This window comes from Muntiacus reevesi, chromosome 7, assembly GCF_963930625.1.
Source record: "Muntiacus reevesi chromosome 7, mMunRee1.1, whole genome shotgun sequence".
Classification (NCBI taxonomy): Eukaryota; Metazoa; Chordata; class Mammalia; order Artiodactyla; family Cervidae; genus Muntiacus; species Muntiacus reevesi.
The window spans coordinates 24889631-25151474 of NC_089255.1; the positions used below are offsets into that span (position 1 = coordinate 24889631).

Sequence of the window (261844 nt, forward strand, 5' to 3'; positions counted from 1 at the left end):
TCACACAGAGTCAGACACAACTGAAGCAACTTAGCAGCAGCAGCAGATAGGCAGATGACACCACACTTATGGCAGAAAGTGAAGAAGAACTAAAGAGTCTCTTGATGAAAGTGAAAGAGAAGAGTGAAAAAGTTGACTTAAAACTCAACATTCAGAAAACTAAGATCATGGCATCTGGTCCCATCACTGCATGGCAAATAGATGGGGAAACAATGGAAACAGTGACAGACTATTTTGCAGGAGGGGGGGGGCGGGCTCCAAAATCACTGCAGATGGTGACTGCAGCCATGAAATTAAAAGACACTTACAAAAAAAAAAGACGCTTGCTCCTTGGAAGAAAAGTTTTGACCAACCTAGACAGCATATTAAAAAGCAGAGACATTTCTTTGCCAACAAAGATCCATCTAGTCAAAGCTATGGTTTTTCTAGTAGTCATGTATGGATGTGAGAGTTGGACTATAAAGAAATTTAAGCACTGAAGAGCTGATGCTTTTGAACAATGGTATTGGAAAAGACTCTTAAGAGTCCCTTGGACTGTAAGGAGATCTAACCAGTCCATCCTAAAGGAAATCAGTACTGAATATTCATTGGAAGGACTGATGCTGAAGCTGAAACTCCAATACTTTGGCCACCTGCTGCGAAGAACCAACTCATTGAAAAAGACCCTGATGCTGGGAAAGATTGAAGGCAGATGGAGAAGAGGACGACAGAGGATGAGATAGTTGGATGGTATCACCAACTCGATGGACATGAGTTTGAGTAAGCTCCGGGGGTTGGTGATGGACAGGGAAGCCTGGCGAGTTGCAGTCCATGGGGTTGGGGGGACTCGGACGCAACCGAGCAACTGAACTGAACTGACTCTCTAGTTGTAATGCACAGGTTCTCATTGCAGTGGCTTCTCTTGATGCAGAGCATGGATTCTAGGATGTACAGGCTTCAGTAGTTGTGGCACATGGGCTCAGTAGTTGCAGCTCTCAGGCTCTAGAGTGAAGGCTCAATAATTTGTGGTACGCAGGCTTAGTCGCTCTGTGGTATGTGGGATCTTCCCGTACCAGGGATTTAACCCATGTCTCCTGCATTGGCAGGTGGATTCTTAGTCACTGTGCCACCAGGGAAATTCAAGGATAGATTTTAAAGTTTGGTTTTTTATATCAAAGTGGATATATAGTTTTTATTTATTTATAAACATCTTTATTAAATGATCTTTAAATCCATTAGAGAATAGCTGTTACTAATATGTCCAGTCCCTGAAGGGACATTCTTATTATAAAAGTAAGTGCACAGAACACTCATATAAGCATCCTTGATACATATGAGGTTTTGTGAGTTTTTTGTTAAAATGTTATTTGACATATAACATTTGTAAATTAAAGGTTTACAATATGTTGATTTGATACATTTATATATTATAATATGATTGTCATTGTATTGATACTCTGCACCTCTTTCATGTCACGTAATTATCATTTATTTTTAGTGGTTGAAATAATTAAGATATAGTCTCTTAGCAAGTTTGATGATTATAATAAAATATTGTTACATAGTTTTAATACTAATAGATACTACTATGTTACTTCCCCAAAAGTTTGTACCAAGTCATGTTCCTAATTCATTGTGTTGAATATAATATATATTATAATATATAAGCCAGTTATACATAATACAATGTGTATATGTGTAAATGCATGCCCATTTCACACTTTCACCTACCCACTGCTGGTGTTTAACACTTCTGGGATTTGTTTCTGCACAGGAGGGTTTCCCTCCAAACCCCTCTCTATTACCCACCCCCTTGGATGAAAGGGGACTGGAAACTCAAACACAGAGAACCATTCATAGTCAGTGCCCTTGAGAGTTTTATTAAAGCAGCAGGTTTAGGGGCAAAGGGGCTCAGCAGATCCCTGGGGCATAACTGCCCACAACTCACTCTGACTTTCTCTCCACCCTAGGGATTGAGGGACCAAGCCCCAGGAAAGAATTTAGCTTCAGCTTTCTCTCCCTCTGCAGCCAGGACAAAGCAATTAAATAGGGCAAGAACCAAAAGTCCCAAAGGGTGCTGACAAGTCCACCTGCCCTCTGCCTTCACCATCACTCTAACACAAATCCACAGGACTGACAGTGAGAAAGCAGGCGTTGGGGCTAGGACTCAGGGAACAGTGGGGGCCCAGACGCTGCAGGAATCCACACCAGCTGGGATTGAGCAGGACATCACAGAGGGAATGAGATGGGGTGAAGCAGAGCAGCGAACAGCCTTGATAGGAGACTACAGAGGCTATTCATCCAAATGAACTGGATGCTTGCCCGCACAGACTATTCTCACATCCCTCTGGAAGGTGACACTTTTATAGTAACAGTGTGGGGGCACAGCCACTGGGTGGAGAGTACACTGAATGACTTTGAAGATGATGAGGTGGCAGTTGTAAAGCTCAGACATCTTCATACATGTCACAGCTGGACCCTCGCAAAGGCCACGAGTGGTGAGTGATACACTGTGGACAAAGGTCTTGTTCTTCTCACAGTTCTTGTCAGTGGCCAGCCCTCGAACCTTCATCATCATGTCACAGTAATATTTCTGCTTGGCAGAGATCTTTGTTCTGGGCCTGTCAGTTTGGTGATGGAGGAGGTCTTGGGCCTCAGAGAAGGCCGGCTGGTTCATTAGGAGGAACAAGAGGAGAGTCCATGTCAGAAGCATGTTTTCTGTTAGAAAAATGGAGAAAGAAAGCAAAAAGGAGAAATCTGTCTCTTAGCTCAGAACACCAGATCTTTATGTGCTTGAAGTCCACCCCCCACCTCCCAGGATTACAAGTGCTCTCTACTTGTCTCCAATAACGCTGCTTTCTTGCACTCATTCCAGAAAACCTCTGTAGTCTTTCTTCCTTCCAACATCCATCTTCCCTTTCTTCTTTCCAAGTCTTCCTTCATTTCCTCTCATCCCACAGCCACAGCCCAGTATAGTCTTAATCATCTTCCTTAAGACTATACTCATCAAAGAAACTGGGCTAGAGGGATCCATCACTCAGAGAGGTGGGCGCCTTTCACCCCGTAATGGTCTTACATAAGAGAGCAAAACTGAAGCTCAGGTGATCCTTGATCTTGACACAAGCAGTAACACTAACTTAAAAAGTTCTTTACAATGATACTCTTCAACTTTTTATGTGCATCGGTTCTTGGCCTTTTGGCTAAGATCAAGTGTAAATTTTTTAAGTGCATTTATCTGGGGATCTTGTTAAAATACAGGTTCTGACTCAGTAGATTTGGGATGGAACCTGAGATTTTCATTTCTAAATGGCTGCCAGATGATTTTTATCCGTGGGTCACCCTTTAAATAACAAGGCTTTAGAGTTTAGGATTTACAAAAAACTCTCATATATATTGGTCATCACCCTCTCTGCAAGGTAAGATAAGTACTATGGTGACTCATTTTTAGTAACTGACTTTCAGAAGAGTTGAGTGAATTGCCCAAAGTCATACAACATCATGGAGCTGAACACAAATCTTAGAACCTCTAGGGCCTAGGAAAATTCTCTGTTCTGCTCTAATTTACATTAATCCAGTAGACCACTGCATTACCTATAAATACAAAGCACTTCCATTGAAAACCTACTTCATACCTGAATAAGAGAAAAGCTTCAACAACCACCCCTTGCTCTCATGTTTTTTCTGCCTACTTATAAGAACTTCACTTGGCCCCTTACACATTCCTATTTTCCCACTCCTCTGTCTAGGACCAAAGAAGAGTCACCACAACTACCTCAACCTCTTCAGTGAGACACCTCACATACCCAGTCTCAATCCTGTGTGCGCTCCTTCACTTGGTCCCAGGTTGACACTCCTAGAGAGTTAGATACTGGAGATTCCTTGGTTGGAAAAGTTTCTGAGCCTCTCTCCTCTTGGCTTCTGTTATTAGAGCACACAGCTGTAGGGGCTGGAGGCTGCAAGGGGTGAGGTTGAGTAACCTGGGTACTGACCCATCACTTTCTGACATTGCAAGATGCTGCAAATTTCTGGCCTGATACCCAAATCATACCTCATTCTACGCTCCATTTAATGAGTCCAAACATTGGGAGCAGGGTTTCTCTGGGATTAGATGACCTCACACAGCCTGAAGTGTGAAGAGAAGCAAAGGCAAGGAGCCTGGCCTCTTGGCCTTCGTCTCCACTCTCTGGTCCTATCTTTGCCACAAGTTATATAGCGAATGGGTCCTTGTTCCCTCTGTGGAGAAGCTAAGCAGCTCTTAAAGGCAAGAAACTACAACAACAGCAGAAGCTCCTCAGCCAATCTGGACCCAGCACAAGCAACAAGCCAGCCTCCATCACCTCTCTCTCCCGCAAACCCTAAACCCCCTAAGTAGCCTTGAGACTCTCAGACTAGAGAATCTAGCAATCAAAAGTTCTCAGGATAATAATATTTACAGTTTTCCATAGAGGAAAAGGCAATAAGAAAAGAAGTAAGGAGGAGCTGACAAACTGTTGAAGAGAACGGGCAGGGCCTAATTTCTGACGGAAGAAACAGGAAGCTGCTGACATTGACAACCACTCTCTTTAACACCCTCTTAGCTACTATGACTTAAGATCCAGACATCCAAAGACCTCTCTTCTCTCCACCACAGCTAGGGCTTTGTTCTCCAAATGTTTGCCCTGGAACCACACTAAAACAGCTCTCCAATGCCTTGGCAGCCTGATCTTTGCCTGACCTCTGCAGCCTTTGTCAACCTCCTGGGTTCAGTTCAGTTCAGTTCAGTCGCTCAGTCGTGTCCGACTCTTTGTGACCCCATGAATCGCAGCACGCCAGGCCTCCCTGTCCATCACCAACTCCCGGAGTTTACTCAAACTCATGTCCATCGAGTCAGGTCACTGTATCTGTTTCTCTGCCTGTTGATTCTTTCCGCCTGACCACTCAGTCCTTCTAGGCCTCCCTCTGTGCTCCAGAACTTTTTGTGTGATTCAGGCCTCACCTGACCTTCTACATGCTAATGCACAGGAACCATTATTCCCAGACCACAGGATATAGGACACTGAAGTAAAGAGATATTTACCTAGCAATGAAAAAGTATGTGGGTAGTAGAGTAGAATGAATATTTGAAATATGTAGAACTGTATCATATAATTAGAATGCCTATTCTAGGTATGTCATATAAGTGGAATCTTACAATATTTGTTCTAAGTGCTTTTCATTTTAAAGAATGTCTTTAAGGTCCATCTGTGTTCTAGCATGTACCAGAATATCATGCCTTTTTAAAGACTGAATAATATTCCATTGTATGGCTATACCACATTTTCTGTATCCATTCATCATTTGATAATTATTTGGTGTTTGTAAATTTTGGCTATCATGAATAATGCAGCTATGAACATTCATGTACAAATTTTTGTGAAAACATGGCTTTTAATCTAAGACTTGAGAAAGTGAAAGAATTAGGCAAGAAGAGCACAGTTAATGAAAGTGATGGTCAGGAATATAAGAAAAGATAGGACAAATAGCGTGAGGCCAGGTCATTTAGATCTTTGTAAGGACCATGGATTTCATTCTAATCATAATGCCAAAGCCATTGACTGAATCAGAGCTTTACACCGACATGATCTAACTTGTGTTTTAATACTGTCGCTGTTGCTGCTACATAGTGAATGGATTGTAGAGGGCAAAACACAGTAACCAGTTAAGGGGTGATCAGTCAGTTCAGTCACTCAGTCGTGTCCGACTTTTTGCAACCCCATGGACTGCAACACACCAAGATTCCCTGTCTATCACTAACTCCTGGAGCTTACTCAAACTCATGTCCATTGAGTTGGTGATGCCATCCAACCATCTCATCCTCTGTCGTCCCCTTCTCCTCCTGCCTTCAATCTCTCCCAGCATCAGGGTCTTTTCCAATTAGTCAGTTCTTGGCATCAGGTGGTCAAAGTATTGGAGTTTCAGCTTTAGAATCAGTACTTCCAATGAATATTCAGAACTGATTTTCTTTACGATGGACTGGTTGGATCTCCTTGCTGACCTAGGGGCTCTCAAGAGTCTTCTCCAACACCACAGTACAAAAGCATCAATTCTTCGGCACTCAGTTTTTTTATAGTCCAACTCTCACATCCATACATGACTACTGGGAGAACCATAGCTTTGACTAGACAGACCTTTGTTAGCAAAGTAATGTCTCTGCTTTTTAATATGTTGTCTAGGTTGGTCATAGCTTTTCTTCCAAGGAGCAAATATCTTTTAATTTCATGGCTGCAGTCACCATCTGCAGTGATTTTGGAGCCCAGAAAAATAGTCTGTCACTGTTTCCATTGTTTCCCCATCTATTTGCCATGTAAGTGATGGGACCAAATGCCATGATCTTAGTTTTCTGAATGTTGAGTTTTAAGCCAACTTTTTTCACTCTCCTCTTTCACTTTCATCAAGAGGCTCCTTAGTTCTTTGCCTTCGGCCATAAGTGTGGTGTCATCTGTATATCTGAGGTTATTGATATTTCTCCCGGAAATCTTGATTCTAGCTTGTGCTTCATCCAGTCTGGCATTTCTCATGATGTACTCTGCATATGAGTTAAATAAGTAGGGTGACAATATACAGCCTTGATGTACTCCTTTCCCGATTTGGAACCAGTCTGTTGTTCCATGTCCGATTCTAACTGTTGCTTCTTGACCTGCATAAGGGATGATAATAACCTGGATTAAGTACATAGCAGTAAATTTTGAAGATATATTTGTCTCCTTCACTAAGTTTAAGTTTTGAAGAAAAACAAACAACAATGAATTTAATAACCTTATTGACTTGAACAACTTTGGGATGAGTTTCACTAAACAATGTTTTCTTCCAGCATTTTCAGCGTTAAAGTTGTGCTTACAACCTGCAGTTTTGTAGAACTGCCATCTTCTTACCTATTCATAAATTTGGAATACAATTAAACTTTCATGCAAGTTTTTTTTTTTTTTCTTTTTACTGGAGGAGAGATTTTATTTTACTTATTTAGTTTTGGCTGCGCTGGGTCTTCATAGCTATGCCTGGTTTTTCTCTGCTCATGGAGAGTGGGGGCTACTCTCTAGTTGCAGGGCATGGGCTTATCAATGCGTGGCTTCTCTTGTTGCAGAGCATAGGATTTAGGTGCATGGGCCTCAGTAGTTGTGGCTCATGGACTTAGTTGCTCTGCAACACGTTGAATCTTCCTGGACCAAGGACTAAACCCATGTCCCCTGCATTGGCAGGCAGATTCTTTATCCACTGTACCTCCAGGGAAGTCCGTGCAAGTTCTTTGTAATCAGTTCACAAACGATCTCTACCAGGAAGGACATTCATATTTAATTCATTTTTATTTAATGCATCTTATTTCCGTCTTATAAGGAAGATCCCCTGGAGAAGGAAATGGCAGCCCACTCCAATATTTTCTTTTTAATTCTTGAAAGTATTTTACTTCAGGTTGAAAATGAACAGCTTCCACATTGTTCATTGCAAAATACATAGTATTCACGAACACAGTGCTGGTCATTTGAGGAAATGTACACACCTCAATTTCACCTTCATGATTTTCTTTTAGAAGGATACTGTTTACCAAAAAGAAATGTCAGTAGTATAGGAAAAACTCTTTTCCCAATAAATTTACAAAAACCTAAGATTCCCAATGGAATCAAGATTATCTCCCTGCTACCACCACCTTAACATAATCGCATGCTTATTGAAACACTAATATCTACACCCTAAAGAGTACATTCACTTTCAACAATAACTACTCTGTACTCTTGCCTGGGAAATCCCATGGACAGAGGAACCTGGCGGGCTACAGTCCATAGGGTTGAAGAGAGTCAGACACGACTTGGTGACTAAACCACCACTATGTATAAATGAATCACTTTGCTTTATACCTGAAATTAACACAACTATATATATGAATCATCTATAGTCCAGTATAAAATAGAAATTTCCAAAAAAGCAATTGACCTTTTGCCTCACTTCACCCCTGAAAGTGAGATGGATCACCAGCAGCTCTATTGAAACCCCCTTTAGAAATTCACCCACAGTTCTCACTTTTGACAAGTGTGCTCAGACTGGGATAGCCTGATCCAAAAATATGCCCTCAATATATGCAGTCAGTGTTTATAACAATAGAAAAAGGAAAGAGGATTCATCAAGTTATACTAAATGATTTTCCTTAAAAAGATTATCTAAAACATCAACCCACTGAAAGAAACATTAGTTCCTTGTACATAAAATTTAAAAATAAAATTTTAAACTACAATTATAAGTGTTTTAATATTGGAATATTAAATATTTATATATAAATATATATATTAAATATTTAATATTCCAATATTTAATATTGGAATACTTAATTGCTTATAGAAATCTGTTTTTTTAAATTTACTATTATCCTCTCAATGGATCTGTCTTCCAAATATGTGACTTCTTTTCCCTCAGTTATATAAAAATATTTATGCTGGAAAAAACATTGTTGAGCTTCTTCTTACTCTAGCACTCTGCGAAATGTTGTGAACCAGTCGGAATGAACGCAATATGGTCTCTATGCTTAAGGAACTCCCAAAGCAGCCAAAGAAACAAGTATGGGCTCCACCTTTGATAAAAGGTAAACTCTGGTAAGTGGTATAATCAAGGTATAAACAATGTGCTGTGCTGTTATGGAGGAAGGAAAGGTCACAGGTGACTCACATACAAGCAGAAAGTTTCATGAGAACCTACAATATGCTCAGGCTATGCCCAGCGCTGTGGCGTTATAGAAGGTGCATAAAAGCCCGACTTCCTCTCTGATGTCGATTAAGTTGGAGTGACAAAGTTAACATACATTATAAAAAGCAGCAAACAATGTTCCATGTTAGATTGTGGGATGCTAAAAGTATTGCAGCCTTCCAGAAGAGATGGGAGACCCATAGAAGCTGCAGCAGTCAGGGAGGGCAGCAGGGCTCTAGGACAAGAGGAAGTACAGTGGTGAAAGCAACTGTGGGGCCAGAAGTTAGCCTGACCAAACTACAAAAGCGGGAGGAAGAGGCAGGAGAGTAAGGATGAGTCCTCAAGCCCTAGGGGAACTATACTGCATGGAGTAGCAAATCTCAGAGACAATGAAAGATCTGGGACAGACAAGGGACCTGATGTGTGTGATATTTAACAAACAATTTGTAGGACGGAGTAAAACATGAAGGTGGTGGTGATGGGGTAGCCGGGAAGTGAAAATGTGGGTGGGAAGATTAGAGGTGATTCTTCACAGGGAAGTGATGATGTGAACTAGGAAGCGCCTGTGGACACAGAGACTATTTCATCAGTATTTTATGAGACACAACTATGAGAAGTATTAATAAAAGGATAGATCTGTTGTTGTTTTGGTTTTGGTTTTTTCCAGGTTTCTGGTTTTGTTTGCATTTTTAAGGAAGAAAGAAAGTGGAAGAAAATTCTGATTAGTTAATTGAACCAAGTGCCTTCTACAAAGGTTAAGTTGGGAGGCAAAACTGTTTTAAGGGAGAAGCAGTGGTTTAGATATGGTTTACTTATGGTTTAGATATGCTGATGTGCCTTCCCAGGTGACTCATTGGTAAATAATCCACCTGCAATGAAGGAGACGAAGGATTCATCCCTGGGTCAGGAAGGTCCTCTGGAGAAGGAAATGGCAACCCACTCCAGTGGAGAATCCCATGGACAGAGGAGCCTGGAGGGCTACAGTCCATGGGGTCTCAAAGAGGTCCAACGTGACTTAGCAACTAAACAAAACAAAAACAAAAAGATATGCTGTTATAGTGGGAGGGAATATCGGATCACTCTCCTACTCCAATCTCTCACCCCTTCCAATCCTAGGGACTCATTGTCAAAAGACTTTTGTCAAGCCTAGCACCTATTATGAGTGAGAATTAGATACTAAAAGGGCCAAAAAGGACCTTTTTTGGCAGGCCAGTGGTTAAGATTTCGCCTTCCAATGCAGGATGTGCAGGTTCAACCCATCCTCAGAGAGCTGGGATCCCACATGCTCACAGCCAAAACACCAAAACATAGAAAAGAAGCAATATTGTAACAAACTCAAGAAAGACCTTTTTTTTAAAGTGTCAAATAAAAATGGTTGCTTGCCATCCAGTTCTACAAGGATTGACTCAGCCACTGCAGTAGCTGACCTTCAACACAGCCCAAAAGTAGTTCAGGATGGAGCTCAGGAAGGAGGCACTCTATCCTCTGGGAAAACTGTCAGAATATCCTTCAGATTATTAGATGTTTTCAAGAGAAAATTTTATGAACCCAAGTTCCTATCTTTCCATACTTGGAAAGCACTGAAATCATGAACTAAGATATCTGTGCCTCCTGACTAGCAGTAGCCCTCTACCAAGACGTGTGCCTGATTGCACGCACCCACCCCATTCTCCAAGATCACAGACACGCTGACCTCTTTGCAGCAGTTCCTCAGAGCTGCCTGAGAGGCTGTCTCCTGGGCTGTAGTCCTCAGTGAGTCCCTAAATAAAACTGAAACCCAGGAATTCCCTGGCAGTCCAGTGGTTAGAACTCCTCACTTCCACTGCAGGGGCTCAAGTTCAATCCCTGGTTTTGTTGTTTGTTGTTCAGTCACTAACTCATGTCTGACTCTTTGCAACCCCATGGACTGCAGCAAGCCAGGCTTCCCTGTCCTTCACCATCTCCTGGAGTTTGCTCAGACTTAGGTCCACTGAGTCAGTGATGCCATCCAACCATCTCATCCTGTTTCCTCCTTCTCCTCTTGCCCTCATTCTTTCCCAGCATCTGGGAATGCAAGCCAAACAATGGGCCAGGAAAAAAAGAATAAAGTGTTTCTACAATATCACCAGGCCCTCCCAGAAGAGTAAGAAAGACTTATATAATCCTCAATGCAAGGCAAGGACCAGAGCTTTGCTAAAAAGAAAGTAGGGTATCTTTAGTATAGATTCAGAGTGTGTTAACTAATTAATAATGGTAATAATGAAAGATCCAGAGAAATGGGCTGACTTAACAAGTCAAGCTGTATAGGAATCAGCAAGCTCATGGCTCTCTCACTGGTAGGAAGACTGGATTTAAACTCAGAAGATTGGACTTGAAGAATCCAGAAACTGAAGGCTCCACTGGCAGGTCAGGAGTGAAGGGAGAACACTTGGGGACACCCCTGTAAGGATCCTAGTCTTGAGGTACCTTCCCTTGCATAGTGAAAGGGAAAATCCAGGCTAGCTAGAGCTTCAAATTTTATGTCTTCTTACATTGTAAGGCCCTTCTGAAATTGCCCTAACTTTCCAGTTAAGAACATCACAGGTCCTCTGCTGTATTTGTCCTGGGAAGTCTTAGGGAATCAAGAAACAAGAGGAAGGAGATGGATCTCCCCATCCCTATTCCCTCCTAGCTCCTGAAGACAGAGAGAGAGAGGCAACCTTGGGTGGGCAGGAGGGGACAAGGGGGCACAGACCATCTCTAGTGGCAGCAGAAAGAATCACACCCCAGGAGCAACCAGAGAGGATACATCAAAAAGACAGTGGAAAAAGCACCTTTTGGCTTCCTTTTGTGGTGACAAAACATTCAGATAGGAAATATCTACTGTGGAGTTGTGAGGTCTGAGACTAGACCTCGTGTACCCATATTTGGATCAGATGCAAAAAAAAAAAAAACTGAGTCATCAACATAAAGATGTTATCAATATTTTTAAAGTATATGTGAAAAGGAGCAAATACAAAATGCTAAACACTTTTCTAGGAGCGGCCTCTGCATGTTACGTCTTTGCATCCTCTTTCTTTTGCAACTAAGCCTGCTCCGCAGGCTCTCACTCATTTCTCGCTCATCTTGGCGGCAATTTCATACCGCTACCACCAGGTGGAGGTGTCCCGCTGGTCTTCACTTACTATCAAAGACGTTCTTAAGACATTTGGGGGTGGGGACAGGGGTCAGGTTCTTTGGTTCCATTAGTTATACAAATAAGCACTTGCCTTCACGCCCAAGAGCGAAAAGAATTTGGAGAGTGAGCGTAAAAGGTCAGGCAGTGGCTGCCTCTTCCTCTCTTTTTGTTTTCTTAGACGTTCGGTTTCCATGGGGATCTGTGTTTAAGCAGCAACTCCGAATCCATTTACTGCCCCTCAAGGCTTGGGGCCGAGCCCACAGACCGGCTGTGAAGAATAGCAGGCGCTGGAATGGGTGGAAAGGAGGAGATTTATTTGGTAACTTTGGACAGCAAATGATGAGGACAGGTATAGAAGGAGGAGCGATGGGGTGAACCATGGAATGGGGTGCACAGAGGAATGTAAAAGGCAAATAATGTTTCAGTTCAAATAAAATTTGGGGACATTAAAATCTTTTCCAAAACTCTTCAATTGTCTTCTCACCAAAGACCATTTCAGAACACACTCTGGGCCCCTTATAATACCAAGTCCTCTCCTACCCCTATCCAAATATATCAGCAGACCTGTGTCAGAACCTGCCTGGGGTGCTGACGTGTCTTGTTCCAAAAGCACTCTGGAGCAAGGGAAGAGCACTCCAAGCAAAGACCATCCACTGTATTCCCCAGGTACAGTGTAGTGCCTGGCACATGGAACGCTCTCAGTAAAATATTTGCTGAATGGATGAATACATGAGTGAGCAATAAGAATAGGGCAGCTTTGGGAATTCCCTGGTGGTCCCAGTGGTTAGGACTCCATGCTCTCATTATCAAGGGTGTGGGTTCCATCTCTGGTCAGGGAACTAAAATCCAAGCCACAGGACAGCAAAAAAAAAAAAAAAAAAAAAAATTTAATGTGATAGCGTTAGTTTTAATTAATTTTACTTACCTCTAGCTTCAGGGCAAACTAAAGACAAAGAAAAATTATCTTTTCATCAAAATCATGAGGATGTGAATGTGTTCATTCAAAGATCAGTTGTGGGGTGGGGAGGGGGTGCTGTATTCTGCTTAATCAGAAAAAAGGAAACTGTCTTAATAGCCCCTGTTTCTAGGAGTATTTGCATTTCCGTCAGTTTGGGCTATTGACAGTATCCATTCACAGATAGCAGTTGATCTACATATGAACAGCTCTCTACTCGGTTTTCTCTGCTAATCAAGTTTTCTTTCCTAATGGCTTAACTTCCAGCCCCACCTTTGCATCTCGCTTTCTCTCTCACTATCCTGCTTAATTACCACGCTCTATAATTATCTAATTTATTTACTTGCATTTTTATTGCTTGTCACCTCCCACAGGTGACAAGCTCCTTGCTGCTTTCCTCACCGAGTCTTCGAGTCTAAATTTTAGAGTCTACGTGCTCAAGTCGTACCTTTCTTAAAAAAAATTCCATTTTAAGTGAATTCTTCACAATTTTTTAATGTATTCACCCTCCTGCCCTTCCATTGGAAGTGACCTTTCCTTCCTCTGAATGAGCACACATTTGATCTGCATTTCCTAGCACACTCACCACTTGCTACCTATGCAGGCCAGAATAATAATAATTGTCATCAAATGTAGTGATCTTGAAAGATTGGCCAGGCACTGGGCCATATTCCTTGTTTTGTTAAATCTCCACCACAATCTTTTGAAATAGATACTATTAACCTCATTTTTATTTTATTTGGGTGGTGGTGTGTGGCTTGCAGAATCTTAGTTTCCCCACCAGGGATTGAACCTGGTCTCTCGGCAGTGAAAGTACTGAGTCCTAACCACTGGCAATTAGTTGCCAAGTCGCTCAGTCGTGTCCGACTCTTTTTGACCCCACGGACTGCATGCAGCCCGCCAGGCTCCTCTGTCCATGGGGATTCTCCAGGCAAGAATACTGGAGCGTGTTGCCACGCTCTCCTCCAGGGGGTCTTCACAACGCAGAGATCGAACCCAGGTCTGTACACTGCAGGCAGATTAACCACTGGACTACGGAATTAATCCCTTTAACCTCATTTTTGTGTGAGGAAACTGAGGCTCAGAAAAGTTAAGTAAAATGCCCCAAATCATGCAGCTGATAAATGATAAAGGCAATTTAAACCCAAAAAATCACTCTAGAATCCATATAGTCTTTGGAATACAGACTGTGTTATAAGTAAATGTGTTAGAGTTTCAGCTCCATAATTCACAGCTGCATGACCCTAGCAATTTACTAACCTCACTAAACCTCAATTTCCTGGTTGGTAAAATGGGGATAATAATATCTACCTCACAAGATCACTGCAGGACAAAGCATCACATGACCTTGTGACAAAAAAGTGGCCCATAAAGAGCAGCTGCTCATAATACTCACAAAGTGAGCATTACCTGCTCACCTGTTTTGTCTCCCATACCGAGTTAACAATCCTTTCAGAAAGATGCTTTTATTCTCTTTGCATTTTGTGACATCTAGCATAGTGTTTTATATATAGTAATTAAACACCATGAATATCTGTTTAATGTTGGGATGGGAGAGCGAGGGAGAGAGGAAGGAATGGATGAATGGATGAATTAATGGATAATTTATTGCTGGTGACAATCTAAGTCAAATCTCCTTTCTTCTTCCCCTGGAACTTTACACATCCTGTATGAAATTTCCTCACATTGTATTATATATGTATACTGTATTTTTTATATAATTTTGGGGGGGGGCATACCATACTTATAGATGATAGTTTCCTGATCAGGGATTGAACCCAGGCCACAGCAGTGAAAGTGCTAAGTCCTACCCACCGGACCTGTTTTTATTATTTAATTCTCTGTATTTAATTTTCTTGTTTAACATTTCCCTTTTTCTATGTTGAGAAGTATATATATTTTTAACCCTACTTGCTCCCTAAATGCAGGTCTGGTGAGTGAAATATGAAATGAATTTGATAAATGTTTGCTGAGAGTATAACTAGCTGGGAGGCCTCACTGGGTCCTTATGTCCCAAAAGAAAGAAAGGATTTCTGTGGCTTGGGTGGGATTTACCTCCTGAGATGACTCTGCCATCTGGAGCTACAGAATCATGAACCTGTAAGCTACTTTGGTTTTTGACTGGACATGCTTCTAGAAGTCACAAAGACAGGCACGCCTAAAGATTATTGACTTATTTTAATATTTTAACCTAATTTAAAATTAAATTTCAATATGCAAATTCAATTATAATTACCTTAAGCTCTGTGAAAGAAAGGGAGAAACAACTTAATGAATGTATAATAGTCTAAATGCAGACCACTCCACTCTAGCATTCCATTCAGTATGTCATATGTCAGTATAAGCTCCTGGGAGTTAGAAAGGACATGAGGTTATAGTCATATACACCATGCTCAACTAGCATAGAATGGGTATCAAAGAATGGCCAAATTATGATTTCACATAAAGGTGCCTTTTTTTCCTGCCATTGCTTTGCAGCTTGCAGGATCTTAGTGCCCTGACTAGGGATCAAACCAGGGCCCCAGCAGTGAAAATGCAAAATCCTAACCACTGAACTGCCAGGGGATTCCCTAAATGTGCTTTTTATTTTGAAAATTAAATATTTTAATACTCTTATTTTAAACAGATATTGTTTAGAAGAGATTTCATCTTACTCTAATGGTATGATACTTTTTCATTTGTTTTCTAAGATTTTAAAATATGTAATGTGATTTTATTGAGTTTATTTTCTAAGGTTATTTTCAAGTATCTTGTGGGGGGGCGGAGAGTGTTCCTTCTTCAATTTCAAGAAAAAAGTTAATATTTGGATTTCAAGCTGTGTGAATAAAGATGGACAGCTGAGAAATGGTGTGCATGGAAGGATGAGGAGGTTTATAGTATAAGGATGGGAGTAGGTGATGGAAAGTATAATTCCCCTTGAATAACAAGCTTGTTTCTCCCAATCCTCCCTTTCTACTCTCTCTTTTCTCTCAGACTTTCATTTTTTGGACACATACACATATCCTGGTGACATTTATCCTTTGACCAAAGGATGGAAACAGAGGTCACTGAACCAGATGGTGCAAGGAAAGATCTAAATCATGGAGTAGAATTCGGTCATTAAGTTTATCCTCCCTCATCTCCAATTCCTGCTCCAAATCCACTGATCCCCTTTCCTCATCTTTGTATATACATTTTAAAAGACATATACCTTTATACCTCTCTCTGTGTTTATATCAGTTCAGTTCAGTCACTCAGCCATGTCTGACTCTTTGCAACCGCATGGACTACAGCACACCAGGTTTCCCTGCCATCACCAACTCCCAGAGCTTACTCAAACTCATGTCCACCGAGTTGATGATGCCATCCAACCATCTCATCCATCCTCTGTCGTCCCCTTCTCCTCCTGCCTTTAATGTTTCCCACCATCAGGGTCGTTTCCAATGAGTCAGTTCTTGGCATCAGGTGGCCAAAGTACTGGAACTTCAGCTTTAGCAGCAGTCCTTCCAATGAATATTCAGGGCTGATTTCCTTTAGGATGGACTGGTTGGATCTCCTTGCAGTCCAAAGGACTCTTAAGAGTTTTCTCCAACACCACAGTTCAAAAGCATCAATTCTTCCGTGCTTAACTTTCTTTATAGTCCAACTCTCACATCCATATATGACTATTGGAAATACCATAGCTTTGACTAGATGGACCTTTGTTGGCAAAGGAGTACGTACTGCTTTTTAACATACTGTCTAGGTTGGTCATGGCTCTTCTTCCAAGGAGCAAGTGTCTTTTAAATCAATGGCTGCAGTCACCATCTACAGTGATTTTGGAGCCCCCCAAAAATAAAGTCTGTCACTGTCTCCACTGTTTCCCCATCTATTTGCCTGAAGTGATGTGACCGGATGCCACGGTCTTAGTTTTCTGAATGTTGAGTCTTAAGTCAACTTTTTCACTCTCCTCTTTCACTTTCATCAAGAGGCTCTTCAGTTCCTCTTTGCTTTCTGCCGAAAGTGTGGTATCATCTGCATATCTAAGGGTATTGATATTTCTCCAGGCAATCCTGATTCCAGCTTGTGCTTCATTCAGCCAGGCATTTTGCATGATGTATTCTGCATATAAGTTAAATAAGCAGGGTGACCATATATATCCTTGACATACTCCTTTCACAATTTTGAACCAGTCCATTGCTCCATGTCTGGTTCTAACTGTTGCTTCTTGACCTGCATACAGATTTCTCAGGAGGCAGGTAAAGTAGTTTGTTATTCCCATCTGTTTAAGAATTTTCCACAGTTTGTTGTGATCCAAACAGTCAAAGGCTTTAGCATAGTCAATGAAACAGAAGTAGATGTTTTTATGGAGTTCTCTTGCTTTTGGGGGGATCCAATGGATGTTGGCAGTTTGATCTCTGGTTCTTCTGCCTTTTCTAAGTTCAGCTGTACAAGAAATGTGCAATGGTCAAGAAATGTACAATGCACTTTAAGATGGAGAAAGAACAGAGAATCAAACAACATACAATTATTAAATAATATAAGTACTATCTTGTCATCCAGTCTCATAAAAATGCTTGACTGCAAGGAGGCACAGAATTCTCCAAAATGTACACCATGAATATTTTTATTTTTTTAAAGTCTAGTTGATTTACAATGTTGTGTTAGTTTCTGTTGCACAGCAAAATGATTCAGATGTATATATACTATATGTCTTCATATTCTTTTCTATTATGGTTTATGAAAAGATATTAAATACAGTACCCTGTACTGTACAGTACAAAATATTTGTTTATTTTATATATAGTAGTTTGTATCTGCTAATCCTAGACTCCTAATTTATCCCTCCTCCACCCCCTTCCCCCTTTGGTAATCTTAAATTTGTTCCCTTGTCTGCGAGTCTATTGCAATTTCGTAAGCAAGTTCATTTGTATCTTTTTTTTTTTTTTTCCCAAAAAGAACCTTTATCCTGATTTGAATAGCCTCTTATGCACTCATGCTTTCTTGCCAGATGCCTTTGGAGCAGGTGCTTTCTGGGATGGAGCTTTCTGACCCTTCTGAGTTTTAGGAGGAGGTGTTGCCTTCTGGCCTGCAGTTTTCTAGGCAGGAACCTTCTGGGCTGGAGCCTTCTTACCCCCAGTGGTGATCTTTTTCACTGGAACCTTGGTAGTGGCAGCAGCTGCTGCAGCTGTCCCCTTAGCAGCAAGGGCTTTCTTGGGAGAAGCTTTCAGGAGAGCTGCCTTTTGAAGTTTCTTAACTTCAATCTTGATGAGTCTGTTCCTCATTTTCCTTACCTTCATGACTTTGTAACAATCAAAAGCTGTCATCTTGGCTTTCTTTTCTCTGGCTTCAATCTTCTTGGCCCACCTTGTGGCTGCCCACTTTGCATTGATATCTGCCTTCTCCCAGGCTTTCCAGACTTACTTCTGGCGGGCACTGTGTGGGAACTTGAGGATGAAGTCAGTGAGCTGCATGCATTTGAAAGGCATAGCTTGTCTCCTTACTTGAGTGCAAGGTCCATCCACCAAAGCCCTGTTCTGATCAATAACATCCACAATCACAACCAGCTTCCAGGCATGAGGCCCAAAGGAGATGTAGGCCACCCGGCCAACCTCTACGAGGCGCCTGAACACCATGTTGGTGGCATTTGGAGAGAAGCGTATCATATTCTAGATTCCACATTTAGACAGTATCATATATTTGTCATTCTCTTTCTGATATGATAATCTTAATATGATAATCTCTAGGCCCATCCATTTTGCTGCAAATGGCATTATTTCATTCTTTTTTTGGCTGAATAATATTCCATTGTGTATATATACCACATCTTCTTTATCCATTCATCTGTTGATGGAAACTTAGGTTACTTCCCTGTATTGGCTATTGTAAATAGTGTTTCTATAAACATTGGGGTGCATGTGTCTTTTCAAATTAGAGTTTTCATCTTTTCTGGTTATATACCCAAGAGTGGGATTGCTGGATCACATGGTAACTCTATTTCTAGCTTTTAAAGTAAACTTCATACTATTTTCCAAAGTGGTGGTTTAGTTGCTAAGTCATGTCTGACTCTTGTGACTCCATGGACTGTAGCCCACCAGGCTCCTCTACCCATAGGATTTTCTAGACAAGAATACTAGAGTGGGTTGCCATTTCCTTCTCCAGGGAATCTTCCTGACCCAGGGATCAAACCTAGGTCTTCTGCACTGCAGGCAGATTCTTTACTGACTGAGTTACGAGGGAAGCCCATTTTCCATAGTTCAGTTCAGTTCAGTCGCTCAGTCATGTCTGACTCTTTGCGACCCCATGGACCGCAGCACGCCAGGCCCCCCTGTCCATCACCAACTCCCGGAGTCCACCCAAACCCATGTTCATCGAGTCGGTGATGCTGCACCAATTCATATTACCACCAACAGGGTAGGAGTGTTCCCTCTTCATACCTTTTCCAGTGTTTATTATTTGTAAACTTTTTAGGGATGGCCATTTTGACCAGAGTGAGGTGATTCCTCATTGTAGTTTTGACTTGCATTTATCTAATAATCAGCAATGTTGGGTATCTTTTCATGTGCCTGCTGGCCATCTGTATGGCTTCTTTGGAGAAATGTCTAGGTCTTATCCCATTTATCAGCTGGGTTGTTTGGTTTTTATTACTGAGTTATATGAGCTGTTTATGTATTTTGGAAATTATGCCCTTGTCAGTCTTATCATTTGCAAATATTTTCTCCCATTCCATAGGTTGTCTGTTTATTTTTGCTTATGGTTTCCTTTGCTGTGCAATAGCTTATAATTTGGATTAGGTCCCATTTGTTTATTTTTGCTTTTATTTCTAGTGCCTTGGAAGACTGACTTAAGAACACACTGCTAAGATTTATGTACCAGAATGTTTCACCTATGTTCTCTTTCTAGGTACACTATGTATCCTTAACTTCCGTGTTTAAGCCGGTTGCTATTCACCTCAAACCCACAAGTTCAGTAAAGTCAATATTTACAGCAACTTCCATTTCTTCACTTTGCTCTCTGTTAACTCATTTCCTATTCCAGCCCCTTTGGACTAACAGGTTGTCTTCAGGATCTTCAGCTCTTCCTGGTTCTCCTCAAGTTATTCTGGCTTTGATTTGCCCCATCAGCTCTCCTCACTTTGAACTATCTTCTGTATAAACTGGCTCTAATCAACTCCATGAGAACCATGTGTCCTGACTCATTTCAAGGCCATAAAAGCAGTTCCAGGATAAATGAGGAGCCACATCAGAAGTCCCTATGAATCTTGGGGGACTTATGGACTTATGGAATTATGGATGAGGGATAAAGCAGTGGCATAGCTTGGAACTGGAAACAATGTCCAAAACAAATAAAGACCTGTCACCAAAAGTTTAAAGTCCAAACCATTACAAAATAGCTGCATAATAATAAGCTGGAAAGTATTTGTTTTATTTTCTGCTGTGCAGTAGGTACTTGGTGCAAACAGATACTTAAAAAAAAAAAAAAACTGTTTAATGATTGAGTGTGAATAAATAAGGGATGCTGTAAGGGATTTGCAATTGAAATATGATTAGGAATCAATTAGACATAATCAACACTTTTTTAAATACTAGAATTAGTCACTGGGGGATCCCATTCCTGGGAATAATCTCCAATGTGGGAAATAGATTATTATTTAATTGAATAGCTTAGGGTCTGAAGTTATCAGAATGGAATTGGCTTCTAAAATACGTTGGTCCCCACAAGAAAAAAAGTTCATAAATTCTAGAGAAGATGGAGAAATTAAGAGCTATTTTTTAAAGTTTTACTTCTGCTTGGGTTCTGTCTCATTCTTGCCTCTAGCCATTTATTCTTTACACAGTGCAAAGGGCAATTCCTTGAGATAAGATCTGGTTTGGGAGAACCTTTTGAAAAGTCTTTTAACCTCTCTTGATCTTAGTTTCTTTACCTGAAAAGCAAGAGATTTGGAAATGATCTCTATGGCCCCATCTAGGGCCCCATCTAGCTCCAAAGTCCTTGAGAATCCACTTGTCCTTAAAGTTGCCTTCTGAAGGCTCTGACCATGATTCTATGATAGCTGTCAGTTATTCACATTTTCTGACATAACCCTTCAATCCCTTTGTTCTATCTTTCCAAAGATTTCCATCTGTGACTTAACTCTTTCTTTCCCAGCACTCTGAATTGTTCCTTCTCAAGGCTTGGTTTGTTTGCCTTTGTCGTCATTCTCCCCACCCCACCTTTGCCTTCACTGTTTGTACCTCATTTGTTGATATGCTGATTTTCTTTTAAACAACCAAGCTTAGGCTGTCCGGAACTTCAGCAAATTGTTCCTATAATTTTTTCCTTGAAAACACAGGCACGTATACTAGCCCCCAACCCCGACCCTAGGCTCCTCCCCCTGCCTGCTAGGCTCACGGCCCTTCCCCCACAACCTCCCTCTCCTGTTCCACAACCTTGACCTCTTCACAAACTCCATTTCCCCTTTATTTAACAAGAGTAACATTGAGAAACCAAGAAAGCAAAAAGAATAACTTCTCTCCTTTCTCTTATGAATGTTTAAATCCCTGCCATCTTTTGCCAATTGAACTCCGAAAAGAAACACCAGACAAGACTCAATCTGAATGACCTCCTTGATCTTCACTCCCTCCCTCTGCCCCTAAAACACCATGGCAACTGTCACCTGAAAGAGGCCATGCAGAAATCATCTGATAAGACCAGGGATCGCTTGCCAGTGCTTTTTTATTTTATAAAGTTCTGCAAAGGGCACTCTTCCCTTACTTTTCACTGCCTTACTCCCTAATGCAAGACCATTGGAACATGTGGTAATAGATGTAATTAAAAGAATCATAATTTGTGGATATTTACTTGTGGGTCTTCAAATTTTCCTTGCAAGTTGAAAATTCAAGTCATACTACAGGTCTGCACCCAGAAAGTGAGGCCTGTAACAGACAGAAATCAGAGGGATGGCAATAAAAGGTCACACTGCAGTAAAACACATGGGTTGTCAAGTCAGGCATTGCTTGGGCAAATTTCACTCTGCCACTTGTCAGCTATCAGACCCTGAACAAGAAAGCTACTTTGTCTTTTATGCCTGAGTTTCTTTACTGCAAAATAGGATGTTCTGCTTGCCTAAAATGGGGAGTATATAATGAGCCCTTGCAAAGTTATTTAAAGGATTAAAGGAGACATGCAATCAAAGGGTGTGATACTGCAGAGGGCACCTTAGCTATGATTAGCTATGGTTATGGCTATCATGTAACCAAAAGGTTACATGTCATATCATAGAAAGTTTTCTAGATTCCTAGTTTTGTTCTCTTGCAATTAAAATCAAATTCCTCATGGGATTCCAACTCCTAGGAAGGTACAGGAAGTGCTTCCACAGTGCCTCCTCTTCTACAAACTAGAAAAAGAGAAATGCTAACAGCAGAGTATTGTCCTGAGAGAAGAGACCTTGAATGAAATGCCAAAGAATTTCCTGGACCCCCATTCGACTGAGGTTGTATTTTTAGAGCAAAAACCACTCTGAGTTTAGAAACACTTTTCAGAGACTTCAAAGTGTATTACTCTCAACCACATTGACAAACATTTGGCCAACAGTAGTACACACCTATTGTTTCCTGGGACCACAGACTGGACTCACTTCCTGTGTACATGGATTGCCTTGTAACAACACCGCAGGCCCCTAGGTATCTACAACCCATGGTTTCAAAAGCAACAATCGAGCTCAACTGTCTCAAACTGCAAAAGAATCATTTAAGAGTTTATTTTTAAATCTTAGGCTTCAGACTCAGAGACTGATTAAGGAGATCAGGGGTAGAGGCTAGGAATGTGAATTCTCCATAAATTCCCCATGTGATTACCTGTGATTACAGTGAATCCAGGGGAGTTACAGAGCTCTGGGAATTAGCATCCCTGACTGGGCTCTCTTCTTTCTCTTCCTTGGAGGATCTCATTCCAATCACCTTCTCTTTGTTTCTCACAGTTCTGGGCTTCTTTGACTGCACTATTGTGCTGATATCACACAACAATGTGCAGGAAAATCTCTGAGAGTCAAACATAATGACTGGCTTTCTTTAAAGAGCAATAACATTCAATTATACTTCAATTTTTTCCAAAAGCAACAACGTATCTTTGCTTTTTAAGGACATATTTTTTGATAATAAGAGTACCCTAACATCTCTTTAAACTAATTCAGAGGCAACCTGTGCTCACAAATGAAGGATACAGTGTCCTGCTTGAAAAGTAGGAGTCCTGAGCAAAGTCCTGCTTTGGCTCCATGATGTAAACACCCAACAGTATCTTATCCCTTAAGAGAGGAAAAATTTTAAGTCAACAGGGAAGCCAAAATAGAAAATATTGGTAAAATTAGCAAATATCATAAAAAGGAACCACAAAGCCAGAATAAAGAGTCCATCTTCACTACCAACTACTTCCTGCCCAAAATATCCTCCCACCACCCCCACCCCCAAAGCCTCTCAGGCTTCCACACAGGGGAAGGAACTGGAGGTAGGGTGCTAGGGTAAGTCCTTTTTTCCCATCCTTCATTATCTTCAATGCCGAGAGTGCCTCTTGAGCTTTTTGGGAACTTAAATGCTTAGTTTACAAGGTCAAATGACTATGGAACATTTTCCAAAAATTAAATCACCAATTAAAGAAGGAAGCGTGCTGTTTTCGTATTCTCTTCTTCTACTAAGTTTCTCTCAATCTCTCTCTCTCATTCCCCTCTCCTTTCATTCTCTTGCTCTTTCTCTCCCTCCCTTTTTTTCTCCCTCTCCCTCCCTCTCTCTCCTCCCCCTCCCCTCTCCACTTCACCACACACAGAAACCCCTTTTCAAAGGGGCTTTTTTCCAACTCAGTGAAGTAAAGTCTTTGCCCCTTTGTGGGGAAGGCTCATTAACATTCCCACAGCAGCATCTCTTCAAGGATTTTACTTTTGTAACTCTGTGGGGAGGTCAAGAGGCCACAGTGGAGAGGTAAAAGGAAAAAATGGTAAATGGGGGAGGGCGGAAGAAAGGAGAGGAGGGGAAAGAGCCCTTCCTTTCACAATAAGGACGGCAAGAAAGAGGGTGGACCAAAGTAGGAAAAGACCAGACAGACAAGACTCAGGAAAGAGATGAATACTGGGCCCCCAGATGTGCCCTTAGAGATCTCCAGACTCCTAAGGAAAGCAGAATGCTAGGTTCCTTCTCTCATTTGTTTTCCTCAAAGAGGAAGTACCTGATGGAAACATTGGAATTATAGAGTGACAAAACCCAGTCTATTCCACTGAGAAATTAGAGCTTTCCTGGCCTCTGTGTTCCCATTTCCTCCACAATAGCCTAGTGATAACTGCACCTGTCTACCACAAGCAGGTTAATAGGATGAATAAGACAATGTTAGCAAGAGTTCTGAGGACTGCCCATGAGGGAGCCACTCAAGGTCCTGACCCCAAAAACCTGGGAAAATAATGGAGACTCCATGGACTCCAAAGCAAAGATCAGAGTACTCCCCAAATCTCTTTAGATGGGGATAACCGCCTCTTTTATCACAGCAACCCTCCTACCATCTGTCTTTCTCTTTCCCTTTCTTATTACTGCCAAACTAAGTTGCACTTGTGTAAGAGGAGAAATGAAGGAAACTTCAAGTGTGCACCCAACACGTAGTGAGTTTGCTTTGCTTTTCTCTGAAGACACAGCCATCAGATTTACGGCACTCAACTCCAAAAGGCAAAATAATTCCCACTTTCCTAACAGATGGTGTTTCTGATGCTCTCTTATCTTAGCCAGTAGAGTAAAAGATAAATAAGTTTAAAAGAGAGGACCTGGGCATTATAGCTAGAAGATAGGGCATATCTGGATAGTCTATGCAAAGTAGTAACATTAGCACCTCAAATTCAGGGAGGAGCAGCAATGTCAGAAGTTAAAGAACAATAAATCAATCACCCTTAAGTGTGCAATCTGAACAAGAGAGACTCGGTTGGCTCATTGCTAATGATGGTTTTTTGTTGTCGTTGTTTGGCCATACCACATCTTAGTTTCCTGACCCGGGATCAAACCTACATCCCCTGCGTTGAAAGTGCAGAGTCTTAAACCACTGGACCACTGGGCAAGCACACCAAATGCTATGTTCTTAAAGATCAAATTTAATATCCACAAAGAAATTCTTTCCACAGAATCCTTGACAACTGTTTTCAGTCCCTGTGAGAACATATCACAAAGAGCTCACAAATTTACAGGAGAATCCATCACACTTTCTAAAGTTCCTTTATACTGAGCTGAAGGTGCTTCCTTGTAACTTCTGTTCTGGTGGTGCATGAATGCTCAGTCGTTTCAGTCATGCCAGACTCTTTGCGATCCCACGGACTGTAGCCCACCAGGCTCCTCTGTCCACGGAATTATCCTGGTAAGAATATTGGAGCAGGTTGCCATTTCCTCTTCCAGGGGATCTTCCTGACACAGGGATCCTACCTGTGTCTCCTGCATTGGCAGATGGGTTCTTTACCACTTGAGCCACCAGGAAAGCCAATGTCTCCTCTGGAGTACCACAGAAATCTTCTGTATGATTTTCTCAAAGGTGGCATCCCTTCAACTCTGGGAGCTGGAAAGAAGGAGACACAGAAGAGCCCCTGACCCTGTAGATATTTTAAATGAGATTCCTTAAGATCAATCATTTTCATTTTACATGCTAGGAGTTTAGTGGCATATTGTACCGTTTAACACTAGAGAGGAAAAAAAAAAAAATGCTAGACTACTGTCAGTTCCACCTGGCTTCCAGGGCTGTTTCTGTTACATCACAGCTGTGCAATCTTGGACAAGTTACTTAACCTCCCTGAGCCTTTTGGTTCAGCTATAAAGAGGATCATCTATAAATAGGAGTAGTAAAACTGGCTGTGTTAACCTCAAAGATGTATTTCTCAAAATATGCCCTATACATGAAAATATCTTATAAATTTTAAAGAGATCTACACATATATAATGATCATTTTTACCTAATTTTTTGTCAGCCTTTCTCATTTTTGACTGGCAAGTGACTGAGTTCTTGGCCTTACAATCAGGATATACCAGAAAGTTCTCATTTCAGCTTATACCCCAGAAGTAGTCACATCTTCCAACAAGGTGGCACAGAATCATGAAATAACCAGAAAGCACTGTGAAGAGCTTAGAGGAAGAGTTAGAAAAACAACCGAGGGACATTTTCTGAACAGACAGCAGAGCGAGAGGCCCGGAACCCGGGCAGGGAGGAGAGGGTTAAATCCTTTCCTCTGCAGTACAAAAGAAAAGAGTGTGCGGAAAGATTAGGATTTTTGCTTTTACAATGGGAGCTGCAGAAGCGTAGGGAAGAAGCTGAAGAAAAAAAAGGGGGCGTCTCCCCTTTAAAGACTTGCAGAGATTGAGAGAGAGTCAGAGTCTGAGAATCAGAGCGGCGCGTGTCTGTCTGTCTGTCCCTGGGAAGCGAGACCATCTCTGCTTCACAGTGATTGGCATTGGGGGAGAGGCATCAGTTGGCTTCAGACCCAGGGGGGAGACCAGACCAGGTCACCCCGATTCAGACTAAGTGAGCGTTGTCCCTCCCTGTCCCACCTCTCTCTACCCGGGAATGTCTCGGCGAAAGCAGCGGAAACCCCAACAGTTAATCTCGGACTGCGAAGGTCCCAGCGCGTCTGAGAACGGTGGGTGCCGGGGAGGGGTGGGGGTGGGGGCCGAGTCCAAGCCTGTGTGGGTCAGGCCAGGGCCAGGGGAGGGCACCCGGGCCATGGGCGAAACCAGGGGGAGGACTTGGTCACTAGGGGGTTGAAAGAGTTGAGTTGCAGGGAGTAAGGAGATGATGACCTGCGCTGGAGAGAAGCCTCGCTTGGCTTTTCTCAGGGTTGATTCTGTTTGTTTTCCGTGTTGCTTTTCTTTGGATGAAATGGAGTTTTCAAACTGGCTCTGTCTCCCCACCCAAGAGTTTTCTCCCCAGGTCCCCCTTTGCTCACTGGTCTTTGTGCCCGTTGCTAAGTAACCTTCTCAGACCTGAAGACCCGTCTCTTAGGGGTGGGATTTCCCAACACCCCCCCCCCCGCCCCCGCCAACCCCCAGCCTTTTCTTTCTGGAGAGTTGGGTTGCAAGAGAATGAATTGGATGAACGTGAAGGTTCCCCTGAGAGAGAGGAGAAAAAAGTTTCTTATTGTTGGGCTGAGCAGAGAACAGATCAGAGCTCCCAGAGGGAGAGAGCTAATGTCGGTCAGACGCAGCCTGGTTTGGAGTGTGTATCTGTGTCACCTGGGGTAGAGGCTGGAGGAAAGGTCTGGATGAGGGGCTTAGGTGGGTGCTTCAAGGAAAGCCAAGCTAAAAAAAACTGTATGTGTTAACATACGTGCATGTTAATACATGCATATCATTTTATGAGGATATTATCATTTATGTAACAGATTTTCTTTATGAGGGGGGAAACTTTCATGTCTTCTTACAGCATTCCAGTAAGAGGCAGCCAACAGAGCAACTAAGGTACTGAGCAATGACGTTGCTCAAAGTCTCAGAACCAGGCATAATCAGGAAAGAAACCTTGATTTCATGATAATCAGAGCTAGTAGTACACACTCCACCTAAATTAGGGTTTTCCAAGCTTGCTTGGTTGTGGGTAGATGTGAGCTAGTCTGGAAATCTGTATCTTTGCAAATATCCCGTTACTTCTTAGGATTGAGCAAGTTTTGGATAATCTCATATGGCTATGTATTTCACACTGTGAAAGTTTGAAAGTTTTGGCTCAGGGAGAAGCTATTTATTTAGCAAACAGCTGATTCAGCCAACAATGTGATATAGGATTAAACACAAGGATTCTGAAGGCAGAATTTCAGGATTCAAATCCTTGCTCTACCTCTTGGTTAGCTGTGCAGCCTTTGTCGATTTACTTTGCTTTTCTATGTCTGTTTTCCTCATCTGTAAAATGGGAATGAATATACTGACTACTACCTCATTAGGTTATTGAGTTAATACATGTTAGTACACTTAGAAAAATAACTAGCATAAATAAGTGCTTAAAACATGTGGTATAACCCCTAGCATAAATAAGTATTTAACATGTGAGTATTATTATTATATGTGAGTACAGTGGCACTTCTTGCAAATACTGAAATAAGACCAAAGCTCTGGGAACTCTTGGTAAACTTCAGCATTTCTTTATGAGATATGTGTCATGGAAACCTCTAGGATAATGTATTTGTAGTGGTTAAAACTAAAACATGGATTAAATTTACCTTCTCACCTGCTGTTAAAAAAAAAAAGACGAGATCAAATCAGTGCGCCACATGCTACAGACATTTTGGCTTTTGTGTAGAACACATCCCCTTCAAGTCAGTGCTTTACTGGGATCCCACTGTGCCAGTATTAAGAGGTTCTAGCTGGTGGCATCCTTCCCTCCTGGGACACATTAGCCCCCCCCTTAATGAGGCTGCAGGCCGGATGTTTCCTTCTGCTGCTCTACAGGAGACTTCCCCCAGAGCCTCGGAGTTGCCTTACAGCCCTGCTCCCCTGCTGGTTGGATTGCGGAACAATACTGAATCCCCCCAGAGGCGTCCTCCTCTCCTCCCCTCTCCCCTCTCTCCTCACTTCCTCAGCTCACCCACTCCCTACCCCACTGCTGGGGAAGAGTCTGGGAGGCAGCTACAAATTCTTGCACAACTGCCCTGAGAGGACTCTCCAGCCCCTTGAGCTATAGCTCCCACTTGTGGCTGTGAACACCTGGGGGAATGGAAATGCTGCCGCAAAGCCGTCCCCATAGAAACAGTACAGGCTTGGACTCAATGGCAGCAAAGAATTTCAGTTGAAATTTTGCCTTTGAGCCATAAAAGTTAAAAACATAAATGTCAGGAGCAAGAAAGCTGTAGTTAACCTTAAGAAAGCCGATGGTTTTCTGTTCAGAATTCTCCTGACAGTGAAAGATCCTTGGGCTACTAGCATGACCTGGGGTGTTATGGGGTCTCATATATAAGATGAGGCAGCTAATATTTGATCAAATCTAAAATTCCTTCATGCTCTTATAAGATATACAGATAGGGTTTCTATTCACTCACGTGATCTTCAGGCTCCTGAGTTCTCCTTTTACCCCAGGGACATATTGTTGTTGCTGTTGTTCTGCAGGCCCCCAAATTAGGTAGGGAGGGCTTTTATTTGGGGGCTCTTACGTGTGCCCTTTTACAGGTGTACCTGTGGAGCTATGGGCATCATCATGACCATCAGCAGACATTTATTTAGTAGGCTAGGGTGCTACTAAGGCTTTCAGGAGTCTTTGCCTTCCTTTAAGCAATGTTTACCATATGTGACAAGTAAATGCTGAGCCTTTGTTGCACATTTTAAAAGCCTCATCTCTGCAGTGACCTAAGATATCACCAAGACACAGTCTGAAAAACCTGTTTTCCAGCCCTCTTTTTGTTCAGCTTCCCTGACCAGAACACAAAAAACCTAACAGAATAGTAATTGCACGTAAGTGATGAGAAGGAAATAGTCTATTTACTTAAAAACTCTGGAGAGAAAAAAAATTCATCTCTTCCCTACAGAGTATAGAAGTCTGGAATAGAGAACATAAGGGATGTGAATAGGGAAAATGTAAACTAGTGCATCTGGGAAATAAAGGAAACCATCAGAAACCCAGATATTTAGTGAGAAGGAGAAACCAGGACGACAGCCAAACAGATCTAGGGGAAGAAATGGCAGTTGGCAGATATCAAGAGCAGCAAAAGGGGAAAGAAGACAAAAATAGAGTTGTGAGGGTTCAGTCCTCTTTACAGCATCCTCCCTCGGAGTATTGATCCCTGAGCCTTTAAGCCCTAGGCACTCCTGGGTCAAAAAGAAAACATTTCTGAGTAGCTAGAAAGTACTCAGGCAGGGTACAATAGAGCACTGGATAAGGACACAGAAAACCTGGTTTTCAGCCCAGCTTGGACTTGGGAGTTTTGTGACCTTGGACAAGTCCAGCCTTCTCCCAGGGTTTCAGCTTTTAGTCTTTACAGAATAATACTCATTGCTAATATTTGCAGAGCATTTACTATTTGTCAGGTACTATGCTATGCCCTTTGTATATTTCCTTTTGTTTATTTCTCTGCTATTATTACCTCCATTAAAATGACTTTAATTTATGGTGAAATATACAAAACAAAATTTGTCATTTTTAAGCATACAATTCAGTGGCATTAAGTATATTCACAATTCTGTGTGACCCATCAGTACCATCCATCTCAGAGCTCTTTCATCTTGCCAAACTGAAACTGTATACCCTTTAAATAATAACTCCCATTTGCTTCACCCAACCCCACCAGCCCCAGAAAATCACCATTCGACTTTCTGTTTCTGTGAATTTACCGATTCTAGGGATGCCACATAATGAAACCATACAATATGTGTCCATTTGAGTGGCTTATTTCCGTCTGGCTTATTTCACTCAGCATAATGTTTTCAAGTCTCATCTATTTTGTAGCACTGTTTAAGAATTTCATACATTTTTGTTGCTATACCCCCATTTTAAAAGGAAATCCAAGCCTTAGGGAAATTAAGAAACTTTTCCCAAGGTCACAAAAATTAGAAAGTGCTGGCACTTTAACTGAGGTCTGATGCAGAGCTGACATTCTCAATCACTGTGCTCAGTGAGAGGTCAGCTCTCTAAAGTCACTTCCAGCTTCAAAACAGTATGAATTCCATGTTAAGTGCTGAGTCCTTTGATATCAGAAAAATGCCTATTTTAATAAAACCCTTTTTTTGTGTGTTTGATCTAAGATATTCTTATTCTGGAAACATATTTTTCTCACTTAGCACCAGATGTACCTGTGCCTGTTTGTCCACTGCGTTGCACAAGTCAAGGGTACACTTACTAGGTGTGAGTGACAGAGGGGTATGTGGATGCATTTAGGAGAGAGGAGTGAGGAAGAGAAGATCATTTATTCTCCCTTAGAAATCCTCTATAGCAGCAATTACAGAATCAACTCATAATTGGGGACACTATCAATTGGTGTTGGCCCAACATTAACAGTAAGTTTAGGCAGGGCTTACATAATATGCTCATTTCTTTAATGATTAGATGGTGCCTGAACTCTGTGTACAACACAGACTTTCATTTTACAATTAGAAGTATGGTTCAAGAGCACATACAGTCACTTAAACTCATAGTCGGGCGTATATCATGTCAATTTCTGTTCATGGAAGCAGGGTACAAGAGAGTCAAAATATAGCTGTGGTCAGAGTAGAGAGAGAACTCGATAGACAGATTTTATTTTGCATTGAGCAACTCGTTTTACTTATGTCCTAATTTTGGTAAAGTTGAACACAGGTAAGATTTGTTACCTTCCCCGGTGGCTCAGCAGTAAAGAATTCGCCAGCAATGCAGGAGAAACTGATTTGATCCCTGGGTCGGGAAGATCCCTTGGAGAAGGAAATGGCAACCCACTCCAGTATTCTTGCCTGTGAAATCTCATGAACAGAGAAACCTGGCAGGTTACAGTCTATGGGGTCACAAAAGAGTCAGCACTTTCTACTTTTCCACTTTGAAGACTTGTGAGAAGCAGGGTTGAAGGTGTGATGGGAAAGGCACTTCTCTGATACACACTATGGATCTCCTCCTTGGCTGTACATTGGAATCTCTTGAGGAGCATTACATTGATGCCTAGACCCACCCTGGCCAGGCTTCCCAGGTGGCTCTAGTGGTAAAGATCCCGCCAGCCAATGCAGGAGACCTAAGAGATGCCGGTTCGATCCCTGGGTCCGGAAGATTCCCTGGAGTAGGAAATGGCTACCCTGTATTCTTGCTTGGTGAATCACATGGACAGAGGAGCCTAGCAGGCTACAGTTCATATCTTCACAAAGCGTCAGACTTAGCATGCACGCACACACAGCCTGGCCACTGGGATTTTTTAAAGCTCTTCCAGTAATTCTAACGGGCAGCAAAGTTTGAGAACTTCTGTTCAAGTCTACCTGCTACCCACCGATTTTTCTGTTTTCTGAGCCATCCTTTCCCAAGTTTGATGAGCCACCAGATTTAGAGAGTCACCTGATTTCATTTTTCCTTGTCATTTCAGCTCTTTATAAATATTAAACCAGCGTATCCAGGTCTCAGTCCTGTGTCCATCCCAGACTTTGCATGTGACCCAGGATAGCTTACTTCACCTTATCTACTATCTAGGGACACCATTACTGGGTTTGTTTAGTCCTGTGTTTATGACTTCATCCATGTCTGCCTAAGAATCCCACCCCCCCTTTTCAGGATAGGCAGTGAGTGCAAAGTGCTGAGAAACAGAGGGCTCCTCTTACAGGTGACTGTTGATCCATCACCTTTCAACAGGGACTGAATTTACCTTTAAGAAGAGTGCAGATCAAATTACGCATCAGAAAGCAAGTTTCATTAAAGAGCAAGAAAGGGGACAGTGTTTCCCAGGAGAAGATGAAAAGAAAAGGATTTCTTTTCTTGTTGGAAGACTTGACAAAACAGCAACTTGATATCAAACGTTCAATGCTAATTAACAAATGCTCAGTAGAAAGTGTCCATCTGATTCCTTCTCTCTCACTGAGGCCACAGAGCAAATGGCAGGTAGGAACCACACAGGGCCCTTTCTCTAGCTTAGGGAAGCTACACAATGTTGATGTGCTTGGGAAAGTATTGGACAGGAGTCAAAATTCTGAATGCTTGTTGCACTGAATTACTGTGTGAACTTGGAAAAGTCACTTAACCTCTCCAAGCTTCAACTTCCTTATCTGTAAAAATAAACAACATTGCAGTTAACCTGTGACTTAACCATAATTGACATAGAATCCCCTCTCCCTCCCTGGTCAGTTCTGTAAGCCTGGAGCTCCTCTGTTTTAGGGCTATTGTCCACAGTGTCAAGACCCTTGTGTTTATCTGAAGTTTCAAAACAATTCAGTACAATGTTTTCAATGAAAATGGACATTATTAATATTATATTATACTAATATTAATATTCAACTGTGTCTATATTATACACAACTCAGTGTGTGTGTTCAGTTGTGTCCGACTCTTTGCAACTCCATGAACTGTAGCCTGCCAAGCTCCTCTGTCCATGGAATTTTCCAGGCAAGAATAATGGAGTGGGTTGCCTTTTCCTACTCCAGGAAATTGCCCCCAACCCAAGAATTAAACCCGTGTCTCTTGCCTCTCCTGCATTGGCAGATGGATTCTTTACCACTAGCGCCACCTGGAAAACCTAATATTAATATTACATTACACTAACATAATATTATAGCTCCCATCTCAAAAGACTTCCTACTCTTAACATATGCCAATGATATTAGCCTCAGAAATGAATAAGATTGCTAATTCCCTGGCAGTCCAGTGGTTAGGATGCCACACTTATGGTACCAAGGACCTGGGTTCAGGGAACTAAGATCCTGAGTAAGCCGTACAGCTTGGCCAAAAATAAATAAATAAATAAATAAAAAGAAATTAATAGGCAACATGAAAACAGACCTAATTTGAATATATATATATTTTAGCTTATTTTGGGTTTTTTGTCACTGAAATATAAGTTCTTTAATTCACAATATTTGGGACTCCTCCCAAAATTTGAAGTCCTATATATACATATTATTTTATCCCCACTATATTTCTCTGATGAAGCCAGCATAGATACAGTATTACCACTTCACAAAAAAGGAAATGGCAGTGTAGTCATGGTATGACGGCCCACCACGCCTCAATTTACCAGCCGGGCAAGAACGGAACTGGGATTAGAACAAGGTGGATTTACTGATGCCCAGGCAAACCACAGAACTAAGGACTTGTTGTCACCTTCTGTAAGTAAGATAAGCTCTTTTAAGGAAGTGGGAAAGCCATTAAGGCTCATTTCAAGGTAGGAAGGGAATGCAGAGTACCTGGTCCAGGAGGCATCTTACCCCCTTAATCCTCTCTCTGAATAGGAGGCCACCTCAGTGCGGTGAGCAGGTGTTAAATCATTTCTAGGCATTCAACCCAGCCTGGGGCTAAAAGGGGCTTTAGGCCCTGAGAGGCTGCCTGGTAGCTCCCTCCTACTGCATTTTCCCCTTTGTTTCGGGAGGAGTTCCCTCCCCCCCCCCACCCCCCCGTTAGAGCTAGGTGGGCCTCTGCAGGCTAGCATCTTCCCAAAACCGCACGTCCTTAATAGTGTCTGCGTTGCCAGAGAAGGACAACGGAAGAAGAAGGGTAGAGAAGAGGAAACTAAATAGGAGATGGCTCCTTAAATAAGCATGAACTCTATAAATGAGGTGTGGGCCGGGTGATCCGTGGAGTAACTTGCATTCAGCTATTATTCGGGGGGAGGAGGGGCGGGGAGTAAAGGGGCTTAGTGTTCCGCAGAGAAGAGTCCTGAATCGACTTCCTTGGAAATTCTACCTCGCAGCCTCCCACCCTGAGACGCTTCTTTTGTGGAGGGGGTGTGGGGGTAGGGTGGGAATGGAGGTGAAGAAAACAGGACGAAACTTGGGGCATTTGAAGGGGCGGTGTGAATATGTGTAGATAAGGGGTGGATTTTCTGGGACACCCCCCCCCCCTCCCGCTCTGGCCCTCAGACCACCCTCTTTGGAGTCCACGTTTTCCAGGCTCAGCAGATCCTTTATCCGAAGGAAAATAAGAGAAGCCTATCGCTCTGCTCTATTGAGCAAGGCTGTGTTTCCTACTGTGCCCCCTTGAGCTTGCTGGGGAGGTGGGCGGACCGGTCTGGGCAAAGACAGCTGGAGATGGGGGGAGCTAGCAGAGGGCCAGGATAGGTGGACCCCCACCAGGCCCCACAGCACCTGTCACGGAGCCTACCGGAAACCCTCCTGGGCCCTGGGCTCCCGCCCCCATACACCCCTCCCCCGCCCCCCTCGCTGCTCCCCAGCTCCCGCCTCCCTCCCCAGCAGCTCCTCCCGGCACACTCCCCTCCCCAGCAGCTCCTCCCCCTTCTCCCCTCTCCCGGCTTTCGGGCTCCAGCTCCTCCCCTCCTCCGCGTCTCCTCGCTCCCCTCCCCCTCCTCCGCTGCGCCCTGCCCCCGCCGCCGATCTCCATCTCTGCAGTCTGGGCCGCTGGGTGCAGAGGCTGCTGCAGCCCGGGCGGCCAGTGCCGCCTCCCCCAACCCGGATACCCATTGTCTCCCACTCCACCCGGCCCTGCACCTCCCGCTCAACCATGGCGCACGAAGCCGGGAGGAGCTCTCGTCTCGGGGGGCCCTGCGGGGAGCCGGCGGAGCTTGGAGGTGCGGTAGGGCCCGGCAGGGGTAGGGGTGGAGGGGGCGCGCGGGGCGAGGGGGGAAAGACTTTCGGTGGACGCGCTAAAACGCACGATTCTCTGCCCAGGACCCGGTCCTCCCAGCTAGTCCTTCCGCCCGCCTGTGACCCGGGGTGCGGGGGAATGGAAGGGGGACAGTAGCTTGTGCATGCCCGCTCCTCTCCTTCCTGGCCCCCAGTGCTGGCGTGTCGTGTCCAGGCGGGTCAGCCCTGAGCTCTAGCCTTCTGCACGGCCTGATGGTGAGCTCATCTCCCCACCCCCACTAGCGGTTACTGGGCTCGTTGTTAATTACAGCCTGTGTATACCCATCCCAACCGCACCACCCACGGTCTCTCCTTGTGTTCTCCCCCAGGTGATGTGAGCGAGGACGACCACCCCCAAGTCTGTGCCAAGTGCTGCGCACAGTTCACTGACCCAACTGAATTCCTCGCCCACCAGAATGCATGTTCTACTGATCCCCCTGTAATGGTGATCATTGGAGGCCAGGAGAACCCCAACAACTCTTCGACCTCTTGCGAACCCCGGCCTGAGGGCCACAGCAGTCCGCAGGTCATGGAGGCCGAGCAAAGCAACCCCTCGAACTGCGCGTCCTCTGTACCCACAGATCCCACCTGGGGCCCAGAGCGGAGGGGAGAGGAGTCTTCCGGGCACTTCCTCATTGCTGCCACAGGTACAGCAGCTGGGGGAGGTGGGGGCCTGATCTTGGCCAGCCCCAAACTGGGAGCAACTCCATTACCGCCGGAGTCCACCCCTGTAGCCCCTCCTCCTCCGCCTCCTCCTCCTCCCCCCCCAGGGGTAGGCAGTGGCCACTTGAACATCCCTCTGATCTTGGAAGAACTCCGGGTGCTGCAGCAGCGCCAGATTCATCAGATGCAGATGACTGAGCAAATCTGCCGGCAGGTGCTGCTGCTTGGCTCCTTAGGTCAGACAGTGGGCACCCCTTCCAGTCCCTCAGAGCTACCTGGGACAGGGACTGCCTCCTCCACCAAGCCCCTGCTTCCCCTCTTCAGCCCCATCAAGCCTGTCCAGACTGGCAAGACACTGGCACCTTCCTCCACCTCCTCCTCAGGGGCAGAAGCACCCAAGCAGGCTTTCTTCCACCTTTACCACCCCCTGGGATCACAGCACCCTTTTTCTGCTGGTGCGGTCGGGCGAAGCCACAAACCCACCCCTGCTGCCTCCCCGGCCCTGTCGGGCAGCACGGATCAGCTGATCGCCTCGCCTCACCTGGCATTCCCAGGCACCACGGGACTCCTGGCAGCGCAGTGTCTTGGGGCAGCCCGGGGCCTCGAGGCTGCTGCCTCCCCGGGGCTCCTGAAGCCAAAGAATGGAGGTGGAGAGTTGAGTTATGGGGAAGTGATGGGCCCCTTGGAGAAGCCCGGTGGGAGGCACAAATGCCGCTTCTGCGCCAAAGTATTTGGTAGTGACAGTGCTCTGCAGATCCACCTGCGTTCCCACACAGGCGAGAGACCCTATAAGTGTAATGTGTGTGGCAACCGCTTTACCACGCGAGGCAACCTCAAAGTGCATTTCCACCGGCATCGGGAGAAGTACCCACATGTGCAGATGAACCCTCACCCGGTGCCAGAGCACCTAGACTACGTTATCACCAGCAGCGGCCTGCCCTATGGCATGTCGGTGCCACCAGAGAAGGCCGAGGAGGAGGCAGCTGTGGCGGGCGGAGGTGTGGAACGCAAGCCTCTGGTGGCCTCCACCGCCGCCCTCAGTGCCACAGAGAGCCTCACGCTGCTCTCCACCGGCGCAGGCACCACTACGGCCCCTGCGCTTCCCGCTTTCAATAAGTTCGTGCTCATGAAAGCGGTAGAGCCAAAGAATAAAGCGGATGAAAACACCCCGCCGGGGAGTGAGGGCTCAGCCATCGCCGGGGTGGCAGAAAGTGGCGCAGCAACCCGCATGCAGCTAAGTAAGCTGGTGACATCGCTACCCAGCTGGGCCCTGCTTACCAACCACTTGAAGTCCACTGGTAGCTTTCCCTTCCCTTATGTGCTGGAGCCTTTGGGGGCTTCGCCCTCCGAGACCTCCAAGCTTCAGCAGCTGGTAGAAAAGATTGACCGTCAAGGAGCTGTGGCAGTGGCCTCTACTGCCTCGGGTGCCCCCACCACCTCTGCCCCTGCAGCTTCATCATCAGCCTCATCTGGACCCAACCAGTGCGTCATCTGTCTCCGGGTGCTGAGCTGTCCTCGGGCACTGCGCCTGCATTATGGCCAGCATGGAGGTGAGCGGCCCTTCAAATGCAAAGTGTGTGGCAGGGCTTTCTCTACCCGGGGTAACCTGCGTGCACATTTCGTGGGCCATAAGGCTAGTCCAGCTGCCCGGGCCCAGAACTCCTGCCCCATTTGCCAGAAGAAGTTCACCAACGCTGTTACTCTGCAGCAGCATGTTCGGATGCACCTGGGGGGCCAGATCCCCAATGGTGGCACTGCACTCTCTGAAGCGGGGGGAGCTGCCCAGGAGAACGGCTCTGAGCAATCGACAGTCTCCGGAGCGGGGGGCTTCCCCCAGCAGCCATCCCAGCAGCCATCCCCAGAGGAGGAGTTGTCTGAAGAAGAGGAAGAGGACGAAGAAGAGGAAGAAGATGTGACCGATGAAGATTCCCTGGCCGGAAGAGGCTCTGAAAGTGGAGGTGAGAAGGCGATATCCGTGCGAGGTGATTCAGAAGAGGCCTCTGGCACGGAGGAGGAAGTGGGGACTGTGGCGGCAGTGGCCACAGCCGGGAAGGAGATGGACACTAATGAGAAGACCATTCAACAGCCTTGTCTGCTTCCACCACCGCCGCCTGACAGCCTGGACCAGACGCAGCCAATGGAGCAGGGAGGCAGTGATGCTGCCGGAGGCTCGGAAGAGGGGGGAAAACCGGAGAGGAGCTCCAGCCCAGGGTCAGCGCTGGCCCTTGAAGGGGAAGGCGGCGGCACCCCCTCGGTGGAGGAGCTGAGCCTGCAGGAAGTGATGAGAAAGGAACCCGGGGAGAGCAGTGGCCGAAAGGCCTGTGAGGTGTGCGGCCAGACCTTTCCCACCCAGGCAGCTCTGGAGGAGCATCAGAAAACCCACCCCAAGGAGGGGCTGCTCTTCACTTGTGTTTTCTGCAGGCAGGGCTTTCTCGAGCGGGCTACCCTCAAGAAGCACATGCTGCTGGCCCACCACCAGGTACAGCCCTTTGCCCCCCACGGCCCTCAGAATATTGCTGCTCTTTCCTTGGTCCCAGGCTGCTCACCCTCTATCACTTCCCCAGGGCTCTCTCCCTTTCCCCGAAAAGATGACCCCACCATCCCATGAGCCAGTTTTTCTGTACCTGCTGCCCCTTGACCCAAGGAGCAGGAAGTGAGAGCTCTGTAGAAGGACCTCCCAGATCTATGAGCCTTTACTTGTCTGTTTCTCTTGAGTTCTTAGATGTCCCTAATGACTTTTCTCTAATCCCCGAGTTTTAAAATCGCTGTGCTCATGGCAGTTGCCCCCTGAGAAACTTTTCTTCCCTCTTCATTCATTGTACCTGAGGAAAATAGATTCACTACAGCTTTTGCATTCCCAAGAAGAACCCTTTCCAGCTTCCCTAAGAATGACCCTTCTTCCCTCTCCTCTCCCTTCCCTTTGGCAGGTGCACCTGAGCACCCACATATGGAATTACAGTCCACCCCAAAGGGGGCAGCATCTGTCCCTGGAGGGCCTAGGGCCACTCCTCTCTGGTTACCAGGTCAACCTTCATGACTTCTTGTCCCAGGGCATTCCTTCCCAGCTGGTGAGGGTGGGCCCAGTGTCTCTTTGGAACCAGGACACAACCTTCCTGTCAAGTGACCTGCCTGCCAAGCCCCAGACTTCCAGTTCCGTCTCCATCTCCACCACCCCTTCAGGCCCTGCACCACCAGTGCTGTTTGGCCCAGGAACTGAGGCTGGGAAGTTGCCTCCAGCAGTGGGATCCAGAGAAGCCAAGAAGAGAGCTCCCCTTTCCCTCTTTTGGCCTCTTGCATCCAAGACAGTGCCTGGGAAGCCCATCATAGAAGAGAAGTAGCAGATTGTACATTCCTTCTCCTTCCACGTGCCAACAATGAAAATGCAACAATATCTGTCTCTCGTGGCCCAGCCCCAAGGGGTAGGGAGAAATGAAAGGCATAGGACACTCTTCCTGCTAGTAAGGCACTTGTGTCTTAGTGACATTAAGGCAAAGGTGTTGGCTAGTTAATATGCCAAGATATTTTGAGCTTCTCATATCCTTCATCTTTGCCTCTCACAGTTAGGAAACAAGTGGATTTCTTGCTGAGAGGTCTCCCATGGGATGGCTATTTGGGAGAAGGAAATATGAAGTTCATATCTTCTGCAAGCATTGTTGATGAGGGTAGTTGACAGACTAATGGAGAGTTGAGTGTTGTAAAGCATAAGGCTTGCTGCAAACCTATATGATTAATAAAGGGGCAAGATGTAAAGGAGGAGACCTCAAATTCTTAATTGGATGGGTCGATGGGTCTCATGAATGTTCTTTTGGACTCATGGTGACTTTCGTGTGCCACAGTGCACCATGGATCAGGGGGGTTTGCTAGCACTAGTGTGCTTCTAGTTTTAGATAACTCCCTCCTTTATTCCCTAGCCCCTTGTATTTTCCTTGTCTTCCTCTCTCAAGTCCACTTCCTCCCTATTTTGCCTGTCCATGGACCTGGGTTTGTGTCTTTGCCACTGTCTGGTTCAGAGTCCCAGACTTTGGGAGAGGAGCCCCAGGTGCTGTCCTCCCTGCCTCTCTGTCTTGTAATGAGATGTAGTATTTACTCTTAACATAGGATCATCTGGAACAGTTCTGAGGAGGAGGGGGTGAAGGTTCTGCTATTGACTGACTTGAGTGATGGCTCCTCCTCCAAAGGTGTAGGCTCCAGAGTTTCCTAACATAGTAAAATGTGAAGAGCAGACAAGGGAGATACTAGTGTCTTTCCCTTTTCATTAAAGGTGTTTTAACCAAATATTTGTGTGTTTCTCCTTATTTCATGACTAAATAGCCAGCTGGGGTGTGATATGGGCATTCCCTAACATTGAGATTCCCTTACCACCTACCTCTCCTGCCAAAGCTGAACATATGGTGGTGAAGTATTTAATTTGCTCAGCCTTGTCCTAAAACAACCTCCACTGAATGGTGTTTGTGTTCTCAAAAAGTAGAGGATTTGCTCACTGTTTACAGCCATTGTCCAGGTTTTCTCTTTGCCTAGATGCTTCCACCACCAGGTTTTGCATTTTATTTTGTTTTTTGTTTTGTTTGGAGTTTGAATGCTGTCTATCAGTCTTTCCTGAAACCTAAGCCAGGCTAGCTGACATCAGTTAATCTGCAGAACAAAGTTGAGTTCATCTTTATGATCCTTGGTCTAATGTTATAAATAATTTAAAAAAATAATTCAACCCTAATAATTTCTACCAACAAGGTAATATAATATAAAGGAGAATTTTTAGCAGAGGAAGTACATTGGGGATGAGTGTGTATGTGTATATATATATATATATATTTTTTTTTTTTTTTTTTTTTTTCCTTTTTTGCTTTGTCTGCACAACATGGTGAGGTTCAGATTTGACTCTTAGACCTTGCTTTCCTAAAGAAAACATTCTCTGGAAAATTTTTTTTTTTTTTAATTTTTGCTTTTGTAAGATTGTATCACTGAAACTGTGTGCTAAAGGGATAGGACTGGTAAAATGATTTGCCTGAAGACATGTAGCCAATCAGTTGCAGAAGTGGGTTAAGAACCCAGGTCAGCAGAAACTCAGTTTCACTGCTACTACCTTCAGGGGTGGTACTTGCTTCTGGTTCCATCACTGGACTTCTAAAGTGAGGCTGGCTGGAAGACTGAAGGGAAGAGGTGAGTAAACCTGTTCCTGAACGGAGGTTTGATTACAATTGCCTCCTGGAGTGGTACCCATTCCCCCTTAAAGGTACTAGTGAATAGGACATGACAATCTTGTGAAATAGCCTAGGGAATAAACAGCTCCTGTCTCTTTAATTCCCTACCAGAGCTTTATAAATCTGTTTTTCCTTTCAGCCTATGGAAGGAGGTGGGTCACCAATCCTTCTATTCCCTTTACTTCCCCACCCCCATTGGACATAGATAATGCCATTTAACTAATTAAACTAGACTTGCCCTCTCTTTAGATGCCAGTTCCCATTATGATAACAGCTGTCAGTGAGGCTCCTACTAATGGATACTTCCTTGGGCAGGTCAGCCCTGAGCCTGACTCCCCATCCTCCTCCTCCATAGCTCTACTTTATTTTCCCTTCTATCTACTTTTCATTCTTTTCCTCCCCTGCTTTTTCTTCTTTCATTGACTTCTGACAGCTTTTATTTCTTTTCTATCTTCTTATTCTCTTAGAGCCTCCTCAAAGCCCAGTCCAATCCCCATCCTCAACCCTGCCCTTTCTTACTCTCAATTCTCATTTGATCATTTCTTTGGAAAGTGAATTAACTCTAACCTGCTGCAGTGAATATGTAAATAAATGCAGCTTGCAAAACACTTTACCTGAAATATGCATCATGGATTCAGTTCAAACTAGATGGATAAACAGATGACTATTATAAGAAGCAAGAGACAGTTTCTTAGCTCATTCATTCAGTTCAATTTTGAGGATTTCAGAGACCTCAAGTTTCAGAGGCCAAGTGCTGGGTAGGTGCAAAGGTAAAGAAGACATACTTCTGCCTTGAAGGGAGCCCAGTCAAAGAAGAGGAAAAAACGTAAACATATTTTTATATGGTGGTAGTAAATACTGTGCTAAGGCACAGTGGCCTGAGGAATTCCAGAAAGGGAAATGACTAACTGATGATACAAAGATAGAGAAAGGGGAGGGGACATACAGCTCTCTTAAATTCAGCTTTCATAATAACAATGCTGAAATAATTAACCGAATCCATATGACGACCTATGGGCAAATGGAGTTACCATGTAAAAACCTATATAAGGTACATAAAGTCCCCTTTGGCAGAAACACGTATGTGCTACTTCCAAGATGTCCCTTCAGGAAAGAACTGGCTACCTAGCTCCAAGAAACCTGGTTAGAGAATTCCACGGCAGTCCACTGGTTAGGACTCTACACTCTCACTGCCAAGGGTCAGGTTTGATATCTGGTTGAAGGAACTAAAATCCCACAGGCTTCATAAAAGTGAAGTGATAAAAAAAAAGTGGACAGCCTCCAGTTGTCCTCTTGTCCAGCCCCTGGTCAAAGACTAAGCAAGGTGGTGGGTGGTATAGAGCTTAGCCATTGCCAAGGAACATGGCACTAATGAACAGTTCTTACATGGAACTCCCCCATGGCCTGGCAGCAACTAGCACAGCTGCAGCACTGATAGCTTTGGACAGCTCTCCCAACCCAATCCCACTTTCTTCATCCCTTCTCCCCACTTGTTTTTTTTTTTTTTAACAAGTGTTACTTCCCAATAAAACTTTTGCACTCCTGACTTTGTCTCAGCATCAGCTTCTCCCAGATTTCAACCTGTGTCACCCCTCAAAAAGGTCTCAATTCTATTGGCACATTTTCATCTCTCACAATTTCTACTAGGATTCTGGTTTACTGTCCCTGGAACTTCTTAGTAAACATCTATCTCCTGATTCCCAGAAGAGACTTCACTCACATGACTTTCTCTCAGACCCAACTTTGACTTTCCTTTACATTTCCTTTCTTAATGTTTAACAACAGATTTACTAACCCCAATGGACATTATGCTTTCGATTATATAATTTTAAAGTCTGAGTAAGGACAAAACTGAAGAAAGAAAACATTTGACCAAAGATCCAGTTAAGAAGTGTAGTATTTGATCAATACTGTGGATGTTTCAGTAACCCATTGCTATGTAACAAACCATCCAAAACTTAGGGTCTTACAAATAATTATGTATTAGCTTGTGAGTCCATGGGTCTGAACAGGCTTCAGCTAGGAAGGCTTGTCTGTGTTCCAGGTGGTCAGGGCTGACCTCACACAGCAGCTTCAATCTGGGCTGGAGGATCCAAGATGGCCTCACTCACTTCTGGCCCCTCAGCTGAATGACTGGAACGCTGGAACCTCTCTCCTTAGAGTCGTTCATTCTCCAGGATCTCTTTTTGACATCTTTCAACCTCTAGACTTTCTCTCTCTCTCTCCCTCTCTTCTCCCTTTCCCTCTCCCTCACTCTCTCTTCAAGTGGGTCTAACTATTAGGATAAATGGACTTCCATAAAGGCCTGGGTCTCTAAGATGACAAAAGCAGAAGCTGCAAGGCTTCTTAAGGCCTAGAATCTGAAGCTCAAAGAATATCATCTCTGCCACTTTCTCTTGGCCAAAGCTAGTCAGAAGGCCAGTTCATATTCAAGAGGAGAGGAAACAGCTTTACCTCATTGGGAAGAGTGACAGAGTCACAATGCATAAGGGTATGTGGGATGGGAGCCATTACTGTTGTGGCTAACTCTGAACACTCTACCAGAGCAGATTAGGAGATTACCAGAAAGTTAGGAGATGTAGCACACGCAGCAATCATCTGCTCACAACTAGGCTTTCAGTTGTTGGACTAGAAGAGGTCTGGGTGAGAATCAGTTCTCTCTGCACTGCTCACAGTTGTATGCAGACTGGCTAAGAGGGGGCCCAGATAAGAAAGCAGTGGCTTTCTTTTTGAGCTGAAAACTGGTCCTGAGGCCTCTAGAAGAAAATCCCTCTATAAGCAGGTCATGCTAAGTGGTCCTCTTGTGCTCCTAAAATTTGCCTGGTTTATTATTGTAATAGTTTAAAAAGTGAATGTTAAAGCAAAGACTTCTGGGAGTTCCCCTTAATTTGGCCGACTTTTAGGAGTACCTGTACTGCCACTTTGGCTTTCTCTGTAGGTGAGAGGAGGCAATTCAGGTCATGGGTATCCTGAATTCTACCAGAGCCTGAATCTCTTCCACTAGACAAATTCTTCCTTTCTTAGACAAAAAATGCTTATAAGTTTAAGGGATGACCTGTGGAAATCTGTCTTTGAGATGAATCAACCCTCTTTAACTTCTGCAAAGCTATATCCAATATGTCTTTCTCCTCCAGGACTATTTCATTTTACTGCTCTATAGTTGCTATATATTTCATTTCTATGTGTTAAGGACCTTGAAAGAAACAGTGATCTTACAGTAAGTGACGGATTCAGATTTGTGCACAATTAACTCTAACAGTTCTCTAATATAGCAATAATGAGATTATCTTACTTTAGTAATAATACATGCGTCTAAACATAGGGTCACATAACTGCTAAATCACTTCAGTCGTGTCCAACTCTGTGCGACCCCATAGACAGCAGCCCACCAGGCTCCGCCGTCCCTGGGATTCTCCAGGCAAGAACACTGGAGTGGGTTGCCATTTCCTTCTCCAATGCATGAAAGTGAAAAGTCAAAGTGAAGTCACTCAGTTATGTCCGACTCCTAGCGACCCCATGGACTGCAGCTTACCAGGCTCCTCCATCCATAGGATTTTCCAGGCAAGAGTACTGGAGTGGGTTGCCATTGCCTTCTCCAAGGGTCACACAAAATATATCCTAAATAAAAATGCAAAAGCATCCTTTGTCAACTTTCTTGAGGGTCGTTGTTAGAACCAGGTTTATTAAAGAAAGCAAAACCCCTTAGGTAGAGCAGTCTCTTAGAAGTAGTCTCTTGTGATCAGCCAACTTCACCAAGAGTATTTCTGCTGAGTAAGATAGCATTTTTGCTTCTTTTTCTTCAAGACTGCACTGAGTCTTGGTTGCAGCATGCAGGCTCTGTAGTTGCCACACGTGGGTTTGGTTGCCCACAGTATGTGGGATCTTAGTTCAATGACCAGGGATCAAACCTGTGTCCCCTGCATTGGAAGGCCAATTCTTTTTTTTTTTTTTTTTTTTTTTTTATACAGCACCTGGAAGGCCAATTCTTAACTGTGGCTGTCATGGAAATTTCATTTTTGCTTTTAATTAAGTATAACCCTAAAAATCAAATGGTCAGAGATGCTCATATGAGCCCATATTCATTTCCGTGTCCTGCATTTCAATGCTTATATATAAAGGAACACAAAGTAAATTAAATTCAGAAAATGAGATGGAAATGAATATTTTGATCACTGCTAAATCTGCACAGTACCTAGCACATAGTGGTCACTCAGTAAATATTTGCTGAATAAATGAATGAAACTGCCACATTGCAATATACGTACATCTTTCTTCTTAATAGTCCCTCTTCATTTTCATCCCTTCCTTTTCATTACTATCCATAGATGGCTTCTGACTTAAAGATTCTATGGTGAAACTGTTACAATAGTCTACTAATCATTTCCCCATCTCTAAACATTTTTTCCCATCTCAATTCAACCAAAATATCAGCTCCCCTAAAATATTCCCTATACACAAATCTTAAAATGTCCCCTGTTGTATTCTGAATAAATTGCAAGGTAACATGTACCTTTTTCACTTTAACTTCAAATATGGAAACAAATATTCTCCCAAATTTCCAAATATAAATTTCTATGTTCTAGCAAAATTAATCTGAATCAACATGGCATACACCATGCTTTCCTACATCGAGTCTAGACCTTTGCTTTTATCATGTTCTTAGTCTGGAATTCTTTCTTATACTTCACCTACTTAAGTTCTAGCTGTCATTTCAAGCCTGAACCTTGATGTCACCTTCTTTCCAATGCCATCTTGGATCATCTGGGCTTGTAGTGTCCTCCCTTCTTTGCAGTCACGTTTGCTTTTTAAGCCTATGTTCGTGCTGCCTCATCTTGCAAAGATGGTTCAATATCAGTAAAGCGGGTGGGTTTTGGCTCCTTTACCAGACCAGAGACTCTGAAAACAGGGGCCATGCCTTCTGAAGTTGTTCTTTCCGGCAGTGTTTGGCATTCCGTATAGAGTTAATGGCAGCCCACTCCAGTACTCTTGCCTGGGAACTCCCATGGACGGAGAAGCCTGGTGGGCTACAGTCCATGGTGTCACAAGGAGTAGGACACGACTTCACTTTCACTTTTCACTTTCACGCATTGGAGGAGGAAATGGCAACCCACTCCAGTATTCTTGCCTAGAGAATCCCAGGGATGGAGGAGCCTGGTGGGCTGACGTCTGTGGGGTCACACAGAGTCGGACACGACTGACGTGACTTAGCAGCAGCTGCAGCAGCAGCATAGAGTTGATAAGTCAATGGTTCCCAAATACTTCCATTCAGAGGATCCCATTAAAAAAAAAAAGTTTTTAAGTTTACTATACAGAGAAGTTCACATACCAAACTGGCTCCAGTGATTTTCTTAAACAACGTGTTCATGCCCACAGTAAGAAACGCAGCACAACCAGAACCTCAGGAGTCCCTTAGTACCCCCTCTGAGGAGTCGATCTTACTTTTATTTATTAATTTAACCCACCCCAGCCCCTACCTTCCCCAACTTGTGGGATCTTAAACTCCCCCACCAGAGATAGAACAGGGTACTGGGCAGTGAAAGTGCGAACTCCTAACCACTGGACCACCTGAAAGTTCCCTTTAGATTCTACTTTAACATATTACACATGATACTTGTAGATTTGGTATAAGAAGAGTGAGAATATGTATTTGTAATCTCTTTATAGCATCTGTTCCATCAGTCCTCTTCCCTCAAACAAGCATGCGTAGTGGTATATTTCTGTAAACAAGTGCACGGAAACATGAACTTACACCTTTAGTGGCAAAGGTATGTTAATATCAAACTGTTCAAAAGGAATAGTGATCCTTCATTTCAAAAATCGAGATTACACACGCTGCCCTAGAGCGCCGCCTTAACGCACTCGGGACTCATTGCCTAATATTCAATATGGCCGCATGCGCGGCTTAAGCAACATGGCACCTTTGCCAGACACCAACACGGCAACCAGAGCCTCAGCGCACCCGGAAGCGCGAAAGAGCTCCTGTAAAAAACATATCCGCCACTCTGCCAACACTTATGGTGGCTCTCATTTCAGCTTCAAAGGGAGAGCGAAACCGGAAGTGACTTTCCCTCCGTAGTATCTGCCGGGATCTCTTTCCGGCTAGCCTTGTGGTGTCCGCGTGAGAGGCAATTTCTTGGAGCCAGAGCTGGGAAGCGCTAGTCCGCCGTGCCTAGTTGGAGACGTGGCCGGGCCACGAGACTGAAATGTCGGACACGTGGAGCTCTATCCAGGCCCACAAAAAGCAGCTGGACTCACTGCGGGAGAGGCTGCAGCGGAGGCGGAAGCAGGACTCGGGGCACTTGGGTGAGGCGCGGGGTTGTTGGGGCCGATGCTTAGCTAGGGAGGTCTGAGGGAACCGTGAAGAAAAAAAGCTCCCGAGTTGGTGCCTTTCCTCAAACGTGTGTTTCTTTAACGCTTCATACATTTGTTCCGGTTCTCTTCCCCCTCAGCAGCACAGATGCTTCATCTTCCTGCAGGTAGTAGCGGCTTCTTCTCACCCTCGGCTCTGGTTCCTCCAGTTCTCTTTCCCAGGTCGGAAGCTCCCTTCCCATCTCCGCGACCCCCCATCTCGTTGACTCTTCTTAACTCTACGAGAGCGTCCGGTTTGCTAGGCCTTTCAGCCCCTATCCCTTGAAGCAGCAAGTCCCTTTTTATGGTTAACTCCCATGGCCCTTTGTTCTTCCCTTGGTTATAGCAATTGCTTTGTATTGGTCATTTCTTTGCAACTCTGGGCACCGTGAGAACAAGTACTGAAACTTTATATCCACAGTGCCCAGTTCAGTGGCCCTCACAGAGTTGGCCCTCGATGTTGCTAAATGAGTAGAGGAAGTGGCATTGGCTTAGCCGTTGACACACCGAGCAGGAATCTGAAAACATTTGTTTTAAAACTTTTTCTCCTCTTCTATTGACCCGTGTCACAGTCTTAAAACTTGAAGGAACCTCAAAAGATTGTCTACCCATACCACATCCCCTACAGAAGCCCTGAATTATCTAAGGCAAATCAATTAAAGATCTGCAAGGATAATATGTACCACTCTTGTGGCAGCTTGAACTGTTTATCAGTATACTCGAGTCCATTTCTACATCTTGTGTTGAAGTATATTAGGTCCATGCACTTGTATTCTGGTCCTTGAAACTAAAAGATGCCGTGGCAGGACTCTTACACCATAAGTGGACATCCATCGAGTATCTACATGAGTCTAGTTAGACAAAAATTACACAGTGTCCCTGCCCTCAAGGAGTTTAAAATTTAGTTGGGAATAAAGGAAAAGTCAGAAATACACGATGATATATGTAAAATGCCAAATGAGTTAATTCCACAATGAGCACAGTGAAGGTAGAACTAACAAGAGTCAGTCTAGTCAGTGAAGGCATCATGGAAGAGCTGACACTTGGAATTTGGTCTCAGTGGCTATATAGGACTTAGATAATTAAAGAGACGGTAAGAGGGCAGAGTAAGTAAAGGAAGAAGTGCAAGTCATATTATCAAGGATTAATTAATAGAAATTCCGCTTCACTTTTCCATGGTGTTAACCACACTTTGGTATTGACCAAACTTTGTGCTGTATGCAAATCCAACCACTAGAGTCTGGATACTTCATCAGGGTCCTTGCTAAGCATGTTTAATAATTTTGAAAGCAAGATCTATTTTCCCTTGAATGTAAACATTCTTGATTTTTGGTTAAGATTTTAGTATAGCCACTTCATGATACAATTAAGACTCCTGTAAAATTACTTTTGAGTTTGTGATTAAACATATATTACCTTCTAGCCCAGAGCTTTGATGGACCTATTTGGTCTTTAGGGGATAGGTAGAGATGAAACACACAAATTAAGTCAGCCAGCCTCACTGTTCTTCCATTCAATTATTTTGGTTTTTCCAAAGAACATATTTCCATAAGGGTTAGGATTCTTAGGAAAATATCATGAAACACTCTCTTAACCAGTTTGTCATGTAAGATATAACCAAAGGCTACATGAAAATTCAGGTCGTTCAGTTCTTTTCTCACAGGAAATAAAAATGTTCTTACCACATCTATATTCTTATAGGGTTACTGAAATCTGATACTTAATTATTTACTGCTGAGCTCAATATTAAAAGACAAGGATATTTAAAATAAACTAAAATGTATCCATGTTATTAATAAATGCAAAATATTATGAACAAAGAATCACTGGGAGACCTTTGTTAGCTTGACATTTTAAGGTATAACTTAAAAAAAAAAAAACTGGCAAAAGTACACATACCATAAAATACCATCTAACCATTTAAAAATGTATAGTTGATAGTGTGATGTATATTCACATCGTTATGCAACCAATCTCCAAAATTCTTTTGTCTTGCAAAACTGAAACTCACTATTCTCCCTTCATCCCAGTCCCTGGCAACCACCATTCTACTGTTTCTGTGAGTTTGACTACTCTAGATACCTTGTGAAAATGGAATCATGAAGTATTTGGCTGATGTCCTTTAGCACATCCTCAAGGTTCATCCATGTTGTAGCACGTGTCATAATTTCCTTTCTTTTTAAAGCCGCGTAATATTCCATTGTATGTATATACCACATTTTCTTTATCCATTTATCCATTGGTGGATACTTGAGGCTTGCTTCCACATTTTGGCTGTTGTGAATAATGATGCTGTGAACATGGGTGTACAGGTTATCTCTTCAAGATTCTGTTTTCAACTTTTTTGGACATATAACAGAAGTGGAATTGCTGGAGCATATGCTAATTCTATTTTCAATTTTCTTAGGAACTGCCACACTTGTTTTCCATAGAATAAAGTAGATTTTTGAAATGAGGATTATTACTTTCAATAAATGTTTATTTCATTAATTGAAACAAAATAAACTTGGTGCAGCTTCAGTCAGTCAGTCAGTCAGTCAGTTCAGTCGCTCAGTCGTGTCCGACCCTTTGTGACCCCATGAATCGCAGCATGCCAGGTCTCCCTGTCCATCACCAACTCCCAGAGTTTACTCAAACTCATGCCCATCGAGTCGGTGATGCCATCCAGCCATCTCATCCTCTGTTGCCCCCTTCTCCTCCTGCCCCCAATCCCTCCAAACATCAGGGTCTTTTCCAATGAGTCAACTCTTCACATCAGGTGGCCAAAGTACTGGAGTTTCAGCTTCAGCATCAGTCCTTCCAATGAACACCCAGGACTGATCTCCTTTAGGATGGACTGGTTGGATCTCCTTGCAGTCCAAGGGACTCTCAAGAGTCTTCTCCAACACCACAGTTCAAAAGCATCAATTTTTCGGCGCTCAGCTTTCTTCACAGTTCAACTCTCACATCCATACATGACCACTGGAAAAATCATAGCCTTGACCAGACGGACCTTTGTTGGCAAAGTAATATCTCTGCTTTTTGGCAAAGTAATGTCTCTGCTTTTTAATATGCTATCTAGGTTGGTCATAACTTTCCTTCCAAGGAGTAAGCATCTTTTAATTTCATAGCTGCAGTCACCATCTGCAGTGATTTTGGAGCCCAAAAAATGAAGTCTGACACTGTTTCCGCTGTCTCCCCATCTATTTCCTATGAGGTGATGGGACCAGATGCCATGATCTTAGTTTTCTGAATGTTGAGCTTTAAGTCAACTTTTTCACTCTCCTCTTTCACTTTCATCAAGAGGCTTTTTAGTTCCTCTTCACTCTGCCATAAGGGTGGTGTCATCTGCATATCTGAGGTTATTGATATTTCTCCCGGCCATCTTGATTCCAGCTTGTGCTTCTTCCAGCCCAGCGTTTCTCATGATGTACTCTGCATATAAGTTAAATAAGCAGGGTGACAATATACAGCCTTGACATAGTCCTTTTCCTATTTGGAACCAGTCTGTTGTTACATGTCCAGTTCTAACTGTTGCTTCCTGACCTGCATACAGGTTTCTCAAGAGGCAGGTCAGGTGGTCTGGTATTCCCATCTCTTTCAGAATTTTCCACAGTTTATTGTGATCCACACAGTCGAAGGCTCTGGCGTAGTCAATAAAGCAGAAATAGATGTTTTTCTGGAACTCTTGCTTTTTCAATGATCCAGCGGATATTGGCAATTTGATCTCTGGTTCCTCTGCCTTTTCTAAAACCAGCTTGAACATCTGGAAGTTCATGGTTCACGTATTGCTGAAGCCTGGCTTGAAGAATTTTGAGTATTACTTTATTAAGTGTGTGAGATGAGTGCAATTGTGCGGTAGTTTGAGCATTCTTTGGGATTGCCTTTCTTTGGGATTGGAATGAAAACTGACCTTTTCCAGTCCTATGACCACTGCTGAGTTTTCCCAATTTGCTGGCATATTGAGTGCAGCACTTTCACAACATCATCTTTCAGGATTTGAAATAGCTCAACTGGAACTCCATCACCTCCACTAGCTTTGTCCGTAGTGATGCTTTCTAATGCCTACTTGACTTCACATTCCAGGATGTCTGGCTCTAGGTGAGTGATCACACCATCGTGATTATCTGGGTCATGAAGATCTTTTTTGTACAGTTCTTCTGTGTATTCTTGCCACCTCTTCTTAATATCTTCTGTTTCTGTTAGGTCTATACCATTTCTGTCCTTGATCAAACCCATCTTTGCATGAAATGTTCCCTTGGTATCTCTAATTTTCTTGAAGAGATCTCTAGTCTTTCCCATTCTGTTATTTTCCTCTATTTCTTTGCACTGATTGCTGAGGAAAGCTTTCTTATCTTTCCTGGCTATTTTTTGGAACTCTGCTTTCAAATGGAAATATCTTTCCTTTTCTCCTTTGCTTTTCACTTCTCTTATTTTCACAGCTATTTGTAAGGCCTCCTCAGACAACCATTTTGCCTTTTTGCATTTCTTTTCCTTGGGGATGGTCTTGATCCCTGTCTCCTGTGCAGTGTCACAAACCTCCGTCCATAGTTCATCAGGCTCTCTGTCTATCAGATCTAGTTCCTTAAGTCTATTTCTTACTTCTACTGTATAGCACAGCTTGGCACATAGTAAATATCTGAACTACTCAATGTATTTCATCCATGGAATTGAAGATGTGAATATAGATTTTTTTTTTCATTTATTTTTATTAGTTGAAGGCTAATTACTTTACAATATTGTAGTGGTTTTTGCCATACATTGACATGAATCAGCCATGGATTTACATGTGTGAAGATGTGAATATAGATATTGACATATTTTAGAGGTCAGCAGGTTCATAGTCTGGCTATATTTTTATGTCTTCAAGCTAGTATTTTATCTTCAACTGAGCTCTTAAAGCTCAAGTATTAAGTATTCCTTTGCCAAGCCCAGCATATTACATTTTTCATTAGATTAGAAGCAGAGAGTCAACATAGTTACCAGCATAATGGAAGTCCTCAATAAATGTACTGAAGTAATAACTGAACGAATACTGAAGGAGTTGGAATTCAGGGATTCCTAATTATTTTCTGCTCTTAACCCATTTTAAAAATGATAAAGTGTTGGAGTCTTTCCCCCAAATTTGTGTATCTGCGCACAAATTTGTGTTCGACTTCAGGGAATTCAGAGTGGCTATAAATAACAGTTAATCAGCTGTTAAGTTTTGTTCAAAATATTAAACCTGAACCTCCTCCTCCCAGTAACCTTAAAAGAGGTATTTTCAGCTCCATGTCCTGAATGTAATGAAAAGAATACTCCCAAGAGGTGTTACTAACATAAAGGTTTATAACCAGAATCACAGAACTATATTAAAACAAGTATTGGTTAAATTGTCAAAAAGAAAAAAAAGTTTGTATCCAGTTCTAGGGATTGAAAATACATGTTTAAGTGGTTCTTTATCATAGAGTTCTTGCTGTAAGAAAAAGTCTTTAAACATAACTCAAAGAATATATAAATTTAGTTACCAGAGAAAGCAAAAACTGTAAGAAGAAATGTTTATATTACAGTCTCGTAGTATCAGTAGGTTAATTATAAAAAATACATTTTCAACTTAATGACATTAACACTGGAACAAAGTCAGTACTTTTCCTCACTGAGATAATGTCTGTTAGGGTGTTGAAAGTTTACATGAAAAAACATGTAGTATATTTTAGAAATAGCAGATAACATTTGCAAGAAAAGTTTGATAAACTATTTAGTTGGTAGAAAATGAACATCTAACCTAACATCTAACCAGCATTAACATCTAACCAAATTTATACATTGTTATTTTAAAAATGATAATAGGCCCAGATGCCCATCAGCAGATGAATGGATAAGGAAGCTGTGGTACATATACACCATGGAATATTACTCAGCCGTTAAAAAGAATTCATTTGAATCAGTTCTAATGAGATGGATGAAACTGGAGCCCATTATACAGAGTGAAGTAAGCCAGAAAGATAAAGAACATTACAGTATACTAACACATATATACGGAATTTAGATAGATGGTGGCGATAACCCTATATGCAAAACAGAAAAAGAGACACAGAAGTACAGAACAGACTTTTGAACTCTGGGGGAGAACGTGAGGGTGGGATGTTTTGAAAGAACAGCATGTATATTATCTATGGTGAAACGGACCACCAGCCCAGGTGGGATACATGAGTCAGGTGCTCGGGCCTGGTGCACTGGGAGGACCCTGAGGAGTCGGGTGCGGAGGGAGGTGGGAGGGGGGATCGGGATGGGGAATACGTGTAACTATATGGCTGATTCATGTCAATGTATGACAAAACCCACTGAAATGTTGTAAAGTGATTGGCCTCCAACTAATAAAATAATATTAAAAAAAAAAAAATAAATAAATAAATTAATTTAAAAAAAAAATGATAATAGGAAATGTAATAATGTCAAGTAGATTGCTTTATTCTTTGAACTGTTAGATTCTGGACTTCATTTAAAATAAATTCAATCGACAAAATGTTTATCATGGAAATAATGTGGTATTACTGCATATTTAAGCCAAGCATCTCAAGAACCATTGTGGCAAAAAGGAAAGTAATGTGACATTGAGTAAGTATGTTCCTGAACAGAATTTGGGTTAGATTACATTAACAAGAATGAAACACTGAGTGAGAAATTATGGAAAATGCTTACTGTTTACTTTAAACAATGACAACACTTATTTTCTTTAAGTCAGATGGGCAAGAAACAAACAAAATATGCCAATTTCTCCAAAGAAGACATGCAAATGACCAACAGGTGTTTGAAAACTTGTTCAACATCACTAATCATCAGGGGAATGCAAATCATAACCATAATAAGATATCACCTCAAACTTGTTATTAAAAAAAAGAGAACAAGTGTTAGCAAGAAAAGGGAATCCTGATTCACTGATAATGGGAATGTAAATTGATATAGCCACTATGGAAAACAGTAAGTAAAAAAATAGAATTACTATATGATCCAGCAGTTTCACTTTTAGGAATTCAAAGGATTTGAACTAAGGATTTCAAAGAGATACCTGCACATACACGCTCTTTGTAGCATTACTTATGTTCACATACAGCCAAGATATGGAAACAACCTAAACATCCATTGATGGATAAGTGGATAAAGAAAACGTGAAATATACATGCAATGGGATATTTTACAGCCAAAAGAAGGAGGAAATCCTGCCATTTGTGACAGCATGGGTGGATCTGGAGGACATTATAAGTGAACTAAGTCAGACGCAAATGCTGTATGGTCTCACTCAGATTTTACTTGACATGTGGAATCTAAAATAGTCAAAGTCACAGAAGTAAAGTGGCGATTGCCAAGGCCTAGGGAAGGGGGAAAATGGAGAGGTAATAGTAAAAGGGTACAGAATCTCAGTTATGCAAGATAAATAAGTTCTGGAGATGTCTTATACAGTGTATAGTGCTTATGGTTAACAGTACTGTGTTGTATACTTAACATTTTCTAAGGGGGTAGATCCTATGTTAAGTGGTCTTACCAGATACACAAAAATAATAATAAAGGCAGCAGAAAGAAACTTTTGGGAAATGGTAGATATGATTTTGGCCTTGATGGTGGTGATGATTTAATGAGTGTATACTGCCTCCAAACTCACTGAGTTGTATGTGTTAAATATATACAACTTTTTACATGCTAATCATAATTAAGTGGTTAAAAAAAGACATAATAGAGATTGTCTTTATGGTGCTTAGGTCTTTATTAACAAAATAAAACTCATACTAACGGTAAAAGAATATTAATAGGTGCCTGGCAAATAACGTTTAAATATAAATTAAAGGGGGGATATCGGTAATTTATATAGTTTATCTAAAATATTACAAGTTTCAAAACTGCACAGCTCTTTCTATTATCAAATTATTTATTTGACTGTGCTGCTGGGTCTTAGTTATGGCACTTAGTATTTTCTGTCTTCCATGCGGCATGTTGTAATATGTGGGATCTTTAGTTGTGGCATGCAAACTCTTAGTTGCAGCATGTGAGATATAGTTCCCTGACCAAGGATTGAACCCAGGCCCCCTGCATTTTTAGCATGGAGTCTTAGCTGCTGGAGCATCATGGAAGTCCCTCAAACTCTTTAATACCTTATATAATTTGCTTCCTTTACCATACATCATGAATTAAAATGGTCAGTACATAATGTTTAAAACTGTGCATGTAATGCCTGAAATCCTAATTTTAAAACTTTGTATTTTTTCTGCTAGAATAATAAGGTTCATCATTAATTGTGCTACGTTAGGTTACTTAATGAAAGAAATTTTTGGTTTCTTCTGAAGAAATTTTAAATTCGACTGATTTTTTAAAAAGCTCAGAGTTTGAAACTAGTGTAAATTATAATTGGGGTATTTTTAGCTCAGATTTATTAGAATCTCTCAGTTGCAAGGAACTTTAGTAGTTACCAGTTCAGTCCTATTCAGTGTAAGAATTGTGCCTGTAGTCTTCCAAATAAGCTGAATAGTAATTGTCACTTAAATTTGTCACGTTATCTTTAGCTTAGATCGCTTGCTCTCAGACTTCCCATCCAGACCTTCAAAGTGCTTCCATGATTTCTATGTGTACACCACCTCCTTGCCAAAACAAAACAAGGAACTTGTTCTAGTCTGAGATTCAGCACAACATAAAAGAATCATCATGAGCAAGGTGAAAAAAATTCTGTCAGTTATTTAACGTTTTCAGCTACTATGAAATTGTGGAGTCTGTTTTCCACATAGGGCATAACTTATTTTCCTAAAATGTAACTGTTCCGGTAAGGTGTTTGGTATAGTTCGACTCCATTTTCCTTGGAATTCTGAGCTAAATTTTTTTGAAGTCAGTTCCATTAGAGTGGAAATTTCTAAGTAACCAAAATATCTCTAAACGGAAACTAGTGGCCACTTAGATAGTATTTAACAGAATTCCAGTATAGATCCTGAATGTTTAATATTTTGCTTGTATTTTAAATAAATAATCAGAGATATTAGGCTTTCACAAAGGTAATATTTTGTCCTAATTTGAGTTTCTTAAATCTTATTAAGGTTATGATGGCTACCCAGTTTGTGAAGTACTAGAGTAGGTTATAAGAATATAGTCAGTAACTATCATTGGTGACCAGGGCTTCAGCAGTTCTATAACATTTTTGTGTTTGAGTTATAACCCCCAACACTGTCATTTTTTATACTCTCTGATGTCCAGTGGTCTTAATTCATTAAAACTCAAACTCAGTTCTTCAGAAAGATCTCATCATAACTTAGGTTGTTGAAAATATTCCTGGTTTATAAATTCAGGTTGATTATATCAGTTGTCATTTAGCATGACTGAAGGGAGGTGGTATGGACATTTAAATCTACCAAGCTGCTAATTTATGTCCTTTGAAGCAGAGCAAGGAATGAAATTAGGAAATACCTCTCACCCAACATAGAAAGGGTAAGCAGATCCCATAAAATTTATCTTGGCAAAGCAGTGAATGCTTGGGTGTGATTTAATAAAGGGCATCTAGTGCTAAATCTGGTCAGAGAATTTTCTGCATGAAATAAAAGGACTGTGTTGTAAGTGCTGGAAGTCTTAATCCCTGAAGAATATGTAGATTGACAGTGGTCACTGTTTTTCATCTTCACGTCTCTTCACTCCTAGATCTTCGGAATCCAGAGGCAGCACTGTCTCCAACCTTCCGTAGCGACAGCCCAGTCCCTGCTGCACCTACTTCTGGTGGCCCTAAGCCCAGTACAGCTTCAGCAGTTCCTGAACTAGCTACAGACCCTGAATTAGAGAAGAAGTTGCTGCACCACCTCTCTGATCTGTCACTAACATTGCCCACTGATGCTGTGTCCATCCGTCTTGCCATCTCCACGGTAATGACATAAGACAAGGTTGGGAACTGCCATTGTTTTTCATCAGTTCATGGTCAGGATTTTAACACTTTCCCTCCTGCCTTCCTTCCTTAGCCAGATGCCCCTGCCACTCAGGATGGGGTAGAAAGCCTCCTACAGAAGTTTGCAGCTCAGGAGTTGATCGAAGTAAAGCGAAGTCTCCTACAAGATGATGCACACCCCACTCTTGTGACCTATGCTGATCATTCCAAGCTCTCCGCTATGATGGGTGCTGTGGCAGAAAAGAAGGGCCCTGGGGAGGTAGCAGGGACTATTTCAGGGCAGAAGCGGCGTGCAGAGCAGGACTCCACCACAGCAGCTGCCTTTACTAGCTCTTTGGCCTCTGGTCTGGCCTCTTCAGCATCAGAAGTAGCCAAGGAGCCAACCAAGAAATCAAGAAAACATGCTGCCTCAGATGTTGATCTGGAGATAGAGAGCCTTCTTAACCAACAATCTACTAAGGAACAACAGAGCAAGAAGGTAGGGGTAGATGGAAGTGCTTTCACACTTTACTTTGAATTTTAGCATTGGTTGAGAAGAATATACCCCTAGGGCAAAGAACAGTTCTTAGAATTGAGGGTTTAGAACAGTGATTCTCAACTGAGGATGATATTACCCTCCATCCCAACCTCCAGAGGATGTTTTGCAAAGTCTGAAGATGTTTTTGGTTGTCATAACACAGGAGTGTTACAGACACCTAGTGGGTAGAGAGGCAAGGGATTCTGCAAAGCATCCTACAATCTTAGTACGATAACCCACAAAGAATTATCTGGCCAAAAACATCAACAGTGCACCAAATGCTGAGAACTCTGATTTAGAGAATCTTTTTCACTGGGTCTGTTTGGAAGAATATTTCAGACCCACGTGAGTTAGCCATTTTCTATTTCTAGCTGTATAAATTTGAACAATTAACTTCTCTTGATCCTTAGTCTTCTCATTTGTGAGACTAACTAGAGTACCACTTCCCACCTGTCCCCACTACCCACCCACCATGTAGAATTGTTGCCTAGGCTCTGAACCAAACAGTAAAGTGCTTATCAGCACTATGTCTTGCTTCAGTATGTATTAAATATAAGTGGTTTTGGTTGGAAAGAAATGCTTTCCTGGGGAGGGTAGCTTAACTTAATGTTTAGCTGTAGGAACTGGTCTGCATATATTTTAATTTCATCCCAAGTGCAGATTTGTGAAAAAGGACTAAATCCATGAAAAATCTCTTCTCCTGGGTTTTCTCATATTAATGTAGTTTATTGACCCCTCATAGGACATTGATGTCAAGTAGAATTTGCAGAGGTGGTTTAAGGGCTAATTTTATCTACGAACCCTTTCCAGACAGAGGTTTCTTCTATCACCCAGGTTAGTCAGGAGATCCTAGAGCTATTAAATACTACAACAGCCAAGGAACAATCCATTGTTGAAAAGTTTCGCTCACGAGGTCGGGCTCAAGTTCAAGAGTTCTGTGACTATGGAACCAAGGAGGAGTGTATGAAAGCCAGTGATGCTGACCGGCCCTGTCGAAAGCTGCACTTCAGGTCTTTTGGGGGGAAGAGGGTTGGCTGAGTCTCCTAGAAGCAGTCATTTTTTAAGCACAGTCCTTCCACTCATTGGGTTTGTCTTTAATACTGTTATTAAGTGCTTTTAATATGATTTGTCTAAGAATTCAAGATTTTGAAGGTACACTTTCAGAAGTAGTGTTCTATGGGAGGGAATATAGGCTGCATTCTCCAAAAGATGTGAGATTAAAAAAAATTGCTCTTTTCTTGCAATAGCAGGATATCTCTGTCTTTGATCTCCAGTGAAAGTTAAAGTTCTCTAGAAGGATAGTCTTAGGAGAAACAAGAACCTGGCCTCTTAGGTCAGAGCTTTATTCCTGTCATAAGGAAGTTAAGTTTTTGCTCAGAGAGGAATTAAAAAAACATTTCTTTAGTGTAAATTACAGATTTTAATATCACCTGCTTTCCTTATTTGAAAACTTAGAGGAAGCTCTGATGACACTGAAAGACTGCAAATTTTGCAACAATTTAGAACTTGAACTGGGGGATCTACCTTGAACACCATCTTGATTTGAACTGTCCCTTAATATTTCCCCAGACGGATCATCAATAAACACACTGATGAGTCATTAGGAGACTGCTCTTTCCTTAACACATGTTTCCATATGGATACCTGCAAATATGTTCACTATGAAATTGATGCTTGCGTGGATTCTGAGGCTCCTGGAAGCAAAGACCATACACCAAGCCAAGAGCTTGCCCTTACACAGAGTGTTGGAGGTGACTCCAATGCAGATCGACTCTTCCCACCTCAGGTACCTGTCTGCTCAGAAAATTTAACCTCAACTTAAGGACCTTTATCTCCGTAGAGCAGCCATACATGTAGGAAAGCAAGGCATAATCAGCAATCTCCCTTGCTGATTGGGAATGGAGCGGGATAGATAGCATATGAGGGAACAGGAAAATCCAATGGAAAAAGAGGGACTGGGGCCATGAATCGGAGAGTGAAGGAAGGGAAGATGACCAAATACCACCTCATGCAGTGGATCTGTTGTGATATCCGCTACCTGGACGTCAGTATCTTGGGCAAGTTTGCAGTTGTGATGGCTGACCCACCCTGGGATATTCACATGGAGCTGCCCTATGGGACCCTGACAGATGATGAGATGCGCAGGCTCAACATACCAGTACTGCAGGATGATGGCTTTCTCTTCCTCTGGGTCACAGGCAGGTAATGCAGTTCAAAGATACGTAGGTATGGGCAGATATAGTACAGAGTGAGTACTGGGTGGGGATAAAATCTTGGGTTTTCCTAGCTCTATTAAACTTATGACTCAGTCAGCCTTCCTTACCTACTGAGATCTGATGCCTGTTTATAACACAAATGATACCATGAATTCTGTTTAATTCTACATTTGTTTCTTGTGAAAGGTAAGACCACTGAGAATAGATACTGTGTTTTGTCTTTTCATTCTTAGATCCATCCTCTTGCCCCAATGGTGTCTTGCATGTAAATGTTCACCGAATGTCTATTGAAAACAACACATATATCTTGAAGGGAGAAAAAATACTGGCATGGAAGTAGCTGTTTAACCCTTATTTCTTTCCAGGGCCATGGAGTTGGGCAGAGAATGTCTGAACCTCTGGGGGTAAGTAGCCATCACTGTTTTCTTCTGAGGGAAATACGTAGTTGATAGGGTTTCCTTCTTCCAGAGTATTCTGTGATTCCTTGCCTCTGTAGAGTAGATGGTATCATCCTTAAACTGTGAAACCCTGATTAAAGTTCTGATTTTTTTCCTTATATCCCACAGTTATGAACGGGTAGATGAAATTATCTGGGTGAAGACAAATCAACTGCAGCGCATCATTCGAACAGGCCGTACAGGTCACTGGTTGAACCATGGGAAGGAACACTGCTTGGTGAGCAGCAGTGGGGCCCAATACATTAGGTGGAGCAAAAAATAGGAATTGTTTGATTTCTTATTGAGAAACAGTTCAAATATTGGGGTTTCATAAAACTTTCAAACATTTTTCATCATTCTGTTCTCTGGTGAGCAGGTTGGTGTCAAAGGAAATCCCCAAGGCTTCAACCAGGGCCTGGACTGTGATGTGATCGTAGCTGAGGTATGTGCTCTCCCCAGGCACCCAGAGGGCCACATGTTAAGTCAGCTCTTCTAGTCAGGTATACTCTCATCCCAGGTTTTCTCATTGGGATTATCAACATACGTGGAAAGGGCTAGAATTGCGATCTTGGGTCACTTAAAAGTAGCTAGAGCTTTTGTTTCCTAGGTTCGTTCCACTAGTCATAAACCAGATGAAATCTATGGCATGATTGAAAGACTGTCCCCTGGCACTCGCAAGATTGAGTTATTTGGACGACCACACAATGTGCAACCCAACTGGTAAGGAGACCAGAGAACATGCTAGCCCCCAAGGGCACAACTGCTTATGGTCAAATATATGTTAGTAGAGCGTCACCTCACATTCCACTAGTCTGTAAATGGGCTTCAGAGGATTCTTAAGCGCCCAGCATTCACTGGAAAACCAACAGGTTAAGATTTAAACACTGCTCTTAAGGTCTCCACCCCTAAAGCTCTTCATTATTCTACTGGATGTACTGAATCTGCCCCCTGGTGGTTACTGAGAACCTATTTAATCTGTCAACAATTTTAGTCTTTCATCCTGTAAGCAGAGCTTTAAAAGACACGCTGCTAGCATGTCACTCATCCATAGTCACCGGCAACAGCAACTTTGTGATGCAGGCCTTGGGATTCCCTGGTGGCTCAGACGGTAAAGTGTCTGCCCACAATGCTGGAGACCCGGGTTCAATCCCTGGGTAAGGAAAATCCCCTGGAGAAGGAAATGGCAACCCACTCCAGTATTCTTTCCTGGGAAATCCCATGGATAGAGGAACCTGGTAGGCTACAGTCCATGGGGTCACAAAGAGTCGGACACAACTGAGCGACTTCACTTTCACTTTCATTAACCCTTAATTAGTACAGATCCAGCTTCTTTTAACATCAGAATCTGCCCAATTTCTTACCAGCCTTAGTACCATATACTATCTTTATAAAAGAATTGGCACAGATATTCAGATCCCTGTTGAGATGATAGGCAGACTTAATGAAAAGAACACATCTTTTAACAGTATTAAGCCTTTAAATTCCAGGATTTTTGGCTTGCCCCATCTTTCCCCTTGCTTCAGGATCACCCTTGGAAACCAACTGGATGGGATCCACCTACTAGACCCAGATGTGGTTGCCCGATTCAAGCAAAGATATCCAGATGGTATCATCTCTAAACCTAAGAATCTATAGAAGTACTTCTGAACCTAAGCATCCATAGCCATGGCTCTACAGGCTGCACCTGAAGAGTAATATTTGTACAATAGCTTTTTTTCCCCCTTATTTAAATAAAAGTTTGTATTGTAGTTGTGATTTCGAGGTCAAGTTCTGACTCTGCCACTTAAGAGTGTGTGATCTTGTGTAACTCAACTTAGTATGACTGCTTATAAATGTAAACTGGGAATATTACCTTATTGGGTTGCTATAAGGCTTCAAACTAAATGAATGTGTGGGGAGCATTAAAATGTTGATTTGATCAGCAGTTAGTGTTATAAACATGATAAGAAAGGGTTCTCTGGGACATTTCTCAAGGTAAGATCTGAGTTTCACTTAAGATTATCATCACTAGAGCTGTCATGTTTTAAATAGTTGCTTATTCTGTCACAACTGTGGCTTTGCTAGTTTTTTATTCATTTAATTCCAAGAAAAATGAAATAAGCACATCTTACATTAAATAAGTGCCTAGGGTTTGCAGAGATTTAGCCTATATAAGTGAAAACACTTCGGGCCTATTTTTTAAAAGATAATTTCATCAAACACAAGTGAACACAATTTCTTTAAACTTTGGTGAAACCTCTTATATTAAGGAAGTAGAGTTCTGCCTTTTACACTCAAACTGTGATACAATCAGAAAGTTGAGTACAGAAATATAATTGCAGAGAAGTAAGAAGCTCCTAGGTGATGTTATTTTCTCTACAGTCCAGTGTGCTTGCTATTACTGTGTTGAAAACCTTTGTTCTCAAACTAATAATGTACAGATGTGATAGGATAGTAATAGTTCTCTAAGAGATAACCTTTAATGAAACCTTTTAGCCCCTTTAGAAGGGATGCACATAGTGATGTTTTTTCCCTAGGCTCAAAGCTGAGTACTCTATCATTTTAATAATCTTTTAGGTAAATCCTATGACAATTATACCAACAAGTTTCCTCAAACAGTCCCCCACCCAGCCATCACCCCTATGTTCTACTTGTTTATATTCCCTTCACCCTTTCCTCTGTTATTATCACTGATATCTCTGCTTTTACTTGAAAGCAAAATGCAATTCCAGATTGCAGCAAACTCAGTGGCCCTGTTCCATAGCCCCTGTAGAAGAGCGACAGAAGGGGAGAAATGTGAAAGACATAAAGGATCATCATGGGTTGAGAATCAGGCACTACCAGAAGCCTCGCTTGTCTTTTTAAAATGGTTCGGTAGACATGTTCCCAGCAGTAAGTCTTCACTGGCTTGGAGAACAGGAAGTACTATTTCACAAACACCACTGTGTTTGAGTTTCTAGAGGCTACCCAGGCCAAGAAGACATCCCTAAGAAAGAAAAAGATACACACAAACTTAGAATTACAGCCTAGATATGTTTTTTTAAAACTCTGTCTTAAACAAATAGGTTGATAGATATCACCTAAATAGGAATATAAGGGCAATAGGCCTATAAGTCAGAAGCATAGGCAATCCTAATTTAAAGGATTTGAGATGGGAAATACCAATGCCTTGTTTCATGGATGTAGGTCAATCTCAGGAAAACAGGAAATGGGCAGAATCTTCAGAACTTCTTCCCTTTGCCCCATATGGAGCATTTTATTGTGCTACTTACCACCTATCCATCCTCAAATTCTAACTGATTACCTAAGTGGTAATCAGTTAGATTACCACTGGTTAGATTACCACTGATTATCTCTGGTTTGCACTAAGGAGATAAACTATACTAATATTCATAGTCACCAACAGCTTGATGTGTCATAGTTTCAAAATGAACACGTAGAGCTAACGTAACTGAAAAGTGTGAACTGCTAATTATGTCATCTTTGTCTATACGGCAAATGTAAGCTCTTTTTAAGGAGGGAAACTTTTCTAGTAGCTTCTGTAATCAGACATACATAGCAACCTACTCTACCTAAGGTAAAGTGATACTGATGATATGCTCAGATACCGTGTTATTCCAGCAGTTAATTTAGCCATACATTAATTATAAGAAGGGAACTGTAAGCTCACCTGCAGTGCTTCACCACGCACTCATTGCTGCAGTACTCATTGTCCCAGTCCTTACTCACAACGGGAGGGTTTTCACAGCCGGACCTCACACATCGAGGCTGGGGTGAAAGTGTCATGGGAGACCCACTCACCAATTCAACATCCATTTGAGAAGGAGACTCAACCTATGAGAGGAAGAGAGCATCAAAGATGGACTGGATTGCTACCTAGCCAGCCAGCCAGCTAGTCAAATTAACTCTGTGATCCAGTGGAGCAACACATTTACAGTCCCTCACAGGAAGGGGTAAAGTTCCAAAGGAAGGTGAATTCTTGGTCTCACTCCAAATCCAGCTTTAGAATTTTGCCATCCAGACTGACATGCTCCTCCCCATCAGGGGAATGCTGGTCATAATGCTAGTGTTTAATCTTGGCCTATCACTAACTTTATTCTACTCTTGAATAATATACCCCTGAAAATATCAATTCAAAAGTAGAATGTGAGTACAGGCTGGGTCACCTCAACTAAGATCAGAGGGAATAAGAGAAGATATAACTTTTCAGATTCATAGTTCCTGATTTTGCAGGGCGGGGTGGTATTTTTTTTTTCAAAACAATTGTTTCTCATGTTGATGTATGGCAGAAACCAACACAACATTGTAAAGCAGTTATCCTCCAACTAAAAAAAAAAAAGGCCCACATCAGAAAAACATTGTTTCATTAGTTATGAAGCTAGCATCACAAATAGACCCATATTTGAAGTTAAAACTAGGGTAAATTGGCATGTCTCTTTGGAAACACTTATCAATACGGACTAACTGAATTTTTCTACCTATATTCCCTGTCCATCCCTTTACTTAAAACATAAGCCAATCAGTCAGGGTTTGGGAGAAATGGAAGAATTTGTCTCTAAAGCTTTGGATCCTGAGGTAGACACTTGAAAAGTAACCATGCTTAGGCTGTATCTTTAGTTGAACTACAGTATTACTTCTGCTGAGTTAAGGAGTAATCTAGGGCAGGAGGCCCTGTTAATGTTTCTTCTCAAGAACACTACAGAGTATCTTGGGTGGGACAATTCAGTTGTAAGTAACTGTCCTCTATAGGTTATTTTGTATTCCTCATCAGGCATTAAATGCTAGTAGCAACTCCTGCTTTTATTGTATCAACCAAAATGCTTTCACTGGTTTAGAGCAAATACTTGAAAAACAGAGTCTCACCTCAGGAACTACATCTGTGATCATCTCACAGATTGTCTCAGGAGTGGTTTCCTCCACTGTATGGGTCTCAGGGCTGTTGTTCACAGGCTGCTCTGGACTACTTTCTACAGGTGGTGGAACTAAGGTAGTCTGCATTTTCAGAGTGGGTGGAGGCACAATCTTGACCTGCAGTGGAGGTGGCTGTTGCTGTAGGTTGATTCGAAATTTCTGAGGTGGAGGCTGTTGCATGGCCTGGAGTGGGGGAGGCTGTTGGAGAATGGTTACTTGCTGCTGAGTGGGGGGTTGAGGCATCTGCTGTAGTGGAGGGGGCTGTAGTCGGGGTGGAGGTAGTTGCATAGAAGCTGCTGCTGCTGCTGCTGCCTGCAACACCGATCGAGTGACAATCTGGGCTTGTTGACTGGGCTGGATAGTAGCTGTACTGGTTTGGCCAAGTTGGAGACCCCGAGAGGTCACCACTGTGGCTGGGATAACAGTAACCATCCCGCCTTGAGACATAGTAATAGAAGAGGGCAACATCTGTTTGGTAATAATCAACTTGGTAATATTGGGCTGACCCCCAGCCCCAGAAGATGCCTGGTTTGCCACATAGGATGAAAGAGTTGAATTGACAACAATGGAAGGAGACAGGGCAGGGGGCTCTGTTGAGGCTGGTGCTGGGGACGCTGGGTCAGCAGCAGCCACAGGAGGTGGAGAAGGAGTCTGTGATGGTGGTGCTGGGTCCATGTCAACAGTTTCCACAGTGGCCTAAAAGAAGGTGAAAAAAAAAATCAGGAGATGTATCCTCTTCCCTAGGGTATATTCACCCTAATCACCTTCCAAGAAAAAAGTACATTACAGATAAGGGTGGGGTGGGGTGGAGGTAGTGGGTAAAGAAAGAAAGAAAAATGGGCAGCCATGTGTGCTACTTGGCTAAAGTAAACAATGACAATATCAAACTCAGAAAGACAGACTGTTTGGAGAGTTTTATGATGGAAACAAATGGGAAACCTGTTATATACTTTTAAGCTTTAATATTACATAGTATTAATAGATTCTACAGATTTTTGGTGGTATTACTTCTTAAAAATGCTAATAAGCAGCTCAAAAATCTGTTTATTGGTTTAAATATACATCTATCCCAGTCCTCTTACCTGACACTCTTGATTGTCTTTATAAGCAGCCAGAGCCTTCAGATACTCTTTCTTGGCAGCTTCAGTTTTCCTCTTATATACCTGCATGAAAGAGGCTGCTTAAAAAGTCCACATACTCAATAGAAAAGACTAATAATCCTGTATTATTCATCAATGAAAGATAATTCATCTCAGTGTAAATATTGACAACCCTTAGGTGAATACACTTCTGAAAACTAGTACTCAAGACAGCCTCCATGGCAGACTTGTATATGAAAGCCAGCCAATCAACAGTAGGCTTGCAGAATAACTACACTTCTAAAGCTAATAGCAACCACTGCCCACACTTCTGTAACCAAAACAAATCCTGACCCCCTAACTACATTATAAGATCAGTAGTCTGCTTAGTCTGGGATCATGTCTTCCCAGTCAGTATACTCTCCCTCTTAAGGAATGTGGTAAGCTGTAATGATGGCCACAATTCTTCCTGTGCTGTGTACCTAGTCTTCCATTAACAAGTGAAACCTATTTCCCCTTCCTTTGAATTTGGGCTAGCTCTGTGAGTTGCTTTAACCACTAAAATGTGGCTGAACTGACACAGAATTTGGGGGCAACTGTTTTTGTTCTCTTGGAACACTGCTCTTAGCCTGCCAGTGTAAAGAAGTCAGTCTAGCCTATTTGGAGGATGAGAGACCATGTGAAAGAGAACCAAGGCATTTAAGCCAACAGATAGCACCAAGTGCCAGACATGGCAGCAAGGTCATCTTGAGCAGCCATGTCAGGCTGTCGTTTGTGAGTGCAACTGCAGGAATAAACCCAGGTAAGAACACCAGGAAAACCACCTAACCAATTTACAGAGTCATAATAAGTAATAAATTACTTCTGTCTTAAGCTACTAAATTTGTGGTGGTTTACTGAGCAACACATAACTGATATAAATTATCTGTAATACATTCAGTTTTTGTTTTAATGATTAACTTTGATATAACACCTGTGGAGTCTAGGGTAATGATAATTACACTCATCTTTAATTTCAGTTGTATATTTATGTAGTACCACAATTTTCATTTGTTTAATTCAGGTTAAATTTAGGGAGGTTAACTATAGTTCTCAAATTTATATGAGGCCAATGAAAAAATCCAAACTTGGCTGTGGATTCAGTGTTTTTTATAACAATGTTTATGTAGGTATTTTGGATTCAGTGTATGGATGCAATTTTTAAGACAGATGATCTTAAATACCATTAACAAAGAGTTGCTATTAAATAATATGTGAAAAAAAATAAATAACATGTGAGAAAGTTAAAGCTTAGGTTGAATTCCCTTGCCTTTTTTTTTTTTTTAAAAACCAATTAAAAAAATTATTTTGCTGCACCAGGTCTTAGTTGCGGCATGTGGGGTCTAGTTCCCTGACCAGGGATTGAACCTGGCCCACTGCATCCGAAGCATGGAGTCTTAGCCACTGGACCAGCATGGAAGTCCCTATCCCCCTTCTTCTTAAGAACTTCTATAACATTCACTAACCACTTGCTCCTCATTATTTGCTCACCTGTTTTTGCTCTTCTCCAAGACTGTCCCACATAGAAGCCACAATTTTTGAAACCTCCCCAAAAGTGGCATTGGGATTCTGTCCCTTGATGGCAGCCTGTGTGTCACGAAAGAATAAAGCATATGCTGAAACTGGTTTTTGAGGTTCATTAGGATCTTTCTTTTTTCTCTTCTTTGGAGCCTTCTGCTTTTTCCCTGCTTCCACCACAACTGTCTTCTGGCTGGGAGGTTGCTGTGAGGAGAAAAGAGACAGAATTACGAGGGAAGTATCACATCTGGAGAACTGACAGAAAAGGACTTTTATATGGGGTAAACTAGTCATATGAATGGAATTTTCAGAAATGCTAAATAAAAATAGAGGCAAGAGGATTAAGGCTTTAGTAAAGCATGTGAGGACTGATAAGTATGGGGGTTGCAAAAAGCATTATAAACTGTAAATTAAGAGGCAGGACCCCATAACCAGAAAAGTGCAGAGAAGGTGGCAGGGCAGTAGGAGAGAAAACTTAGTAGGATCTGTATGTCAAGGGTTTTATCCCAGTGTAACATGGCAGATTTGATTTTGGCAGAGAATGCCTCACCCTCCGGAATTCCTCAACACCATCCTCATGAAGTGAACTTGTAGGTGAAGGGGTGGTTGAAAGACGATCTTCAGGTGACTGGGCAGGTGGCAGGATGGTGCCACCCCCTAAGCTCAGACCAAGTTGAGAACTCAGTTCTGACTGATCAATGGTGGTCAACTGGCTATGCCCCATCAAGCCAGATGTCATGTCTGTCATTGGTACATCAATTGTAACAGGTGGGTTGGCACTATACTGAGTTCCTATAGAATGATCCAAGTCCTGAGAGAAGCAGAAGGACAAATTACACAGTAAATATAAAAAACACCACTTTTCCCTTCCCTGCACCTGAATTCAGGACAGTTTATAAACCCTCTGCTTACCCAGAATTCATCATCATTTAAACAAACATCAAATAATTTATCTACATATAAAACATACTAAGCTTTTTAATAAGTACAGAAATTACAGGTTGAGTACTAAGTCACTTATTTGTACTCAAAGGCCTATTCCAAAATAACTAAAAACAGCCAAAGTCTTAATTTTGGGCAAGTTCAGAGCAGGTAAATCATTCAGTAATCTGGAAACAGTGACGACACACAGGGGAAGGAAAACTTTCTTCCCGTACCCTCCTAAACAATGGCTGCTAAAGCTCAATGCACAGACAAATCAGAGTGACGCCAGTGTTAGCAGAGATGTCTGGCGTCAAGTGTAGTGTGCGTCGACGTGCTGATGACATGTGCTAGAGGTCCCATACACTGATTTAGAACACATATTAATCCACTTAATCCACGCATGGTTCAGACAGGTCTTGAATACACCCCTCAACATACCAGCAATCACACTCATTTGAATTGTAGAATGTGAAAGTCATAATGTAATAGGGAAAAAACGTTCCTTTCAAAAATCCAATAAATAATTTTCATTTCAGGGTTAACATTGGACATTTTACAATTTTAAAACATGTTTCAAGTAAAATTGATTCATATGATAAATCTCATTTATTCAGGGAACGTGAGGTCTGAAGAATGAAAAATAAGTAATACCCAAGGGACTTAAGTAGGGCATACAGAGTCACTTGTATCTCCCTTAACACCATGCCCATGAGCTTGGGTAAGCCTGATAATGTCTTGCCCCTTACCATGGTCAAGCCCCCACTCAGGAGCCCCCCGCCCTGCTCCATCAAGCCATGGGTCATGCCCACAGGCATGTCCAACGTCTGGACACCATACTGGGCTGAAAAGCTGCCATCCTGAGAGGAGGAAGGGTCTGCCAGGTCATCAAAGTGGCCAACCACATCTGAGACAGCCAATGAGGGATCAGAATCCAAGGAGATAGGTGGGATTTCAAATTCCTCATCACCCAGGCTTGGTGTGTGGAACGTCTGTAGGGAAGAAAAAAAGGAAAAAGATTTAGTGGAAAGAGGAGGAACTGCATACTGCTAAGCGAACAATGTGCCTGAGTACTAGACATTCTTCATGTACTTCTTTTCAGCCTAGATCCCATTTTTGTTATCAATATCTTAGGACTTATTTAATTTTAAAAATAAGTCTCTTTTTCCTCATATCTTTGGCCATATGTCATGTACAAAGCTGCCAATATCAATCACAGTTTTCAATTTATTTATCTCTTTTCTACCTTTACCATCTTGCTTGTCCTAAACTATTTTGCCTGTTGGTCTAATGAATGATTCTTTCAGCACCATTAGTAAGGACCCAACCTTTATAACCTGTTTTGTTATGATGCTTAAAAATCTGTCTGAAGATTCTAGGATACAGCAATTATTTCATAATTACTACACCTGAACTGTTAGACCACAGAAATTCATGTCAACCAGACAATCAGACTTTGTTGTTTTAGGGTACTCTGAAGCAGATCCTAAAAGGAACTGTCAGGGGGACCTTATGCACTTCTAAAATATATGCACTTGAGAGTTTCCTACCTCTTTTCCATTTTAGAAATCATGATTTGTACAAAATTCTCATATATACAGAATTTTCAGAAAATCCAACAATGCCAACCAAAATAAGGATAACAGTGAGGAGAAAAACCTTCATAAGAGATATAGCCAGAGGGCAAACTGGTTCTCTAACAGTTCCCGAACACATTCCTGTCCTGCTTTGAACAAGCCTTTCTGCAAGAGAGGAAGAAAAAGATTACTCCAGCTGGAAGACCCAATCACTTCCTCTGAATCCAACTACAATAATAATATACTCTTTCTACTCAGTGGTAAAGAACCTGCCTGCTAATGCAGGAGACGCAGGAGACTCAGGTTCAGTTGCTGGGTCGGGAAAATCCCCCAGAGAAGGAAATGGCAACTCACTCCAGTGTTCCTGCCTGGGAAGCCCCAGAAGCAGAGGACCCTGGCACGCTGCAGTCCATGGGTCACCAGTAGTCAGACAGAACTGAGTGACTGAGCATGCAGGCATGCACTCTGGATGAGGCCACCGTTCACGGAGGTAACAGATCAATGTCTGACTTAAAATACATGGAATGCTCTGGCTTCTTTTGACACTAAAAAACTAAAAACAGCAACATCTGCAGCAACAGAGCATTAATAACAACAGCAATAGAGCATTAAAATAAAAGCAAGAGACTTTCGTGTCACAGAGATCTGGGTTCAAGTCCCTTCTCTGCCACTTGCTGCTGCTGCTAAGTCATTTCAGTCGTGTCTGACTCTGTGCAACCCCATAGACGGCAGCCCGCCAGGCTCCCCCGTCCCTGGGATTCTCCAGGCAAGAATACTGGAGTGGGTTGCCATTTCCTTCGCCACTGCCACTTACTGTAAGACCTCAAATGGGTTTTCCTCATAAAATCAGAGTTGTAATCTCCTTGTATGGTTATTAGGAGGACTAATGGGATTTACTACACAAAGGTTTGTCACATGGCCCTGATATATATAATTACTTAGTGATAACACTAATATCCTAATGGTTAACTTGTCACCTACCCCAACCAATTGTCACGGATTGTTGGAATTTTAGAAACTTTAAATTTTATCAACCTGTCACATGGCACAATAAATATTAACTGATTCAGATGAAATTCAGGAGACACCCACAGGTATTTTTTTTTCCTCTTCCATAATTAAGTAACGTACCTCAAGCAGGATTTTAAAAAGGCAGAGGAACCAGAGATCAGACTGCTAACATCCACTGGATCACAGAAAAAGCAAGAGAATCCCAGAAAAACATCTATTTTTGCTTCACTGACTACAATAAAGCCTTTGACTGTGTGGATCACAACAAACTGTGGGAAATTCTGAAAAAGACAACACCAGACCACCTGACCTGCCTCCTGAGAAACCTGTATGCAGGTCAAGAAGCAACAGTTAGAACTGGACATGGAACAATGGACTGGTTCCAAATTGGGCAAGGAGTGTGTCAAGGCTGTATATTGTCACTCTGCTTATTTAACTTATATGCAGAGTATATCATGAAAATGCCAGGGTGGATGAAGCATAAGTTGGAAATAAGATTGCAGAGAGAAATATCAATAACCTCAGATATGCAGAAGACACCACCCTTACAGCAGAAACCAAAGAGGAACTAAAGAGCCTCTCAATGAACATGAAAGAGGACAGTGAAAAAGCTGGCTTAAAACTCAACATTCAAATAACAAAGATCATGGCATCTAGTCCCATCACTTCATGGTAAATGGATGGGAAACAATGGCAACAGTGACAGACTTCATTTTGTTGGGCTCCTGAGTCACTGCAGATGGTGACTGCAGCCATGAAATTAAAAGACGCTTGCTCCTTGCAAGAAAAGCTATGACCAACCTAGATAGCATATTAAAAAGCAGATACATTACTTTGCCAACAAAGGTCCACTAGTCAAAGCTATGGTATTCCCCGGAGTCGTGTATGGATGAGAGAGTTGGACCATAAAGAAGGGTAAGCACCAAAGAATTGATGCTTTTGAACTATGGTGTTGGAGAAGACTCTTGAGAGTACCTTGGACTCCTAGGAGATCAAACCAGTCAATTCTAAAGGAAATCAGTCCTGAATATTCATTGGAAGGACTGATGCTGAAGCTGAAGCTCCAATACTTTGACCACCTGATGCGAAAAGCCAACTCACTGGAAAAGACGCTGATGGCGGGAAGGATTGAAGGCAGGAGAAGGGGATGACAGAGGATGAGATGGTTGAATGGCATCACCAACTCCATCGACATGAGTTAAAGCAAGCTCCATGAGACGGTGAAGGACAGGGAAGCCTCAAAAGCTGCAGTCCACAGGGTCACAAAAAGTGGACACAACTGAGCAACTAAACAATAACAACAATATTCTTTAGGAAAAACTAAAACTCTGCCTAAGAACTGAACTTTCCTCAGTACACAAATCATAATTTTTCTTATTGTGTGGAAGTTCTTAACTTCAGTCCATGACACTGAGATTTCAGTTCAAGTTCATATGAACATTTTTCAGGAAAAAGAGTACAAAGATTTTTACCAAATTCTGATGTAAACAAACAAAAGTTACAGTGACAGGAAGGATCCAGAGAAACATTTGTTGTATTATATCAACAGCTGTAAAATAGTGGTTTACAATTTTTTAAGAAGATACAGGTTGCTTTGGTAAAGCAAAAGATGACTGCCCTTTTCTGTTTACCACAACAAATAAGAAAAGTAACTCTGCTGATATGAAAATGATACTATTTGTTAATGAGAACTGAAAAAAGAATAAAAATTCATACAAAAGACCAGTGTTCTACAAAGGACTAGCCCTCATAAACCATCTGGAGTATTCTCATGAACTACACTAAACACCAAAGAAGCAGAGATTTCACTGTATCGAATTAACAAGGCATTCTTTCTATGTACCACCCACTGGAATGTGGAAACAGCTTTGTTATTCTGCATCTATGGCTTTAACGGTGTTTTGTTTTTTGTTACTTTGTTTCTTCCTTTAAAAAGGAAGAGTAAAGTAACTGCAATGATCAAGAATACAGAAGGGGAAACCACCTGTTAGAATAGAGATCTACTCTAAAGCTTTTACTACCACAAGCTATTGGTAAGATTATTAGATAATGAATATCTAAAGTTCTTTTATTTCAGTGGATTCACTATATAACTAAATCATAAACTCTAGCTTGTCAAATATAAAACAGATAAAACTGTAGCAAATATTAAAGTTAAACTAAATGACGTGGACACAGAAAGAGGAAATAGAAACATGAGTCCTCTACCTTCTCAACTCAACTTTCATTTCCTTCTGTTAAATTCCTGGGGCTTTATGAAGAAGAAAGCAGTTTGGGAATTACAGTTTATAAGCAAGGATTATAAAGGTTTAGCTATCTAGAGAAATAAAAAAATTAAAAATACCATTTGTCCTACCTCTTCATATTCCTCCATACCAAAACACACAATCCAGTATTTAAGTAATTTCTTGTGTAGATTATTCATCTTAAGGAAAAGTTATTGTAATCAAGCACTGATTTATTCAACAATACACTGGTCCTATGGATTATTAAAATAGTTTAATTGTTCTTAAAAATTGATATGGTAATGAAAATTTAACTATTCAGCCTGAAATCATTAACTGGTTCTAATGATTACTTAGAAAATTAGGAAAATTGAGGACAGGTATCTTTATGACTGGGGCTTCCCAGATGGCACTAGTAGTAAAGAACGTGCCTGCCAATGCAGGAGATGCAAGAGACGCCAGTTTGATCCCTGCATCAGGAAGATCTCCTGGAGAAGGGAATGGCAACTCACTCCAGTATTCTTGCCTGGAGAATCCCATGGACAGAGGAGCCTGGCGGGCTACAGTCCACAGGGTCACAAAGAATTGAACCGGACTGAAGCGACTTAACATGCAAGCATGCATCTTTATGACTAATTTCCCCAGAGTGCTCAAAGTATAGTATCATTATTTAAATGCCAACCTTAAACAAGATAGAAAGATTAAACTCCCTTCAGACTATAGAGCTCTCCTAGCTCAAGCAAAGCTATTATATATGCTAAGCCTGCCTCTCTGGACACTTAATCTTTACAAATTATTATTTCTTATTTTATTGAGGTATAACTTATGTAAAGCACATATATTTTAAGTGTATGGCTCAATGAATTTTTACATATGTTAACACCCAATTATCTACTATCCAGATAAAGATACAGAACATTTTCATCACTCTAAAAGATTTTCTCATGCTCCTTTCCAGTTAATACTCCCTCCCTTCCACAATGGGTAGCACTATTCTGATTTCTATCAGCATAGTTTAGTGCTGTCTATTCTTGATCTTAATATTCAAATGAATCCAAATAATGTCTACTCTTTTTTATTTGGCTTATTTTACTCAATAATATATTTTTGAGATCACTCAGGTTGCATTTATTAGTAGTTCATTATTTTTTATTGCTGTGTAGTATTCCTTTTAACTACAAACCTATTCCTATAAACCTATCAGTTTATAGACATTTGTTTCCACTGTTTAGCTATATAAACCAAGTTGCTGTGGACATACATGTTTTTGATTAGTATATGCACTCATTTCTCTTATGTATATATCAAGGAGTGGAATTACCAGGTCACAGGATAACTATATTTTATGTGTAGTAGATAGCTAGTTTTCCAAAGAGGCTGAATCAATTTACACTCTTACCAGAAATGATTAAGAGTTATCTACATCCTTACCAACTCCTGGAATGATCAGTCTTTTAAATTTTCACCATTATGATGGGTATAAAATGGTACCTCACGATTAAATGGCATTTCCCTGGTAAGTGATGATGATACTTTTTCATATGCCTAGTGACAATTTGGACACCCTCTCTTCTGATGTGCAAGTTAAAATCTTTTGTCCATTTAAAAATTGGATTCTTTATTTCACTCTGCAGAAGTACCTGAATATACTCTGAATCTGAGTCAGATATATGTGAAAAATATCTTCTCCCAGTCTGTGAAGTGCCTATTTAAATTCTTAATGTTGTCTACTGATGAAAAATTCTGGAAATTCCCTGTTGGTCTAGCGGTCAGGACTTGGCACTCAACTGTTTGGGCCTGGGTTCAGTCCCTGGTGGGGGAACTACAACCTGGCAAGCTGCACAGCATGGCCAAAAAACAAAAAACCACCTTATTTCAAAGAAGTTCAATTTTTTCAACTTTTTTTATGATAAGTTATTTTTGTGAACATTTCTTTTCCTTGCAAGAAACTCTAAAAATTACTCTTCTTCTAAAGAAAAAAAAGTTAAATTACCTTCATCTTGTTTTAAGATATATTTGGGGTGGCACACAGTAAGACCAGAAACAACAAAAACCACAAACCAATTGAAATAAAGGAAAACAAACACACAAGAGGGGAAACAAAGGTGAAGAAGTTGTAACGGATAAGGAGAAATGGTAACAATGACAGGGCCCTAGGTTAAAGGAATCCACTGAAATTTAACTATGAACTTCTTAGCAAAAGAATTTATAAAAAGTTTTTTTCTTAAAGTAATAAAAGCAAACACAAAGGATAGACTCAAACCTGGAAAATTTCTTGATGAGGCCAATATGAAATTTATGACACTCTAAATAAAGAAATTTAAATTGTGGAGACTTGATTCAGAAGGAATTGGTCGTGATGTGCTTTCATGTGGATAAGACCAATGTGAAAACTACAACACTCCAAATAATGAAATTAAACCATGAAGATATCGCTCAGAAGAAACTAACAATGAGACTGCAAAGCATCAAACAGATTTTAGTTTTATATTATTCTTAAATTTGCTGCTCCTTTGATTCACACTTTACTTAGGAATGTAAAAATAAATAGTAATCACAATAAAGTGAAAAAAAAAAAACAACTAGCAAAACCCCCTCCTTGTCCATCTAATTCTCATACATGAAAGCATTAAGGTTTGTTACAGGATAAGTTGATGAATGCGTGCCAAGTCGCTTCAGTCCTGTCCAACTCTTTGCGACCCTATGGATAAGTTCATTCAACAACAATTGAGAATTCTTGATACAAAAAAGTGATCAAATAGTTTATGCCAAGTTTTAAAACAATTTAAAATTCTCAAAAGGCAGTAGAAAGTTCAAGATTTCAGTTTCTCAAAGACTTAATTTATTTTTGTTCCATCCTTTTCTATTGCCTTGTCTAAACAAATCATACATATTTATGACATTTCAATTAAACCTTTTCCACGAACACTAAAGGACCTCACCATGATCATTACTTCTACTTCACAACATAGTAAGAAACTATTATTAAAACTATCTGACAGCTAGGGAAACAGACACACAAGGGTGAAGTAACCTACCCAAACTCTGAGGCACTGGCAAACAGAAATGCACGTTCTACTTAACTCCCATGTTTTCTCGCAAATATTTCCTTTCATTCTCTCACTAGCACAACAAGCTAACACTCTAAGTAAACATAACCAGTAACTTTTCTAAAAATCGTTAAGTAGGAAGTTTTAATGAAACACAGACCCCTTCAACAGAGTACGGTTTAAGAATGAACACATTCCACAGTTAAAATGTTAGGTAAACTCCTGCCCTCTCCCAGATTTCTTTGGCGGAAACGTTCTCTCCCTACTGCGATCTCCCATTACTGTACTTGTTTCTCCTCCACGAAAGGAGACAATTTCACTCTATACTCCAATACAGAATCGCTCTAAAATAGGTTAGCTTTTACCAGCGTCCTGTTTTTTTTTAATGACAGCAGCCTTCCTGGCCTTCCGCGTAGTCATAGGCTCTGAAGGCAGCTGCCACTTTTCTCCAAACATCAATCGCAGCCTCCGGTTCCCAACCCCCGGGCCCTGGCGTCCTAGCTCTCTCCCCATCACCCTACCCCACCGCTGCCTCCCGCCCACTCCGCGCAGCGTCAGGAACTCATGCTCACCTCGGCCCCGGACAGGAAAGGGTGCGAGGGCCCTGTGATCGTCAGGTAATTGTCATTTCCTCCGGGAAACTGGAAACCAAAAGAAAGCCGCGGGGATAAGTTAGGGGAAGCAGGGAGTTAGCTCGGAGCGACGGATTCTGACCCAGACATTATGACAACACCCCCCAAACCCCGCTCTCTCTCCCCTCCCGTCTGCCGCCGCTCCGCCCGGCTTCCCACTTCGGCTTCAACCCCGTTAGCTGCGCTCTCTCGCCAGCCTTCTTAACGATCAGGAGCCTACCTCCATCTTCACACAACGGCTACCAGGATCTCAGTGGACTCATCACTCCCACCGCCCCTACAGAGGACACGGAACTGCCGTCACTTCCGCAACGTCGTGCGTCGCTCTCCGCTGATTGGAAGGAGCGCCTTGGGCTGTTGCGAGTCAGGCCCGGGAAGGCCGAGCGGACTGAAAGGCTAGCTACCGCCTCCTGGAGCTTGGTGGGATAATGGCATGTAGGAGTGTTAGAGGCGTCCCCGGAGGTGGTATCTGGGTATTACCGTCGCTCCGACCGAAACGGGATTTCGAGGGGGAGCAATAGAGACGTTAACTGGGCTAGAGGGGCCGGAGGTCGATAGATTGAGCGGCTAGAGAGGCCGGAGGTAAGTGGCCGTAGAAGTCGGGCGGACCCGGAATCCAGAGCAAAAGGGACCATGACTTATGCTTATCTCTTCAAGTACATCATCATCGGAGACACAGGTAACCCGCGGGCGACAATCCTCAAGCTGGCGCGGGGATCCGAAACACCCAAATCGGGGCTTGGGGGCGGGGCTCATTTAGTGGGCTGGGCGATTGAGTGAAGCGGGGGCGGGGCGGGCCGCCGGGGGCGGGGCTCGGGGCTCCCCTTCCCCAGAGCCCCCCTTCCCCAGTCCTGGACGCCCCGACACTGGTCTGTTCTCGCTGCCTAACTCCTAGCGCACGCGTCGTCTTCTTTCAGGTGTGGGGAAGTCATGTCTCCTCCTGCAGTTTACAGACAAGCGGTTCCAACCTGTCCACGACCTCACAATAGGTAAGCGCATATACCTCTCTTAGAATAGATTATGAAATCTGAATAAGTAGAAAGTTAGCAGCTTTAGTGTTCGGGGTAGAAAAGTTATGTCTCCCTATTTTGGGGTTAGTCCAAAGTTATGCTAAGTGAAGAGTGACTAAATGCTGAGAAATGGGCAGTAGTGTAATGGGGAGTAAGTAATTGAAAGGTGCCTAGATTTAGAGATGACCGTGAGGTATGGGTTAGTTGCCTTAGGATTTTTTTTAAAACAAATGTGATTTGTATGTTTATGTAAAATCCTATGAAAACATATGTTAATTAAAAAACTCGCCTTACTCTGCGGTAAATTAGTGTGAACCTCATTACTTTTTCAAAGTAATCACTACCGTATAGATTTTGTGTGTGTGTGTTGGAGAGGAGGAAGCAAATGGAAGAGCCATCCCAGACCTAGAATAAAAGGTACATGAAACTGGTAACTATATGATAATCATGAGTTTCAAAAACACTCTGGTAAAAAAAAAAAACAACAACAACAACACTCTGGTAATCGTGGGAAATGTGAACATCTTCCACAAATTTGTGATATGGGATGACCTATCACAATGGGTTGTTAGTGAATTTTAACAACCCATTCCCCATAATCTGCATAACTCCAACCCAAATAAAGATTATGTACATAAAACTAGTCTTCTTGCCATGCAGGTGCAGTTTCAGAATAAAATCCCTAGCTCCCATTCTTACTATATCGCCACTTCCAAGACCCACATTATTGAAATCTGAAGCTACTACTGATCCCACAATACTGATTCAGAGCCAAATAACTAAAGTGGTTAGAAAAGGATTTGGTATCAACAGGAAAATATTTTTGTAAATGACTATTGTGAACAACCACAATGTGCTAGGTGCTAAGTGATACATTGCTTAACAAGGCAAACGTGCCTACATTGAAGCTCCAGTGTAGGAGGTGAGGTGAGGCTGGGGGCAGATATCAATGAATAAATTACTATTGCAAAAGGGGATAAGAGGCTGCCACATCTATCAGGAAAAGCTGAAAATGGAAGCATGAGCAGGAACTAGCCAGGCAAAGGGGTTGTGGAGATGAGAGAAAAGTGATCAGGGCAAGAGGGAAGAACAGGTGCAAAGGCTCAGGATAACAGAGATCAGGCTAATTTGGAAAACTGAAAGTAATTTAATATGGCTTGACCATGGAATTTAAAGTGAAGAGTGACAAGAAGTAAGGGTAGAGAACATCTGGGTTGGGGTGGGGAAGGGGAGAGATGAAGTTTTGACACACCTAAAGGTAATGGGAGCAAGTGACAGGTTTCAATGTAACGGAATGAAGTGATCAATCAAGTTTCCCCAGAGTCCAATATATGCTCCAATTTATTTTTTTCTGACTTCAGTATTCTATACCAAGATAAACAAGGCAGTTGGCTATAAAACGTGCACAAAATATGAAGGTTTCTTCATAATTAGAGGAAGTTGCATAAAAGGGGACAGAAGTTGTATTTTTTAATTCTTCACCATTGAAACTCCATTCCTCTTATCCAGAAAGAAAACAAAATTAGTGACTTTTTTTTTAGTAACTATCATTATTCTTGATGATGCAGTCTATAATAGTAAGAAACAATTTTTTTTAATCTGCTTATTGACTGTAAAACTTTAGAGTTGAGAGAGATTCTGGATATATTGTCCCTGGGGCCCCTGAATAGCAGAAGCTAGATTAGTGCTGTTTATTACCTGCAGATCAGAATTCCTGGAGTAAAGTACTGTGTAAAGATAGAAAATAGGACAAAGTGTTTGACTTAGAATCAAGTATTTTTAATGTAAGTGATTGATTTTTAAGTTTTGTCTTGACATTACCTTGACAGAAGTTGAATGCCAGGTAAACAAAAACCTTTATTCAGACTATCTGTTTCCAAACCCCTGTGAGGAATGCTGTTTTCTGATGAACTCTTGGAATTATTGGAGATCTGAAATGTTTCATTCTTGAGAACCTATTCTTAGATAGGTGCTTTTCTAAAAAAAGTTCTAAAATTGCAAAAAGCAAGTATTTATTGTTTCATATAGAGGACTAGAGAGTGACTTTGGGAAAATATTGGGAAATATTTTCAAAAAATTTAGAAGTTTTTTAAAAAGTTACAAAATTAAACATTTCTTAATCAAATTTAAGATTAAACAATAATTCTAAAAATTCATTCACTTTTTCTATTTGATTTCTTAATTAATTTTTATCCCTATATATGCTTTTCAGTTATATTCCTGAGGTGGTTGTCACCTAGAACACAGTTTTTAATTCTAGAAGATAAAACTTTAAGGAGCACAAAATTAATTGGAGCAAATAGGGAACTGTAATGGGCTTAGTGGCACTAAGTGGGGAGGATGAGTCATTAGCACAATGAGGACAAGTATGAACCTTTTCTCACCATGGTTGTTCATGAGAATCACATTCTTTCTCGCTGTTTTCACTGACAGGCGTGGAGTTTGGGGCTCGTATGGTCAACATTGATGGAAAACAAATCAAACTTCAAATCTGGGATACGGTAAGAGAAAACAAAAATACTTTAGTCCCCAATATAACAGTAAAGGCTGATGCAGGGATAAAGGGCTATGACGGAGGAGCTAAGGATGGAGGTCAGAGTTCAGTTCAGTCGCTCAGTCATGTCCAGCTCTTGGCGACCCCATGGACTACAGCACGCCAGGCTTCCCTGTCCATCACCAACAGTTGGAACCTGCTCAAACTCAGGTCCATCAAGTCAGTGATGCCATCCAGCCATCTCATCCTCTGTCATCCCCTTCTCCTCTTGCCTTCAGTCTTGCCCAGCATCAAGGTCTTTTCCAGTGAGTCAGTTCTTCGCATCAGGTGACAAAAGTATTGGAGCTTCAGCTTCAGCATCAGTCCTTCCAATGAACACCCAGGACTGATCTTTAGGATGGACTGGTTGGATCTCCTTGCAGTCCAAGGGACTCTCGAGAGTCTTCTCCAACACCACAGTTCAAAAGCATCAATTCTTTGGCACTTAGCTTTCTTTATAGTCCAACTGCCACATCCGTACATGACTACTGGAAAAACCATAGCTTTGACTAGACGGACCTTTATTGGCAAAGTAATATCTCTGCTGTTTAACATGCTTTCTAGGTTGGTCATAGCTTTTCTTCCAAGGAGCAAGCGTCTTTTAATTTCATGGCTGCAGTCACCATACGCAGTGATTTTGAAGCCCAAGAAAATAAAGTCTGTCACTGTTTCCATTGTCTCCCCATCTAATTGCCATGAAATGATGGAACTGGATGCCATGATCTTAGTTTTTTGAATGTTGAGTTTTAAGCCAGCTTTTTCACTGTCCTCTTTCCCTTTCATCAAGAGACTCTTTAGTTCTTCTTCACTTTTCTGCCATAAGGGTGGTGTTGTCTGCATTTCTGAGGTTATAGATGTTTCTCCTGGCAATCTTGATTCCAGCTTGTGCTTCATCCAGCCTGGCATTTTGCATGATGTACTCTGCATATAAGTTAAATAAAAAGGATGACAGTATACAGCCTTGACATACTCCTTGCCCAATTTGGAACCAGTCCATTGTTCTATGTCTGGTTTTAACTGTTCCTTTTTGACCTGCATACAGAGGTCAGAGGAGGTCAAGTGAAATCAAAGAGACAGGGAAGCTTTTACTTCCATCTGTTACAGTTACAAATTCTGAATGCCACGTCTTTTTGTTTCAAATAACCCAAGTATATATGAGTTTGCATTGGTAAATATATTAATTAAATAATCCCAAATTCAGGAGTTTCCTAGCAGTTCAGTGGTTAGGACTTGGCACTTTCAGTGCAAGGGTAGCATTAGGGTTTGATCCCTGGTTAAGGAACTACCATCCCACAAGTCATGCAGCGTGGCCAAAAAAAAAAATCTCAGATTCTTTTGCATCTTACTTTGGAATGCATTTTGATTCTTAAGAAATGAGCCTGTCTGATTTTATAGGAATGGATACTTTATATATCTTGAAATTATATATAATATGCTGCTTCCATTTGGGGGAAATGAGAAAACTTAATTCTCTTTATCTCCATCTTAATTCTTTGCTGCTTCAGATTTTTTTTAAAACAGGATATGGACAAAGATACCTCAGACTGATGCAGATCAACCCAAATTGAATGGCTTACTCTTTCTAGCTTTTCTTTTTTTTTTTAATATTTATTTTTATTCATTTATTTGACTGCGCCAGCTCTTAGTTGCAGCAGCAGGATCTTTAGTTGCAGTATGTGGGATCTAGTTCCCTGGCCAGGGATCAAACTCTGGCCCCCTGCATTGGGAGCTCAGAGTCTTAGCCTCTGGACCACCGAGGAAGTCTCTTTCTAACTTATTGCCTCGAAAACTTTGATTTGGGAAATTGATTGAGATTAAGAAGTAAAGTGATTTGATTTAAAAAATCATCTGTGATAGTGCACTGGAAATGTTTTCATTTGCAAAAGTTAAAGGCTTCTCTTGATTCAACCATCACACAGGCCTCCCTCAGACTTCCTTTAGCTCTTGGGAGGACTTGAGGAAGGAGAGGGCTTTCAACCATAGCGGAAGAGGAAAAAAAGTAAGTTAGAAGCCAACCAGGAATCAAATGATTTAAGACATAAAACTATTAGGGAAAAAAATAAAATTTAAGTGAGCTCTTGGAGGGAAAAAATATGTTTTAGATCTTAAAGTGTGGTTAATATTGCCAACAAAGTTCTTTAGAATTACTTTTGGATTTTGATGTTCTAACAGGTATGCAACAAGACACTTATATGACTGTTGTAGTAAGAGATGGTTGTACTGTTGGAAATGTAATCGAGAACTAGTGTACTAACAGTCTTCTTACCTTAGATCTGGCTTTAGATTATGTGATATAATGTTGAAGAAAACAGATGTTTTTGCTATGGAGTATTATACTAAGCTCCTACATTTAAGTTATGAATTTGGTGTTTATAGAATTTTAAACTTTTGGCCAGTTACTGAACTGATCTTTGAGCCCAATTTTTCACATTTGTGTTAATTGTTAGTATCATGAATGTTATCGTTGGTATATCGTGTAAAAGCTGTTTATTTTCCAATGTCCAGATCTTAGTTTCCCTATCTTTAAGAACAATAGTCTCCCATCCTAATCTTTATGTAGGGACAGAAGGATAAGCAATTTCAAGAATGTGAAAACTTTTCTGATAGAATAGAGTCAATGCCCAGGGAATTCATATTTAGATGATTTTGCTTCCTTTGATGAAACCTGTCCTCCCCCCAAACCAAAAGCCTATTCCATCAAGAAAGCAAAAGTATCCTGTATATGGGGCATTAGTAAATTGCTCAGTTATAAATAAACCCTTATATCTTGGCCCCATTGGAAATGAAAATAGAGAATAAACTTGAATTTTTTTTAATGACAGCTCTGTCCTGGGCCCTGGACTTTTTTCCCTAGTCGTTATTCCTATTTGCTATGACACAATCTCAGTAAGGGACATCTTGGTAGTCCTGCCTTTGCGTATGTGTGTGCTAAGTCACTTCAGTTATGTCCAACGCTTTGTGACCGGTGGACTTGTAGACCACCAGGCTCCTCTGTCCATCGGATTCTCCAGGCAGGAATACTGGAGTGGGTTTCCATGCCCTCCTCCAGGGGATCTTCCCAATTCAGGGATCAAACCCGCGTCTCTTAAGTCTCTTGCAGTGGCAGAAGAATTCTTTAGCATTAGCACCATCTGGGAAGTCCCGTCCTGCCATTATCAGTCACTAAAGGTCAGTTAGTATATGCCTAAATTAGGTGCTTTGTATCTAATTTTATACGATGATCCATTGGAATGAAACATCTATTATATAGAGCTTTGGCATTCTAAGATAATTTTCTAAGACAAAGGAGTGGAAACAAAAATAGAAACAAAAAACAAAGGTGATATGTTCAGCATTATATGGGACTGAAAAATACTCTGAGTTTCTAGTTCTATTTCCGGTTCTCTCCTAGGGGATATTGTGTGGAAATTTCTTTGTCACACTGACTGTAGGGTAAATACTTTCAGTGACAGGAAGCCAGGGATGCTAAACATTCAGTAGTTAAATGGACAGTCTCACAGGAAGAACTGACCCACCCAAAATATCAATTGTACTCCCGCTGAAAGATACTGATTTCCCACCTGGACTTCTTCCTGGGCATTCAGGTTTTCTTTTCGCCAATTCTCTTTTCTTCATAGAAGGTGTTTTGTAAAGTCCTTTGTGTTAGTGTGGCATCTGATCAAGTAACTTCTCTGCAAATAATCTGGTTTTGTTGGGATTTTTTTTGTTGCCACGTTGATGGGAAAGGCTGGACAAGAATCCTTCCGTTCCATCACCCGTTCCTACTACAGGGGAGCGGCTGGTGCACTGCTGGTGTACGACATTACAAGGTGAGTCAGATCTGCTGGGTGAGAGGGAGACTCTTTCCTCTGTTCTCACAATCTTTTTAATCTACTGAATCTAGTAAGAATGCTAAAGAGGAGTTGCCTCTTCTAATTTTTCTTTACACATAAAAGTTTCCCCCTTTTCCTATGCATTTGGAATTGCTTTGGCATTTTGAAATGGGCCTCTGACCCACTTTTGAAATTTCTCTGCTGTAGGCGTGAAACCTTCAACCACCTGACCTCGTGGTTAGAGGATGCCCGGCAGCACTCTAGTTCCAACATGGTTATCATGCTGATTGGGAATAAGAGGTAAAATCTTATTTGTATAAATAATAAGTACTAGAAGTCATCTAGGTACTCTTTGGATATTGAATCATTTGGGACCTAAACTTTTTTAGTTTAGATTCATTAGTGTCTGAATTTTAAAAAGTTTTGTTATTGTAGTAAAATATATGTAATATAAAACTTACCATTTTAACCTTTTTTGTTTTTTCATTTTGACCATTTTTAAGTGTACAGTTCCATGGCATTAAGTACCTTCACATTGTTATACAACCATCACCACCATTTATCTCTAGAACTTATCTTCCCCAACTGAAGCTCTCTTCCCATAAACACTAATTTCATGTTCCCCATCCCACTCTTGTTTAGTCGCTAAGTTGTGTCCAACTCTTTGTGACCCTATGGACTGTGGCCCGTCAGACTTCTCTGTCTGTGGGATTTCCCAGACAAGAATTCTGGAGTGGGTTGCCATTTCCTTCTTCTGGGGATCTTCCCAGCCCAGGGATTGAAACCGTGTCTCCTACGTTGCAGGTGGATTCTTTACCTCTGAGCCATCAGGGAAGATCCCCATCCCCCTAGCCCCTAGCAATCACCATTCTACTTTCTGTCTCTTCTGACTACTTTAGGAATCTTAGAATATCTGTTCTCTTGTTCCTGGCTTTTGTTTAGCATAACATCCTCAAGGTTGATATATATTGTAGCGTGTGTCAGAATTTTCTCCTGTTTTAAGGCTAGATAGTAATCCATTGGATGTACTTACCACATTTTGTTTATTATCCATTGATGTACACTTCAGTTGCTTCTAGCTTTTGGCTGTTGTGAATAATGCTGCTGGTCAGCATGTGTGTACGAAGATCTCCGTGGGTCCCTGCTTTCAATTCTTTAGGATATATGCCCAGAAGTGGAACTGCTGGATCTTATGAAAATTCTGTTTAATTTTTTGAGATACTGCTGTACTGTTTTCCATAGTGGCTGCACTACTTAACATTACTACTCTCAGTGCACAAGCATTCCAGTTTCTCCACATCCTTAGCAACATTTTTTATTCTCAATGAATTTTCTAAGGCACCCATAGGCCAAAAGACATACTTGATAGTTTTGTTATTAAATAGTTAGGTCTAAACAAAATAGCAGGTATTTTTGTCATAGCAACTGAGTGTTTGAAAAACGAAAAACATGAATTAAAAGGAAAAGAATTCCTTATTTCATTCTTAAGTAATCGTAATTACTTGCTAATGACCTGTGTATGCCTATCAGGCACAGCACAGCTTGTCAAACCCTGGAGTTAATATTGGACACTTACCACTCTCTTTTCTGTTGCAAATTGATTTTTGTGCAGTGTTTGCTTTTTGTCACAGCAGCTGCCAAGAATGCAGCCTCACAAAGAAGTACAAATGTTGAATCTATCATGATCTGATTTTGACACTGCCAATTATATTAAGCTTATATTTATGTGGGGGCTTCCCTGGTGGCTCAGTGGTAAAGAATCCGCCTGCCAGTGCAGGAGACACGGGTTCTATCCCTGGGTTGGGAGATCCCCTGGAGAAGGAAATGGCAACCCCCTTCAATGTTCTTGCCTGGGAAATCCCATGGACAGAGGGGCCTGGCAGGCTACAGTCCATGGGGTCGCAAAAGGGTCGGATATGACTTAGCTACTGAACGACAACAATTTATGTGGTGTTCTGATGTGGAGTGTTGCTGTGTTTCCCTTGAGTATTTAAAATAACCTGTGGCACCTAGAACTGTGCCACAGTTCTATACCAATGAGTATACTCATTGGTTCAGCCAATTTGTGAAAAACTTTAACTACATCCTAGATATTGTGCTAGAGCCTGAGTGGGCAAGGTGAATACAAAATCCTGCCCTCATTCCCACGGAGCTCACAGTTTAGTGGGGACATAGATATTAAATATAAAATGATTTGTATCTGTTTACAAATTATGATAAATGCAGTGAAGGGGGGAAAAAAGGGCACTATAAAAAAGAGTACCAGGATACTTATTTATTTTTTATAATTTTATTTGGGCTTCCCTGGTGACTCAGATGGTAAAGAATCTGCCTGTGATACAGGAGGCCAGGGTTCGATCCCGGGGTTGGGAAGATCCCCTGAAGGGATTGGCTACCCACTCCAGTGTTCTTGCTTAGAGAATCCCATGAACAAAGGAGTCTGGGGTCTTAGTTGCTGCTTGTGGGCTTTCTCTAGTTTTGGAGAGCGGGAGCTACTCACTAGTTGCAGTGTTCAGGCTCCTCGAGTTTGTGACTTCTCTTGCTGCGGAGAGGCACGCAGGCTTCAGTAGTTGTGGCAAATGGACTCAGTAGTTGTGGCATACCTGCTTAGCTGCTCTGCTCTGAGGCATGTGGGATCTTCCCAGACCAAGGGTCAGACCAGTGTTCCCCGTGTTGGACCACTGGACCACCGGGGAAGCCCCAGGGTACTTACTTTTGGTTTAGAGTTGTAATTTAAACTGGACTCTGGAGGATGGGCAAGAGTTCACGGGGCAAAGAGTTTTTAAAAAGGTGTCAAATAGGGGTAAGAAACTCTGTGAAAGCTTTAAATTGGGAAGAAGCTTGATAAGTTTATAATGTTGAAAGAAACCTGGTGTGGTTAGACTAAATCAAAGGGGAATGGTACAAGATGTGTGAAAAGAAGGCAGGGGCCAGATGTCATGGCACTTACAGACCTGAGTGAGGAGTCTGGATTTTATTCTAATCACTGTAGGAAGCATTTAAGAGTTTTAAGCAGAGAAGTAGCTTGGTCAGTGGAGAAGATGGCAACCCACTCCAGTGTCCTTGCCTGGAGAATCCTGTGGACAGAGGAGCCTGGTGGGCTGCTGTCCATAGGGTCGCATAGAGTCGGACACGACTGAAGTGACTTAGCATGCATGCATGCATTGGAGAAGGAAATGGCAGCCCACTCCAGTGTTCTTGCCTGGAGAATCCCAGAGATGGAGGAGCCTGGTGGGCTGCCATCTGTGGGGTCGCACAGGGTTGGACACGACTGAAGCGATGTAGCAGCAGCAGCTTGATCAGATTTTTAAAAGATCTGGAGGGGAGCAAGGGTTGATGTGGATCTCAGCTGCGGCAGTCCAAGTGAGAAAGTGGTGTATTGGACTAGGTCAGTGACACTGGAGAGAGAGAGAAAGGATGATTGTAAGGTACATTTTGGAAGTACTTCGCTTTGGGGTGAATTGGGTATTTGGTGTGAAGGAAAAATTGTTAATAATAACCTTGGTTTTTGGCTTGTGCCATTTATGGAGATGTGGAAGTGTAGGACAGAGTCAGTTTGGCAGGAAAAGATGATGTTTCATTTTGATGTACATCTGAGGTGCCTTTTACACATAAGTAGAAATGAACAGGCAAATGGACAAACAGATCTGGAACTTAGAGGTATGTCTGGGCTACGTGTTCAAATTTAGGACTGTTGCCATTTCGGGTTAGTTCTTCCTTGGTCTGCACACAGCTCATGAAAAATAAGCATACATTTTGCAGATTTATTGTTCTCTAGTGGACTTACTCCTGGATTTTTTCTTTTCGTGGTGAAAAACCGGAATCTTCCCAAATGAAAATTTCCAGTTTGAAAAATGAAAATCGGACAGTTCACCGTAATCTTATTCCGCATCCTTTTATCCTGTGTTTCGTAAAGTCTTTCCATGCCACTTTATTCTTCCTCAGTCCTTGGCTCTGTCCTCAGTATCACCTAATTTTATCCATATCATTTTCTCTGAATCCTTCATTTCCCTGGTGGCAGGCTGCTGTTTATTATACATGTTAATAATGATACTAGTGAGTTAAGGCAACCGGGTTCTCCTTATTCCTTGCTGTCTCTCTTCTTGTGGCTTGATTCCAGTAATGAGGAAGACACTTATTACTATGTGGTGTGACATCCATGACTTTTCTACTTCCCAGTAACTGGAATTTCCCTTTCCTCTTCTTTCCTTTGGTTTAACTGGATCTCCTTCAAAAAAGAATACAGCATAGACCTTGAGAAACTATGGGGCTTGCCTAACCTTTTATAAACCCTTTTCTCTGTAATAAGAGATAAGGCATTATCCTCAACTGTGCAGCTGCTGTCAAGAATCTGATCTGAAGAATATTTTCCCAGAGGCTACGGAGATCTGTAACTCTGTACAAGAGGACACCATTCAGGATCTGCATTCTCTATGGATTAACTGGCAGTTGAAACAGCTGTGGGATTCTTTTAGAATAAATTTCTTCTTTCACTTGGGTCTTTTTTTAGTTTTCTCCCCAATTAATGATTAATCTCTTGCAGTGACTTAGAGTCTCGTAGGGATGTGAAGAGAGAAGAAGGAGAAGCCTTTGCTCGGGAACATGGACTTATATTCATGGAAACTTCAGCCAAAACCGCCTGCAATGTTGAGGAGGTACTATTTGGGAAAAAGTACGGAAAGCTTTTCAGAGATTACACCGTATCTTTGTCCCTTCCCCCCCGCCCCAGAATTCTCCTCCCCTTAAAACATGGGTAAGAAAAGGATGTCTTGTGGTCATAGTGACCATGTATCTCCCTTTAAGGGAATTGTTCCATTTGTTTTTCCTTGATTCCTAAGGCTTTACTTTTATATTAAGTAACATTACCTGGTAAGTGTGGATTGACACTACTGTTATTTGTAAATCATCTTAGTTGGAGGAACTAATGAATTCCATCTTAGTCATTCCTAAGTCTGGTGTTGAATCTGTCTAAGTAACTGACTCAGAAGAGCGCATGTTTGTTTTTTTTGCAGAGTGTGCCAATCTGGGAACCCTAATACATCTTGTGTCAGTACCAAAATCCCTTTTTTCTATTTGAAATTGTTTGGAATGGCTTTCACAGGGCCTTTGGAGGACCTTTTGTATTTTTACTCAATTCTCCTAATGGTTCCCAATTCACCTTTGAAATCCAAATAGGAATAATATTTGTATTCTCTTTTCCTAATTTCTCTACCTAAACTTGAGCCTAATACTATAATTTATTTCTTCTTCAGGCCTTCATTAACACAGCCAAAGAAATATATAGGAAGATCCAGCAGGGTTTATTTGATGTCCATAATGAGGTAAGATAGGGTGAGGGGCTGACAATTAATTTTGCTTTGTTTTAAACAGGACAGGATGCTTCCTAGAATATAAGCACTTCCTGTCTAACATGATACTATATGAAGCTGTATGAACTGGCATAGCTTGTCTGTTTTTTCCTCAAGTCTGAGACCCAGACTGCTTAAAGAGATTATTAATTGCTGATCTAAAAGGTTTATACATTATGGGAGGTTTTCTTCTCAACCTCAGGTTTTTACTATTCCAAAGCATGGGGGAGGTGTGATTCTTAATTGTTTAGCTTGTCATTTCTATAAAGCACATTTGGGGGGAAAAAAATGAATTATATGCTGCACTTCTGTTTTACCTACTCTTACCAATCACATCCTGATCCTGCACATAGCTATGAAACTTAAGTATTAACAGTCGCTTTTAAAATGGGCACAGAGGCCACTTCCAGTGATCTATAATACCACAGCTGGTCATCTTATCTTCACCATCACAGATTATTGTTCCACAGCAGTCTGGCTAAGGCGCATGGTTACCTGCCAAGGCCATACCTGCTTCTAGATATTGTAATTAATGATTTCTCCTTTTATCCCTCTTTCTCCCACTTACTTTCACACTGAGGTGGGAACTATTGCCTCTTTTCTCTCACAGGCCAATGGCATCAAGATTGGACCCCAGCAGTGTATTTCAACCTCAGTGGGATCCAGTACCTCCCAGCGGGGCTCTCATGACATGGGGGCTGACTCTGGCTGCTGCTGAACAACTGGCCTGGACTCTTTTTTTTCCTTCCTGGAACAGCTTCAGATCAATAGGCTTAAAGAAAGAGGTCTTACATGCTTTGGCTGAGAAAAGCCTCTTTTCAAGGTGTGATGTTTTGCCTTTCCACTTAAAGACCAGGGGAGAATTTGGGCCCTTATTGACCTGTCCTTCTTCAGGGACGTGAGCATTCCCTATAGATTAGGGCTCTTCTCATTCTATTTTAATTTGTAAAATGTTAGGATCAAAGCTGACTGTCATGGTAGTTCAAAAATAAATTCTTTTATAAGCAGACACAATCTACTCCCCACCAAGAATTAGTAACAAATGTCTAGGACATTCTGCTTGAGCCCTTGAGGTGACTGGGATCTGGCTGTCCTTTGGGTTTTAGGTCCTCAGTCTAGGGACTTCATTGAGGTTTTTCATTTGCTACTACATAAGAATTGTTGCAGAAGGCAGTTCCTTCTACTTGAACTGCTCAAGGATGATGAACACTTCTCCACCATCCCATTTCTAGTTTCTCTATTTCAGAGTAACTACAAAACTTTTGAGAGTAGTAGAGTTGTTCCTGGACCTGTAGCCACTTACTATCATTACCTAGAGAAAACATCTTTCCCTGTTTGCTTTGTTTTAGGGGCCAGACCTAACATTGGTAAGTCAGTCTTTCACCAAATAGATGCCTACTGTTTTATTCCACTCACTTCTTAAGGAGACCTATTTAGACTTTCTGTCAAGCTAATCTGCCTACTGTACATGACATATTTGCTTCCACTCCTACGCCTTTGCACATGCCCTACGATACACTACTGTTATACTCAAAGTCCACATTTTTTTCCTTCAGAAAGCCTTCTTTGACTGACCTAGGGACTTCTGAACAATTATTGACACAGTACCTTTTAGTTTTCATATATTGTTTATTCATATGTATATTTATTTGTATTTATGTTACTTTGTAAATATGTTTTATAGTAGCTTTGTGTGTGGAACTTGTCTCCCCATATAGGCTGTAAGCTCCTTGAGAGCAGGAACCCCTGGTATCCTTTTGTTTTTGTAAACCACTTCCTCCACCATTCCTTCACAGTGCCTAGTGCTACTCGTGTGACCACTAAATTTGACTGACAAAGACTTGGAACAGGTTTATTTTAGGCTGCAGAGGAAACAAAAAGCCTTACAGTCATCTCTTTGTAATTCTATCTCAGTCTCTTCCATCTGCTTACCCTGAATTCTTTATTGCTCTTCTTCTCCTCTCTCACCTTTCCCTGGCTCTTTGCCTCCATTCCATGCAGCATACAATAAAGCTGCCTGCTTCCAAGCAGTCAAATAAGTGGATACTTCTCCATTTGAAGAGCATACAATACTATCCTAGTCAAGTCTGTCTTTGCTGTACTTATCATGCAGCCTTCTGGATCAGTTGCTATACTGATGTCTCATTTTCTTCCACAGCACTGCGGTCTTGTGAATTTTTTTTCTTTTTTTTTGGTTGTCGATAAATTGTTTCATTATTAAATATATGCATGTATCCAAGCTGCTCACATTTCATGTGTCATTTCTGATTGTATCCCAAACATAAGTATATACTCTTCTTCTAGGGAATTGTATCAAAGGTATTGGAAGAAGCCTTCTTGAGATACATTCATTTTATACTGGATTCTGCCCCCAGTAGCAGTAGTATCAGTTACACTGTACCACAGGAAGTTGGAAGGCGTATGGAGTACTGCTTTGATTAAGGTTTGGTTTTGTTTTGTTTTTAAAAACTCCTACCTCATTCGAAAAGGATTAAGGCTGTTGAATTTGGCTGGTCTGCTCATACCGGAGACAGAATTAAAGTAAATAAAACGTTATGGATTCTGTACAGGAGTTTTCCTCTATCAGTCAAAGAAACCTTTAGTGATCAGGATGAATCAGAACATTGATCAGACATTCTGTCTAGAGCAGCTGCTTTTGGAGTGTGTTTTTTTTTTTTTAACATGGTAAACAACTCAAGTGGAGTATCTCTTGAATTGATAATCCCGTATTATCCAAAAACCACTCATAGCCATCTTTATTCAGGTATTTCGTCAGTTCTAAGCATAAGAAATGAGAGTATCTGGGCAAATTCATGACCTTTGTTGATCACTGCTGATGTTCTGAAATGGTCATGAAGAGTTACAGAAAATGCATCTCCCACACCCATGTGAAGAATACTGGTTATAAGATAACATGGGTGTTGGTTGGTTTTTGAAGCCCAGGACCCTTGGAAATGGTACTACTTATAGCAGTCTAAGTCATTACTATTTATAGGTCATTGCATATGGCAGGGATACCCATTCCCCTTTCTGTGTGTGCTTAATAACTGGTTCCTTTGATTGCAGGTTTATTTTGAAACAAATAAGCAGAAGGATAATAGGTTCTCATTCTAAAAACTATAATGAAGGTCATATCTGTATATGCATTTACACATTGTTCTGGTAAGCCCTAATACTAACATCAAATTTGAAATGTAATGACATGATTTTCATGTTAGAAACAGTGAAAGACAAGCTTTTAAAAGCAATTTTGATTTTATATCATCAGATATGTGATGAACATGGTTGAATATTTGCAACGTGAACTCTGTACTCAATGATACAACTGTTTGTATTTTTAATATACAGACTTCTTAAAAATAAAGGATGAAACTCTTTCCCCCCTAAAAAAAAAAAAAAAAAAAAAAAATTTGATATAAGGACAGTGGTAGCCAAGGAAGAATTTGGCCAACAGATTTTGTTCAATATACAGAGAAATGTACTTGGCCAAATCTTCTGTGATAAAATGTTGACTCACATGACTCCTTAAGGTCTCTGAGCTCCTACTATGTGTGACCATGCAAATGTTACTTCTTGAGAAATTCCTTTAATGATAGGGAAAGACACCCTTTACTCAGGATTTCCAAAAAATTAAAAACTTCCTGTAGCAAGTTTTAATAGCAGTAGTTAAACTAGAAAACATGGGTAAATCTTTCTCATTGAGGGCAAGAGAATTTCACCTACTGTAAAATTATTTCCATAACAATTTACTCAATCATTATTGTTACGAAATTACTCTGCAGCCAATATTTCTAAGGCAGTCTCTTAATGCCCCCTCCTTGCATATAATTTCTCCTCTAAGACTTACATCGTTTGCTCTATCCATATTCACAAGTAGTTTGGGTCTATTAATGAATTTAGGCCTTTTTTTTTTTTTTAAGTTGAAATTCTTTCCTGAATTCTGTTCATTTCCAACTGACTAGCAGTACTCTGTACTGTCAGAACACCGGAAAACTTGTGAGCGAGACATAAGGATTAGAAGCATCTAGAATAGATGCATAACCTATGCTGATGTTATGCTGATATCCTGAGGATTTAGAAATCTCTAAAGGATTATCCCAGGAACTCAGAAAATCCACTCCAAGAATTAATTTTTGCTTCTTTGATTTGGTTAAGATCGCTTTACTTGCATGAGAGAGGGTGGGGGTTGCCACTAGGCACACTCAGCATTATTCCAGGTTTCCTCCCCATCGTGACTGAGGGGTACTCTGATTACGTAAAGGAGAGTACGTTTGGGCCGAACCTAAGCAGTCGGACAGGACGCCGAAAAGGGCTTCAGATTCCTTAAGCACTCCTTCCCCCTCCCGGCCCTAAAGGCACCAGCCCGATCCAAGATGGCTTCCCAGAAACAGGTAACTAAATGTTTTAGTTTAGAGCGCCCCCAACGGCGGGGGTCAAGAAAAGAAAGATTCGGAGAGATCCGAAAGCCAGTGAACGGAGAGCGGTCAGAGACAAGGTACCGCCAGATTTTATTTTCAATCAGGCATATGTGTGGTTGCCTCAGCCTTTTAGGACCTCCCATCCTCAAGAGACTTCCTGGATGGAGCTCATATTACCCTGCTGGAAGAGGCGGGGCGTCGGCCCTGCCATTGGCGGGTGGGAGCGTAGGTGGGCGGAGCAAGGGAGCATGGACTACTAGCAAGCTAGATTGAGGCGAGGGCTGGCCATGCTCCGCCGGAAGGCGCCTTGTTCTCCGAAAGGGTGAGTTGAAACGCTGGCTGGAAAGGAAGCGCCGGGACTTGTTCAGGTAGGCTTTTAAGCACACGCCCGCCGCTCAGTGCTGATCCAAGAGTCTTTGCAAAAGCTGAGGCTCTTAGATTGGTTTTCATAACTCATCCTCCTCGCTCCCCCGCCCTCTGTCCTTCCCCCAGTTGTGCGGGATCAGGTGCTGGGTGATGCTCCGGACTGAACCATTCTCCTTTGTGAGAGACCGGGGGAGAGGGCGGCTGCCGGCCCCCGGGGCCCGAACCGGGCTGATCCGCGAACGCGGCTGCCCCGGCCCCTCTGAAGTTTTTAGGCCTTGTCATTGCATTACTGGACATCGTGTAGATTTGAGGCAGATCCGTTTTCTCTTTGCCCCTTCAGAGGGAAAACTCCCCGGCTCCGTTTGGTCACTCCATACTTTGGACTCAGAAGTGGGAGTTTCGGGTTTGGGGTTTTTTTGTTTTGTTTTGTTTTTTTAAGCAATAAAGGTGGTTAGGAGAGCATGAGGTGAGCATGTGCGATTGTTTTACATTATTAGGTGTAATTTCTGTGGATCTTTGGGAGAGCGGAGCAGGCTTTTGGACAGTGTTTAGAGGTGGTGGGAAGAGAGGAGCTCAAGCTTTGCATCTCCATTGACAGGTCCGCAGAGCTCACTGGTTTTCTGTTGCATTATGTAAACTCTTCAGTGGCAGAAGACCCCTCCCCCTTCCTCGGAGCGAAAGCAGTTTCTTTATTTACCTGTCTCCAGTGTCGCAGGAAATTTCCCTGCCTTTGCGGCAGCTGTGCAAATGCAGCAGCTCCTACCTTTTAAGGGGCAGTCCTAAATGATTAAGGTCTTCAAGGAAGAAGTGAACAGTGGTATATAGATGTTTGGTGGACCAATCTCTTTTCAGTGACTGCGAACCGTGAGCCAGAAGTGGAAGACTTAGAACTTGATGTCTTTTTCTTTTAAAGAATAGACATAGTGGAATGCCCCAAACACCAGAGGAGCAGCGTTTTCTGTCTACTGCATCCTACCATCGCCCTAGCATCCACAGCTTGTTTACTCTTCATGTTGTTCTGAACCTATCAGTTCAGCCGGAGATTCTCTGCCTATTATCCTTAGCATCAGGTGAGGTCCTATCCACTGTGGGGCACTTTAGGTACTAGAAGGTGAGTTTGTGATTTGAATAATATTCTCTTGTTAGTCCATTAGATATGTCTTCTGCTTAGAAATTTCTTTTGTATTGATCAACAAACAGGTTTCAGAACAAACTGTGGTCCACCTCTTAAGGCGAGAACATAGGAAGTTTCTCATTCCAAATATTTTGGATTATCCCACCCCTTAAAGGAAAAGAAGTGTTATGATAAGGAAAACAACCTTTTTCATTTAAAGGGACAGGTAGTAAGAATGGTATGCCAGTGGGCCTGCAAGGCAAAATGAAGGACATTGGCCAAAGAGAAGGTACGTGTGTTTTACAGGTTCGGGGAAGGTTTAAAACTGCAGTAGCAAAGGAGTAATGGATTAGGATAAGTGATTTGATGAAGCAGTGCATGGTTAGTGACACATAGTTCTTGCTTTCCTCATGTTTGATCTATCCTGTGCCTCTGGCCTTTTGAGTATGTCCGTTCCCAAATTGACAAAATCCATTTAGACATGGATAGAAATGATAGAAATAGAAATCTGCTGAGCTGGTTGTGAATCACCAGGAAACACAGATCTTGTATTTCCTGGGACAATCTTCTCTGCAGCACCCTCTGGGTGATGGGGTGAAAGAATCTTGGTATTGTGATAACCACCACTGCAGAGTTTTGGTTGTAACAGGAAAAATTTACCACTTATTATTAGAAGGGTCAAGTTTCTGGTAGGTAAGGTAGGATGGTGAAAGGAATTGATCTTTAAAAAAAACCAGTGTACATGTCTCCTTTGAAAAGGGTGAGGTTTTTCTGGACAAAACGAACACTTTAGTTATTTGTGGGTTTCAAGCTCTGTACTTGCTTTTTGAAAGAATGAGATTTGATATTCATTCAGATGAATGCTAAATGCTTTGAAGATACTGTTTGTCTACAGTCCTGCAAGGGTTACGCTATCTCTGAGCTTACGTTTAACCTAATAACTGAAGGATAAACAAGACAATATTGTTCTGGACCGTCCACCCTCAGCCTTAGAAGTGACTCCACTTCTGGAGTTGTATTTGAACCAGTCCCTGATCCGCAGGACTTTGCTTGACCTATCCTTGCACCTACTATAACCAACTTAGTATTTACTCTTTTACTTTTAGCATTCGATTCATTGGTAAACTATCATCTCAGATCCTACTCATCTCCTCTTTAATTAATTGTTCTTTTTCTCACAGAGCGGGTGGTCTTCCTTTCATCCTTCTGTTATATATATATATATATATATTTTAAAACAGTTTATTTTCCATCAACCAAATTTCCGTTTTGGTGCAAGTTTATGGAAGTTCTCCTAGTTTGATTTTGTTCACTTTGCCTTTTATTTTGGCTCACTGACATTGTCCCTTTTCACGTCTGTCTTGAGACCATTTAAGAATGCAAAGAGACCCTAATTTTCAAGAGGGGTTCCTTTGGTGCCTAGTACCCGAATAACTTGGCTTCCCTGGTAGCTTAGCTGGTAAAGAATCCACCTGCAATGCAGGAGACACTGGTTCAGTCCCTGGGTTGGGAAGATCCCCTGGGGAAGGGATAGACTACCTGTTCCAGTATTCATGGGCTTCCCTGGTGGCTCAGAAGGTAAAGAATCCACCTGCAATGTGGGAGACCTGGGTTCAATCCCTGGGTTGGGAAGATCCCCTGGAGGAGGGTATGGCAGCCCACTCCAGTATTCTTGCCTGGAGAACCCCCATGGACAGAGGAGCCTGGTGGGCTATAGTCCATGGGGTTGCAAAGAGTTGGACAGAACTGAGCAACTAAGCATGGCCTGGCACCCAAGTAACAGTTGTATTTCTATGTAGCATAGCTGTTGTGTGAACTGTTTACTATTGCCTAAAGCTTTGTTTAACCATGTATTAAATTTTGAATTATCCTGGATCCCCTTCTCGCAACCTTAACCTCTGTTTTGTTTTGTGTTGGTTCTTATATGAAGTTATAGTTCAGCTTTTTTTCTTTGTTTGTTTTGCCTTTTCTGACTAATTCTTATTTCCTTTAAAATTTTCATTGTTTCTCTATATTGCAAAATAAGTCCACCTCTTTGTAGTTATTGGACATTTTAAATTTAAACTACAGAGTATGTTACTCTCTGAGATTTCTCAGAGAACAGCTTAATAAGCTGTTCAGTCGGTAACAATTTCTTTTGCTGTTTTATTATCCATCACTTTCCATCCTTCACTAAACTCTTGGTTATTGAATGTCACATGAAGCAAAATAGTCAACTTTGCTGTACTTTGTATGTGTGCTCATGTGTCCAGCTCTTTGCGACCCTATGGACTGTCCCCCGCCAGGCTCCTCTGTCCATGGAATTCTCCAGGCAAGAATACTAGAAGGGGTTGCCATTTCCTCCTCCAGGGGATCTTCACAACCCAGGGATCCAACTCACTTCTCCTGCATTGCAGATGGATTCTTTACCACTGCACCGCCTGGGAAGCGGTGTAAGTTAACTTTAAAGTATCTAATTGTTGCCTTCAGATCCTGCAGGGGAAGTTTTTAACAAAAAAAAAGCACTTAATTTCTACCCCTCTATATGTTACATGATAATGAAAAATCTAGCAGAAAGACTGGCACAGATAGTTACTTTCCATGCACTTTCAGCAGGGATGAATCCGGGAATGTATTCCAAGCAATGGGACAGTGTAGGGAGCCTAGATGACATTCGAGCCCCTTCCTATTCAGACTTTTCAAATATATTCTCACTAGTTTGTTTGAAAAGAGTTTTCAGAACATAGTCAAATAAAAGTACAAAAAATTGCAAAACCAAACTGAGGATTTTAAATATCACATACCTTTGTGCGTGTGTGCATGTGTGTGTTTGTGTGCGTGTATGCTAAGTCGCTCCAGTTGTGTCTGACTGCAACCCTGTGGGCTGTAGCCTGCCAGGCTCCTCTGCCCATGGGATTTTCTTTTTTTTTTTTTTTTCTTTTTTTGCCCATGGGATTTTCCAGGCAAAAATACTGGAGTGGGTTGCCATTTCTGTCTCTAGTGGAATCTTCCCAACCCAGGGATTGAACCCGGGTCTCATGCATTGCAGGCAGATTCTTTATTGTCTGAGCCACTAGGGAAGACCACCTTTATGCATAATTTTTAAAAGATTGGCTTTGTCATTGAAAGAATGAAGCATTCCTGATTTTATTCCCTCAGTACATTTCCAGAGAAAGTTATTGTGTATGGCTTATTTTTATTTGGTATTTCCAGGCTTTTTTTGTTTTTTAAATTTTAAAAAGGTAATTAAATGACAGACTTTTAAAATTACTAGATAATAACCAAATTACTAAATAGTAACAGGACTTTGTTTTTTTCTCCGCGTGTATGTCAGCACCCTAAATCTGATAGTTCTGATTTGTTTGGTAATATCCCAGTATTCCAGTACTAACACCTTTTTGTTTTGTTTTGTAATTCTCCTTAAACTATGTCAGTAACTTTCTGTAAAAGAATATATATTAGTTGAATTCTTAATTTCATCTGAGAGGAAGGATATTCAAGAGCTGTAAAGTCTTTCAGATTTCTCAAATTGTCTCTCATGGGGTCTTTATAAAAACCTTTGGAATATCCCACCTCCATTTTCTCCTCCACTACATAATTTGGGGATACAACATATCTTTGGGAATTATTCTTAAGTGACATGGGTATTCAGAGGTACATGGTCCCATTAGTGATACAGGAATTTAATTTTGATTGGTTCTAGGAAAAAAATAGTGATTTCGGTAATTTGACAACCTACTTACAACCAAGTCATAATAGTGTTTTGTAATGGATCATGAAATCACATTTCACTTATTCTGTGATTTTTCATGTTCTATTACAGATATCAGATGTGTATCAGATACTCATCCATCTGAGTAAACTTAATGACAGGCACAGTTTTTCAGAATTTCTGAATAGGGGCTACCAAGTTGCATAAACACTGAACTTTCCAGTGTTTTGTGTTTCATTGCTTCCGTTCAGCCTCAAGTCATTCTTTGTTTATTTACACATTCGTGAAGTGAAGTCGCTCCGTCGTGTCTGACTCTTTGCGACCCCGTGGACTGTAGCCCACCAGGCTCTTCCATCCATGGGATTCTCCAGGCAAGAATACTGGAGTGGGTTGCCATTTCCTTCTCCAGGGGATCTTCCTGACCCAGGGATCCAACCCAGGTCTCCTGCATTGCAGGCAGATGCTTTAACCTCTGAGCCAGCAGGAAAGCACATTAAATCTAAATATGTAGTGCTTTTGCCTGTTTTTCAGGTGTCCCTCTTGGTGGGGGCATCTTTTCCATGAGGTCTTAAATATTTATGTGGGTAATGGTCACTTTCATTCACTGCTATCCTGAAAGTCATGGGAGTTAAAACTTGAGGTACCTGGGACTAGGGCTCTGTGACTCCTGAGGAACAGCCTAGTCAGTTGCAGAACTGGTAAGTTCCCACAGGCAGCATTGTGAAGTAAGCAAAGTACTCAGATAGATACCAGCATCATTCCTATAAACACACAAAATGATTAACTGAATTACCTGCATGTTGCCCTAGCCATCCATGCTGGTTGAAGTCTGTTCCGAGGTTTTGAGGTTAAAGTGTTATCCTGCTTTCTCAGCACAGTGGTGCGGGTCTTTTTATTCTGCGCAGCAGTCTGGCTATTCTGATTATGAAACTTTTGCATCTACTTTAGTATCCCACCATTCTGCTTAGCAGATCAGCTCAGCCAAGTCTCTAAGCAGTGATTTTGCTTTGAGAGAAACCTTTAGTGGTACTCTTTTATTGGACAGGGAATAATAAACTCCTTTTTATTTGCCTACTGTGTGCCAAACATTGTACATAATCTTTTAGTCTTCAGAATAACCCTGAAAATGTGTGTGATGTTACTTTCATTTTACAGAAGAGAAAAAAATAAGACTTAGTGAGTTTGATAACTTAACCAGGAGTAGGACTCTGGTCTGTGGGACTTCAAAGCCTCATTCGTTATCATCTCCCCCCATTTAGAAATTCATTGAAGGCCTCTGGAGGAGAACTGTCTTTGACTACAGTATTAGACAAGTAGGCATTCCATAGCTTATTAAAGCTGTACGTTTAGCAGTTGTAGGGCCTTGAGGATGTAAAATTTCTTTTTGTCTTTGTATTTCTGTCGAAAGGAAAAAAAAAAGAATAATAGTTTCTTTTATTTAACTTAGTTATTTGGAAGATAAGATTATGTGAAATACTTTAAGCTCTACAGAGGAAAATCACTTGGTCAGTCACAGACAACTTCATTTTTTAGCCAGTGCAAGTGAAACTAACACACTGACTTCATCATCCCTTCTCTCTGGGTCTTTTTTTGTGCCTAGAGGCATGAGTGAGATAATAACAGTGCTTCTCTTCCCCTGCCACACATACTTTTTTAGCATAAATGTTGCAATGAAAACAGTCCCTCATAAATAATTGAGTAGGAGTTCCCTGTTGGCCTACTGGTTAGGATTCCAGGCTTTCACTGCCAGGGTTCAGTCCCTGTTGGGGAACATCACACAAGCCGTGCAGTAGAACCAAAAGATAAATGAGTAGATTAAGTAAATATTTCTATTTCTCTGTTAGGCTGAAAAAGCATATATATACTTGGGCCAGTTAAAGTAGGGCATGCAGGGGTGGTGTGGGAGGGCATAAAGAGGACCATGACTCTGTTACCTAAATTATATATATTATGGGGGGGGGGGTGGTGAAGTGAGCGAAGGGGATCAGCTGTATGGTAATAAATGCAAAGTAACTTTTTGGTGGTGAACAAGCTATAGTGTATACAGAGATAGGAAAAAAACTGTACACCTGAAACTTATAAATGTTATAAATCGGCATTGCCTCTGTAAAAAGAAATTGCGTATATTATTACTTAAGCTGGATGTCCAAAAGTGATGTCATTCAAGGTGAATAATATATTGATCCAGTTAGATATTCCTTAATTTAGAACCTAGAATATGATTTTCATCGTGGTGAACACGCACCAGTGAAGAGGAACTTCTCCAGGTCCAGTCTAACTTGACTTCAGGGCACTGATCCTTAAAGGTTAGGCTCTTATTTTCTCTCTTCAGACTTAGACCAAAACTCTAGGGTTTCACTGGAATAAAATCTACAATGAGGCTGAATCCATGCCCCATTTTTGAGGTGTGTGAGTATGGTTTCATCCATTCACTTTTTGCCACAGCTTTAAATTACCCATCACTCAGGCTTTTAGGGTCCCAAGCCTAAAGGAGATAACTAAAATTTCACAGCTTTCAATAGTGATTGCCACACTGCAGAAAATAGTCTGTTGTGTGTATTAAATGCAGCCTCTTTTGCTCCATGTGAAAGCTGTGTCTGCTACAAGTCCTAGAGTAAAGATGCCTAGGATCTTTTGATGCCTCTTCTGAATGTCTCTGGTAGGAAATGTGCCGCTGCCTGTGTACTGTCTCAGCAGTCTGAGAGAAGTGTGTGGTTTTGGTTAGATACCTTTGTGTTACGCAGCACACACACACACACCCCCATCCCCTCTCTCACACACCTTTGACTAGAAGTTGAAAATGCATTCCTTCAACAAAAGTACACAGGGTGCCCATTACCACCTGATAAGCAAAGGAAATATTGTAATAAGCTGTACACAGACCTTGCCCTTGTGTAACTTGCATTCTAATATGGGGGTGAGGAGGGCTGGATAGCAAACAATTATATAGTCATTTAATCAGTCTACTACAAAAGAGAAATTATGGATGTTACAGAGAATTTACAATAAAGAATTTATGCCATAATATAGTTGGGTTGTTAAGATATGTGACTTTGGAAGCTACACTAAGTTTGAATCCTGCCCCACTTTCCGTTAACCGTGGAATGTTGAGTCAATCGCTTATGATTTGTGCCTCAATTTCCTCATCTGTAAAAATACAGTTATTTCAAGTTCAGTCTGCTAATACATTTTTATTTTGTAAAACAGGGCCAGGTGTGTAAGGTACATTCAAAAGTTTGGTGATTTTTTTTTGTCTGGGAGGTCAGGGAAAGCTTTTCTTTGAAATGATGGTGTTGAAATGAGATTTGAAGGATAAGTATATTAAATGGGCTTCCCTGTTGGTTCAGTGGTAAAGAATTGGCCTGCCAATGTGGGAGACACGAGTTCGATCTCTGGGTTGGAAAGATCCCCCTGGAGAAGGAAATGGCAACTCACTCCGGTATTCTTGCCTGGGCAATCCTATGGACAGAGGAGCTATCCATAGGATCACAAAAGAGTCAGGCATGACTCAGTGACCAAACAACAGCAAACAACAAAGAATTAAATAGGCTAAATGGATGGGGAACAAGTTGGAAGGCAGTTGCAGTAGTTGAGGGGAATGAGGATGGTCAGTTGACCCAGAATGGTAGTAGAGGCAGAAGTGGGTGGATTTGAGGGATGTTTAGGATTCTGAAATATTGGGTAGGAGTGGTAAGGAAAAGAGATTCTGGTCTCTTCAGCCACGACTTCATAGGAGATGCTAGAGGGTGATTACCTTCTGTGAGTACACATGTGGTAGTGGATATGGAGGAGACCACCAGGAAATCAAGTCTCCTTGAGGTAATAAGCCTGTCCTAGGGAGAACTGAACAAGAAGGTCAGCCAGGGAGATTGTAGGGACTACCAGGAAAAGCTGTTGAGTAAGCAAGTGAATAAACAGGCCTGGAGTTCAGACGACTTGCCTGGTAAGATATAAGTGAGAGACAAGTATATAATTAGTTTGTTGAGGAAAATAATGAATTGAGACCCTGTATGTGAACTGGACATCCTTGAAGGTACAGAATGAGAAAAAAGGAAGGCCTAGGACCAAAGCTTGGTGAACTAAATGCTGGTAGAGGAGAAGAGTAGCAAAGGAGAATTGGCCAGAGAAGTAGAAGGAAAATCAGAGAAGTGTGATGTTCTGAAAAAAGAGCTTGGAGGGATGGCGTGAGGGGGTGTTTCTGAAATCTTTATCATCCCTCCTTGGACCCCTTAGAGTTTTCATTTAGGTCTCTAAATACCCAAAAGTCAGATGCTAGTGACTTAGAACATCTGCAGTAGGTTTAGACTGACTGAAGCCAGTTAGTTAAACATGATCTTCAGACTCTCGAATCTAAACTCTAGTTATCCCTGTTTGCTAGAAATTAGATCTCACATAGAGGAAGCCATGGCTGCCCTACATATTCATGCTCATAGATATTAACCTGCTGAAATTGATGAATTATTCTGAAGGCCATTAATCTGGGTGGTGATCCCCTCTAAGGTTGACTGGCACCTCCCAAATTAGTAGAGACACTGCTAAAAACAATTTTTTTTCCCAACTATTATCCAGGAACATTTGTTGAGTACCTCCTAGAAATAGTGGTTATATATCAACATTTATTAGAAGTGTGTGAGATGTTTCATTAATCCTCATTAATGGCCCTGTAATTTGATCCCCTTTGTACTCCAGGAGATAGTGAAGATAGAGGAGACAGAGGAACTCCAGGAGATAGTGAAGAACAGGAAAGCCTGTTCTCCAGGAAAGCCTGTGCTCCAGTCCACGAGGTCGCAAGGAGTCAGACACGACTTAGCCACCAAACACCACCACCACGTTGATCTCCCTTTGTACAAAGGAATGAACTAGACTCAGAAAGTTTTATTTACTTCATGAACAGGAATTTGAAGCTGCATCCCTCTGACTTAAAGCCCATGAGGCTTCTGCATACAAATATAACTCAAATAGGAATTAGAAGATAATTATCCCAAAAAAGTACTTAATAAAAATGCTATGAAAACTCATGGAACTGACTACTCTTAGCTTGATAGTGAAAAGTAGAGATGTGTTAAATCCAGTGGACAAGTTTTAAAGTTCTTATATCATTGGACATTTGTGCTTTGTTGGATGCAATTGATCGCTCTTTCCTACTGCAACTCTCTATTCTCTATGATTCGGCTGCATTGCACTTTCTGCTCCTCTAGCTTTGCCTTATCTACCTGCTTAATAGGTGTGACTTATTCTGATTCTTAAATCCTGATGTTCTCCTGGGTTCCTCTATAGCTTTTCTCACTCCACACCCAAAATCTCAAATTTGGCTAAGTGTTTTGTTTAGCCTGCAAAGTGTTTAAAACATTTTTAAAAATTAGTTATCTCTGTTTAAAACCTGGAAGACTTACATAAAGCTCTGTATTTCTGACTTTTGGAAAACCTAAAGTTCTCTTGCAACCTTGGATTTGTGTTTCCATATGGCAGCACTTAACTAGAGCTGAACACAGCTGCTGTCTTTGGAGTGGACATTCAGTTCTTCCCAGACCCCCAGCATTCTCTGTTGTCTTCCCAACAGTATTGGCGCAGTGTTGTACATACTTTCTCTGCTCTTCATACTCCCTGAGTACTCCCCACTTTTAAAACTACTATTTTGATACTGATAATTCCAAATCTATCACCAAGCCAACTTTTAGACTTATACATCCAACCTCCCATTGAATATCGCTACTTGACATGCTATAGGCAACTCAGGCTACAGTGGCCGAACTCTTCTTTCCCTGTAAACTCTAGGTTCTACTGGTTGTTTTTTTTTTTTTCTACCGGTTTTTATCCCCTAAATTTTATTAAACTCTCTCCGTTCCTTTCCTTCATTACCTTTGGAACCACATTGCTATAATTCGGGTTCTCATCATCTTGTTAGAATTCCTGGTTGCAAACCACAGAAATCATCTTTTGACTAAACAGCTGAAAGGGAACATATTCAAAGGATGTTGTGTGGCTCACATGGGGATGGCTAGAGAATTGATTTAGAAACTGATCTGGAACCAAGGGAGGTTGGAGACGTGGAGAATGTGGGCAGGATCAAAGCACTGACAGTCTGTTTATGATGCTGCAGAATTCCAGTGTCTCCCATTGCAGAATACTGTCTAGCTGGTTGATTCTGGGTCTTTGTGTTAACACTGCAAAATCAAGGTTTTCCACAGGAGTGTCCACTTTTTTTTTTTTTTTTTTTTTGGAGTGTCCACTTAAACTGGGCAAAGTTATGTGTGTACTTCTTCCCCAACTGGAAGGGGAAGTAGAACCTCACCCCTCATTTCAGTACCCCCCACCCACCCACTCCAGCTCTGTAGTGGAACTTAAGATCCAGTCTTCCATTGAAGACTTTTACCTTGAGTTAGTCTCCAATATAGGAAGGCAGGGGTGCAGGAAAAAAGAAAATCAACAAACATCCACATTACAACTCTTTTCTGGACTACCATAGCAGCCTCCTAGGTACTTCTGTGTCCTCTGTCCCCTCATTCTCCAAATCTGTTCTCTATCCAACAGCCAGAGCTAGCTAACTAAAATGCGTATTTGATCGTGTCATTCCATTTTTCAGTGGCTCCTTGGACACCTGTAAGAAAATGCTTCAATGTGGCATTCAAGGCTTTTTTGTTGAAAGGTCTGCCCATTACCTCCCCCTTCAATTTTCATCTCCCCCTGATTTCTTCTTTGTGATTTACACTTAGGCAAGACTGAACTTCTAAACTACTTAGGCCTTCCTCTATATATCTCATACTGTTTTTACTGCCCTGCTTTGTTTTGATTTTCGTCTTACTGTCCCTGTTGCCTGAAGACCCCTTTCTTGTAGTTCACCTTCCCTTCCCTAGTTAACTCCTCCTCATCCTTGAAGAAACTATTTCCTTAATACCTCTTCTCCTAATTTATTAAGTCCCTATCACCTGAAATAAAGCCCGCCATTTATTTCATTGGACATTTGTCACTATTGTCATAGTCCCTACTCTTCCTGTCTCCCCACATGTATACACAAATGTACTCCTTCCTGTTTAGGTTCTTTGAGAGTGAAGTGAGTGAAAGTCACATCCAGCTATTGGAGTGGGTAGCCTTTCCCCACTCCAGGGGATCTTCCCAACCCAGGGGTCGAACCCAGGTCTCCTGCATTGCAGGCGGATTCTTTACCAACTGAGCCACAAGGGAAGCCCAAGAGTACTGGAGAGGGTAGCCTGTCCCTTCTCCAGCAGATATTCCTGACCTAGGAATCAACCCGGGGTCTCCTGCATTGCAGATGGATTCTTTACCAACTGAGCTATCAGGGAAGCCTCCTTGAGGGTAGAGATTGTCTGATTCATCTTTAGTTCTTTAATACTATCGTATTACTCTGTATATTGTATGTTCAGTAAATGTTGAGATAACGAACAGGTATTTGGTATGGATCCTAAAGGATAAGTAAGATTTTGAGAAAACAAAGAAATGGAATAAGAATAACATAATTTGAAGGCAAGTATACTAGCTAGGCCCAGATGAGAAAAAATATATGACTATATTGTCTGTTTTGGCCAGCATATAAGTGTATATGTAGAATAGTGGGAAATAAGACCAGAAAGGCAGGGAGTCTCCTGGTGGTCCAGTGGTGAAGACTAGGCTTTGCCACTGCCTTGGCTCTGGGTTCAATCCATGATTGGGGAACTAAGAGCCTGCAGTCCACAGGGTGCAGCCAAAAAAAAAAAACAAAAAAACTGGAAAGGTTAAGTGTGGTCTTAAGGATTATTGTTATTATTATTTTTTTTTATTTCTTTGACTGTGTTGGGTCTTAGTTGTAGCATGTGGGATCTACTTCCCTGACCAGGGATGGAACCCCGGGCCCCCTGCATTGGGAGCATGGAGCCTTAACCACTGGACCACCAGAGAAGTCCCCAAGGATTATGTATTAAGTAACAGGGAATCTTTAAAAGTTTTTAAGCAGGTGACTGATTTGGCCATCCTGTGTTTTAGGCAACTAATCTGATCAGAAAAAATTAGTAGGGGGAGAGATCAGTTATGAGGCTTCTTTCTGTTATATGGGCTGCATAAATGAAGTGGCAGCAGAAATAAAGTGAGAAAGATGAATCCTAACTTTGCCACTTAGTTTCGTGGTTGTATCACTCAACTCTAAGCCTCAGTTTTCTCATCTGTGCAACAAGAGGACTGACTTGGTGGGATTGGGAAGCCGGCCAACTCCACTATCTGTGATACATTTTCAGGAGAGCCAATGGGACTGGGCAAATAGTTGAAAAGTGGATACAAGAGGAGGTTTCAGATGCAACTTCGAAGATTCCAGCCTGAGTGAATGGGAGAACAGTATTGCTGTTTACTGGAGTGGGGATTGGGTGTCCCTAGCATTAGTGGTAAGGCGAAGATCTTTAAAAATAGGAGATCTAAGGCCAATGGATCTTCCTAGTTTGTATCACAGAGCACAGAAAGTAGGATTTCAGTGTTGAGAGTGGTTACATTTCAGGGGAAATTAGTGGTCAGGAGGTAAGCAGCTGTTTTTATTAACAGTTTACTTTGAGGGATTTAAGCTTGTACCGTCATTCTGGGTTTGCCAACCCTCGGGAATTAGAGTGGTCTGAAGTGGTACTGCAAACTGGACACTGACCCATCTATCAGATGGGCCGAGTTTCAAGAGCAGCGAGGTGAGGGCCAGGGCCCAGGTATGGGGGTTAGGAGTAGGTGTGTATTTTGGAGGGGGAGGGCTTTGGAACTGTCCGTGGATACCTGCGATTACTTTCAAGAAAGTGATACTGCTGCTCAAGGGTTAGACTATCAAGAATGCAATTTGGGTTGCGGCAGAGAGAGCGCTTCATCGTTGAAGAGTAAAAGGGCCCCGTCTTCCAGCAGTTGGGCTGACTCACTCCTCTGAAGGACGGAAGATGTGGCCCCTTTTAATGGGTCGTGGGATAAGGGAGAGTCACTACAGCAGAGGAGCTGACAGGACTAAGAGGCAGGGGATTCAGAGGGAGGCGGAGTTGGCCTAGTGTGGAACCCTCTCTCCCGAGTGTACGCTCTTTGGTGTGCAGAAAAGAGTGTTGGTGGTGGAGGAACTGAATCTCCAGGACTAGTTTCCCGCAGCCTGAGACCATTCCCCTGGCCAGGCTCCTTTTTTTTTTCAAGCAAGCTGCAGGCTTCGCCTCGGCCCTGGAAACCGGATAGGCCTCTCCGTGCGCTCTCAACCTAACTCCGCGGTGGCGGGGGAGGGGGAAGCTCTGTTTAGTCCCACCCTTTGCGCTGTTTTGCGTCTTTGCGCCTGTGGTGAGTGGCAGCGCAGTGTAGCCAATAAGGACGTGGGGCGGGCAGGAGCATCAAGTTAGGTTGCGCAGGAGGAGGGGGAACTGGTGCTGGAGAGACAGCGAGAGGGGCGAACCGGCCCCCCACGACCGCTGCAGGTAAAGGCACCTCTATTACCCTGCTGGGGTGAGACACAGCTCCTTTTCTCCTTCAGGGCTGGTCGGATCTTCCCGCCTGTAGCTTCCGCCCTAACACTGCTCCCACCCGGGCATCCACACCCCCCCACCCCGCATCTTCCCGTCTTGGCCATCCCCACCCTGGAGGGCACCCCACTAGCTCACTCCCTCAAGTGCATGTACTTCATTTCCATTTTGGGGGCTCCAGTTGCCAGCAATCTCCCGTCTCTGCTGTGTGGGCCTTACTGGCACCAGCACTGGCAGTTTGAGCAGGTAATGTACCCGGGTCCCCGCCACCCCCGCCTCCAGTCGCGTTTCCCTCTCCATCAACCCCGTACTTCCTTACTTTGCCCCTTCCCTTCTTCCGCAGGAGTACAACATTTCTGTACTTTCTCCCTTACCCCTTGAACGTACGTACATGGTTTTAGCATTCATAGTTGCCTATTTTGCTTTCCCTGTTTATTCAGAAGGACTCACTTTACCAGCCATGTTTGCCCCAAATGTCCATACTCCTGATTGAGGTGGGAGTGCTTTTTCCTTCAGTAACTGGGAAAACAAACGAAAAAAGAGCAGCCACACATTTGGCAGTGAGAATGGTGAAGATAGAGAAAATGGCCTAGGATCTCCGTATTCTTGAGGAAATCTCCTGAGTGGCTTCAAGTTAATAGCTCCATTTCTTATGGTCTGTGTCCTTCCATCCTGATCCTTTGCTGACCCTAAGTTGTGATTCCATTCACATAGGATGTTTATTTCCCCTTTCTTTATAAGACTTAAGACCCTTTGGGTCTCACAGATGTCTCCATGGTGCAGTTTTTAAATCCTTTTCTTTTAAAATTATATTGACTATCTTCATTTTAAGCCTTCTGATTTATTTTACTTTCAAGAGATCTCTTCTGATTGCTTCTGTCTATCTTTTGTTTCCATAATGTGTTTATGCCTGCCTGCCTGCCAGTGATCCTCTTGAAAGGATACAGTTTCCAATAACAAAATTAATACTTTGAAGTAGAATAGTTTTTTCTTTGAGCAGTTAGAGGTTAAGTGGTCATAGCTGGTACTTTGCAAAGATGCAGCCTTCCCCTCCCCCAAAAGGTCATTTCTTGTCATTATGCCATTCATCTGTTATCTTCTAAGAGGATGGGCAGTATAGAGAAATCTGTAAATGGAGAATGGATATCTGTAGGTCAGTTTATGTAATTTTATGTGTTAGACAACTGGGCTAATTTTTCTTGCAGTGTTTCTCATCTATCATAAACAAAATGATGAACTTCCTTTTGAGAGACCATAAGAAATCTTATCCCATCACAGGAGTGTTGATAATCTTTCCAGACCAGACATGCTTCTTTCTCTGTCCACACCTGCGCCGCATCCTCACCCCCCGCCCTCTGCCATGTTGTCTTTTACATATCCTCACAGGCCAAGAGATATGGTCCAGTTTTGTTGAATATAAATAGTGTAAACAGTGAGATCGTTTCCATTTGACAAATATAAAATTATAACATTAAGTGTACATTTTCAAACTTTAAATACCTTCCATCTCCCAGTTGAGAATCACTGCTTTGTTGAAAGGTATGGGGAGATTGAGATTGAAAAGTAGAAGTAAAACTAAGTCCTTTATGATTGGACAGACAAGTTGTTTTTGAAATGGACACGGGTACCAGGAGGCACATAAAATAAAAACAGGATAGTTGGGACTCTAGATTTCTAAGAAAACGCAGCAGAGCTATATTAAAGGTGGTAAAGCTGCAGAAAAACATCAGTATTTACTTATTTCAAGGGGAAGGAGTAATTTCTCATTAAAAAAGAAGGTGAACTGAAGGGCTGTTATATAAAGAATCTCTCTGGCTTGTTATCTGAAAGTTTTAGATGGATAGCTTTGAATTTTAACCTTAACTGACTAGTTAGTTCTACTTCCCTCATATCCCACACCCACCGCCCCCCTCCCCCCCAGCCGTAAGTTTTTTGTCATTAGTCTACTTGTTAGTTTGGAATTATGGAAAATGTTTAAGTACAACCATCAAACTGTCTTTTGAGCATATGCATATGTTTCTCTTTGGGTCAATGGAAGGTGAAGGCTGGCTTTTCATTCTCAATATGATGAAAGTCTGCTATGAGTTCTTTATCTAGGGAGTTGCTTTACTTAAGGTTATCTTAAGAGTTTCATATATTTGACTGCTTAACATTTTTTAATTTTTGTTACCAGGATTTGAATTACGGAAAGAGAATTCATGAGGTAGATGAACTTGGTAGAATAGCCAGGATGACCCATAAGTAAGCATAGAAGGAGGAAGTAAGAAAGTTGGAGGTACATTTGGAGAAGGTTTATTCTTTTGAGAGTCAAGGACAGATTTAAAGATGTGAGTTAAAAAAAGAAGCTATAGACTAGGATTAAAAACTTCATATACGATGAATTAGGTCAGTAGGGGTGAGTTGATGGAATGGGACTGAGAAGTATTGAGACTTGATGGTGTGGCATTGTCAATGGTGAGGTTTTTTTAATTATTGGGCCTTGTCTCAACCAGGAGAATTAGGAATTTGGCCCCAAAATTGGAAAGGGAGTTAAATAAGTACATTGACCTTTAAGAACTTAATGCTTGAGTCACGTGGAAGTAAAGAAATATTTCAGAAGCTGTTAACCTGCTTTTCCCCATTAAAAAATGAGATCTCTCTCTCTCTCTTTCTCCTTGAGACTGGGCTGTTGCCGAGGGAAGAAAGAGCATTTGGGTGAATAAATAGCAAGGAGTCATGGAAAGGACAGAATACTCCATGGAAGAAAGGCAGGTTATAAACTGCTATCAGTGTAAACTTCTAGTTAGTGGGAACTTTCACTATATTTTTTGTGTGACACCTAACTGTTAGATATTTGTGTAGCTTCTCTGACAGTGAATAGGAGGTGAAAAGATAATAGGTAGCAAAGTAGGGCATAACTAGAAAAAAGATGATGGAAGTGTTGAAAAAATTTATAAAATTATTGAGTAGATTTTCATTAAATTAAGAAATATCTATAACTCTTCTGAGATCACCCTTTTGAGTAACTTTGGGGCAGGCATTAGATAGGAGAGGCTGGAATGAGCTTGTGGAATACTTTAGCCAGGAATGGGAAGTGATGCAGACCTTGGTTGAGATGTGAAGGGGTACAATTACTGAAGCTAGAAAGATCTTGTTTAACATTGGTGGCGATGCCATGTATGGTTTGTAATTTTGACTGATGTGCCAACTACTGATGAGTCTGTTTCTTATCTATATCTCAGTTTCTGGGCTACTTACCCACATTATATTAATTTTACAGGGATAACTGGAATGGGTTGAGGAAGAGGGAAAGAAGCTTGGGGTTTGTGTGGAGAAGTCTTCAGTCTAGTCTGTTCTGTGTCACTGACAAATTTCTTCTCTGGTGTCTTCTAAAAGTAGGAGAAACGGTGTTACCGAAGCTTTCCTGGATTGACAAATATTGATATCATATACAGAAAGCAAATACTACATTTTCATATAGTTACATGGTGACATACTTAAAATTCCTTGTCTTAGTTTTTCCTTTTTCCAACATTTTATGTACTTAAAAGCCCCACATGTGGACTTTGTAAACATAGTTTCAGTTATTTGTGGGACAGTTTTTCAAGATAGGAAGTTTTCTACTGTCTCATCTTAGAGTCAGGGAATACCAGTTAATTTCTCTAAGAACAGAATGGTTCATTTCAGACACCACAAGCACTTATTTTAACTCATTTAAGTTTTTTGAGTAGCTGCTGTGTATGTGAAATTCATCTGGCACTTTGGAGATCCACAGATGAATAGGATGTAGTCCCCACCATTCAGGAGCTCTTCTGTCTTCGAGAAAGAGGAGCTGGGCCACCATGCAGGGTTGTGCAGGGTGTGCATTGCACATGTTCATTATCATCACAGATAATATGTTTAGTATGACAATTTTCCAGCAGATGGCAGACAAGCATCTTGAGCAGGCAGCTTTTTATAATTTGCACAAAGGAACCTCTTGGGCCTTCAGAGGAAACGGACAAGAGACTTATCATTTTAATAAAATGTTAAATATAAGTGCTTTAAATAAGGAACAGACAATGTTGTGGGTGTTTAAAGAAGGTGAGAGTTTCATAGGTGGCTCATCAGTAAAGAATCTGCCCATCAGTGCAGGAGACGTGGGTTCAATCCCTGGGTGGGGAACCCACTCCAGTATTCTTGCCTGGGAAATCCCATGGACAGAGAAGCCTGGTGGGCTATAGTCCATGGGGTTGCAAAAGGGTCAGACACGACTTAGCGATTAAACAACAAAGAAGATGAAGGGACTGAGTCATCACAAATTGCTCGCCTTATGGAGGTGCAGGACTCGCCCTACTGAGTAGACTTTTGAGGATGTTAAAGATATTAGCTGGAAGAGATGTTTGTGGGGAGGGTGATAAAGATATTCCAGGCAGAAAATACAGCAAAATAGGCAAAGTCATGCAGATAGGAATGTCATTAAGGGAACTGGATTATCTGTTTAGACTGAAATCTAGGGTATATATAGGAAGTGATGAGCATACAGGAAATGATGAGAGTGAAAGTTGGAAACATAAACTGGAACAAAATTGTAGAATTCTTTGAATCTTTTGCCAGAGAAAGTTTTGATCTTAAATATGAGAAAGCAGGAATGGGACCTAATAACAGAAGCACAATGTATAGATTCACTGATAGATGAACTAAAGTTTGTGAATCTTCCTGGGTAGAATTATACTATAAACTTAGCGAGATTATCCAGTAAACTTGGTTAACGGTGTTTATTTTTACCAGTAGTAAGTAGAAGTATCGGAATTATAAGGAAAAGTTACAAAATCTAGTATATCCAGAAGCCTCTATCTGTATTCACTGAAGTATTGCTGATATATTGTTAAGTTCTGTCAACTTAAGAATCTGAAATAGAAAGTGAATGAATGTTACATTTCCTGTTCTGTACCTAAGAATGATAATTGTGAAAAGAAGTGGACAGAGACAGCGGAATGATCTTGACAGACAGACGCTTCAAAGTGTGTAGGTGTAAGAGCCCCGAAAAGGGGTTGGCTTATTTCTTTTTTTCTCTTTTGGTTTCAAAGCAGAAATGTGGATGTTCTTTCTGCTGTGTCTCTGTCCTCAGCTTACCTCACACTTCCCTCTTCTCTTACTATTTTGATGCTATTTGATGTTACGGGTAGAAATTTTCCCTGAGGTCACCTTTGCTTACTTGTCATTTGTCTTTCTACAACAGGAGTTCCATCATCTTCCTCTGAAGACCTAGCCATCTTGCTCCATGAAGGTCAGGACAGTCTGACATGCACTTGTTTCTTGCCTCTTTACCTGAAGAGTAGTCCTCTTCCATTGTGTACATTTTTTTCTTAATAGGGGAGGGGAGGGGAGAGCCAGTACCCCCCCTCCCCTTCCCTCCTTAAACCTTGGGGAAGTAACCCCCATTGCTTTCCCAAGATGGCAGACCCCATCATGGATCTGTTTGATGACCCAAATTTATTTGGCCTGGACTCTCTGACTGATGACAGCTTCAATCAGGTCACACAAGACCCTATTGAAGAAGCCCTTGGACTGCCAAGCTCTCTGGACTCCTTGGATCAGATGAACCAGGATGGTGGAGGTGGTGATGTGGCGAATTCATCAGCAAATGACTTGGTCCCCCCACCAGAGGAAACAGCCCCCACAGAACTTCCCAAAGAATCAACAGCTCCAGCTCCAGAATCTTTAACCTTGCATGATTATACCACTCAGCCCGTCAGCCAAGAGCAGCCAGCCCAACCTGTCTTACAGACACCAACGCCAACACCAGGACTTTTGCAGGTCTCCAAGAGCCAGGAGATCCTGAGCCAAGGGAATCCTTTCATGGGTGTCTCTGCCACAGCTGTCTCCTCCAGTAGTGCTGGAGGACAACCACCTCAGTCTGCCCCTAAGATTGTTATCCTTAAGGCCCCACCAAGCTCCTCAGTCACTGGTGCCCATGTGGCACAAATTCAGGCCCAAGGTATCACCAGCACAGCTCAGCCCCTCGTGGCTGGCACAGCCAATGGTGGAAAAGTCACTTTTACCAAAGTGCTAACCGGCACTCCCCTTCGACCTGGTGTTTCCATTGTCTCTGGTAATACAGTGTTGGCCGCCAAGGTCCCTGGGAACCAGGCTACTGTTCAGCGCATTGTCCAGCCCAGCCGACCAGTAAAGCAGCTGGTCCTACAGCCAGTTAAGGGTTCAGCTCCTGCTGGAAACCCTGGGGCCACAGGGCCCCCACTGAAGCCTGCAGTTACACTGACCTCTACACCCACCCAGGTGACTTGAGTGAAAGGGGGAGGTGAATTTTGGTTTAGTAGAGGGCCCAGCAACTGTGTGAGAGCAAGCACATAAAGCTGTCTCTAGGAAATCTGCTTAAATTCCATCTTTACTTTGTAGAGTTAGTGTTGATAGCCACCTTCTTTGTTACTTACGAGGTGAAAGCAGTTAGTGTTAATGCATTTTTTGAGCTCTTACTACATATTTACACTGTGCCTAGCTGGTGCTGAACAAGATAGACACAGTCCCTGTCCTTACAGAGCTCACCATCTGCCAGGAAATACAGACCTTAAGCAAGAACTCACAGTGATGGATGATATAAAGTTATATGAGTACTATAGGATGCAATGGGAACAAAGAATCATTTTTGAAAAATATGTGTATTTATATTTGCAAGACTTACAGAAACTATGTGTATCTTTCCTGTTCTTATTAAGATTGTCCTCCTCCAGCTTTGCCCAGTGAAAAGACTTGTTTCTTTTATAAGAAAATAAAGACTCTAGCCTCTGAATCAAGGGTCAGAAGAATTTGGAGGAGGGGAAGACAGTGTTCAGATAAGTAGGGCTGGTGAAGAGAAGCTCTGAGAAGGTGGATTTTTAGTTCAATATAAAGACTTTTATTCTAATAGATTTCCAAAAAATGGAATGACTGCCTTAGAAAATAGCAAGCCTTCCAGCAGTTTTTCAAGAATAGACTTGGTACACACTGGGCAGAGGTTATAGAAAAGATTTATTAGGGCAGATAGGAAGATGAACAAAGGGGATTGTACGGTCTTTTCTGACCTTCAGTTTTTATAATTCTAGGATGAGGAAAATTGGTGTAAATATTAAGGGGTCTACCCTTCTTTAATGTCCTACCTCTCTTGCAATTTCCTCTCTTCACTCTAGGGTGAATCGAAACGCATCACGCTGGTCCTCCAGCAGCCACAGTCTGGAGGTCCCCAAGGACACCGGCATGTCGTGCTAGGGAGTCTACCAGGCAAGATAGTGTTACAGGGCAACCAGCTAGCAGCCCTGACTCAAGCCAAGAATGCCCAGGGGCAGCCTGCCAAAGTAGTAACCATACAGCTGCAGGTGCAGCAGCCACAGCAGAAAATCCAGATTGTACCACAGCCTCCATCATCGCAGCCACAACCCCAGCAGCCACCCTCCACCCAGCCAGTGACTCTCTCCTCTGTGCAGCAGGCTCAGATAATGGGACCAGGACAGGCCCCGGGACAGAGACTTTCAGTACCCCTCAAGGTGGTACTTCAGCCACAGGTGAGACTTAACATGCTGAGTTAAGAAGGCAAACACGCTCTTAGTCCCCCGACATTATCCTCAGCACCACTCACTGTTGAATGTGGGGCCAGTCTAGATTCATATCTCTGAAGTGAGATGCAGGCTTTTCTTTCTTTCACCCATGGGAACCTTATTTTAATTATATCATGAAAAGATTTGAGGGTTATTGTTGGGTTTGGGTTAAGAGATGATTTTTCTAGTATTTGTCTTTAAATTGTTTTATTTACGATCTTTTCCTGATATCCTTGTGAAATGAAAATGACTGGAAATAACCCCTCATCTGAAAGATAAATAGTCTTGAAGAGGTCAAGTGCTTATCGTTCCTCCCCCTAACCACCCCCCCCCCCCGCCCCCAGGAAGATAAAGGTAGGACAAGAATGGAATTTGAACTTTTTTTACTATCCTAGACACCAGTGTTATCTGTATTGTTTGGAAATTTTACAGAATTGTGGAGATGAGTATTGATGTTAGAAGCATGGCTAAAGAATATTGAAAGTTAATTTGGCACAGTTGCCTTTTCTCATCCCCATCCCACCAAAAAATACTTTCTAAAAAAGCGTGCCTCTGGGTTCAGAAAGACTTGATATAAGTCTCATTCTTAAGGAATTAGAAAACTAACGTTTCTAGCCTGTGTGCTTCAGAGCTGTTTTATTCAGGTCATTTAACTATAAGCATGTTGAAATTGTAGTGTCTTTATTTCTATAGGCTGGCTCTTCCCAAGGGGCCTCTTCTGGGCTCTCCGTAGTTAAAGTTCTCAGTGCCAGTGAAGTGGCAGCTCTGTCCTCACCAGCAAGTTCTGCTCCCCATACCGGGGGCAAGACAGGAATCGAGGAAAACCGTAGGCTGGAACACCAGAAGAAGCAAGAGAAAGCAAATCGGATTGTAGCAGAGGCCATTGCTAGGGCCCGTGCTCGGGGCGAACAGAACATACCTCGAGTCCTGAATGAGGATGAGCTGCCTAGCGTTAGGCCTGAGGAGGAAGGTGAAAAGAAACGCAGGAAGAAGAGCAGTGGGGAGAGGCTCAAGGAAGAAAAGCCAAAGAAGAGCAAAACATCTGGTACCTCCAAAACCAAGGGCAAGAGTAAGCTAAAGTGAGTGCCACCCTTTGCTGTTTTGATGGGACATTTGGGGAGAGCACATACATGTTTAAATTCCTGTTTTTAAATTCATGCTGTATATAACAGCTACAGAGTTCAAGGGGATCGGTCATAGAAATTAAGAGGTCCTTTCTTTTCTCTGTCCCAAGTGAACATCAAGGCCTGGGGAGGCAGCCAGTCTTGAGTTAGGGGTTATGTGTAAAAGCTGTGTGCTTCCTGATTTTCTATCACTGTAGTATGAAAGACTTCTCCCTAGCCCCCTGTGACCCACGCAGAGAGCTGCTGCAGACTTAGCTGCCCTGTTCTTGCATTTCATATGTGAACTGGAGAAGATTTCAGCAGCCACTGTCAGCCTTAAGCAGTCTTGACAGAACCATGGCTTGCCACATAACTTGCCACAACTGAGTGTGCGCTCTTCCTTCCATGCCTTGTAGCTTCAACTCCTTTCTCTCTAGCTTCTACTCCCTGGGGTGCTTCAGGCTTTGTGGTGTAATTATAATAGTGCTTTATATTTGTACAGGGTTTTTTAGCTTAAAAAAGCAAGTTTCATATCTGTTATTTAACTTGATCTTCAACAGCTATCACACTAGGTTTTATCATCAGTGTTTGCTAGTTAGAAAACTAATGCCGAGCTAGTGACAGAACTGGAACTCAGACGAGGCCTTGTAATTGTTAGTCAGGAATTGGTCCTGCTGTGTTATGCTGCCTTCATTCAGGTATTGGTGAATACAGTGGTAGCAAAAATTTGTCAAATCTGATGTAAAAGCCAGCTGGTAGTTTAGAAACCCCAATATCTTCTCTTTTTTCAAACACCCTACTCCATAGTTATGTGTCCCCAGACTGAATATCTCTAGAGCATTGGAGAAGGCAATGGCAGCCCACTCCAGTGTTCTTGCCTGGGGAATCCCGGGGACGGCGGAGCCTGGTGGGCTGCCGCCTATGGGGTCGCACAGAGTTGGACATGACTGAAGCGACTTAGCAGCAGCAGCAGCATGCCTGGAGGCTTCATATGTGATAGGTTAGATTAATTGTATTTTCTACTCCTAAATTTTCCTTGCCTTCACTGTAACTGAATTTGGTTTTTCCTTTTTAGCACCATCACTCCTGTGGTGGGTAAGAAGAGAAAACGTAATACCTCATCTGATAATTCAGATGTAGAAGTCATGCCTGCACAATCACCCCGGGAAGATGAAGAAAGCAGTATTCAGGTAAAAGAATCCCTAAAAAAACTTCATGAAAAGATCCTGTTTACTTCTGACAGGCAGACCAGGAATAGATAATGAGAGACCATAAGCCTATGCATATTTCAACAGGTTTTCTAAACCGGAGGTAGGCCTAAAAAGTAAGAGAGGCAAAACCTGGTCATGGTCATGTCTTAAATTTTATTTATTTATTTTTTTAGGCAAAACGTGTATTACTCTAAAAATGCATATTACTCTACAATAGTCATTTTCTCTAATTCCAGTGTTTCAGAGACTAAACAGACATGCAGTTATTCTGCAGTTGTTGTTTTGGGTATAATAGTACTTTGGTCTTTCTTAGAACAGTCCAGGGGGGCACTCTCTCTCCCCTTTCTGATGTCTGTGTCAGAAGCTTTCTCTGTCTCTTTTATACTTTGATAAAACTTTATTACACAAAGCTCTGAGCGATCAAGCCCCGGATTGAATTATTCTCCAGAGACCAAGAATCCCAGGGTCTTTTGTGGTTCAGCAACAACCTTTCACACTGGTCAATATACATCCCTTATGTTATTACAAGATTTATTTACCATGTCTTTAAATTAGATGTGATAGCAGGTAGCTAAGGCCCTGAAACTTCGGTCTTCATTATTATTATTATTATTGTTTGTTTGTTTGTTTGTTTTTACCATTCTAGGTTTTTGTTTTTTTTTTTCCAAATGACTTGGTGCTTTTTTTAGGGGAAGGCTGCACTATCACCACTTTATTCTATGTTAATTGCTCTTTAATCTTCTCTGTGTTACCTTTTTGGCAATCAACATTCTCTTAGTTAAAAAAAAAATCTAATTTCATTAGATTCTCAAAAAAGAAAAAGAACAGTCCAGCTGTCCCTTGTGCCTTACTTCTTCTACACTTTAGGGTTTTGACTCTGTGAACTGGGGTGCTTAAGGCACAGTGTCTTTGCTACCTTTTAAAGATGAGAACCATTGGGAAGAGAATAAAAAAAGCTGGATCAAAAGAACTTTAGTCCTCTGTCTCTATTGCCTTATGGTACCATCTTTGACTCTAGTTTCCAACCATGGAAAGAATAAGCTATTAATGATTCAGGATACCCATAGTACTTCTGAGTACCTCTAATGGGACTGACTAGTTTATTTAGCTATATCTAAATTCCTTATCTGAAAGTGGAGGTTTGGACTAAACAAACCTCAGGTGCCTCACTAGCTATCAATACTTTATAAGTGTCTCCCCTCTCCCTTAATATATATTCACTGCACTGACAAACTGAATCTTGGGTTCTTCTGGGGGATGTTAACGTGAGGACAGCCAGGACATTTTTGAAAAGGAGAGTGAAACAAAAGCTAGATTTAACAGACATTAAAGTATATTATGAAATTATAATTGCCAAGAGTTTAAAGAAGAAATAGCAGAGTGAAAAATAAGAGTCTCGAAACAGATCCAGATAGTTTTGAGATGTTACTATGTGAGTTAAAAGGCCATTTAAAGTCAGTGGAGAGAATTGCGTGGTGGTCCAGTGGTTAGAACACCGCACTTGCATTGCTGAGGGCCCAGGCCTCACTCCCTGGTCAGGGAACTGGGATACTGCAAGCCACATGGTGCAGCCAAAAAAAAAAAAGATAATGAAATCAATAAAAATCAATGGAAAGAAAGATTATTTAACACATTATGTTAGGATGATTACTCATTTATGAAAAAATAAACCTGGATTACTCTTTAAGAAAAACAAATTCTAGTTTAATCAAAGGTCAAAATGTAAAAATTGAAATCATGGACCTTTATAAAACATGAATGAGTTTTTTTAAATAATTAAAAAATCAGGTAGGTCTTTCTAAGGAGGGTATTAAAATTTCCAAGTCATAAAGGGAAAGACTGATATATTTACTATATAAAAACTATGCATATGTAGCAACAACAAAAATGCTCTAAATAGCATAGTGTTTAAGACCAAGACCATTTCTTGGGTTCTCATGTTAACTGTATTAGTTACTAATATTGTCACTTCAGGCAAGTTTACTTAACTTTGTGGTGTCTCAATTTCTTCATCTCTAAAATACAGATAAGTAGTATCTGCTAAATAGGGTTGGTAGGATTAAATGTGAATGTTTACAAAGCACATAGAACAGTGTTTAGGTAAGAGAGCATAGTAAGAGTTATATATGTTTGTTAAATAAACATTTAAATAAAGTGTTATATAATCAAAACACAAAGTGAGTATGGCAGAAACTGTCACAGTATTGTAAAATAATTATCCTCCAATTAAACATAAAATTAAAACACAAACTGAAGGCGAATCTTTGTAATACAAGAAATACAAGAATTAATAAAATTTAAAAGTGGTATATTAATTTGCTAAGGTTACCATAACAAAATACCACAGACTAGATAATTTAAACAACAGAAATTTATTTTCTAACAGTTCTGAAGGCTAGAAGTCCAGGATCAGGAGGTCTGATCGCCTCTGAGACCTCTCTCCTTGGCTTGCAGAGGGCCACCTCCTCACAGTGCCCGCACTTGGTTTTCCTCAGGGCGTATGTCCCTGTTGTCTCTGCATGTGGCCAGATTCCCTCCTCTTTTAAGGGCAGTGGTGCCCACCCTAACCTAATCATCTCTTTAAGGCCCTGTCTCCAGACAGTCACATTCTGAGGTAGTCAAGGGTTAGGATTTAACATAAGAATTTGAGGAAACACAATTAATTGACATAATTGTGTTTCTTCAAATACCAGTCTTGGCAGTGGTGACCTCACAGTCCCCCAGTTCTCCTCCCCAGATGTAACTTCTGTTATTACTTTTGTGTATCCTTCCAGAAATATTCTTTTCTTTCACGAGCACTCTAATTCCACTTTCATTCAATGTAAGTATTCCATCCCTATTCTTCTGTACTGTGCTTTTTTCTCTAACAGTGTATCTTAAATATAGTTCTATATTAGAAAAGATAGATCCAGCCCATTCTTCTTGACACTCTTTTTTATTATGAAAAATTTGAAATATACACCAAAGTAGAGAAATTATTTACTGAGGCCCCACGTTCCATCATCCCAGAAGGCTCCCTTGTACCCTCTTTTCAGTCATTTCACCATCCTCTCCCCCCGTCTCCCCATAGGCAACAATTGTGCTCATTTCTGTTAACCATAGATTAAACTTAGCCTGTTCTTAAACTTCATGTAAATGGAGTCACATAGTATATACTCTTGGATCTCACCTTTTTCAGCATAGTGGTGTTCAGAATTATTCATATTGATGTATCAGAAGTCCATTCCTTCTTTTTTTTCTTGAGAAGCGTTTACTTTAGGAATATACCAGTGTTTATTCATTCTATTAGACATTTGGATTGTTCCAGTTTAGAGCTGTTTTGAGTAAGGCTGCAGTGAACAGTCTTAGTACATATGCTTTGTGGACATAGGTTTTCACTTCTTGTAGCTAAATAGCCAGGAGTTGATAGACTATGGGGTAGTTAAACATTTGACCTTTTAACCTTATAGGAACCTGCTGCCTTCTGAAGTGATTGTCATTTTACACATCGACCAGCAGTGAGAGTTCCAGCGCACACCTTCACTGTTCATTCTTGTCAGTCTATCCCATTCTTTTTATATAGTTCTATAGTATTCCATTTTCTGACTATAGCGTAATTTGTTCAATCCAACCCCTGTCAGTGGGCATTTAGGTTTTCTCTAGTCTTTTGCTACCACTGCTGGCAGAGATTTGTTGTTCTTTGTTGTTGTTTAGTTGCTAAGTTGTGTTTGACTGTTTTGTAGCCCCATGGACTACCAGGCTCCTCTGTCCATGGGATTTCCCAGGCAAGAATACTAGACTGGGTTGCCATTTCCTTCTCCAGGGAGCCTTCCTAACTCAGGGATTGGACCCACGTCTCCTGCATTGGCAGTCAGGTTCTTTAACCACTGAGCCACCAGAGAAGCCCACAGAGATTTGTATACATGTACAAATTTATCTGTAGGATAATATCTTTGAAGTGGAATTGTTTGGTCAGTGGATATTGTCAAATTTTGTTCTATAGAAATTTCCTTCATGCCAGTGTGTACTCTCACCAGCAGTGTATGAGTTCCTATATCAAATATTTGATCAAACTCAGATTTTTGCCTCTCGGTTAGATGCAAAAAAAGAAAAAGTATCTCAGTTTAGTTTTCAGTTGTAACAGTTTTATTGTGAGTGTGAGCATCATTTTACGTTGAAAGCCATTTGTGTGTTTTTTCTACAAAAGTTGTCTATTCATGTTATTTGCTCATAGTTCTATTGTGTTGATTTTTTTTCTTAGTTGTAAGATCAAATTGATCAGTCGATTTATCAGAAACACCTTTCCTACTCCATGATTATTTAAAGAAAAAATTTCTTCCACATCTTTTAGAAATTTTGTCTTTTTTTAAACTTTGAAATCATTCAATCTTTTTATAAATTTGTTTGTTTCTTATATCCTCTAGATATAAGAAACAAATTTGTTTTGTTTGGCTAGTGGTTTGTTTTCAATCCCATTTATAGAATAATCCACTTTTTCCTCACTGATTAAAAGTACTATTTTTATCATGCTCTAAATCTACCTAAGTATTTTAATCTGTATTTGGACACATTTCATTGACCTGTTTATCACCTCTTGGAGAGGTACCAAGCTGTGTTAATCAGTATAGCTTTATACTGGCTTTAAAATCTGATAAAGCCAAGTATACCTTTTCATATTTTTATGAAATATTTCCATTTTTCCATTTCATATTTCCATTTGAAATAGGAACTCATACACTGCTGGTGAAGAGTACACACTGGCATGAAGAAAATTTCTATAGAACAAAATTTGACAATATCCATTGACCCAACAATTCCATATTTTATTTATTCTTAGATGTTTAGTTCTCTGTTGAATTTTAGAATCAACTTATCTAATTTAAAACTTTTGTTAAATTTGTTTTTCAAATTTATGTGATTGGAGAGGTTTTATATATATATATATATATATATATATATATTTCATTGTTTATTCAACTCTTTTAATGTCCTGTAGTGTTTTAAAGTTTTCTTCACATAGGTTTTTTGGATTTCTTACTAAATTTGATACTTAAGATGATCTTTTTTCATAAAATGACTTTCTCTTATTGTATTTTCTGGCTTAGTCTGTGTAAGAATGCTGTTGATTTTTAAAAATTAACTTTATGCCCAGCTAATTTATCAAATCAATTTTAGTACAATTGATTGTACTAAATTGTACTACTAACTACTAAAATTGAATTTACAAATCAATTTTAGTAGTTCTGCTTCTAATGACTTATTAGATTTGGGTTTTTCCAGGGGTTATAATCATTACTGAAAAATAATTTTTTCTCTCCATGCTTCCTAATTTTTATCATGAACTGCACCTGTTACTGAGATTATTTAATTAAATTTTGCTCAAACACTTGAAATAATGAGGTAGATCTGAAATTCATAGATATGGAAAACATCTCCAAGAAAAATGTTAACAAAAAGTAAGCAGCAGAACAGTACATGCTGTATGATCCTATTTATTAAACAAACAAAACTTTAGAACTAAAATAGACAAGCAATTAGAAACAATGTTTTTGTACTAGTGAACTTCAGGGCTGTTCCTGGTGTGAAGTTCATTGCACCCTGCAGGTAGAGAGTTTAGAGAGTTCTATTTCAGTTGTTCAGAGCCTCTTGCCAATAGTACCCAGGTTACTTTCAGATGGATTCTGATACTGTAATGAAAGAGTTCAGGAAATTAATATATACTCAGTGTATATATATATATATATAGTAATATATAGAATAAGTTAACATGGTTTAACATCACACAATTTGATAAATAAGCTCTTTATCATCTTTTGGTTTGATTTTTCCTAGGGAGTTTGGAGTCAAATCTAAGTACATGATTATAGATGACTATAGGCAAATAGTTTTAAAGGTTTTCTCTTTGGGAGACCTAAGCAGTTCTTTTGACTGTTTTTGCCCCTGTAGAAAAGACGCTCGAACCGCCAAGTTAAGCGGAAAAAATATACAGAGGATCTGGATATAAAGATCACAGACGATGAAGAAGAAGAAGAAGTGGATGTAACTGGTCCAATCAAAACTGAGCCTATCCTTCCTGAGCCAGTGCAGGAACCAGATGGCGAGACTTTGCCTTCCATGCAGTTCTTTGTGGTAAGCTGAGAGCTTAAGCAATTTGAGATGTGTGTCTTGCTGCTCACAATCTCTTTGTTTGACTGACTGCATCTTTTCCTGCAGGAGAATCCCAGTGAAGAAGATGCTGCCATTGTAGACAAAGTGCTTTCTATGCGTATTGTGAAGAAGGAGGTGAGGCCAATTTTCGATGTTAGCCCATAATGCTACAGTTACAGGCTTTATGTAATGAGCACCTTTGGATGTCAGTCTATATTGCTACAAAGTAGTTACAAGAGATAGTGGAGGAAAGTTAGGTGGCAAGTAAGAACTGTCTTATTGCCCCTTCTTTTACTTATCTGTTTAAATCCAGAAAGGGCTTATTTTCTCCAGCTATCAGGCTTCTAGCATTGAAATACCAGGTTAAGTTCTTTAATCCTTTAGTCAGTGATATATCCTGGATGATACATATTTTCTTCTTGGTATGAAAGTCTACCACGTGTGTTAAAATTAAGGATTCTCTTTGACAAATGAGTTATTAATAACTAATTTCTTTCTTCCCAGCTTCCTTCTGGACAGTATACTGAAGCAGAAGAATTCTTTGTCAAGTACAAGAACTAGTACGTGATCTATGAAAAAAAGCTTTTCACCCCAAATTCCACAGGGTTGTAATAAGTTCTCCCATATAGTCTATCCTGGTTGGGAATGTGTCCCCCCCCAACTTTTTTAAATAGTTTTCGTCACCCAGATTGTTTTTAGTGAGGAAAATGTCTGTTCAGAGAGAACCTCAGAAATTGACTGATTAATATTTGCCTACAGAAAAGTGGGGGTATGGGTGGTTCCTGATAAAATCCCTTGTAATCTTGACATTCAGTTTAGTTCAGTTCAGTTGCTCAGTCGTGTCCATCTCTTCGCGACCCCATGAATCGCAGCACGCCAGGCCTCCCTGTCCATGACCAACTCCCAGAGTTTACTCAAACTCATGCCCATCGAGTCAGTGATGCCATCCAGCCATCTCATCTTCTGTCGTCCCCTTCTCCTGCCCCCAACCCCTCCCAGCATCAGGGTCTTTTCCAATGAGTCAACTCTTCACATGAGGTGGCCAAGGTACTGGAGTTTCAGCTTCAGCATCAGTCCTTCCAATGAACACCCAGGACTGATCTCCCTCAGGATGGACTGGTTGGATCTCCTTGCAGTTGAAGGGACTCTCAAGTGTCTTTTCCAACACCACAGTTCAAAAGCATCAATTTTTCAGTGCCCAGAATTCTTCACAGTCCAACTCTCACATCCATCCATGACCACTGGAAAAATCATAGCCTTGACTAGACGGACCTTTGTTGGCAAAGTAATGTCTCTGCTTTTTAATATGCTATTTGGTTGGTCATAACTTTCCTTCCAAGGAGTAAGCATCTTTTAGTTTCATGGCTGCAGTCACCACCTGCAGTGATTTTGGAGCCCAAAAAAATAAAGTCAGTCACTGTTTCCACTGTTTCCCCATCTATTTCCCATGAAGTGATGGGACCAGATGCCATGATCTTAGTTTTTTGAATGTTGAGCTTTAAGCCAACTTTTTCACTTTCCTCTTCCACTTTCATCAAGAGGCTTTTTAGTTCCTCTTCACTTTCTGTCATAAGGGTGGTGTCATCTGCATATCTGAGGTTATTGATATTTCTCCCGGCCATCTTGATTCCAGCTTGTGCTTCTTCCAGCCCAGCATTTCTCATGATGTACTCTGCATATAAGTTAAATAAGCAAGGTGACAATATACAGCCTTGACATACTCCTTTTCCTATTTGGAACCAGTCTGTTGTTCCATGTCCAGTTCGAACTGTTGCTTCCTGACGTGCATACAGGTTTCTCAAGAGGCAGGTCAGGTGGTCTGGTATTCCCATCTCTTTCAGAATTTTCCACCGTTTATTGTGATCCACACAGTCGAAGGCTCTGGCGTAGTCAATAAAGCAGAAATAGATGTTTTTCTGGAACTCTGTTGCTTTTTCGATGATGCGGCGCATGTTGGCGTTTTGATCTCTGGTTTCTCTGCCTTTTCTAAAACCAGCTTGAACATCTGGAAGTTCATGGTTCACGTATTGCTGAAGCCTGGCTTGAAGAATTTTGAGTATTACTTTACTAGCGTGTGAGATGAATGCAATTGTGCGGTAGTTTGAGCATTCTTTCGGATTGCCTTTTTTTGGGATTGGAATGAAAACTGACCTTTTCCAGTCCTATGGCCACTGCTGAGTTTTCCAAATTTGCTGGCATGTTGAGTACAGCACTTTCACAGCATCATCTTTCAGGATTTGAAATAGCTCAACTGGAACTCCATCACCTCCACTAGCTTTGTTTGTAGTGATGCTTTCTAATTCCCACTTGACTTCACATTCCAGGATGTCTGGCTCTAGGTGAGTGATCACACCATTGTGATTATCTGGGTCGTGAAGATCTTTTTTGTACAGTTCTTCTGTGTATTCTTGCCACCTCTTCTTAATATCTTCTGTTTCTGTTAGGTCTATACCATTTCTGTCCTTGATCAAACCCATCTTTTCATGAAGTGTTCCCTTGGTATTTCTAATTTTCTTGAAGAGATCTCTAGTCTTTCCCATTCTGTTGTTTTCCTCTATTTCTTTGCATTGATCACTGAGGAAGGCTCTCTTATTGCTCCTTGATATTCTTTGGAACTCTGCATTCAAATGGGAATATTTTTCCTTTACTCCTTTACTTTTTGCTTCTCTTCTCAGCTATTTGTAAGGCCTCCTCAGACAACCATTTTGCCTTTTTACATTTCTTTTCCATGGGGATGGTCTTGATAACTGTCTCCTGTACAATGTCATGAATCTCTGTCCCTAGTTCGTCAGGTTCTCTATCAGATCTAGTCCCTTAAATCTATTTCTCACTTCCACTGTATAGTCATAAGGGATTTGATTTAGGTCATACCTGAATGGTCTAGTGGTTTTCCCTACTTTCTTCAATTTAAGTCTGAATTTGGCAATAAGGAGTTGGCATGATCTGAGCCACAGTCAGCTCACAGTCTTGTTTTTGCTGACTGTATAGAGCTTCTCCATCTTTGGCTGCAAAGAATATAATCATTCTGATTTCAGTGTTGACCATCTGGTGATGTCCACGTGTAGGTCTTCTCCTGTGTTGTTGAAAGAGGGTGTTTGCTATGACCAGTGCGTTCTCTTCGCAAAACTCTTATTAGCCTTTGCCCTGCTTCATTCCGTACTCCAAAGCCAAATTTGCCTGTTACTCCAGGTGTTTCTTGACTTCCTACTTTTGCATTCCAGTCCCCTATAATGAAAAGAACATTTTTTTAGGGTGTTTGTTCTAAAAAATCTTGTAGGTCTTCATAGAACCATTCAACTTCAGCTTCTTCAGCGTTACTGGTTGGGGCATAGGCTTTGATTACCGTGATATTGAATGGTTTGCCTTGGAAACGAACAGAGATCATTCTGTCATTTTTGAGATTGCATCCAAGTACTGCATTTCAGACTCTTTTGTTGACCATGATGGCTACTCCATCTCTTCTAAGAGATTCCTGCCCACATATTTACATATATAGTAAATATAATGGTCAGCTGAGTTAAACTCACCCATTCCAGTCCATTTTAGTTCGCTGATTCCTAGAATGTTGACATTCACTCTTGCCATCTCCTGTTTGACCACTTCCTTTTTTGTTTGTTTGTTTGACCACTTCCAGTCTGCCTTGATTCATGGACGTAACATTCCATGTTCCTGTGCAATATTGCTCTGTACAGCATCGAACCTTGCTTCTATCACCAGTTACATCCACAACTGGGTATTGTTTTTGCTTTGGCTCCATCCCTTCATTCTTTCTAGAGTTATTTCTCCATTGATCTCCAGTAGCATATTGGGTACCTACCGACCTGGGGAGTTCCTCTTTCAGTATCCTACTGTTCATGAACAGTATGAAAAGACAAAATCCTGATATTAGGACCTTGCTACTCAGTGTGATCCATTGACCAGCAGAATTAGCATCGTTTGGATGCCTGTTAGAAATGTGAACTTTCAAGCCAACCCTAGACTAAGTGGTTGGTGTACAAAATAAAGTTTAAGAGGCACTGATCTGATAAGAGACTATCTCTGCATTGAAGCAGCATACTCTTAGGTCTGCTTTTGGCTAATCTCCTCATCTCAGACATTAACTTGCCAGTTCCACTTCTCATACCATGGCTGACTATTTCCATCTCCTTTAGCTCCTATCTGCACTGTGAATGGGCCACCATTTCGCAACTGGAGAAGGATAAGAGGATCCATCAAAAACTAAAGCGCTTCAAAACCAAAATGGCTCAGATGAGACACTTCTTCCATGAGGTAATTAGGAATAGGTATTGCTTATCATTTATTTTATAGAAACATAAATTTCTGGGGTTATCCCTGATAGATTGTTCACAAGACTTATAGTTGCTTTATATATATGGGTATATAAGTTTCATTTCGATCATTGGACTCTCCTTATTTAATTGCCCTATGGTTTGTTTTACCAGGTCTAAATATGGTCTTTTTATAAGTTATAGAATGTATTGAAATTGAGTTGTTTGATATTCATGAAGTATTTTCAAAACAGATGATAAACTATCTGTCCACTTCAGGCATTCTTCTCCCTCTATTGTCAGTCTTTAGCAACTGCTGGTATCTGTAGACATAAGCAACCATATCATTAAGAGGGAACATTTATTTTCTCAAATTTCTAATCCAGTATAACTAGAAATAGTGATAAATGAACTTTAATATCCAGTGTTACTACTAGTTAAGTACTGGAGCATCTATGAGAATCTCTTGAGCTGTATTTTAACACTCTATTTTTCTTTGAAACCTTTTTGTACATACATCTTTTCCAAAATGGGAGTTTTAAAATCTGTATTTAAAATACTAAGTGCCTTGAGAAAAAGAATTCTTTTTCAAAGTTTCTTAAGACCTATGGGGGAAGAGATCTAATAAGAAGACTGAAAGAGAAGGAATAATGTATAGCTTTAGGGGAAAAAAAGGCCAGTTGTAGCTAAATACATCTGATGAAGCTAACTTTATATCACCAGACTTGTCAATAAGTGAGTTATTTTCCACATCACTTGGAGAGCAAGCAGGACCATGTAGGTTTTATAATTTCTTTTTATATGAAAATAAAATAATGATTGGGTTGTGGAAGTTGTTTTTTTTTTTTTGGCCTATGTTCTTTTAAAGCCTTATTTGTGAAATGTGCAATGAAACTAATCCCATTTCAGCTGATACTAGATATATAATTTGTGGCCATTGAGCTAAGCTCTGCTAACTGACTTGTGTGCCAGTCAGATTTGCCTTTATAGGTAGGTCATTTAGCCAAATCAATCACTCACTTATTTGTTGTTTATGTGCTAGTCACTGTGGTTAACAAATCACACATGGTCTGTGTTCTCATATAGCTCACTGTCTAATGGGGGAGGAGAGAGAGATTTTAAAGTAATTCAAATTGTGATAAGTACCAGGAAAGAAGGAGCATAGAAAGACATTAAAAAATGCCTGCTTTGGATAATCAGAGAAGGCTTCACTGAGAATTGAATTATGAATTGAAGTTAGCAAGGCCATAAGCACCTGTAAATTGTACCCCTGGCATGGGAAGTAGCAATATATGAAGGCCCCGAGATAGGATGAGGAACTGAAAGCATGGTGGTATTTATATATGATAGAAGCAGGTGCTTACAGACCTTTTAGTTTTGTTTTTATTCTAAGTGCAAAAGGGGAAACCATTGGACTATTTAAAACAGGCCAAAGATATAAACCAGTTTTCGCCTTTAAAAGATCATCTAGACTTTGGTGAATGGATGGGAGAAGAGTAAGCATGAAAGCAGGATAAGCTGTAAGGAGGCCACTGAAGTTTTCTAGATGAGAAATTATCACAGCTTTATCGCAGAGTGCTTTCAGTTGTTAGGAGAGAAGGGATAGATTTGAGTTTATTTTAAAGTAGGATTGACGGCAATTGGTATGATGGCTTACATAGACGGATATTAAAGAATGGAAGATCTTAGAAGCAACTGATTTGGGGAAAGTCAAGATTTTAGTTTAGACCATGCTAAGTTTAAAATTCCATAACACGTCTAGCAAGGAGATAGATATACAAAACTCGATTTTTTAGGCTACAATTAAAATTTGGAATGTATCAGAATATACATTGTTATTAAAGCCTTAATAACTATGCCAGAGTGATAGGAGAAATATTAGGGAAAAGATAGGCCACAAAAATCAGTGGGAAAGTGCCATAAGAAGGAAGAATTTTTTTCCCTATGGTTTCTTTGAGATCTCTCTTTGGAGCCTTGGGTTATTTATCTGGGGATATCACCCAAAGTTAGATACCAGTGACTTAGGGAAAAAAGAGCCAGTGAAAGTGACTGAGAATTGACCAAAACACAAAGTGAAACCAAAATAAGGCTACAAAAGTGAATATGGTGTCTCAGAAAAGTCTAGATAGTGCTTTCAAGAGAAAGATGAATTGTTGAATACTTTGTAGCTGTAAATTAAGGTGAGTACAGAAATGTTTCCATTGTATTTGGCAATTTGGAGATCATGAATGATGTTGAGGAGTGGTTTCATTATGTGATGGAAGTAGAAGAGTAGAATGGATGGACAAATAAAGAAGTGAAGAAATGAAGGTACTGTGTGTTTAAAACTCTTGGGAAAGCTTACATGTGAAGCAGAACAGAAGAATAGTTGCAGGAGGATGTAGAGTCAGAGAGGTCTTTTTAAGATGTGAGCTAGTAGAACATGTGTGTATATTATGGCAATGTTACACTAGAGAGGGATTCCTAAGAAGGCAGGAAGGAATGAGATCCAAAGCATATATGGAGAGAATAGTCACTGTTAGGAGTAGTGACACTTGATCTGGTAGTATGAGAAGATAGGTGCAAACAAGGTAAGTGTGTAGGATTTGATAGGGTGAAAATGGGGAACTCCCTTTTTTTTTTCCTTAATAATTTTTCAAGTAAGGATATCCACTAAAGGTTGGGTGGAAGGGTGAATTTCCTAGACAGTGATCTTTTTGGTTTTATTGTTTGGTTTCATAATTCCTCTAGGATGAAGAGCCCTTCAACCCAGACTATGTAGAGGTGGATAGGATATTGGATGAGTCTCACAGTATTGACAAGGACAATGGGGAGGTGAGTTGGGTCGTGGAGGAACATGAGAGGCCTTAAAGATTTCTGCCTGTCTGCTTGCCCACCCTTTATTTTTCAGATTTGGCTGAAAAATCTCTTGGATTGAAAAGGTACTTTTGAATTTTTTCTGAGAGATCCTCAGAATGATATTGGGAAGGTAGAGGAGTACAGAGAGAGGCTAAAGAGAAAGATTCTCTTGAAGTCAGATATCTGGAAGCTGCGTTTGCAAGGACTCATTCACCTTGGTCTCATTTTCTCTCAGATTTTATATGAGAGACCTTTGACATTTAGTTGAGGGTGAAAGGTGGGGATAGAGAAAGGAATCCTTTATTAATTTCCAAATATATGAATATAAAAACCCTTGCATAGACTCATAGCTTTCTTTGTGTTCTTGAGAATTTTTTATTTCCTGAACTGGGGCTTTCCCGGTGGCTCAGTGGTAAAGAATCTGCCTGCGGTGCAGAAGCCGCACGAGACACGGGTTCTACCCCTGGTCTGGAAGATCCCCTTGAAGAGGAAATGGCAATCCACTTCAGTATTCTTGCCTGGGAAATCCAGTGGACAGAGGATCCTGGCGGGCTACAGTCCATAAGGTCGCAAAGAGTCAGACATGACTGAAGCGACTGAGCACACATGCACAGCATCAGTTAAATGCATTTTCATTTGTCACTAAAACATATACTACATTTGAATCAGTCCTTTTAAACAGACTGTGGGGTCTTGCTCCCACAAGTGCAGATTTAGTACATCTAGGGTAAGACCAAGAGATCTGTGTTTTTAACTTGGTTCTTCAAGGGGTTCTCATGCATAGCTTGGTTTAGGAACCCCAGAACTAAAGCTTTCTTAGATTGGGTAGCAGATTTTACATATGTTAAAACATTTGGTGACATGTTTTCTTTCATTAATCACTTTTTTTCATTTTCCAACCAAGAGTTTTGTAGATCTAAGCCACCAGTGAATTCAACATCGCTCTCTTTTATTCAGATTTGCTTGGACCATGAACTAAACACTTTGTTAGAACTCCTCACTTCTAGTCTAAGTTGTTGGTTTAACATCACAGGGTCACATTTCATCAAAATTTTATCACTCAAAATAGTTCCTGCTTACAGAGTGACTAGTAGGGAACAGCAGAGCCTTGTTAAGACATCAGTTGCTAGCTGGCAGACTGGGTTCACTCACAAACTAAGTGACTTGCTCCCATATGTCATCCTTGTAGAACCTAAGAGTCAAAGTCTTCCATCTGTTAAAGCCCAAGTTTGTTTTATAAGCTTTCAAGGTTACTCAGATAAAACCTTAGCTATACAAAGTCATTATAATGCAGTGTCTTTAAATCCTAACAAGAATACCTCTGAAACCACGTATTTCTGCTTTTGCAATTAGGGGTGGAAATTACTGCTTATTGTTCATTTGTGGGAGGTGAGAGTGGAATGGACCAGTTATTAGTCAGGACAGGCTAGCCATTGTTATATTATTCTCATTACTTTCAGGTTCTCAGCCTTCCTAGCCTTAAAAATGTTATGCTCTCTATCACTATACTTGTACTTTCATCTTCCAAAAGTAATTAGATTTTGATTAGGCCCCTCTGGAATGTTATTAGACCTGGCATGACAGATGAAAGTGTTTTAGTACCCTAATTTGCACTTCTAATATTGGATAAAAACTTTGCCTATTTCCCCCATCCCAAAATGAGCTTAATCTGTCATCCTTATTGCATTACACAGTAGTAAAAATAAGTGTTATAATAAATATTAATTAAAATCCTTGGAAAATAAGTCATGATGCTGGAAATGTGTGACCTGAACAAATGTCTTTATGTAGAAAGTGACCCGAGTCACTACAATAAAGAAAAAGGTAAAAGAGAAATTACATAGATTCTAGTTTTTTCATGATCTCTCTCTCTTATACACTTGCATCTTTACACTTCTTGCTGGCTATTTTAAGGAGTATTCTGTCAGTTGATTTTTAGAGATTTCATGGTGATTATACTAGGCCTAGTCTAATTCTTCTTGCTTCATATAAGCCCAAAATGAAAATGCAGTCAAGTCAGGAGTCATCTTAAGTACTGAGAATGGGAGCCATATTACCACTAGAATGCCTGCATAGAGCATAGCAGTGTGATTGGAGCTTCAGCATTCCCCTTTCACTCTTACCTCTCTTCAGTGATACCTCTTGTGGTTATCTCCTAGGTTCCTGGGACTCACAGGGAAATCTCTTTATCACCATATGACTGCTCTTTTTCTCATGTGACTGCTCTTTGAAATAGCACCTACATTCAGAGCTCCAGGAACTCAGAAGTCCAGTAGTTTCAGCCCTGCTTTGTTCCTATGGATTTAACCTGTTTCTCACTTCTAAAAGCAACCTTGCTTCCACTGTTATTATATTTGGTGCCAGGAGGATAGTATGGAACGGGACTACCATATCTTCTAATTTCAATCTAATTCAACACAATATAGAATTTTTTTTTTTAATATGCTTGGTTGGTGAGCCTAATGTTTCAGTGGTTAGTATCCTAGATAGTGCTGGGTAGAAATTTCACTTTTAGATTCTGATAAGTTGTTTGGAAGCATGATCAAAGGCACAAATAGTACAGTGCGTCTGCAGGTGAGCCTATAGCTGGTGTTTTCAGCCTGACTTTTTTGGCACCTTTTTTAGGTTTTGACACTTAGTCAAATTCTTAATCTCCAAATCACAGCAGAGAACACGGCATCATTTCACTAAAGCTCTGACTTCTTCTCCCCTAGCCTGTAATTTACTACCTGGTGAAATGGTGCTCTCTGCCCTACGAGGATAGTACATGGGAGCTCAAAGAGGATGTTGATGAGGGCAAGATTCGAGAATTTAAACGCATCCAGTCAAGGCACCCAGAACTCAAAAGGGTGGTAAGTACATCTGCATTTAGAGTGTAAAGTTCATATAGGGAATGATTTAATTTTCCTCATATAGAGTTTGGGCTTTCCTCATAGCTCAGTTGGTAAAGAAACCGCCTGCAATTCAGGAGACCCCAGTTTGATTCCTGGGTTGGGAAGATCCGCTGGAGAAGGGTTAGACTATCCACTCCCGTATTCTTGGACTTCCTTGGTGGCTCAGTGGGTTTTTTCTCTCTCTTTTTTTTGTTATTAAAGTGTCATTGTGAAGTCATGAATTTGAATATATTTAACATGTTTAATCCAAGCAATAGTGTCTTTGAATTGACTTCACCTATTAGAACTACCTAGTAAGTTTACCTAATTTTGTTAGTGCCTCCACCCCATTTATTAAAATTTCTTACTTCTTAGAATCGTCCACAGGCAAGTGCCTGGAAGAAGTTGGAGTTGTCACATGAGTATAAAAACAGAAACCAGTTACGGGAATATCAGTTGGAAGGGGTCAACTGGCTGCTCTTTAATTGGTATAACAGGTAAAGAAAAGAGTGGGGCCACAAAATATAGGCTAAGTCTGGGATTATTTTTATTTATTTTCTGTAGAAAAGGTTCATTTTATGTACTTTTTATAAGATGGTCTCTTTTGACATGCTTTTCTTTGTGATGAATTGGCAGGCAGAACTGCATCCTGGCTGATGAGATGGGATTGGGCAAAACCATTCAGTCCATTGCCTTCTTGCAGGAAGTATATAATGTGGGTATCCATGGCCCCTTCCTGGTCATTGCCCCACTGTCCACAATTACGAACTGGGAGCGGGAATTCAACACATGGACAGAGATGAACACTATTGTCTACCATGGCAGTCTGGCCAGCCGGCAGATGATACAGCAATATGAAATGTACTGCAAAGATTCACGGGTGAGTTGTATATAATGCACATGTTATGGGTTAGAGAATAGGCCAGAGTACCTGGTATTTTAGAAGCTTTTATATGAGTCAGAGACTTTTATTGAGACTCTCTGTGATGTAAGGTGGTGTTGTCTACTTTATGCAGGATACTTTTTTGGCTTTGCTATTTTGATCCAGTGGAAATTCTGACTTTATTCATGAATATATACATTTTAAATAGAGTTTTGCCAGCATTGATTAGTTTTCATCAAGAAATAATTTTCCAGAATGAAATTCATTTAGCTACTTTTATTTCCTTGATCCATAAAATGGTGAACATAAGACATTTCTTCCTTTTTTTTTTTTTTAAGTCTGCTGAAGTTTTCATCAAGATTAGTTCTTTTTTCTATATAAGTTTGGAAAAAGTTTCTTAACATTGAATTTTGAGTTTTTTTCCTACCATTAGTTTCCCATTTTTATTTCTACGAAACCCAAGTTTATTCAAGTCATATTTTGTTGCTCTTAATTTTGTTAAGATAATTGGATTCTTTTGTCCATTTTTAGATAGTAACCAGTATTACCACATACTACATTAGCTGTTTCACTTTTAGTTTTATCTTGTGTGTTTCAGCAGTGCTCAACATTTGTGGATTTTAGTGTTTACCAACAGAAGATGTAGGGCTGAAATACATGAGGTAGGCATGCAGCAAAGTCAAGAATGTCCAGCTTCTTTCAGTAAGGTCTGTGATTTTCCCAAGAAGCTGAGTGTGTTGAGGAGGCAGTGATTCAATGATTTGACACTGTTCATCAGAATATGAACAGTGGCAGAGGTGGGTGGTGGTGCAATTTGTGTTTTCTATTAAGCCTACCTAAATATAAAATGCAGAATATGTAGTCCCGACGAGCTGCTCATTTAGGTACATTTTAGGCCTTTTCTGACTTTATTGCTTTCATGCTTAGGGGCGCCTCATCCCAGGTGCATACAAGTTTGATGCCTTGATCACCACTTTTGAGATGATTTTGTCAGACTGTCCTGAGCTTCGTGAGATTGAATGGCGGTGCGTCATCATTGATGAGGCCCATCGGCTAAAGAACCGTAATTGCAAGCTGCTTGATAGTCTCAAGCACATGGACCTGGTGAGTTCCTCCCACTGACTTGTGGCCAGAAACACCTAGAATTAAGTAATCCTAATTCTTTGTGAATTAATTTCATAGAGAAGAATAGAATCTTGGTGTTGGGTGGTGGGTATGGCCTATGGGAATGGTAGCCTGAAAATCATAAAATTCATATAAACTTTAGAGGTAGAAGATGATTGTGGGTTAGTGGTTCTCAATTGGTTGAAGAGGTGGGATGTTAAATGAGCTACCTGTTTCTGCATAACAAAATATCCAAAAACCTAGTGACTTAGAACAACTGTGTTTTTCATGACTTTATAGCTCAGCAACTTGGGCTGGGCTCAGTGATCTCATTTTTTCAGTGGTCTTGTCTGGAGTCAGTAATACAGCTGCAGCTGACAGCTGGTACTGGTTGTTGGCTGGGCCATCTTCCATGTGGACTGTCACCCCTCTGTGGGCCAGACTCTGCTTCTGTACCTGGTAGAGTCAGAGTAGTGTTCCAAGAGGGTAAAGGTGGAAGGCAAGGCCTTTGAGGCTCTGAAACTCACATGGTACCCACTTCTGCTACATTCTCATTGTCAGAGCAAGTTATAAGTCATGACCATGTTCAAGTGGTGAATCTTGATAGGCGGAACTACCAAAAATCAATGGCCGTATTTAATCCCGCACAGGTACATTTCTTAGAGGGAGACATATTAATGGATATCCATGGGGACTTGAGTGTGGAGAGGCATGTTTAATTGGAAAAAATATGTTCTAAATATTTCTTTTGCCTTATAATATTTAAGAAATTAATATGTTAAATAATATCAAGAATATTCTTGAGTATTTCATATTTATCAAAAGAGGCAACAAGTAAGAGTAATCTGGTCCATTTCCATAATTTTACAGTTAAAGAAATGGAAATTATACTTATATACTTGATGGAAAACTCCAGAAGTCTTTTTGAGTTTTATCATTCTTCTGTATTCTCCATTTCTAGGAGCACAAAGTGCTGCTCACAGGAACACCATTGCAAAATACTGTGGAGGAACTGTTTAGCTTGCTTCATTTCTTGGAACCATCACAGTTTCCATCAGAATCAGAATTCCTCAAAGACTTTGGGGATCTCAAAACAGAAGAACAGGTAGGAAGTTGTCTGTTGCGATACTAATGCAGAATAAAAAAATTTGTACTAGGCAGATATCTACTGTCATTGATATCCATGTTTCCATCTAATATGAGAATGTTTGTCCTCATGTTATTATTTTTTCCTCTGTGTTGGTTACAGGTTCAAAAGCTACAGGCCATTCTCAAACCAATGATGCTGAGAAGACTCAAAGAAGATGTTGAAAAGAACCTGGCACCCAAACAGGAGACCATTATTGAAGTAGAGCTAACCAACATTCAGAAGAAATACTACCGGGCTATTTTGGAGAAGAATTTCTCCTTTCTTTCCAAAGGGGCAGGTCATACTAACATGCCGAATCTACTCAACACAATGATGGAGTTGCGCAAATGCTGCAACCACCCATATCTCATCAATGGTGAGAGAACTCCTGAAACACCTGGATTTCTGTGTTACCTTGATTACTAAGTGGTGTTCTTCAGGAACAATAGATGCTGATCTATTGGCTGATCCTTCCTAGTTTGGAAATAGAGGGGATTTCTCTTTTTAAAACCATTCTCAAGTGGAACGTCTTCCTCTAGTTCTTTCTGACCCTTTGACTCTGCATAGTCTCTGAAGTTAAAAAGGATTTGCTGTTAAGAATTCTGTTCTGTCTTCACTGATATTCTATGTTGCTATTTCTGTTTTGGATGGGAGTATGGTGGTAATAGTGGTTTTCATGTACTATTCTAGTCCTTGTCCACATATTTACATGTTTTACCCAATTCTTAAGCCTGACTAATGTGGAATATTTTGTATTAACAAAATTGAGGATATTTTAGGGTTGAGGGGTTGCTGAAATTCTGTTTTCAAGTAATATTGATATCAAGTCAGGTTATTTTCTTTTCTTTGCTTCCTTATCTCAGTTAAATAAACTGCAGCCTTTCTGTGTTTCTCTGGATCTCACCATCAGGTTTGATTTTTCTTTTGGCAGGTGCAGAAGAAAAAATCCTAACAGAGTTTAGAGAAGCTTGCCATATCATACCTCATGACTTCCACTTGCAGGCCATGGTTCGTTCAGCTGGCAAATTGGTTCTTATTGACAAGTTACTTCCAAAACTTAAAGCTGGTGGCCATAAGGTTCTGATCTTTTCCCAGATGGTACGCTGCCTAGATATCCTAGAGGATTATCTAATCCAGAGAAGGTGAGAAAAAAAAGTCATTCCTCACCTGTTTACTTTGTACTTATAAAACTGCAAAGAGTGGGAGGCGTGAGTTTAACTAAAGTTGACCAGGACTGGGCTAAGAGAAGTATTCAAGACTCTCACTCTCAACTTTCCGATAAAACTTTTGGTGAACTAGCAATACAGGGATACTGGTATTGATCCCAGCCTGCTTTTTTGTTCTCTTTTTCTGCTCAGCTGATTAAACTTTTTTCCTGTGATTCCCATGCAGGTACTTATATGAGCGTATTGATGGGCGAGTTAGAGGCAACCTTCGGCAAGCTGCTATTGACCGTTTTAGCAAGCCTGACTCGGACCGATTTGTCTTTCTGCTATGCACCCGGGCTGGTGGACTTGGCATTAATCTCACAGCTGCTGATACTTGCATCATCTTTGATTCAGACTGGAATCCGCAAAATGACCTGCAGGTAGAGGAAATCATTGTCTTAGGGACTAATCACCTAACCTGAGAGGTTTTGCAGCAGGATCAAGATCTCTTAGAAAGTCTTATCTTTTCTAGAGTCTGGAATTGTTTAATTAGTTAGGTCATCAGACTTTTTCCGTACAGGGCAGATAGTTAATATTTTAGTCTGTGCAAATCAGTCTCTGTTGTAACTGTTCTCCTCTGCTCTTGTACTACAAAAAACATCTATAAGCAAATATAAATGAATGGGTAGAGCTGTGTTTCAGCAAAAACTTTATTTCTAGAAATTGGTGACCAAGATTTGCTGACACCTGGTCTGGATGATGGGGCAGTAATTTCATCTTGAAATTGACTTCCGATTTTGAGTTGATCTCATGGCTGTTTTATAAATATAAATCGGTATTTTGAATCCTTCTCCTCCCCGCCCCCTCTAATGTTGTTATCTTTTCCCTTCCTTCCATTTGTTAAAACCAGGCTCAAGCACGTTGTCATCGAATTGGGCAGAGCAAAGCTGTGAAGGTGTACCGTCTCATTACTCGTAATTCTTACGAGAGGGAGATGTTTGATAAGGCTAGCCTCAAGTTGGGATTGGATAAAGCTGTGCTTCAGTCCATGAGTGGTCGGGATGGCAACATTACTGGAGTGAGTCTTGTTAATTTTTAGCTATATTTGTAGTAGGTCATGGTGATGAAGGGAGGCAAAAGCTACTTTTTGTACGGGAACCTGACCCCTTGTTTGGATTCTCAATGATTATTTTTTAAAATGTAATAAAATATCATGACATGGTTAGATAATATTCTCTGATTTTTTTTCACCTTTCTATTGGATTTTGTAGATACAACAGTTCTCTAAGAAGGAGATTGAAGATCTCTTACGGAAAGGAGCGTATGCAGCCATAATGGAGGAAGATGATGAGGGCTCCAAGTTTTGTGAAGAGGACATTGACCAGATCTTGTTAAGACGAACCACTACCATCACCATTGAATCTGAAGGAAAGGGTTCTACCTTTGCCAAGGTATGTTCTGTCAGTGCTAGAGGCTTTTAGCACAGAGAGACAAGAATCTCTAGAATTTAATATTTTTAAAAAATATAGTTTTAAAATATACTGATATCCCTTTACTCAAAAAAGTGGTATAGTCAACTTTACTATTTCTTTGTTCCTCATTAGGCAAGCTTTGTGGCTTCTGAAAATAGGACTGATATTTCTCTGGATGACCCAAACTTTTGGCAGAAGTGGGCCAAAAAGGCTGACCTGGACATGGATCTACTCAATAGCAAGGTGAGCTTCCTTTTCCTTCAAGGAGGAAATGTGGCAGGAAACACGTTACTTTCTGGAGTCTTTATAACTGCTCTGATCCTTCAGTGCTGACTTTGGCCTACGATGGTATATCAAAGGCCATTGTGAAAGCTTTCTACATTGAGGGCCACTAAAAAATACTTAGATAACTACAACTTAAGTTTGCTTCCTGAGTCCCTGTAGATTATCTTGCATGTCCAAAAAAGAATCTGTCTTTGAGTATCTACAAATTATTACATGCAAGGCTATTTCAGTCTGACTACCTTTAATTCCTTTCCCATGATTATATTGTGAAAAGAGTTACATCTCCTTCTGTTCCCTGCATAGAATAACTTGGTGATTGACACACCTAGAGTACGAAAACAGACCCGCCACTTCAGCACTCTGAAAGATGATGACCTAGTGGAATTCTCTGATTTGGAAAGTGAAGACGATGAACGACCACGCTCTCGCCGACATGATCGTCATCATACCTATGGGCGCACTGACTGTTTTCGGGTGGAAAAGCACCTCCTGGTATATGGGTAAGACCCCACCTTGCCTCAGAGATAATGCATCTCCATCCTGATAGACATCTCGTTCGCTTTTTAAATTGGAAGCTATGATCAAAGAGGGGATAATGGGAAAAAATTGATTCTGTTACCATGTTTTCCCAAGATCTTTTTGTCTCCCACCATTTGGGAAGTGTGAATTTGAGGGACTGGGGTCCCTAGGAAAATATCCATATGATTGCTTTTTTTTTGTAGTTGGGGACGATGGCGAGATATTCTGTCTCATGGACGCTTCAAGCGACGGATGACTGAAAGAGATGTGGAAACAATTTGCCGGGCCATCCTCGTGTACTGTCTCTTACACTATCGTGGGGACGAAAATATCAAAGGTTTCATTTGGGACTTGATTAGCCCTGCTGAAAATGGCAAGACAAAAGAATTGCAGAATCACTCAGGTGATTATCAAGTCTTTGCTTTTTGTCTTTCTATAGGTTACCTAATCCTTTTCAGGTCCAAGGGTTTTTCTCAATCCAAGTCTTCGATGTTTCCCCTTCCCCAGGTCTGTCTATCCCTGTGCCTCGTGGACGCAAGGGGAAAAAAGTAAAGTCACAAAGCACTTTTGATATCCATAAGGCAGATTGGATCCGGAAATATAACCCTGATACTCTGTTTCAAGATGAGAGTTATAAGAAGCACTTGAAACATCAGTGTAACAAGTAAGGATGGAATTTAGCAGACAAAGCATTTTCCACCTCAAGCTTTCTGCACTATTACTGAGCCAGTTCTTCCTCTCTCCCTTCTAGGGTGCTGTTGCGGGTACGAATGCTATATTATCTGAGACAGGAGGTTATTGGAGACCAGGCAGAGAAGGTGTTAGGGGGTGCAATTGCCAGGTAAAGTTATGCTATATTTTTCTTTATGCTGTGCCTTATACCAGAATAGATTAGTTTTCTTATTTCACTCTTAACTATCTCTGGGATACCTGATAATTAAAATCTGTATATCAGGTCTTCAATCCTATGCAGTTGGCCTTTTGTATCCTTGGGTTTTGCATCCTTTTGATCCACAATTGATCAAATCCCTGGATATCAAGGGCCAGCTGTATTCACTGAATGATTCATCTTATATAAGGGGCTTGAACATAAGTGGATTTTGGTATCTGGGGTGGAACGAATCCCTTACGGATACCAGGGGACAGCTGTTCTTGATACCAGTGGAAGAAAATAGGCAGATGTAGGACTACGTAAATTAATAGAGAAAAGAAGATACCTGTAATAATCTTTCCAAAGATTGTTTGCTTTTATTTCATGCATTGCTGTGCTGACTCTGCCTCTTATACCTTCAGTGAGATTGACATATGGTTCCCAGTAGTGGATCAACTGGAGGTTCCAACAACATGGTGGGACAGTGAGGCTGATAAGTCCCTGCTCATTGGAGTCTTTAAGCATGGTAGGTGTCTGCTGTTAGTCTGTTCTTTTCTTGTTAGAGAGTTTTGTCTACAGATGGAATATGTTGCAAAGTACTCAAGACCAATAATTATGTTTGAATGGTAAACTAGTTCTCAGAAATATAGAGCATAGTTGTTAGTTCCTATGAATAGATGGTCAGGAAAGACCAGATGGATAGTTAAATCGCAAGGTAGGGTGTCTCCCATCTGTTCTGTGATTAATCAGTTACTACCAGTCTGTATGCAGTGGTGTCCAAGTTAAGATTTGCAATCAAGGGAGATGATGCATGTCTACTCTTGTTAATAATAAACATGTTTACTTTGCATAGCTTTCCTGTGACTTGCTGAAAATGTTCTGCTTGTATAGCATCTTGTTTGTCTAAATATTCAGTACTCATCTTATGTAGGTGTGAATAGTCCTGCTTGAGTGAAAGAAAAATTAAAAAAATTTTTTTAGCCAGTGGAAAAAAATGCCCTGAAGTAGAGTAAAAAAAGGGAGAAGACTCCCTTTTCAGTTTTGCCTAATCACAAATTCCACACATTAAAAGCAGTAAGTGCTAACTTCCAGCCTAGTGACTTAGTGAATTGGAAGATTATTTCTTTTTTTAATATACTTTTCTGTTTACTTCTATAAAATAAAAGTAATGGCACTTAATTCACATTTTTGACAAGTTTAATTGGATGAGAAAAACTGTGAGCATTTGTAGTCTTAGATTTACTTGTGAGGTGCATAGGCTTTAGAAGAGTCCAAACATCCTGAAGTACATTCATCATTCATCCACCATTCAGAGTGCCTGTTTGCAGATACAAATTTCTTATTCTTTATTTGAAAATGCGTTACCTAGCTCTAAACTATTGGACTTTTAAAATTTCCTCACCTGTGTAGTAAGAATGATGATAAAAAATTACCTGTTAAATAGCTATATAAATCTGTCACCATTCTCTGTACACACTGATTAAATTCCTATTTTCAGTAACCGGTGATAAAACTCTTTATGACTCTAAATTGGAGTGAAAATATTAAATATCTTAATATAACCCAACAGCGGTCCAGATTAACATTTTCAGAGTACTTTACACTATGAGCAAAGTAGCCCACTTTTTATTCCAGCAGCATATGAAGTAAGCGTAAAAGCAAAATGAGTCTCTGATTTTCTTTAAATTATGGCTGTTTTTCTTCAAGGCTATGAAAAATATAATACTATGAGGGCAGACCCAGCCTTATGCTTCCTGGAAAAGGCTGGCCGACCAGATGACAAAGCAATTGCAGCAGAACATCGCGTGTTGGACAATTTTTCTGACATAGTGGAAGGGTAAGTATTGATGTTTAGTTCTCTTAAAGCTGTATCTACATTACAAAGGATATTTGTTGCTTGTGCTAAGAGATGGCATAACTCTAGCCTTGACTGAATCAATTGGGATTCCTAATGGTGGTTATACTCACAAATGATAAATTCTTAACAAACAGAGCGACCAGCAGAAAGATCTCCGTAAATTGGCCTGAAACCATACATTGTCATATAATGCAACTGAGGGGGAAAATTACTCCCAAATGGCTTATTTGATGTTCTCTTCAGTTTTCTGTGCAGTGCTTTCAGCTACAGTAGCAGAGAGGATAACTGCTTCTCTTGAAAGATAGTAGCCGTGCAACAGTCCCATGCCACCTATGTGATAGAGCCTCAGGAAACTTTAGCCTTGGTCTATCATCTTCCGTGGCAGCTGACACATAAAGGTGTTTACTTTGCCTGAGTGCATGCCTCAATGATGAGTTGCCATGCTAATACTGAGCCACCAGCTAGGGCATTGTTGCCCTGGTTTGGGTGCCAGTGAGTTTAACAAAACTTCTCATGTGGAGACCTGAGGGGCATGTGAAATATTTGGCTTAGTTCATGAATACCCTCCCAGTCCCTTATGATGGAAAGGTTTTTCTTTGATGATCACAACCTCGGTTTGCCTAGTGTAGGACCCACAGAGGAAATTAGATTTATTTATTGCAAACCATGTAATATCCTTTTGCTCAGTAGAGCAAAGTAGTAAAAATAAGCAGGCATAGATCATTCCAATGAAATAATAAAAGTAGATACTAGTTGGGACGGAGGCGGGGAATTGGTTAAATAATAAAAAGCTATTAAGAAAAAGGAAATGTGCTGGTCAGAATGTTTCATTTTAAAGTCAAGCAGTTTAGAACTCAGTTTTGTCGTTTTCTCATGCCTCTGGATAATTTTAGGGTTGACTTTGATAAAGATTGTGAAGATCCTGAATACAAACCACTCCAGGGTCCCCCAAAGGACCAAGATGATGAGGTGAGGAATTCTCATTTGAGTATAGCTTTTCTGTATTACTAAATAGTATTTTCCAATTCCCCGAATCATGAAGTATACTGATTACTTTATAATACAAAATGAAAAGTACCATTCGAGAATATAAAGTATTAATGGAAAGGATTGTAACACCAGCTAGGGGAGGTCAGGGACGCTTTTGTGGAGTAGGTGGGACCTAAGCTGGACAATGAAGTATATTATTGGACTACTTAATTCCTGAGTCTCATTGTCTTCAAGACATTGATAAGAACTGACTTTTCAGGTTATATTTTCTTATTGTTTTAATTCATTGCTTTCAGCTTTCTGTGAGGGTTCCTTTCATTAAAAATATCTTGATACCTTGATGCCATAAAAGGACACACACATGTGATTTCAGAGTGCCAATTTTACCCCCTTTTCCTCCTCTCTCCATCCTGCGGGGTGGATCTCCTCTAGGGTGATCCCTTGATGATGATGGATGAAGAGATCTCAGTGATAGATGGAGATGAAGGTAAACTTCTAAATTAACTTGTATGGGTTGGTGGAATTGGGAAATTGACTGAAGTCTCTCCTTTACTAGAATTTCTGAGAGCTTTGCCTTTGGGTGGGTTGAAATACCAGTGTTATCTCTTCTATCTTTCCTGTACTTGCTGTTTATTCTACTTTGCTTCCCACAGCCCAGGTGACCCAACAGCCAGGCCATCTATTCTGGCCTCCAGGCTCTGCTTTGACAGCTAGGCTTCGGCGCCTAGTAACAGCCTATCAGCGCAGCTACAAGAGAGAACAGATGAAGATAGAGGCTGCAGAACGTGGGGATCGGAGAAGGCGACGTTGTGAGGCAGCCTTCAAGCTAAAAGAAATTGCACGGCGGGAGAAACAGCAACGGTAAAATGTGACTGGGAATTTGGACTAAGCTGTAAACTTCTCTTCAGCTATGGGCCCTATATTGAAAACCATCTTAGGAAGGATTATGGCATCCCTGGTGGCTCAGACGGTAAAGAATCTTCTTACAATGCAGGAGACCTGGGTTTGATCCCTGGGTCGGGAAGATCCCCTGGAGAAGGGAATGGCTACCCACTCTAGTATTCTTGTCTGGAGAATTCCATCGACTGAGGAGCATGGAGGGCTACAGTCTATAGGGTCGCAAAGAGTTGGACTTGACTGAGCAACTAACACTTTCACTTTTCAGAGAGGGACCACCTTTTTGACCTTTGTTATACCCCTGCAACCCATACTTAACCCCTGTAAAACCATACTTAACCATAAGTCCTGGGAACGTCTTGTACATAGTCATCCTCACTGAGTTTTTTGCATCATTTTCCTCCTTTAGCTTGCTAATTCTTAAATTATTCCTTGTTATAGACTACCTCTTCTGCTCTTTGGGGGCTGCCCACCCCCACCCCGCCCCCAGCCAACTTTCATTTGTGGTGTGTTCAGATATTCTAAGCTATACTAAGAAGTAACCTCTCCTTGTGTTCTGACCACTATTGCCTTATTCGTCTTCCCTTTGTAGATGGACAAGGCGTGAGCAAACTGATTTCTATCGAGTGGTTTCTACCTTCGGTGTGGAGTATGACCCTGATACCATGCAGTTCCATTGGGATCGCTTCCGTACTTTTGCCCGACTGGACAAAAAGACAGATGAAAGCCTTACCAAGTATTTCCATGGCTTTGTGGCCATGTGCCGCCAAGTGTGCCGCCTTCCCCCAGCAGCTGGAGATGGTAAGCAAGACTGAAGAGTCTTGCGTGAGTGGGCATGGATTGTGACAGAACCAACTCTTGGTTAATTTCTTCTTCTACCCTTATCTCTTGCAGAACCCCCGGACCCTAATCTGTTTATTGAGCCCATCACTGAGGAAAGGGCCTCACGGACTCTCTACCGTATTGAATTGCTTCGGCGCTTACGGGAACAAGTTTTATGCCACCCTCTTTTGGAAGATCGGCTGGCATTATGTCAGCCTCCAGGTCCTGAATTGCCTAAGTGGTGGGAGCCCATTCGGCATGACGGGGAGCTTCTACGAGGGGCAGCCCGCCACGGGGTGAGCCAAACAGACTGCAACATCATGCAGGACCCAGACTTTTCTTTCCTGGCTGCCCGTATGAATTATATGCAGAACCATCAGGCAGGAGCACCAGCTCCATCCCTGTCACGCTGCTCTACTCCACTGCTCCACCAGCAGTACACCTCGCGCACTGCCTCACCGCTGCCCCTGCGCCCAGATGCTCCTGTTGAAAAGCCACCTGAGGAGACAGCTGCCCAGGTGCCCAGTCTGGAGAGTCTGACTTTAAAGCTAGAGCATGAGGTGGTGGCCAGGAGCCGACCAACCCCACAAGACTATGAGATGCGAGTAGCCCCCTCTGATACTACCCCTCTGGTCTCCCGAAGTGTTCCACCAGTCAAACTGGAGGATGAGGATGATTCAGACTCTGAGCTGGACTTGAGCAAGCTGTCACCATCATCCTCTTCTTCCTCATCCTCATCCAGCTCCAGCTCCAGCACTGATGAGAGTGAGGACGAGAAGGAAGAGAAGCTAAGTGAGTGCATGTGACAGGCTGTTGGCCGTCTTTCCCATTCCCCCCCTCTCTGCGTTTCCCTTCTTTTCTAAATGCATTTTCTAAGATTCAGATTTTAATTTGATAGAATATCGGAAGAGATCTGTTACTCTTAGGGCCTTTAAAGACCATATGATACCATTCCTTTGTAACTTCATTCTTCCACCTTTGCTCACATGTACTGTGTGCTCAATCCCTAGCTGCTGACCAGTCCCGCTCAAAGCTCTATGATGAAGAGAGTCTCCTGTCCCTCCCTATGTCCCAAGATGGATTCCCAAATGAAGATGGAGAACAAATGACCCCTGAGCTGCTGCTGCTACAAGAAAGACAGAGAGCTTCTGAGTGGCCCAAGGTAACAGCCTCATTGTTGGACATGTTGAGTCTGAAAATATAGTGTGATACAGCCACTATGGAGAACAATATGGAGATTCTTTAAAAAACTAGGATTAAGACTACCATATGAACCAGCAATCCCACTACTGGGCATATACCCTCAGGAAACCATAACTGAAAAAAGACACTTGTATCCCAGTATTCATTGCAGCACTATTTACAATAGCTAGGACATGGAAGCAACCTAGATGTCCACCAAGAGATGAATAGATAAAGAAGTTGTGCTACATATATACAATGGAATATTACTCATCCATAGAAAGGAACAGAGTTGAGTCATTTCTAATGAGGTGGATGAACCTAGAGCCTGTTGTACAAAGTGAAATAAATCAGAAAGAGAAAGACAAATAACCGTATATTAACACATATGTATGAAATCTAGAAAGAATGGAACTAATGAAATTATTTCCAGTGCAGCAATGGAGACACAGACATGAAGAACAGACTTTTGGTCACAGTCAGGAAGGGAGAGAGTGGGGTGACTTGAGAGACTAGTGTTGAAACACTAGTTAACATACATTACTATAAAATAGAGAGCCAGTGGGAATTTGCTGTATGATGCAGGAAACCCAAAGCCAGTGCTCTGTGACAACCTAGAGGGGTAGAGTGGGGAGGGAGGTGGGAGGGCAATTTAAGACGGAGGGGACATAGGCCTGTGGCTGATTCTTATTGATGTATGGCAGAAACCGTCACAATACTATAAAGTATTTATCCTCCAATGAAAAAGAAAATTCTAAAAAGAGTGACATACACAGAGAACAAGTAGATGGTTCTAGGTTTCTTTGATTATGTTTAGTGGTACGTGTTTTTTCATGAAGCTCTTACCGGTTGACTTTGGGATCTGATACTTTTACCTCCCTCATTTTTGACATATAATTTTTACTTAACTTGTTAATGATGGCACTATTACTTGTCACAGGATCACATGTCTAATTGATTTCTTTTTCCCCCACTCAGGATCGTGTCCTGATAAACCGTATTGACCTCGTCTGCCAGGCTGTACTCTCAGGGAAGTGGCCTTCTAGTCGCCGGAGCCAGGAAATGGTAACAGGAGGAATTTTGGGGCCAGGCAACCACTTGCTGGACAGTCCCTCGTTGACTCCAGGAGAATATGGTGACTCCCCAGTCCCCACACCACGCAGTAGCAGCGCAGCTTCCATGGCAGAGGAGGACGTGTCTGCAGTCACCACAGCGGCTGCTCAGTTCACCAGACTTCGCCGAGGCATGGATGAGAAAGAGTTTACGGTTCAGATCAAAGATGTAAGCTGAGCATTTAGGCACTGGGAAGTGAGGAAGGAGGCTGTAATTCTTGTTAACTAGTTTTATGACCATAACATTAATATTAAGCTCATTTGGTCAGCTAACCTTAAAAATGTGAAGAGGAAAAAAAATTAGAGCTCACAAAGATCCGCTGAGGAAAAGTCACTAAAGTAAAGGAAGGGATCTTATGTTTACTTGTATCTCCTGTGTGTGCTTAGTCACTCAGTCATCTCTGACTCTGTGACCCCATAAACTAGCCCGCCAGGCTCCTCTGTCCATGGGGATTCTCTAGGCAAGTATACTGGGGTGGGTTGCCATGCCTTCCTCCAGGGGATCTTCCCAACCCAGGGATAGAACCCAGGTCTCCCATATTGCAGGTGGATTCTTTACCATTTGAGCCACCAGGGAAGCCCCAAAAATACTGGAGTGGGTAGCCTATCCCTTCTCCAGGGGAATCTTCCCAAGCCAGGAATCTAACCAGGGTCTCCTGCATTGCAGGTGGATTATTTACCAGCTGAGCTACCAGGGAAGCCCTTGTATCTCCTAGTGGCTAGATTAAAAGGGTTCTTTTGAGTGGCTTGCTTGTAGATCCTAGAAACCTAGTTTTTAAAAATTAAAATCAAATTGTGGAAAAGCTATTAATATGATACTAAAGTGTTATGTGCTTTATTAAGTTAAAAAGAAATTATTCCTACTGAAATTAAGTCAGTATTGTTTGGGAAATGGATGGAAAATTTTATTTTTCCTGATGCTCTTCCCTAATGAACCCTAGCAGGTGGTCATTAAGTACTCAACAAGAAAAATGTCTTAGTTACCTGACAGGAATATCAGAGTTTTGCCCCTGTGATGAATTGCCATGCTAATTCTGAGACACCAGGTAGGGGATTTTTCCCTGCATTGGGTGTTACTGAGATAAATTCTACTTCTCTTAAATCAACCTGAGGGGCACTGAGTCAAGAAATGAACTCTTTCTAAGGAAAAATATATGTCTTATTGTATTTCTAGTTTGTACCTATTAGTCAGATGGCCTTCCTTCTCACCATCATTGAACCAGAGGATGACCCTTACTTAATTCCCTCTAAAGTTAATCTTTATTTTAAAAACATGCTATATGATGTCTTGGGTGGGTGGGGTGTCTTTCTAGGAGGAAGGATTGAAGTTAACATTCCAAAAGCACAAGTTGATGGCTAATGGAGTAATGGGAGATGGACATCCTCTTTTTCATAAGAAGAAAGGGAACAGAAAGAAGCTAGTTGAGGTAAGTGGTAGAGAAAGTCTTTAACATGATGATTAGATAAAATCTTTCTGTTCCCAGTAATTGATGAAGGCAGTTGGGATTGAGGGAGTAGAAGATACAATTTTATGGCTACCATTGGCTCTGCTACCCCTCCCTCCCTACTCATAAGAAGAGTATGTGCTCATGGGGGTGGATTCTGGGTTTGCAGCTGGAGGTGGAGTGCATGGAAGAGCCTAATCACCTTGATGTGGACCTGGAGACCCGGATCCCTGTCATCAATAAGGTGGATGGTACTTTGCTCGTGGGTGAGGATGCCCCTCGCCGGGCTGAACTGGAGATGTGGTTACAGGGTCATCCAGAGTTTGCTGTCGATCCCCGATTTCTAGCGGTGAGTGGCAGTTCCATCCAACAAGATTTAAAGTCATTCCCTTAATATTTAAGCTGTGTGAGAGGGAAGAAGCATGCCATATTATGTCATTGTTTCTGCATCGACAAAATAAGAGTAATTATACTCAGTCTTCCTATTTCACAGAGTTGTTGTGAGGATCAAAATGATGTTCTAGTACTTGTTAAACTAAATGCTAGGCACTGAACTAGTATATAATCACCTAATTTTTTTGGAGAAGTCTGCTTAATGGCAGTTTTCCACTAGGATTAATCCTTTATTCACACAATAAGCATTTATGGTCAGAGTAGACACTAGTATCTTAATAATTACTCCAGAGAAGTTTTATTCTTTTAGGATAACTGCAACTTTTCTCTTGTAGTATATGGAGGATCGCAGAAAACAGAAATGGCAGAGATATAAAAAAAATAATAAGGCAGAATTGAACTGTTTGGGAATAGAACCAGTACAGACAGCTAACTCTAGGAATGGAAAAAAGGTGAGTGAAACTAAGATATTACCACTCTGTTCTCATACTAGATATGACTAGAGAAATCATTTAATGTTGTTTATCTTTTTTTCCCGTGTGTTTGAGAAAATTTATCCTCAGTTCACAAAGAAGCCATAATATTTTTATTGATATTTTTATACTCCTGTAGTATCATCTCTAGAAGAGCATGAAGTTCTAAAAGCTAACTTTAGCACTTCAAGCATATTAAAATGTAAGAATTAGTAAGACATATTAGAAAATTCAGTGCTTTATCTTGTTCTACTGACTAAGGGATTTTTGGCAAATCCTTTTAACTTTTTCAATTTGTATATCCTGAAAAATTGAAGGTTGGGAGCAGATAATCTCTTAAAAGTTTTATATTTTAGAAGTGATTTGGGAAATTCTCTAGCAATTCAGTGGTTTTAGGACTCTGTACTTTCACTGCTGAGGGCCTGGGGTTCATTTCAGTACATGATGGGGGAACCTGCAGAGCTGCACAGCACAGCCCCCCTCAAGAAGTGATTTAGAACCTATTAAAACAGCCATGTTTTAATAGGCTTTTCAACATAGACGATGTTGAGAATCATTAATAATATGCCAGTAATGGAAAAAGACAGGAAATCATGTTCTATAGTTTATAACAACAATTTTGGTCATTATGTTATTCCATGATTTTCAAGTGTGCTTATACTTTTATGTGGTTATAAATTTGGTGGATTAAGAACCCATAATCCTTTCCATCAAAAATATAACTGCAGAAGTTTCTCTTGGCTATGTTTGCCTTACTTTGGACAATAGTTGTGTAAATACAAACCTATAAATCAGGGTGTGGTAAACATTTAAATGGATCAATACTTTGTATACTCAGTTTATCTAATCATTCCCTTTTTGATCTTCTATATACATCTTTATATGTATATGGTGTATATATATATATATAGTGGTTTATCTTTTAACAAAATTCCCAAATGAAAAATATCTATCATTCGCATTTAACAAATTCTGAGAACATTATTTTGCCCATAATATGTATGTATTTGTGAGGTGAATTTATAAGGCTTATTGTTTTTATACTGGGTGAAAGACTGTTTCCATGGAAGAGTGTTTTATTTTTCTCTCTTATCCTCCATGGGCCCAAGGGTATAATAAGGTGAGTGGTTGATATGGGAGGCTGATGGCAAGAAGGCTGATACCGTCTCTGTGTTGAATTTAACATTATAGAGCAGCCTATAAAGAAGGCTTTTTCTCCAGGATTACCTGTTTTTACCTCAAGTACTTTTGCTCTTCTTTATAATCAGTTAACTCTAAGAAAGAAAAAGATCATAGCAAATCACAGAAAATTATGTGGTTAGTACAGTATTCTTACTGAAAAATTGATATGTATCCAACACTGTATTATTATTGCATCCTAATATGATTTGGTGCTATTATGTGAAAGTGTGTTAGTTGCTCAGTCATGTCCGACTCTCTTTGACCCCATGAACTAGCCTGCCAGGCTCCTCTGTCCACGGGGTTTTTCCAGGCAAAAATACTGGAGTGGGTTGCCATTCCCTTCTCTGGGGGTTCTTCCTGACCCAGAGGATCAAACCTGGGTCTCCTGCATTGCAGGCAGATTATTTACCATCTGAGCTACCAGGGACGCCCTGGTAGTTATAGTTCTATTTTAAAAACCTAAAAAATTAAGTATTGAGATGTTTGTAACTGTCTGAGTTTAATGCCAGTTTACTCAGTATTGTACTTAGGTCTAGTAATGTTCCAGCTTCAGTGAACTTAACCAGAATTTACAGTGAGCCCATTTACATGAAGCAATTCAAAATTCAGCAGATATGTAAGTTTATTATAATGCAGAAAAAATTATTTTAGTAAATTTGCCAAGGAGCTACCCCGTAGTCTTTTTGGTGTTCTAGACTCTTAATCTGGTCTGTCTTGAGTTTACCTCATTCTGATGCAATAATGAAGGATAATATTGTATATGTCAGTATGGCTGTGCTGTCCTTCACATGGTAAGATCATGTGAACAATCCGCCATCAGGAGAGCATACTGTACAAGTACTGATTCATTCATTGTCTTAGTCAGGCTTCTTATTAACAAAAGTAAGCAATTTTGAAATGGTTGGCCAGAGTAAAGGTATCGTGTTCAGTTCAGTTGCTCAGTCATGTCCGACTCTTTGCAACCCCATGAATCCCAGCACGCCAGGCCTCCCTGTCTATCATCAACTCCCGGAGTTTACACAAACTCATGTCCATCGAGTCGGTGATGCCATCCAGCCATCTCATCCTCTGCCGTCCCCTTCTCCTCCTGCGTGGGAAAAAAATCAAAGCTCTGGTTCAGATGAGTGTCGGTGTCAAATGTTTGTTTTTAGCTTCAGCATCATAATGTTTCAACCAGCTACATCCAGCTTTACCTCGTCCCCATTACCATCAAGTCTCATTGGACTATACTTACTTTGCCCCTCCTAAAGACAGTTCAGTGAAAAAGCATTTGCAAGCTAGGACTCTGTTGACTTTTTTGTTTTTTCTTCCTTTGACTATCTTCTGTTCCTTCTTCCCAGGGTCATCATGCTGAAACTGTGTTGAACCGGGTTTTGCCAGGGCCTATTGCACCTGACACCAGCAAGAAGCGGGCCCGTAGGACGCGACCAGACCTTTCTAAGATGATGGCCCTGATGCAGGGTGGAGGCACTGGGTCCCTGTCTCTGCATAATACCTTCCAACACAGCAGTAGTGGCCTGCAGTCTGTGTCATCTCTGGGTCACAGCAGTGCCACTTCTGCATCTTTGCCTTTTATGCCGTTTGTGATGGGTGGTGCAGCATCATCCCCTCATGTAGACTCCAGCACCATGCTTCATCACCACCACCACCACCCCCACCCCCACCATCACCACCATCACCATCCAGGCCTGAGAGCCACTGGCTACCCTTCTTCACCAGCCACCACCACCTCTGGTACTGCCTTGAGGTTGCCACCACTGCAACCTGAGGAGGATGAGGACGATGAGGATGAAGATGATGATGATGATTTATCTCAGGGCTATGATAGCTCAGAAAGGGACTTCTCACTCATTGATGATCCTATGATGCCAGCCAACTCAGACTCCAGCGAAGATGCTGACGACTGAAGACCCAGCATGGTCCCCATTGCTTGGGAGGCTGCTGTGTTTCACTTACTCTGGCCCTTGGACTATGGAAAAGTGGGAGGGGCAGGGGAGATGTGGGGAGACAGACCCAGGACTCCAGGAGGTGAAAAGGAAAAAGAACACTTGTACCTGATTGCTTCCAAATTTGAGAGGATTGGGTGGGTAGGGGAACTCCTAAAATAATACATGATTACTTCCTCGGTTCTGGGGAAGGAAAGGAGACTAGAGCAGCCAATGTGCTCACCCCTCCCTAGACACCTCCATTAACCACAGACTATGTAGCGCTGGCACTAGCCTCTGGCAGAGCCTGTTCCTGACCGAACTGTGGATACAGCTGGAGGGTCAGGAACTGTTACCTTCCTTCCCCTTGGCATTAATAAATTTAAGTTAATCCTTTCCCACTCTTCCCTCGTTCTATATTTGCTCAAATCCAATATAAATATTACCAGTTGATCTTCACGATGGGTAATTTCAACACCACTTTCTTAAAGTTCTTTAATGTGTGAAGTTACCTTGGATAGGGCAGACAAGTCATCCGTACTCCGTGAAAAGCTTGTACATAAGCGCAGGCTTTCCTCCTTGCCAAATAATCTAAGCTAAAATAGTAGGCAAAATGTTCCCAGATTCAAAATCCCAAGTTCTCGAAGAGATGAGAAAGAAGAATTTCCATCAAGACCCACGTACACTTTGTTTTGAATTAACTGAAATTGTTTCGGGGAAGCCGTAAAAATGGTGTCACTTTATGACTGTGGCAAGGAGACTGGCTGACTGAAAGGATGCTGTCACGACTTGAACTCGCATTTGTTTCCTATGACTCCTCCCCTACAGTCCTAGCGCTCAAATGAAGCCTGGGCATTTAATTTCCCTTTCAAAGGCGAAGTCCTTCCCCCGTAGCGCCGGCCTAAGTTAAGTTTATTCGCAGGGTGGGCTCTCTGTCTGCCTGGAGCCCCTAACCCAGCGTCCTAGCACGGTGGATCCGTCCAGGCCTGGAGAGGCAGGAAGCTTTTGCTTCCCCACATTTTCTAGGAGAGCCAGAAACCCAGTTATGCTGTAGGTTTCCCACTCCCACCCCAGATCCCGCTCTCCGTTTCCCCTTCCTTTGCCTATGGGTGGGGCCACTGCACTCGCGCGCGGCAGTTTGTGTGGGGCGGAGCCGGCACGTGAGGGCTCCCGCCTCCTAAGTGCCCAGCCGCTGCTGCCGCCGCCGCCGCCGCCGCCGCCGCCGCCGCCGCCGCCGCCGCCGCCTCGACACGGAATCGGAGCTCCTGGAGACCTCGGCCCCGGGGAGATTAAGGGCGGGAGCAGAGCATCACGTGATGACGTCGACTCGCGTGCGGCTGTTGCTAAGTTGACAAGAAAACCCCGCGAAAATCTGGACTCTGCGTTACACGTTTTGTTGCTTCCCCCACTCTTCCTTCCTCTCCTCCCCCTAACCTCCGGAGGAAGGATTTTTTTAAAAAAAACAATTCCGATCGCTGCCGGGACCCGGAAGCGGAAAGGGCATCTTTGAGGTCGATACTTCCGGGTCACTGGGAGAGTGCGGGATTCCGGGGCCGAGAGAGGGTGGCGGAGCCGGGACCTCGCGTGATTCTCGGAACCCGAGGAGAAGCGGCGTCTGTGGCTATGGCTGTAACTCTCGACAAAGACGCTTATTATCGACGAGTGAAGAGACTGTACAGCAATTGGAGGGTGAGATAGATCCCGTAATTTCCCCAGGGAGCCCCCCTTTGCCATCCCATAATAACCCCGTTTCTCGGCGCCTTTTTCCCCTTTTTCGTCAGGAATTCCCGGGGTCAGGGTCGTGCCCATTTAGTTGCTCCAGGATCATTCACCGCAGGCGACCCCAAGCGCCGCCCAGTAGCAGGGAATCCCCCCCGTAATCACCTTACCCTGCGGCCACCACCATCTTCCCCGCGTGCCTGCCCCCGTCATGCATAACAGCTACCTCTCGTAGTTTCTTCCCGCCCTAGAAGAGGCATCATCATTCTTCCCTCCCACTCCGTGATCACGTCTTGCTGCCCCCTCCTGCAGTGTTCACACACACCCACGCACTCGCTCTGTCCTTCCAGAACCAGAGTGTTGTGCCCCAGGTCCCGCCAGAATTACAACCATTTCGTCAAGGATGGATGGAGGGGCCAGAAGGATGAGAATCGGGCTCTTGGCGTTTACCATATGCGGGGCTCTTGCTGGAGTTAAAAAAAGACATACTGCTCACGCGCAACCGCCTCCTGTTCTAGGCCCTGCCGTGGGTAACACAGAAATCTAACGCTGAAAACCTGCAGGTTTTGGTAATGCAGAAAAACGATGTGATGCCTAAAACCTTATTTGTTTTCTCCGTGGTTGAGGATCTAGGGCACGTGTTTAGAAAGAGAGCTGTTACAGTTTCTAGTCTAAGGATTGGGCATTTTTGATTGCTTGAAAAAGTCAACAATTAAAATTTTATTTTTGTGATGGTAATTTATCAGTTCAAACATTTGATTGCATCCTGTGGTGTTTTCTGAGCTATCCAGCTGAAGTATGATCTCTGAACTGTTGTCATTCAGGGAAGATAAAGCTAAAGAGGGCTTTTTAAAACCTGAAGAGCGTCCTGACAAAAATGATCAGTTCTGACCTCAGCATTGTAAATTGTCTTTGAAACTGATCTACTGAAAACTAAGCTATTAAAATTGATCATTTTCCTGCCATTCATACTAAAGGTTTCTGTGCAAGTTTTATCTTTTGGGCATAAATGCATTAGATGATTAAAGATAAAATGGGTTTTATGCATTTTATAAACAAAACTAAGGACTATTCTACACAAAAGCTGAACATAAATTTATTTTTAAAAATTTTATTGGTTAATTTCTACCAGATGTTTTTATAAGTTCTCTCGCTGTCAAGTTTTAAAGTTTGAACATGATCCATACTAGAAATACTTTTCTAAATGCCCAGATATTTCCTGAAGATTAATAAGTACTATGACATGAGTAATAAGCAATTACCTGCTCTTCCACTCATAGATCCCCCAAGTCACACACCTTTGCTATAGTGATTGTTTCTAGGCCCAGTGATTCAGAAGTTGATCAGATAACCCTATCTAGATCATTCCTTGAAGCTAAAATTAGTTTAGAGCTCAAAGTTCCCATACATATGGTAGATAAATGCAAAACATGAGACTAGGGAAATACTTGAGACCCATTGGTAAACTCAATATTGATGACAGCCTTTAAATCCATGAAAGTTAAGTTATTGGCCCCATTTTTTTGTTTCTCAAATACTAAAATTTATCTTGGCCCTTTTATCATTTGAAAGGAGCATGTTAAATGATAAGATCCTGATCTTACAAAGTTACAAGCCAATATAAAAATGTCCTTAGCAAAATTTGTGTCATGTCATTATGAAAAATCTTAATTTGAATAGACTTCCTGCCTTTTTATAACTGTAAGTTTTAATAACTGTGCTTAGACCCCACCTGTCGAATTGCTTTTTGCATTGTATTTTCCAGGTTACAGCACTTTTCATTCCGACCTGTTTAACCAGCTATCATAGTTTCCGGAATAAGTTCTGGTTGCTTATCCTCTTAGGTGCAGCAGGAAAATAGTGAAATATACAGGTGCAAACTATATTTGCTTTTCTACACTTATTCCTTTTTTGAGTAAGAAAATTGGCCTTGAAATAAGAATAACTTCTAGTTAACTATAGAAACCCCAAACCTTGTGTTGTCCACTCCCATCTTCAAAGAAGACAAAAATTAACTAAAAAACTAGTTTAGGCTCCACACCCACTTGTAAGTTTTAAATACCCTTAAAGCATTAGCCTTAAGGTACATTTTATGAAGCTATTGTAAGTAAGATATATCTCTTAATTACAATTTTCATAACTATGTCCCTAAAAGAGTTGGATTATCACACACTTCCTTTTTTGAGTAGAAATTTCTCAAGCATTAAACCTTATACCTGAGTGAATAGTGTCATTTTAGGGATAAGATAATGGGCTCAGTCAGAAATGAAACAGGAGACCTCCCGTCATGACTGAAATGTATTTCTTACGGACATTTGAGGTTAGTAGTGCTGCCTCTCTCTTTGTTTTTTAAATGAACTGCTACAGCAGGAAGAGCTTGCAGCTCCTTTCTGTCTCTGCACTAGAGACCCATAGGTGGTGACAGTGGGTCATGAGCGTGAGCTTCTCCCCTGTCTTATGCTTACCGGGTCCTTACTCAGAGCTCCCCAGTCTTTTCGTGACTGTGATCGTTTTTAACCAAGTGATAGGATTAGTACTTCATGGGGGTACAAGTGGGGAGGTTACCCACCATCCTGGGATCCCAGCTGATTTGAGAACTTAGGGGAGATTGTATCCAAGCACACCTGTAATTCATTTGAGATCTAACTGTTGGGACATGCTGCTGTGTATGAACCTTGACTTCAGTCATCTACCTTTTAACTCAAAAGAATTCCATAAAAAAATCAGAATGGTAGCTGTTTTCCAATGGAATGCTGATCCATCACATTCATTCATGTGGCACTACACTACCTGTCAGGACTGGGGAGGTGAGTGGCCCCAGCCTTGAAAAGGAAGTTTGTGCCTATGGAGAAAACTAATAACCTATAGTGTCAGTGTGTCTCTTGAGTGGTGATTTCTGGCTCTCTGCTGATTTTTGTTGTGGACAAGTTTCTTGTTCTGGATTGCTCTCTAAGACTAGGCAGTGACTTTTGTGGCTTAGGAAGTTTCTTTGAAATAAGGCAATTTTCATACTACTATCAACAAGATGACAGTTTGCTTCTACCCATCTCGGTTGCTTATAGCGCGCTCATCTCTGGAGTGAACTAGAGAAAGGTTTTGAGATTCGTTTATTCTTTCTTAACTCATTTTTATTTATTTTTTTGCCACTATTAACAGGTGCAGTGCTTGGCATGTAGTAGGCACTCATTTAATGCTGATCATTTGACTTTTGAGCTTTCATGCATCCCTGTCTTGGTTTGAAGACTTTTATGGAGGCTGTACTTAGTGTGATCCTAAGTCTTGCCTTTTCTGAAACTGTCTACCTGTTGTCCCTGTGTAATTAATGGCATACCTTTTTTTTCAGAATTGTATCACTTTGGGTGAGTTAGACTGATATCTTGGTATAACTAGAGACTTAAAAAATGTTTCCTCTTTTAATGCAGTACCCTTTTGGTTTCAAAGGAAGATAGTTGTTCCTCTGCTGCAGTATTTTCCCAACTTTTATCATTCAGATACCACTGCCACAGTTTTTGCTGATTCCTTACTACTTGTATTACTGATATTTACCTTGCATTTTTTTTTTAATCCATTTTAGTCATGTAATAAAAACCAAATAGTTCTAAAAGCTTTAGCGTAAGACACTCACCTGCCATAAAAGCACCCACTTTCCAGTTCTTCACTTCCTTTCATATTTTAAAGGAATATGTATATACTGCTATTAATATTTCTTGGTTTATCAGTTTTAGATATTAACTCTTGTTTTGGTAGAATTAGGATTTAAATTTAACTTACACCATAACATTTCAATTTCCCTTCCTCCTAATACTTCCTGTAAATTTCTTCTTGACATAGTTATGAAATATTTCAACCTACAGAAAGGTAAAAGAAATTTCCAGTGAGAACTCATGTGCCTCCCTCCACCTAGTTAAACAGTTAATATTTTTATCATACTTACTTTCTCACATAGCTGCCCCTCCTGATTTTTTTTTCCACAGTTTTTAGTATAATCAGTTTACATTGTTACACTCATGTAACTATTTTCACTGCTGGGTGAGGTAATAGAGTATAATTAAGTTCCTGTTAAGTTTTTTTTTATTTTTCCTGGCATTAATGATTACTTCAGTTTTTTTCCTCTTTTAAATGTCCTTAGCCTTAATTTTTTCCTGTAGATCTGTCATAATCTCATCAGTCTTTTATTCTAAAATTTTCACGCTCAACAGATATTTTATTCTTTTTGTTTTTTAACCACTACCACCCGCTCAACCTTACATTATTCTGCTCTGTCTGTGCAGGTTGCTCTCCAATCTATTGAACCTTGGAACTACCAGTGTCCCCTCTATCCAGCAGTCCATGTCGTGATTTTTTTTTTTTCCCTTTGTTTTGTTAGGGCATTTCTCTAAGATTCTTAGGAAAGGGTACGGAGAATAGATGTTTCTTGAGCCATTATGTGTCTTAAAAAGTTTTATTCTACTTTTGGTTAATAATAGTTCAATTAGTATAAAATTAAAGGTTGAAAATCTCTGAGAATTCTGCTCAGAATCTGTCAATTATTTGTCAGCCTTCAAGCATTCAGTATTTCTTTTGAGAAGGGTGATGTGATTCTACTTCCTGTTCCAATATATATGGCCTATTGTTCCTTGTAAAACATGTCTTTATTCCTCATGTTTTGATATTTCACTGCCTTGGTATGAGTCCTTTTTTTTTTTTTTTTTTAACTCTTTGTATTGAGTTGGGAAGTGGGGGGCCATTTTAGTCTGAAGACTCACATCTGTCAGTGCTGGAATTTTGCATTCTTTGATCATTTTCTCCCCTCCATTTCCTCAGTGATCTGTTCCTCCGCTGCCCCCCAGAAATTCCTATTTAGTGGGATTAGTTAGAACTTTTGGCTTAAATTTGTTATCTTTTTCATTTCATTTTCTATCTCTTTATTAGCTGCTTCCAGATGCTGTTTCTTAACTTCACCACGTTTTATTGATTTTTTTTTTTTCTATCCCTATTTTTATCCCCTATTTTTTTCTTGTTTCATGGATATATTATATTTATTTCTTGTGTGGGAGGTGGTCCTCTGCCATGTCTTTTCCTCTGGATTTCTTTGCTTTCTCTCTTTATGTGTTGAACACTTCACAAAAATCAAGTTGGGCCTTGGCTACTCATTTGTATTAAGAATACGGTAATAAGAAACTGGTAGGAGGCTCTGTGTGAATAGGGTCTCTCCAACTAGTAGAGAGGTTATGGTAGAGCAAATAGGTTAGCTTGGTCCCTGGAGAACCCCTAGATACTGGCAGTATATGTATATATATTTTTTCTGTGAATTTGGTGGTGACCAAAGAAAACCCTCTAATTTTTGTCTTTGGGGCAGTTGTCATTCAAAAAGGCAGACCTTTCTGGAGGAGGAAATGGCAACTCACTCCAGTTTTCTTGCCTGGAAAATCCCATGAACAGAGGAGCCTGGAGGGATCTCTGAGAAGCAGACTTGACTTAGCAACTGTGCATGCATGCACAGGAAATGTGCTCTTGGCCTTTATTAAGGTGAGGGGGGAAAAAAAAGGTGAGGGAAAGAAATGGTCAATTGAAAGACAATTGACTATTTTCTACCAAACAGTGTTTGAACTCAGCTTCTGTCTTCTTATTTCTAAAAGTAACTACATTTAAAAAGTCCACTTAGGAGTCAATGCAAGAAAAATTTCTGCTAATAAAATTGCATTCTTTCTATTAAACTAAGAGAACAATTTAACCTACTATTTCCATGTTGGTCTTGTTTCCTAGGAGTCTCAGAACTAAAATAATGTATAATTTCTGCTATGATTCTTAATATGTACATGATTATTAGGTTCTAGCCTAATAATTTTGAATTTCGCTATTATCTCTGTTTTAATACCAAAGCCACCTCTATTTGTGTTTTGATAATACAGAATTTACGTTAAAATCAATTAAATAATTGACTCAAAAAAAAAAACAAAAAACAGACTTTCATTGCATTCCTCATCATTTATTAGCTACCTTCTGGTGGACCTAGTATCTAGAGTTTTTTGAGCCCCTTTCTTCAGAGAATGCATTAAGTCTTTTGGTGGGAGGATTAGGACTTGTCTCAGGGCTTCCATGAGCTGGGGACTTAAGCTTGCTGAGCAGACTTCTGTTCTCAGCCCTGAACTTCCCATGTCCGTCATGGCCCTTTTCCCTTCTCTAAGACTTGGTGCCTGCTGAGTCCTGAGCCCATGAGGGCTTTATGAGATCCACACACTTAACATCGTTATCTTCTGGCTAAGATTGCTTCTCAGGCTCTCTCATCTTCCAAAAATCTCTAACCTTAGTACATAATGCTTTCCAAGTCTGTCCGTGTTGTTGGAGATGGAAAAATTTCATTCATTTTTAATGACTGGGTATAGTATTTCATTGTATATGGGGTGTGTATATACACCCCACATCTTTATTCATCTGTTGATGGACACTTAGGTTGCTTCCATATCTTGGCTGTTGTAAATAATTCTGCAGTGAACATTGGGGCACATACATCTTTTCAAAGTAATATTTTCATTTTCTTCAGCTATATACCCAGGAGTAGAATTTTTGTTTTTTGGGGAACCTCCATACTGTACAGTGGCTACACAAATTTACATTCCCACCGATGGATTACACAATGGTTCCTTTTTTTCCACATCCTTGCCAGCATTTGTTATTTGTGTTCTTTTTGGTGATAGCCATTCTGGCTGGTGTGAGAATATCTCTTTCTTATGATTAATGATGTTAAAATTTTTTCATGTGCCTATTGGCCATGTGTGTGTCTATTTTGGAAAAATGGTCTTCTGCCCATTTTCTAATTGGGTTGTTTGTGTTTTTTTGTTATTGAGTTGTGTGAACTGTTTATCTATTTTGGATATATATGTTTTTTGTTCATACCATTTGTAAATGTTTTCTCCCATTTAAAAAGTTTTCTTTACATTTTGTCAATGGTTTGCTGTGCAAAAGCTTTTAGTTTAAATAGGTCTCGTTTGTTTATTTTTGCTTTTGTTTCCTTTGCTTTAGGAGAGAGATCCAAAAAAAATGGTATAATCTATGTGAGAGTGTTTTGCCTTTGTTTCTTCTACATTTTGGTCTTTAATAATAATGATGGCAAACACATAGTAGTTATTATGAGCTAGGCACTATTCTAAGTATTTCATACACAACACTTACAGATGTGAAGGTGTAGGAGATTGAAACACAGAAAGGTTGGGTCACAATAAGGGGTGAGGTCTTGGCTTCAAGCCCAGGCAGTCTGGCTTCAGAGTGAGCCCTCACCCAGTAGGCTTACTGTCTCTCTAAATGTAGAAGGCAGAAAAGTTAGTCAAATGATCCTAGGTCTCCTGGTACATAAAAATCAGGAACTTCCCAAAGCAATTCATTTTTATCTTTAGGACCCTAATGAAAGTATTCTTGCCTCTGTTATTTTAACTGAAAGAGACAGAGGTGGTAGAAAAGTATATCTTTATACTGTTATAATAGTTGTATCCTAATGAAAAATATCCATCTTACATGTATTTTAATTAGACTTTCAGTACCTCTTTTTTTAAAAGCCTAAAACATCATTAGTGTGAGAACTGCCTATGTATTTGTGAGGGAGTTTTGAGTGTGCTAGGTCTTGGTTGGGGGTTTTGAATATGATGATGCATACTGCAGCTAAAGTTTTATCATGAGGCTTACAGATTATATGCAGAAAGTGCCTGCTCAATAAATACTGTTCCCATCTGAAACACCTGTTTCAGCAACACTTGACTGTTAAGTGGACCAGGCAAACTGGAAAGTGGCAGAATTTGGTGACAGACCGGATTGGGTGGATGTTGAGAGTGCGCACCAGGAGTCACTGCTGTAAAATGCTTCATCTCAAAAAGTGAGCACAGGAATCCTGAGTCCAGATTTGACAAGGGCCCAAGTCTGAGTCCTAAAGATCTCTCAAGCAGAAGAGGTTAGGTGGGAATCTGGGGCTGTTTAAGCAGCAGAGTTGAGCCCCAGCTGTTTCAAATAGCCAGTGCTTAGAACTGACTGTATAACTGGTCCTGGGGCGGCAGCAGCTAGCCTCGTGGCCTTTTTTTTTCTTGCCATCCCCTCCCAGTATTTTTTTGTTGTTGTTATTCATTTGTTTGTTTATTCATTTATTTTTTGGCCATACTGTGCAGCATGTGGGATCTTAGTACCCTGACCAGGAATCAAACCCGTGCTCCTTGCAGTGGCAGCATGGAGACGTACCCACTGGACCACCAGGAAAGTCCCCCACTCCAGTCCTTTAAAACAAATTCCAAGCATAAGTCCATCTGAAAATATTTTAGTATTGTATATAATTTGTTAAAATGTTACTGTGGGTAATATGCTATTTTTGTTTTATTTGTGTTTAATTGGAGGATAATTGCTTCGTAATGTTGCACTGGTTTCAGCTGTACAAGGAATGAATCAGCTACAAGTATACATACAACCCCTCCTTCTTGAGCCTCCCTCCCACCCCACTCCCATCAAGGAAGTTTTAAAAGCGGATTGTTAATCTCCCAGTTTCAGAAGACTTTTTTCAGATTTAATCTCTATAAGGGTATTTATACGCCTTTTAAGATTTGAAAATACAGAATAGCGTCCAAGGCTTTGCTGTCGAAATTATTGACTTTATTGTAATCCTTTTCATTGAATCACATTTTAAGAAAAAACTATTTAAATTTATTATCTTTAGATAGTTTGCATTTATTTCTCCTGGTGTTTGTAAAGAATCAGTCAAAAATATTCTATGAAATGGTCAGAGCAACTGGGTTCCAGGAGAGTTTAGGATTCATCCTCTCAGGTTTTTGATGGACAGTAGAAAACCAGACATTCTATATTAATGGAAATCCTTGAGATTTGATGGATTGGTTTCCCATATCCTCATAAAAAAGCTGAGTACATAGGTCTTTTTTTCTCTCTTCCTAGTTTCAGTTATATTGAGATAACTTTGTATGATTTTCATGTGTTATTAATGGTTAATTATGTGATTATATTTGTATATCACTAACTCAGTGGACATGAATTTGAGCAAGGTCGGGAGATAGTGGAAGACACAGGAGCCTGGTATGCTACAGTCCATGGGATTGTAAAGAGTCAGACACAACTTAGTGACTGAACAGCAACTTTAAAAATTTATTACTGTGTATTTTGAATTTTTGTGCATGTTGATGCCCTTTGTGGAAAAAATTTTGACTAAGATTTTAAGTATCAAAAAATACTAAAAGGGACTTTTGGTTAGTTTCTGTGGTATTTTTGAAGACGTGTTTAGGGAAAAAATTTACATATTGGTAGCCAAAACACATAAATAGAGGGGAGTACCTATTGCTAGTTTTGGGGGATTATCAAGGTACTAGTAATACTGTTGGCACAGAATCCCATGTTTACTGAAGAATTGAAATGTATGTAGCAAAGCAGAAGGAGAGACTACCTGATGCCAGAGTTCGTGTTAATCCATGTCAGGGATCACAGGACAGCGGTCCCCAGCTCTGATGACAGGACCCCTTTACAGTTTTAAATTATTCAGTTCCCCACAAAATCTTTATATAGGTATGTATGAGCAGGTATGTAAAGAAATTTGGCTTCGTACATACATAAAGTTGGAGAAGCAAGAAATTTTAATAAACTCTTCAGATAACTATGGATATTCTTTGTTAGTGCACTAGAACTCTGGAAGTAGTTAATTGTTCTCTCTTTTTTTTTTCGGCCTCTCGGCTTATGGGATCTTGGTTCTCCGACCAGGGGTTGAACCTGGGCCCTTGGCAGTAAAAGTGCTGAGTCCTAACCACTGGACTGCCAGGGAATTCCCTGGATGTGGTTATCTCTTGAAAGTTAGTTGTAATGTGGAATTTAAAACCACAACAGTGAATTTTTCATACTCAAGTTACAATTTGGTAACATGATCCACTGGTTATTTGGAAAATATTGTTCCCTCATCTGGTAAATGTACACAGTTCATTATATGATGTTAGAGAATTGTGTATGTTACTATTATGCTGATATCATCAGAAAAGTTCTTGAGTAAGCAGAGAAGTTGTCAAGTTCACAGTGGTGAGTACAAGGTTTTCTAAATTTTGATTTCTGTTTGAAGGCTCAGATTTCATCATTAACAACACATTTCTTTCATTTTCCTTGAAGTGATAGACTCATTTCATTCATTTTCAAGAAAATGTATGCTAGATATCCAAGTCTGTTTAAATGGCTAGTTTAATTTATTACTGAAATAATTGAATTGTTACAAATGCTTTTCCTTGAGACAGCTGTCATACTTCAGTGTACACGCAGAAGTGCTTTGGATGTGCTTCCCATTTCTTTACACAGACTATTAAAAAGACATATATTCAAAGGTTAGGATTTTATAATATTAGTCATTTTTACTGCATCAAGGACATTTTTTTAAGTGAAACTGGCTTTTTTTCCTTTCTGTTGAGTGTGTAGTAGTGATAAACATAGCTTGGTGCCACTACCTTGATTTATGCTAAGGCACTAGCAGTTTTAATTACCATTGCTTTTGCATCATCAGTGGGAGCTAATGATAAAATCTTACCAACCTGAAGGTAAACATTTTCTCAGTGAAAATCAGTGAGGGACTGCATAAGGTTACTATATAGTAACTACTTTGGGTTATATATTTTGTTTGCTAGAGAAATGCAGCAGAACCCTCAATTGCTATTTTATTTGGATCCTAATTGGCATCCAGAAATCTTAAAATGTGGAAGAATCTTAAATAAATAAATTTTTTTAAAATTGAGATATTAATGATTTATAGCATTATGTATGTAGATTTTATTTTGTTTTATTTTGGCCATGCCACACGTCTTGTAGGATCTTAGTTCCCTAACCAGGGATTGAACCAGGACCCCTAGAGTGGAAGCTCAGAGTCCTAACCACTGTACCACCGGGGCATTCCCTGTAAATATTTTTCTTGACTTTATAGGGAAATCAGAGATTTGACCTTAGTTAGAGCTTGCAGTTACCAGTGCTTTGGTCTCACAGAACAGTTCAGGAGTAGCTAATGGTTGGAGGACTCACAGATCTCAATTTCAGGACTTAATACAAAGCTGCAGTAATCAAAGTAATGTACTAGTGTAAGGGCAGACATGTAACTCAGTGGAATAGAATTGAGAATCCAGAAATAAACCTTCACATTTATATCGTTTGATTTTTGATGTGGTGCCAAGACAATTTGGGGGCAGGAAATGAGGTTAGGCCCCTTCCTTACACCATACACAAACTTTACTCAAAAATGAAGCATAAATGTAAATATAAGAGCTAAAACTATAAATCTTCTATAGAAGAAAGTATAGTTATATCTTTGTGTCCTTGAGTTAGGCAAAGCCACCTTACGTAGGATATCAAAAGCACAAGAAAAGAATTTGGACTTCTTGAAAATAAAAAACTTTTGTGCTTCAAAGGACAACATCATTACAAAAGTGAAAGGAAAATCCATTGAACGGTAGAAAAAAATGCAAATCCTATTTGATAAGAAACTTTTACATATAAAAAGAACTCTTACGACTTAGTAATAAAGCAATAACCCAGAGTGGGAAAAGGATCTGAAACCACACTTCTCCAAATAGGTATACAAATCATCCGAATCACATGACCGGGAGTTCAGTCAAGATCATTGACCATTATGGAAATACAAAGCAAAACTGCAGTGAGATGCTTCATACCCATTGGATGGCTATAATAAAGTTAAGTGTTGGTCAGCATATGGAGAAATTGGAACCCTCACACGTTACTTTTGGGAAAGAAATTTGTGAAATAGTGCAGGCACCTTAGAAAACTGTCTTGTGTTTCCTGAGAAAGTTAAATACAGAGTTACCATACAACTAGCAGTTCCTCACCTAGATAATATACTCAAGAAAAATACGTGCACACAAAAACTTACTTAGGATTATAGCAGCATTATCCATAATAGCCAAAAGATGGAAACAACTCAAATATCCAACAGTTGAATGGATACAATGTAGTATATCCACATAATGGAATATTACTTAGCAATAAAATGGAATGTGGTATTGATACATGCTAAAACAGATGAACCATGAAAGAATATTATGTGAAAGAAGCCAGACACAAATGCCATGTATTATGATTCCATTTATATTAAGTGTCCATAATAGACACATCCTTAGGGACAAATGAGATTAGTGGCTGCTAGGACTGAGAGGAGGTGGATAATTGTTGCTAATGGGTTTTGGGGGGAGAGATGAAAATGTTCTAAAATTAGATTGTGATGGTTGTGTAACTGAATACACTGAAAACCACTGAATTTTACACAAAAGTTGGTGAATTGTATATGAATTTTGTCTCAGAAAGCTATTTTAAAAATAGAGTAAGTAATGACTGTAGGGTTGCCAAGTATATATGTACCTTAAACTTGGGTTTCCATTAGGAAAAAATTACATGTATCTTGGACCTATTCCTGTTGTGCTTGTATGAAAAGAAAATGACCACATTACCTACTCTGCCTTTCAGAAAGGAGAAGATGAGTATGCCAATGTTGATGCCATTGTTGTATCAGTGGGTGTTGATGAAGAAATTGTTTATGCCAAATCAACTGCCTTACAGGTGAGAAGTTCACAGCAGTGTTTAGCCCTGAGAGTCATTGAATCAGCTACTGTTCAGTATGGTAGCCACTAGCCACATTAAAATTTCAGCTCCTAAAAAAAAAAAAAAATTTCAGCTCCTCAGCCTCAGGTACTCTGTAGTGGCTAGCCTGTTAAAGAGAGGACGTGTAGAATAGTTCTTTCACAAAATGTTCAGTGAACAGTACTGACCAATCTCATTTCATTGGAATCTATATCCAGGTTCTCACACTACAAGATTATTTTGAAGTTAATTCCAGATACCTTATTTCATATGTATCAATACATTGGTTTTTTTGTATCTGTTCACATTGTTGTCTTTTCCCATAGACATGGCTCTTTGGTTATGAACTAACTGATACTATCATGGTATTCTGTGATGACAAAATCATCTTTATGGCCAGCAAGAAAAAAGTGGAGTTCTTGAAACAGATTGCCAACACTAAGGGCAATGAGAATGCTAACGGAGCCCCTGCCATCACACTACTCGTACGAGAAAAGGTCAGAACTAACAAGAATTCGTCATAAAAAAATATGAAAGAATGCTTAAAAGTGGTAAACAGAAAAGTCTTCTAGGAATTTAAAAATACAAGGGGAAGATTTTAGCTGTCATTTGTTAGAAAGAAAGAAAAGAGTTCAATAATCCTATCAGTTTGCAGTAACACAAATGGGTAATGAAATTATGGTTAATACTGACTTTATCCATTCTTGAGGATACTTCTCTGAGTATCTTAATTAGAACAAAAATCTTTAAATATCCTTAAGGAAAGGTATACCTCGTTTCCAATTTTTATCAAATGTAATCTTTTTTTAATTATATTGCCCATCTGACAAAGATTTCTTTTCAGAATGTTGTTCCCCTTTGTATTTCAGTTTCTTAGCTCTTCCTGAAGTCAAGAATAGTCTTCTCAGCTTATGTGGCACTTCACTTAAGCATTTAAATATATCCAAAGAAATTTTGTGTAACCTTTTGGTATATTACAATCTTCCCTAAAGAAATAGGTAGGAAAAGGGGAGATAGAATTTCTTTCCATAGTTTAGAATATTCTCTGCCTAGTACTAGTAGAACATAAGATATCTAATTCTGAAACTAAACCCCTTTTTTCTCCCTGTGGCACTGACAGAATGAAAGTAACAAGGGCAGCTTTGACAAAATGATTGAAGCCATTAAAGAAAGCAAGAATGGCAAGAAGATTGGAGTGTTCAGCAAAGACAAATTTCCAGGAGAGTTCATGAAGAGCTGGAATGACTGCCTCAACAAAGAGGGCTTTGACAAAGTAAGAAGACTCTGAAAACAGGCACACTGAGGGTTGAGAAGACAAGATTGTGAGGGACTTCCGCAACTGATGGTGCAGAGACTTTGTTTCGGGAAAGCTGTATATTCATTCATATTTCCATTTTCATTTCCTGTGACTTAGTGGTAAACCAACTCACTTTTCAGTTAGGAGTGAGGCATTCAGGAGACAGTTCAGCTACTCCAGAGGGAAATCGAGGAAAATCTCTTATCCAAAAAAATTTTTTTCTTTTTTGTCTACCTTCTTCAGCCTTTACAGAAACCTCGAGAGGCATTTACATTTACACTTTAAATGATGTGTTAGTTCAGTGCCTCTTAGTATACACCAATGACCTGGTAAAGAGTTCTTTCAGCTGTTTATTCAATCCAAGAAGAGAATATTTAGATATTCTTGCAAACTGCTGATGAGTAGTTTGCTAAATCACCAGGCATAGTCACTGATAATATTTGAACCAGGGGAGAGAGATTTCTTTAGCAATTCTGTGTCTGCATGTTAGGAACTATTTTTCCCTTTGACTGCAGATAGACATCAGTGCAGTTGTGGCCTATACCATTGCTGTAAAGGAGGATGGAGAGCTCAATCTAATGAAAAAAGCAGCTAGCATCACCTCTGAGGTCTTCAACAAATTCTTCAAGGAAAGAGTCATGGAAATAGTTGATGCAGATGAGGTAAATTGGGGGTGGTAGTGTCTTTTTACTGTTTTAATGAAGTAAGTCCCTCCCAGTGTTTTTTAGGTTGTGTTCAGCTACCTTTGGTAGATAAGTTGGTGGTGTATAATTGTGCCAGCTCTCTTTGAGAATAACTATAAACGTCCACTGTAGTTTTTGGAGTTTACTCAGTATGTCACTTGAGAATTCTTTGAATAGCTGCAAATTCCACGTATTCCCTAAATGTCCTTTTGCGTGTACACCAGTGTGTTATCTGTTGCATAAACCACTTCATAGGACTTCTTTGGCATCCTATATGATATCAGGATATATGTTGTCTTCAAATGGTCATGTCCAAAAACCCAACACCCTTCTGCCACCCTATAATAAATATTGTTTTATTTCTGGGTATTTTTATAGAAAGTTCGACACAGCAAACTGGCTGAGTCTGTGGAAAAGGCCATAGAAGAGAAAAAATACCTAGCTGGGGCAGACCCTTCTACTGTGGAAATGTGTTACCCTCCTATCATTCAGAGTGGTGGCAACTATAACCTCAAATTCAGTGTAGTGAGGTAAGTATGAGAATTTTAAAATATAAAACAACCAGAGCACTTCAGCCTTTGACCTGTTTTTTCTTAGACTCATTCTGGGATTCAAAAAAGTAGGAAGAGAAAGAATAACCATTAGCCTGCCTCCTGCAGGCTATTATCTTCTTATTCTATGTATAGTTTAATTTTATTTCACATAGTTATTCATTTCTTACTTGAGTATTTGATTGTAAGCATTTTCCAGATGATTAAAAATGACCAAAAAATCCAAAGCGTGTTTAAAAAAATAAAAATCTTGCTGCTGCTGCTAAGTTGCATCAGTCGTGTCCAACTCTGTGCAACCCCATAGATGGCAGCCTACCAGACTCCTCCATCCCTGGGATTCTCCAGGCAAGAATACTGGAGTGGGTTGCCATTTCCTTCTCCGGTGCATGATGTGAAAAGTGAAAGTGAAGTCGCTCAGTCGTGTCCAATTCTTTGCGACCCCATGGAATGTAGCCCACCAGGCTCCTCCATCCATGGGATTTCCCAGGCAAGAATACTGGAGTAGGTGGCCGTTGCCTTCTCCTAAAAATCTTACTGGATATATCATAAATATTCCCCTTCTAATTTTTAAAAATACTGTAAAGAATGCTATTCATCAGGGCTGTTGGAAAGGTGATGGCTTACCATCATACTGTTAGATTATAATGCATAAAATTCAGTATAACTTGCATATTTGGGGTACAACTTTCAATAGCTTTTATAAACTGACTTTTTTTTTCTGAATTAAAAAAAAAAAAACTGTTTAGGTCACTTTTTCTGTTTCAGCTTTATGATATAGTGGGTCAAAATCGTGATTACAGATGAGTATGCTAGGTACGCTAAGGACTTCACAAGTTTGTGTAATGAGATGCTTTCTCCCTTTGGTCTCTAGTGACAAGAATCATATGCATTTTGGGGCCATTACCTGTGCCATGGGTATTCGCTTCAAATCTTACTGCTCAAACCTTGTTCGCACTTTGATGGTTGATCCTTCTCAGGAGGTTCAAGAAAATTACAACTTTTTGCTTCAGCTGCAAGAGGAGCTGCTAAAGGAACTAAGACATGGTAATGTGTGCCTTAGATAAGGTTTAGAAATTATGTAACAAAAATGTAGCTTTCATGGGACTGTTTATCCCTGAGGCTCTTGTACTGTAAATAGAATTAGATTTTACTAACCTCTAATCATCCTAGCATTCAGTTCTTCAATGTGCTTTTCTTTTATGTAGGAATAGTTATTGTGGTTTTATATTGATGTTTACAGAACCCTCTCTGACTGGTTAGATCTCTGTGTTCAGATCTTCATAAAATACCTTGCTCTTACTACTTTTCTTTAGAAAGTTCTGAGAAGTAGTATCTCTCCCAACAGACTATGTAATGTTAATATTCTATATTGAATGAATACCAGGAATCTTAGTTTGAGAGCAGAACTAATGACAACCCTGCTAAGCAAGCTACTGCTTACTTAAAAGCAGAGCATTTGGCACCTCTTTTGCCTTGAGACTCTCCACTCCCAGTTGGCTAAATGGGACTTTATGTTTACCACCTTTAAACAACTTAGTAAGCCCACTTAAAGTTTCCCAGAGCTTCCAGACACCATTCCCTCCTGATACCTCAGGTCAATCTTGAGAAATCCAACTGGCATTCCATAGTCCTAGGTTGTTCAATGAGAATAAAAACTCCTCTGAGGCTACAGTATTTGAACTACTCTGGCTTGAAATACATATTCATATTCTAAACCTTGAAAAACTAAGTCCAGCATTCTTCCAACAGTAATTCACCCGTTCAGTAGTCTTGGTCTTCAAAATGTATAGTAAATTTAATGTAATGCCATTTATTAACTCTTAAATTATTTCACTGAGACCAGCTAGGGTTCCACAGTCCCCCTGGAGTGATTCTCAACAGTGTAATTAAAGAATGACTGGGTGGATTGTTTTTTAAAATGTATGTTTCTAAGCCCTACCAGCCCTGCAACTGTATTCCTTATTGTGTGTTTTGAGAAACCCTGCTTTACATGACTTAACGAGTGAAAATAATGTTGCTTTTAAAAATGTGATTTTAAAAAAAAATTTTTTTAAATAAATGTGATTTAGTAATTAGCCTCCAACTAATAAAAATAAATGAAAATAAATAGAATTCAAAAAAAATAATAAATAAAAATGTGATTTGTAGTTTTTTCCTGAAAGATACTTTAACGTCCCATCTGTCTTGTCATTAGGTGTGAAGATATGTGATGTATATAATGCTGTCATGGATGTGGTTAAAAAGCAGAAGCCAGAGCTGCTGAACAAAATTACCAAAAACCTAGGGTAAGATGCTGTGATATACATTGTCACTGTGTCAATTTTCATTAGTGGCAGTCAGGCAAAGTATTCTTAGATGATTCAACCAATGTTTGTGGACTATTCAAGTGTGTGCCGGACACATTATGTTTTCAGAAAATGTATGTAAGTTCATGGAGATCTTTTCAGACCAGTGTTGTAGATGTTTCAGGCTTAAATTATAAATGTTAAGACATTACATACAATATTTCCTCTCTTAGAACAAATCAATTCATATTTGCAAAATAAGCACTCTGAGATATGCAGCTATTTAAATTCTTAAAAGTTTTTATTTACTCCAGTGTTTCTCGAGTGTATTTGATCATTGAACACCTAGATATACTACTAACATATTATAGAACCAAAGACATTTGAGAAACAAAAGCTCTAGGCACACTCCTTAGATGAAGCTAGTTAGGATATATTGTTTATTTCTGGACAGGATATATTGTTTATTTATGGACTTCTGTGATGGACAAGAGGAAATACATTGACCTATACCAAATTTTGGCCTAGGAGACTTAGTAAATCCAGTTATCAACATTCTGCTAGAAATTATCTCTTATTCCAGTTGTTACTTGTTCTTGGTAGTGTGCCCTTTAACAACTCATCAGTCGTGGCAAATTACTTAGCTTGTGTGCCTGCCTTACCTTGAAAATTAAAATAGGATGTAGTGTACCTGACTCAGGTTAGAGGCCTTTTAAGTCTATTGTTGACGTTTCCTTCATTTCTTTTTTAGGTTTGGAATGGGCATTGAATTCCGTGAAGGTTCTTTAGTAATTAATAGTAAAAATCAGTACAAACTAAAGAAAGGTGAGTTTTACATGCATACATTAGAAAAATACCTTTTAAAATACTTTCCCTTAGTTTCATCTCCCTCTATTCTGTATAAAATCACACTTCTCCAAACTTTCACAGTCATTCACTGATTCCTGTTTTGCTGGTTTAGGGATGGTTTTCAGCATCAATTTGGGATTCTCAGATTTGACTAACAAGGAAGGGAAGAAACCAGAAGAGAAAACCTATGCCCTGTTCATTGGAGACACAGTGCTTGTGGATGAGGTATATATTGCTTCTTTCATGAACTGAATCTTGAAGTGCATTTTTAACCCTATGGTTCCCCCTCCCTTTTTTTAAAAAATGAAAGTATAGTTGATTTTTCCAGTAGTCATGTATGGATGTGAGAGTCCCTTGGATTGCAAGTAGTTCAAACCAGTCAATTCTAAAGGAAATCAATCCTGACTATTCATTAGAAGGACTGATGCTAAAGCTCCAATACTTTGGCCACCTGATGCAAAGATTATGGAAAAGATCCTACTGCTGGGAAAGATTGAAGGCAGGAGGAGGAGGAAACGACAGGACAAGATGGTTGGATGGCATCACTAACTCAATGAATATGAGTTTGAGCAAGCTCCAAGAGATGGTAAAGGACAGGGAAACCTGGCGTGCCGCAGCCCATGGGGGTCACAAAGAGTCAGACATGACTGAGGGACTGAACAGCAACAAATAGTTGATTTTACAGTATCATGTTAGTTTCAGGTGTATAACAGAATGATTCAGTTTTATATATATATATATATATATATATATATATATATATATATATATATTCATATTATTTTCCATTTTAAGTTATTAAAAGATATTGGTATAGTTCCGTGTACTACATAGTAAATCCTTATTTACTATTTATTGCTTATCTATGTTATGTTTTTTCTTTTTATCATTTGTTAAATGCTAGCTAAGGGGAATTAGAGATGCCTCTGAAAGCCTGACCTAGTACAGCCAGAAATACAGATTGTTTAAACCAAACTCTTACCACTTCGTGGCTTGAACCTTGATTATGATAATTTCAGGAACTGATTCTATAACAGAGCTGAGTGTTTTTTCTTTTGTAATGGCATTTTAACAATCTACATACCATGCAATTAAAGTGTACAGTTGTGACTTTTAGTATATTTACAGTTAATGCAGCTATCACCATAGTCTAGTTTTAGAACATTTTCATCACCTCAGAAAGAAGCCCTGTGCCCATTAGCAGTCACTTCTCATTTCCCTACCAGGCCTTCTTCTAAGGATTTGTGACTTCTTCTAAGGATTTGCCTTTTCTGAGCATTTGGGCGGTTTTTGTGACTGGTTTCTTGTTTCTTGAGGTAACCCTGTAATACTATGAACCTTCCCGTTAGCACTGCTTTTACAGTGTCTCATAGGTTTTGGGTTGTTGTGTTTTCATTTTCATTCGTTTCTATGCATATTTTGATTTCTTTTTTGATTTCTTCTATGATTTGTTGGTTATTCAGAAGCGTGTTATTTAGCCTCCATACAGTTTCGATTTCCTTGCTTGTGATGGGTCTGTTAAGATCTGTTTCTTTCTGGTTCAGTTTTGGAAAGTTATACTTTTCTAAGAATTTGTCCATTTCTTCCAAGTTGTCCATTTTATTGGCATAGAGCTGCTGGTAGTAGTCTCTTATGATCCTTTGTATTTCAGTGTTGTCTGTCGTGATCACTCCATTTTCATTTCTAATTTTGTTAATTTGGTTCTTCTCTCTTTGTTTCTTAATGAGTCTTGCTAATGGTTTGTCAATTTTGTTTTATTTTTTCAAAAAACCAGCTTTTAACTTTGTTGATTTTTGCTATGGTCTTTTTAGTTTCTTTTGCATTTATTTCTGCCCTAATTTTTAAGATTTCTTTGCTTCTACTAACCCTGGGGTTCTTCATTTCTCCCTTCTCTAATTGCTTTAGGTGTAGAGTTAGGTTATTTATTTGACTTTTTTCTTGTTTCTGTGACTGGTTTCTTTAACTTAGCGGGAACTGATTTTTTTTTTTTTGCCACTATATTTTTAAATAGAAGGATAATTGCTTTACAGAACTTTGTTGTTTTCTGTCAGACATCAACAAGAATCAGCCATAGGTGCATCCGGTCCCCTCCTTCCCGAACCTACCTCCCATCTGCTTCCCCATCCCACCCTTCCATATCGTCACAGAGACCCTGTTGATTCTTAATGGTAGTAAATATTTCAGTGTTCTTATATGAACATATCTATACATTAACTCATTGAATCCTTATAATAATTCTATGAAGTAGATACTCTTATCCAAATATGTAGATAAAGCAACTGAGAAACAAAAAAGTATATGTACCTTGCCGGATGTTACAGAGCTCAAAAGTGAGTGAGCCAGGTTTCAAATCAAGCCAGTATTCTTACTCATTATCCCATTGTTGCCTCTCAGATTGCAGTTCCTAATGTGCATTTGCGAAGATAACTGTTTTTATGTGTTGTCAAAGACTTTTTTAGCGGCAGATGATTCAAAGCATGGCCCAGCTAGTTTACTGGGTTCGAAAGTGAAAGTATATCATTTAAATGCTCTTAGAGATGTCTCACTTCCTCTTTGTATTCCAGGATGGCCCAGCTACCGTTCTCACTTCTGTGAAGAAGAAAGTGAAGAATGTAGGGATTTTTCTAAAGGTAGGAAGAAGATAAAAATGAGTGGTGAAAAGTTGGACACATTGAAGAAGTAAACAATAATGGCTAAAATAATTAAGACTTGAATTTCTGATGATGATTTTTTTTTTCCCCATAGAATGAGGATGAGGAAGAAGAGGAAGAAGAGAAAGATGAAGCTGAGGACCTGCTGGGAAGAGGTTCCAGAGCAGCTTTACTTACAGAAAGAACACGAGTAAGTTTACTGTTTGAAAACTACTTCAATTTCCTGTTTGTCATGGTTCACAGGTCCTAATAACTTCAGTTTTCCTTTCTTTAGAATGAGATGACTGCAGAAGAGAAGCGAAGAGCCCATCAAAAAGAACTGGCAGCTCAACTCAACGAGGAAGCAAAGAGGCGATTAACTGAACAAAAAGGGGAACAGCAGATTCAGAAGTAAGAGTTTGCATGGAATAGTGAGATTGTCTTAGGGTTATATGTGATTTGCAGAAATTTCTCAAGAACATTTTTTTATTCCCACTTCAGAGCTCGTAAATCTAATGTGTCCTATAAAAACCCATCTTTGATGCCTAAGGAACCACACATTCGGGAAATGAAGATCTATATTGATAAAAAATACGAGACTGTAATAATGCCTGTGTTTGGCATTGCGACACCTTTTCACATTGCCACAATCAAGGTACTGGCATTGAATCAGGCTTCATTCGAATAATTCCTTAAAATAACTGTGCTTACCATACATGGCTGTCCTGACTGCATGTCTCTCTTTTTCTGTGCTCCTGCTGACTCTGCCTTTCCCGTGTTACTGACTCCCCCACCCCGCTCCCTAATCTCCTGCTGTCATTTTCCTTCCTTTCCCATTTGCACTTTGAAGAAAGTTCAATGATCTAGTCTATAATCATACTTTGCTTGTTTCTCTTTGAACTTGAAGAACTTTTTAACCTGTTGTCATAAACATGGCACAGAAAAAGAACTTTGGGAACTTAGTGATTCTTTTAGAAACACACATTTGGTCATATAAAAAAAATAAGCTAAATACATGGTTTATTAATTTTAGAGTAAGGGTTACAGGCTAGGTTTAGCTGTCAGTTTGTAACTACTAACTTAATTTTAGCATGTCTATAGCTACTTACCTTCATCTAGGAAATAAATTATTTGTTTAGTTTCTTTGCTAATGCTTTTCCTTTCTTTGAACAGAATATAAGTATGTCTGTGGAAGGAGATTATACTTACTTGCGAATCAACTTCTATTGCCCAGGCAGTGCTCTGGGCAGGAATGAGGGCAACATCTTTCCCAACCCAGAAGCCACTTTTGTCAAGGAAATGTGAGTTCCCAGGGAAATAACCACCCTCAAATCCCTGCTGGCCGGAGCAGTACCCTCAGAAACCCAGAGAGTGCTATGTTCTCCCACATCCTAGTGAATGGCGGCACCTTCCTCAGTGGCACTTGATTAGGAGGATCACCTTACTAACCTTGTACTGTTTTGAGGTTGGAACCTAATTTAAATCCTCATAAAGATATTTTATCCTCACTTGACATATTTGTTGATAAAATATCAGATGTGTGCCACATTGGAGTCTGTTTATTCTTGAAGTGAAATAGGATCATTTGGGGAAGTTTATGCAGGATTTAAAATATAAGTGTGACTCCCCCACTCAGTGAATTAGCTATTTATAACATCATCTGTTTAAGAGAGAGGAAGGATTTTTTTCATCTTTCCAGACGTCAGACGTTATTTCACCACTCAATGGTACCTTTTTCTCCTAAAAGGTATTAAGCTAGTTGTAAAACACAGTAATGGGTGAGGGTTACCTGGCGTGATAAAGAAATTACATAAGTGCTCCCCTTTTTCTGTAGTACATACCGAGCTTCAAATATGAAGGCACCTGGAGAACAGACAGTTCCAGCCTTGAACCTTCAGAATGCTTTCCGAATTATAAAAGAAGTGCAGAAGCGTTATAAGACTCGGGAAGCGGAAGAGAAAGAGAAGGAGGTGAGCCTGAACAACAGCAAAGTGCCTTTGTGCAAAAGGACACATTGAGGGTTTGGGGACCTGGAAAGAGATGTGAGAATTCACGTTGATTTTCATTCTGTTTAGGGCATTGTGAAACAAGATTCACTGGTGATCAATCTAAACCGGAGTAATCCCAAACTGAAAGATCTGTACATTCGCCCAAACATTGCCCAAAAGAGGATGCAAGGCTCACTGGAGGCCCATGTCAATGGTATGGATGATCTCTCATGTGCCTGGGCTTTGTCTTTGGTGGCACATCTGTAGTAATGACAGACCAGATAACATAGTAGAACGTGCTGGGAGGAGTCTACTTTGACATACTGTGTGGCCAGACAGAAAGGAAAACTGTGTACCTTGTTGGCATTCCCTCTGACCCTGTTCAAATCAGCCAGAAAAGATGCAGTACCTTTTGGGTTAACCTGATGATGTACCTTGATACTTAGCTGCTTCCTTCCCCACCCCCTCCCCACCCAGGTTTTCGCTTCACGTCTGTCCGAGGAGACAAAGTGGATATTTTGTACAATAACATCAAGCATGCTTTGTTCCAGCCATGTGATGGGGAAATGATTATTGTCTTGCACTTTCACCTCAAGGTATATCTTTCTGTCAGCTAGCTGTGAGCTCTTGGGCAAGATCTTACTATCACAGTGTTTCTTTTAAAAAAGTGCTGAAAAATATCACCTATCACATAAGATCATTAAGGACACTGAATAAAATAATGCTTCTAAAGCCCCCAGTGCCTGACATGTCAAAGATGCTGATCATGTTTGTTCCTTGGTGTGATACATAATGATCTCCAGAACATATAGGTCTTTTTCACATTCCTGTTTCTGAAATAGAAAGTTTTTGCTTTAGACAATTATCAACATAATCTCCAAAGTCCATTCTAATAAGTAGGAGTACTTTAAAAAGTTTATACTCTTTTATATTCCCAAATGTCATCATGATGACACCTGGAGTGGTTTAACTATTCTTACATAAATGCTATGATTTCTAGCATAGATATTTTAATATTTTCATGTTTTGTTGTTATTTTGCCTCTGTAGACTTCTTTGTGAAATGAGTCTTAAAATTTCTTGTTCTTTCTACTTTCTGTCTTTAGAATGCCATCATGTTTGGGAAGAAGCGGCACACAGATGTGCAATTCTACACAGAAGTCGGGGAGATCACCACAGACTTGGGGAAACATCAGCATATGCATGACCGAGATGACCTCTATGCTGAGCAGGTGAAATTTGATATTTTATTTGCAGGGTAGGGAGGTAGGATTCAGGCTTCCCTGGTGTCTCAGCAGTAAAGGAATCCTCCTGCAGTGCAGGAGACACAGGAGATGTGAGTTTGATTCCTGGGTCAGGAAGATCCCCTGGAGAAGGGCATGGCAGCCTACTCCAGTATTCTTGCCTGGAGAATGCCATGGACAGAGGAGCTTAGAAGCAAAGAGTTGGACAGGACTGAAGCAACTGAGCATGAGCTAGGATTCAGCGCAGATCTGAGCTCAGTAATTGTTACATTTTATAAACCACTCCAGAAACTATGCAGAACTTCTCAAGTATCTGCTGGGATGTTATAGTATGTTGGCTCTGAATTAGACTTAATTTGTAGGCATAACTCTACAATTAATTTTAGCAGCCTGTAATAAAGTATCCATGTTAGTATCATAGTTAACAGAATTAAGGACTGCAAAAGCACTTCATGGTTTTTGAAGGGATTACTATTAATAAGTAAAATGATAACTAAAGTTAATTCGTATTTCTTCTACAGATGGAAAGAGAAATGAGGCACAAACTGAAAACAGCCTTTAAAAATTTCATTGAAAAAGTAGAGGCTCTAACCAAGGAGGAACTGGAATTTGAAGTGCCTTTTAGGGACTTGGGGTAATGTGTCATCTTCTTTTTGATCTTCAGAAAAATTAGTTATTCTTCCTTTAATAAGAACTTAGCATACCATATCATGTTCTTTTTCTTATGGACATCCATTATCTCTTGGAAATGCTCAAGGGCTGGGTGAATAGCTAAGACTGAGAGGCTCCCTCTGAAAATGAATCTCCAGCAAGTGTGCTGGAGTTTTGTTTGGAATGGGAAAGGAAAGAAGCCTGTTGGGACAGCAGCAGTTTCTCTTGCAGTGAACCCCATCTTATGTGAGTCTCTTACTGTCTTTCAGATTTAATGGTGCTCCCTATAGGAGTACCTGCCTCCTTCAGCCTACTAGTAGTGCGCTGGTAAATGCTACAGAATGGGTGAGTATTTCTGACCTCTTTTTAGGAAGAAAATTGTTAGAGAAAAGAAAGCAAGAGGGTAGATGTTTTGAAAACTAGGTCCTTATTATATCTTAGTATTTAAATTTTTTATATTTACTTACCTTAAGATATAAAAATTGAACAAATGATTCTTTAAAAGTCTCTTTAGTTTTTAGAGATAGTTTCTTTGCATAGTTTCCTTAAATGAATTCTCCCTGAGGGAGGATTTCAATCTTATAGATCCTTTAACCCATGCTTCTTGGTATGTTTTATTGCTTTTAGTCTTTGCCCCCAAAGAACAAACAAAAAACAGTTTAGTTATCCTTTGTGTGGTAGTTTTTAGATCCTGAAAGCATTTGAAAATGCTAGCGTTTTGTGGGAAGTATTTTTATGAAGAAAGTTCCTTTCCTCCCTGATAGCCACCTTTTGTGGTGACGTTGGATGAAGTGGAGCTGATTCACTTTGAGCGAGTCCAGTTTCACCTGAAGAACTTTGACATGGTGATCGTCTACAAGGACTACAGCAAGAAAGTGACAATGATCAATGCGATTCCTGTTGCCTCTCTTGACCCCATCAAGGAATGGTTAAAGTAAGTAGGCCTGCCAGCAATCTTCTGTCCCACAAATACAGTTTTATAGAATATGAGTGTGGTATGTTATATGTAAAATCTATTGGTATACTTAATGAAACTGCCTTTGGGCTGTTACCAACCAGGACTTGAAAATTTGGGATCTGTTAGACATAGAGCCACTTTTTCCTGCATACCCAGCAGTAGTTCAGACATGCATGTGAGTGAAGTCTCTTCAGTCATGTCCAACTCCTTGCAACCCATGTATTCAACACATATCAAGCTTTGGAGCAGAGGCAGGGGGAGAAGAGCGAAAGCACTGGGGTCAGTCAGTTCAATTCAGTCACTCAGTCGTGTCCGACTCTTTGTGACCCCATGGACTAGAGCACGCCAGGCTTCCCTGTCAATCATCAACTCCCAGAGCTTGCACAGACTCATGTCCATCAAATCAGTGATGCCATCCAACCATCTCATCATGTGTCATCCCCTTCTCCTGCCTTCAATCTTTCCCAGCATCAGAGTCTTTTCCAGTGAGTCAGTTCTTCACATCACGTGGCCAAAGTATTGGAGTTTCAGCGTCTGCATCAGTCCTTCCAATGAATAATCAGTCCTGAGACTGATTTCCTTTAGGATGGACTGGTTGGATCTACTTGCAGTCCAGGGTACTCTCTAGTGTCTTCTCCAGCACCACAGCTTAGAAGCATCAATTCTTCAGCACTCAGCTTTCCTTATAGTCCAACTGTCACATCCATACATGACTACTGGAAAAACCATAGCTTTGACTATACAGACCTTTGTCGACAAAGTAATGTCTCTGCTTTTTAATATGCTGTCTAGATTGGTCATAGCTTTTCTTCCAGGGAGCAAGCATCTTCTAATTTCATGGCTGCAGTCACCATCTGCAGTGATTTTGGCGCCCAAGAAAACAAAGTCTGTCACTCTTTCCATTGTTTCCCCATCTATTTGCGATGAAGTGATGGGACCAGATGCCCTGATCTTAGTTTTCTGAATGTTGAGTTTTAAGCCAACTTTTTCACTCTCCTCTTTGACTTTCATCAAGAGGCTCTTTATTTCTTCACTTTCTGCACTGGGTTAGAATCACTGAATTAAGGGCAAGATCTCTGGGCTTTCCTCCTAACTGCTCTGGACTAAGAGTCTAAGTCTCTGCCTAAGACTGCTGCCTTTAAATGGAGAGTACTCAGAAAGTTCACATGATACAGAAGAGGCTGCATGTGACCTTGCATGTGCTTAACTCTTGTTGATCACTAAGTTTCAAATGAACTAGTATTAATTGAACAACTCTCTGCTTAAGTCATTGGCTGCCAAAGGGTGGCTTTAGCCCCTGCTTTATCTTCACTGGCTGTGCGTTCATGCTGAGTCACTTCAGTCATGTCTGACTCTGCAACCCTATGGACTATAGCCCGCCAGGCCCCTCTGTTCATGGGATTATCCAGGCAAGAATACCGAAGTGGGTTGCCATGCCCTCCTCCAGGGGATCATCCCAACCTGGGAATCGAACCTGTGTCTCTTAGGTCTCTTGCATTGGCAGGTGGGTTCTTTACCACTAGAGCCACTGAAAATCAGAGTCTGAGATCTTTTTTGACTATTTGATGGATGTATAAAATTTCCTACTGGTTCTCTATTTTTACTAAAATATGGGATAAATATATGTTTATTTTAGCTTTTAACTTTCACATACTTAAACTTTTCAGCTAAAAAGAATTTCTCATAGACATGTCAGAACCCCAATAAAAAGGGAGATGTCACTTCGTAGGAAAAGGGTGAGGCATGTGTGGTCATGAGTATAGTCTGCTCTGCCTTGCTTCCTCCTTCCAGTTATCTCTAGGGGGAGGTACTGCAAACACAAAACTTCTGTTAAGAAATGATTGAAAGAGCTTAAAAATAGCTTGTGAGAAAGATCCAGCTTGATAGTTTCCATGAGGATTTTCCTGGAAAACATTTGCAGGTAAGTAATATGGTACCAAATATATTTATAGATTTGTGTGACTATTTTTGGCTGTGCTAGGTCTTCGTTACTGCACAGGTTTTTCTCTAGTTTGAGTATGGAGACTACTCTAGTTGAGGTGTGCGGCCTTCTCACTGGTTGCTTCTCTTATTCCGGAGCCCCCCCATGCCTCAGTAGCTGCAGCACATGAGCTCAGCTGTGGCTCCCATGCCCTAGAGTGCAGGCCCAGCAGTTGTAGTGCATGGGCTTACTTGCTCCACTGCATGTGGGATCTTCCTGGGTGAGGGATTGAACCTGTGTCTCCTGCATTGGCAGGCAGATTCTTTACCACTGAGCCATCAGGGAAGCGCCTGTATGGTTTTTTTAAAATTCTCTTTATTGAGGTACAATTTACGTGTAATAAAATTCATCAATTTAAGTATATGATTGGATGAATTCTAACAAATGTATATAAGTGTCGTATCTACCATCATAATGGGGATATGGAACGTTTCCTTTACTCCCCAAAGTCCTCCTACCCTTTTAGAGTCAATCCTCTCCCTTCAACCTTGTTACTGGTTTCTGTCACTGTACAGTTCGATTCATCTAGAATTTCACATAAATGGAATTATACAAGTATGTAGTGTTTTGATTCTTTTTTACCTTTCACTTGGCATAATGCTTTTGAAATTTACTCAAGTTGTTGTACACATCATTAGCATACTCCTTTTTATTACAGAGGAGTACCCCCAAGTAAAGCAGACCTCTTTTTACCTATCTACCAGTTAATAGACATTAACTTTATTGTCTGCTTTATTTACCCATCTACCAGTTAATAGACATTAGGATTGTTTGCCTTTGGGGACTCTTAGGAATAGCTGCTATAAAACACTATGTACAGGTCTTTGTATGTACATACATTTTCATATCTCTTGGATAAATGACCTAAGAGTGGGATTGCTGTGTCATATGGTTTATGGTTAAGTGTATGTTTAGCTTTATAAGAAACTACCAAATCGTTTGCCAGTGTGGCTGGAAAACCTGCAGTATGTGAGAATTGTAGTTGCTCCACATCCTCACCAACACTGGTGTTATCAGTCTTTTCATTATTGGCCATCGTGGTGGATGCCTTTCCCATTGTGGTTTCAGTTTGCATTTCCAAGATTAGCGATGCTTTTAAGCATTTTTTCATATGTGTGTGTCATTCTATACTTTGATGAAGTATATTCATGTTTTTTGCCCATGTTAAGCATCAGATTGCTTTATTACTGAATTTTAAGAATTTTTTAGGCTAAATAAAGTCCCTCATCAAATACATTTTGCATGTATTTTTTTCCAATAGTTTCTATTTTCTAGAGTTCCATTGGTTTAGGTCTTATATCTGTGATCCATTTTGAGTTAATTTTTTTTACTGTGGTGTAAGGATGAAGGTTTGTACTTTGTGTATATGAAGCCAGTTATTCTAGTTATCATTTGTTGAAAAGATTATCCCTTACCCATTGAATTACTTGGCATGTTTGTTTAAAAAAAGAATGTGTAGGAGAGGCTGTATTTCTGGATAGTGTTTTCTGTTCCATTGGTTTATGTGTGTTCTTACTGATCCTGTAGTGAATATTGTAGCTTTATAATGAATCTTGAAATCAGGTAGTGTAAGTCCTCCCATTTTGTTCCTTTTCAAAGTTGGCTATTATTATTTTGACTGTTCTACATAAATTAAACTTGTATCTTTCAATGAACTGGTTTATTTGGCAAAGCTGTCGACTCTGGTATTTGTGCAATACTTTTACCCCTTTCATTCCTAATATTGATGGTTTCCTCTTTTTATTGGTCAGTCAGTCTAGAGGTTTATCAATTTTTATTGAATTTTATTCTCCATCATTATGAAATGTCCTTTCTTATTTCTGGTAATAGTCCTTGTTTTGAAATCTACATAGTGTGATATTACTATAGACTTCTAGCTTTATTAATTTTTTATTTTGTATTAGGGTATAGCCAACTTACAATGCTGTAGTAGCTCAGGTGAACAGCCAAGGGATTCAGCCATATATATACGTGTCCATTCTACCTCCAACTCTCCTCCCAGGTAGGCTGCCATAGAACACTGGGCATAATTCCATGTGCCATATAGTAGGTCCTTGTTGGTTATCCATTTTAAATACAGCAATGTGTACATGTCTATCCCAAACTCCCTAACTATCTCTTCCCCCCGGCAGCCATAATAAGTTTGTTCTCTTAAGTCTGTGAGTCTGTTTTGTACATTATCTGTATCATGTCTTTTTAGATTCCACATATAAAGGGATGTCATATGTTCTTTCTTTCTCTGACTTGCTTCACTCAGTATGACAATCTCTGGTTGCATCCATGTTGCTGCAGATAACATTATTTCATTCTTTTTAATGGCTGAGTAGTATTCCGTTGTGTATATGTACCACATTTTCTTTATCTGTTTCTCTGCTGGTGGACAGTGAGGTTGCTTTCATGTCTTGGCTTTTTTTTTTAATCCATTCTGAGAATGTCTACCTGTTAATCTGTGTCTCTTTTGCTGTCTTGCATATAGGGTTGTCATTACTATCTTTCTAAATTCCATATATATGTGTTAATATACTGTATTGGTGTTTTTCTTTCTGACTTACTTCACTCTGTATAATAGGCTCCAGTTTCATTCACCTCATTAGAACTGACTCAGATGCTGAGTAATATTCCATTGTGAATATGTACCAGAGCTTTCTTATCCATTTGTCTGCCAGTGAACATCTAGGTTGCTTCCATGTCCTGGCTATTGTAAACAGTGCTGCGATGAACATTGGGGTGCACGTGTCTCTTTCAGTTCTGGTTTCCTCAGTGTGTATGCCTAGCAGTGGGATTGCTGGGTCATATGGCAGTTCTATTTCCAGTTTTTTAAGGAATCTCCACACTGTTCTCCATAGTGGCTGTACTAGTTTGCATTTGCACCAACAGTATAAGAGGGTTCCCTTTCCTCCATACCCTCTCCAGCCTTTATCGTTTGCAGACTTTTTTTTTTTCATTTGTAGAGCTTTTGATGGCAGCTATTCCAACCAGCATGAGATGGTACCTGATAGTGGTTTTGATTCGCATTTCTCTGATAATGAGTGATGTTGGGTATCTTTTCATGTGTTTGTTAGCCATCTGTATGTCTTCTTTGGAGAAATGTCTGTTTAGTTCTTTGGTTCATTTTTTGATTGGGTTGTTTATTTTTCTGGTATTGAGCTGCTTGTATATTTTGGAGATTAGTTTTTTGTTGGTTGTTTCATTTGCTATTATTTCCTCCCATTCTGAAGGCTGTCTTTTCACCTTGCTTATAGTTTCCTTCATGTGCAAAAGCTTTTAGGTTTAATTAGGTCCCATTTGTTTATTTTTGCCTTTATTTTCATTACTCTGGGAGGTGGGTCATAGAGGATCTTACTGTGATTTATGTCAGAGAGTGTTCTGCCTATGTTTTCCTCTAGGAGTTTTATAGTTTCTGGTCTTATGTTTAGATCTTTAATCCATTTTGAATTTACTTTTGTGTATGGTGTTAGAAAGTGTTCTAGTTTCATTCTTTTACAGGTGGTTGACCAGTTTTCCCAGCACCACCTGTTAGAGATTGTCTTTTCTCCATTGTATGTTTCTGCCTCCTTTGTCAAAGATAAGCTTTTCTCCTTTTTATGCCTGCTTTTAATTTTATGAATCTTTACGATCATCTTCGTAGTTTGCTGATTAGCTACACCTCTAACTTGTCAGAGTCTGCGTTCAGATAATATACCATGTCTATTAGAAGGTTCTTATGCTTTCATTTCTTTTCTTCTATCCTTTCTGCTATTATTACCATACATTTTGCTTTTAATATGCTATGAATTCCACAATTGTCATTATTTTAGCTTCAAAACAGCTATTCCTTAATTTACAAAATGAGGAGAAAGTCTTACTTACATATTTAACCATTCCTGTTGCTGTTCATTCCATTGTGAAGTTCCACAGGGATTTTAGTCTAGTGCTGCTTATTATCCAGTGTTTGAAAACTGTTGTTCCATACTTTGTTCAGTTTTCTACTTGTTTGGGTGAAAAGGTAAATCTAATCCTTGTCACTTCCATCATAGCTAGAAGCAAAAGCTTCGGTGTATATGATTGTGCCCATAATGGCTGGAATCTCAGGTATTATGTCTTCCCTGGTGGCGCAGATGGTAAAGAATTTGCCTGCTACGTGGGAGACCTGGGTTTGACCCCTGGGTTGGGAAAATCCCTTAGAGGAGGGCATGGCAACCCACTCCAGTATTCCTGCCTGGAGAATCCGCTTAGACAGAGGAACTTGGCGGGCTACAGTCCATGGGGTTGCAAAGAGGCGAACACAACTGAGTGACTGAGCACACACTCAGGTTTTGTGCTAATGGTTTCTTTCTATGGCACTTACATTACTGTGTTCTGGTTTTCTTTTTTTTTCCCCACCCATATTGATTGTTCACCTCAACAGAAGTGGATAAATGTCATTTGAACATTTCTTAACACAAGGCACGTTAAGTATTTTTTTTTTTTTTTTTTTTTATAAAAATGGGGTTCTGTCGTGAGGGCTAGTGCTCTGGGAGACCAGATATCAGCTGTTTTGGGGTATGTTCTGGTGGGATAGTGCAAAGAGTACCTGCTGTCACACATATGAAAAGGGTATCTGCTCTTCCGAGATGCTAAGTAATGACCAGCGCGACACTGGATGTTCTCACAAAGTACAGAAGTGGGGTTTCCCTGGTGGTCCAGTGGTTAAGACTCTGCTCTTTTGCTCTTTTGGCATGGCAAAAACAAACAAAAAAAAAAACAAACCCAAAAGCCGAGTATGGAGGATTGATTTTTTTACTTCATAATGTTATTTTTCTTAGTTCCTGTGACCTAAAATACACAGAAGGAGTACAGTCCCTCAACTGGACTAAAATTATGAAGACTATTGTTGATGACCCTGAGGGCTTCTTTGAACAAGGTGGCTGGTCTTTCCTGGAACCTGAGGGTGAGGTGCGTGAGTGTGGGGTTTCTTTTCTGGTGCATAGTGTTGCCCATTATCATTTGGGCAGTTAGGAGAATGCCATATGAATAGTACATAAGGGAACAATCAAATGGGAGAAGTTCTAAGCATAACTTGGTATTGTTTCTTCAAGTTAGTTTTACAGGCAAATGATAAATTAATTGGACATTGGTAGCCACTCACAAGGTTTCTTTGAAATTACAAAAACTCCTGTTTGAATGAATTTCTTAATTTTCAGAGAAAATACTTCAAATCGTCTTGCAAACGTTGTCTAATTATTATATCTTACTAGTAATTTTAATTAAGTCTTTTTATCTCTTGTGTTATTCAGAGGTTTAGGTATTTTTTATTTCATTTTTCATATAAAATAATGCTGGTGCACTCAGTGGATTGAATTAATTCATTAGGTTATTAATGAAGTAAATTAAAAAAAAAAAAAAAGACACCCAGTATTTAGTGTTATGCTCTAACTCACCAGGGGAGTGATGCTGAGGAAGGGGATTCCGAGTCTGAAATCGAAGATGAGACTTTTAATCCTTCAGAGGAAGACTATGAAGAAGAGGAGGAGGATAGTGATGAAGATTATTCATCAGAAGCTGAAGAATCAGGTGAGTCTTCATAGGGACAAGTGTTCATGACTTCCTAACCTTCAGCGATTTCTACAGGCTTTTGAAGGGAATAATTTTATCATTCCATTCCGTTTCCAGTCTAGTAAATCATGCTTAATATTATTCCAGATTATTCCAAGGAATCATTGGGCAGTGAAGAAGAGAGTGGAAAGGATTGGGACGAACTAGAGGAAGAAGCCCGAAAAGGTAAGTTTTTTTGTTTTATTTTTTGAGGCACAAATTTCAGTATTTTGAGAGATTATCTGCCTGATAAAAGTAACATAAGTGTAAAACTGATGTGGAGTCCCAGCTACAGCTTCATTGACCAGAAGAGCAAATGAGGTCTGGTGTGCATCCGTACTTTCCAGGGAGAACAATTCTGCCGACTTGGAGGCTTTTTTCATCTACTCAGCCCCCACAGTGGGTCCTTAGCTGGGATAGTCTTGTCCAACTCCAAAATTAGGCTGTTCAGTTTCCAAATCTAAGTCAGATAGTAGTCTAGCTTTATGGCCCTCTTCCAGGTTAAGAATGTCTTTGTAGTACTAGTTTTAACTACTCTGAAACCAAATATAAGTTAAATACTACTGTACTGTATAGCCCAAGCATAGTGATAGGTCCTTTGCATAGATTACTTTTAAGCCTAAAACAGTTTTCCATTTTATAAGTAAATCAAGGCTCAGAAAGGTTAAGTACTTGCCCAAGATCATACAACTAATAAGCAACTGGGGAAAGATTGAAAGTTAAGTTTGACTCCAGAGTATGTTTTCTGCATTACTTCATGCTGTGTATAACAGCGTTAGATATGTAAAGCTAACATCTAGCTAACTAGTGTCTCGTTCTTCTGTTTAGCCGACCGTGAAAGCCGCTATGAGGAAGAAGAAGAACAGAGTCGAAGTATGAGCCGGAAGAGGAAGGCATCTGTGCACAGTTCAGGCCGAGGCTCTAACCGAGGTTCCAGACACAGCTCTGCGCCTCCCAAGAAAAAGAGGAAGTAATTTCAGAACTTTGGTCCTCAGCTCCATTCTTCCTACAGCCAATCCCTGAAAATTTTACATGACATAGAAACTGTATTTTTCCTTTTTTTTTTTTCTTTTGAAGTTTTGCCATTTGTGTGTGGGTTTAGGGGGCCATTTGTGTGGACCAAGCTACTCGGGGAATTCCAGGCCCACCAGGACACGTGCCAATGGCCCCATCCAGATGGCAAGGGAGGAGGTGATCTTGAAGAAGGGCAGAGGCTTCCGCTGTTAATAAATACCGTTTCATTCCTCTCTCTTCCTGTCACCTTCTGCCAGGACATTGTTGGCTTCTGACATCTTATTCTTTGATGTCTCAAAGCTACATTTCCAAGACATTGGTACACGGTGATCTTTGCCTGCCTGTACCATGGCTCTTGACCAGCAGATTCAGTCCTCCATCCTACCCTCCTGCCATGACCTTCCTCACATCTCTTTAAGATACATCTTTGCAGTACTCAAGAAAAGGTTCTTGGAATTTGCTAATGGTGTAAGTGATACAACTTGAGATAGGCTGATCGGGCTGGTGTCTCCGTCTGAGTTTTCCTGCTTTCTTGCCTCGGGTAGATTCTGAGGTATTTCTACTGCCTTGGAAGACATAAGAAGCAGTGATACTCCCTGGCTCTGTGTCATCTTGCTTACAAATTCACACATGGTACAATGGTGGAAGCAAAATTACCATTGTTTCTTTTCTGATGTATGAGGAAAGAATGGCTGTGCCTCATGTACTGCTTCTAGTGAAATCTAGGAGGCTCAAAGGAGTCAACATTTAGATCTGGAAGGGGCAAGTCATGCCTTGGGCCTAGAATACCCTGATGAGAAAAGAGAAGAGGAAGGGAGGCCACATCTACAACACAGCCTCTCAGTCACTGCTGCTCCTTGTTTTTACTTGTCTTGCATTGTCCTGTATTTATCACAGTTTCTGTTAAACAGCTTTTTAAGTATTGGGGGAGTTTATCTTGCCATCCTCTCCCTCCTGGTTCTCTGCACCCACCTGTCCCACTGCAGTTCCTTCTGTGTTCTGTGACTTTAAGAGAAGAGGGGGGAGGGGTCTCGGATTTTGTTCATTTGTTTGTTTATTTTCTCCTTAGCAGTAGGACTTGATATTTTCAATTTTGGAAAAACTAAAAGATAAATAAACTGTGGTTTTTTTTGTTGTTGTTGTTGTTTTATAAATTCACCTGTGACAGTTCTTTTGCAGTTCCTAAAAGCAAGCCTGCTTCTCTCCTAGAAAAGTGCTAAGACATAGAGATTAATTCTCTTTATCCAGCTAGTATTACAAAAAGAAACTTTTATCATGCTGAACTTTCATGATTAGGTTGAGACATCACAGTAAACCAAATTCATGGTAGAGCAAGTTACTTTATAAGAGACTTTTTACTATGGTTCCCTAAGGGTTTAGAATGGACTAGCACTTGTTCCATCATGAAAACAAATCTTCAGTCATCTCCTTGTAAATAGCATGGAGGGCAGCAGCAGCTTGAAGGGACACCTTGAGCTTTCCGATGGGGGTAGCCTGATCTTCAGGGCTAACAACTGTTGGGAAAGGAAAAAGAAACACCAGACATCTGTATCATTCAACTGAAAAACACTTAAATACTTAATATTTTATATTAAATACTAAAATATTTTCCACATTAGGTGCTGGGGGGATACTACACAAGGTTACTACCTCCTATTTTAGTGGGACTCAATCTGATGGAAGACGATGGAAAACAATCATTACAATATAGTATAGCTGGTGCTGGGATGAAAACTCAAGTGTGCTTTGGGGACACAGACATGGCACCTCATCCAGAATGGAAGAATCAGAAAAGGCCTTCTGGAGACAATCCCTTTGTCTTCAAAAAGTAAAAGATACTCTAAGCATGTACAGCATGTGCCAAGATTTGAAAACAAGTTTGAAAAACTATAAGAGATGGCAGAAGTGAAACTATATTGATAAGTAGGATCTAGATCATAACAGGCCATTTGTCTTGTACGAAATGTTTTAATTGAAGGTATTAGAAATAACAGTTTTTTATTTGGGTTCCAAAAAAGTGACTCCACTCTGGGGAATATATTCTAAGGGGGCATGAGTAAATCAAGGAAGGTAGTTAATGAGGTTATTGCAATAATTCAGGAGAGAAGAGGATTCTGAAGTTTCAACAGTGGAGGTAGGGACAGATTCAGAACACTTAATGTTGGGACTGAAGACATTAGAATCAAAGATGACCATTGTGGATGGGTTAGGGGAACTGCACAGTAGACAGTTTCAAAACATTGGATAAGGGAGGTCAGAAGGGCTGATGTTTAAATTTGCTTGAAATTAAAACAATAGGTCTTTTCAAAATCTCCCTGTCTCAAATACTGGAGGAGATTCATAATAGATGCTAGTTGCCAGGAGGTATATGGGATAAGATACAACTGACACATGATTTAGAAAAACAGCAGTAGGGGTTTCAATCCAAATTGTCTCATCAACTATGTAGTAATTATGTATTAAAGGTCAAAAATATTCATTATTAGGATTATTCCCTTAGACATAAATAGAACTGAGGAGCACCAAAATGTATGACTCACTGTCTAGATCTTGCTCTAGGATGTCTCTTCCTGATACCAGGATTGGCCACAGTTCCAGATATGCGTAGCCTACTTCTTGACATTCTTTCGTTTCCTCAATAGGATCACTTACTACTGTAAACTTTAAACTAAAGGAGAAAATATCCATTTAACTCAGTACTACTGATACGCTTAGGCTTAAAAAAAAGAGATAAAAGTAATCATAAACTATACATTGTATTCCCTGAATCACTCTTCCTCCATCTTTTAAGAATGCAATGGCAAAAGACTGAGAAATTGGTATGACTTAAATAACAACAGGCTTGGAGGGAACTAAGACTTGAGGTAAAGTAGTTGGTTAAATTGTCTCAAAACTATTGAGAGATACATTTCCTTGTAAGATGGTTTACAGCTTTGGTGAATGATTAGAAATGGGCAGTGGAGGTGTTACACAAAACAAGATTATGGAAATTAGAAGAAGTTTTTATATTTGTAAATAACAGTTTTATATCAAGCCTGAGCAGAGTAAAGGAAACAAAATTACAAAATGAATATAAAAAAGTAAGAGTTGTAAATCTTGGAAGATGATACAGTAAAGATCATAACACAGTTCCTCCCAAGCAGTGAGCAATTAACAATTACAGAACCCACCTCAGATACTAAAATCCACAGATGCTCAAGTCCTTTATATAAAATGCTGTTGGATTTGCATATAGAATATAATTTAAGTCATCTCTAGATGACTTATAATAGCTAATACAGTGTAAATACTATTATAAATAGTTGTAAATGCAACGTAAATGTTAAGTAAATAGTTGCCAGGACATGGCAAAGTTAAATTTTGCTTTTTGGAACATCCTAAAACCTAGAATTGTATTTTCAAATATTTTCATCCATTGTTAGTTGACTCCATGGATGTGGAACCTGCAGATACAGGAGGCTGACGGTATTAGTCTAGCAAAGAATGAATGAATTCCAGAAACAGACTTATTAAAATTTTTAGGTAAAATTTACATGACACAAATTCACTATTTTAATCATTGTAAAGTGTACAATTCAGTGAGTATTTTTTTTAGTATAACCATAATGTACAAACATCACCATGATCTAATTCCAGATCATGTTCACCACCATGAAACCTACACCCTTAACCAGTCACTCCCCATTCTCTCCCTCAGTTCTGGTGACCACTAATCTCCTTTCTGTCTCTCTGGATTTGCCTCTTCTGGATATTTCATATTCCTATTCACTTTTTAAAAGCAAATATTGGTGGCCCATAGTTCTACGGGGGCAAGAATAGGACCAAAAATTCAAGCATTTTAAATTACAAATTTAAATTCTCAAATTTAAATATGAGAAGCTGAAAAGAAATTCTAAAAGTGATGCATTTATGGCTGCTAAGCAATAGGTATTTGTAGTTATGTTTCTGTATCAGTACTAAGAACTTCAACAATGCAAAGGGATAATGCTGACTCCTCCACCTCAACTTTCCCAGGAAACAGATGATAACTTGCATCACCACTTGCTGCATGCAATACCGACTGCCTTAGGGAAACTACGTTATTTCTGCAGCATCCTCTCTGGAGCCTTCAAGTTAAGTATTATCTCAAACATAATAGAACTAGTAACTGAAAGAGTCAAGATTCAAAACCAAGTCTGTGTGATTACAAAGGCAACATTCTATCCACTATGGGCTTTTCTGGGCTTCCCTGATAGCTCAGTTGGTTAAAGCATCCACCTGCAATGCAGCAGACCCCAGTTCAATTCCTGGGTCAGGAAGATCCCCTGGAGAAGGATAGGCTACCCACTCCAGTACTCTTGGATTTCCCTTGTGGCTCAGCTGGTTAAGAATCAGCCTGCAATGCAGGAGAACTGGGTTTGATCCCCGGGTTTGGAAGATCCCCTGGAGAAGAGAAAGGCTATCCACTCCAGTATTCTAGCTTGCAGGATTCCATGGACTGTATAGTCCATGGGGTCATAAAGGGTTGGACACAACTGAGCGACTTTCACTTTCACTTTCATTGGGCTTTTAGAAAAGTAATGGATTAGAACACCAGTCCCATACGAGCTCTTACTCACACACATGGAAAGGAGGTAAGGTTGCCAGACTCTGACAAAAACAAACAAAAAATAGATGTCCATATAAATTTGATTTTCAATATTCTGCTAGACAAGAAAATTTTCAGTCTATGTATATCCAATGCATTTCATCTGGAACCTCTAAAAGGAGGGCTCCTCAGATTATAGGAATATAACAGTCGGCTTTCCTAAAACTTAAGAGTAGACTCAAATTTTAGTTCAAAGTATTCCTGTAGAGAAATCATTTTTAACTCAAAATATAAAACTGCTATTATAAAGGCATAATATTTGGTAAGCTAACAATGGTACTGTGTTTGCAAGAAATGAATCAAATTATTCTAGAGCGTCAAGGCAGTTTGTCCTTTCTGTAGGGGGCGCTGAGTGTTGACGTCAATTGCTGACTCAAAAAAAATTAGCGCTTATCAAAGGCTGGCATGGGTGAAAAATGAACTAATCCTATAAGATTATATAATTTATCAGGTAGTCAGTCACAAGCATAAATTACTCAAGTTGATGAGAAATTCATTAGGAGAATGTTAATGTGAAAGAAGTTATTAAAATACTCCACATCAGCACAAAACCAGACTTAAAACTCCTGAATTCTTGTGTGATGTCTCCTGTCTTTAGAAATAGGAAGCAGATGCTTACTGTCCTTGCTCAGGATCTCGTCCAATCAGCATGGTGAACAGAAACTGCCTCCGTTCTTTTTGCTCCACTGGGTCCAGATCTATCACTGTATTAAGGGTAAGTGGGAGAAAAGAAAAGAATCATATACTGTTGCTATTTGGGCACTAAGACTTTCATAAATGGTATGTGCAAACAGTGATTTAAACCAGACACCTGGCAAGCATGGGTGCCCAGGAGCCAGCTACTTGTTTTCATAAAGTTTTATTGGACACAGCCATCTCTTTCCTGTGTGGTGGCTTTCCAACTATAATGATAGAGTTGAAGAGTTGTGACAGAGACTGTTTGGCCCACAAAGCCTAAAATATTTACTATGTGGCCCTTTAAGAAAGTGCTTCGAGTACTGATAGAAAGGAAGCCTTAAAATCCATGTTGTAAGCTGTTCTGCCAAAGGGCAAGATAAATGTGCTCCCCCTACTCCTCAACTGGAAGAATTCTAGGAGACTGTTTTTTTTTTTTTAGGGCTGCCTAGAAATTTGGGTTTTGAGGTAGGTTCAACTCAAGGTGCCTGATTCAACATCCATTCCCCTATTCCTCCTCATTTTTACACAGGACTGTTGCAGCCTCAAATAAATTAGCCTATGTTTTCTAGTCTCTAGTTGAGCTAGGTTTGGCCACATGATGGAGTTCTGCCCACTGGGCTGTGTGAAATCTTGGAAGTATTCTTCCTTTCTGCAGCTGCTATTAAGGACCATGAGGCAAATGAAAGGATGAAAGAAGGGCACAAGGGGGATGGGAAAGCAAGATGGGAGTTTGGGTCATGTGCCAAACTATGATGTAGGGATAGGATACACTTTATTTAAAGGTCGGGGGTGGGATAAGAGGTTGAAGAATAAAGAATAAGAAGCTATTAGCAATTAAAAAAAAAAAAAAACCTAGTCAATGACTGGAAGATAAAATTAAAGAAGTATCTCCTACCCCTGTCAAAAAAAAAAGAGAGAAATAAAGAAAAAAGCAGAGGTAGAGTTATAGGAGTAAAGTGATGAAATTAGAGGATCAATTTGGAAGATCCAAAATTCTACTAAGAAAATAAGAAAATGTAGGGGGACAAAGTTATCAGAGAAAGGAAAACAAGTTTCCTAGAACTAAAAGCCATGAGCTTCCAGATTTAAAGAGCCTACTGAGTGGCCAGAACAATTAAAATATATGCACATGATTCTGAAATTTAAGAACACTAAAAATAAAGAGAAAATATTAAAGTCTTCTGGGGAGATAGGAGGTAGTTTTCATATAAGAGCTAGACTCCAGGTCTGGACCTAGAAGATCACAGACCAACAGCTTTGAAATTCTGAATGAAAAAAGTTTTCAACATAGATTTTTATACTTGGTCTAATCATCAATCAAATAAATATGTGCATTTATTTGAGAATAGATTTGCATGAATAGAGATTTCATGCAAGACTGTCTCAAAATATTTACTTCCAATGTACTCTTTCTTTAAAAGCTACTCAAAAACATGATCCATTAGAATATAATAAATCAGATAGAGGGTGACATAGGACCCAGGAGATAAGAAATGCAGTTATAAAAGAGAATTAACTCTCCAAATGGGGCAGCAGTGAGATAATAGAGGAGAAGAACAAGAAGATAAAGAGAGAGCTTAAGGAAAAAAAAAAAGAAGATAAATTATATAATAGGTTGTTTATTTGAAAATTTAAAAATCTGCTGGAGGATGTAGAAAGAATCACAACAGGTAAAACAACAACAAAAAAAAAAGAAAATGAAAAATTGAGACCACAATGATACAAGAAAGAAATTATATCATGGTGTGCAACTTGGCTCTATAAGAATATTTGCATAGTCACAATAATAGAAAAAATTAGAACTACTTAAAAATTAAATAAAATTATGATCCAACTGTATGGGAGAAAGAGAACGTGGATGTGATGTAAGAGAGACAAATTTTATGTGCCTAGATAGGAAGTCAACAGATAATGTCTAAAATTACTGAATCAGGAAACTACAAAAAAACATTTCCTCAGAAACATGGGGTTAAATAACAGAAGAAAGAAGAAATAGCAGAAAAAGTAAAAAGTGGAGTAGTGGACTGAGGAAGGGGTCAGAGAGGGGTGAGGGGGAGTGATTTGTAGAGAATGAATGGAGCAAAGGACTGCTTTATTTTAATCAAAACTCTTTTTAGGCCTATTTGATATTTTTAAACCATATGCACACATTACTTTGATAAAAGAAACCGGTTAGATCCACCCCAGCAGAAGCCCAGAACAGTTCGGATGCCTCAGGCTACACAACTGTCAGCTTCCCCTCCCGCTGATCCCGAGGGACGCCGCACCCTTGCTGAAGTGGAAGTGGATCTCTTCTCCGGCTCTCGGTTTCCTCAGGGATACTGGAGTCTCCGTCTCTGACAAGGGCAGATCGTAGAACTTGTATTCCACATACACCTGTTCCACGTTCTCATCACACATCACTTCAGCCTCTGGGTAGAAGGCCAGGGAGACGATTTCAATGCACATCTTCTCTGAACTCTGACAAGGAAAATATTCATTTCCCTTAAGTCAGTGGTGCCAGTGTTTATATTCCATTTAATGAACACACTACTCTCTGTAATCACAGGCACACTCCACCTAACATACTATTCCTTGAGAATCAATTTACAGGCACCTAAAGCTGGCACCAAGAGACCACTTGGCTGAATTGGCACTGCTAGTCATGGGACACTGGTAAAGAGAATCCAGGTCCTCTATCTCCCAGTCCAGAAAATCAGTTCTCCAGACCAGCTTTTCTCAGCCATCACCACAGACAGAAAGAATCAAGAAACTTTCTGAGAAAAGATTGTTTTCTTAAACTTTCTTGACAGACACCAATCCAGCTCTTTCCCGCAGTTAGATCCTTAGAGAACTGCTAATTGAGTGGCTGTTTTAGCCACTAAAGCAAAGGGCTGCCCAGTGCTCCCTGGGCTCCCATCGACACCCTGCCAAGTACAGGGCACAGAGCAGATTACCCTGCACTCCAGCGCTTCGAGCTCTGCTCCAGGCTTGCTGCCATGGCCAACATCCTCTCTTACTACATGTAACACAAACTATTATTTTGTATTCTATTCTACCTCAGTTTTTGGTTTATTTGTTTTAGTGCCAGCTGGATCCCTTATTTTTATTTCATTTTCCACTACAGGATGTCAACTCACAGTTGGAAAACATTGCACCACAGTTATGACATGATAGCCATTAGCCACATGTGGCTACTCAGCATGCGAAACGTGGCTAATCTGAATTGAGATATGCTATAAGTGTAAAATTCATGCACAATTTTGAAGACTTTGCATTAAAAAGGAATATAAGATATCTCAATGATTATTATATATTGATTTCATGAGGAAATGATGATTCTTTGGATATATTAGATTAAATAAAATACACTATTAAAATTAATTTCACTTGTTTCTTTTTATACTTTTAATGTGGACACTAGAAAACTTTACATTACATTGGTGGCTAACATTGTAATTTTGTTGGACAGCACTTCATAGACGGTAAGCTCTATAGGTTCTAGAACCCTAACTCTGTTTTGCTAACCCCTTTAGACCTAATATCTAACATACCACTAATTTGTTTTGTTATCTCTCCATGTCAACTAGATCTAAATTTTTAAAAATTACTTTGACTCTTTCCCTCACAGTTGTTCTCATCCCATTAAATTGAGGACGTTGGGGGGAAAGTTTTCATAAAACTGTGAGAAAAAAAAAGCCATTACAGGGTGAGAGTACAAATTAGTATCATTTGGGGGATGATAATGTGGTAGAATCCATTGAAATTTAAAGAGCACATTCCTTTTGAAATCAGCAGTTCCACTTCTAGGAATCTATTCCACAAAGACATTTACCAAGAGCAAAATAGTACACATGAACAAAGGTGTTACTGCAGCATTGTTTCCTCCCTCTTTCCTTCTTTTATTGTAGATACCTGGGCTGTACAGAAACAAAAACAACAAGGTCTGCACACAGGGCAAATTCTGCAAAAGCTAGGTGCAGTCACCAAACATGTGTTCCTCTCAAGGCTCATTTGTAAAGGCTGGCTATGAGATTTTACAGTGGAACCTCCCCGCCACCCCACCCACCCCACCCACCTTTACTGAGATAAAACTGACATATAACATTCCCTTGCTTTCCAGGACCTTAGCTCAAGGGTCCCCAACCTCCTAGATCTAAAGCCTGGTGATTTGAGGTGGAGGTGATGTAATAATAATAGAATTAAAGTGTACAATAAATGTAATGCGCTTGAATCATCCCCATGCCACCTCTACCCCAGTCTGTGGAAAAATTGTTTTCCACGAAACCAAGTTTTTCCTACCAAAAAGGGTGGAGACCTCTGCCTAAGATGAACCAAACTATTTGCTACCTCAGGGCTTTACATTTGCCATTTCCTCTACCTAAAATAATTATCCCCCAAGGATTCCCTTCTTGTTCTTCAGATTTCAGCTGAAATGTCCTCTCAGAGAATTCTTTCCTTACTACCTTATTTAACTCAACTCTTCCCATTATTATTCTATCACCCAATTTGCTTTCTCTGTAGTATTTAGAATCAGCAAGTATCTATTCAGTGATTTATATCTGTTTTCACTCAGTAGAACGTAAGATTCAAAGAGGAAAGGACTAAGTCTATCTTATTTGCCATATTGTAGCCACAGTCTGGCAAATAATAAGACAGGTAACTCCATGATTACTTGTTGAAGGACTCACACGGGTCCTGTGAGGATTATATGGATGCAACTAGAGACTATCATACTAAGTGAAGTCAGTCATTAAGAGAAAGACAAATACCATATGATATCACTTATAAGTGGAATCTAAAACATGACACAAATGAATCTATCTAGGAAACAGACTCACAGACAGAGAACAGACTCATGGTTGCCAAGGGGGAGAGGGTTGGGGGAGCCATGGAGTAAGAGATTGGGGTTGGCAGATGTAAGCTATTGCATACAGAAAAGATAAACAGAAAGGTCCTAAGCTATAGCACAGAGAACTATATTTACTATCCTATGATAAACCATAATGGAAAGGAATATAAAAAAGAATGTGTACATAGAATGTGTATATTTGGCCACCTAATGTGAAGAACTGATTCATTTGAAAAGACCCTGATGCTGAGAATGATTGAAGTTGGGAGGAGAAGGGGACAACAGAGGATGAGATGGTTGGACAGCATCACGGACTCAACAGACATGAGCTTGAGTAGGCTCTGGGAGTTGGTGATGGACAGGGAGGCCTGGCGTGCTGCAGTCCGTGGGGTCGCAAAGAGTCAGACATGACTGAGTGACTAACTGAATGGAACTGAATATATGCATAACTGAGTAACTTTGCTATACAGAAAATAACACAACATTGTAAATCAACTATACTTCAATCAAAACATAAATAAAATAAAAGTTAAAACAAACTAGTGAATATATGAAACAGAAAGACACACACAGATATAGAAAACAAACTAGTGGTTACCAGTGGGGAGGGGAAGGCAGGGAGGGGCATGATAGGAGTAGGGGATTAAGCCGTAAAACTACTATGTATAAAATAAATGAGCTGCAAGGATATACTGTACAAGCCAAGGAATATAGCCAATATTTTATAATAACTATGAATGGATAATAACCTTTAAAAATTGTGAATCACTGTTATACACCTGAAACTTATAAACTATTATACAGCTATACCTTGTGGTGATGTGATTTAGTCACTAAGCCATATCCGACTCTTGCGACCCCATAAACTGTAGCCTTCTAGGCTTCTCTGTCCATGGGATTCTCCAGACAAGAATACTGGAGTGGATTGCCATCTCCTCCTCCAGGGGATCTTCCTGACCCAGTAATTGAACCTGGGTCTCCTGCACTGCAGGCAGATTTTTTTTACCAACTGAGCTATCTTTTAAAAAAGAAAAACTTTTTCAAAAAAGAAAAATGCAAAAAAAAAAAAAAAAAAAACAAAGAAAAATGCATGTTTCAGAATAATATCGACCAAAACTGTTTTGAAAAATGAGAGAAACTGGATGAAGAGTCATGGTACCTCTCCATACATTTTTTTTGTAGCTGTTTACAAAGCTATAATTATTTCAAAATAAAAAGCATTGTAAAAGAATAATATGTACAGTTGATCTATAGTTTGATGTCATTTATATAATTAGTAATATTATATATGTAACTAGTAGTATTAACCATATTAACAACTGAAATATATATTAACTCATTTGAACTTGCTAGCAGAACCCCTAAGAGCAGTTAGTTATTCAGCATTAGTGACACACAGATAGCTCCCTTTGACTTATTCAAGTGTGCTAGCTAATTTTGAGGGAAGAGAAGGGCAGAGTTCCTAAAACTAATTAATATACATAACGGGTCAAGAAATCTTCAATTCCTGAACTTAAGAGTATAAGAAAATAGAATAAGCCTCTATTTTATTGGTTCTTGATATATACTATATACACTATGGCTAAGAGACAGTAATCTGAGGCCATAGAGCAAATGGAAATAATTGCTCCTTTCTCATTAGGAGATATTAATAAGAGGATGTGGCGGGGTTAGCTGTATGGTCCACTCAGTAGGAGACTGACTCCTGAGATCAGGAACAGAACTTCATATGGAGGAAACCATGAGGTTTGGATTGAGATCCCTTCCTGGGGATTCTTGGAAGTACAGAAGGCCTTTAGGAACCTTGTGCTGATCAATAGAGCCTACTCTGTCTGGAACAGTCCTACTCACATCCCATGATAAAGGAACTCTTCTAATTCTGGACTTTAAGAGAGGGAGTTAAAGACCCAAATGTACTATGACTGCTTTGCTTTTTTTTTTTTTTTTTTAAATCAGTACAAGGGAAAGACATTTGCAAAAGTTCTTAAAGTTGTAACCTATAAAACTGACATAGCAGTTAGAAGGGAAATGACACCCCTCTGTCTGGATCTCCTCCCCTTAGGGCTTTGTCCTTCCTTGTAGGGGCCACTACCACACCATAGAAGCTTGCGTTGGGAAACTAAAGTATTTCAGAGAGGAGATAGACTGTTGCCACCATCAACATCATCATCACTATCATTTAATTTGCCCCAAGCAGTATATTAAACCCTTATCACATATTACCTTATTTAAATCTTTCCACATGGCTATAAAGTGGGCATATATATCACCACTTTACAACCTCAATATGCATAGCAGCATTATTTACAATAGCCAAGACACATGGAAGCAATCTAAATGTCCATCAACAGACAAATAAAGATGTCGTGTGTGTGGGTATGTGTGTGTATACACACACTGGGCTTCCCAGGTGGAGCTAGTGGTAAAGAACCCACTTGCCAATGCAAGAGATGCAAGAGACGCAGGTTCCATCCCTGGGTCGGGAAGATCTCCTGGAGGACGGCATGGCAACCCACTCCAGTATTCTTGCCTGGAGAACCCCATGGATAGAGGAGCCTGGTGGGCTACAGTCCATGGGGTCGCAAAGGGTTGGGCATGACTGAACAACTTAGCAGAGCACAACACATGAATATATACACTATGGAATATCACTCAGCCAGAAAAAGAAGGAAATAATGTCATTTGCAACAACGTGGGTGGACCTAGAGATTATCATACTAAGTGGAGTGAAACAGACAAATGTCATATGATATGACTTATATGTGGAATCTCAAATATGATACAAATGAATTTACTTACAAAACAGAAATAGACTTGGACATAGAAAACAAATCTAGGGTTACCAAAGGGGAAAGGAGGGAGGGATAAATTAGGAGTACATGGTGAGCAGATATAAACTACTATATGTAAAATAAAGAACAAGGACCTACTGTGTAGGACAGGGAACTATATTCAATAGCTTGTAATAACCTATAATGGAAAAGAATCTGAGAAAGAATATATATAACTGAATCACACTGCTGTACGCCTCAAGCATTGTAAATAAACTATACTTCCATTTAAAAAATATTACCACTTTACAGACGAGGAAATAGATCCTAACAGAGGTTAAATAACTCCCCCCAAATGGTATAGATATTAATAGCAGAGCCTGGATCTAAACTACATTTGTCTGAACCACATTTCCATGTTCCTAAACATTACATTCTCTTGCCTCCTCCATTGCTGTGGCTGACTCCAGGCAGAAAAGGGACTGTCTCTGGACCTTCAACCTCTTTCATCTTTCATGCCCAGCTATTTTGAAATACAAATAGGATTGGGTATGAAGCAGGAAAGACAAGGCTGGGCGCAAAGACAGCCTATATACCTCCTTATTTTGCACTTAATGAGTCGATGAACATGGAAAAATGGCATCTGAAACAGAAACTTTTAGCATCTGAACAAGAAACTCTGACCACGAAAACCATGGCACATGCACAGTAAAAATGTACAGCCTGCTGATAACCCTGTTTGACCTTCCCCTGCGGGGCTTGACCAGTAAGGGAGAACAGTTCTTAGAGCACTTATACAATGTCCCCAGGAAATACATGCGTGAGACCCAGAGCTGATGCAAGCTGGGGCAGTCTGGGCCATACTTCAACCCTCCCCTCAATGAATATCCCATCCCTAATCAAAAACACTCCCATCCATTCAGGATAAACAGGGGGATCAGGGCTAAAAACAGGATAAGAGGGGGATCAAAAAATCTTGTGGCATGCCCTCACTTGTGAGGAGGCCTGCACTCTGAATGTGTAACTTTTGCTTCTGCCTCAATAAACGGCTTCTTTTTTATTTAAAACAAATTGTATTTATTCATGCTATGCTGCACAGCTTGTGAGGTCTTAGTTCCCTGCCCAGAGATTGAATCTGGGCCACAGCAGTGAAAATGCCAATCCTAACCACTGGACCACTAAGAAATTTTCCCCTGCTCCTTTGTTCTCTTTAATCCTCACCCTTGGTGTGGTTTTTTGTTTTTTTTTTTTTCCCCTTTGTGGTTTGTGTTACCCATCCAAATTCTTATGAGTTGAACAAGAGCCTGGACTTTTTTTTCTTTTGGCTGCACCATGTAGCTTGTGGGATCTCAGTTTCCCCACCGGGGATTGAACCCAAGCCATGGCAGTAAAAGCATGGAATCCTAACCATGAGGCCACCAGGGAACTCCCAAACATGGACTTTGGATAAAGCTTTTCTGGTATCAAGTATACATGTGTCTGTGTTTTAAGTTTAACTTGATTACAACACTAATTTTTACTAAATATGATCAGATTTCATGTTTAGTTTATCAAGTAACATTTTTGGGTACATAAAGGTTTTCTAACAGACCTCATTTAAGAGTATTTAATTTAGGGTAATTTTTATTTTAATTATTTCTGCGCTGGGTCTTCATTGCTAGGTGTGGGTTTTCTCTAGTTGTGGAAAGCATGGGCTACTCTTCATTGCGGTGTGCAGCTTCTCATTGCAGTGGTTTCTCTTTTTGAGGAGCACAGGCTGTAGGTACATGGACTTCAATAGTTGTGGTACACGGGCTTAGTTGCTCTGCAGCATGTGGAATCTTCCCGGACCAGGGATTGAACCCGTCTCCCCTGCCCTGGCAGGTGGGTTCCCAACCACAGGACCACCAGGGAAGTCCTAGGGTAATATTTTTAATGTCATCTGTCTGACTTGTGGTTCCAAATTTGCTGATCAGCTGACTGCTTTTTGGGTTGATCTCAGAGGTACACAGTTTAGAAAACTTGACTCAAGTTCCACCTCTTTCATTAACTACCACTACAATCCTGGACACATCACCTGGTCTTCACCTTATGATGGCTAAGGTGTTATGGTCTAGTTCTAATTCTATGGCTCTGATCTGTCTTATAAACATTTCTCAAGATATTAGTTACATAGTGTCTAAAAAAGATATGACAGATAAAAGTTCAGAAAATAAACTTAACTATTTGCCATATTAACAGCCTGAGTCTACTGCACTTGAATTGTTTCTCCCCACTCCAATATCCTTCATTTTTCTATAAAACCTCAGTACGATTTCTGACTTTCAAGGAAGAATTTTTTGATCTCTACAAAAGCAACAGTAATTTTCCTGTTTGGAATTCTCACAAACCTTAGAGTTATATCACATAATCTATCCACTTGATTCTAGATAGCCCTATGCTTTCCTTTATTGTTTCTAATAAGGTTCATAATTCTCAACTAGATATTAATCTTTCATTCAGTCACTCATTCAACAAATACTTATTGACTGCCTACAAATGTACAAGGGAGCATTCTAGCAGCTAGACTGACTGTCTTCTATCTCATCTATAACTTCACAATATTCCAATAAAATGACTGTGAATATACCTGCGAATATTTATTCGTGTGTGTGTGTGTGTGCAGCCTCAATCAGTTACAAAAGACATTTGAGGCCAAAATGCTTAATATATAATTGTAATTACAGGTTTTAAAGGTTGAATAAAAACCTTCAAAAACTGAATGATTTCTCTGAACTCTCCCAGAAAGAATCCTTTCCTTTCTTCCAGCCTCCACCTCCCAAAGTAAACCTGCTCTCTTAAGTTAGATTTAAAGAAAGGAGTGTTACAGGCTGGATAAATCACAATTGACAATGAAGGAAGTAGGTAAGGGATCCAAAGAAGAGAGACAAGCGTTGAAGTCAGTCCTCATTTATATTAGTGCCAAATCAAGAAAATGATCCTTTCATCTGCCTATATCAACAGACTTCCATTCAATCACAGTGTAAATTTAACTAAATAACTTGAATTTCCCATCTGGTTCGTTACAGCGGGATTTGAACTTGGCACACATGGCCATTAAGCACACTGTCATTACTTACAATCTTGGCTCATGCACAATGGTTACCCCGGTGTACTTACCGCCTTAGGACGTTTCTGAGATACAGGTGTTACTATCTCATCGCTGTCTGTAGTTTGTGCTTCACTGACTTCAGAAGCTTGTTCACAGAATTCTTTATCTGTCAGAGAAGAGACTAGTTACAGAGCTGTTTTGGAGCATGCTGTCTAGCCCAGAAAAGACTTAGTACCTACATCTTCAATTTACAGTCTAGGTACTAATTCTGAGTATCTAGATTTTGGCTGTAGTTACTAAGAATCAAACTCTTTTTTTTAAAGTTTCACTTCTTCAGAAGATTACCAAACACACAAGGTTCACTTCTGAAAAACAGAAAAGGAAGGAAGGTAGATAGTAGGTAGAGAGAAAATTTGTCCTTTCAGGGACTGGAGAAAATTACTAAGCAAGGAAAAACAGTATAATCAAGATGAAGCAAATTGTATTTTACAAAGACTAGCATCAAACAGTATCTCTCATCCCACATGCTGTTTCTTACAATGTGATCTTGATACTCCTAAAACTTTTTTTAAGGTAGGTATTTTTATCTACTTATTTTTAATTTTCATTTTATATTAGATTATAGTTGACTTACAATGCTGTGTTAGTTTTAGGTATACAGCAAAATGATTTAGTTGTACATATACATATATTTACTCTTTTTCAGATTCTTTTCCCATATAGGTTATTACAGAGTATTGAGTAGAGTTCCCTGGGCTATACAATAGGTCCTTGTTGATTATCTATTTTATATACAGTAGTGTATACATGTTAATCCCAAACTTCTAATTTATCCCTCCCCTCCACCTTTCCCCTTTGGTAACCATAGATCTGTTTTCTAGGTCTGTGAGTCTGTTTCTGTTTTGTAAATAATAACTTAAATAACTTCATTTGTATAATTTTTTAGATTCCACATATAAGTGATATCATAGTCTATGTCTTTCTCTGTTTGAATTACTTCACTTAGTAGGATAATCTCTAAGTCTATCCATGTTGTTGCTAATGCCATTATTTCATTCTTTTTATGGCTGAGTAATTACCTCATCTTTATGTATCTATCATTGGATATTTAGATTGCTTCCATGTCTTGGCTACTGTAAATACTGCTTCAATGAACATTGGGGTGCACATTTCTTTTCCAAGTATGATTTTTCCAGGTATGTGCCTAGGCGTGGGATTACAGGATCGAATGGTAGCTCTATTTTAGTTTTTTGAGGAACCTCCATATTGTTTTTCATAATGGCTATATCAATTCACATTCCCATCAATACTGTAAGAGTATTTTCACACACCCTCCAGCATTTATTATTTGTAGACTTTTTAATGTCATTCTGACCTGTGTGAAGTGGTACCTCATTGTAGTTTTGATTTGTATTTCTCTGATAGTTAGTGATATTGAGCATCTTTCCATGTGCCTGTTGGCCATCTGTATGTCTTCTTTGTGGCAATGTCTATTTATGTCTTCTGCCTATTTTCTGATTGGGTGTTTTTTTTTCTTATTGTTGAGTTGTGGGAGCTGTTTGTATCTTTGGAAATTAAGCCCTTGTCAGTCACATTGTTTGCAAATATTTTCTCCCATTCTCTAGTTTACTTTTTATTTTGTTTATGGTTTCCTTTGCTCTGCACAAACTTGTAAAGTTTGATTAGGTCCCATTTGTTTATCTTTGTTTTTTGATTCTATTGCTTTGGGAGACTGACCTAAGAAAACAATGGTCAGTTTTCTGACCAACATTGTAGAGGAGGTTTTAATTATTGCAATAAGAAAAAAATCATTGCAATAAGTCAAGAAGAAGAAAAGTTGTACAGATGGGAAAGGAAGAAGTAGTGTTACCTTTATTTGCAATCAACATGATCCTCTATTTAGAAAATCATAAGAAACCAATAAAATTGGACCAATGGTCCAATCAGGTCAGAGAATGTTTTGCCTATGATCTGCAATGTGGGAAACCTGGGTTTGATCCCTGGGTTGGGACCACCCCCTGGAAGAGGGTATGGCAACCCACTCCAGTATTCTCGCCTGGAGAATCCCCATGGACAGAGGAGCCTGGAGGGCTGCAGTCCATGGGGTCTCAGAGTTGGACACGACTGAGCGACTAAGCACAGAAGTTTTACGGTGTGTTGTCTAAGTTCTCTCTCTTTATCTGTATGTGGATAAGATTGTCCCAGAGCCATTCATTGGAAAGATGAGACTTCCCTACTGAATGACTTTGAAACCTTTGTGGAAAATCAATTGACAATAAATGTAAGGATCTATTTCTGGATTAGCAATTCTGTTCCACTGATATATAAATCTATCTTTGTGCTAACACTGACAGTGTAACACTGTCTGAATTGCTGCAGCTTCATAGTAAGCTTTGAAATCAAATAGTACAAAAATTTCCATTTTTTTTCTTTTACTAAATTGTTTTGGGTAGATTCTTTGCTTTTCTATATAAAATTTGGGTAGAACTGCATAATTTTTATAATTTTGCATGGTCCAATCCATAAACATGGTACATTTCCTCATTTATTTGAATTTTCCTTAACTTCTCTTAAAAACTTTTGTAGATTTCAGTATATAGGACTTACTTTTCTTTCATTAAACTTATTCCTAAACCTCTTTAAAGTTTAGATGATAGTGTGAATGTAACTGTTTTCTTCATTTAAGATTGTTCATTTATAAAATATGAAAATACAATTAATTTTGAAATATTGATTTATATACTGCAACCTTGTTCACGTGCTCTTAGTTTCAGTTGTTTAAAAATTTCTATTGGTTTCTTATGAATTTCTAAATAGAGGATCATGTTGATTGCAAAGAAAGGTAACACTACTTCTTCCTTTCTCATCTGTACGACTTCTCTTCTTCTTGCCTTATTGCAATAATTTTTTCTTATTGCAATAATTAAAACCTCCACTACAATGTTAAACAGGAGTGCTCGATTGTCTGCACTTGTCTGAAACTGAGACGAGGAAGAGGAAAGACCCAGCCCTGGCTTGCCAAACTACCACATTGCTGTTTTTGTGTTTCCTTTGCAACCAGTTCATGCAGGTGCCTGGCAACGCCTCCACGCTCTAATGAAGGCTCTGTTTCTCCTAGTGTTGAGGTCATGTGGATGCAGACATCTGTTTGAAGGAGAAGCCCTCAGGAGGTTTTGGTCAAACGAGTCTGATCTTTGTCCTTTCCTGGATGAGGATACCCTGCAGAGGGGCACAGACCGTGAGGGCTGCTACTTCTTCATCCACCTCAGTAGCTGGCAGTTTCCTGTCATTGTATCCTACATTTTGGAGAGTGAGGAGGAGGAAGACAGGGGTAGACTCAGGAAGGACACTGAGGATGTGCAGAAGCTACTTTTTGAGGAAAAAAAGACTAAAGAACTCCCAACTGACCCAAGCAGCATACTTATTCAGTCTCTCTAAAGAAAAGAGAGCCATGAGGCCAGAGACAATTTTTGACTGCCAAGTGTCACTTGGAGGTCAAATGGGACTTACTGAAATCAAAGCACAGTCTGAAAAGAGTAAAGCCTCTTCCTCAATGATGGACACAAAGCTGGTTTTGCACCATCTTTACAAATCTCAGGAAGAGCAGCCTGTGCAGCATGCGATGGTCTATGATAAAGAGATGTCCCAATATGTGAAAAATAAAAAAGATATCATGAACTTAAATTGTTCTCCCTCAAGCACTGTCAAAGCTTTCAGAAAGTTTGCTACAGTTACAAAAGGGAATATTTCTGGAGAATGAAAATGTATCAAAACCAGATATTGAGAGTCCAAGAATGATCAATAATTGCTTCCTGTCTGGATGGATCTTTGTTCCATGTTTGGCTCAAACAAGAATCTAGTATTTCTGGACATCAGAGATTTCTTAGTACTTCATTGGTGAGGATTCTTTGAGAGAAATTAGGCTCTTTTACCAGTCATGTGCAGAAAGTGATTCTCAAAGTTATTTCCTCAGCTGATGCCTATTGAAACTTCTGCCTCGTCTACGGCCATACCACCCTGAACGCGCCCGATCTCGTCTGAAACTTCTGCCTCACTTTTGGTGGAGATAAGTGGCAACGCATAAGAAGGCAACACATCTGGCCTTCAAAGGAAATGACCAAAATGATGTGCTTTCCCCATTTTGTGAGGCCTTGAGACACCCAAAATGCAATCTGTACTGTCTCATGCTGGTATCTTGTTCTGTCAACATTCATCAATGAGTTCATCTTTCCTCCTCCCCTTGAAACCAAGCACTCACTGGCATTCCTGAACCTCACAGAAAATGAGCTTCTGGGTCAAAGTGTCAAGTTGCTGTAACTTTGAGACACCTAAAGTGCTTCCTCTAGAGGCTGACATTGGAAAATTGTTACCTTAAAAATACCTATTGCAAGGATCTCCCTTCTGCTTTGATCGTCAGTCAGAGGCCGACACATTGCTCTTGGTGAGAAAGTCCTCACGGATGACAGCAAGAGCCTTCTGTGTGTGAGGGCTTGAGTTACCCCCAGCGTAAACCCTAGATCCTGGGACTACAGTGCTGCAATATAACCAGGGATGTTTGCAATCGCTTCTCAAAGCTTCTCTAATAAAAATCAAGCCTAAAACACTTGAATCTGGGGCTGAATTACGTAGGAATTACTGTACTCAAGTTTCTGTGTGAATCTTTGAAAAAAACCACTGTGGGAGATCAACCAAGATGGTAAAACAGAAAGACCCTGAGCTCCTCTCCTCTCACAAACACACCAAAATCACAACTTTTGGCAGAACAACTATCAGGGAAAAAATCAGAACCTACTAGAAAGAAATTTCAATTAAAGCTAAAAAGAAGGAACCACAACAAGATGGGTAGGGGGTGGACTTGTGATACAGTCAAGTCCCATACCCTCTGGTGGGTGACCTCCAAACTTACAGCTGTAAGGGAATACTTACAGCTCAGAGGTTCTCCCAGAGGAGATGGAGATCTGAGCCACACATTGGTTCCTCAGCCTGGGGGACCTACACTGGAAAGATGCACCCCCAAGAGCATCTGACTTTGAAGGCCAGACAAGTTTGCTTTCAGGAATCCCAGGGGGCTGGGAAATAGAGACTTCATTTTAAAGTGTACACACAAAATCTCATATGCTGGAGGACTCATGGAGGAAGCAATAAATTGAGAGGAGCTTGATAGGGATCCCACCTGCTGATCTTGAAGAATCTCCTAGAGAGACAGTAGGCAAGTGCAGCTCACCTTGGGGACATGGACACAGACAGCAGCCATTTGGGGCAGCTCCTTCTACCACCTAGACACTGCTGCTGGCAAGCATTACTGTGGAATCCTTCCTCTACTTAGTAGCCTCAGGACCCAGCCCTACGCTGGCCCCGTGGCCTGTAGGTGCCAGTGCTAGGATGCTTCAGGCCAAGCAACTAACTGGGTGGGGAGACAGCCCCCACCCATTAGCAGACAGGCTGACTCAAGACTCCATGAGCCCACAGTCAACTCTGGACATGGCCCACCCCTCCGGAGAGCCTGCTCTAGCCTCTGAACCAGCCTTACCCACCAGGGGGCAGATATCACATACAAGCAAACCAGAGTCACCCAGTAGGCCCAACCTGGACCTGGGACTGACTGGGCCCCGGCCATGCCCACTAGCAGGTCAACAAGAGCTTTGGGACACCCAGGACCCCACACACAACTGTGTCAGAAACTGGCCCACTCCACCAGTGATCTAACACCAGCTCTGGGACACCCAAGCCCTGCAACAAGACTCCAGGACCTGGCTCTGCCTGCCCATAGGCCGGCACCAACCCCAGAGCCTGACTTCACCCACCAGTGAGTAAGCTATAGTCCTGGAGTCTTATGGACCCTGATTATACCCAGCAGTAGCTCTGAAGACCTCTGGGATTCCACAATCAGCCGCCTTGGGACTCGGTCTTGCCAACTGGTGCCAGCAGCCTCCACAAAAGGCAGGGCTGGGCAAGCAGGTGGACCAGGAGCCAAACAAGCTCACCAGACTGCCCACATGGTCAGCCCACCACAACAGAAGGACTCATGCAGCCCTCATAGGGGGAACCCCTAGAGCATGTGACTTGAGTGACAAGAGGGGAGTGTGCTGCTGGGATGCATACAGTATCTACTGCAAAAGGCCACTTCTCCGAGGTCGGGAAATAGGGAACAGCCAACCTACAAGACAGAGCAACATGGGCAAAATGAGGCAACAGCGGAACATGTTTCAGATACAGGAACAAGATAAAACCCCAGAAGATGTAGTTAGTGAAGTGGACATCAGCAATCTACATGAAAAGAAATTCTAGGTAGTGCTTGTAAAGATGATCAAAGAACCTGGGAGAAGGATGAATGTAGACTGAGAATTTACGTAAAGAACCAGCCCTCAGAGATGAAGACTACAATGACTGAAATGAAAAATATACTAGAAGGATAAACAGTAGACTAAATGATACCTAGGAATGGATCAGTGAGCTACAGTAGTGGAAATCACCGATACTGAATAGAAACAAGAAAAAACATTGAAAAGAAATAAGGACATTTATAGAGACTTCTGGGACAATGCCAAGCACACTAATATTTGCCTTACAGGAGTCCCAGAAGAAGAGTGAGTGACCTCAGTTCGATCCCTGGGTTGGGAAGATCCCCTGGAGAAGGGAAAGGCTACCCACTCCAGTATTCTGGCCTGGAGAATTCCACGGACTGTATAGGTTTAGGGACTTTCACTTTCACTTTCAGAAGAAGAGCCTGACAAAGGGGCAGAGAACATATCTGAAATAACAATAGCTGAAAATTTCCCTAGCTTGGGAAAGCAAATAGCCACCCAACATCAGGAAACATAAAGAGTTCTACATAGGATGAACCCAAAGAGAAACACACCAAGATAGAGAGTAATTAAAATGAGAAAAAATTTAAGATAAAGAGAGAATATAAAAACAGCAAGGGAAAAGCAACAAATAACATACCAAGGAAGTTCCAAAAGGCTATCAGCTAACTTTTCAACAGAAACTCTGCAGGCCAGAAGACAGTGACATGATATATTTAAAGTGACAAACGAGAAAAGCATATAACCAAGAATGTTTTATCCAGCAAGGCTCTCACTCAGATTTGATGGAAAGATCAAAGGCTTTATAGATAAGTAAAAGCTAAAAGAGTTCAGTGCCACCAAACCAGCTTTACAAGAAAGATTAAAGAAATTTCTTTAAGTGAAAAAGAAAAGACCACAACTAGAAACATGAAAATTATGAAAAGAAAAACTCATCCATCAGTAAAGGAAAACATACACAATAAAGTTAGGAAATCATCCATATACAAAACTAGTAGGAAGGTTAAAAGACAGAAGTAGTAAAATCATATATACCCACAATTGGGAAAGGAATATGTCAAGACTGATATTGTCAGCCTGCTTATTTAACTCATATTCAGAGTACATAATGTGCAATGCCAGGCTGGGTGAATCACAAGCTGGAATTAAAATTGCCACAAGAAATATCAACAACCTCAGATATACAGATGACACCACCCTAATGGCAGAAAGTGAAGAGGAACTAAAGACTCTCCTGATGAAGGTAAAAGAGGAGAGCGAAAAAGCTGGTTTAAAACTCAAAGTACAGAACAGACTTTCGAACTCTGTGGGAGAAGGTGAGGGTGGGATGTTTCGAAAGAACAGCATGTATATTATCTATGGTGAAACAGATCACCAGCCTAGGTGGGATGCATGAATCAAGTGCTCGGGCCTGGTGGGCTGGGAAGACCCAGAGGAATCGGGTGGAGAGGGAGGTGGGAGGGAGGATTGGGATGGGGAATACGTGTAACTCTATGGCTGATTCATATCAATGTATGACAAAACCCACTGAAAAATAAAAAAATTTAAAAAATTAATTAAAATAATAAAATAAAATAAAACTCAACATTCAAAAAATGAAGATCATGACATCTGGCCCTATCACTTCATGGCAAATAGATGGCAAAAAAATAGAAACAATGGCAGATTTTATTTTCTTGGCCTCCAAAATCATTGCAGATGGTGACTGCAGCCATGAAATTAAAAGACACTTGCTCCTTGGAAGAAAACCTATGACAAACCTAGACAGCATATTAAAAAGCAGAGACATCACTTTGCCAACAAAGGTCTGTCTAATCAAAGCTATGATTTTCCCAGTAGTCATGTATGGATGTGAGAGTTGGGCCATAAAGAAGGCTGAGCACCGAAGAATTGGTGCTTTCTAACTCTGGTGCTGGAGAAGACTCCTGAGAGCCCCAGCAAGGAGATCAAACGAGCCAAACCTAAAGGAAATCAAGATTCATTGGAAAAGACCCCGATGCTGGGAAAGATTGAGGGCAGGAGAAGAAGAGGGTGAACGAGGATGAGATGGTTGAATGGCATCACCAACTCAATGGACATGAGTTTGAGCAAACTCCAGGATACAGTGAAGGACAGAGAAGCCTGGTGTGCTGCAGTCCATGGGGTTGTCAGACACAACTTAGCAACTGAACAGCGAGGTAGTTAAGGGATATATAAAACAATTTGATGTAAAATGTGGTATCTAAAACAGTAATTATAAGAGGAGGAGAGAACAAATATATTTGAAATTAAGAGATGAGCAACTTAAAACAATCACACACACACATATATTGCTATACAAAAACCTCACTGTAACCACAAATCAAAAATCTATAACAGGGATTTCCCTGGTGGCCCAGTGGCAAAGACTCCATGCTCTCAGTTCAGGAGTCCTGGGTTTGATCCCTGGTCAGGGAACTAGTTCCCACATGCCGCAGTTAAGACCTGACAGAGCCAAATAAATAAATAAATGTTTTAAAAAAAATTAAAAAAAAAAGTCTATAATAGATAGAAGCACAAGAAAGAAAAAGAAATCCAAACATAGCACTAAATATATTAATTCAATCACAGAAGAGAACAAAAAAAAGAAAAAAAGGCTATAAAACAACCCCCAAATAATGAACAAAATAGCAATAACTACAAATCAATTACTTAAAAAAGTAAATAGATTAAAGGCTCCAACCAAAAGACTGAATGTATACAAAAATAAGACCCATATATATGCTGCCTACAAGAGACCCACTTCAGATCTAGAGACACATATACAGATTGGAATGGAATGTGTCTTTCCATTCCAATGTCTTTCCATCAGATGGAAAAAGGTATTCCATGGAAATGGAAATCAAATGAAAGCTGGAGTTGGGACTTCCCTGGTGGTCTAGTGGTTAAGACTCTGTGCTCCCAGTGCAGAGGCCTGACTTCCATCTAGTCAGGGACCTAAATCCTACATGTTGAAACTAAGCGTTCACATGCTGCAACTAAAGATCCTGCATGCTACAACTGAGATTCACTGCAGCCAAATAAATAAATAGTAAAACAAACAAACAAAAGAAAGCTGGAGTAGCAATACTCACATCAGACAAAATAAATTTTAAAATAAGGACTGTTACAAGAGACAAAGATTAACTACATAATGATCAAGTGATCAATTCAAGAAGATATAACAACTGTAATGATATGTGGCTCAGATGGTAAAGTGTCTGCCTGCAATGCGGTAGACCTGGGTTCTATCCCTGGGTAGGGAAGATCCCTGGAGAAGGAAATGGCAACCCACTCCAGTACTCCTGCCTGGAAAATCCCATGGACAGAGGAGCCTGGTAGGCTACAGTCCATGGGGTCGCAAAGAGTTGGACACGACTGAGAGACCTCACTTTCCTTTCACTTTATGCACCTAAATACAAATAGGAGCACCTAAATATAAAGGCAAATATTATGAGAAATATAAGAAGCGGGACTATGGTTGTCGTTCTTGATGTCATCGTCCTTCTTACTAACAGTGCACCCATGATGACTGTTTTTCTTTTAAATGGATACTTTTGGTATTTTCTCTTTGATTTTATTTTCCACAATCTTACTCTGTCTAGATTTTGATTTTTACTTATCCTGCTTGAGTTTCATTTCATTGAATATACCTTTTATGAATTCTGGAAAACTCCAAGTCATCACCACTATATTGCCTTTGTTCCCCCTTCTTTCTCTTTTCCATTTAAGTACAGCTTGCATGCGTGCATGCTCAGTCACTTCAGTCATGTCTGTCTCTTTGGATTGTAGCCTGCCAGGCTCTTCTTTCAGGGATTTGCCAAGCGAGAATACTGGAGTGGGTTGCCGTGCCCTCCTCCAGGGGATCTTCCCCACCCAGGGATTTAATTCACATCTCCTTCTTTGTAGGTGACTTCTTTACCACTAAGTCCCCGGGGAAGACCCAAGTACAGCTTAGACCTCATTTTCTCTCTCTTCTCCTCTGTAGTATTTTCCATCTTGTCGTCTCTCATTTTATTCTGGATATTTTCACCAATTCTCATTTTATTTATTTATTTTCAATTCTCATTTTAGTTCTGTCTAATCTGCTTTCAACCCATCTCTTTTCCTCATAAATTTCTGTATTTAGCAGTTCTATCATTTCTATTGATTCATTTTCAAGTTTGTAATATATTTTGCAAACATCTTGTAATTTGAGTCAGGCAAAAAAATCCACAAAAATGAGTGCCAAAATTATTAGGTGAAATCTGATGAATATTTATATGGACTCAAAATACCTTCTCATGGATTACTTAGTAACTACCAAGGAGGAAATGATAACTTTATGATGAAAACTTGTGGCAAAATGCTTTCTTAGCCATCACGGACCTTCTAACGTGATGCAGGGAACAGGATAGAATATCACTTCTGTGGTGTTCCTGTAAAAAAAAATTCATAACCTGAATCTAATAAAGGAACTTCAGACAAATCCAAATTAAGGCATATTCCACAGAACAGCTCACCTATTCGCTTAAAAAATGTCAGTATCATGAAAGACAAAGGAAAGAGGTTGTTCCAGTTTAAGGGAGACTAAGGAGACATCACTGAATGCAATGTAAGATCCCAGATTAAAGGGGGGCAGTGGAGGGCAGCCTGCTGTAATGAGTATTATTGAGACAACTGACAAATGGACTGGATATTGGGTAATAACGCAGCCACGTCAAGCTTGTAAACTTGATCATTGTACTGTGGTTATATAATATCCTGCTGAAATATATATAGCAGTAAAGGGACATGATGTTTGCAAAGTATTCAAACTGCTCCAAGAAAAAATTGATAAAGCAAAATGTGACGAAGGGTTAAAAGTTGATGAATTTGCACAAAGGGATTTATGTGAACTTTCTTGTCTTATTCATGGAGCTCTTATATTAGTCTGGAATTATTTTAAAACTGTTAAAGTTTAAAATATCAATTTTCACAGTCCTAGTTCCTTACTAAAATTTAACGTTCAGCGTTCATCTTCATGAAGGTAGTAGGCACAGTTGTTATGCAGGTTGTGTCAGATAACTCCAGGTTTGGTGGCCTTCAGGTCAGCTCTTGTCTCTCTAGCCTAAAAGTACCCAAAGCACAGTCCTGCCTCTCAGAGTATAAAAGACTCAGAAAGTGCTGCCATCAGGGTGCAAGACCAGAGTGGGGAATTCTGCTCTGAGGAGACACTTGCCGACGCTGGACAGAAATGGGATTCAGACTGCATCCGGTTTCTCCGCCCCAAAAGTCCACCAAAAGCACAGTTCCGTCTCTCCACTGCTTCCTCCGGACCAGCAATGTCTCAGGGCTGCAGTATGAATTCCAGCTCACCTCTCTGAGCTACAATCACCTCCCTGATCAAGGCTAAGTGTTTCCTTCTTCCCTAACTATTGGCCCTTTAATGCTTTTAAGAAACATTGAATTTTTTAAAAAATATATTAACTTCAACTTTTTATGTTTTTAAAAATTTATTTATATTTATTGTTTTTGGTGATTGCTGGATCTTCGTTGCTGCATGTGGGCTTTCTCTAGCTGTGGTGAGTGGGGGCTACTCTCTAGATGTGAGAGCACGGGCTTCTCAGTGCGGTGGCTTGTCTTATTGCAGAGCAAGGGCTCGAGGGTACTCGGGCTTCAGCAGTTGTGCTACATGGGCTTAGTTGCCCCACAGCATGTGGAATCTTCCTGAAACAGGGATTGAACCCATGTCCCTTGCACTGGCAGGCAGATTCCTAATCACCGGGCCAACAGGGAAGTCCGAAAAAATATATTAACTTTGACTTTTCAGGTGTCATCAATGGGAAAGTTGGTCTGAATTACCTAGTTTGCATAATTATAACCTGAAATCATAACCTACTTCTCTGTGTAACCCAAAAGTCTTGCTTTATTTTAAAAGAAATTTGGATTTAAGTCACAAATGAACCGATCACCCTTCTCCTATTTCTTTGTAACCATAATTTACAAAACTCGAGTGAGTTAACACTTTATACTTGCTAGTTAGCTAAACTGGCTTGCTGTTGTTGTTTGGTCTCTAAATTATGTCCAACTCTTTTGTGACCCCATGGACTGTAGTCCATGGGATTTCCCAGGCAAGCAAACTGGAGTGGGTTACCATTTCCTTCTCCAGGGAGTGTACCCGCGTCTCCTACTTGGCAGGTGGATTCTGTCACTGAGCTACCTGGGAAGCCAGTTAAACTGGCTAGCTAGCTTTAAATACATAGACAGCTACTTTCTTTGAGAGTGACTGCTTGGTTGGCCTAACCAGCACACTTGTAACATAAAACTGAGCCTAGGGTCTCCAAAACGATTGATCATGAAAAGTTTAGCAATGAAGATGAAAGAAGAAAGTAAATAACCAGCTTTATAAAATAATCCAAAGATTACAAAGGAAAATCGTATTTTAAAAAGACAATACCATTCACAGGATGTGGGGTTTCCTTCAGTATCTGTGCTGAATAGGATGATGTCATTTCCTCTTCCTTTTGTTGATTTTTTAAACCATGATCTGTGGAGATCTTAAGCCCTGAGAATTTCCATTCAACGTACTTCACCTGCTTCAGATACAATTATAATTGTAAACAAGTATACTGTATAATTATATTAATCTAATGTTTAATATTGCATAATTATAATACAATATAAATAAGTGTACATAATCAGTAATATAATATATATTTAGAACCTTATATATGTACATGTGTATATATATTTCAGACCACATAGTAACTTTTAATTCAGTTTCCTATGAAGAAGAGGTAGAATCAAACACATAGGTGTTTAATAAATAGTTGTTTTTTAATTTATTTTGGTTACAGTTGAAGTGACCTACTTAGGACTGTGGTACTCTATCTCTAAGCATAAATTACAGAGTGTATAATCTGTTAAATTAACTTACACTGAACAGAACTGAACACTCCAGAGGTTTATTAAACTACTTATGTTTGTGGAAATACATGCTCACCACAAAAAGCCGTGATTATCACTTATCTTGTGTGCCTGCTTCTGCTTCTACCTCTGAGAATAATAAACCTGGGGACACTATGACCCATACTTTCAATATTCGGGGTTTCTAAGGCCTTACCTGTAGTGTATTTCCATTTAAGAGGTTATGACTAAGATACTCCATTCTGTTTTTTCCTTGGATGCCTGTTTTTCTGCCATGTTTTCTTCTTGAGTAGCCTGCGACCTGGTGTTCCCTTTCCTTCCTTTCTCCCACCTGAGGAGGTTTTCTTTTAGCTTGATACTGGCCAGCTTCAGTGGGAATATCAATAGATACCATCCGGTCCTAAATAGAAGGATCAGAGACAGATGTACAAGATGAGTTTACCAGCCATGATAATCAAGAAAGAGATTTGTGAGCCAGTATTAGACTTCATTTATTTCTTGCCATGGAGCGGACATATGCCATCTCTTCCCTCCCTACAATAGAACCCAGGATTTTGTTCCATCCATAGCCTTATGGCATTATGAATGCTGCAGATTAAATCTGTAGAGCATGACATTTGAGGGCTTCTCAGGTGGTGCTAGTGGTAAAGAACCCGCCTGCCAATGCAGGAGCCATAAGAACCGCCGGTTCAATCCCTGGGTCAGTAAGATCCCCTGGAGGAGGGCACAGCAACCCACTTCAGTATGCTTGCCTGGAGAATCCCAGGGTCAGAGGAGCCTGGAGGGCTACAGCCCAAGGGTTGCAGAGTCAGATACAACTGAAGCGACTTTGCACACACGCATGGCATTCACAGAAGGAATTTCTTTTACCCCAGTTTTAATACTGTCTTCCTCAAATCAAATTTTACCCACTGGATTGGGGGGAGATCTGCTACCTGGGGAGGAAAGGAAGCCTCTTCCTCTTCTATTGACGTCTCTAAAGCATCCCTGGTGTTCTCCTCACTCTGAGCTTCTGGCTTTGGGAAGCTCTCTGGGGGTAGATAGCAAGACCCCCAATCCAGTTGCACCTGAACAGATCCATTGGGTTCCCCCACAGGGTTAGTGAGGTTAAAATTACCTGAGAGACACACAGACATTAATAAAATCTGATCACATGAAAGTAGGCACATGAGCATTTATCACAACCTTACCTATGATTTCCCCAGTTTAAATTTAACATTTTGTTTGTAATTAACATCAATCAAATATCCATGACGACAATACACTCAGAAGCAACATAAAATATCAGTGAATATCCATAATCACTCAGAATATTTACTTCTGCTACTCAAAATATTTATTGGGGAAGATTGGTACCTCCAGGTTCAGGAAGGGATAGTCAAAGATGTATGGAGAGATATAACTTGCTTGTCGTCAGTCACCCAATCAGTAAACAAGAGCACATTCTACTATTACCAAACAGTTTCTACACCTTAGGCATACTAAGAAAACCATTATCTACACCCGTGGCCCCTATTTCTGAAATAACAAAAACCAAGAAGACTTAAGCAAAATGGTTTTTTTCTGAAAGTCAGACTTCTACTTTGTAACACTGATTAATTTAACAGATGGCTCACATTGCCTCTCTTTGGCAAAGGATGAGTTGTGAGCAGAAGAGTCAGCTTCTTTTCTTATGCTTTTTAAGCACTCATGGTATTGGGAGAAGGGAGGCCTCACATACTTCATGGAACAAAGCTTTATTAATATGGTCAATACTAGCTGTAACCATCCACACTTCCTAATGAGAGCACAGACTGCAATCAGAGAGTTGACCCTTCTTGTACAACCTTCACAACCTTGGGTATGAATGTAGGATAAGGTAGCATGAAGTTCAGCTTCATACTGGGGCTGGGGGAGAATCCAAGAAATTTGTCATGGTGTAGCAAGGAAAACTCATTTGGATTTAATATTTAAAAGAAGCAAGAGAATTACAGTGAAATGTTACAGACACAACTTAAAATCTGATATCTAGCCATGTGCCAAGAAATAATAGGCCTTAAGTAAAAACAAATACTGGAAAGCACTACAGAGATGGAAAATGTTGGTTCAGACACAGAGGTATGGACTGCAGAGTGGTGGGTCTACCCACTCGGGAATTTCCTTCTGTTGCTGAAGAGCAGCCGCAGAAGCCAGTGTTTCCATATGATTAGTGAGGTTCTAAGTCTTCTATTCTGCTGCTCTTCACAGTATTCTCAAATCCTTTCAGCGAGTTTTAAGAGAGACTATTTCAAGCAAGAAAACTAGAATTAGGACAGGGAGACAACACTGGGCAGAGAGCATAAAGATGTAATAACCTTGAACTCCCACCTTGAATGGATTTGTTTTGTGCAAGAGGAAGCAAGGGCACTTGGGCTCGGCCAAGGTAGGAGCCAGGCTCTGGGTCTTCGTCATCAAAAACGTACACAGAGAGGGCCTCCCGCCTCAGATACTGATCCAGGTCAGAACTCACAAGCACGGGGAACCGAGCCAGGTCTCTGAAGCAGGGATCGTTACTGGCCGGAATGATGGGCGTGTCACGGTCAGAAAAGGTAAAGAAGCGATACATGACGTAAGGACTGGGTTGGGCTCCCAGCGATCGGCTCCGGAGGCCACAGCATCGGATGATTTCCACCCGCAGCTCATTCTGATTCTTCCAGGTCCCCGATCTGGACTGAAAAGACGTTGCTCTTGGATTGAGGAAAAGGGCAGGCTGAGAGACGCATTGCACGTGAAGCCTAGAACCCTTGATGAGGAAAAGCTATGACCTAAGGAACTGCCGAATTCTGATTGGGAAATAGAGATGCCTTTCACCTGCCTTCAAACTGGCTCTGGCAGATACCTCTCTTGGGGAGATGCTGGCGCTCAGGCCTCATCTTAAGAGGGTGGAACAGAGAAGCCATTTTGTTTATAGAAAGGAGATGTAGCTAGCTCCAAGGGCATGATTTCATTTCAAACTCAAGCTTGACCAAGGGAAGGATCTAGACTAGTTGTGGTGTGACAGCTTTTGTCTTTCATTCACATTCAACAAGTTCTTATTGAGTGTGGAAGACTGAGCTGTTCTCAAGAGCTGTTTGACTGAGTGTCCCCTGCATGGGTTCATCCTTTTTCTCACCTCGTCCTTCTGGGCTTCCCAGGCTCCAAGCACATTGACTGCCAAGTATGCCTGGGCTTTCTTTCGCTTATTGTATGCTTGTAGACTGGATCTTATGGGGAAGCGCAGCCTCATCCAGTACTCTAGCACCCCAAAGACTTCTCCACCAGTTCCTGGGTAGCAGAAAGTATGAGAGGCACAGAGGATACAGACACTGTGGCAAGGATCAAGAATAAAGGGAGAAGAAAATGGGAACCCACCAGCAGATCAACTATGCACTTTGGGAAATGCCACATTAATCCTGGGAACTGCGGGAGGTTAACAGCACTTACCAGTAAGTGTGGCAGAGCCGTGGACTCTCTCTACAGTCTCCAGAACCCTGTCAAAGCAAATCCATGCAGCTGCAAGGGTGCGGTGCTCACTGGCTATTGCCTGGTGTAGATCAAGCTGGGCTGAAGCCCCTTGAAGGTAGTGCAAGAAGAGGGAGTCTGTCTCCACCACATACTGGGAGGTGAAGTCATAGAGAGGCTGTGGCCCCACAACTAGTGGGGTACAGTGGGTTTCAAAGTCATAGAAGGAATAGGTGCAGAAAGTGGTAGGTTGAGTGTCTCCAGCCTGAGCCAGGGCAGCAGAGGTCAGAAAGGCCTGATGGATGTGCAGTTCAAAAAGGTTCTCACTCTGATGCCGTGGAGAAATGTCCACTTTATCCTCATCTTCATGGACTGGCAGTGGTTTCAGACAAAATGGCAAGTGTCGGGTGCCATAAGCCACATCTTTAAGCTGTTCTACAGGGGAAAGAAAACTGCCTATCCATTAAAGGGCAGGAAGTTTCTTCCTTAAGGCAAAGGAAGGTAGGAAGAGAATAAAAACCATGGTGGAAGTCCAGGTTGTGACTATTTCAGGAAACCATGTGACTTTAAAGAAAAGCAACAGAATGACAACCTGGTGCTTTGGATTCTGATGGCCAAATAATCCAATGCCTATTTTAAGTAAGTTGGAAAGTAAATGCTAACCTCAGGAGGTTACATTGCTAACACTGGAGGCACAATTTCATCCATAGATGACATTGTTTTGGCTTAGAGCAGGATCCTATGAATTAATAATAATTTCATTACAGAAGCACAAGAAACACAAAATGCAGATATTCCCAAAAGTTTGGGATATTGGCCCTGGAGAGAATAGCAAGTTACAGTCAGTGTCTATTACATTACACTGGACTCCATTAAGATGTGATTCCTCTTTTCCAGTCAGATCAATCACAAGACTCTTCATTCTGTTAAGAATTTGATTTCATTGTAAGAAGGCCAAAAAATCCACTTTAAATCAAAGAGTAATAGAGTAAAAATCAGGGAGGGCATTACTGGAAAGAGGTTTAAAATATTGGCAATGGCATATAAAATAAAGATATGTAAGACAGTCCACTAAATCTGTGCGTTACCTCCCATATCTAACCAACCTGAGATGATATATAGTCTCCGTCAAATTGGAGTATCTGAGTTGTCACAGTGTGTTGATGACAAAGGTCCTATTTTAAGAGTTAAAGTAGCAGAAGAAAGATATTTTGGGTACATCAGAATATCTTCCTGCCCAGAAGAAGTGGAATACAGGCACTGGTGAGTAGTTTCTTAATTTATAAGATTAATATAACTAAAGAAAACATTAAAAATTTGCATTACATGATACAAAGTTAATAATTCTAGCATATAAAGAGCTCCTAAAAATTAATAATATACTGTTAAGAAAAGGGTTAAGGGCAGGAACAGGCAAGTATCAAAAGAAGTAATACAAATAACTGGTAAACAAATGTAAAACTCTTTAGCCTTATCAGTAATGAAGGAACTATAAGTTAAAGCAAATGAATCTTCAGAAGTAGGTAAGGGTATTACACTGCACTATCCTGGGAGAAAGACCCTGAATCTGAAAGACAGGAGAATTTCAGTCCAAAGGATTTCCTTTGTTACTTGGCAGGGACCTTTTAACAGACTTGCCCTGGTGTGCATAAATCATGCTGAACGACCCACCTCCCTTTACTCTAGTTTCATGCTCACTCTATATACTTATTGATTCTGCTTTCCCAGAAAAAAGTTGCCCTGAGCATATTCTCAAGGCAGCCGTGAAAGAGCCACTATCCTAGAATAACAAATTAACATTCTGGTATAAATCTGTCTTTAGTGCATTTGGTTAATATGAGTCGGGAATCTCACCACTGAGTGTAATAACAAAGCCAATTTTCTCACCATGTAAGGCTGGAGACCAGATCTTGGTCGCCAGTAAACTGAACTAAACATAGAAAGTATCACATTATAAAATTTGCCTAACTGTCCAGCCACCTACACTGCTTTGTAGACATCCACAAACTGCAACAAAGAATTTTGGAACTTTCAGAGAGAAATCACAGAAAAAGATGATGAGAGAGGAGTCATGAAGCTCTATTATCTCACAAACACTGTGATCTAGGCCTGACTTCAAGAAACAATCTTGAGAGAAGGCCCTCACTCACCTTAGGACCAACATTCTGATTTTCAGAGTAGATTCAGCAATTTCTGGGCCCTGTTGAAAATCTCCAGAGAAATCAGAGAAAATACTCTGATATGATGCAGGAAAAGAAGGTGCTGGCCATGTATTAAAATAACAAAGATGACAGGATAAAGAACAGGAGGGCTAAGTCATATACCGAGACACAGAGGGGGCCCTCTCGACAGGTGCAGAGAGGAGCAAAGGCATTTAGCGTGTGACAGATCCTAAAATGAAGTGAACAAACTACTAAGACTTGCCGGATACTGGAAGGCCATGGCTTCTTAAAATACCTTCCAGCTGATTGATACGCTTGTTCTTGAGGTCTAGGAGTTGATTCAACCTCTCCAGTTTTTCTTTGTGATCTTTATTTTCATTATCGGCTTTTGTCATCATTGCTTCCAGTTCCTCCTGAAATGAAATAATGTCTGAACTTTGCTAGCTCAGTGGCCCAGAACTGATCGGCCCAGATAAAAAGGTGGCACTTGTGGGTAAAGGAGACGCCACTACCTCCTAAGCAGGGCAGATTCATCCCCTAGAAAAAGGCTTGGGTTCCTTACAGACCTCTCCAGGACCAGCTGTGCTGTTAGTGCCAAGGGGTAGTATTTTTCCTGGGACTGGCAAAATTTGAACCCAGAAGCTTCCCACTTGCCATTTTCATTAGCTGGCCCTTTTGGCTTCTATTGCCAAGGTGCCATGGGCATGCGTGAGCCCTCAAGTTCAAAAGATAGCACATTTGTATTTGCACAGGACAGCATATCACCTTGCACTAGCCCTGGAAACTCAGATCTTGCTTCATTCCCAGTTTTGTGTGTGGTTCCTGAGTGCCCATTTTTCTATCCCCTTCCGGCACCATCTTTCCTTGTACCTGATAACACACGTTGATTTTGCGCTGCAGAATAAGCATGTCTCTGGTTTTTTCTAGTTCCAATGTGGTCTCTGCATACGATACTTGCAACTCACTTAACATCTGGGACAGTTTTTTTTCTTCCTGGCTTTTTGGTTCACAGGGCTACAGGGGAAAAAGCATTGGTAAAACAGAGTATAAATACGGTAGTATAGTAATAACTATTGTCTAAAGTAGCTGCTGGTAATCATAAAGTACCAGCAGCAGAATCTATTTCAAAATGTAGAAGAGAACCTGTGTTACTTCACAAGGCTCTCTGCCCTAGTTACTCATGTTCAACAGAAGTAGTGACTAAGTTATACAACCTCCAATGGATGTTTGCTCTTCAGCAGATCATTGCAAGTCCTCAGCTGGAAAAGATTTCTAAAGCTTATGAGCTGTACAGTGTGGGAAAAGTCTGTGAAGTTCATGAGGCTGTCTCTACCCTCAACCTTCTCATACCCTTCCAAACAGTGTCCTCAGCCAGGACAAAATGTTATTCAGTGAGTTTTCTAGTCCCTTCATCTTTTCAGCGGATATTTGCCAGGGATCCCTCTGTAGAGAAGACTTGCTTGATTAAAGAAGCTCTTACCTTTATCTGAGTGGTCTCTTGAAATAGAGCTGGGTGAGTGGCTGGTGCAGATTGCCTGTCTGGAGATTGGGAAAATGTGCTTATATTTTGGAGATCCTCTACTTCCTGTTTATGCTTCTGAAGCAAGTTGGTGAGTTCAAGCTCCAGATCTTTGTTTTGAGCTGAGGGAAAAAAATACAGAAAGCTGAAACTCTGTGTTACCAACAACCATGCTAAAGTTGGCCCAAATGTAAAATACACTTTCCCACTAATGTTTAATTCATTTTATAAACTTGCCATTAGAGAAGTAATTTTCTCTGATTTCTACAAAGGGGTTCTGGCTTATTGATCCTGAGTTGACACTTGGACTGCAAAAACAACAAAAAACATCAGCAGAAAAAAAAAAAAAACCACATCAGCAGAGCTGTAGTATAGAAGGGAGCACTAACACCACCACAGCAAAAATCAGAGCCACTTGACTAGGTAGTCCAAAATTCTTGACAGTATCTCCCCAGTCCTTCCCCAACTCGGTCTGACTTCTATGCTACTGGCTCCTGTGACACCCACCTCCACACCCATTCTGGGCATTTGGACATTTCTATGTGTGTTTCAGGGAAGGAAGGAGATCACCATTTAAAGTGATCATTTCATTATCAGGCGTTAGAGAGGAGGTTGGATTAGATTACCCACAAGACCTCACTTGTACTTCATACATACTACAAGGATTCTTAGCATGTGCTCCTAAGCTTTATTCTTTTATGGTTCCTGCCTCTATTTTTCTTGCTGTCATATTTCTTTTCCTCCACTCTGTCAAGAGAATATACTAGAATATGATGAAATATAAATTTGAGAAGACTAAATATCAAGGTCCAGGCCAGCAAAAAGAGAGGAGACAAAGGTCTCTTTGACAGTATTTAAAAATAATCAGTTAAAAAAATATTCAGAATAACTACCGTGATCCAAGAATTAAGACAGGGGAAATGCCAGTGGTAACAAAGAGCAATAATCTGCTTCTCAATTTCAGATATCAGATAATAAAGAAAACAAAATACTTTCCAACCATCCTAAAATGACTGATGAGAAGGCAGAAAAATTCATTTTCAACACTTTCAATAAATAGTTAAAAACATTACAAATTAAGAAGTGGCGTTCTCTCACATGGAAAGTCATCGTGTAGGGAAAACTATACGCGTGAGGTAGGTGTCATGCTTTCTTGATTGTGAATCTGATCTGACTGCCAATGTTCTTAGTCTAGTTATCCAGTACCCAGCCCCACACACAAATAAGATCAAGAGATGGGGTTGGAGAAACGCTGGCCCAAGCTCCTTTCTCCCCTATCAGATGTAGAGGATGCCTCCTTTGAGAGAGACCTACCTTTCTCTTGTGAGAGCTGAAATAAGATTTCTCTCTTCTCTTTCATCTCAACATCCAGTTGATCCTGCAACTGAGAGACTTTCTGCTGCAGCTGTTCTCCAAGCTCATGGCTCCACTGAGGCTGATTGCTGCTATCCAACATGCTGAAAATGGGCAGCAAGTAAGGAGGGAGAGGAGAGTTGTCAGATGGACACTCAAAGTTGGGTGATAGGACGTCTTTATTACACAGTTTCAGCATCTCCTGGGCCTAGTTCATCATTCATTTCCCTACATGTTTTTTTCTGCTCCTGCTTTCTCTGTAACTGTCATTTACCAACTGCCTTGGAACTTTTGGGTCCTACTGAGTTGCTTAGTATCACTTCTGTTTTAAGTCTCAAATAACCCCCTGGGCAAACAACCCAAGTCTTATCTATTTCCCAGGGAGCTTCTCCAGCATGAAGGCTTGCTTTAGGCAAGGAACTGTGTACCAAGACAGTCTCAGGCCTGCTAGATTAGACATAAGGAACAGAATATTTCCTTTTTCCCTTACTCCTCCGTCTACCTTCACCAGTGGCTCATTTAGACAATGCTCACCTTTGAATTAAGGTTGTAAATTACTACTATAGGGCAGGAACTAAGCTCTCAGTGACTGCATCCTGAACACCACTATATCTACACGACAGAGCAGACCCATCTTCAGTGTAAAACACACAGTTCCTGATTATTTATACAAGTGAAGTTGACACTGGTAATCAAGCAATTATTTCTACTTATGTCTTTTTCCTATTTATCATTTTAATAAATGTGGTCTAAAAACAACTTGTTTAAGCTAGTACTGAGATTTCTTGGCACTTTCTGCCCATACATTACATGATGATCTGAGAAGATAATGTTATGAATAATGAAGGGACGAGGCCAACAGCAATGTTTGTCATAGGGAGTCTTCAAAGTGGGTAAGGCTGACACTATCTTATTTCACTGAATTGAAGAGTGTCAGTTCTTCCCAGGATGCTCCCATGCAACCTCGCCAATCTACACCCCGCTGTCCTTAAGTTAGTCAGAAGCTATCTTTAATTTTTTAAAATTTACAGTATTTTTAATTTCAAAATACATGAATATCGCTTCTCGGCCTTTTGGCTAAGATCAAGTGTAGTATCAAAATACATGAATATATATTTGTTGTGAAAAATTAAAATGATACAGAGATATACAGAATAAAAACCCTATTTCAGTCCTTTCATCTCATTAAAAGGTTGTGGATCCACACACATGACATAATTTAAGTCACAACACATTATTTTGCAATTTGTATTTTCTTTTAACAGTATATCTTAGGTATATAGGTTTAATAACTTTATACTATTTCAGTGTGGGGTGCAACATGATTTATGTAGTCAATCCCTATCAGAGGAAATTTTGATTGTTTCCATTTTTTTTTTTTTTACTTTTACAGATTAAAATAACAATTCAGGAATATTTAACATTCTTACTACAGGGGTATCTTTGCACATACACAAGAGGATTCCTTTAGTTTTTGTTTCCAAAAAATGGGTTATCTGGCACAAAAGAGATGTACCTTTAACGTTTTGATAGATAAGGTCGTATTCTCTTCCTAAAAGAGTCTGTCAGTTTATATTCTGTGTTGAGTACCAGTTTCCCTGTGTCCTTCCTTATCAAGACTAGGAATTATTCTTATTGTTTAAATTCAGATTGCACTTTTCTATAACTATCTTTTATAACAATGTTCTGAGATCTAAACTTGGTACTTACTTTTCTAAGAGTTTGTCATAATTGTCATTCAGCAATTTTCGTTCTTTTTCCAAATCTTCAACTCTCTCCTGAAACTAAAAATGATAATAGAATGCTTGAGATAACATTTTAAAATCCATTGCCTTGCAAAAGTTCTCCCTTTTCTGTTGCAGGGTGGGACTCGTGTGGGAGATTTTCAATGTTCATCTCCATGTCTATGAAGATCCATTCAACTAGAAAGACCTGAAGCAATTTAAGGTGGGATAGAAATTGTTACTGGAATTAATGAGGATTCTCTGAATTGTTTTTTTTATTGTTAATAAAAACATTTCTTTTGCATTTTATAGAGAACCTGAGCCTGCATCATGACTTGACAGTTACCCAGGGGTTTACAAGACAGTATTATCCATCTCAACAGTGGTTCTGGGGATTAGGGATCCACATAAACAAAGGCAGGAGGAAGCGGGGCACAGCAGGAGTGTATTTTTAATCCTTTCTTAAAGAGAAAAGGCGGAGAGCATTCTGAGTCACTGGAAACCTGTGCATATGGGGCTTTGAAAACAAACACTGTACTGTGAGCTCTTGGGGAAGGGCAGGATAAGAACCCTGATAAATAAAGAGATATTTGCTTGTGGCAGGGAATGAGAAGGGAGGCTTACTATTGAATTAAATTTTCATGATGTCTGGGTTTCTACTGTTAGGGAAACAGCAGAATGTTATAACAGAGAAAAGACTTTGGAGAATAGTTCTTTAGTCTCGAAGTCGAGTTTGTCTCTTTCGTGACTCCACGGATTGTAGCCTGCCAGGCTCCTCAGTCCCTAAGATTTCCCAGGCAGAAAAATAGGAGTGGGTTGCCATTTCCTTCTCCAGAGGATCTTTCCAACCCAGGGATCAAAACTGTGTCTCCTGCACTGGCAGGTGGATTCTTTATCACTAAGCCAACAGGGAAGCCAGATGTAAATATAAATCCCAGTTTTTTCTAATTTTACACCATTACAATACCATAATCTTGAGCAAATTATTCAATCACCTGGAACCTCATTTTTCTCATCTGAAAAAAATAAAAATACCCACATTTTTGCTCAGATACATTTTCTAACATCTCTGAAATTGGGATCTAACATACAATTGATGGTATCTTTGCATTACTGTTATTTACCTCCTTCAGGGTTATCTGCAGGATGGACACATCTTCCATTTGGCTCTTCAAGATCACGGCCTTCTTGCTTTCCTCCTGGAGCTCTGCCCTGAGCTCATTCACTTGGCTGAGGAGGGCATCGTGGGCTGCGCCCAGGATTCCCTGATTCTGGGACAAAAGAAAAATTGCTCTGGGAATGTTTATAACACTCAGCAGGAGGGCTCGCAAGAAACCAACAACCCCAGATTCCCTAATAGATGTCTCAAAGAAGGGCTTTGATTTAAAGCATGGTGCCTTTGCACTGTAAAATAACCTTGTTTTTCACCCTAGCATTTCTCAGAGAGCATCATTTCCCTGTTGGTGAGGATTATCCACTCTGGGAAACGAATTCATCACTGGAGCCTTGATTTTCTCGAAGTTCAAACTCAACCCTAATTCTAAGTAAAATGCCACCTTTCTCAATTGCTTTTATCTTCTAAGATACTTAAATGCTTTTTATGATGACATATTTCCCTTTGTGCACCTAGCAAAGTGACATGTTAACTCTAGAAGTTAAGTGCATTTTTCTGATGGATTCTTCTGGTAAGGAACAGCTGTGGCTGATCATTCAAGGAACTCGACCTTAGTGACTCTTAATCATGGACATTTACCTAGCTTCACCTGTACCCCACTCACAGAGGTACAAATATTTAATAACACCAGAGAAGGTTCACAACAATTTTGCTATATCTCACCACCTCACGCATGCTAGAGGACTACTCCTGGGAATTTTTGAGCAAATGCTAAAATTCTCTGTAGCAATAGGCTGAAAAATACTGTTTCAAATATTTCTCAACTCAGACCTTATATTTTAATTTTTGTGAAAACAATGCAATATGTGCCTTCTGATAATAGGGACAGTATCATCTGTCTTAATAAAAATTACGTGTTTCATTTAGTTGGCTAAATTCTAGTGTTATGTTACTTGAAAATGAAGATTCATTTGGATTTCATTCCTCTGCTTACCAGGAAACAGAGATTTAAGGAATCTTTATTAAGTACCTTATGGAGCAGAGTTTCATATGCCTGAAAGAAAGAAATAGATATTATTCTATTGTATACCAAGTTGATATTTATTTGATGTTTATCTCTGTAATACAAATGTTTAAATATTTATTTTAAAAGATGTTATGAACATTTCCCATAAATCAAATCAATCTGTGCGCCTGCTTACTAACTGCTGCTCCCTTCCCCCGATCTTAGCTTGCCAGGCAGACTGTGAATATAATAGATCATGCCATTTCTTTACAAGGGTCAGTTATGCAAATTTGCATTGCACTTGGTGGATTTTCCAAGAAAAAGTATTTTTATTTTCAAACTAGGTGCTATCTCTTTACTCATCATGCTTCAGAAAGGTCTCTTTACAGTTTTGGAAACAGAAATAACAACAATAACCAAACTCACAGCAACAGCTACTATTATTGGTGGAGTAATTACTGTTACATGTTACTGTGTGTTTCATTATCTCTTATATTATGATCATCACAATTCTTTCACATATATTATGTCATTTAATATTTACAGCAAATCTGAGAGGTACTGTTATCTGAAATTTAAAAATGAGAAACCCAAAGTTCAGAGAGCTAAGTCACTTGCCTAGAATCACACAGCTTTCAAGACACTGAGGGAGAGCTATATACCTCAGCCTGACTCCAGAGTCTGCACTACTGACCGCATGTCACTGCTAAGAGATTAAGAGGATGAAAACTTATCTTAGTATATGTGTAAGAAAGTATGACTAGAAATGAAAACTGCTTTAAAAAACAAACTGTAAAACCTACATTTAAAAAACTTATTCGCCACTTTAGGTCATCTTTACACTACCACTAATATGGGTAAGGACATTCAGTTTAGAAAGGCTTTCTCCCTTTTTTCCTTCAGTGCAATGGAGGAATGGATGGGTTTTTTAAATATATAATTCCACAAATATAGCTATTTACGCATATGATTTTAAAATATCTTCCTTTCCAGATTTCCCATCCTTTCAGTGTTACCAAAATTATTCAACTCAAAAGAACACAGGCACATGGACAATTCTTACAAAATACAGCTTTGGAGGTTGACCTTGTAAAGATACCTTTGTGCTAAGTTGCTTCTGTTGTGTCCAGCTCTGTGAGATCCTAAGGACTGCAGCCTGCCAGACTCCTCTGTGTATGGGATTCTCTAGGCAAGAGTACTATAGTGGGTTGCCATGCCCTCCAGGGAATCTTCCTGACCCAGGGATCAAACCTGGGCCTTCCGCATTACAGGCAGATTCTTTACCACTGAGCCATCAGGTAAGCCCCAAAGATGCCTTTAGTCCTCATCAAAACAGATGTACCAAGGGCAGAACCAACTGTAGCTAATCTCACTGAAAGGCACCACCATCATTTAATCATCCAAGCTAGAGATGCAGGAGTTATCTCTTATTTCTCCTTTTCCCTCACCACTCTACTTTGGTGATAAAGTCTATTCTTCTAGATCTGGACCTCTAACACAGTCCTTTCTCTGTGAGCCTCTTTCACTGCCTTGGTTGGGACTCTCATCCTGAATCCCCTGGATCACTGCACTTATCTTTTTGCTGATTTCTTTGCCTTTAGTCTTATACCAGCCAACCTGTCATTCACCCTGCTCCCAGGTCATCTTTCCTAGTAGTTTTGTCATTTTTGAGAAGTTCAAAATTTCAGAAAAGTATAAGTACTATAATAACAGTCATCTATAATCCCACTACTCAGAATCAATCATTATTAGTACTTTATAATAGTTTTTTGAAAGTATCATTTCTTTATTAAAATGTATTTCAAAATATTTTGGACATTTAAAAAAAGGCAAAGTGACCTCTTTGGGGAAAAAAACTGATGATCAACTTGCTTAAAACCTTTCTGCAGTTCTCCACTGTCAATAGGATAAAGTCTAAATTCCTGCTAAGAGCTCCATGACCTGCTCCCTGATGTTTCTCACCTCTCTGCCTTGGCCTACATCCCTCTACCCCTGGAAAGCCCTTCTCTTTCTCTTGCACATTCATTAACACATGCTAAACTGTCAGTGTTCAGCTCAGGAGTAGAATCCCTTATGAATCCTCTTCGGATCCTGCAGCCCATCCTTTGGTGGATCCAACAACCCTCTCTTTTGTTTTCCCCCCATATCCTGCTTGGGGATAGTTGTACTTGTCTACATCATGTCTTCTCACTTTTACAAGTTCCTCGAAGGCAGGAGCTGTATTATCTTTTTAACCTTTGTGTCCAGTGCTTTGCATGGTTCCTGGTAGTCAATAAATGTTTATTCAGTAAAAGAATGGTGCCCATTTATTATTTAGACTCTTGATGCCCTATTTCTACCATTCAGATATGAGTTCCCATTGCATGGTAGTGAGAAGAGTGTGAGCCTTGATTCCAGATAAACTTGAACCCAAATTCTGCTCTTCCTCTTACTATTTTTATAACTTGAGCAAGTTATTTTACTTCTCTATGGCTCAGTTCCCTCACCTGTTCAATGTTACCTGTTAAAGCTTACCTTGACAGTTGTTGTCCAGCTTAGATGACTCTAAGTACCTGGGACAGAGTCCATCATGTAGAAAGTGCTCAGTAACCTGGTTTCCTTCCTCTCCCCTATGACTACTCTTGGCTTCCCAAGTTTAGTTAAACTCTAGCTGTGGTCTCTGGCTTGGAACTTAATCTGACACAAGTTGCCCCCACTCAATTCCACCTTTGTGGGCAGGGCTTGAGTTGTTAGACTTGGCTTTGAACATCAGCTGTAGATTTGTGACTTCTGACAAGCAACTCGGCTTCTTTCCTTTCTGGTCTCCCATGTGTAAAATGGAGAAAATAGCACAATTTTCTTAACTAATTGATTTCACCCCCCAAAAAAAGCACAGCTGAAGATGGCAACTCACGGCCTGAACTTCTGTTAATTGTGCCTTTGTCACTGCCAAAGAGGTATTCCTTTCATGTAAGAGCTTCTTAAGTCGAATCAGCTGTATATTCTCTTTAATGGAAGCTCTGGAGAAAGAAGACAGTACTAAAATACCATCTGTGAATGGAAAGAGTTAAGGACCTTTCCCCTCTGTGGATATGGATGGGGACACAAAGGAAGATCATTATTTCTGAACCTAAGAGACCATGTTTTCTTTATTATTTGAAAGGCACTGGGAGAGGATTTGGGTTCACTAGACTCTGTGTCAGCGATTTCCAGTCCTAGCTGGTTATTAGAATCATCTGGTGCAAGCTTTAATCTTAACACTGCCTCAACTCCACCCCCAATTAATTGAAAGGGAGTCTCTGGGGTGGGACGCAGGCATCTGTGGTTTTAAAAAGCCTTCAGAAAAAAGAAACAAACAAACAAGAAAGCCTTCAGGTTTAAAACTTATGTCCATATAGAAACATGAACGTGGATTTTACAACAGTTTCACTCATAACTGTCAAAATTTGGAAGCTACCAAGATGTTCTTCAATAGGTGAGTGGCTAAATAAACTGTGATACATGCAGATAATGAAATGTGATTCAGTGCTAAAAAGAAATGAACTATCAAGCCATGAAAAGGAGGAAACTTAAATGCACATTGCTAAGTGAAAGAAGCCAATCTAAAAAAACAACATACTGTATGATTCCAACTAGAAGAAGTTCTGGGAAAGGCAAAACTATGAGGACAGTAAAAAAAAGCAGTGGCACCAGGGGGAAGGGGGAAGGAAGGGACGAATAGGCAGAGCACAGAGGAATTTTAGGGCAGTGAAACTACTCTGTGCAATACTATAAAAATGGACATAGGATTAAATATTTGTCCAAACCCACAGAATGCACAACACCAAGAGTAACCATAAGGTAAGTTATGGACACCTGTGATTTTTGTGATGGGTCCCTGTAGATTCATCCATTGTAACAAATGTATCCCTCTGCTGTGGGATGTTGACAATAAGGGAGGTTTGGGTGTGTGGGGGAGGCAGGGGAAGGTGAGACCAGGAAGTGTATGGGAAACCTCTCTACACTCAATTCTGTTGTGAACCTAAACTGCTCTAAAAAAATTAAGTCTATTTTTTAAGTTTTCCAGGGGCTGAAGCAGAATGGGGGCTGAGAACCCCCATCTGGTGATAAGGATGAAACATTTTTCCTTCTATAAAGTGAAGCAGCAAAACTTTTATTATACATAAATATCCTTTTCAAGTTAATTGATTCTGTAATCCATTTGTGCCTCCAGGTCTACTTCTCAGCTTGAATTTAATCCCAAACATTCTCTATTCCTCTGAGATGGGTGAAAGGTGCCAAGCAGAATCTTTTTCAGTTCATTTGGGACATGAAATTCCACACTCTTACCGAAGCTCTGTGGCCTTCTCAGTACTCTCCAAAGAGCTTCTCTGTTCAAAATTTTCATCTTTGGACCACATTTTCTCAAGAGACTTGGGTGGTTCTTCCACTTGCATAGTATCTCTGGTCATAAAGTGGGCACTGTTAGGCACGCATAGACCAATGAGCTTAGTCATAATTATATGACTTTGCTAAAAGAGATTTTCTTGTTAGAATTAGGAACATTAAACACAAAAAGAATAAATAGAAACCCCTGTTATAGGGGTTTAGAACTAGATTCTCACATGTATATTTTTTTAAAAATTAGAGGAGTTAGTAATCCTGGCATGTGTGGAGGATAATCTTACAAAGTGTAGCTTTCCAGTGTCAAACAGAAATATGTTAATTATGACCTAAGGGGGTAAATATAGGGAGAAGGAATACCTTCAATTAAGGAAAGGGCCTTTATTTTCCTTTCCTAGGAAGACAGACAGGTGCTTATTTTCCATTTTTAAGCAATGACGTTGGAATTAGACCTAGGGATGAATTTCATCTTCTCTGATAATGCTGGAACAACTCAAAAGTGGCAGGGTTCACTTGTTCCCCAAATGAGGTTTTTTCAATTAAAGGTGAAAAAGTAACAGCACAGGATAAAAGAAGAGCACTCACAGTTCGCTGGGTTCACTGGATACTTCACCTCTGGCTTTTTCATTTGTCACATGTTCCTTGAATGTGGGAGGGGCTGTGTAGCTCAGCCTGTCCCTTGACTCTGAAAGTTCACAGACAGAAGATGCAGCCTCTGGCAAGAGATTTCTCCAGAACTCTGGCTAGAAATGGAACCCCAAGTGCTGAAGGTAGGGAGACTTGAGACCTGGGGGAAGTCCTTATATGACCAATGATCCCAGAGGAGGGGTTCTCAGTTTTTACTCTTGCACTACTGATTTAATAAGTTAGCAGGACTATAGGCTGTCGAGTAAGTAAGAATAAATGGGAAGAAGAAAGAGCAGGGACTGTATGTCTACTCTTATGTATCTTTGTTTCTAGTGCCTAGTATATAATTGGTATTTTAAACTGAGCTGAACTTCAAACAAATATTTTAGTTTTTCTCCTTTTAGCTGTTTACACAAAGGTTTTGTTGGCTCAAGAAGGGAGCTTGAAAATATAGAACTGTGCTGAACAAAACCTAACACTGAGTCCCCAGGGCCAAGACACCCTATTTCCATGAATCTAAAAAAGGGATGAGTAAGCCAGGAGAAGGAGGCACACACAGCATTTAATTTAATGCTGTATTTAATTAATTGTATTTAATTCAATGTTGGGTTCCATAGCAGTCAGAGATGCTTAGGCACTTGGGATACAGGAAGAGGAGAAACTGCAGCTCCTCAATTAGCAGCCTGACTTCTAGGCCTGGACTTCAGGAATGGGCTTTGGGAATCTCTGAACCCATGCAGTTGTATTTAAAGTTTGTCTATGTGTATGAGCAGTTTTCTTGGGAGGAGGCCTAGCTTTTGCTTATGGTTTCAAAGAAGTCTATTCCCCCCCTAAAAGATGAAGAACCCCAATTTTAGAGGCACAAATCACTCTAGCCAGAGTCCCATAGCTCCAGGAGAGGAGCAGGTCTTAAGATCACTGCCACTCACACCTGAGCAGGTCTTGAAAATTATCTGTTTTCTGATCCCTACAAAACTTGACCAGCAACTTTCCCTTTTCCATTGTCTGATTCTCCTCTCAGTAGAACCGCACGGTGAAGTGAGAATTTTGAACCTGACATCCTACTCGGGGTAGGGGGCGGGGGGAAGGGGGAAGATTTTGGAGAACAGAGAGGAAAGAGAACAAAAGAGCAAAATGGGAGTGGTGGGCGGAATACAGCAGTGGGAGGAAAACGTGGCTGGCAAATCAATCCTTCCAGCGTTTTGATCCTGTCGGGGATTTGGCCCCGAGCCTCACCTCTCCTGGGTTTCTCTGCCTCCGGTGCCCCGGCGGTGTGGAGCTGTCTGTGTCCCGCGTGGACGCGAGGCTGGGTGCGGCGGGGAGCGGGGGGGCCGACGCGCTGGACCTGCAGCGGGAGCCCCTGCAGCGGGGGACGCTGGTGCTTGAGGGGGCGCTGCCGCCACTCTGCGTTCCGCCGCCGTCCAGCGGGCTCCCAGAGCTGAGGCTCCGCCGCGGCCGCCTCGGCCCGCAGGCCCCGGCCTGCTGCGGTTAACCGGAGCAAGGCTGTTCTCATCCTGTGGGCAAAAGGAGAGCTGGGCGATCGTGCCTTCTTCTATGACAGCGATTATCTCTACAGTTTATTTGGTGGCAAGTAATCTGAATTGGTCTCTGATATAAGTTTATGTTCTGTAGTCCACTATTTTACACTTAAAAATTAATTTTCTGCCCCCAATGACCATGATGTATTAATACAGAAGACTCTATATATAATTTTGTATATTTATTTTTAAATTATATGTAGAGTCTTCTGTATTAATACATCATGATCAGTATAAACCATAAACAAAAATACTAAGTTAACAGGAGATAATTAAATATAAGTAGAAATTTTAATATTTACTTCTCCAGTCCCAACTGTTCACACATTCCTGTATATGTGCTCACTCTAAAAATTATTCCTGTATTAGTCCCCCTGGGTACCCTGAGCATTACCTACAATGGATAGTCAATCATTATTTATTATCTTGACCTGAAATCATACTTTTAAATGTTACCATCAGATTCTGTGGTCCCACCTCCTGCCAGTTCTGACACTGACTACATTGCGTGGGGCATGTCATTAACCATTTATGTTCAGTTTCCTCATCTATAAATACAGGTAACTGCCTCATTGGATTGTTTGGAAAAGGGCATGGCAACCCACCCCGGTATTCTTGCCTGGAGAATCCCATGGACAGAGGAGCCTGGCAGACCACAGTCCATAGGGTTGCAAAGAGCAGGGCATGACTGAAGCATAGCACGCACGCATGCATTGTATTTTTATGAGGATTAAATAAGTTAATATGTATAAAGGACATGGTGACGATGCACTGTAAGCACAGTAGGTTGTTGTTTAGTTGCTAAATTGTGTCCCATTCTTTTGTAACCCCATGGATTGTAGCCCACCAGGCTCCTCTGTCCATGGGATTTCCCAGGCAAGAATACTGGAGTGGGTTGCCATTTCCTTTTCCAGGGGATCTTCTTGACCCAGGAATCAAACCCGCATCTCCTGCATTGGCCAGCAGATTCTTTCCCATTGAGTCACCAGGGAAGTCCTGGAGGAGTTAGCAATTATTATTATGCATCATTATGTCCAAATAAAGAAATCAAGGCATTAAACAGCTAGGTAACTTGTCCAAAGTCAGAGGGGATAGTATCCAGTTTAGTCACTTACTATCTATAACCTCAAGTACTTTTTGGTTATCAACCAAGAAACAAGATTCTTTGGCCCATGTAACCATCTGACTTCACTGGATTCTCAAGTTCTCCATAATATAAAAGAATCTCCAACTCGGAAGTGTGATGGCATACAGCAGAAACCTGCAGTCTCGTAAATTCTAAGTGAAACTCTGAGCCACTCTTGGGGATTACCAACGAGAAAGCAAAAAGCTGCTGCTGACATTGGGAAAGTGGTGTGACATAATTAGTCCTCAGTGTTGTTTGAAGGTGGCCTGGCATTCACAGCTACATTCACAGCTAGGTCCTGTTATTGTGCTTTTGGATGTAATCTCACAGAGCACCAACATCACACATGGCCACTCTGAGACCATGACAGAGTGATAGCAAAGAAGTCTGCTGCATACTTCTGTCTCAGCTCAGACAAAAACAAGGTCACTGTCTCACCCACAAAATACCAAACATACTCTCTCCTGGCTAACATGAGTGACTGCTGCTGCTTTCCCAGATACAGCTTTAACCTCACTCTAGTCTAGCCTCCCTGTAGATAAGATTTACAAAACCCCGAGATTGTCAAAACACAGAATTGTCCCTGCTTTCTGACAGTACCAAGTCTAGAGCAAATTTCTGTTACTGTGGAGCCTCCCCTAAATCACCCAACTGAAGCCCAAATCCTACGATAGACTTTTTCTAACACAGTCTTACTGAGATGCCCATGGTGTGCACTTTTTCTAGCTACAACAGAAACAAACCAAACTTGCCCAACTATAGGTGTGTTTCTAATGGTCTTTGGCTGGGAGGCATTGACACCAATATCTTTAAAATGTTTCCTAGAGATTAACCTCAGACTTTTAGAACTCTTATTCTCCCCATCTAGTTATCTACCTACCATCCATCTCAGATTTCTTTCCAGGTCTGTACCCAAAAGATACACTTTTGAAAGCCAGTACCCTAAAATCACTGTGTAGGGTATATTTTGGAGTTAAGAGCTTTCAGCTCTGCCATTCATTAGCTATGACCTTGGGCAAGTTATTTAACCTCTTTGTGCTCCCTTTCCTTCTTAATAATGCCTCTTTCATTATATTAAATGAGTTAACACATATAAAGCGCATATTACATGCCTGCATATAGGAAATGATCAACGCAAATTTGAGTTTTGTTTTTTAAATAAAAACCCATTTTCTTACTTGCCCCTCTAGTCTTTAGTCCTTTGAGATTTTGTCCATTCCCCTGTCCCCATTCTCTCTTTTATGACCAGAGCAGAAGCCTGCCTAGTCTCTTGCTCTCAGGGTTGGAATAGCTCTGATGATGCTTTATGGACTAATGGTCACAGATTATTGACGCATTTGGCAAGAAAACAAAATAAAGCAATGTTGCTTTGAAAATAATTTTTGGAGTTAACCATCTTTGCCATTTGAACTGTTTTCTGGTGTAGACATCTCAGGAAGATGCATTCTTTTTCATTTATTACAATGAAGGTCTGATGTAGACATAGCTTTTAAAGACGTAAGGAGAACTCTGGGTACCTTTTGATCTCATCTTGTTGCTTCCAAAAACGCTCCTTCACCAACATGTGCTCTTCACGAAGACGAAACAAACTGTCCTCCAATTCATCCCGAGTCATCCTGCTCAAGGGAGGTTGAGTTTTTGTATTCTTACCTAAAGCCCCGGGAGAGAGTAAATAGAGATTATTCTTATATGTAATGTTTTTAATTCATCATATCTCTGGCTGCATCTTGACCGGAGGGCTTGAATCTATTTTGAGTCATGTGTTTAAAAGGAAATTCATGAAGTATATGAAATGTGCACTAATGGACCACTTAATCATTCTACATCACCCTTTTTTTTTTTTGTCTGTATCACAAGGCATGTGGCATCTTAGTTCCCTGATCAGGGATTGAACCTGCGCTCCCAGCAATGGAAGTGCGGATTCTTAACCACTGTACTGCCAGGGAAGTCCCCATTCTATGTCACTCTTGTATATGGAAAATCATTACATTTCATACCAGCATGTGATTCAACCTCCTATCTGGAAAGTATATTCTCTTTCTAAAAGTAGCAAGTAGAGTTTTTAGTCTACTTAATTTTTATTTTTAACCCACTCTTTTATTTTTCCTTCTCATAATAATTAGATAATTTGGACTTAGACAAGGATTATACCCATAACTGTACCCATAACTCTTCAGAGCCCCCATAAGGAAAAGGATAGAAACCTTTCTTGAGTACCAGGAGTCACCATTTGTTCTTGTGGTATGGAGAAATTGTCCCCAAATCTGCTTCCTTGGAATAGAGCCTCTGTTTGATCTAAGCAGAGGAAACTGCAGTACACTATAATGAGTGTGTTAGTGTTCACTAGTTTAGAATCAGTTCTGATCTTGTAGAAAAACCCAGAGCTTAAAATTTAAGCTCATAATTGTTACTTTTACTTCATTTGTCTTATCCTATTCTTTCTCTCTCTTTCTACATATTTATGTTACATAATATTTAATATTACATGTATTTTCTATGTATTACTTTTGGGAGCCAGTTAAAAGTAAATTACAGACATGATGTCCATTTACTTCTAAAGAATCATGGTATATTTGATGGATACAGTATATCCATCAAAATCAGAAAATTAGCCCCAATATTATTTTACCATCTAACCCATAGACCATTCAAATTTCAAACATTCAGGACCATGTGTTTCACTTGATTGCCATGTCTCTTTAGTCGCCTTCACTCTAGAAGAGTTCTCTAGTCTTTCTTTGTCTTTCATGGCTTTGACATTTTAAGAGTGCAGAGTAAAGGCCATTTCCTTTGTAGAATGCCCCTCAATTAGGGTTTGACTGATGTTTCTTCACAGTGGGTTCAGATTATTCATTTGGGACAGAAACCCCACAGAACTGAAGCTATCCTTTTCTCAGTGCATTGTATCAGTAGGCACATAATACCGGGGTGGGTTGCATCTTCTGACCCAGGGATCAAACCCATGTCTCCTGCACTGGCACAGGAATTCTTTACCACTGAGTCACCATAAAGTTAATTGAGAAGTCTTCTTAAAACCCATTAATTAATAATTGTTTTCTGGGGAAATAATTTGACACTGTATATTAGGGCATAATGTTATATGACATTACAAAATTTTCACCAACTAGCCTTACTGTTGTTTAATGATTCCTCCCTGAATTACCACTATCATAGTCACCAAATGGTGAGTTTTTAATTCCATTATTCCTTCTACACTTGTTAGTTGCATTGTATTATAAAAGATGTTCCTTCTGTGTGTTTATTAATTCATCTGTTTATTTACATCTGTGTGATCTTATGGATTTGTTTTATTCAATGGGTTGTAATCCATCAATATCATTCCTTTTAAAGCTCAAATTTTTCCAGATTTGGCCAGTGTGAGCCCTTCCAGCTGATTCTGATGTCCTTGAAAAATATCTCCATGATTTGTTGAGAACTTTCTTATTTTCTGGCACAATAAGATTTATGACCAACCTAGAGAGCATATTAAAAAGCAGAGACATGGAGAAGGAAATGGCAACCCACTCCAGTATTCTTGCCTGGAAAAATCCATGGACAGAGGAGTCTGGCGGGCTGAAGTCCACGGGATTCCATGACTGATTGTGTGTGCACGAGGGTGGAGGGAGACGGGTTGGTAGCAAGAAACTGGTAGAACTAATAAATAAAAAAATAAATAAATAAAGAATCGATAAAAATGAAAAAAATAAATAAAAAAATAAAAAGCAGAGACATTACTTTGCCAACAAAGGTCCATCTAGTCAAGGCTATGGTTTTTCCAGTGGTCGTGTATGGATAGGAGAGTTGGACTGTGAAGAAAGCTGAGCGCCGAAGAATTGATGCTTTTGAACTGTGGTGTTGGAGAAGATTCTTGAGAGTCCGTTGGACTGCAAGGAGATCCAACCAGTCCATCCTAAAGGAGATCAGTCCTGGGTGTTCATTGGAAGGACTGATGCTGAAGCTGAAACTCCAATACTTCGGCCACCTCATGCGAAGAGCTGACTCATTGGAAAAGACCCTGATGCTGGGAGGGATTGGGGGCAGGAGGAGAAGGGGACGACAGAGGATGAGATGGCTGCATGGCATCACTGACTTGATGGACATGGGTTTGGGTGAACTCCGGGAGTTGGTGATGGACAGGGAGGCCTGGCGTGCGGCGACTCACGGGGTCGCAAAGAGTCGGACACGACTGAGCAACTGAACTAACTAACTAACTAACTAACCAACCAAGATATTCTAGGCTCACCTTGTGCTTTCCCTACCTGAGGCTCTTGTGCCTGTTACCAGAGAAGGTATTTAAAAACCAAAGATTTGGGTATTTTGTGTTCTTATGGTTATGTCCTCTCAGCTGACAGAGTCAGGGAGTATATGCATATATACACACATATGTGCACAGTCACACATACACACCTATGTCTATTTCTATATGCTAGAAACCATGAGGGCACTCTGATACCTTCATATAAAATCCAAAATCACATGATTTACTCTGGTCTTGTATCTTCCCATATTTGTATCTTTCTTCTCAGTGACAAATCAGTTCCCACTGTCCTCAATACCCTTGAATGAAACAAGTCTCAACTACGTGGGCTATGTCATTATCCATGGCACTGTTGAATCACCCTGGCTTCTGCCAGCTGAGTGACCCGCTGATTCATACCTGTTTGCAATGGCAGAAACTTCTGACCCCACCAGCCCTGGTAGTGTACAAGCAATAGTATTTTTTATATTATACTATGTCCTATTCTTTTTCTTTTAAATTTTATAACGAATTTATTTATGTGTATATTTATTTTTGGTTGCAGTGGGTCTTCATTGCTGTGTGCAGGCTTTCTCTTGTTGTGGTGAGCTACTCTTCATTGTGGTACACAGGCTTCTCATTGCGATGCCTTCTCTTGTTGTGGAGCACAGGCTCCAGGCACACAGGCTTCAGTAGTTGCAGGATGTAGACCCAGTAGTTTCAGTCTCAGGCGGGTGCGAGGGCTTCAGTGGTTGTAGTACATGGGCTTAGTTGCATATGGAATCTTCCGGGACCTGTGTTAGGGATCGAACCTCCTGCATTGGCAGGTGGATTCTTATCCACTGTACCACCAGGGAAGTGGTTGACATTATAATGTCAACATTTTTAGTTGTACAGCATAACTGTACCATAAATACTCTTATTATTTTCTTTTGGAATTGGTGATATCAGAAAAAATATTAAAATTAATTTTTAATATGTTGCATTTTTTTATGTGGGCCATTTTTTTAAAGTCTTTATTGAAATTCTGTTTTATGTTTCGGTTTTTCAGTTGTGAGTTTTTCAGTTGTAAGTGCACATGAGTTTTTCATGTGCAAACTTAGCTCCCCCACCAGGGATTAAACCTGCACCCCCTGCATTGGAAGTCAAAGTCTTAATCACTGGACTGCCTGGGAAGTGCCTAAAGTTAACTTTTTAAAAATTAATTTAAAAATATATGCTATAAAAATATTCCATTAATACAGTTTTATTTGTATGTGATCAAACTCTTTTTTCTTCCAAAGCAAAGTTTCTAAGATAAATTCAAAATTGCTTGGAATGAAAAAAAAAATACAACTTCCAAACCAATGAAGTTGAAAATGATGCAGCTGATTGCTAGGGACACTTAACAGGAAAGTATGATCACAAGGAAGAAAATCTGTAGCATGACCAGAATCTTTTATGAAAATTTGCATTTATAGCAAACACTTTATTTGATTTACTTTTAGCTATTTAGCTATATAAAGAACAGAAGGGAAATTGGACACCGCTTGTAATGACACCTAGGAAAGTTTCTTTTCCCACAAATCAAAAGTGTAAAACCTTTACTTTGGCACGTTCTTCCATACTCCCTTTACTGTGCTGAAGAAATATTGAGTTCTTTTAGATATTTGGTTGTATAGATGGTCTCCAAACTGACTGAATTCTCTAGGTAATTATTTCCTGCATAGGGGTTTTCTGTCAGTAGTTCTATGACTTTTCCAACTTTGACAACCATCTCAGCCAGTTCATGTTTCATGGGCTTTATCTGTGCAACAATTAAAGCTTTAAGAAGCACACAATCTCCAACTCTGCACTGTTAAAGGACAAGAGGAACATAGTAGATTTCTCACTGAAATGTTATGATCTACCTTTCTCCTCTCTTCAAACCTGCAGGCACCTTCTTCTGAACCTGATGGTTTGGAAGTTCTACATATTAGCATCTTTGGGACCAGTGGAAAGCTAAGCAGGAAGTATATACTAATCCAGTCCTCAGGGAGTCAACATCAAGTCTACCACACTTTTAAATCTTGCTGAATTTCTGTTCCGGTTCTGAAGTCTCAATTCTTCTTCAAAATGATGACATTTAAGGATATCGCCCAGAGATTGGCCAAGATGGCTGAGTAGAAAGGGCCTGAGCTCACCTATTACAGTCACACCAAAATCACAACTATCTGCAGAACAACAAAAGATCTCCTACAACCAAAGAGATAAAGCAGGAACAGCAAGGTAGGCGCAAGGTATTGTTAAGTTTCATACCTCTAGGTGGGGAACCCACAAACTGGAGGATGAATGCACTGTAGAGGTTCTCACAAAGGAGTAAGAGGTCTGAGACCCACACTAGGATTCCCAACCCAAGGGTCCTGCATATAATGGTCATATATGACAAACCTACAGCTAACATCATACTCAACAGTAAAAAGCTGAGAACACTTTCTCTAAGATCAGGAACAAAACAAAGATGTCCACTCTTGCCACTTTCATTCAGCATAGTTTTGGAAGTTCTAGCCATGGCAATCAGAGAAGAAAAAGAAATAAAGGGAAACCAAATTGGGAAAGAAGTAAAATTGTTAATGTTAGCAGATGACTTAACACTCTACATAGAAAATTGTAAAAACACTGGAAAACTACTATAGCTCATCAATAAATTCAGTAAAGTTGTAGGATATGAAATTAATATACAGATATTTATTGAATTTCTATACAATAATCATAAACTATCAGAAAGGGAAATTAAGAAAACAATCCTATTTACCATTGTACCAGAAGAATGAAATATCTAGGAATAAACATGTCTAAGGAGGTAAAAGACAGTACTTGAAAAAGTACAACACACTGATGAAAGAAACTGAAGACAACACAAACAGAAACACATACTGTGTTCATGAATTGAAAGAATTAATATTATTAAAGTGACCATACTACCCAAGGTAATCTACATACACACACAAAGAATGAATTTGCATCCTTACCACACACTGCATATTAAACATTAACTTAAAAATGGACCACAGACCTAAGTGTAAGAGCTAAAACTGCAGAATTCTTAGAAGAAAATATGGATGTAAACTGTTGTGATCTTGGACCATGTAGTATTATATATGGTGATATGAGGAAATTGGAACTCTTATACATTGTTAGTAGGGATGTAAAAATGTGCAACTGCTGTCAAATAATCTGGCAGATCCGTGAAATAATAAAGAGTTACCATACGACCCAGGAATCCCACTTTTGGGTATGTACCTGAGAGAAATGAAAACATGTGTTTATATAAAACTTGTATATGAATGTTCATACCAGCATTATTTATAAAAGCCAAAAAGTGAAAACAACTCAAATGCCCATTAACTGGTGAATGTATAAACAAAATGTGATCAAAGGAATGAAGCATTGATAAAATGCTACAAATTGAATGAACTTTGAAAACATTTTGCTAAGTGAAAGAAGCTAGACACAAAATCATATATTGTATGATAACATTTATAGCAAATGTCTAGAATAAGGAAATCCATAGAGACTTAAAGCAGATTAGTGATTATCAGGAGCAGGGAGTGGGGACATGGGGAATGTCTGCTATAAGGGTTTTTTTTAGGGGGGGGTAATTATATGTTCTAAAATTAGGTAGTAGAGATGAATGCAAAACTGTGAATATAGTAAAAAGTAAGGAACTGTACATTTTAAAAGAGTGAACTTTATAGTATCTAATTTATATCCCAATAAAACTATTATGTATAATATACAGTATTTATTATACATATATTATTATATATATTATATCTATCTCACACATATAAATTGTGAAATAAAACACATATGGACAGTTTAAATAATAATAATAAAGTGCACATAACACACATACCAGTTTAAGAAACAAAAGATTACTAGCGCCCTCTGTAAGTTCTTCACCCATACTATTCCCTTCTTCCTCCAGAAGTGACCACTATCTTGAATGTTGTATTAATAACTGCCTTGTATTTCTTTACAATTTTGTAAGGAAAATTAAAATTATTTATTATAGAGAAAGCAAATTTATTATTTCAATGTAGGACTATATATCAATGTATATTCATATTTCTGATCAATGGACATTTATGCTGTTTCCATTTTTTACTCTTTTGAACAATGCTGCTATAAATATTCTGATCTATGTCTCTTGTCTATGCAAAAACCTCTGCCATTTTATACCCAGAAGTAAAGCTGCATATTCAGTTTTACTAGATAATGCCAAGCTTTTATTCCAAAATGATCACACCATTTATACACCCATGAGCAGTGCATAAAATGCCCTATCTTTGAAATAAAACTTACAGAAGTGAAATCAGGTGAAAAGAGAATTAACAGTAGCTATGAATAGGGCTGAGGAGTGGGAGTGTGTGAACAAAGTTACAAAAATATCTTCAGGTGAGTGGGGAAGAAGTGGTAGTGGGGCTGTGCTCTCTCTTTTCTTTTAAATTGCCTACCTCTGCTCAGTGAGAGTGAAGGGCTGATCACATGCATAGGTGAATGAGACTCGCTCATTTGTTCTTGGCTTGTGTTTATGGTTTGTTTCCCTGGTGGCTCAGAGGTTAAAGCATCTGCCTCCAATGCGGGAGACCCGGGTTCGATCCCTGGGTTTGGGAAGATCCCCTGGAGAAGGGAATGGCAACCCACTCCAGTATTCTTGCCTGGAGAATCCCATGGACGGAGGAGCCTGGTAGGCTACAGTCCACGGGGTCACAAAGAGTCGGACACGACTGAGCAACTTCACTTTCACTTTCTGTGTTTGTGGTGCTCATAAACCCACACAATAAAATTTTTATTATAAGAACATATGAAGAAAACATTGAGAAGATTGAAGAAGAGGGCTGAGAGCAAAGCAGTCACTGTGAAGATGAGCAAGACGCCCCACAATAACAGACTGAGGGTTGGTTTCATTCTAAAAGGCATCCATCCTCAGACACCAAGTTTACCTTTCGAGGCTGGTATCATCAGAGGTATCGAGTCTATGTCTTTTATCAGGTCTTTTGCTGTATGGTCCTCCAGAAGATAAGATGTCATATTATCTCCCAAGCTGTGAGAGATATACCACAGGACACTGAAATAAAGGAAACCTTCAGTCAATTACTTGCAATTTGGGGGTGTCTTCTGCAGGCTAGACTTAAGTGGTAGCAGAAATTTCTCAACACTGTCATGATGGTGTAAGACATGGCATAGTCTTTTCTGTAGTGGTGTGAATCACTCTACACTAAAGGATAAAACCAAGCATTCGGTAATAATGATGTTATTTATTAAGAAAGAAATCAATTTATCCAATTATAGAATTGATCCATATCATTTTGGATCATTTTTAAAGTGTCTGCTCAGCCTGGAAGCCAATGACCATCCCCTTTCTCTAGAAAATGAGCCTCTGAACCCCTCGCTACTCCATTATAGGGATGTATTGGTGATAGGGACCAACACATCAGTAATTGGTTTATAGTCTGTGGTCCAGTTCCTACAGTCATTGCTCATTAGACCAGGGGTAGACAACTGACCTAAGCTGGGCCAATCAAATTCTTTTTCCAGGCATTTGGAAATGGGACTAAGAGACTTAAATTTAGCCTCTGTGGATGACTAGAACTATTGGGTAAACTTGGGATTTCTGGGATGGCCATATTCTGATTTGCAGCCTAAATAACTGAGGAAATTCCATCTGCAGAGTCACTTCAAACCTCTTTTTCTGAATTGTAATATCCAATCTCCTGGCTTTAAATACTATATATACATATATTATTTGCCTCAGAACGTTTGTACTTGGCTGGAATGATCTATCCCTTACTCTTCACATGGCTAGTTCCTTTTTATTCTTCAGTGTCTCAGCATCTTCTCATCTGCCAAGAGGACTTTCTCTGACTTTGCAACTAAAGTGATTACTTCCTCTATCATGTTGCCCTGTTTATTTTACTAGTAACACTTACCATACCCAGAAACTACCTCATTTATTTACACTTGTTTATTGCCTCCTGTTACTGAAATATAAGGGCTTCGAAAGCAGAAAATTGGTTTCTCTTATTTACCTCTTACTTGAATAACTCCTAGAATGTAAGCTCCTCTGTCTAGCCAAGAATACTGGAGTGGGTTGCCATGCCCTCTTGCTGACCCAGGGATTGAGCCTGCGTCTCTTTTGTCTCCTGCATTGGCAGTGAGTTCTTTACCACCTGGGAAGTCCTTAGAATGTAGTAGGCACCTAATAAATATATATTGAGTGAATGAATAGGTGAACAAATAAACAAGTCAAGAGAGAGACCAACACTGAATGGTCGAGTTAAAAGGTACTGAAAGCTTCCTGTCCCTGATTTTAGTCTTCCCCAGCGCCTGTCTCTGTTCCTGCCCTTAGGTTCTGCACGAAAGTATTATGTCCTTAAAACAATTCCCCTTTTTGCTGAAACTAGCTTGACTTGTCAACTGAAGAAGCTTGTTCATAAGCTTATTTTGAACAAGCAGAGAAATACAAAGAAGAAGGTAAAAAGCATGATGGAGAAATTCTATTACTGGGAGAAAACATTAACATTTTGTTGATTTATTTTCCAGACAATTTAACTTGAATTGAATCATTCATCTTCTATTCTGTGATGTTTCATTTTTTAAACCACAATAAGTGGAGAATATCTTTCAAATGACATAATTCTAAATGGATCTATATAGATTTCTATATTAAGGAAGCTGACAATCACCCAAAAGTTTCACGTTAGACAATAGTCCTAGGATAACGGCAAAATGGAAGCAACCAAGGAAACCATTTTGTTTTAAAGTCAATCCTCACACTGAAAACTTTTTTTATGTCTGCTATATCTCAACCAGTCTATTGTAGAAAAGTAAGATAAAAGGAAAGGAGGGTTGACTACATCAGAGACCTGAATGTCTCTCACCTGAAGCCATTTACAAAAATGAAGCTGTAGTAAAGGAAGAGATTCTGTGGTTCTTTAATATTATTTGGACCCAGAGAAGATTGTCCTGGTTTATGACCACTCCAAAATACACCACCAAAGCTGTGTGGTACTGTGGAGCCACTGAAAAGCACCACTAAAACTGGTCAAAGAAGCTCTAAGAATGAAATGGAGGCTATCAGAATGCCAGAAAAGAAAACTCAGGAGAGACTGGGAAGAGACATCCAAATCCAATGAAGTGACCAGATGTAATGGCTCAGGAGGAAGAGTGGAGAGTAGATATAAAGAAGAAGACTTTATCACTTGTTTTGCACTCAATGGAATGAAAGACAAAAATAAATTTGTGGCAGTGATATTCAGAATTGTAGTGCCCTGGGGCAACAGTAGGTGAGTGAGGGCAAAGAATAACTCGTTCATAGTGATTGCTGAATAAAACCAGTGTGATGACATAAAAATCAAAATCATACAGCCAACTCCGCTTAATCTGATTTTATACTCACCCCTGATTAAAGTTGAAGAAAATGAACTGTAAACAGTGACTGTGGTCAAAAGCCTAGGAATAAGAAAGACATGATTCACATCTTTCTTTTGCTGTGTGACCATGGACAAGTTACTTAACCACTCTGTTTATTTTCCTTACCTATAAAATAAGAGATGAAATACTCATCTCATATGATTATGATTAGGGTCAACTGAAATAATGCTTAAAAAAGTGTGCATAATGCTTGGCACTCAGTATAGGCTCCATATTAGCTAAATGCTAGCTGTTTTTGTTGTTTTTGCTGAACTAGTTTCTGGCCAATTGATAATTCTAATTGTATTTATCGGTATAAGTTAATGATTTATATTATGATATATATATGTAATGTTCTTACATGTTGGTTCGTATAAGTTAATTCTCTATGGTATTTGAACATCACATGTCTCTTTACTAGCCTATCAGCTCTTTTGAGGATATCTTTGTTCCTAACAGAGTGCCTGGTATCTGCAGATACATCATACTTTTTCAACTAATGTATCACTATTATATTGGGTTGTGATAGAAATTGTTTTCCTTTTTAGAGTTGCTTTTAATAATTTTACAAAGTTTTGCATTAATTCTCTCTCATCTCTAAGAACACAGTGAAGTGAGAGCCATAATGGTGTCACTTACTTGAGCAGAAGAGAGAAAAAAGAAGAAAACTGTAAACATCAGGTGAGAAATCTGCTCAAAGGATTGTCAGTAGCATTTCAGTAGATCATAGGAAATGATGTTGTAAAAATTCTTCCATCCTCCAAAAATTCATGGATTAAGTGGACCTATGTGTTAAAATATAGAAGTAATGTTTTAACTGTTTTAAATTTAATATAGGTTGGGAATTCAGGTCTTCCCATTGCATAAGAAGTTAACTTTAACAGGTCTGATAAACAGAAAAGTCCCTGAAAGGGGGCACTGAAGTTGGGCTCCTTCGAACTGAAAATCTGGGGGAAGAAAGGGACAAATTGTGAATGGACTCTTAGAGAAAATAAGTTAACCGTGAGTGAGGGAACTCAGGACGAGCTGATCTTATTTAAGAGGACAGAAAGGAGATGTAAGTCTGGAAAAAGAAACTTGGAGCAGAGATAAAGAGAAGCTTTGGAGAAAAGTGTAGGCTCTAATTTCAGTGTCAGTTGTGTGAATGCTCTGAAAAGATGACAGGAACGCCTAGAATTTGGATTGAACTTAATTTGGCAAATGTTACTGAATGCCCATTTGGTGCAGTTGCTACATGGAGAAAAAAATACAGCCCTCAGATTTGTGGTTACCAGAGGTGGGGGTGAGCAGAATGGGAATTGGATGAAGATGGTCAAAAGGTACACAAACTTCCAGTTACATGTCTAAAATAAGTAAGTGCTAGGGATGTAATAGACTTAATAAACATAACACTGCTGTACGTTATATATTAAAGTGGTTAAGAGAGTAAATTTTAAGAGTTCTCATCACAAGGAAAAATGTATTTATATTTCTTTAATTTTGTGTCTATATAAGATGATGGGTGTTTACTAAACTGTGGTAATCATTTCACAATACATGTAATTCAAATCATTATGCTATACAGTGTCAATTATAGTAATAAAAAATAATGTAGTTTCCTACAGAAAGGAAAGAAAAATAAAGTCCTTGCTCTTAGGAAGTGAATAATTAATGAGGAGAGGAGAAATGAGAAAAGCACATCCTTGGCTATAAGGTGAAATATAAAAAGTCAATCTGAAAAAAAAAGAAAAAGTCAGTCTGAGAAGAGCAGAGCAAAATGAGAGTATAGAGGAAGATTGAAATTCACCATTTACTTGAAGGATCAGATAAAGCTTTACAGAAGGAGGATTGTTGGGGTCTGGGGGGATTTTGCAGGTGAAGATATAGAATGGTTTATACAGAGAGAGGAGAGTTTGAATAGAGTCAGGGATGGGCAAAGAGCAGGGTGGTCTTCGACAGAAGCAGGCAGGCAGACAAATTTGAGAAACAGAGTTGTGAGAATTCAAGTGAAAGGAAGCATATGTTGGAATACCTTGCATATAAACTAGAGGAGTTATACTCATTCTGCAGAGGATGGGTGGAATTACACATTTTGAGCACAAGAGCAACAGAGTTAGGACTGTGGAGAGGCTTTAGGAAGATTCATCTGGAATAAGTGCACTAGAGAGACTGGCAGAGAAGAGCATTTGGATATTGCTGTGGTTCAGGAAAGTGACCTCGAACTAAGAAGGATGGTGGCAGGGAGATGGAAAACTGGGATAGATTACAAAGACACTGAGGAAAGAGAATCTAAATACTTGCCAACTAGTTGGGTGTGGGATGGAGTGAAGAAGGTGACAGGATTAAAGATGACCTAGTGACATTGTGTCTGGATGCCTAGCAGCCTGGCACAATACAGAGTTCTCCAGGTAAGAATACTGGAGTGAGTAGCCATCCCCTTCTCCAGGGAACCTTCCTGACCCATGCTCCAGGCAGATTCTTTATTATCTGAACCACAAGGGAAGCCCAGTGACACTGTGTCTAGATGCCTGGGAGACTGGCGCAATACAAAATGAAAAAACCTTTTTCACTCCTCTCAAAAACCCCAGGGAAAGAAATGGAAGACTATAAACATGTATTCGATACAAACTTACAGTTCTTGCTTCCTCTAGAGAGCTCTCATTCTTTTCTCTAACTGTTTTGGTGTCCTCCAGTCCTGCAGAATCCTCTTGTCTTCCTGGCTTGTTAAGAGAGGAGTTAATACAGTTCTGTTTAGCTCTTAAGATGTTAACTCTTTGCAGATCAGAGCTTGAAGGTCCTGCACTTTTTCTGTTACTGTTGTGGTTGGAGAAAGAGCAGTTAAAACATTCCTTAACATACCAACTTCTCAACTAAAACTAAGGCTGAAAAAGTATTTATTTGATCTGAGATTAACAGAAATGTGTTGGTGTTGGGAGAAGGATCTTTGAATCATTTCCTGAAGGACAACAACAGTGGGAGATTTTTCTGGAGCCCTGAGATCTCTCTGAAGGTAACAAACTCTGCTCCATTGGTGGGATCAATGTGCCTATTCAATCCATGTGTGCCAGGACCCTCTCAAGTAAAAGAATGTATATATTTCATCGTTGTGACCATGGTTTTCAAACCAAATACTGGGATGTAATTATGCAACAATAGAACTTGATATTTGAAAATTAGATGTTCTTAAAAATTCTGCATGCTGGTCACTGCATTCATACTATATACTAAGTGAAATCTAGTTTCAACTGTTATATGAAATTCTCTTTTATAAAAAAATATTTATTTTATTTGGCTGCACAGGGTCTTAGTTGCTGCATGTGAGATCTCTGATCTTCATTGCAGCATGCAGACTGTTTCGTTGTGGTAGGTGGGATCTAGGTCCCTGATCAGGGATCTAACCTGGGCTGCATGCATTAGGAGCTTGGAGTCTTAGCCACTGGACCACCATCGAAGTCCCAAAATTCTCTTTCTTATGCACACTCCGTATATACATTGAAGAGAGGTTCCCAGGAGGGTTAGCATATGTTTAATGGACACTGTGCGATTTCCCTATGTCCAATGAATAAACTAAGAGAGACAATTAGGATTTATAAAGATAACTCAGAACACAGTAAGTGTCCCAGTGAAAACAAGAAAATCCAATTTAATATTTTCCCCAAGTCTAAATGTCAGAATTATAAAAACTGGCTTTTTTGGCACCCAAGATCACTTCTTGCCCAAGCAATTTCTCAGGGATCTTGGGTCTTCTCTCCTTTTTTGGCTTATCTAACCAGAATTAGTTCTGGGCAAAGTTTTGAAGTGGGCCAAGTTTGTGTTTGGTGATTTTGCTCTCTTTTTTTCTGAATCTCTGATTTTTTAAACGTTTCCTCCTACTCCTTTCAGAGAAGTGACCTCTTGTTTTTCCCCTGACATCCTCATTACACTTTAGAATGAATTTATATTATTTGATTTTTTTTCCCACTAGGCTTAATATGCTTTTTTAAAACAACCATTTTAATTATTTATTTATTTTTGGCTGCACCAGGTCTTTGTCGCGTGGGCTTTCTCTAGTTGTGGCTTTGTTGTGCTGTGAGGGTGTTTTATTGCAGCCACTTGTGGAGTACAGGCTTAGAGTTCGGCCTCAGTTGTTGTGGTACACAGGCTGAGTTGCTCCATGGCGTGTGGAATCTTCCTGGATCAGGGATTGAAACTCTGTCCCCTGCACAGACAGGCAGATCCTTATCCACTCTGCCACCAGGGAAGACCCAGGCTTAATATACTTCTAAATGTAGACTATAAGGCTTTGTTCCATGTTAAAGAAATTTAAGTCACCAAGAAGTTAGAGATATAATAATACCATTCTGATTGTAAAAGTAACACATGTTCATGGTAGACACAAACAGAAAAATAAAGAGAAGAAAATTAAATGTACTGGTAATCATAACACCCAGAGATAACTACTATTATCATTTTGATTTATGCATGTATAAAGGCATAGATAATAATTAAAATAAAAATAGAATCATTTATTTTCTTTTTAAATTTATTCTTAAAAATGTAGTAAAATACTCATAACAAAATTTACTATCTTAATAATTTTTTTATCTTAAGAATTTTCAAGTGTACAGTTCAACAGTGTTAGGTATTGTTAAAACACAAAATTCAACTTGAGTAAATTTTAAACATCTTATTGGTTTTCTTCAACAATCACAAATTAGGCAGAATTCTATCTAGCAGACCAAAAGGAGCTCCAAGGAGCTGTACAAAATGAGACTTTTATAGGCAGAAGGCAATGGGAGCAAGGAAGTTATACTAGACAGAAGAGTGCTTAGTTACTGCATCCTTTAGGGAATGGGTCTATCAGGCAGGTTACCTAAGGGGTGTGAATTAGACAATTCCTGATTGGCTAGTTTAAGATTCTATTTTTGCCAATTCAAAGGCAGGCCACCTTTCTTTGGGATATATTACCCCTAATTCAGCATTTCTTCAAATTCCCCAAATATATCATGTTTTGACCCCTACTATTCTGTTTTTATCACTCCCCAGAAGGAAATGGTAGTCAGGGTTCTCTGAACAATGAGAAAGTGAGCAAGGGAGTATGTCTTAGGATTTAGGTGGTGGTGGTGGTTTAGTCGCTAAGTCATGTCCAACTCTTGTGACCCCATGGACTGTAGCCTGCCAGGCTCCTCTGTCCATGGGATTCTCCAGGCAAGAATACTGGAGTGGGTTGCCATTTCCTTCTCCAGGGGATCTTCCAACCCAGGAATTGAACCCAGGTCTCCTGCATTGCAGGCAGATTGTTGACAGACTGAGTTACGAGGGAAGCCCTAGGATTTAGGTATCTGAATATAAATTGGGATGACAAGAAGGCAGTGTTCTGGGGGTGGAGTTGTGGAATAGGTAGTGATAAAAGGTAAGAATCTTTCTATAGTAAGAGTTGCCATATGATCCAGTGGTATCCATCCATATGATACCACTCCTGGGCATATATCCGGACTAACAATAATTCAAAAAGAAACATGAACCCCTATGTTCATAGCAGTACTATTTAAAACAACCAAGGCATGGAAACAGCCTGAATGTATACTGACAGAGAATGGATAAAGATGTGATACATGTACACAGTGGAATATTACTCAGGCATAAAAAAGAATGAAATAATGTCAGTTGCAGCAACATGGATAGATCTAGAAATTATCATACTAAGTGAAGTAAGTCAGAATCAGGAAGACAAATGTCATATGATATCACTTATATGTGGAATCTAAAATATGACACAGATGAACTTATCTATGAAACAGAAATAGATTCACAGATATAGAGAACACACTGGTGGTTGCCAAAGTGGAAGGGATGAGGCAGGGATGAACTGGGAGTTTGGGACCAGCAAATGCAAACATATCATATACAGAATGGATGAACAAGGACCTACTGTATAACACAGGAAACTTTATTCAATATCTTGTCATAAACCATGATGGAAAAGAATACGAAAAAGTATAAATATATGTATTACTGAATCACTTTGCTGTACAGCAGCAATCAACACATTACAAATCAACTACACATCAATAAAATGAATGAAAAAGAAGAATCAGTCTACGGTAATGTTCCTCAGACATGAAGAAAGCTCTCCAAAATTATGTTTAAAGAGTTCCTGGGTAAATTTTATAATGGTCAACCATATGAAACAATTACTATGCGAAATAAAATTTCAGACTTGAAAGGATTTGGACCAGTTCACACAGTATTTTTATAACCTTTAGATGTTTTCTCAAAAGGTCAATTTCTACCATCATAGGTAAAATAAGCACTAATTGTTAAATGTAAGATTTGTCCACTGTAAAGTACTTTGTAAGCTGTACAAAGATTAGCTTAAAGAAAAACTACCAGAGGATAAAATCTTGTGCTGTAGAGCTAGAAGGAGAACAGATGGCAAGAGTGTTAGAGCAGGCTTAACCTGCAAGAAACCAGATTTAGGTCATTGCTGGGACGAAGCAATGAAGAGAAGCTTAGAAGAGAAGCAAAGAAGACAAAGGGAAAAAATGGAGAAAAACATTTAGTAGAAATGGGAAAAAAGAAACTGAGGAAATAAGAAAAAGTCTTCTTAAGTCATTTATTTTCACATTTCCTTGAAAGTGCTGGGACCTATATTATATAGATTCCACAGCATCAGGTACTTATATTTAGTAGCAATTTATTATAAGCAATTGCCTAATTATTCATTTAATACTTGACTGTTCTGAACATCAGGAACTACATCTATTTTGTTTACTTCTATGTCCTTGTGATCTGTTACAGTACTTGGCACAATTGCTTATTACATAGCATATATTTGTTCATAAATACTTGTTCAATAAATAAAATTTCCACTGTGGCAAATCTTACATTATTAATAACTGTGTACGGTTATATGCACTCTAGAATCAGATTCCTAGAGTCAGAATCATAGCTCCATCAAAAACTAACTGTGCCACTTTAGGCAAATGATTTAATTTCTCTGTGCTTTAGTTACCTCACCTTTAAACTGGGGATAATAAAATTGCCACATGAAAAGTACTTCACACACAGTTATAGAAAAGTTGTGTTTTTTTTTTTTCCTATTTTTAACATAATGGTGGCCAATAATACTTAAAATCAGATACTACTTGACCTCAAAACCACTAGATGTCATGATTCTGAGTTGCTTTAATCTAATTTTTTCAAGCTTTATAGATACAGATTTTTTACTTATTTTTAAATTTTTGAGCTCAAGGTTTTGGTTATTAAGAAAAAGATTAAAAAGTTCTCTGATTACAGATATTCAGGTAAAAATAAATCCATATATACATCTTTAAAAACTCTGTAAAAATCTATACCAAATAGTTAAGAATGAATGTTTTTGGAGGACAGAGCACATAGATGCTTTCACTCTTTCTGTATTTTAATTTTTTACAATAATCACAAATTATTAGAAAAAAAAAGCAAGATATTTCCATTTGGAAAGCTTTAAAATAAAAATAGAAAAAACCCCCTAAAACACTAGAAACCTTGAGGATACATAATCCAATCAAAGTGACCAATAAACCAATAATATTATTAACAGTGTATACCATCTTTTTTGGAGAATCTATGCCCTGTTGGAGGACAGCAGGGGCTGCCAGATGTAGGGCCTTGTGGAAGGGATAACTGATAGGTAATGAGGGGCCAGTCAGGAAAGAGCTGTGAATGAAACAATGAAAATGTAGGACTGAAACAGAGCGCTATTATAGGATTTTAGTATAGGAGTCACAATAAAAGTGAATGCTTTCAAATGATTATCAAGAGAGCAGTTTGCAGGATCAGCTTGAGGGACAGACTCAATATAGTAAAACAGGATGCATTCAAAGTTTAAGGGTCTTGAAAGTGCTGTGTAATATCTTCACCGTATCATTTTTCTGGTAGAATATGATTGCCTGTAGAAGACAGATTGTCAACAGTCAGAAAGGTCTCCCAATCAGGGTAAAAAAAGCATAAAGTAGTGTTGGGTGTTCGGAGAAGGCAATGGCACCCCACTCCAGCACTCTTGCCTGGAAATCCCCTGGATGGAGGAGTCTGGTAGGCTGCAGTCCATGGGGTCACTAGGAGTCGGACACGACTGAGTGACTTCACTTTCACTTTTCACTTTCATGCATTGGAGAAGGAAATGGCAACCCACTCCAGTGTTCTTGCCTGGAGAATCTCAGGGACGGGGGAGGCTGGTGGGCTGCCATCTATGGGGTCGCACAGAGTCGGACACGACTGAAGCGACTTAGCAGCAGCAGCAGCAGAGGAAGAGAGGCAATGAGAATTGTATTGGTAAAGTCCTATTTGACTTGTTGAATAGAATAAGGTAGATAACTAGGTACACTGAGGGTATATAGGGTGACAGATATTGAGGAAAATATTCAGCCAGTAAGTCAATTAAAAAACAAATCAGGCATTTCAAAGCTGTTGCAGCTTTTCCTTTCTTCTTCCTCTTGACAGGTGGCTTAGAACTGGGAGGAAGAAAGGTTGCAGGGGCCACATTATTCTGGTAATACCTCTAAGCCACATAAAGCCTTCTTAAAAGAGAAATTCCTTCTTGAATCAAAGACAAAAGTATAGTTTTGTTTTTTCTCTTTAGCCCTAAGGTAAGGCATTTCACCCACCACTCTGTAAACCTAGGTTTCAGAGCCTTAAAACCAGATAGTTGTGAATGATTATGATCAACATGGTGCTTTGCATTCTGCCTTGTATTATGCTATTTTGCTCCTGAGAGTCCCTTGGACTGCAAGAAGATCCAACCAGTCCATCCTAAACGAAATCAGTCCTGAATATTCATTGGAAGGACTGACGCTGAAGCTGAAATTCCAATACCTTGGTCATCTGATGCAAAGAACTGACTCACTGAAAGGACCATGATGCTGGGAAAGAGTGAAGGCAGGAGGAGAAGAGGATGACAGAGGATGAGATGGTAGGATGGCATCACCAACGTGATGGACATGAGTTTGAGTAAGCTCCGAGAGTTGGTGATGGACAGGGAAGCCTGGCAGTGCTGCAGTCCATGGGGTTGCAAGGAGTCGGACACGACTGAGTGACTGAACTGAACTGAAGGAATTACTATTTCTATTTCTTATCTCTTCTCCCACTGCCCCTCCATTACTGAAGTCTGGCTAATGGCTTTCTACAATGTATACAGAATCACTTAATAAAAGCAGCCAACTTAAGAAGTTTAAGGGTGTTTAAGTAGAAGAGATAAAGGAAACTTCCTACTCTCCAATTCACCTGCCACTCTGTAAGAGTCTTAAAACTAGATAATTGTGAATGATTATGATCAACATGGTGCTTTGCATTCTGCCTTCTATTATGCTATTTTTGCACTTGTTTTCTCACCCTTAGTAAATTCAAGCTACTTGATGGAGGGATTGGATGTTAATTCTTCTTGGATCCTCCATATCCACCCCATCTAGCAATGGGGAGAACTTGGAAGAAACATAAATGCTCTCTCTTAAGTACTCCCTTGCACCAAATATAGTTATAGTTAATAAGTGTGTGCATGCATGCTTAGTCTTGTCCAACTCTTTGCAACGCCATGGACTGTAGTCTGCCAGGCTTCTCTGTCCATGAGATTTTCCAGGTAAGAATAATGCAGTGGGTTACCATTTTTTCCTCCAGGGGATCTTCCCAACTCAGAGATCAAACCTGCATCTCCCATATTAGCATGTGGATTCTTTACCACTGAGCCACCTGGGAAGCCCCAGTTAATAAGTAGGTCATGTCAAAGATCATGCAGTAAAATTGATTTCTGGTAAAATGAATTTAAATATTAACATTTTATAAATATTTTTATTCTATGAGAACCATGAGCAATAAAACATGCTAGTATTTATTTTTGTTTACTTAAGAAACACACAAATAACATGTCAATCAAGCCTTATACTATCTGGGTTCCTCTGAGTAAGAACTGTATAAAATATTTAATAGAAAAAAGAATAGTCTACCTGTTTGTTCAGGGAAAATAACAATTTCTCCTGATAAATAAAAGCTAATAATTAATTTAACACAAATTTCACACAAACACTCTCTGTTTAAGGTCCTAGGACATGTAGAAGGCAAAGGGAATACAGAGGGCAATAAGAATCAAACTCTGTAATCAAAAGACACACTATCCACCAGAGGAGAAGAGATGAATGTAAAATTAACCACAGTGCAATGAGGTCATTTTAAATAAATTGCAATGTGGCAACTGAGCTGAGGCTTTAAGCACTTGGAGATGTTTCCTCTCTGATTACTTGTCAAACTTAACAACTAGGAAAATAAAGAAAAGCACAGGGAAGTTTAAGGGGAGAAAAAAAAGCACAAATTCTCCCACAAGGGGGGAACCACTATTAACATTTTAGTTTATTTTTTCTTACATGCTTTTTGTTTTTGCTTAAAACAATACATGTATATGGCAAAAAGTTCAAATTGTAAAGAAACGCATACCATTGAAAAATGTAAACGGTTCGCTCCCCAAAGATACGTCCAAATAAATTTCTAGGCCCGGGATGGAGTAGCTCCAGGTGGGGGTGTCCCCTTAGCAAACTGAAACTTCAAG

General features: G+C 40.3%; 8 protein-coding genes, 2 non-coding genes and 2 pseudogenes across 23 annotated transcripts; 8 read left to right on the top strand and 4 right to left on the bottom strand.

Moving 5' to 3' along the window:
- Window positions 1-2272: 2272 nt before the first annotated feature.
- On the bottom strand, window positions 2273-2656 carry LOC136172565 (ribonuclease homolog). Its single transcript, XM_065941995.1, has one exon. The coding sequence runs from the start codon at window positions 2654-2656 to the stop codon at window positions 2273-2275; it is 384 nt and encodes a 127-aa protein (XP_065798067.1).
- A 15054-nt stretch (window positions 2657-17710) lies between these two features.
- Window positions 17711-18368, bottom strand: LOC136171918 (large ribosomal subunit protein eL14 pseudogene; annotated as a pseudogene).
- Window positions 18369-34661: 16293 nt separating this feature from the next.
- SALL2 (spalt like transcription factor 2) lies at window positions 34662-39830 on the top strand. Of its 2 annotated transcripts, XM_065941307.1 has the most exons (3): window positions 34662-34857; window positions 35242-38053; window positions 38670-39830. In XM_065941307.1, exons 1-3 carry the CDS (start codon window positions 34791-34793, stop codon window positions 38911-38913), a joined length of 3123 nt encoding a protein of 1040 aa, XP_065797379.1. In that variant the 5' UTR covers window positions 34662-34790; the 3' UTR covers window positions 38914-39830. The 2 variants fall into 2 exon arrangements, with proteins under 2 accessions (XP_065797379.1, XP_065797378.1); XM_065941306.1 differs by lacking the exon at window positions 38670-39830 and having other exon boundaries at window positions 35242-38458.
- Window positions 39831-46870: 7040 nt separating this feature from the next.
- METTL3 (methyltransferase 3, N6-adenosine-methyltransferase complex catalytic subunit) lies at window positions 46871-61907 on the top strand. Its single transcript, XM_065941438.1, has 11 exons — window positions 46871-47076; window positions 56752-56969; window positions 57063-57467; window positions 58341-58516; window positions 59076-59292; window positions 59521-59708; window positions 60088-60126; window positions 60289-60397; window positions 60536-60601; window positions 60767-60879; window positions 61683-61907. The coding sequence occupies exons 1-11, from the start codon at window positions 46977-46979 to the stop codon at window positions 61792-61794; spliced, it is 1743 nt and encodes a 580-aa protein (XP_065797510.1). The 5' UTR covers window positions 46871-46976; the 3' UTR covers window positions 61795-61907.
- Window positions 61908-62211: 304 nt separating this feature from the next.
- TOX4 (TOX high mobility group box family member 4) lies at window positions 62212-77461 on the bottom strand. 2 transcript variants are annotated; one of them, XM_065941437.1, is made up of 10 exons: window positions 77322-77461; window positions 77042-77110; window positions 69356-69598; window positions 68236-68496; window positions 67659-67889; window positions 66132-66212; window positions 65066-65745; window positions 65002-65035; window positions 63809-63972; window positions 62212-63124 (listed from the first exon to the last, which is right to left on the bottom strand). In XM_065941437.1, the coding sequence occupies exons 1-10, from the start codon at window positions 77325-77327 to the stop codon at window positions 63064-63066; spliced, it is 1830 nt and encodes a 609-aa protein (XP_065797509.1). In that variant the 5' UTR covers window positions 77328-77461; the 3' UTR covers window positions 62212-63063. The 2 variants fall into 2 exon arrangements, with proteins under 2 accessions (XP_065797509.1, XP_065797508.1); XM_065941436.1 differs by having other exon boundaries at window positions 65002-65745.
- A 71-nt stretch (window positions 77462-77532) lies between these two features.
- Window positions 77533-92043, top strand: RAB2B (RAB2B, member RAS oncogene family). The gene is made up of 8 exons (XM_065941439.1): window positions 77533-77780; window positions 78019-78090; window positions 80545-80612; window positions 84371-84453; window positions 84664-84756; window positions 89000-89111; window positions 89709-89777; window positions 90415-92043. The coding sequence occupies exons 1-8, from the start codon at window positions 77735-77737 to the stop codon at window positions 90520-90522; spliced, it is 651 nt and encodes a 216-aa protein (XP_065797511.1). The 5' UTR covers window positions 77533-77734; the 3' UTR covers window positions 90523-92043.
- A 2458-nt stretch (window positions 92044-94501) lies between these two features.
- CHD8 (chromodomain helicase DNA binding protein 8) lies at window positions 94502-155341 on the top strand. Of its 8 annotated transcripts, none has more exons than XM_065941416.1 (39): window positions 94511-94590; window positions 95502-95658; window positions 114046-115103; window positions 115991-116362; window positions 117089-117474; window positions 118574-118688; window positions 124635-124817; window positions 124902-124970; window positions 125340-125395; window positions 128987-129104; window positions 131834-131917; window positions 134656-134793; window positions 135190-135311; window positions 135451-135694; window positions 136625-136801; window positions 137763-137906; window positions 138051-138306; window positions 138862-139072; window positions 139323-139518; window positions 139989-140156; window positions 140350-140529; window positions 140683-140793; window positions 141139-141335; window positions 141558-141757; window positions 141838-142018; window positions 142106-142195; window positions 142648-142751; window positions 143933-144062; window positions 144977-145052; window positions 145506-145560; window positions 145727-145934; window positions 146563-146771; window positions 146865-147584; window positions 147803-147954; window positions 148953-149255; window positions 150400-150513; window positions 150701-150880; window positions 151260-151376; window positions 153920-155339. In XM_065941416.1, the coding sequence occupies exons 3-39, from the start codon at window positions 114261-114263 to the stop codon at window positions 154484-154486; spliced, it is 7776 nt and encodes a 2591-aa protein (XP_065797488.1). In that variant the 5' UTR covers window positions 94511-94590; window positions 95502-95658; window positions 114046-114260; the 3' UTR covers window positions 154487-155339. The 8 variants fall into 8 exon arrangements, with proteins under 8 accessions (XP_065797487.1, XP_065797491.1, XP_065797492.1 ...); XM_065941421.1 differs by having other exon boundaries at window positions 114046-114093; window positions 153920-155337; XM_065941415.1 differs by lacking the exon at window positions 95502-95658 and having other exon boundaries at window positions 94502-94590.
- On the top strand, window positions 144506-144615 carry LOC136172778 (small nucleolar RNA U6-53/MBII-28). The gene has a single exon (XR_010664116.1). It is a non-coding gene; the product is annotated as a small nucleolar RNA U6-53/MBII-28 (small nucleolar RNA).
- LOC136172779 (small nucleolar RNA U6-53/MBII-28) lies at window positions 150094-150202 on the top strand. The gene has a single exon (XR_010664117.1). It is a non-coding gene; the product is annotated as a small nucleolar RNA U6-53/MBII-28 (small nucleolar RNA).
- Window positions 155342-156008: 667 nt separating the features above from the next.
- SUPT16H (SPT16 homolog, facilitates chromatin remodeling subunit) lies at window positions 156009-191610 on the top strand. Its single transcript, XM_065941423.1, has 26 exons — window positions 156009-156193; window positions 168683-168775; window positions 169123-169293; window positions 169917-170069; window positions 170609-170755; window positions 171155-171306; window positions 172199-172371; window positions 173522-173612; window positions 174364-174437; window positions 174574-174686; window positions 177026-177091; window positions 177207-177302; window positions 177387-177502; window positions 177593-177746; window positions 178265-178392; window positions 178926-179061; window positions 179167-179293; window positions 179557-179675; window positions 180185-180310; window positions 180844-180956; window positions 181243-181318; window positions 181738-181907; window positions 188697-188826; window positions 189315-189444; window positions 189574-189651; window positions 190294-191610. Exons 1-26 carry the CDS (start codon window positions 156128-156130, stop codon window positions 190437-190439), a joined length of 3144 nt encoding a protein of 1047 aa, XP_065797495.1. The 5' UTR covers window positions 156009-156127; the 3' UTR covers window positions 190440-191610.
- A 270-nt stretch (window positions 191611-191880) lies between these two features.
- Window positions 191881-228338, bottom strand: RPGRIP1 (RPGR interacting protein 1). Of its 5 annotated transcripts, XM_065940725.1 has the most exons (15): window positions 228101-228338; window positions 226748-226908; window positions 226138-226281; window positions 225530-225680; window positions 223088-223540; window positions 222777-222928; window positions 221993-222335; window positions 220582-220763; window positions 219843-220046; window positions 219177-219315; window positions 206525-206622; window positions 198052-198244; window positions 195726-195810; window positions 193020-193147; window positions 191881-191993 (listed from the first exon to the last, which is right to left on the bottom strand). In XM_065940725.1, the coding sequence occupies exons 1-15, from the start codon at window positions 228336-228338 to the stop codon at window positions 191881-191883; spliced, it is 2784 nt and encodes a 927-aa protein (XP_065796797.1). The 5 variants fall into 5 exon arrangements, with proteins under 5 accessions (XP_065796797.1, XP_065796800.1, XP_065796798.1 ...); XM_065940728.1 differs by lacking the exons at window positions 221993-222335; window positions 222777-222928; window positions 223088-223540 and adding an exon at window positions 219118-219120 and having other exon boundaries at window positions 219177-219312; XM_065940726.1 differs by lacking the exons at window positions 221993-222335; window positions 222777-222928 and having other exon boundaries at window positions 223433-223540.
- Window positions 228339-229196: 858 nt separating this feature from the next.
- On the top strand, window positions 229197-229306 carry LOC136172812 (U2 spliceosomal RNA; annotated as a pseudogene).
- Window positions 229307-261844: the final 32538 nt, after the last annotated feature.

Excerpts from the sequence above, each read along its gene's own strand:
- LOC136172565 (XM_065941995.1), bottom strand. The coding sequence starts at position 2,656 with ATGAACCAGCCGGCCTTCTCTGAGGCCCAAGACCTCCTCCATCACCAA.
- SALL2 (XM_065941307.1), top strand. The coding sequence starts at position 34,791 with ATGGCGCACGAAGCCGGGAGGAGCTCTCGTCTCGGGGGGCCCTGCGGG. Across the intron at positions 34,858-35,241 it reads GGAGCCGGCGGAGCTTGGAG|GTGATGTGAGCGAGGACGAC; the intron begins GTGCGGTAGGGC and ends GTTCTCCCCCAG. Across the intron at positions 38,054-38,669 it reads ATGCTGCTGGCCCACCACCA|GAACCAGGACACAACCTTCC; the intron begins GGTACAGCCCTT and ends AGTGTCTCTTTG.
- METTL3 (XM_065941438.1), top strand. The coding sequence starts at position 46,977 with ATGTCGGACACGTGGAGCTCTATCCAGGCCCACAAAAAGCAGCTGGAC. Across the intron at positions 56,970-57,062 it reads TCCGTCTTGCCATCTCCACG|CCAGATGCCCCTGCCACTCA; the intron begins GTAATGACATAA and ends TTCCTTCCTTAG. Across the intron at positions 58,517-59,075 it reads TGTCGAAAGCTGCACTTCAG|ACGGATCATCAATAAACACA; the intron begins GTCTTTTGGGGG and ends ATATTTCCCCAG.
- TOX4 (XM_065941436.1), bottom strand. Across the intron at positions 68,497-69,355 it reads TGAGTGGGGGCTTGACCATG|GACTTGGATCATTCTATAGG; the intron begins GTAAGGGGCAAG and ends TGCTTCTCTCAG. Across the intron at positions 63,973-65,001 it reads TCACAGATGTAGTTCCTGAG|GTTGAGTCTCCTTCTCAAAT; the intron begins GTGAGACTCTGT and ends TTCCTCTCATAG.
- RAB2B (XM_065941439.1), top strand. The coding sequence starts at position 77,735 with ATGACTTATGCTTATCTCTTCAAGTACATCATCATCGGAGACACAG. Across the intron at positions 84,757-88,999 it reads ATGCTGATTGGGAATAAGAG|TGACTTAGAGTCTCGTAGGG; the intron begins GTAAAATCTTAT and ends AATCTCTTGCAG. Across the intron at positions 89,778-90,414 it reads TATTTGATGTCCATAATGAG|GCCAATGGCATCAAGATTGG; the intron begins GTAAGATAGGGT and ends TTTCTCTCACAG.
- CHD8 (XM_065941415.1), top strand. The coding sequence starts at position 114,261 with ATGGCAGACCCCATCATGGATCTGTTTGATGACCCAAATTTATTTGGC. Across the intron at positions 116,363-117,088 it reads AGGTGGTACTTCAGCCACAG|GCTGGCTCTTCCCAAGGGGC; the intron begins GTGAGACTTAAC and ends TTATTTCTATAG. Across the intron at positions 142,196-142,647 it reads TTAGGGGGTGCAATTGCCAG|TGAGATTGACATATGGTTCC; the intron begins GTAAAGTTATGC and ends TTATACCTTCAG.
- SUPT16H (XM_065941423.1), top strand. The coding sequence starts at position 156,128 with ATGGCTGTAACTCTCGACAAAGACGCTTATTATCGACGAGTGAAGAGA. Across the intron at positions 189,445-189,573 it reads ATCAGAAGCTGAAGAATCAG|ATTATTCCAAGGAATCATTG; the intron begins GTGAGTCTTCAT and ends ATATTATTCCAG. Across the intron at positions 189,652-190,293 it reads AGAGGAAGAAGCCCGAAAAG|CCGACCGTGAAAGCCGCTAT; the intron begins GTAAGTTTTTTT and ends TCTTCTGTTTAG.
- RPGRIP1 (XM_065940725.1), bottom strand. The coding sequence starts at position 228,338 with ATGCTGAAACTGTGTAATAAAGACGTCCTATCACCCAACTTTGAGTGT. Across the intron at positions 223,541-225,529 it reads CCATGGCCTTCCAGTATCCG|AACAGCTTAAAGATGTGGCT; the intron begins GCAAGTCTTAGT and ends TTTCCCCTGTAG. Across the intron at positions 222,336-222,776 it reads GGGAAGCCCAGAAGGACGAG|TCCAGATCGGGGACCTGGAA; the intron begins GTGAGAAAAAGG and ends ACGTCTTTTCAG.